We start from the raw sequence: 288,358 nt of genomic DNA on the forward strand, positions 1-288,358 counted from the left end.
CAAACTGGAATCACAATATGACAACTCAGACACACGACACATGTCGTCACCCCACATGCTTCAAGACAACCACCATCATTCCAGAACACAAAGGTGATTATTACCCTTAAATGACACTCACAACCGTCATCATGAAGTGCTTCGAGAGGCTGGTCATGGTCCACATCAAGGCCAGCATGCCAGACACACTGGACCTTCCAATTTGCCTACCGTTCCAACAGATCCACAGAAGATGCCATCTCCATTGCTACCCACATGGCGCTATCACACCTGGACAAGAGGAACACCTATGTGAGAATGCTGTTCATTGACTATAGTTCAGCATTGAACACCATTGTTCCCTCCAAGCTGGTCACCAAGCTCAGGGCCCTGGGTCTCAAAACCACTCTCTGCAACTGGATCCTGGACTTCCTGACGGGCAGGCCACAAGCTGTGAGGATTGGACTCTCAACACGGGGGCTATCCAGAGATGCGTCTTCAGCCTGCTGCTGTACTCCCTGTTCACCCATGACTGCGTGGCGAAGCACGGCACCAACTCCATCACGTTTGCTCAAATCAAATCAAATTTTATTGATCACATACACATGGTTAGCAGATGTTATTGCGAGTGTAGCGAAATGCTTGTGCTTCTAGTTCCGACAGTGCAGCTATATCTAACAAGTAATCTAACAATTCCACAACAACTATCTAATACGCACAAATCTAAGTAAAGGAATGGAATAAGAATATATACATATAAATATATGGATGAGCAATGACTGTCACGTCCTGACCAGCAGAGGGAGTATTGTATTAGTATTTTGGTCAGGACGTGGCAGAAGGGTTTGTGTTGTATGGTTTTTCTAGTATGTCTGTTTCTTTGTTGGTCTGTGTGGCTCCCGATCAGGAACAGCTGGTTATCGTTGTTCCTGATTGGGAGTCATATATTAGGAGTGTGTTTTTCACCTGGGGTTTGTGGGTTGTTGATTTTGCACTGCTAGTATTCGTTATAGCCTGCAAAACTGTTCCTGTCGGTCGTTGTTTCTTGTTTTTTCTTGGTGTTCACATTTAATAAATAATAATAATGATGAGCACGCAACCTGCTGCGTATTGGTCCACTTTTTCCGACAGCGATTTCTCTCTATCTTCAGACGAAGAGGAGCGTTATAATGACAGAGCGGCATAGGCAAGATGTAATAGATGGTATAAAATACAGTATATACATATGAGATGAGTAATGCAAGATTTGTAACCATTATTAAAGTGGTATTATTAAAGTGACTAGTGATCCATTTATTAAAGTGGCCAATGATTTCAAGTCTGTATGTAGGCAGCAGCCTCTCTGTGTTAGTGATGGCTGTTTAATAGTCTGATGGCCTTGAAATAGAAGCTGTTTTTCAGTCTCTCGGTTCCAGCTTTGATGTACCTGTACTGACCTCGCCTTCTGGATGGTAGCGGGGTGAACAGGCAGTGGCTCGGGTGGTTGTTGTCCTTGATGACCTATTTGTCCTTCCTGTGACATCGAGGGCTGTAGGTGTCCTTGAGGGAAGGTAGTTTTCCCCTGGTGATGCGTTGTGCAGACCCCCCCCCCCCCCCCTTCATGCCCCCCCCGGGTCCTCTCCAAATTTTACCGCAGCACCATTGACGGCGTCCTGGCCAGCTGCATCACCACCTGGTATGGAAACTGCTCCTTTCAAGACCGCAAGGCCCATCAGCAGGTTGCGAAGATGGCCCAGTACATCACTGGAGCCGTGCTCCCCACCATACAGGACATCTGCTCCAAGCGGTTCTTGAGGAAGGCCTGCAACATCATCAAGGACTCCGCTCAGTACCGGAACATCGGTCCTGGACCACCAGGCTCAAAGACAGTTTTTACCCACAAGCCATCAGACTACTAAACTCTTACACTGGGACTGAACGCCTGCACAACAACAGCACTAACTCCCTGCACCTTAACACACAGGCACTCACTCACACACACAAACAGACTTCCACTCATGCACACTCCATGACTGCTTCTGCTAGACTCCTATTTATATTACTGTATTATTATTATTGCGCAAATCCTCGGCACGTGTAAATATCTTACTTCAATTCGTTTGATTGCCTTTTTGTAAAGAAAAAGTGCTAAATGTTGTATCCTATTTTTATTAATTGAGCTTGTATTTTTTAGCACTTTATTGTTCACTTAATTACTTTCTAATTGTTGTTGCATTGTCGAGAGGCAAACCTGCAAGTAAGCATTTCGTTGCACTGTGTAACAAATATCAAAACGAACTCGGAACCAACTAAATTAATTTGGGGACAGGTCAAAAAGCATTAAGCATTTATGGCAATTTAGCTAGCTAACTTGCTGTTGCTAGCTAATTTGTCCTGGGATATAAACATCGGGTTGCTATTTTACCTGAAATACACAATTAATCCACAGATAAAAGGGTAAACGTTTGTTTCTGGTAATCCCTCCACCTTCAGGCTTCTTCTTCTTCTTTGGACTTTATATGGCAGTTGACAACCAACTTTAAGGTGCATTTACAGTACCACTACCAACTGGATTGGAGTGTGGACCTCAGCTCATCTTTCAATCACCCACGTGGGTATATGCTCCTAAAAACCAATGAGGACATGGCATGTGGCTATACGCTCCAAAAAAACAATGAGGAGATGGGAGAGGCGGGACTTGCAGCGCATCAAGTATCCCAAATAGAACCACGTTGTATTTTAGCGCCTGGCTACGCAGACGCTTGTTGACGCGTGCGAACTGTGTGGGTGCGATGATTGAATAACATGTATGTGTACATTTATTTTTGCGACGCGAGCGGTGTGGTCAGCATGTAATCCACGTATATCGTGTGTACAGTATATGACTAATAAACAAACTTGAACATGTCCAATTGCAATGACCGACTTTAGCTACAGGATAAGCGGTTGGCGACACCTTAATTGGGGAGAAAGGGCTCGTGGTAATGGCTGGAGCGCAATAGGTGGAATAGTATCAAATACATTAAACTCATGGGTTCCATGTGTTTGATACCATTCCATTTACTCTGTTCCAGACATTATTATGAGCCGTCCTCCCGTCAGCAGCCTCCGCTGCATTGTTATATCTAATGAAAGCTCACAACCTTCTCACAGAAGGCACAACAGCATTATTGCCGGTCATATTAAAGAAATGGTTGTCACTTTAATTGTATTGTAGGGAAGGTTAAGCAATAATTATAAATGACAAAGTAACTATGATGTATCCTAGGAAGACCTGTTCCATAAAGGATTTATTCCAACTGCTAGCACAACAAGAGGCCCAAAATATGCTTCCTCTGCGACACAAGAAGTTGAATAAGGCTTATTGCCACAGTGATTAGGTAACACTGTTTTACCTCAGTTGTATGTGGATCCAATACAGCAGGGGTCTTCAACCTTTTCTTGCCCAGGAACCTCCTCCCATCATACATTAACAAAAATAATACAAAATCTCCTATTTTGTCTTATCAGGTGAATGATAATAGCAAGGATAAGAAATCAACATTTATAGATTTATCGTTTTTCATTATTTTGACTTCCCCAAAATATAATTGGAAGAGGAAGTGTAAACTCTAACATAGCCTATTAGCTAGAAAGGTAACTCCAACATTTTTTTTCTAAGAGCAGCTGTTTAAACAAAGGTTAGCCATGTGTTGGCAAAAATATATAGCCAAGTCAAGAAAGCTTACCAGCAGCCAGCAGCACATGTAGCAATGTTAGCCTATTCACTGATGCTTTATCAAAGCCTATGTCAGATACTCCAGTAAGTGTAATATGCTCAATAATATGAGTTAAGAAATAGAAAGAAGACATTCTCCTCTTTTTTACAGTATGTATGTAATCCAAAATGTGTTAATTATATTGTTGGTAGGGATATTCATAAAAACATTTAAACAAACACGAACATGCTGTAGAACCCTTCATGAGACCTGGAGAATTTTGAAACCCCACAGCATTTTCTAGATTTGGCCATTTCATCCTCAAATATCAGTTTGTCAACTTGTGGATTCATGCTTTAATGGGATAATAAAACTGTGTTTTAATCTCATTCTAAATACATACTTCATTATCTTTCATTATTGGATCAACTTAAGATGACAAATGCATATTAAAGGATACTTTCTTGATAAAGTATAAAGGTTGTGGCTTATGGAGGAGATACAGATCCACTGAAGCTTAATTCAAAATGGCTGGTAATACTGCAATTTGAATATTATCGTTACAGTTTTAAATTGCAATAAGAGCATAACATTTTTTTTTCTCATTTAGACGAGGACTTCGCCTGCAGATAATGAACTTACATTTTTGTCCAAGGCTGCAGTAATCGTAGCATCATGCAACTCTAAATATGCAAAAAACAGTCGTTATCAGTTGTTATCTCACGGAATCAATATTATTGTCATTGTCAGAGAATAATTTATCCATCACCGATGAGAAAAGCGTTGGACATGGGCTCTCTTGTGCTAAAAAGGATTGATAACAAGTATCAGAACGGAATATATAGGTGCTTGGATTTTGCCAGAAGCTTTGCTTAGAAACAAAGGGCTGACTTAACCTTTCAAATACATTTTAGTCATTGAGCAGACTCTCTTATTCAGAGTGACTTACATGAGCAATTAGGGTTAAGTGCCTTGCTCAAGGGCACAGACAGATTTTGAGGGGATTCGAACCGGCGCCCTTTTCGGTTACTGACCCAACACTTAATGGCTATAGGCTACCTGCCACCAATACAGCGAGTTAGTTATTATGCTGTATACATATTTGGTTGTCACATTCTGGCACAGGAACTTTTCAGACTTATATATGACTCCTGGAGCAACTATCTTTCTTTTGACCCAGCTCCGGTATGAACTCTGACTCAACTCTCACAGCCTCACTAGCATCAGCCATGGCCGAGGGCGAAGTCTTGGTGTCACATGCAACTCTAGATTTTCAAAATGGAGGACATCTTTTACCAGGCCTAAAGGACCCTGCCTCTGAGTATGGAGTCAGCAGTAAAGGCAAGAACTGGAGGTGAAGGGGACATAGATAGACCAATACAGCCGCCGGACAGTTCATGATGTATGTGAATAAAATGGACCTAGAGATGCTGACATCGAATACTATTGCACTTATGATTGTTATCGGCTAATGATATAGGTTTTAAAGGTCTGATTATTCGTTCAGATTTTTTAAAAGACTTGAATGTTCGTTAACATTCTACTGACCAATCTCTATGACCATCGAATACATTCTTTTATTTTTTAAAACACCCGTTTTTAAAATTTTAACTTTTGCTTTTAGACTGACTTCTACCCTGATCTCCTGCTTGGTGAAGTGTTGATGAGGATCAGAAATAGCAGGTTAATTGCTGCTGAATGCTCACACTGACTAACCATATACAATTATCCCAGAATAGACTAGTGAGAGGAATTCTCTGGGTTATTATATCAGCGTGAGCCCAGGGCACATTTATTCCATGCTTTTAAACACACATCTGCCGCCCTCTTCTGCTCCGCCCGGCGTCGCGTAGCACTGTAAACAACACAGTATTAATGTCTCACATTAAACACTCCTACTCATCATTAGGGGTTAGGCCACTTGTTAGGTATCAAACATGATATAAAAGGATTTTGGTTGCTTCTGCTGCTTTGACCTTCTGCAGCCTTTATGAAGGAGTACCGCGGGCGCAAACCATCACGGCAAGGTTCATTTAAAGTCAAAAGAGACAATCGCTCTGCTCCTAGCCTCCTTTATTTCAATTTTGTTATTTAACTGGCAAGTCAGTTAAGAACTAATTATTTACAATGACGGCCTACCTCGGACAAACCCTAACCCGGACGACGCTGGGCCAAATTGTGCGCCACCCTATGAGACTCCCAATCACGGCCGGTTGTGATACAGCCTGGAATCGAACCAGGGTCTGTAGTGACGCCTCTAGCACTGAGATGCAGTTCCTTAGACCGCTGCGCCACTTGGGAGCCCTCATGAGTGAGGGAAGGTTCCTTCAGCAGCCACTCACTGTTTAATATCTATTACTGGGCCAGATTATACGCCTTTTGATCACTCAAACGCCTTCGGAGTATGGGGGTAGGGAGGAGAAGGGGTGGAGGGGGTGTGGGTAAAACATTCTGAGGCAAGGTAAGAGCCCCAAAGTGCTGTAGTGACCCTGGACCGTGCTCCGATTGATCATAATTGCATTTCAAACTGGTTAAGACCGTAACAAAGAGACCACCAATCAAACGGCCAAATGAGGCATGGCACGTCGCAGACTGCCTCAATAATTCATTACAGAGTAGGGAAAACCGACAGAGGGCAATACCAGGGCAAAAAACTATTGCAATATGATGAACACATGACATTGAAATGGAGGATTTTTATTCCCTTCTGCTCTATGTAACCTTCAGGGTCTAGCAATGACTCATCTCTCTTATTGTTCGCAAGGTATTCTTACTTTAAGATTGGCAGTAGCACCTTGGTGTAAGGTAATACTATTGTAGGTACAATATTGTACTGTAATGTCACTCTCGGTGGACTAAGGAACAGTGAAAATAGACAACATGAGGAATAACATACTAATAAGCGGGGGGAACTGGGGAGCAGTAACGTCATACTGACATATGGCTGACTGATGCACCTATTAGCTTGGGATATACCATTGTCAGAATTCTTAAATCACTTCATGCATAACATTTCCCTTCATATAATTGAATGTATTTCCCAGCAAGACAACACATCCTGAACAAGCCATAAATTGTGGATAAGACTAAGTCTGAAGGAGGCCGCTCTCTCTCTCTCCATCCACTGACAGCAGAAGGATGGGCCTCTCTCTGTGCAGTGTTTGCTAAGATGTTCTTCTAAAGAGAACTCCATTGCTTGGAGTCTGAGTCAGTTGGTTGCGTGCCTAAATAAGGGCATATCTCAACAAGAGGACCAGAGTATCTTAGCAGCTGCAGCGTGCATGGTTTGTTGGCAAGGTAACGGAATATACTGCTCAAAAAAATAAAGGGAACACTTAAACAACACAATGTAACTCCAAGTCAATCACACTTCTGTGAAATCAAACTGTCCACTTAGGAAGCAGCACTGATTGACAATAAATTTCACATGCTGTTGTGCAAATGGAATAGACAACAGGTGGAAATTATAGGCAATTAGCAAGACACCCCCAATAAAGGAGTGGTTCTGCAGGTGGTAACCACAGACCACTTCTCAGTTCCTATGCTTCCTGGCTGATGTTTTGGTCACTTCTGAATGCTGGCGGTGCTCTCACTCTTGTGGTAGCATGAGACGGAGTCTACAACCCACACAAGTGGCTCAGGTAGTGCAGCTCATCCAGGATGGCACATCAATGCGAGCTGTGGCAGAAAGGTTTGCTGTGTCTGTCAGCGTAGTGTCCAGAGCATGGAGGCGCTACCAGGAGACAGGCCAGTACATCAGGAGACGTGGAGGAGGCCGTAGGAGGGCAACAACCCAGCAGCAGGACCGCTACCTCCGCCTTTGTGCAAGGAGGAGTAGGAGGAGCACTGCCAGAGCCCTGCAAAATGACCTCCAGCAGGCCACAAATGTGCATGTGTCTGCTCAAACAGTCAGAAACAGACTCCATGAGGGTGGTATGAGGGCCCGACGTCCACAGGTGGGGGTTGTGCTTACAGCCCAACACCGTGCAGGACGTTTGGCATTTGCCAGAGAACACCAAGATTGGCAAATTCGCCACTGGCGCCCTGTGCTCTTCACAGATGAAAGCAGGTTCACACTGAGCATGTGACAGACGTGACAGAGTCTGGAGACGCCGTGGAGAACGTTCTGCTGCCTGCAACATCCTCCAGAATGACCGGTTTGGCGGTGGGTCAGTCATGGTGTGGGGTGGCATTTCTTTGGGGTGCCGCACAGCCCTCCATGTGCTCGCCAGAGGTAGCCTGACTGCCATTAGGTACCGAGATGAGATCCTCAGACCCCTTGTGAGACCATATGCTGGTGCAGTTGGCCCTGGGTTCCTCCTAATGCAAGACAATGCTAGACCTCATGTGGCTGGAGTGTGTCAGCAGTTCCTGCAAGAGGAATGCATTGATGCTATGGACTGGCCCGCCCGTTCCCCAGACCTGAATCCAAATGAGCACATCTGGGACATCATGTCTCGCTCCATCCACCAACACCACGTTGCACCACAGACTGTCCAGGAGTTGGCGGATGCTTTAGTCCAGGTCTGGGAGGAGATCCCTTAGGAGACCATCTGCCACCTCGTCAGGAGCATGCCCAGGCGTTGTAGGGAGGTCATACAGGCACGTGGAGGCCACACACACTACTGAGCCTCATTTTGACTTGTTTTAAGGACATTACATCAAAGTTGGATCAGCCTGTAGTGTGGTTTTCCACTTTCATTTTGAGTGTGACTCCAAATCCAGGCCTCCATGGGTTTATAAATTGGATTTCCATTGATTATTTTTGTGTGATTTTGTTGTCAGCACATTCAACTATGTAAAGAAAAAAGTATTTAATAAGATTATTTAATTCATTCAGATCTAGGATGTGTTATTTTAGTGTTCCCTTTATTTTTTTGAGCAGTGTATAAATGTATTAAGAGGTCAGCCTTTTCAGCGTTTTGTAAACTTGGTAGATGCAAGTAAACATTCAACATTTCAGAGATGCTTTAAGTCCTCGGAGTGTAGTTACAAGCAACATCTTGGATATTCATTCTTAGCTAATGCAATGAAATATGGTAGACAATCTCAAATGTGTTAATTATAAACAAGCATTGGGACAATTTGTTGTGCCATTGGTGTGCACACAAATCCTTGTGTTTGCATGCGTTTACAGAAAATGAAGGTCTTCGGACTGGAAATCTTACAGTATTACATTTCAGACTATTCAAATAGGATTCTCTGATTAATTATGCATATTTTATCATCACAGCATTGTGTGTGTGTTGACTCAGTGGGCGGGCAGAAGACACCTGCACTGATTCTCTCTCATTGCCAGACTGACACAGCTGTTCCCATCCCACAGTCAACAACCACACTGCTCAATTTGCTACATTTACCAGAAGAAGAGTTTCTGGCTCCAAAATGCATCAATAAAATCTCAGTAGTAGTGAACTTCCGCATTCTTTGTTGCAGTCTATTGAAGTGAAATTGCGAGTTCGAACAAATGTGTCATGTGGAGGACTCAACATGGATCGGCAGTTTCTACAGGGGATTGGAGTAGTGTTTCCTACTAAAGAAAGCATGCTCGTGATGAGTTCTCGCATAAGAAAACATAGCCTACTCGCATGAAGCAAATGAAGATCTGCTGGCAGTACACGATCGTCATCATGTCAGCATAACAGCATAGTCACGTAAAATGTTAAAAAGGTACATTCAGCAAAACTACATCATCATAGATACACAACACATCATAGATACACAAAATGACAAAATTAAAATCTGTCAAAACACAATTTGCTGATATTGTTTTCTGTAAGTAGGATGCCTCTCTGAGTATGACGACGTCATCTTGCTGAGTGTGCCGTTTAAGATTTACTGGTATGTTGGAAATGAACCCTTTACACTTGTGGGAATTGGCCTACATGGATAGGGCTAAATTTAAATGTTTGAAAAGCATATGCATAACCATGGTAGTGGTAGCAATTGAAAGGGAACTGTTTGGAGATTATGGGAAAATTATTATACCATAAGGTGAGGACGCAGTTCACCTGACACGAGACTGTAGCCAAACATTACACTGTTGATTTTATTAGCATTTTAGAATTACTGTACTTTTCGCTGCATTTGTTCATAACAACATCTGAAAATACTCTGGATACATTCAGTAACATGATAAGAATATTCCTGGAACGTGTGGGGTAGGTGACACATAAGGCAAACAATTGACAAGGGTTTAAGTGAGTGCATTGAGGTGCGTGCCGTTTCTTCACAATAGACAAGCTTAGGCACATTCTGTTCAGAACAACCCAGGGTCTGAAGCCATGTCATCTTGTAACTGTACATCAAACATAGTTATCATAAAATTGACACTGTATAGGACCTGAGTTTTATGATATGGAAATGTGAAGCACATCACATGATTGATTCCACAGAATACACTTAAACGCCATGCGGATTTCAACTTCATCTGGAATTGCACTTAGAATGTATTGACATGCAGTGCTAATCTAATAAAAAAAAGATGTTATGAAAAAGGGGTTATGAAAAGCCATCCTCTGGGACGTCCCCAGGACAAACCGGTAACTAGACAAAACCTCCAGGGGACAATGACACAACATCCCAAGAACGTCTTAAACAGTCTCAGGGATGTCCCTGGGACAAACCGGGAACTAGACGAGACACCCAGGGAACCATGGCACAACGTCACAAGAACATTCTAAAAGTGTCTTCAGGGAAGTCCCCGGAACAAACCGGAAACTAGAAAAAAAGATCCGCAGAGAACATTACCTTGGGAACATCACACGACATCCTAAGAACTAGTAAAATGAAAGTCCTGAGAGCATCCTAAAAATGTTTAGACAGGGAACTACCCTGAAAACAATAATGAGTCGTTAGGATGTCCCCGGGACGTCACGAAATGGTGGCCTGAAGTTGTTGTGTCATGGTCATGGTCCCCTGGGGGTTTTGTCTAGTTTCCGGTTTGTTTTGGGAACGTCCCCCAAGGACGTTTTTAGTAGTTTCTTGGGATGTTGTGTCAGGGTCCCCTGAATGTTCTTCGGACATTGTCATGATCCCATGGAAGTTTTTCTCCAGTTCTTGGTTAATCACCTGATGTTTGCAAAAATAATCATACATTTTACCCAGGGCGTTCACAACCTAGTTACATTACACATCACCCCTTGTTACTTTTGCCAAGTCCATCAAGGCCCTGATTGGCGAACCACTGATTCAGTCACAGCTCTTTGTCTTTTGGATATGCTAGGGCCACCAACACCCCCACACAAACAAGCAGTGCTTTTCAACTTACATATTTGACACACTGACATTTAGTGCCTCAAAGTATTCACACCCCTTGACTTTTTCCACATTTTGTTGTGTTACAGCCTGAATTTTAAATGGATTACAGTTAGATATTTTGTAATTGGCCTACACACATACCCATAATGTGAAATTGTAATTATGTTTTTCGAAAATGTTACAAATTAATTAAAAATCCAAAGCTGAAATGTCTTGAGTGAATAAGTATTCAACCCCTTTGTTATGGCAAGCCTAAATAAAAAATCTGCTCAACAAGTCACATAATAAGTTGTATGGACTCACTCTGTGCAATAATAGTGTTTAACATGATTTTTGAATGACTACCTCACCTCTGTAACCCACACATGCAATTACAGTGCATTCAGAAAGTATTCAGACCCCTTGAATTTTTCCACATTTTGTTACAATACAGCCTTATTCTAAAATGGATGAAATAAAAAATGTTCCTCACCAATCTACAGACCATACCCCATAATGACAAAGAGAAAACAGGTTTTTAGAAATTCTAGCAAATTTGTTGCAAATAAAAAAAACGTATTTAAATAAGTATTCAGACCCTTTTCTATGAAACTCGAAATTGAGCTCAGGTGCATCCCGTTTCCATTGATCATCCTTGAGATGTTTCTACAACTTGATTGGAGTCTGCCTGTGGTAAGTCTATTGTCATTGGTTACACTAATTGCACTGTTTGTCTACATAACCTGGTTCAAGTATTCATGACATTACCCTGAGGAAGGCAGAGTGATGCCGAAATATTGGTAAATACCCATTAAATTGTTGGGAGATTATACATGGAGTGTGTGACTTTCTTTATTTTGATAGTTTATTTGCCGTTAGTCAGCACCTCCACACAAACTATTCTCTGGGTGTGTGCCAGCTCATATTTTTTTGTTGTTGTTGTTTTTAAGTTCAATTGATTTGTCATGATTTGGAAAGGCACACACCTGTCTATATAAGGTCCCACAGTTGACAGTGCATGTCAAAGCAAAAACAGCATGAGGTCGAAGGAATTGTCCGTAGAGCTCCGAGCAGGATTGTGTCGAGGCACAGATCTGGGGAAGGGTACCAACACATTTCTGCAGCATTGAAAGTCCCCAAGAACCCAGTTCCATCATTCTTAAATGGAAGAAGTTTGGAACCATCAACACTCTTCCTAGAGCTGGCCGCCCAGCCAAACTAAGCAATCGGGGGAGAAAGGCCTTGGTCAGGGAGGTGACCAAGAACCCGATGGTCACTCAGAGAGCTCCAGAGTTCCTCTGTGGAGTTGGGAGAACCTTCCAGAAGGACAAACATCTCTACAGCACTCCACCAATCAGGCCTTTATGGTAGAGTGGCCAGATGGAAACCACTCCTCAGTAAAAGGCACAACAGCCCACTTGGAGTTTGCCAAAAGGCACCTAAAGACTCTCAGACCATGAGAAACAAGATGCTCTGGTCTGACAAAACCAAGATTGAACTCTTTTGCCTGAATGCCAAGTGTCACATCTGGAGGATACCTGGCACCATCCCTACGGTGAAGCGTGTTGGTGGCAGCATCATGCTGTGGGATGTTTTTCAGTGGTAGGGACTAGGAGACTAGAAAGGATTGAGAGAAAGATGAATGGAGCAAAGAACTATACAGAGAGATCCTAGATCCAGTGCTCAGACTGGGGTGAAGGTTCACCTTCCAACTTGATTAAAGATTTTTACACTATTTTAGTTGAACAGCGTACCACTTACCTTAAAACCCACATACCATTTCATTACCTGACTTATAATGGTTTGGAAAACCTGGGACCATCACGTGACAAAAACCTCCAGGGGACCATGACAACATCCTAAGAATGTTCAGGGGACTATGACACAACGTCCAAAGAACGTGCCAAAAACCTCCCCGGGACAAACCGGTAACTAGACAAAACCTCTAGGGGACCATGACACAACGTCCCAAGAACGTCTTAAAAATGTCTCGGGACAAACCGGGAAATTAAAAAAGGTCTCTTGGGACCATCACGCAATGTCCTAAGGACTAAGAATGTCATAAAAAGGTCCTGACATGGCCCTCAGTGACGGCCTGGTAACTTACAATGAACTACACAAAGATCCCCCAAAGAAAACGTTGCTGAATGTCCACAGGACCTCCTGTTTTCTGGGCAAAACTGAGATTTTGAAGGACCTTATTACAGTAACATGCTACCTAGGGAAACAAGAATTAGCATTTTGTGGTAATGATGCGAGTACAAGCTCATGTAATCGTGGCAACTATGTAGAGTTATTAGATACCTTTGCTGAAAAAGGCAAAAGGTTAGCTAGACACTTGAGACTTCCACTGTGTTTCCAGGTACATCAAACAGAATACAGTATGATTTCATTGAAGCAGTCAGGGATGTGATTCGAAAAGACATTGAAGATGAGATTAATGCAGCCACATTTGTTGCAGTTGATGAGACAACTACTAGACACTACAAACAAAGGCCAGACCTTTATGATTTTGCATTGTGGCTAAAAGTGAAGTCAAGGAGCCGTTTTTGGTATGATGATGTGTGCGATGACAAACAAGCTGCGGCCTTGGTGGATTATGTATTGGGAGTGTTGGGGAAGTACAACAGCGCCATCCTAGGCCCTCATGTCAACTGAGACTTTCAAACTCAAAAGGAATAAAGACTTCAACGCTGTCACCGAGAGGTTCACCCTGATGTACTTCATTTACAAGTAGGCCTCATTTAGATTTTTTGGGTGGGTTAGGCTACTGTTGAATGAAAAAGAGAATAGTGCTGCTGTCCATTCAGCACCATGGAGTTAACCTGTAGGCTATCATATGAGCGAAAGATTTTCATTTGTAGCTTACTTCCTCATTTTCGACCATTGCCTATACTTTAGTGTCTTTAATATGTGCATTTAATTTCCTAAAGCGGTCTAGCTGTATGGTTTGGATTTACGAACAACATCCCAATGATGCATTCGATTTATGAAGCTTGAATTTCGTTTTGATGAGACACAAGTTTTGAACTGCATTTTTCAGTCATTTCGATTGTTGATATAGAAATTTCATTAGAACCTTATTGATTATATATGTGTGTTATAACATTTCAGTTTTATTATGTGTGTGTGTGTTTACGTGTGCATTGAAAGAATTGTAAATCCATTGTGAAAGGCTATGAAGTTCGCGTTGCAAATTATTCTGATGAAATGCGTCCATATTGGTATTTTAGTGCCACCTATCAGTTGTAACTGTGGATGCCTGCTATGGCTGAGCTGAGCTGAGCAGTGTGTCATCTTGTCAGATGATATGAAATATGCCGCTATCGCTTGTGTATCTTGGCTACATTGTTATTTATATATGGTGAAAATATTTGTCAATTTCGGTTAATAGCTTATGTCACTCTGGTTGTTGGAGCTATCTGCTGTATGCTGAACTTGGGCATCGTCAGGGTTAATATCTGAGTAAATCTGGCTTTGATGATAACTTCACCGCACATCACTGATGTAGGCCATGTTTCAAGTAATTATCAAATAAGAAGTCCATATACAGTTTAAAGTCGGAAGTTTACATACACCTCAGCCAAATATATTTAAACTCAGTTTTTCACAATTCCGGTCATTTGTTTTGGCCCATTCCTCCTGACAGAGCTGGTGTAAATGAGTCAGGTTTGTAGGCCTCCTTGCTCACACACACTTTTTCAGTTCTGCCCACACATTTTCTATAGGATTGAGGTCAGGGCTTTGTGATGGCACTCCAATACCTTGACTTTGTGGTCCTTAAGCCATTTTGCCACAACTTTGGAAGTATGATTGGGGTCATTGTCCATTTGGAAGACCCATTTGCGCCAAGCTTTAACTTCCTGGCTGATGTCTTGAGATGTTGCTTCAATATATCCACATAATTTTCCTTTCTCATGAAGCCATCTATTTTGTGAAGCGCACCAGTCTCTCCTACAGCAAAGCACTCCCACAACATGATGCTGCCACCCCCGTGCATCACGGTTGGGATGGTGTTCTTCGGCTTGCAAGCATCCCCCTTTTTCCTCTAAACATAACGATGGTCATTATGGCCAAACAGTTCCATTTTTGTTTCATCAGACCAGAGGACATTTCTCCAAAAAGTACGATCTTTGTCCCCATGTGCAGTTGCAAACCGTAGTCTGGCTTTTGTGGCGGTTTTGGAGCAATGGCTTCTTCCTTGCTGAGCGGCCTTTCAGGTTGTGTCGATATAGGACTCATTTTACTGTGGATATAGATACTTTGTACCTGTTTCCTCCAGCATCTTCACAAGGTCCTTTGCTGTTGTTCTGGGAGTGATTTGCACTTTCGCACCAAAGTACGTACATCTCTAGGAGACAGAACGTGTCTCCTTCCTGAGCGGTATGATGGCTGCGTGGTCCCATGGTGTTTATACTCGCATACTATTGTTTGTACAGATGAACGTGGTACCTTCAGGCATTTGGAAATTGCTCCCAAGGATGAACCAGACTTGTGGAGGTCTACAATAATTTTTCTGGGGTCTTGGCTGATTTCATTTGATTTTCCCATGATGTCAAGCAAAGAGGCACTGAGTCTGAAGGTAGGCCTTGAAATACATCCACAGGTACACCTCCAATTGACTCAAATGAAGTCAATTAGCCAATCAGAAGCTTCTAAAGCCATGACATCATTTTCAGGAATTTTCCAAGCTGTTTAAAGGCACAGTCAACTTAATGTAAACTTCTGACCCACTGGAATTGTAATACAGTGAATTATAAGCGAAATCATTTGCTTGTAAATAATTGTTGGAAAAATTACTAATAACCGACTTGCCAAAACTGTAGTTTGTTAACAAGACATTTGTGGAGTGGTTGAAAAACGAGTTTTAATGACTCCAACCTAAGTGTATGTAAACTTCCGACTTCAACTGTATGTGTTCAATCTATAAATCAGGTAGTTTCAATCAGCCTTTCATGCCACAGGCTCCTTCAAAGCCCAAACAGTTTTAGTTTAATAACATGGTACTCCACAACACAAAAATATATATCTCAGCGTTCAGTTGTTCACATTACATGGTTGCAATTTTAATTTTTATTTTTTATTATTATTATAATTATTATTTTTTTTTTTACAATTGGCCACAGACAGTTTCATACTTTTCTTAAATAATTCCCTATTTCTTCTAAAATAAGTTAACATAAAAAAAAAAAATGTTTTGTCAACTTATTAGATTTTCAATATTGCAGAACTATTTTATTTTTGTAAACATAAAATGTACAATTTTAATGTAGAAAACAAAGACAAATGGCATGGACAAAATTATTGGCACTCTGTAGCTAGTACTTGCACAACCTTTGGCCAAGATAACTGTAGACAAACGCTTCTTGTAACCATCAATGAGCTTTCTGTACCTTTCATCTAGCAATATGGCCCACTTTTCAGAAGCAAACTGTTTTAATTATTCAACATTTGATGGGTGCCCTTTACCAACAGCTCGCCATATTGGACCTCGCCGTAGCTTTTGGATGTAATTCAGATCTGTACTTTTCGCTGGCCACTCCAGAACAGTCCAACATCTCTTCTTAACCATTCCTGGGTGCTTTTTGATGTGCGTTTGGAGGTCGTTGTCCTGCTGGAAGATACAACCTTCAACGAGACCCAGTTTTTGGACACTGGGTTGAACATTGGACCACAACAAACCTGATCATCTGCTGATTTCATGTCATTGTGCACGGTCAAGGTCCCCAGTACCAGCAAAGCAACACCACAGCATTATCAAACCTCCCTTATCTTTCATTGTAGGGAGGGTTCTTTTTTCATTGAATGATTCATTTGGAGGCCAGTAAACCGAACGCTGATCTGTATTGCCAAAGAACTCTAATTCTGTTTCATTGGTCCACAGAGCATTCCCCCCCAGGATTTAGCGTTGTTTAGGTGGGTTTTTGAGAAGTTCAATCAGGCTTACTTGTCTCCTTCAGCAGTGGGGTCTTCCTATGTTGACCAACAACTAAAATCAATTATGGAGGAGGTTCAATAATGATGTGGGGTTGCTTTGCTGCCTCTGGTACTGGGTGCCTTGAATGTGTGTAAGACATGAAATCAGCAGATTATCAAGGATGTTTTGGAGTGCAATGTTCAACCCAGTGTCCAGAAACTGTCTTCCACAGTAGGACAACAACCCCAAACATACATAGCAATCACCCTGGAAAGGTTTAAGAAGAAATCTGGACTGTTCTGGAGTGGCCAGTGAAGAGTCCATATCTGAATCACATCCATAACCTATGGCGAGAGGTGAAAACAGTAGAAGTGTGCAGCAAGCTCATGATGGCTACACGAAGCATTTCTTGGCAGTTATCTTGGACAAAGGCTGTGCAACCAAGTACAAGCTCTGGGGTGGCAATAATTGTGTCCATGCCATTGGTCTTTATTTTTTAAGTAAATGTTAAACTTATATTTACAAAAATAAAATAGGTTCTGCAATGTTGAATATCGAAAAACAAGGTGTGGAGACCAAACTTTACTTTATAATTTTTCAACGTATTGTAGAAGAAATAGGCAATTATTTAAGAAACGTGCAAGGGTGCCAATATATTTGGCCGTAACTGTATGGGTATCTGATCCATTGACATATTCAGCTTCTTAACAACAAAGAGATATCATAACTATGCCACATCAAAGGATTATGACATTTTCACATGTACTGTATGACAGAGCGAGCGAGAGAGAGAGAGAGAGAGAGTGTGTGTAGGTAGGTACAGTATGTATACAGCCATGAGCAGGCCTCTCCTCAGTCCTCCTCCTCTGTTGTGTCCCCGTGCCAGTTCAACAAGGGCTTCCGCTCAGGGGGGAGGGACGGCTCGATCCTCTGCCACCGATTGGGCGGCCAGATGATGTGGGAGGCACGACCGTGGACCAACCCCAGGGACACCTGTGGAGAGGAACAGAGGGAGGAGAAGACCCTGGTCAAAGAACTATGCTATCGCTCATTCTAAGTGATCATTAGAATAAAGGGGAAGTTCCATGGCGTTAATAACATGGCTGCAGAAGGCTTGATGGCCGAAACTTGTCCATTGTGAATAGTGCTGGCCATCTTTTTCAAGACAAATATAACATGGAAACTGGGGGCCTCTGATATGACAAAAATCTGTAAGGAAAATGATTCTAATAAAAATAAATGTAAAAAGTGTTTTATTTTTTAAGATGGAATTGTTTTAATTATTACTTTAGCTGTGACGTCACGACATAAGTTAAATAGACTTTAATATGTGGACTGTTAAGCACATTAAAAACAACAAATGTTGGACCAACTGCAAAGGTTTGTTATTGTTTTCCCAGACAATCACGTCTATGTCAATTAAGCGGTTAGCACAAAACACACTGACCAATATCAAACGCTATTAATGATGCCTATCTTTCAAAAGGCCTGTTATTTACAAATGAGAAACACCATTATTCTGTTCTTCTTGAAGGTAAGGCTGAGTTTGGCTCATGCCTCAGGGCTTTCTCAGTGAGTACGAAATGGCACCCTATTCCCTAAATAGCACACTACGATATAGGGAATAGGGTGCCTTTTCAGACTCAGATAGAGGAGGAGGCCTTTCTGATTGGCTCCCTTGGTAATACATGTCCTGGGGGGTGATGTCAACACAACATAGGCCTCTGGCCATGGATAATTGAAAAAAAAACATTTAAACTACCAATACAATACCTTAATTCTGGCATGTCAAGGTTGAAATACAATGAAATTAATGGATTAATGTATTCTTCTTCTCTACTTCAATTGAACTACACTAGTTCCTGGCTGATAAATAGATTAAGTAATATTCCCTTAAAAATACATTTGGTCCATGCTTCATTCCCAGGTATTGGCACAGAAAAATAAATAAATCAATTTGGTTAGTATTTCTAAATATATTGTACTACCAGACATAATATACAACAGACAGAGATCCTGTACAGTGCCATTCCATGAGATACATTCCATTACAGAATCTTCCTTCAATATTCCCCTAATACACTGAACAGAAATATAAACTCAACATGTAAAGTGTTGGTCACATGTTTCATTAGCTGAAATAAAAAGATGCTATACATTTACCATATGTACAAAAAGCTGATTTCTCTCAGATTTTGTGTACAAATTTGTTTACGTCCCCGTTAGTGAGAATTTCTCCTTTGCCAAGATAATCCATCCACCTGACAGGTGTGGCATTTTAAGAAGCTGATTAAACAGCATGATTTGGTGCACCTTGTGCTGGGAACAATAAAAGGCCACTCTAAAATGTGCAGTTTTGTCACAACACAATGCCACAGATGTCTCAAGTTTTGAAGGAGCATACAATTAACATGCTGACTGTAGGAATGTCCACCAGAGCTGTTGCCAGAGAATATAGTAATTTCTCTGCCATGAGCAGCCTCCGATGTTATTTTAGAGAATTTGGCAGTACGTCCAACCGGCCTCACAACCGCAGACCACGTGTAACCATGACAGCCCAGGAACTTCACATCGGCTTCTTCACCTGCGGGATCGTCTGAGACCAGCCACCCGGACAGCTGATGAAACTGTGGGTTTGCACAACCGAAGAAGTTCTGCACAAACCGTCTCAGGGAAGCTCATCTGAGTGCTTGTCGTCCTCCCCAGTTTCTTGACCTGACTGCAGTTCGGCGTCGTAACCGACTTCAGTGGGCAAATGCTCACCTTCGATGGCCACTGGCACACTGGAGAAGTGTGTTCTTCACGGATGGATCCCGGTTTCAACTGTACCGGGCAGATTTCAGACAGCGTCTATGGCGTCGTGTGGGCGCCTGGTTTGCTGATGTCAACGTTGTGAACAGAGTGCTTCATGGTGGCGGTGTGGTTATGGTATGGGCAGGCATAAGCTACGGACAACAAACACCATTGCATTTTTTCGATGGCAATTTAAATGCACAGAGATACTGTGGCGAGATCCTGAGGCCCATTGTCGTGCTATTGATCCGCCGCCATCACCTCACGTTTCAGCATGATAATGCACTGCCCCTTGTCACAGGGATCTGTACACAATTCCTGGAAGCTGAACATGTCCCAGTTCTTCCATGGCCTGTATATTCACCAGACATTGTCACCCATTGAGCAGGTTTGGGATGCTCTGGATCGACGTGTACGACAGTGTGTTCCAGTTCCCGCCAATATAAATAAAGGTGAAATATATAAATACAAATATTCAGAAACTTCACACAGCCATTGAAGTGGAATGGGGCAACATTCCAACATTTTTGTTCAGTGTAAATCAAGTCATCTCCCCTTGCAGCAGCACATTGTGAGAGGAGAGCTTTAGAGTTGAGCCCTGGCCTGAGGATCAGAGTGTAATTTCCCCTCACAGCAGCCAGCATAAACACTTCAATTCCACAGAGGAGAGGCGAGGAGACAAGAAGAGACAAAGGTCACGTCCCAAATGGCACCCAGCCAGAGACTGAAGGGGGGGGGGATCTCCCTTCCATCACCCTGCAGGGCTGCCGCTGCGCTGGGTGGAACTGGGTCTGTGACTGAATTATCTAGTAACTGATAGTTGTGGATGAAGACAATCATGATAATAAAATAACTGTCAAAACCATTTAAAAATAGGCCTACCTGCATTCATATTAGGATAACAAAAAAATAAAGAAGTTTCCTAATAGCAGGAGTGTTTAATGATTACAAATTGTTTTGGTAACTTAGTCTGTCTATGAAACTTCCTACATCGCCTCCTCTCTCCAACTGTCCTTTGATGCTTGAGCAGCTAATCGCTAGATGCACAGGGGTGTAGAGCGCTATAGGCTATGGCATTTCAGTAAAAACTGGATTTTATACAATGCATGTTTTCATTGCTTGCTAGTAAATAAATCAATTGGTCTTTAAAAAGGTTGGATGTGTCTGACTACTCATGAATGATGTATTAACAGCAGTTGACAAGGTTGTGCTGGCTCTGAGGCCTATAATGCACTAATGTTGTGTCAAATGGACCATTCTCTCGAACCTGGCATGGTATAATTTGATACGGACTGCATACACTAATCAACGCTGATCAGGCCCCGGCAGACACGCTGCCCCCCTATCCCTGCAAAGTAAAACAGTAGCCTGGGCTATACAGTGTCGGCCCGCAATGGACTTTTATGAATGCCCATGCCGTAGCCAACCATTTGTAAAAAAAAAGACAATTTACCATTATTCTGTCATTTGGTTACATTCATTTCTCTTAATGCATGTATTAATTAGTGTCACATGCCATTCACATTCTCGGAGTGGACAAATTGTTTGCAGAGCCTCACAACCTGAGACACTTGTGAGAAACAAGTCTCGGTTTATTTCATACCATCATTTACACGCTCCATGTGAGCAATGGGTCTGGTTTATCTGCCCGTGTTAATGCTGATGGAGCGCGTGCGCCCCTGAGCACACACAGAAGCACCTGGCCGGCTTCTCCCAAATGTCAAAATGTAGGAAGTCCGTTTATATATATATATACACACACACATTTAAAAAAAAATATTTAAACATCCATTCAAATTGTAATAGTTCCTCATAGTACTTGAACAATCTTTCCAACACCCTCCCCCCTCGGTAATCAGCATCCCTGATTAATAGGCTATGGGCATGTTTCTTTTACTTGTAGTATAAACCATCCCCTTCATACCTTACTTGTCGATTCATTATCTTGTAGCCTACTTTCTTGAAAACATAAGGTTGTTTTAAAACACATTTTAAGGAAAGGATATATATTTGCTCGTGTCTGACACACGCTGGCGGCTTTGATTGACGGGTGCATTTACAGGGGTGTGCGCGAGTGAGTTTGCTGATTCTTCCTGTAGGCATATGTCCATTCAGAACGTTTCCCTACACTGCGTTCAACGGGAAAAGAAGAGCGTCACAAGGTTGCCGCTTACGTCAATACATCGCAGTCGATGCGAAAAAGGTAAGTGTCACCCAATTGACGCCTACGTCAATTCACTGCATTCAATGGGAAAAGATGTTTCAGAGGGTTGATGCTTATGTCAATACATTGCATTCAATGAGAAAATATGAGCTTCAACCAATTGACACTTACATCAATCCATTGCATTCAATGGGAAAATGAGGGTCACAGGCTTGAACCTTAGGTCAATACATTTCCAGTCAATGGGAAATGATGAGTGTCAACCAATTTCAACTCTTCAAAGTGAAAACTAGGTCCCACAGAGAACAAGGCCTTTTTTCCATGGAAAATAATTACCTACAGCCCTCACATAACCATGACACCCCCCGTGGACTGCAATTGAGCTAGCTAACCGTCCTTTCACACAACCCACCGTGACCTTATGGGGATGCTCTCCTGTGTTGAGGTTCAGCTTACTGTGGAAACAGGAAATAGCTTAATTCATCCTCAACATGGTGCTTCATTCTCTTCCTGCAGACCGCGGGACCGTCATGACGCTCCAAATAAAATTTGAAGTCAATCGACGCAAAAGCATTTTTTTTAACCTCCATTGGCTACAATGGTCTTGCAGTTCTAGAAACCAAGAGCCTTGTTAGAATTAATTCAGAAGTAAATATTGGTTCATTTTTTTTTGGGGGGGGGGGGGGGGGGATTGGTTGCTTTAAAACTGTATGTGTCTGTGTCTGTCTGCATGCGTATATCTGTCTGCCTGCCTGTCTATGGGGTGGGAAAGAGGAGAGAAATGAGAAGACGGGGAGGGAGGGAATGATGGAGAGAGAATGGAGGGGGGAGGAGGGAGACAGAAGGGGGAGAGTGAGGGAGGGGTAGAAAGAAATGGATAGGGTGAATGAGGGAAAGAGGGTGATGGAGGGGAGAGAGTCAACAGACAAAGGTGGGTGAGAAGAGGGGGAGAGATGACATGGGGACGGAGGGAAGAAGGAGGGAGAGGGTAAATGAGGGAGGAATAAGAAGACGGACGGGAGAGAGCAGAGAGAGGAATAGGAGAGGACGGACGGGAGAGCGAGAGAGAGAGCAGAGCGAGATGGGAGAGAGAAGAGAAAGAGAGGGGAGAGAGAAGAGAAAGAGAGGGGAGAGAGAAGAGAAAGAGGGGAGAGAGAAGAGAAAGAGGGGAGAGAGAGACCCTTCACTAAGCCCGACCCCCTTGGTTACTGTTGCAACCTCTGACAACATTTTCCCAGGAATCCCAATTCCCCATTTTCAATTAACTTGCAAACATTTCTAAAAATATGTTTTCACTTTGTCATTATGGGGTATTGTGTTTATCTATTTAATCCATTTTGAATTCAGGCTGTAAGACAACAAAATGAGGAATAAGTCAAAGGGTATGAATACTTTCTGAAGGCACTATATCAATCAGCCATTTTGGGATAATGATATAGAAAGACAAAAGCAAGGTGTTTAGGTGCATAAAAAAAATCCGACACACAAAGGACTGGAGACGGATGCCAAGGCTTTCATAAATACACAATATAATCTTCAAATAACATTTCAAGGCTGTGGGAGTGAGGCGAGGGAGCGTAGAAGGCTAAACTAGCTTGTCCACTCGGTCCCTCACACAAGAGAAATGAGTGCTACGGCCTTGAAGACATCAGGGGTATCTGACAAATGGCTCCAGAATACCAACACTTCTCCTTCCTTCCTCAGAAGGCTTAGTTTAGAGACTGGGAGTGAGAAAAGACCCACTAAACGTTGTCGTATAGGAATGGATTTGGTACACAACTCATAAGCTTATTGCTGTTGTTGGGTGGGTGATAATCACTACGCCATTTATTGACTTGATCTGGACGACGAATATGCTTGCTTTTTAGATTTTAGTTTTAAATGTCATTTTAAATGCCGCTGAGAAATCTGTGACCTGGAAAAGAGTAAGACATTGAAGCCCCGCAATACAATAAAGTTACATTTATTTTTGTTGTTTGTGCTCCCAAAACCTGTATGCAAAGCAGCCGTTGAACGCCATTTCAGGCATTCAGCATATTTCAAGCTACAAGACATAATCTGATTTTGGCAAAAAGGTATGACTGTGATATTTGTTTAGGTCTATCCAACCTGACAGCTCACTCAGCGACTTCATCTCACGCAGCACTTTATACAGCACCTGGCTCTCCAGGGAGCCCAAAGAGCCTATGGGGTTTTAGACAAGTATAAATAACAAAGCGAAAGAGAGAGAGGGGGGTTGGAGAGAGAGAAAAAAAGAGAGAGAGGGGGGAGAGAGAAAGAGAGAAAGGGGGAGTTGGAGAGAGAGAAGAAAGAGGGACAGAAGAGATAGAGAAAGAGAGGGATAGAAGAGAGAGAAAGAAAGAAAGCGAGGGAGTGGCAGGTAGGTACTGAGAGGCATGTTAATTCACTTCCTGGTGAGAAATACACTTATATTTAGAAGCAAAACAAGGTTCAGCGCACCCATTTAAAATTAATTCTTCCTCTTTGGTTGCTCCACGTATATTTTAGTAACAAAGAACCTTTCACGTCAGTGGAACACACTTTTTGTGAAATGTAAATCAAGACAGGATTTACATTTCACAAAAAATATATATTTTTATGCCTTCAGAAAGTATTTGCCTTCAGCCTGAATTTAAAATGTATTCAATTGAGATTGTTTTGTCACAAGCCTACACACAATACCCTATAACGGCGCCAGAGTGGATGGCTGCCGTTTTACGGGCCCCTAACCAACTGTTCTATTTTGTTACATTTTTTTCACATTGTTTAACTTATTTTGTACATAAAGTTGCTGCTACCGTCTCTTATGACCAAAAAGAGCTTCTGGACATCAGAATAAATCCCTGTCATTCGCGTGAAGAAAAGGCGGAGATACAGAGGGAAAAGGTCAGCATTCAGAGATGAGTGAGTAAATCGCCACTACCATCCATTCTATTGGCAATCACTGGAAAACAAACTCGATCTACGGTTGAGACTATCCTACCAACAGGACATTAAAAACGGTAACATCTTATGTTTCACCGAGTCGTGGCTGAATGACGACATGGATAATATACAGCTGGCTGTGTTTTCCGTGCATCGGCAGGACAGAGTAGCTATGTCTGGTAAAACGAGGGGCGGGGGGTGTGTATTTGTCAATGCCTGCTGGTGCGCGATGTCTAATATTAAAGTAGTCTCGAGGTATTGCTCGCCTGAGGTAGAGTACCTCATGATAAGCTGTAGACCACATTATCTACCAAGAGTTCTCATCTGTATTATTTGTAGCCGTCTATTTACCACCACAAACCGATGCTGGCACTAAGACCGCACTCAACGAGCTGTATAAAGCCCTAAGCAAACAAGAAAATGCTAATCCAGAAGCGGCGCTCCTAGTGGCAGGGGTCTTTAATGCAGGCAAACTTAAATCCGTTTTACCTCATTTCTACCAGCATGTCACATGTGCAACCAGAGGGAAGAAAACTGTAGACCACCTTGACTCCACAAGCAGACATGCTATGCCAATACCAATACCGATTATCGGAGGACCAAAAAAAGCCGATATCGATAAATCGGCCATTTCATTCATATATATATATGTAATAATGACAATTACTACAATACTGAATTAACAATGAGCACTTTTATTTTAACTTACCGTAAATTCCGGACTATAAGCCGCAACTTTTTTCCCAGCTTTGAACCTCGCGGCTTAAAACAATGACGCGGCTAATTTTGGGATTTTTCCCGCTTTCCCGCTCCAAAAAAACACATTCTGTGACGTGCTCAGTTTTTTGGCGGCATGAAGCTTTCATTAGACCAATGAAATTGCCGAACGGGTTAAGGTCAAACAACTTTTTTGTTTACTGTTTAGATTAAATCGAGCGCTCTCAAACTTCCCATCATTATGATTATGGTAGTCATTTTGTCACCCTCATCAAGGCAAAGACACGGAGAAATGCATATGATGCAGCTTTCAAGTTGAAGGCATTGATCTGGCTGTTGGAAAAGGAAATAGAGCTGCTGCACGGGAGCTTGGTCTTAATGAGTCGATGATAAGACGTTGGAAACAGCAGCGAGAGGAATTGACTCAGTGCAAAAAGACAACTAAAGCTTACTGCAAATTATTTTTTGTTACAAGCTGTGTTTCGTTAAAGCCCATTTATTTTTGTTACAAGCCGTGTTTCGTTAAAGCCTATTTATTTTTGTTACAAGCCATGTTTCGTTAAAGCCTGTGTAAAGTTCATTTGTTTCAATGTACCGGTAGGCACCTGCGGCTTATAGACATGTGCGGCTTATTTATGTTCAAAATAATATATATTTTTTAAATTCAGTGGGTGCGGCTTATATTCAGGTGCGCTTAATAGTCCGGAAATTACGGTAATATAATACATAAATAAAATCTATTTAGTCTCCAAAAAATTATGAAACGTGCAATATGTGCCATGTAAAAAAGCTAACGTTTAAGTTCCTTGCTCAGAACATGAGAACATATGAAAGCTGGTGGTTCCTTTTAACATGAGTCTTCAATATTCCCAGTTAAGAACCTCTTACAGCTCCTTAAGGATAGGGGGCAGTATTGACAATTTCGGAAAAAATATGTGCCCATATTAAACTGCCTCCTACTCAAACTCAGAAGCTAGGATATGCATATTATTAGTAGATTTGGATAGAAAACACTCTGAAGTTTCTAAAACCGTTTGAATGGTGTCTGTGAGTATAACAGAACTCATATGGCAAGCAAAAACCTGAGAGAAATCCTACAAGGAAGTGGAAATCTGGATGCATGGGCTCTCTTCAAGTCGTTTCCTATTGAATACACAGTGACGTAGTAATAATTGTGCACTTCCTACGGTTTCCACTAGATGTCAACAGTCTTTACAAAGTTGTTTGAGTCGTCTACGATGAACAGAGACCGAATGAGAAGGTGGGGAACTTGGTCACCAAGGGAATGACATCACTTCATTGGCGCGCATTCACGAACGTGGATCCTCCGTTTCAAAACGTTTTTCAAGACACAGGAACCGTCCGGTTGAAATATTACTGAATCTTCACGTTCTAAAGGCCCTAAAGATTGATGTTTTACAACGTTTGACATGTTTGAACGAACGTAAATACAACTGTTTTTTACTTTTTTCGTGACATTGTCCGCGCGTTTCCTACATTTGGAGTGGCTTACTGAACACGCGAACAACAAGGAGTTATTTGGACATAAATTATGGACTTTATCGAACAAAACAACATTTGTTGTGGACCTGGGATTCCTGGAAGTGCCTTCTGATGAAGATCATCAAAGGTAAGGGAATATTTCTAATGCAATTTATGATTTTAGATGACTCCAAGATGGCGGCTATCTGTATAGCCTAGTGTATTCTTCTGAGCTCAGTACTCAGATTATTGCAAAGAGTGCTTTCCTCGTGAAGCTTTTTTGAAATCTTTCATAGCGTTTGCATAAAGGAGATGTTCATCTATAATTCTTTGAATGACAGTTTAATTTTGTATCAACGTTTATGACAAGTATTTTTGTAAATTGTGGCGCTGATCACCGGCAGTATTTGAGGGAAAATATTTTCTGTACGTCACGCGCCGATGTCAAATGCTGTTTTTATATATAAATATGAACTTTATCGAACAAAAAATGCATTTATTGTGTAACATGATGTCCTAGGAGTGTCATCTGATGAAGATCGTCAAAGGTTAGTGCTGCATTTAGCTGTGTTTTGGGTATTTGTGATGCATGCTAGTTGCTTGGAAAATGGCTGTGTGGTTATTTTTGTCGATGTACTCTCCTAACATAATCTAATGTTTTGCTTTCGCTGTAAAGCCTTTTTGAAATCGGACAACGTGGTTCGATTCAGGAGAAGTGTATCTATAAAATGGTGTAAAATAGTCCTATGTTTGAGAAATAGAAATGATTAGATTTGGTTTTGAATATGGCACTGATTTTTCACTGGCTGTTGATCCCGCTAACGGGATTGGTGTCGTAAGAGGATTTATTAAGAAGTTTTAGGTTGTAATTATTATAGGAATTATAGGACTATTTCTCTCTATACCATTTCTATTTGATATACCTTTAATTATTGGATGTTCTTATAGGCACTTTAGTATTGCCAGCCTAATCTCGGGAGTTGATAGGCTTGAAGTCATAAACAGCGCTGTGCTTCAAGCATTGCTAAGAGCTGCTGGCAAATGCAGGAAAGTGCTGTTTGAATGAATGCTTACGAGCCTGCTGCTGCCTACCACCGCTCAGTCAGACTGCCCTATCAAATATCAAATCATAGACTTAATTATAATATAATAAATACACAGAAATACGAGCCTTAGGTCATTAATATTGTCAAATCCGGAAACTATCTTTTCGAAAAAACTTTTATTCTTTCAGTGAAATACAGAACCGTTCCGTATTTTATCTAACGGGTGGCATCCCTAAGTCTAAATATTGTCGTTACATTGCACAACCTTCAATGTTATGTCATAATTATGTAAAATTCAGGCAAATTAATTACGGTCTTTGTTAGGAAGAAATGCTCTTCACACAGTTCGCAACAACCCCAGGCGTCCCAAACTGCTGCATATACCCTGACTTTGCTTGCACTGAACGCAAGAGAAGTGACACAATTTCCCTAGTTAATATTGCCTACTAACATGAATTTCTTTTAACAAAATATGCAGGTTTAAAAAATATATACTTGTGTATTGATTTTAAGCAAGGAATTGATGTTTATGGTTAGGTTCATTGGTGCAACGATTGTGCTTTTTTCGCGAATGTGCTTGTTACATCATCACCCGTTTGGGGAAGTAGGCTGTGATTCAATGGTAAATTAACAGGCACCGTATTGATTATATGCAATGCAGGACAAGCTAGTTAAACTAGTAATATCATCAACCATGTGTAGTTAACTACTGATTATGTTAAGATTGATTGTTTTTTATAAGATAAGTTTAATGCTAGCTAGCAACTTACCTTGGCTCCTTGTTGCACTCGCGTAACAGGTGGTCACAGCCTGCCATGTAGTCTCCTCGTGGTTTGCAATGTAATCGGCCATAATCGGCGTCCAAAAATGCCGATTACCATTTGTTATGAAAACTTGAAATCGGACCTAATTAATCGGCCATGCCGATTAATCGGTCGACCTCTATAGTATATAGTATGTAGCATATACCGGGACGGCAGGTAGCCTAGTGGTTAGAGCTTTGGGCCAGTAACCGAAAGGTTGCTAGATTGAAACTTCGAGCTGATAAGATAAAAATCAGTCGTTCTACACCTGAACAAGGCAGTTAACCCGCTGTTCCTAGGCTGTCATCGTCAATAAGAATTTGTTCTTAACTGACTTGCCTAGTTAAATAAAGGTTAAATAAAAGAAAAAAGAAAAAAAAATGCAGTATGGGTATTCGAACACAGCTATAGTATTTTGTGTAGATCATTGACAAAAAATGACAATTAAATCCCACCTTGTAACACAAGAAACTGTGGAAAAAGTCAAGGGGTGTGAATACTTTCTGAAGGCACTGTACATTATAAAATGGACTGTTCGTTAAGCCCAGACGCCCTTGGTTACTGTTTCAATCTCGGACAACATTTTTTATTTTTTTACCGTTTTCTCCCCAATTTCATGGTATCCAATTGGTAGTTACAGTCTTGTCTCATCGCTGCAACTCCAGTACAGACTTGGGAGAGGCAAAGGTAGAGAGCCATGCGTCCTCCAAAACACAACCCAACCAAGCCGCACTGCTTCTTGACACAAAGCCAGCCGCACCAATGTGTCGGAGGAAACACCGTGCACCTGGCGACCGTGTCAGCGTGCACTGTGCCCGGCCCGCCACAGGAGTCACTAGTGCGTGATGGGACAAGGACATCCCTGGCGGCCAAACCCTCCCCTAAACCGGGCGACACTGGGCCAATTGTGCGCTGCCTCATCGGTCTCCTGGTCGCGGCCGGCTGCGACCGAACCTTGAATCTCTAGTGGCACAGCTAGCACTGAGATGCAGTGCCTTAGACCACTGCGCCACTCGGTTGTCCCAAGCCCGGATAAAGGAGGAGGGTTGGAATTGTGACATAAAAAAAAACAAGAATCGATAGAAGAAAGTTTATTTGTAGTTCTAAACATATTTAGGGTGTTTTTTTACTCACTTTTTGTCTCTCCCACGATGTTATTCCTCTCTCCTACAGCATCTATCACAATTACATGCACATGGCCAATTATACAAATTAGGCGATGACGTCATTTAGCGACTTCTAGCGACTTTTAGGACAGCCAATAGCTACTTTCCTTACTGAGGAGTTGGCAACACTGCATGCGATGTGCACGCACAGTTACAAGCCTGCTAGAGTTAGCGGCAGACGAATGAGCAATATCCACCGTCGTAATATGGATGAAGCCTGAGCTGGAATGTGAAGCTAACTGAAGCTAGCTAATTTCAGAAAAGCCTGGGCACATCTGGCTATATACCCCTCTGGTGCACTGTTAAATGATTTAGCCATTTAAACAATTTGGTTTTGGATAAAAAAAATTTTTTACAATGCCCTCAATGGCTTTCATGCGTTTAAAACGTGCCACACATGCCTGCACTGGGAAACAACACAAATGACAATGTCAGTATGACCAATGCATTTTTACTGAGGTGGTGAGATGACCTAATAAGCATGCAGGCATAAGCTAATAGTGGTCATAGTGCATACATACAGTACCGCACTGTATAGGCCTACATAAGAAGTAACCATATAACCATTACAGAGGGCTTGTAGATCCAACGGGAAATAAGGTATAATAAGACAATTGGTTAAGGAAACGGTTTTCTTACATTAAACTGTTCCCTTATAGTATTCTGTTCATGGCCGATAAACTGCTTACAGTAATGTCATCCACAAAATCATCCCCAAACCACCCCAAACTCCTCTATCCAAATATTTCAAAGTTCAGATCCAGCAACAGACAGAGAGAGTACTGACTGACATGGAACCATCCAAAAGCAACATCAGAAAATAAATCCCTCCGCAAACCAGCAGCTGACCCAGTTAAATGTCAAGTACAAAGTTGTTTCTTTATAGGATTGGAATGCTACAGATAGATAATTCCCTGGCCTCTACTCAGCTCTGCTGCTTCCTTCCTCCATCCAATGACAGCTCCCTGAAATACTTGGTCAAAACCCAGAAAAGCACAGAGCGCCTCGCTGCCCGATCACTCACTCCTCGTCACTACTTTCAGACCCTAATCAAGACACATTTGTTATTGCCCGACAAGGATGAGGACATGTATGGAAAATACAACAATGAAATACGCTAAGCCTTCTTTCTCCACAGGCAGGAGAGGCTGCCGGGCTCACATGCCCAATGAGGCCTGCCAAAGATGAATAGCACTGACTGTACCTACCTGCCATAATGGAGAAACTGTTCAGAGTTTCTTTCCTCTAAAGGAACAACTTTGTCTTAATAAGCAGCACAAAAATGACAAATTTAGAACCCAGGTTTGTTCTCCAATGCATGGCTATTCAATTATTTTCCTTTTAAGGACTCCCAGGGTCTTTTTAGGCCCCATTGTTGGAGTTCAAATGTGGAGCTGCTGGACGAGACTCAGACAAGCTGTGCTTTGCTTTGCTTTTCAATGGCATGGGCCAAAGCCTTATACTTAGATACAAATATAAGGCTTTTATATGCAAACATAAGTCTTTTATATCCAAGTATAAGGCTCTGGCATATGCCATTCTCATTGAGTAGTAAAGGACTGAGCAGAAAAGTGGCTTACCGGTCCAAAGCTGTTGCTGTCCAGACTGTGGCCGTGATGGTCCCCCTCGATCCAAAAGTGGCCATCAGGGACCCTGAGATAGCGGTTCTTATAGCCAAGTGTCCTGCAGAGAGAAATGGAGGGCGGGAGGTTTGGATCATGGATAAAACGCATTAGCCAGGTTAATACAACCCACATTTACTACAGAACCTAGCTACGAAAGAAAGGCAGTCTTTAACATTGATTGAGCTACGGGATCAATTGAAAACAACAATAAATACATTGAAATTAGACAAGACAAAAGGCAAAGCTTCAATTGAGAATAAAGTTAATCTATCTATATCTGCATTAAGGAAATTGACATTTTTGTTTCATTATGGTGCATCACCTTTTTACTAAATCATCCATCTGCCTGTCATCCTCCCTTTAGATTAGAGTATTTTGTAGACAAGAATCTAATCTAATCAGATGAGGACAAATATCGATTGTGTGTAATGACTAACGAAATATGGACAGGACAGCACACTCCCTTAGGTCTAGTCTCTGGTTGAGTCCCTTAATGCCACACTATCCCCTATATAGAGCCCTATTGGCCCTGGTCAAAAGTAGTACACTATATTAGGGAATAGGGTCCATTTGGCACGTAACCTCTGTCTGATCAGATACCCTCCAGACTAGTTTAGCTTCAATCAACTATTTTGCGGAGTGAGGACAGGGTGGTACACACCATCAATCACATGTGGACTTAGCTGTGACTGAGGCGTGATGCATGGTTCATCTCAGGAACATTGTAAATTACGGGAGAAATGACTTTTTAAATGACAATTCTTCTCCTATTCCTTTCCAGGGCAATGTTACAGGAGCCTAAATGACTACTCTTTAGACCTTGGACAAAAATACTGATTTTGCTGCTGGGGGGGGAAAAAAAAGTTTTTATTGCCACATACACCGGATAGGTGGTGAAATATGTTGTTTTACAGGGTCAGCAGCCATAGTAGTATAGCGCCACTGGAGCAAATTAAGGTTAAGTGGCCTTGCTCAAGAGCACATCAACACATTTTTCGCCTGTCTGCTCGGGTATTCGAACCTGCGACCTTTCGGATACTGGCCCAACGCTCTAACCGCTAGGCTACCCTTTGCCCTGTCTGTTCTCCAGCAAACTGAAGTTCAGTGACTTTTAAATGTCAGGGGTCAAGCGTCTACATACAGCATCTGAACACAAACAATACGAGAACAAAATACTGGCTACTTCAAAATCTAGTGATTATATCCTTTAGAATACAAATAGTCCCCATCTTATTTGTACAGTAGAATAGTTTGCAGTAAAACTTTATAATAACTTTAACGAGACATTTGTTATCTATTTATAAGCAGTGTTCACATACATGTATTAATAAATTATTATTCAATGGGGCTTACACTACGTACTTATTAATAGTTTATCAAATAGTTTATTAATGAACATTATTATAAAGTGTTACCTAATCAACTACCCCGGCTATGCTCAGGAAAAAGAACAGTCTTGAGTTTTGTGGGAAGACAAAAACAGGTTGCAGCATCCCAACTGGAACCCTATTCCTTACATAGTGCACTACTTTGACCAGAGCTGGTTGGGTCTGGGTCAAAGGTAGTGCACTAAATAGGGTGCCATTTGGGACGCAGAGCAAAGCGAATATACAAAGTTCAAAGGGAATAGACAGACCCCTGTATTAATGCTGTTTGTATGCGACTCACTGCCTGGCAGTGTCTAGCAGCTACAAAGGGTTTAGGGTGCGTTCAGGAGTTTGGGCAGATTCTCAGCATTGAGTTGTGTTAGAAATGTATGCACTCTCTACCTCTCAGTGTAGTAGGTTTAAACAATAGCTGCCTGGTACAGTGGAGGTTATTTAACCTTTATTTAACTAGGCAAGTCAGTTAAGAACAAATTCTTATTTACAATGACGGCCTATCCCGGCCAAACCCTCCCCTAACCCGGACGACGCTGGGCCAATTGTGCGCCGCCCTATGGGACTCCCAATCCCGGCCTGTATAGCCCGGGATCAAACCGGGTCTGTAGTGACGCCTTAGACTGCTGCGCCACTCGGGAGACCTATAGGGCACAGATACACATGATAATGGACATATGAAACACGATAATGACGACGATGATGTGTAAAAGCCTGAGGTGAATTGGACAGGTCAAGTCAAAGGCTCAGTTTCAATATCTAGACTAGGAAGAATACCACTGCGAATGAATCAAATGTGTTGGACATGCATCCTAAGCGGTATGCTATCATGGACATGGGAACCCACAGCCATAGTCTTGTCCACCAGCCATGTCTGACAGTCTGCCTGGCACACCGCACTGGGTTGTTCTGTACCTCTACGAACACCAGAATCTCCATCTTGAGGTAGCTCTTCCTCATACACCTCACATGAATATACTCCGCATTTCCCTCAATGTGTGCATTCCAGTCATCAGCTTTACACAGCGTAGCAACAACTTTTCCCTGACAATACAGTGGCGTAACACTTTCATTTTTTTTTTTTTTAAAGCTGCGATTCGATTGAAACGCGATTTATGTCCCGTAAGCCATCATTGTTTGGAGATGAATCTCCGAAATGGCCCTCTATATCTCTGAGGGGCTCAGTTCAGAGGGATACACATAGCAAAAAAAAACACACACACACACACACACACACACACACACACACACACACACACACACACACACACACACACACACACACACACACACACACACACACACACACACACACACAACTCAGAGGGCTGTAATTGGCTGAGAGGCCTCTTCCTCTGTCAGGCAGAGCAGACAGTCTCTGTGCGTAGCAAGATTAAAACCATAGCTGTGATTTATAGCATGGCGGACCCGCAGGCTAACACACGCACACACACACGCACACGCACACCAGCCATCATCAAACCCCCATGTTAATTATTCATCTATCTCCTCCCAGGCAATACAAGTGACTCGTAATTTGTTCAGCGGCACCCGTCACAAATAGTTGATTTACATGACGACATTGTGGTATGAGTAGGTGGCAGCCGAAGATTTGAAGCTGGTAGATAAGAAATAGAGGTTTAAGACGGAGCTTCAAATCCCTGAGTAAACAATCAGTTGTCTTGTAGCAGTAGACTAACTCATAGAAAGTCTCTGAATAGGCCTTTAAGACACCCTTTGTTTTACATTCTTTTATTACCTTTTGTTTCGTTTTTACTGTATAATGTGTCGTGGGTTTTAAGTTTGATTTGATAAAGCTATACGTACTTGATGAAGTCTCCCTCAAGGGCTATGACCCGCTTGATGATCTTCTGCTGGGGGTTCTTGGGAGACCTGAAACAATAAAGATATATGATATCAATTAAGATATATGATAAAGAGATATATTTATCCATCAGCACGTAGCACCAATAAACCCTGTGCTGTAGCGACCCTGTTCACAACACTAGATTGAACTGGAATCAGTGTTCCTCACCAGCAGACAGAGAAACGGACTATACTGCAGTGACTATTGGGTGGGTTCAAGTACCAGGATGTCATTCCTCCTCCTCATCACTGACTGCCCTCCCTCCCTCCCTCCCAACATGTGGACCTCACACACCACCGGGGAACACAAACATAGCAGCACCATGGTAGAGAGAGTTCATTCACTTTATGTTTCTAATAAATCCTTAATAACCCGTAATACCGCAATGCTCAGTTAATGAATTCTACAACCATTATTGCCATGCCGATGACCTTCTCCAAGCCACGTAATACTTCTAAGTAGCCAACAGAGGACACGATTCATTTGATATCAACAACGACAGTCCTTTTGAGGCCATGCAAAGCAATGGCATTCGGATTCTGGGCACAAAATCAGTCTAACAAATGGGTAATATAGAAAAGATTTGTCGTTTTTTACTCTCTCGCTTGGGCGTGATGTTCAAGGCCATGATCAACAGTATTACAATGATCAAAAATCTTCTATTCCATCCACAGGTTTTATAGATAAATGTGAGGCAACCAGGGAGCCAGTGATACAATGGTGTTCAGTTCAGAGTGTCTGGCCAAATGAGGGACATCTACACAAAGGCATTGAATAATGACCCACAGAAACTGCAGTTTGTTAAACGTTGCCTTCAAATGCCCAGAGAATCAAACAGAAATGCCAGTCTTAATAAGAAGCCACATACATTCTCCATCCCTCCCTGCACTCCCTCTCCCTCAGTCTCCCTTTAACACACACACACTGATAGATAGAGGCCCACACACACACACACACAAGCACACTCTGTCACTCCTTTTCTCCCACTCTCTACCACGCATACACACACATTTGCTCTCTCTCTCTCTTCCTCCCTCCTTCCTCCTCCACATCCCCCCTCCCTCTTTGCCTCAGGGATACAGGGGATCATGACTGATTGGCAGCCTGCTCAGCCAATCAGAATTACCAGCAGCTCAGAGAACAGAGCCGCAAGCTAAACAGGGGTTAGCCTGTCTCTAGAGAGGCTGTGTGTGTGTGTGTGTGTGTGTGTGTGTGTGTGTGTGTGTGTGTGTGTATTAGGGCTGTGACGGTCATGGATTTTTGGATGACGGTAATTGGCCAGCCAAATGACCACGGACAACGTAATAACCGTTTGAATAGCAACACAAAAAAGAGTTATATATATAACATCTGTTTTAAGCACATTTTCTCCTCTCCTGACTGCATGTGCTGCCATAGAAATAGAATGAATAGAACGGGTATCCCTATTCAAGACAATGATAATATAATGTGTGGACTGGCAGCCACTGCGAGGATCAAAGCAGGGAGTGTATCGATCAATATGTGCTGTGATTTGTTGATTCAACTCAACGGACATTACAAAGAAATACATTCCATTGCATGAGCCACATCAGTTAACATCAATTGAACAAACATTCTACATTACCATGACAATGATTGCATGACAATACCAGGCAACCATTGTATCCAGGGTTTTTTCTGGATCGAAACGGAGCTTAGGTGGTGGCCGTGGCATGGGGCTTGGCCATTGGCGGGGTCGGCATGAGTGAATTTTTGAGATTATTTTAGAGGCCCCCATCTTGGCGGTGTAGAGATTTTTCTACACGCTGAAGCCAATTTCTGCACACAACCCTAAGATCAATGCCAAGCATCGGCTGGAGTGGTGTAAAGCTCGTTGCCATTGGACTCTGGAGCAGTGGAAACACGTTCACTGGAGAGATGAATCACGCTTCACCATCTGTCAGTCTGACGGACAAATCTGGTTTGGGCGGATGCCAGGCGAACGCTACCTGCCCGAATGCATAGTGCTAACTGAAAAGTTTGGTGGAGGAGGAATAATGTTCTGGGGCTGGTTTTCATAGTTCGGTCTAGGCCCCTAAATTCAGTGAAGGCAGATCTAAAACGCTACAGCACACAATGACATTCTAGATGATTCTGTGCTTCCAACTTTCTGGCAACATTTTGGAGAAGGCGAGGTCCATACATAAATGTTTTTTTGAGATAGGTGTGGAAGAACTTGACTGGCCTGAACAGAGCCCTGACCTCAACCCCATCGAACACCTTTGGGGTGCATTGTAACGCTGACTGCGAGTCAGACCTAATCGCCCAACATCAGTGCCCAACCTCACTAATACTCTTGTGGCTGATCGGAAGCAAGTCCCCGCAACAATGTTCCAACATCTAGTGGAAAGCCTTCCCAGAAGAGTGGAGGCTGTTATAGCAGCAAAGGGGGGACCAACTCCATATTAATGCCCATGATTTTGGAATGAGATGTTCAACGAGCAGTCCACATACTTTTGGTCAAGTAGTGTACCTTATATCTGGCTTTAGCCGTTTAAGTTTACACTGTTTGAACTTAGGCGTTCCGCACAAGGATTTTACCAGTCAAATTGCCAGGGTTAGAGGTTCCAAGCCTGTTCTTTCCATTCTGCTGCAGGGAGGGTGGTGTTGCCATGGCAACTAAAGACTTGTTTGCTACAACACCTTGCTTGTTTCAGCAAGGAGCAACAAAGTTTTATCACATTTTTAAGAGTCCACGTGATCGCAGAAACAGACTCAGCCACACGAATGCCCGAAAGTCCCATCTTCAGTGAGCTGTTCGTTCCAAAACGTTTCTGTTATTAATGACGGTGGAGTTGGCAGCAGCGGGGCAGAGTGATGGTTGATCAGCTGAGTGATCTGCTCTCTAACCGCGATGGAGAAACGGAGGGATAGACAGGGAACAGCGCCCGCCCCGTCGCTCTGCTCTGTACCCAGCATCTTTAACAGAGCCTCCCTCCTCTCTCTCTCTCTCTCTCTCTCGCTCTCTCTCTCACACACACACAGTGGAACAGCATCAGAGCTGGAGCTACCCATCTCTCCCTCCCTCTCCTGTTTCTCTCTCTTTCCCTCTGCCTCTCTCGCAACGAAAGGAGAAGAAGACTATTGGACTTGGAGATATGAAAAACCGGCTGTGATCTGAGTCTCAAGGTGTCACGCTGGACTGCTGCTCTAAAACATGGGTCCCAGCCATGAGGTGAATACCTGCTGCCGCTCAATACAGTATGTGAGGGGGCTCACTCCCACTGGTAAGTTACTAATCTCTCTCGCCTATGTGTATGAGTCATATGTGGTAGGTTGGGGGGGGGGGGGGAAACGACGACAGAGGTCTGGTTTTCAGTGTGGCACTGCGGTAGTCCTTGAGTGTGGAGGGAGTTTGCAGCAGAGAAGGTAGAGGGCACAGCCTATAGTTATGTAGGAGGCTTGGCTGAGGGGGAGGATTGAGGAAAGAGAAAGCTGCTCAGTCCAACACAGGCTTTTGTTGTTGCTACTTTATGCACGGTTTGGATGAATGTGTAGGTGTTGCAGAGGTTTTAGAGAGGGAACTACCTGTTATTTGCGTCGGGCTTTCCCTTCTGGTGACATTTTGTTCTGGAGTATTTTGAAAGCAATGAGACAGATGTGGGTTTCAGGCTGAAGCAGAATGGACGTGGTGTTCTCTCGGCAGCATCGCTCTACAGGTACATTTGAGAAAAAGAACAGCCCTGAAGTATAATCGCCTCTGTGTGTCTGTCAGGGCTTGAACAGATAGGAAGACAAGACAAGGATCTGCCGTCAGTAGAAAAGACCAGAATTTAACGAGGTAAACCAGTAATAAGCCTGAGGTAAAATAGAACCCCCTCCGTTTTCAGTGAAAGCACATCATAACACATAAATACTGGATGTGTCTAAAGTTAAACACTATTTGGCTGTGTGTGCCAAGAGGAGGAAGATATAGGATTTCTACGAGGATTTATTTAGGATTTGTTAGCGTCATTAAGGAATCCAGGTGAGGCAGGTCAATATGACGCGAGAGCTGTAGTGCTGGGAGTACTCCTCTAACCATAGGAAAAGACATTCCCACCACTGCCTGCCTAATTTACCAGAACAGCACACACTCCATCTACATCTCTCTCCTACTCTCTTTCCCCCCCTCTCCATCTCCCATCACTCTGGCTGTATTTAGGGCTTGTTCATAATTAAACAACATCATACCGAGGCATCTTTAGGGAGCAGCAGACCTCATTCAGCACTGTCACAACATTAGCTACTAAATGGGGTCAGAATTAGCCTAATCATGCATAAAAATGCCAGAAATGCACCAATATCACGCTGAATATCCTGGCTATGCATATATTTCAAAAAGCAGTTGTCGTACAGTATTCCTCTACGGCCATCCTGCTTTCCCAAGTTTCTCCATGTAGACTGGTGGGGAGATGAATCCACAAGAGAACGCAATACTAGCACCTTTACACTTGTGAGAAAAAAAGTGAAAGTGTTCAGGGTCAATCCCTGATGTCAGTCTTAACAGACAGCACTAAAGCAAAATACTGGCCGAGTGTCAGGCTGCACAGAAACAAGTGAGATGAATAGGTTGCTACAAGATACTGTACCTCACACTCAACACCATTCCATGCTAGAATAATGGCGGTAATGTTTGCATCTCTCAATAGACACTGCTGTATATCGAGTTTTTCGCAAACATAAAATGCCGGCTAATTGAAATGATGTGAAATGGCATTACTATGAGACATTCATTATTTATGACACGCGGTTTCAATTTGCTACTGGAATCTTGACTTGAGATCCACATGCAAACCTCAAACTCCTGTGTAGCCTACAGATGTCAGGTTTTAATTTGACCCATTTCGTTGCAGGAGGAAAACAATCCCGCAGCAGGAGAATTTGAATGAATATTGAATAGTTAGAATTTGCCGCCAGGGGGCAGCTGGAAGCAGTGTTTGAAGGCTGTACAATGGAGTTAAGTACATAGGCTAATATTTTGGGGATGGCATTACGAACCAACCTTCTTTCATCAAGTATTCTCACGGCTTGCTAGAGCATTGTGAACTGCCGTAGAGGAGTGGTCTTTGCAGCATGCTTTGGCTCCAAGCATCATGAGCTCGCTCTCAGTGCTAGGCAATCGTTTTGATACTTTATATAAATGGAAACTAATGTTGGTGTAGCCTACTGTTATTTCACATTTTTTGGTGTCATTTAGCAGATACTCTTATCCAAAGCAACTTCATTTATTTACATTTTCCCTTACTGGTCCCCATTGGGAATCGAACCCAAATCCCTGGCGTTGCAAGCACCATGCTCTACCAACTGAGCCGGCCTTATTTAGGTTATCCATTAAGTACAACTGTCTTTAAAATAAACGGCGTGGCTGTGGATCCAACTTTTTCGGGACTAAAGATGGTGGAAAAGTCGAATCCGCAGCCACGCCGTTTATTCCTAAAGCTTCTGCGCATGTGCGGATGTGTATATTCTCTACTTTACGCGTAGAGAACAGGTTACTCAGACGATAAGTGCTTGTTTAATTTTTTACATCAAAGCTGAATCAATGTCTGCAAGATCACAATCACATAACGATCACAGTATTCTACATAACAGAACCAAATACGGTATAATAGCATAGCATAACTTTACTGTAAGACAAAAAAAAAAAAAAGCATTTCTCTCTCGTGGCCAAAACTCAACAGCGCGTGCCACTAAGCCAAATACACAGGTAGGCTATGCTACAGTTTGTTAACACCATTTGCTCTAAAATATATCTCGCTGTAGGCTACATCATTCACAACACTATAACTAAAGATCTAAATGCATGTCCCCATCAAACTGGTTGAAATCAAATGGATACTACAGTGCCTTCGGAAAGTATTCAGACCCCTTGACCTTTTCCACGTTTTGTTACGTTACAGCCTTATTCAAAAATGTCCTCAATCTACACACAATACCCTATAATGACAAAGCAAAAACAGGTTTTAAGAAAGAAATCACTGAAATATCACATTTACATAAGTATTCAGACCCTTTACTCTGTACTTTGTTGAAGCACCTTTGGCAGCGATTACAGTCTTGAGTATTCTTGGGTATGATGCTACAAGCTTGGCACACATGTAGTTGGGCAGATCCTCTCAAGCAATCTCAGGTTTGATGGGGAGCGTCGCTGCACAGCTATTTTCAGGTCTCTCCAAAGATGTTCGATCGGGTTCAATTCCAGTCTCTGGCTGGGCCACTCAAGGACATTCAGAGACTTGTCCCGAAGCCACTCCTGCGTTGTCTTGTCTGTGTGCTTAGGGTCGTTGTCCTGTTTGGAAGGTGAACCTTCACCCCCAGTCTGAGGTCCTAAGCGCTCTGGAGCAGGTTTTCATCAAGGATCTCTCTTTACTTTGCTCCGTTCATCTTTCCCTCGATCCTGACTAGTCTCCCAGTCCCGGCCACTGAAAAACATCGCCACAGCATGATGCTGCCACCACCATGCTTCACCGATGGGAGGGTGCCAGGTTTCCTCCAGACGCCAGCTCTAGGAAGAGTCTTGGTGGTACCAAACTTCTTCCATTAAGAATGATGGAGGCCACTGTCTTCTTTGGGATCTTCAATGCTGCAGGTACCCTTCCCCAGATCTGTACCTTGACACAATCCTGTCTCGGAGCTCTACGAACAATTCCTTCGACCTTATGGCTTGGTTATTGCTCTGAGATGCACTGTCAACTGTGGGACCTTATATAGACAGGTGTGCCTTTCCAAATTATGTTCAATCAATTGAATATACCACAAGTGGACTCCAATCAAGTTGTAGAAACATCTCAACGATGATCAATGGAAACAGGATGCACCTGAGCTCAATTTCGAGTCTCATAGCAAAGGATCTGAATATTTATGTGAAAAGGGCATTTGTTTTTTCGCTTTCTCATTATGGGATATTTTATGTAGATTGATGAGAAAAAATGAATTTAATCCATTCTAGAATAAGGCTGTAACGATCAATACTTTCGGAATCCAAATGCACTGTATGCAGATAACGTATGAAAGTGTCACCGGTAAAACTTGAAGAATTAACATTCACAATTGAATGCGGTGGTGTCTTTGTCTTATGGCAACGTTATACTATGCTATTATATTTGGTTCTGTAATGTAGAACACTATCATTACGTGATCTTGCAGACATTGATTCGGCTTTGACCTAAATGTAATAAACGGGCGCCATTCGTCTGAGTAGCCTGTTCTCTACGTGTACACATGCGCAGAAGCTTCTGGAAGCTCCGGATCTTTTTGTCCAGAAGACTAAGATCCTGAAAAAGTTGGATCCTCAGCCATGGCCTAAAATGAAAAAGTGTCTGGTATGGTAAGTTCTTACCAAGGTCGGGGGTAAAATATCCCTGCACTGTCCATATTTGAAATGTGTAACTAAATCTAGTCAATCGGGGGGAATGAGTTACTTGAGCCAGAAGGGTGTGGGCCTATACACAGTGGGCCTATACACTGAGTGTACAAAACTTTAGGAACACCTGCTCTTTCCATGACATGGACTGACCAGGTGAATCCAGGTGAAACAATGATCCCTTATTGATGTCACCTGTTAAATCCACTTCAAATCAGTGTAGATGAAGGGGAGGAGATGAGTTAAAAAAATATTTTAAGCCTTGAGACAATTGAGACATGGATTGTGAATGTGTGCCATTCAGAGGGTGAATGGGCAAGGCAAAATATTTAAGTGCCTTTGAATGGGGTATGGTTGTAGGTGCCAGGCGCACCGGATTGAGTGTGTCAAGAACTGCAACGCTGCTGGGTTTCTCATGCTCAACAGTTTCCCGTGTGTATCAAGAATGGTCCACCACCCAAAGGACATCCAGTCAACTTGACACAACTGTGAGAAGCATTGGAGTCAACATGGGCCAGCACCCCTGTGGAATGCTTTCGACACCTTGTAGAGCCCAATGCCCCGACAAATTGAGGATGTTCTGAGAGCAAAAAGGGATGCAACTCAATATTAGCAAGGTGTTCCTAATGTTTTGTACACTCAGTGTATAGGCGCCCCAGGCCACGATTGAACTCTTTTTTTTAAATATATTTTTTTTACAGTTGATTCCTAAAAAATAAATCACCTCATCAACTCAGCCAGGGAAACACAAACAGTGTTCATCAATTTTCACACCTTTCAATATGTGACAATGGATAGAATACAGAATATGAACAAATATGGCTCCACTGGTCCGAATGACTAGACTGCCCCCACATGGATAGAAAGAGAACTGTGGGTTTCATGAGGCTCATTTGAATTTCCTGATGCGCAGAAACATTTTCCACGACAAAAGATTGATCAAGTTAAGATCCGACATCTGTACCATGCCTTGTTAGAGCCAAAGACAGGTTTAGGCTAGCGCGAAAACAATCAATTGATTTATTAAAACCTCCTTGCTTAATAAAGAAAAGAGCCAAATGGAAACCAAGCCACACAACCTACCTATCCTACAAAATCCCCACTATGAGAATATCAATATACCGTAGCACATGGATTCATGGGCTAAACAAAGATTGATTTGATACACTGGGAAAACTCATTCCCAGCAAGTATGACTCGGATTCTGAAGCGCCATGCATTTTTCAGTGAGAGCAGCAGAGCAAGTCCTACCTGGGCCTGTGGAAAGGGAACGGTGACATCTAACACCCCAAGCATTTCCAGTTAATGTATTACATTAGGTATTAATGCAATGATCGGTCATATTGATAGCTTAATGCAAAGTGAAAAATGTCCATGTGGCTAGTTCATTGCACCAAACAAAACGTATTGATTATGGTTTATACATACAAGTAACAGGCAGTTCATGTGTACATGTGCACCTTACTTGTGTGTGTGTCTGGTGTGTGCACGCACGTGCATGCATGCGTGTGTGCAGAGTGTGGCAGTAGACCATAGGAGATGGGGTGGGTAGATAGTAGGAAAGGGCTGGTAGGATGCCTTGGGGAGCTGACAGCTTAACATCGATCCCTAATGAATTGTTGACTTGCTGATTATTTGCAGACGGCGTTGAGCTGATGTAAGAGGGAAGCTCTCCTCTCCAGATTACATTATGCATGGGTACTACACAATAGGCTGGCCTAATACATGTAGTCATACTGCTAATGCTAATAACAGGCACATTTCTAGCATAGCTAATGCAGGTTTTCATCGTGGGCTGCGCAGGCAAAACATTTTGTTGTTGTTGTTGACTTAGGCTACATAGCAGGCTGTGATATTGTAGCAGGTAGCACTATACGGAAACACAAGGGAGCAGGTCACGTTGAAGGAACACAGTTTTAGCTTGGACAGATTTAATGGTTAATCAATGAAAAGACATGGGGGTGGGGGCCATAGACAAGAGGGGCACTTAGCTCATTCCATTTCCCTCACCCCTCCTCCCCACCCACCCCGAGGCATCAGCAGCATGCACACGGCCAGGCTGTGGCCTCTTGATGTAGTTAAGACTCTAACATCCTACACAACAGAGAGGTGCTGAGAGATGGAGAGGGATCAATAATTCCCTTGGGTGCAGAGAGGTGGGAAGGGTATGACCGAGCGGCTGGTCGACTGTGTATCACAGAACAACAGAGGGCATGGTCTGCCGATGGAAAGACCACAAACAGGCTCCCAGCTGGGATATACAGTGTCTTCAGAAAGTATTCACACCCCTTGACTTTTCCAAATGTTGTTGTGTTATAGACTGAATTAAAAACGTCACTAGCCTATAGTACACACCATAATGTCAAACTGGAATTGTTTTTAGACAGTTTTACAAAATGAAAAGCTGAAATATCTTGAATTAGTAAGTATCAACCGCTTTGTTATGGCAAGCCTAAATATGTTCGGGAGTAAATAATAATAAGTTGCATGGACTCACTATGTGCAATAATATTGTTTAACATGGTTTTTCAATGACTGCCTCATCTCTGCACCCCACACATACAATTAACTGTAAGATACCCTCAGTCCAGCAGTGAATTTCAAACAGATTCAACATCAAAGATCAGGGATGTTTTCCAATGCTTTGCAAAGAAGGGCACCTATTGGTAGATTAAAAAAATATATATATATCTGGGTGTATTGAATATCCCTTTGAGCATGGTGAAGTTATTAACTACACTTTGGATGGTGTATCAATACACCCAGTCACTACAAACATAAAGGCGTCCTTCCTAAAGCAGTTGCCGGAGGAAGGAAACCGCTCAGGGATTTCACCATGAGGCCAATCTTTAATGACTGGAGAAGACTGAGGATGGATCAACAACATTGTAGTTACTCCACAATACTAACATACAGTGCATTTACATTGAGACCCCCCCTTTCCTACATTTTGTTAAGTTACAGCCTTATTCTAAAATTGATTAAATTGTTTTTTTTCTTTAAAAATCTACACACAATTTACACACAATTCCCCATAATGACAAAGCAAAAACTGTTTTTTAGAAATGTTTGCAAATGTAAAAAAGTTAAATAATAATAATTAGCACATTTACATAAGTATTCAGACCCTTTACTCAGTACTTTGTTGAAGCACCTTTGGCAGCGATTACAGCCTCAAGTCTTCTTGGGTATGACGCTACAAGCTTGGCACACCTGTATTTGGGGAGTTTCTCCCATTCATCTATGCAGATCCTCTCAAGCTATGTCAGACTGGATGGGGAGCGTTGCTGCACAGCTATTTTCAGGTCTGTCCAGAGATATTCGATCGAGTTCAAGTCCGGGCTCTGGCTGGGCCACTGAAGGACATGACCCGAAGCCACTCCTGCGTTGTCTTGGCTATGTGCTTAGGGTTGTTGTCCTGTTGGAAGGTGAACCTGCGCCCCAGTCAGATCCTGAGCGCTATGGAGCAGGTTTTCATCAAAGATTGCTTTGTACTTTGCTCCGTTCATCTTTCTGTCGATCATGACTAGTCTCCCAGTCCCTGCCATTGAAGAACATCTCCACAGCATGATGCTGCCACCACCATGCTTCACCGTTGGGATGGTGCCAGGTTTCCTCTAGACGTGACGCTTGGCATTCAGGCTAAAGAGTTCAATTGTGGTTTCATCAGACCAGAGAATCTTGTTTCTCATGGTTAGTCCTTTAGGTGCCTTTTGGCAAACTCCAAGTGGGCTGTCGTGCCTTTTACTGAGGAGTGATTTCCGTCTGGCCACTCTACCATAAAGGCCTGATTGGCGGAGTGCTGCAGGGATGGTTGTCCTTCTGGAAGGTTCTCCCATCTCCACAGAGGAACTCTGGAGCTCTGTCAGAGTGATGATCGGGATCTTGGTCACCTCCCTGACCAATGCCCTTCTCCCAGATTGCTCAGTTTGGATACGCGTACCCTTCCCCAGATCTGTGCCTCGAAACATTCCTATTTTGGAGCTCTACCGACAATTCTTCGACGTTGTGGCTAGGTTATTGCTCTGACATGCACTGTCAACTGTGGGACCAAATATAGACAGGTGTGTGCCTTTCCAAATCATGTCCAATCAATTGAATTTACCACAGGTGGACTCCAATCAAGTTATAGAAACAGGATGCACCTGAGCTCAATTTAGAATCTCATAGCAAAGGGTCTGAATACTTATGTTAATAAGGTATTTCTGTTTATTGTATTTAATAACTGCAAAAAATTATAAACCTGTTTTCACTTTGTCATTATGGGGTATTGCATGTAGATTTATGTTTTTTTGATCAATTATTTTTTTAGAAGAAGGCTAACGTAACAAAATGTGGAAAAAGTCAAGGCGTCTGAATACTTTCCGAATGCACTGTAAATGACAGTGTGAAAAGAAGGAAGCCTGTACGGAATACAAATATTCCAAAACATGCATCCTGTTTGCAATAAATCACTGACGTAAAACTGCAAAATGACTGTCTAGCAATGATCAACAACCAACTTGACAGATCTTGAATACCACCAGAAAAAAGTGCAATATTGTACAATCCAGGTGTGCAAAAATCTTATAGACTTACCCAGATAGACTCACAGCTGTAATCACTGCCAAAGGTGATCCTAACTTGTATTGACTCGGTTGTGAATACAGATATTTCTGTATTTCATGTTCAGTAAATGTGCAAATGTTTCTAAAAACATATTTTCACTTTGTCATTATGGGGTATTGTGTGTATTTGATCCATTTTGAATTTAGGCTGTAACACAACAAAATGTGGAATAAGTCTAGGGCTATGAATACTTTAAGGCACTGTAGCTAATAGGTAGTATATTAGAGGAGGGGAGTTGCAGTCACATAGCCATTTCGGTGACTCTGTCTTTTGGTCTTATGTGATAAATCCGTTCTCAAGGGGGCTAGATAATAACACAAAGATATTACGGGAAAACCCTTACACTTAAATGTTCACATCACCTGATCCCCTTGGCACACTGTTCACCATAACCCCTGTATCACTGCAACCTGCTCCTCATCACTTCTTGCCTGAATGGATGGTGAATAAAACATGGTGGAATGGGACCACTTTATGAGATGTTTACCACATAAGGAGGTGGATGGAAGGAATTCACTGCACTGTGGCCTCATACAGTACAGAGCTTGTTTCACTGTATGAAAAGGTACATCAATATTTTAGGTACATCTCAACCCCCCTTCCTTTCTGCCATACACCCAAAATCCATTTGGAGAATGTCAATATTCAGCACTTAAAAATGCTGTGGCATGCAACCTCGCAGGGTTAAATATAGTACAATCATTTTTTTGTGAGTTAGATCGCTTTTATATAGCTATAATGCTTTCCCAGCTATTCTTTGCTAGCATGCTAGCAACTTCACACACTGTTATCGTAATTTGTAGCCCAATTGGTAGAGCATTGTGCTTGTAACGCCAGAGTAGTGGGTTCGATTCCCAGTAACCACCCGTACGTAAAATGGATGGATAAAAGTGTCTGATAAATGGCATTTATTATTAGAACATATTCTTCTCCATTTTATAAGTAACAAACACAATTCAATTTTTGTAGTCTTTGAAGGGATTTTTGTAAGTGTGCTGTATTTTGGTAGAGTTGAAGTTTATTTAAAGAATGCTGCCTTTGCACTGTGCCTAACTGCAGCATTTGGTAATTGGTAATGCAATGCACTCTCTACTAACTGGCATGTGGCTGACTGTGAGTGGACTTTTCCCTCTGTTCCCGCACCACAAATGGTTGCACAGATGTCAATTCTTCGCACAATCAATTGTTTCCTGTTACCACAACCTCACGGCCACAACTCCTACTTCCATGCACTGTTAAAAAAAAACAGGTATTTCTTTACTCTGTTTGATCTGCTGAAACCGATTCTGGGACTAGGGCAATGTAATCGCAGCAATTCAGAGAGGCAATGTCATCACACATCACAGCAATTCAGAGAGAGAGAGAGAGAGAGAGAGAGAGAGAGAGAGAGAGAGCAAGAGAGAGAGCGAGAGAGAAGAGTTACGTTAAATAAGTGTTCTGCTGTGGCATCTTGAAACTACTCTGCAGCATATTGTATTAAACAAACAACAAGTGAAATCACTAAGGGAGCTAAATACGATAAATAACTAGGCAATACGTTATACAAGTGCGTGGCGTTATCACCAGTATAAAAACACAGGCCAGCAGTGTTAGCCACATCATGATGGAAGAGCATAGAACACCACTCAAACCTCCATTTGATCTAATTCAGAGTGGAAGGTACGTAAAACAGCCCCAGGCGCATTTGTTTTGTTTTTGAGGAAATGAGCATCCAGCTCGAGGTAAAAAAAATAATTAAAAAAAGAAGAAAAAAATAGCGGTACATCTGCTGTTCTATCGCGTGTGCAATGACGTCAGAGGGGGAAAACAACTGTGTTCATTGTTTGAAGTAACGTCTTTCTTGTTGTAATACCACAAACGGACGTGGCAGTTTCACCGCTATATGGATTCCAGATTAAATTAATAACTGGGAAATGCTCGTGAGCGTCGCGGAAGCAAACAGGAGTACTTAAATTAGTGTCTGAAAACGATCATCGCAAATGACAAATAGCATTAACACACTTAACTCTCTCCCTGTCTCTTAGTATTTCTTTCAACACTTAACATAAAAAAGCGTTCGAAATAAAACACCAAATGTGTGTGAATATTCAACATGTTGCATAATATCAGACATGGAGCAGCTTGGACAAAATCTGTACACAGGTCCTACACAGATGGCTGAGCAGGAGACCATTAGGCACAAAAGACAATCTTCCAACACTTGGCTCCACCTGCGTGTGTTGACGGACTGCCATAAACGAGCTAATATAGGCACGCTCTGTCATAGTGCGTCTTCATCAGCAGCCTTGCTCTTATAGCCTTACAGAGAGCTTCCTCTACCACGGCCCACAGAGCCTTTGGCTTCTGCCCTCAAGGTCCTAAATGAATCAAAACATCAATATGTGCAGTCGACACAAGCAAAACCCGGCACAGACCTGTCACCTGTGGGAACAATTTGATTCAACTCATCATAAATATGCAAGAGGGAAGAAGAGTCACAGAACAAGACCTGTGGCAAGCTTCGGAGCTATTTTGGCAGAATCTGAAATGCCTTGAGGTCAGCTAATTGGGCAGATTTGTTGCTTCTCAAGACCGTTTTGCATGGCTGATTGGGCTGCACGACCATTACACCGGTGTTGTATAGACATGCCTGCCAACCGGAGACCTGACACGATCGTGTCGCCGGCGGTAGCTAACGTGGCAATTTCCTTCCCCTTCCATGATTTGATTACAAGTAGAATAGCAGCCTACACAAGAAATAACCAATATTGAAAACCATCTAGACGTCACCTGGATATATGCACATACAGTCTACTCAATGGGAAGGGCAGGAACGGCAACAACAACGGGAGACAGTGCCCCTTCGGTAGTTGTGTGGTAAGAAACAGAAGGGAAAAAAAAACACAGCTCAATCAAAACCGTCTAACCTTTCCACACACCCACTACTTTCCTTTCGACACGCCCCATGCTGTACTCCGGACGCCACATTGAGCTGCAGCTACCACCTTCTCCATGGGTGGTTGTGTGTAACAGAGAGAGAGAGTTGATGTGTGCATGTGAATAGTTAATATATTCATGGCAGAGAGAAATTCAGCTAATTGGGGAGTATGGTAAAACTGGGGGGGGTTGTTTTACTGCTGTGAGCAAGATATGAATCGCTGTTTAAAAATTCAGATCCTCCAGCAGATCTCTTGCCCTTCAGTGATATTGAGCGACTCCAGTGCTATTGTGTGCATCCCTGTAGTGTACAACTTTTGACGAGGGCCCATAACGCTCTGGTCAAAAGTAGTGTACTATATAGGGAATAACGGTGCCATTTGGAACGCATTCCATTATTAGTCACCAACTTGTCAAATTATATATATATGTCAAGTCAACCATAAATTCAAATTTTGATGGCAAAGTGACAGCATTAAAATCAAATGAGCACAGAATGTTTCAATATTCCTAAATGTCAATACATGCCTCAGTCTCTCAATAATGCCTTGTTGTACTGAGTAAATTTTTTCTGTCCATTTTCTCCCCAGATGGAAATTGACATGAGGAGCAACAGTGATTGAGGATAACAATGATGGAAGACAGAGTGATCCAGCCCAAGCCAGAGCGTTCCTCCTCAACCCTTCCTTCGCTTCACCGACCGGCCCTCTGAAGGATACATTGACCTTCACACATCCAGCTTGCCTGACAACCTGGAGCAGGGTACATTGAAAGGTTGCTCCTCTCCTCTCTGCCAAGGACGAAACGACTACAACAGGGCCAAAGCTTTGGGGACCAGGTGACAGCAGAAATCCGCTCTGTCTGGCTGCGGTAACAAATGAGCCTTTATTTGTGAAGTTAACAGTGCTAACGGCAGACTCCATAAGGACCAATTACTATCTGAAGGGAATAGTGGGCCAAGATGAAGGAGACTGCGTTTGTGGCTTGTTTGTTAGCGGAGCTAGCGCTGACTGCCTTTGTTCTGGCCTCAGAGGGGGGCGCTGCTCATTGCCCTGTATTGTGCCGGTGTGAGATACGACCCTGGTTCTCTCCCAGCTCTATTTATACAGAGGCTCCCACGGTGGACTGTAATGATTTAGGCCTATCGACACTGCCAGAGAAACTGCCCTCAGACACACAGGTGCTATTGTTACAGACCAACAATATCATCAGCGTCGAGAAACCTTTGGATTACCTGGCTAATGTCACAGATATAGACTTATCCAAGAATAACATATCCTCTGTGAACGATGTCCGTCTGGGTCCTCTTCCCCATCTGCTGTCACTGCACATGGAAGAGAACTGGGTTCCGGCCTTATCAGATAGCTGTCTCCCGTCCCTGCCCAACCTCCAGGAGTTCTACATCAACCACAACCTGATCTCTTCCATCAGTCCTGGAGCCTTCCAGGGGCTGGGGAGGCTCCTGCGGCTCCATCTCAACTCCAACCGTCTGAGGGGCATTAGCAGGGAATGGTTCCAGCCGCTAACCCGCCTGGAGATCCTGATGATTGGGGAGAACCCCATCGTCCAATTGTCAGACATGAACTTTAAGCCCCTGGTCAACCTACGCAGCTTGGTTCTGGCCAGGATGAATATGTCTGAAATCCCGGACGACACTCTGGTCGGCCTCGACAATCTGGAGAGCATCTCGTTCTTCGACAACCTGTTTGTCAGAGTCCCCCGGGCTGCTCTGAAGAAAGCCAAGAACCTGAAGTTTCTGGATCTCAACAAGAACCCCATTGAGCGGATTCAGAGAGGGGATTTTGTGGACATGTTCCATCTCAAAGAGCTGGGCATCAACAGCATGCCTGCACTGGTGTCCATTGACAGCTTCGCCCTGAACAACCTCCCAGAGCTGACAAAGATAGAGGCCACCAACAACCCAAAGCTGTCCTACATCCATCCCAACGCCTTCCACAAGCTGCCGAGACTTGAGACGCTGATGCTGAACAGCAACGCCCTCAGTGCTCTGCACCGCGGCACTGTGGACTCCCTGCCCAACCTGCGTGAGGTCAGCATGCACAGCAACCCCATCCGCTGTGACTGCGTCATCCGCTGGATCAACATGAATCGGACCGGAGTACGCTTCATGGAGCCCAATTCCCTCCTCTGCGTGGAGCCGCCTGAGTACCAGGGCCAGCATGTCCGTCAGGTTCACTTCCGGGAGATGACCGAGATCTGCCTCCCACTCATCTCGCCTGGGAGCCTTCCAGATCGAGTCACGGTCGGGAGAGGGAGCTTGGTGACGCTGCACTGCCGGGCTTTTGGAGAACCGGAGCCAGAGATCTACTGGGTCACCCCCTCTGGCGACAGAGTCCTGCCCAACAGTGTGTCTGATAAGCACTACATGCATCCAGAGGGAACCTTTGAAATCTATGACACTACCGAGCGTGAGGCAGGACTGTACACCTGCGTCGCTCACAATCTTGTTGGCGCAGACCTTAAGTCTGTGTTGGTGGTGGTTGACAGATACTTCCCACATCCTTCTGTTAATGCTTTACATATATACGTTAGATCAGTGCAGCCCAACTCTGTTTCAGTGTCTTGGGATAATACTCACGGTGGTCTTGTATCCAATATAAAGTGGTTCACAGTGGCAAATGCTAAGCACCCCTCCATGGTACACACTGCGAGAGTACCATCCGATGTGAAGGAGTACCGTCTCACCCACCTGAACCCCTCCACCCAGTACCGGGTTTGTGTGGAAGTCATGAGCATGCAACTCGGACACAACAGGGACTGTGTCAACGTCACCACAAAGGGACTGGCTCACCCCGTGGAGAGCAGGGAAACGTGGGACACAGCGGTGATGGCTGCCTGTGCTGTGCTGTTCATCGTGGTCGCTATGGCTTGCTCTCTCATATACACATCTCTGCAAAGCCAACACATTTACAGGAAGTTGATGGTGGACCAATCTCAGTCCTTGCTCAGTCCTAGCACCTGCCCCGGCTCCGCCTCTTCTCTCACGGAACTCTGTGTGGCTGGAGTCAAGGTGAGGGCGACAGTGATAGACTTGCCAGAAAACTCCATGTAATGTAACAAATGTCCTTGGAGAAGGAAAATGAATGTTCTGGATTTTAAACAAGGTGAAATAGTGATGGACACAGAACTATGTTGATTCGTGCCCCCTCATTTCGAAACAATGACAGGACACCGCGTTCTGAAACTCCTGGAACACGATGGAATCAAAAGCCGGAGCCCTCACGCTTAAATATTTAACCAGCTAAACTCTGACCCATAGACTATTTTATACAACAAAATTGTGTCATTGTGGCAAAAACTTTCACAGACCGGTATCTAGATTGTGATATACGTGGCTACTGGTCTGTCATTCATGAAGTGCAACTGGAATAAAGCAGAGCACAAAGACTGTTGTCTCCCTCTGTTATGGCTTTGTGCTTTATAACGCCTCGTGGAGATGTCTTTGTGGTCCACAATGAGGAATATTTCCTGTGCTGTTTAATCAACGCTCTAGGATCATCATTAAGAAATATCGCTCATATACAGTTTATAATGGCAAAACGTGTTAGATTAGTAGACAATAAGTGTATATGATGTAAACAATTTTATGATCACGTTTTTCATTAAAAACAGTACATTGTAATTATGAAAGACCCAACTTCCAAGGATGACTTGCTTAGGACAATCTGAATACGATATTGGGATACTCTGAAAGTAAACAATCTAAGCTCCCTTCAACAATAACATTCAGTTGTCCATAAAATGGAAAATGTTATAATTCAAAAATATGAGTCCCATAAATCTTTCCATGTCACGGTCTAAACATTGCAAGAGGAAAACAGAGTGATGTAGACAAACACAATTACTGGGACTGCCCTTGAAGGCGGACATTTTAACATTGTTACCAAAATGCAATCTCAGACAGGAGGACATGTTTTGTCAATGACCTGGGAGTAGGAGGGTGTGTGTGTATACACACTGTACTGTACTGTGTGTGTGTGTGTGTGTGTGTGCACGGCATCAGAAAAACCCATTGACTTTGAACTGCATTATATTCTCTTTCATTAAAAATCCAATATGGATTCCTAACACAAACCTCATAGAGGTGATGAATCGGCGACACATGCGGACTGATGGGGGGCATTTATCAGAGGGACTCCACCATATATCAACTGAGTTTCAGCACCTTGGACAGGGCATTTAGAGTGGTGCCATTTGTCAACGCCACAGGACCTAAAATATGACCCATTAGAGCGCAGGTAGTGAATAGGTCAGCAAAAAACTTGGAGGCTGCTAGCCCCTGAGCGCAGTGCAGTGCTCCCCTTCCCTCCATGACCCTGGTGAAACACGGACGCCATTACAAGAACAGCTCAGCAACTCTCTGGCTAATTTGCTAAGCACTTCACATTGAACCGACCCACCGAGAGGGGAATGAGACAAATGGAGTGCAAAATGAGGACAAAGTGCCTACTAGGGCCAGCAGTGGTGCGTGGGAAAATCACTGGGGAAGCCAAGCCAGAAAAAAAAGCCATAATGCAACCAATGTTGTGATAATTGCGTTGTTTGCTCTATAACCTGTTAGTTCATATGCCTTGCGACTGTGATATATAGGCCTAAGGCCGAGACAATAAGACACAGTGGCATAATAAATTCAACCACACCTTTGTTTAATCACAAAACTGGAGAGCAACCTCTGTCCGGTGAAGTCCACAAAGCATACTGCATGTAACAAACAGAGCAAGGTAATGTTTCGGACCACTAAACAACTATTGACTTAGAACCACGGAGAGTTACCGCAAGTCGCAAAGAAAACCGGAGCTGCCTCCACTATTCCAGCACCATTTTAATTTCAACATTATCAAAATCACCTATGCTTAGTCAAATACAGTGACAACTAAAAGATTCCAAAAACAATTTAGTCCAATCAACATAAGCGAAATATGATGTGGCTGTCCATGGTTTTGATTTCTGCGTGTGTGTGTGTGCACACGTTCGTGTAAGTAGAAAAAAGATGTTGACTCACCCTACTTGTAGAGAAACGCCAACACCATCTCTTTGATTAGATTTTTTCATGTTGAAGAAACCATCTATCACTTATACAGTACACACATTCATTTGTTGTTGTCCTAGGCTAGCATTCTAAAAAGCTTGCTCGCTAGCCAAACTTCCCTTCATGGGCAACATTAGCTAGTTAACATTAGCCTTCTACATCTAACTACATATTGAACTTCCATCCTCTCAGGCCAGGGGCACAACAATGTATAAATTAATGGTTGGGTCAGAATTGCCGTTATAATCATTGGCCAGTACGGAGAATTAAGTAAAACCACAAGTCCAAATCCCTATCTCCTTCCCTGGCTGATATTGGAAAGGGATCATTTTAGCTAGCTAGCCACCGGAGCACATCAACACAACGAGATGCATAACACGTTTCTGTCAGTTACGTATGTTCTTGATGCGATCGGAGTGAAGCCCAATCCAAACTGGCTTCTCTTGACATTTTTTTTTGGTGCACCAGGACCATTCACAGTTGAGCTGATTGGCTATTATTTTTTTTATCAAGAGAGGCCAAATGCTTGCTGGCTTCTCTTGCATACAATGCTACGGGTGGCAATAATGTCATTCTTTTGGACCAGACAGCATCAGATAGATGGCTAACACATACATAGACAGAAGGGCGCTGTTTCGCTTGCTCGGATACCTTCTCAGCGAAGGAAAATTATGAAACACAGAGAGAAAAAATATTTTTTCTTGGTCCATTTTTTGTGGAAGCCTGGCTTCCGTTGGCATCCATGATTTTTTTTTTTCACCTTTATTTAACCAGGTAGGCCAGTTGAGAACAAGATCTCATTTATAACTGTGACCTGGCCAAGATATAGCAAAGCAGTGCGACAAAAACAGCAACACAGTTACACATGGGATAAACAAACGTATAGTCAATAACACAATAGAAAAATCTATATACAGTGTGTGCAAATGTACTGAGATTAGGGAGGTAAGGCAATAAGTAGGCCATAGTGGCGAAAAAATTACAATTTAGCATTAACACTGGAGTGATTGATGTACAGATGATGATGTGAAAGTAGAGATACTGGGGTGCAAAGAGCAAAAAGAAATAACAATATGGGGATGAGGTATTTGGGTGGGCTATTTACAGATGTGTACAGGTGCAGTGATCGATAAGCTGCTCTGGCAGCTGATGCTTAAAGTTAGTGAGGAGGATATAGGTCTCCAGCTTCAGTGATTTTTGCAATTCGTTCCAGTCATTGGCAGCAGAGAACTGGAAGGAAAGGTGGTCAAAGGAGTAGTTGGCTTTGGGGATGACCAGTGAAATATACCTGTTGGAGCGCATGCTACGGGTGGGTGTTGCCTTGGTGACCAGTGAGCTGAGATAAGGCAGGGCTTTACCTAGCAAAGACTTATAGATGACCTGGAGCCAGTGGGTTTGGCGACGAATATGAAGCGAGGGCCAGCCAACGAGAGCATACAGGTCGCAGTGGTGGGTAGTATATGGGGATTTGGTGACAAAACGGATGGCACTGTGATAGACTACACCTAATTTGCTGAGTAGAGTGTTGGAGACTATTTTGTAAATGACATTGCCGAAGTCAAGGATCGGTAGGATTGTCAGTTTTACGAGGGTATGTTTGGCAGCATGAGTGAAGGAGGCTTTGTTGCGAAATGGGAAGCCGATTCTAGATTTAATTTTGGATTGGAGATGCTTAATGTGAGTCTGGAAGGAGAGTTTACAGTCTAACCAGACACCTACATATTTGTAGTTGTCCACATATTCTAACTCAGAACCGTCCAGAGTAGTGATGCTAGTCGGGCGGGCGGGTGTGGTCAGCGATCGGTTGAAGAGCGTGCATTTCATTTTACTAGCATTTAAGAGCAGTTGGAGGCCACGGAAGGAGTGTTGTATGGCCAGCCGCATGGCCAGCCATAGAAAAATGCTACTGAAATTCTCGAATATCGTGGATTTATTTATCGGTGGTGACAGTGTTTCCTAGCCCAGCTGGGATGAGGTGCTCTTATTCTCCATGGACTTTACAGTGTCCCAAAACTTTTTGGAATTTGTACTACAGGATGCAAATTTCTGTTTGAAAAAGCTAGCCTTCGCTTTCCTATCTGACTGTGTATATTGGTTCCTAACGTCCCTGAAAAGTTGCATTTCTCGGGGGCTATTCGATGCTAATGCAGTACGCCACAGGATGTTTTTGTGCTGGTCAAGGGCAGTCAAGTCTGGAGTGAACCAAGGGCTATATCTGTTCTTAGTTCCACATTTTTTGAAAGGGGCACGCTTATTTAAGATGGTGAGGAAAGCACTTTTAAAGAATAATCAGGCATCCTCTACTGACGGGATGAGGTCAATATCCTTCCAGGATACCCAGGCCAGGTCTATTAGAAAGGCCTGCTCGCTGAAGTGTTTTAGGGAGCGTTTGACAGTGACGAGGGGTGGTCGTTTGACCGTGGACCCATTACGGACACAGACAATGAGGTAGTGATCGCTGAGATCCTGGTTGAAGACAGCAGAGGTGTATTTAGAGTGCAGGTTGGTCAGGATGATATCTATGAGGGTGCCGTGTTTACGGATTTGGAGTTGTACCTGGTAGGTTCCTTGATCATTTGTGTGAGATTGAGGGCATTTAGCTTAAATTGTAGAATGGCAAGGGGTGTTAAGCATATCCCAGTTTAGGTCGCCTAACAGTACGAACTCTGAAGATAAATGGGGGGCAATCAACTCGCATATGGAGTCCAGGGCACAACTGGGGGCTGAGGGGGGTCTATAACAAGCGGCAACAGTGAGAGACTTATTTCTGGAAAGGTGGATTTTTAGAAGTAGAAGCTCTAACTGTTTGGGCACAGACCTGGATAGCATGACAGAACTCTGCAGTCTATCTCTGCAGTAGATTGTGACCCCACCCCCTTTGGCAGTTCTATCTTGGCGGAAAATGCACAACACTGACAAGGGCCATAAATCAGAAGGGACAGGACAGACGAGGAACAAGTTTGATATCTAGAAAGTGGAGCAACTACACTGCTGTAGGTATTAGAGATGTGTGTATTTTTTTATTTTAATTTACTGGCAAAGAGAGATAATTGCACAACGAGACAAGAATGCTTGTTTGGAGATCTTGGGTCTGTATTAATATTCCCTGGTTCATTAGGGTAGCTTACTTGAAAGGAGAAGAACTGACAGGATCTCCACTGAGGTTTCATCACATATTCTTCATTCCTCCGTTCGTCTGTTTATTATTATTTTTTTTTTGCAGGATTTCTGTAAGACGCAGGGAATTTATTGAAAGTTCCCGTCATTTTGCAACCCTAATTTTAACTGTTAAACTGTTTCCAACAATAAACTCCTACACTACAGTGTCATAATAACATGTTCAACAGCTTTTGATATTAATGTCTGCGGCACACCAGTATCAATCAACAAGGGGGGGGGGGGGGGGGGGGGGAATGTAAGTGCCATACTTCTCAGTAAATTAAGTTAATCTTGTTCCGACGGGGGTGTGTTATGAGTGTTAAATCACCCAATCGCTCAACAGTAACCGTACACACACTGGTGGGAATTGCTCTTATGTAGATATGATTAACCCACTGATCATTCTCTCAGGGAAATATGTGTATAACATTGTGTATGACAAATAGGCAGCATATGATATACTGCAATTGAATTATGATATCCATGGGCAGATCTAGGAAAATTAGTAAGTAATTTTTCTACCTCCACATATAAAGTAATTCATTGTCATTTTTAATATAATCTCCCAACCAGGACAAGACAGTGTTGGGTTGATTGCATATCTGCAATTAGGATATTATAATTGAAGGCAACAAATTCTATGCAGAGGGAATTCAGAGCTTTATGCTTTTCATAGAGATACACTACATGACCAAAAGTATGTGGACACCTGCTCGTCGAACATCTCATTCCAAAATCATGGGTATTAATATGGAGTTGGTCCCCCATTTGCTGCTATAACAGCCTCCAACTCTTCTGGAGAGGCTTTCTACTAGATGTTGGAACATTGCTGCGGGGACTTGCTCTATTCAGGCCTGTCAAGTTCTCCCACACCGATCTCGACAAACCATTTCTGTATGGACCTCGCTTTGTGCATGGGGGCATTGTCATGCTGAAACAGGAAAGGGCCTTCCCCAAACTGTTGCCACAAATTTGTAAGCACAGAATCGTCTCTAGAATGTCTCTAGTTATTCTGTAGCGTTAAGATTTCCCTTCAGCGGAACTAAGGGGCCTAGCCGGAAAGATGAAAAACAGCCCCAAACCATTATTCCTCCTCCACCAAACTTCACAGTTGGCACTAGTCATTCGGGCAGGTAGCGTTCTCCTGGCATCCGTTAAACTCAGATTTGTACGTCGGACTGCCAGATGGTGAAGCGTGATTCATCCAATGGCGGCGAGCTATACAACACTCCAGCCTACGCTTGGCATTGCACGTTGTGATTTTAGGCTTGTATGCGGCTGCTCAGCCATGGAAACCCACTTCATGACACTCCCGACAAACTGTTTTTGTGCTGACATTGCTTCCAGAGGCAGTTTTGAACTCGTAGTGAGTGTTGCAACCGAGGACAGACGATTTTTACGTGCTACACGTTTCAGCACTCGGCGGTCCCGTTCTGTGAGCTTGTGTGGCCTACCACTTCGCAGCTGAGCCATTGTTGCTCCTAGACGTTTCCATTTCACAATAACAGCACTTACAGTTGACAAGGGCAGCTCTAGCAGGGCAGAAATTTGACAAACTCTTGTTGGAAAGGTGGCATCCTATGACGGTGCCACGTTGAAAGTCACTGCGCTCTTCAGTAAGGCCATTCTACTGCCAATGTTTGTCTATGGAGATTGCATGGCTGTTTGATCAATTTTATACACCTGTCAGCAATGGGTGTGGCTGAAATAGCTGAATCCACTAATTTGAAGGGGTTTTAATACTTTTGTATATATAGTTGAAGTCGGAAGTTTACATACACTTAGGTTGGAGTCATTGAAACTCGTTTTGTAACGACTCCACACATTTCTTGATAACAAACTATCGTTTTGGAAAGTCGGTTAGGACATCTACTTTGTGCATGACACAAGTAATTTGTCCAACAATTGTTTACAGACAGATTATTTCACTTATAATTCACTGTATCACAATTCCAGTGGGTCAAAAGTTTACATACACTAAGTTGACTGTGCCTTTAAACAGCTTGGAAAATTCCAGAAAATGATGTCATGGCTTTAGAAGCTTCTGATAGGCTAATTGACATTATTTGAGTCAATTGGAGGTTTATCTGTGGATGTATTTCAAAGCCTACCTTCAAACTCAATGCCTCTTCGCTTGACATCATGGGAAAATCAAAAGAAATCAGCCAAGACCTCCAATCAGCCAAAAAAATTGTAGACCTCCACAAGACCTCCACCATGGGACCACGCAGCCGTCATACCGCTCAGGAAGGAGACGCGATCTGTCTCCTAGAGATGAACGTACTTTGGTGCGAAAAGTGCAAATCAATCAACAGCAAAGGACCTTGTGAAGATGTTGGAGGAAACAGGTACAAAAGTATCTATATCCACAGTAAAACGAGTTCTATATCGACATAACCCGAAAGGCCACTCAGCAAGGAAGAAGTCACTGCTCCAAAACCGCCATAAAAAAAGCCAGACTACAGTTTGCAACTGTACATGGGGACAAAGATCGTACTTTTTGGAGAAATATCCTCTGGTCTGAGGAATAAAGTGCTGATCCTAACAGACCTAAAACTGGGAATTTTTACTAGGATTAAATGTCAGAAATTGTGAAAAACTGAGTTTAAATGTATTTGGCTAAGGTGTATGTAAACTTCCAACTTCAACTGTATAGTGTGAGTAATACTGTTGGGCAGAATCCTATAATCTGAAATATTCAGGTGCAACCTGACCTTTAGCTGTAACATGAACTGCAAATCTGTCGTTGACATCAATACAGAGATTTATGTGAAAATGTGTGATACAGGTGTGTAAAACCTCAAATGGCAAATGTATAATCCTTGAATAGTCACCCAATAACTAAAGAAATACAAACTACTCAGAGGAAGTAGAATATTAGTTCAATACATCGGATACAATAGCAGGTGTAGATACTCTCAATTCAAAAGCTGTGCTGTGGAATGATCATTATTTTCTATGTATACAGTACCTAGGCCAGGGTTTGCCAACTGGTGGCCCCTTAAGTTTTCTTAGCAAATTATTTTTCTTATTATTTTGGAATTTTAATTGTTGGACATAAGACTGTAAAAAACACCAGGAAAACAGCGCCAAGTGACCTGTTCCCAAGTATTCCCACACGTAATAGAGAAATACATGATCGTATATAAATGTAAGCAAGGTTTGAAATGATTATGTTTTAGTCAAATATATCCGTTTGGACTCCTTGCGGTCAACTTGCAGGCCACAAATTACGTTCCGGTCCCCCGACCATCTGCTCAAGAAAATAAAAAAAACGTCCCGCGGCTGAATCTAGTTGATGATCCCTGACCGAGACTATATGTGGGAAAATTAGATGATAAGAGAATTGTGGTATAGAAGAATGGAAGCCTGGGAGTGAGAAGAGGGCAGAGAGGGTGGTGATTGGGTTCAGCAGTGAAAGGGGGAGGCGTGCCCAGAGAGGACAATAACATGTCAAAGAAAAACTATCCAGCAGACCAGGTAATGGATCTGTCAAATCAAAATCAATGTTTATTGGACAGGTGCACTGGATACAGGTCGAAACGGTACAGTGAAATGCTAACTTGCTAACTTTTCATAACAATGCAGTACTATCACTAGCAATCAAGATCCACTGTGATGACATGATCAAAATGTAATCAATCACATAGACCAAAACCAAGCCTCAGAACTTAATGCAATTCAAATGTACATTTTAGTCATGGAATGCAGGGTTTTAGTACATTCTTCGGTTGTTTATTTTCATTTCTGTAAAACATCTGGGAGAAGAGCATAATGACCTCTGGTTGAAGTAAACAAATATCTCTTATTATAATGTTTCCACTTCTAAAATGCCCAATTCCTCTGCGATTTGTCAGGCCAGAAAATAGCCTAATCTGTGGATATATATATATATATATATATATATATATATATATTCATTATTTTTTTTTCAACAGTTGTGTGAAGTCATCCCATTTTGAAATATTGCCACATTATCCGGTTGTTGTATTGGGGCCAGACCTCCAGCTCGTTGCTTAGAGTAAGTAGCCTACAGTGTTAAAATAGAAATGCTGACATTTCTCAAGCTTTCCTCAAACTGCACCCTGGGCTTGAAGTAATTATTTCCCCACTCAGTGGCCCACTAAGTTAAAACAACACTGGTGACTTTGTGCAATCTTGTAATAGGGGATTGGCATTTCTTTGTGTGCATTTCATTACTTTAACTCTGAGACAGGGAACCTTAATCTTTGCTAATAAACTGGCTATGATTATGAACAACTTTTGATTTGTTTTTTTAATGTTTGAATAGGCATTGAGGACTGCTCTCCCTTACACCCATTTTTTTATACAAAATCATATTGGATAAAACAGAAATAAAAAGGTCAAACAAAGGGAGAAATTGCACTCCCTCATAGTGGCGAACACACTGATGACAACTAACGGACCAGTGAGTGTTTCTGAGGAGGAAGACTATCCTTGCGGCTCACCACGGGAAGCAGGAAATAGGAAAAGTCTTGCAGAGCTACACCAGAACTGCCAAAGTCCTTTTTTTTATTAAAGGTCCAATGCAGCAGTTTTTTTAAATCTAATTTTCCAATCATTTCTGGGTTAGAATTAAGTACCTTACTGTGATTGTTTTCAATTAAAGTGGTCAAAAAGAAACAAGAATAGCTTCTTAGCAAAGAGCAATTTCTCAAGCAAGAATTTTGCTGGGACAGTCTAGGAGTGGTCTGAGTGGGGAGGGGAAAACGAGCGCTTAGCTTATTCGTCTATTAACGCCTACAGTCCCACCGTGACGCAGGCGCATAACACCTTGTAACCCCCTGTTTGAGCTACAGACTTCGCTGATCCCAACCATTAGTCTGTGTGATAAACGGGGGCTGGGCTAGACAGTGTTTGTGAGACAAGGGCAGATCCTGAAGGAGGGTATTTTGTTACGAGCTACAAACTATTAAAAGCCATCTATGAAAAGCAGAGACTGACAAACATGCACATGTTTTGCTCTGTCACTCACAAGCTACACAACAGTCCTTATAAGGTAAAGGGTTATTCTACATAGGAAATCCCAGGACATGGTGTCTATATTACTGTAATAAACTCACATAGCGGCTGTCACAAACGCCAAACAGCTGTCACTAATTAGCTGGATATTAATTTCCCACTGAGCAAACCATTTCTGTTCATACAGCATTATTACAAATTCATTTATCAGGTTTTTGCTTTGTCAATAAAACTCCCAAATGCAACTGTTATATCAAATTATTTTGTTCTCATGTAGTCCTGAAAATAAAAAAATATAAAACACTTCCTTGTGAGGCTAAATATAAGGGCTGGACATGCAGATAAATGACAGTCAGATAAATGAAAAGCTGGGTCTCGGGACGGATAGGGTTAACTAATTTACTGCCTGGTGAGGTCATCAAGCAGAACAAAACTCCATCCCACCAAAACAGGCTGACAATTCAGGCAGTCTTTTCAAACAGCTCCTACACTAAAAAGCCATTATCATAATTTTCCCAATTTAACAGTATTATTCCAACCTCATAGTGTGGAAATACAGTGCATTCGGAAATCATGCATTTTTCCACGTTACAGCCTTTTTCTAAAATGGATACATTCGGGTTTTTTTCTCATTCATTTATTAAAAATAAAACCTGAGATATCACATTTACATAAGTATTCAGACCCTTTACTCAGTACTTTGTTAAAGCACCTTTGGCAGCGATTACAGCCTCAAGTCTTCTTGGGTATTGTTACATGTGCTCCCTCTCGGCCTCTAGGTCACCAGACTGCTCGTTATGGCGCACACCTGTCACCATCGTTACGCGCATCAGCGCATTATGACACTCACCTGGACTCCATCACCTCCTTGATTACCTCCTTGTCACTTCCTTTGGTTCCTTCCCCAGGCGGCATTGTTTCTGTTTCCCGTCTGTGCATGGTTCGTGTTTCTTGTTTTGTATTATGCTTCATTTGTTTATTAAAAACACTCACTCCCTGAACTTGCTTCCCGACTAGCAGCACACATCGTTACAGGTATGACGCTACAAGCCTGGCACACCTGTATTTGAGGAGTTTATCCCATGCTTCTCTGCAGATCCTCTCAAGCACTGTCAGGTTGGATGGGGAGCGTTGCTACACAGCTATTTTCAGGTATCCAGAGATGTTCGATCGGGTTCAAGTCCTAGCTCTGGCTGGGCCACTCAAGGACATTCAGAGACTTGTCCAGAAGCCACTCCTGAGTTTTCTTGGTTGTGTGGTTAGGGTCCTGTTGGAAGGTGAACCTTTGCCCCCAGTCTGAGGTCCTGAGCGCTCTGGAGCCGGTTTTCATCCAGGATCTCTCTGTGCTTTGCTCCGTTCATCTTTCCCTCAATCCTGACCAGTCTCCCAGTCCCTGCTGCTAAAAAACATCCTCACAGCATGATGTTGCAACCACCATGCTTCGGGGTAGGGATGGTGCCAGATTTCCTCCAGACATGACACTTGGAATTCAGGCCAAAGAGTTCAATCTTGGTTTCATCAGACCAGATCATTTTGTTTCTCATGGTCTAAGTCCTTTAGGTGCCTTTTGGCAAACTCCAAGCAAGCTGTAATGTGCCTTTTGTCTGGCCACTCTACCATAAAGGCCTGATTGGTGGAGCGCTGCAGAGATGGTTGTCCTTCTGGAAGGGTCTCCCATCTCCACAGAGGAACTCTGGAGCTCTGTCAGAGTGACCATTGTGTTCTTGGTCACCTCCCTGACCAAGGCCCTTCTCTCCCGATTATTCAGTTTGGCCTGGCGGCCAGCTCTAGGAAGAGTCTTGGTGGTTCCAAACCTCTTCCAATTTAGAATGATGGAGGCCACTGTGTTCTTGTGGACCTTCAATCTAGCAGACATTTCTGGGTACCCTTCCCCAGATCTGTGCCTCGACACAATGCTGTCTCGGAGCTCTACGGAGAATTCCTTCGACCACATGGCTTGGTTTTTGCTCTGACATGCACTGTCAACTGTGGGAAATATTTTGACAGGTGTGTGCCTTTCCAAATCATGCCCAATCAATTGAATTTACCACAGGTGGACTCCAATAAAGTTGTAGAAACATCTCAAGGATGATCAATGGAAACAGGATGCACCTGAGCTCAATTTCGAGTATCATAGCAAAGGGTCTGAAAACTTATGTAAATGTGATATTTCAGTTGTTATTTTTTAATAAATTAGCGTAACATTTATAAAACCTGTTTTTTACTTTGTCATTATGCGGTATTGTGTGTAGAATGTTGAGGGAAATCATTTATTCAATACATTTAAGAATAAGGCTGTAACGTAACAAAATGTGGAAGAAAAGTCAGTCTGAATACTGGTATTCTATGTGTCAATTCAGAGTTTAATAAGGAAAGGAAGCACTCTAAAGCATTCATCACTGCTGTATGGGATGACCATCAATACCACACTGTGGGCAGAGATAGATGGAAGCCAGAAAGCAACTACATCTACATCTGAAGCTTCTCCAATAATAAGACTAGCAAACATTTAATAAAAAAGGCAATTCATTATGAGCAACAGCTCTACAGTATGTAGGATGTGCCTGTGGTTATATCCATAGGATACATACAATTGTGTTCTATTTAATTCTATGTTGGTTATATATGTAAGTAATGAGGCTACCATAGCTAAATCACACTTTAGAACTGTATAAACTGTGTGCCAACTCCAAGAATGGCTTTAGTACTGGACAGTCAAGTGTCACCTCACCACTCGAGGCTATATCTAGCCTACTTGTTGTTCACTGAGTGAGGCTTCTTCATGCAAGGGGGGCAACTGCAGCAGCAGCAACAACAACAACAAACTAAACACAAACCCTGGCGTGCGTGATGAGAATTCTGAGTTGCTACATAGTTAATTACCAACGCAATTTGCACACAGCTCCCTATCCTCTTTCTGGATCCTTTGATCCCAGCGCTTCTTCATGGCTCCTGCTAATGTGAGCGAGTGGTGTGCGCCAAGCGGGCGGGCATGGTTAGCTTAGCTAGCGCTCAAAAGGTGGGACTGTGAGAATTCCCTTATCCCTCTTCCAGCAGCGTATATAGCATTCCAAGAAGCAAGTAGCGTTATGCTATACAGCTGCCTGCCACCAAGGCTCTGCTATAATTACACATTCCGTAATGAATAATTTAACTTTTCCTAATGACCCGGTAAGCTGGTTCATTTAAACAGCGCCTTCCTCCTCCTAGTGCAGTGATTATACAGTAGCTGGGAGCCAACGTGAGAGAGGTAGATTAGAAGGAATTACCACTGGCTCAGGAGGGGTTGTCTATCCCATAGACATACCATTAGGCTAGTTAGTGCTGCTGGGGCGCTACTCTCATAATGCTGATCCCCAACAGACCATGATGGTCAAATGAAATGTCATCGCAGGACATTAAAACCTGTTAGGGCTAGGGGGCAGTATTGACACGGCTGGATAAAAAAACATACCCAATTTAATCTGGTTACCACTCCTACCCAGTAACTAGAATATGCATATACTTATTACATATGGATAGAAAACACCCTAAATTTTCTAAAACTGTTTGAATGGTGTCTGTGAGTATAACAGAACTCATTTGGCAGGCAAAACCCTGAGACATTTTCTGACAGGAAGTGGATACCTGATGTGTTGTATTACCTTTAAACCTATCCCATTGAAAAACACAGGGGCTGAGGAATATTTTGGCACTTCCTATTGCTTCCACTAGATGTCACCAGCCTTTACAAAGTGTTTTGAGTCTTCTGGAGGGAGATCTGACCGAACAAGAGCCATGGAACGATGATGGCCCATTAGACACCTGGCGCGCGAGTTCATGTTGGGTACCCTCGTTCCAATACGTTATAAAAGAGTATGCATTCGTCCACCTTGAATATTATTCATGTTCTGGTTAAAAAAGGCCCTAATGATTTATGCTATACAACGTTTGACATGTTTGAACGAACGTAAATATATTTTTTCCCCTCGTTCATGACGAGAAGTCCGGCTGGCTTAGATCATGTGCTAACAAGACGGAGATTTTTGGACATAAATGATGAGCTTTTTTGAACAAAACTACATTCGTTATGGACCTGTGATACCTGGAAGTGACATCTGATGAAGAGAATCAAAGGTAATGGATTATTTACATAGTATTTTCGATTTTAGATCTCCCAAACATGACGTCTAGTCTGTATCGCAACGCGTATTTTTCTGGGCGCAGTGCTCAGATTATTGCAAAGTGTGATTTCCCAGTAAGGTTATTTTTAAATCTGGCAAGTTGATTGCGTTCAAGAGATGTAAATCTATAATTCTTTAAATGACAATATAATATTTTACCAATGTTTTCTAATTTTAATTATTTAATTTGTGGTGTTGAATTGACTGCCGGTTATTGGAGGGAAACGATTTCCTCAACATCAATGCCATAGTAAAACGCTGTTTTTGGATATAAATATGAACTTGATAGAACTAAAAATGCATGCATTGTCTAACATAATGTCCTAGGAGTGTCATCTGATGGAGATTGTAAAAGGTTAGTGCATCATTTTAGCTGGTTTTATGGTTTTGGTGACCCTGTCTTTGAATTGACAAAACATTACACACAACTCTTGTAAATGTACTGTCCTAACATACTCTAAATTTATGCTTTCGCCGTAAAACCTTTTTGAAATCGTAAAACGTGGTTAGATTAAGGAGATGTTTATCTTTCAAAGGGTGTAAAATAGTTGTATGTTTGAAAAATTTGAATTTTGACATTTATTTGGATTCAAATTTGCCGCTCTTGAAATGCACCTGCTGTTGATGGAGTGCACCACGGGTGGGACGCTAGCGTCCCACCTAGCCCATAGAGGTTAACAGAAGTCTGATTAAGACTTGGAAACCCCACCAAGACCGTAAAAACAAACAAATGCTCCATCTGAGATTGTCCTTCCATCATATCTTAGACGAAGACATAGAAGAACGTTACTTTTCCTGAGGGAACATCATAGTGTTCTTAGTCGTCGACAACGTCACCACAACCTGTTAGAGATGCTCACAAGCCACTCATAACGCTCCTTAGAGAACATGAGGGGAATGCGGTGGATGAATGGCACGACAATGGGCCTCAGGATCTCGTTACGGTATTTCTGTGCACTCAAATTTCCATTGATAAAATACAATTGTGTTCGTTGCCCATAGCTTATGCCTGCCCATACCATAACCCCACTGCCACCATGGGCACACTGTTCAAAACGTTGACATCAGCAAACTGCTCGCCCACACGACGCCATACACACGGTCTGCAGGTTGTGAGGCCGGTTGGACGCACTGCCAAATTCTCCAAAACAACATTAGAGGCGGCTTATGTTGGAAAATTAACATTGTGTTGTGTGACAAAACTGCACATATTGTCCCCAGCACAAGGTGCACCTGTGTAATGATCCTGCTGTTTAAATCTGTTTCTTGATATGCAACAACTGTCAGGTGGATGGATTATCTTGGCAAAGGAGAAAGGTGGATGGATTATCTTGGCAAAGTAGAAATGCTCAATAACAGGGATAAAAACACATTCTTGCATATATATACACACACACACATACGTGTATATATACACATACATGCACACAGTTGAAGTCGGAAGTTTACATACACTTAGGTTGGAGACATTAAAACTCATTTTTTCAACCACTCCACAAATTTCTTGCTAACAAATTATAGTTTTGGCAAGTCGGTTAGGACATCTACTTTGTGCATGACACAAGTAATTTTACCAACAATTGTTTACAGACAGATTATTTAACTTCAAATTCACTGTATCACAATTCCAGTGGGTCAGAAGTTTACATACACTAAATTGACTGTGCCTTTAAACAGCTTGGAAAATTCCAGAAAATGATGTCATGGCTTTTGAAGCTTCTGATAGGCTAATTTACATAATTTGAGTCAATTGGAGGTGTACCTGTTGATGTATTTCAAGGCCTACTTTCAATTCCAGTGCCTCTTTGCTTGACATCATGGGAAAATCAAAAGAAATCAGCCAAGACCCTAGAAAGAAAGAAATTGTAGACCTCCACAAGTCTGGTTCATCCTTGGGAGCAATTTCCAAATGCCTGAAGGTACAACGTTCATCTGTACAAACAATAGTACGAAAGTATAAACACCATGGGACCACGCAGCCGTCATACCGCTCAGGAAGGAGACGCGTTCTGCCTCCTAGAGATGAACGTACTTTGGTGCGAAAAGTGCAAATCAATCCCAGAACAACAGCAAAGGACCTTGTGAAGATGCTGGAGGAAACGGGTACAAAAGTATCTATATCCACAGTAAAACGAGTCCAATATGACATAACCTGAAAGACCGCTCAGCAAGGAAGAAGCCACTGCTCCAAAACTGCCATAAAAAAGCCAGACTACGGTTTGCAACTGCACATGGGGACAAAGATCATACTGTTTAGAGAAATGTCCTCTGGTCTGATGAAACAAAAATAGAACTGTTTGGCCATAATGACCATCGTTATGTTTGGAGGAAAAGGGGGGAGGCTTGCAAGAACACCATCCTAACCGTGAAGCACGGGGGTGTCAGCATCATGTTGTGGGGGTGCTTTGCTGCAGGAGGGACTGTTGCACTTCACAAAATAGATGGCTTCATGAGTAAAGAAAATTAGGTGGATATATTGAAGCAACATATCAAGACATCAGTCAGGAAGTTAAAGCTTGGTCGCAAATGGATCTTCCAAATGGACAATGACCCCAAGCATACTTCCAAAGTTGTGGCAAAATGGCTTAAGGACAACAAAGTCAAGGTATTGGATTGGCCATCACAAAGCCCTGACCTCGATTCTATGGAACATTTGTGGGCAGAACTGAAAAAGTGTGTGCGAGCAAGGAGGCCTACAAACCTGACTCAGGTGCACCAGCTCTGTCAGGAAAACGTTTGACCGAAGTTAAACAATTTAAAGGCAATGCTACCAAATACTAATTGAGTGTATGTAAACTTCTGACCCACTGGGAATGTAATGAAAGAAATAAAAGCTGAAATAAATCACTCTCTCTACTATTATTCTGACATTTCACATTCATAAGATAAAGTGGTGATCCTAACTGACCTAAAACAGGGAATTTTTACTAGGATTAAATGTCAGGAATTGTGAAAAAAAATTGTTTAAATATATTTTGCTAAGGTGTATGTAAACTTCCGACTTCAACTGTATATATACACACACACTCTAAACTCCGACATTGCTTGTCCTAATACAGTAATTCTTAATTCCATTCTTTTAGATGTTTGTATTGTTAGATATTACTGCACTGTTATAGCTATGAACAGAAGCATTTTGCTACACCTGTAATAACATCTGCTAAATATGTGTATACGACCAATCAAATATGATTTGATATCAGTACATTGGAGTTTAGCCATATTATTGGCTGTAATATTTGTTCTGCCTCTACTGGAGGATGAAATTGGAATTGTAATCAACTTTGTATGGCTTAATTTAAAAAGGGATACTTTAAACAGGGTTCCATTGCCAATCCATTGTAAATGATTGGTTTTAACTCTTTTAGGATAGGGGGCAGCATTCGGAATTTCGGATGAAAAACATGTCCAAAGTTACCTGCCTGCTACTCAGGCCCAGAAGCTAGGATATGCATATAATTTGTAGATTTGGATTGAAAACACTCTAACGTTTCTAAAACTGTTAAAATAATGTCTGTGAGTATAACATAACTTATTTGGCAGGCGAAACCCCGAGGACAAACCATCCAGGATTTTTTGTTGTTGAGGTGACAGTGTTTTCAAGATTTCTAAGGCCCTTGCTTGCAGTTCCTATCGCTTCCACTGGATGTCAACAGTCTTTAGAAATTGGTAGATGTTTTTCTTTTGAGTAATGAAGAAGTATTGCTGTTCAGAACGAGGGTCGAGTCTAGTGTACTGTTGTGGTTGGGGCGCACGACCTGAAAGCTCGCTCCACTTTGTTTTCGTCCGGTATTGAACAGTTTATCCCGTCTAAAATTTAACCGATTATTTACATTAACAAATACCTAAAGTTGTGTTAGGAAAGTTGTTTGAAATGTTTGGATCAAGATTACAGGTAACTTATTAGAACTTATATTATTTTGAAGTCATGTTGCGAGAGTTGGAACCGGTGTTTTTCTGAATAAAACGCACCAAATAAATGGACATTTTGGAGATATAACGACGGAATTTATCGAACAAAAAGGACCATTTATGATGTTTATGAGACATATTGGAGTGCCAACAGAAGATCTTCAAAGGTAAGGCATGAATTATATCGTTATTTCTGAGTTTTGTGTCGCGCCTGGCGGGTTGAATTCTGATTGTCTGTATTTGTTTGATGGGGTGCTGTCCTCAGATAATAGCAGGGTTTGCTTTCGCCGTAAAGCCTTTTTGAAATCTGACACGTTGGCTAGATTATCAAGAAGTTAAGCTTTAATTTGATGTCTTGCACTTGTGAATGTATGAAAGTTAAATATTTCTAATCATTTCTTTTTAATTTTGCGCTCTGCCATTTCACCGCCACTTCGCGGCTGAGCTGTTGTTGCTCCTAGACGTTTCCACCTCACAATAACAGCACTAACAGTTGACCGGGGCAGCTCTAGCAGGGCAAAGCAATTGATAAACTGACTTGTTGGAAAGGTGGCATCCTATGATGGTGCTACGTTGAAAGTCACTGAGCTCTTCAGTACGGGCCATTCTACTGTCAGTGTTTGTCTATGGAGATTGCATGGCTGTATGCTCAATTTTATGCAACAGGTGTGGTTGAAATAGCCAAATTTTAAGGGATGTCCACATACTTCTGACCATGTAGTGTGTATACACACACTACCGTTCAAAAGTTTGGGGTCACTTAGAAATGTCCTTGTTTTTGAAATTAAAGCAAATTTTTTTGTCCATTAAAATAACATCAAATTGATCAGAAACACAGTGTACACATTGGTAATGTTATAAATGACTATTGTAGCTGGAAACGGCTGATTCTTTATGGAATATCTACATAGGCGTACAGAGGCCCATTATCAGCAACCATCACTCCTGTGTTCCAATGGCACGTTGTGTTAGCTAATCCAAGTATATCATTTTAAAAGGCTAATTGATCATTAGATAACCCTTCTGCAATTTTTGCAACAGCTGAAAACTGCTGTTCTCATTAAAGAAGCAATAAAACTGGCCTTCTTCAGTATCTGGAGCATCAGCATTTGTGGGTTCAATTACAGGCTCAACAGGTAGCTTCATTAAATAGTACCCACAAAACACCAGTCTCAACGCCAACAGTGAAGAGGCGACTCCGGGATGCTGGCCTTCTAAGCAGAGTTGCAAAGAAAAAGCCATATCTCAGACTGGCCAATAAAAACAAAAGATGGGCAAAAGAGCACAGACACTGGACAGAGGAACTCTGCCTAGAAGGCCAGCATCGCCTCTTCACTGTTGACGTTTAGACTGGTGTTTTGCGGGTACTATTTAATGAAGCAGCCAGATGAAGACTTGTGAGGCGTCTGTTTCTCAAACTAGACACTCTTAATCTACTTGTCCTCTTGCTCAGTTGTGCACCGGGGCCTCCCACTCCTCTTTCTATTCTGGTTAGAGCCACAGTGTTCTGTGAAGGGAGTAGTACACAGCGTTGTACGAGATCTTCAGTTTCTTGGCAATTTCTCGCATGGAATTGCCTTCCTTTCTCAGAACAAGAATAGACTGACGAGTTTCAGAAGAAAGTATTTTTTGTTTCTGGCCATTTTCAGCCTGTAATCGAATGCACAAATGCTGATGCTCCAGATACTCAACTAGTCTAAAGAATGGCAGTTTTATTGCTTCTTTAAATCAGGACAACAGTGTTCAGCTGTGCTAACATAATTGCAAAATGGTTTTCTAAAGATCAATTAGCCTTTTAAAATGATAAACTTGGATTAGCTAACACAACGTGCCTTTGGAACACAGGAGTGATGGTTGCTCATAATGGGCCTCTGTACACCTATGTATGTAATGAATACTCAGGGAGAAAAAGGTGTAGATTCACGCACATCGCAGAAGGCAGGAATTGTGATCACAGGCAGGCAATGGTCATACACAGGTAGGCAAACAGGCAGGTGAATCAAAACTAGGACTGAAGGCTACAAACAGGTTCTCACAAACGAGCTAGGAAAAGGCTTAGAGTCAAATCGAACTATACCTCACAAAGGCACAAACAGAATGAACTGAACTAAATAGGGAGCTGATGAGACCAGGTGAGTAACTAACACAGGTGAAATCAATGACCAAAAATGAAAGACAGGGCTACGTTCAAGAACACAAAGAAACAGGGCTACGTTCAAGAACATCTTCGGCGCCCGGGGAAAGGTGATTAACTGCCTTGCTTAGGGGCAGAACGACAGATACCTTGTCAGCTTAGGGGATTCGATCCAGTAACCTTTTGGTTACTGGCCCAACGCTTTAACCACTAGGCTACTTATTCAGGGCAGAGCCCCACCTGTTTTGCATGTTATTTTGCAATTAATTAGTGTCACAAATCAGTTTGCAAACAATGTAAAAACACATTTATTTAGTGAATAAAGCCGCATACAAACATGGTCTCTCTCTTTCTTGCTTTCTTGAGTAAGGCAGCTTCAAAATGAAGGTGTTTCATCCTAGCTCAGTGCTTTCTGTGGTGGAGGGGCAGCCAGCGGGCAATACAGAGCATAGGGGTTGGTAATGTTCTCTATTTACTCTGTGATTGTTCGGTCACTCGTTGGGACACTCCGTCACTGCAGAATCCACAGGGAGCACTAGGCAATTCAAGCCCCCTTGGGTGCAACCATAGATTTACATCAGAAGTGCCCATCCAAGAAGGCTCAAGGTCATTGGCCACAGATAAAATGATAAAACTCCAGATAAAACTCCAAGATAGCCCAGAATAAGCTGATCAGGGTAGTATTGAAGTCCATGTACTCACATAGGCAGGAGCTGCTTTCAGGAAATCAACTGGCTGCCTGTTGAGGCTAGAGTGTCCCAGATTAGACTGGGTTTGGTTTACAGGAGTATTTATGGTTCTGCGACCAGATATCTAACTGATTACTTTCCCCATGTTAGGGTCGCACACAATCACAGCACCAGATCAGATGTTGCTAATGTGTGCTTATACAGATTCAGGAGTAATGCTGGGAAAGCTACTTCATTGTATACTGGAGCCTCATTGTGAAATGAGTTGCCTTTGCCCATAAAAAACGACATCCTATCTGGGCAGCTTTAAAAACAAAGTGAAAAACAGTTTGATGTCTTCTGTGCCCATATGAATGTACCCTACGATGTAACTGCAATGATGAGATGGATTGTCTTCTTTGTTTTTGTACTTATTCTGTCGTTGTATATTTCAAAAGTGCTGAACAAAATATTTCTATTGACTACGTCCATCTTAACTCGCTCATTAAAGTCTTAATCGAAATGACGGATTGCCTCTCATCCACTCATTGTTCCCATATGCTATAGTTTGTACATCTCAATTGTCATACGCCTATTGCTTACATATGTCTGTCTATCTCATTAGTATCTCATTCATCCTTTTAGGCAATGTTGGAAGGAGTTCATTGTTTTGCTTCGTTTGTGTATTATAATTAGCGTATGTGCTCTTCTTGACAAGGAGGAGATAAAATATGTTGTTGGGTCTGTAACCATGTTTGCCAGTTCAGTAATACACTCATGTAATTTCAGTTGATATTGCGAGGGTGGTTTTGCGCTGTCTGTGCGTCTGTATATAAAAGTGGATCCTAATGATTGTATTTTCCTTCCTTTTTAGAACACATAGGCCTAATAAAATCTCTCAAGTTAAGGCCTCAACACCATGCTGATTTAATCGGAACTAACATCTGAATTTCTGTCAGTGTCCATTTTGAAAGTGCTGAACAAATCGGAGCTCTTTTTCTTGCACTTGCTTATTCTTGGAGCGTAAGTGTTAATGAGAAAATTATAAACATTATGAATTTACTGAACATTAATGTAATAATGTTTGTATGGTTGAAAAGTCAAAACTCAGAATAAATAATTTAACCACATTTGTTGAAGCAAGTCAGACATATCTGCTAGCAGTAAATAAGGCTGAATGAACTGTTTAGCTGCCAGACTCCATGGTGCTGAAAGGAAAGCTCTGCTGTTGGGACAGCTTTGTGTAAGCCCTAACAGTTTGTGGTCAACATTTGTCTCCATTAAACAATGTTTTAGAGTTTGCCCCACAAAGATTTGCATGCTAAAATCGCCACTGTATAAATACAGTATATATACATACGCACACATACACACACACACTACTGTTCAAAAGTTTGGGGTCACTTAGAAATGTCCTTGTTTTTGAAAGAAAAGCACATTTTTTGTCCATTAAAATAACATCAAATTGATCAGAAATACAGTGTAGACATTGGTAATGTTGTAAATGACTATTGTAGCTGGAAACGGCAGATTTTCAATGAAATATCTACATATGCGTACAGAGGCCCATTATCAGCAACCATCACTCCTGTGTTCCTCCTCTCTGGATGGAGATCGTAGTTAAGGATCATATCACCTCCACCTTACCCGGCACCCTGGACACACTGCAATTTGCATACACCTAGCTGGATCTATGGACGGGGACTGTAGATCCGGAGAAAGCCATGATTCTGTGAAACAGAGTTTGTTACAGTCCCTGATGTCTCTCTGGATGGAGATCCTCGCCCTGAGCTCATCTACTTTATTGTCCAGGGACTGAACATTAGCGAGTAAAATACTCTGAAGCAGTGGATGGTGTGCACACCCCTAGAGATGGACTAAAATACCACGCCGAATACCTCTTTTACGCCGGTGGCCTCTTGGAACAGCCTCTGGGATCATTTCAATTGCCTTGGGGGATACGAACAAAGGATCCAATTCAGGAAAGTCATATTTCTAGTCGAAATGCTAGTGATGATATCCAAAAGTTCTTTCCGGCTGTGTATAATCATGCAAAAAACGTTCTGGGCTAGTAATATGAGATAAAACACCAAAAAATAATAATACTGCAAAGATGCTTAGGAGCCGGAAACAAGGTGGCCATGTCTATTGGCGCCATATCTCAGAGGAAAGACATATTTACTTGAAAAAAATGCATAAGGAAGGTATCATGTTTATGAATTAAATTGTAAAGAAGGACGGTAAAATTGTCATACAAGCCATTAACAAAGGTGTATGGAGATGTATGCTCAATACAAAAGTATAACCAACTCAACGCAGCTCTGTCACAAAAACAGAAAAGGCAATGACTAAAAAGAGAAAGGAATAAAATTGGTTTGTCTGCCTCCAATGAGAACCCATACATGGCTTAAAATGACTAGTATAAATCGTATGTACAGTTGAAGTCACAAGTTTACACACACCTTAGCCAAATACATTTAAACACAGTTACCAATTCCTGACATTTAATCCTAGTAAAAATTCCCTGTCTTAGGTCTGTTTTAATGACTCCAACCTAAGTGTATGTAAACTTACGACTTCAACTGTATCAGTTTCACTTAAGGTCGAGAGGTTTGACAACTATGCTGCATAAAATTCAAGATAGTTGAAAACAGATGTTTTATGTGTCAATACCATGACATCGGGGTTATGAACTGACATACAAAACAACAATTGATGCATCAATCTGATCTTTTCAGTTTAAACTATTATAGAAAATCATTGCCGCAAAAATAATGCTCAGTATATGGGGCATTGAACAGTCAGCCCTGTGCAGACTCTGCCACAAGGAAACAGAATCAATAGAGTGTCTCTTTTGGTGGCTCGCTTTTGGAGTGAGGTCCTGGAGTGGTTATGTCAAGTCATATTGTCTGTGTTCAGATGACCTACAAACAGTACTACTGTTAGGAGATCTGAGAAACCACCATCAACTAAATGGGAAACATGATTATACTCTTAGGTAAAGTATTTATTTTAAGGGAAATCTCAGTAGAAATTGTACAAATAGAGGTTCAAGACCCTCGTATTGGTACCAGAGTGGTGTGGCTTAAAAAAAACATGAATCTGACTGGTCAAGACACGCAAAGAGCCTGCAGCAGCACTCCGATGTGAAGGACAGAGAAATTGGACGCGATTTGATAAGTCATCTGGCAAGGTAAAAAAAACAACCCCTTCGCTCTCTTTTAAATGCTTAGCGTTGATATATTTTGTTTCACCCGATTGAAAAGTGCTGTGGCAAATGCCGTCTCACTACACTTTTCTCGGTGTCCCTGCCCTCGTAAGACAATCACAGTAAAAATAGGATGTATTGCAAAACCAAATAGTAAAAGGCTAGTGTACTGGCAAAGATGGGTTAGTCTGTAGACATCTGAGTGTTGGAATTAAGATTAGAGTGTACAGTATATGTGAGTGAAAATAGCTGTAAGGAGAAGTAGAAGACATACTGCTGTCCATCAGTTTACTCCAATCGGGGGAGGAGTGGTGGGGGTAGCCCTTTCCTGCAGTCAAATGACCTACTGGCCTCATGGGTGGAATGTAAAGAATATTTCTCAGAATTTCATAAATAAACATTATTTCAAAAGCCCGCTGAAAAACCAGTGTATGTCAAACAGTTTTGTTATATTTACGTCTTCTGTGATGTATTTATCACTTTTACACAACGGGTTACCAACATATTCAATGTTTGACATATTTTCATAAAAAAACTTTATTTTGATTAATTTATTCATACTTTTTCATCCTTCCACAATATATATAATCCTGACACAAATCTAGGGTTGCTACCCAAGGCAGCTGGTCGTTTGATCTATTGGTTCGGTTGCCAGAGACGTGACACAGTCGTTACGTCTTTTTGTTCTGTTTCTATGGACGCGACCCAGTCGTTCATTCTAAAGGTTCCATTGCCATACTGGCTGGCAACGTTCTTATCCCTTGCTTGCAAGCTAGCCAAGTACGGCTAACTTAGAGTCACGTCAAACTTCAAAAATAATAACAACAGTAGCTGCATTTGCAATTGTTTAAGCTGTTTTCTAGTGACATTTATTTGGATAAATCCATAACAATGACCTAATGAGAAGCGATTTCGTCTGGTATAGAAAATGTGCTCTCTCGTCAGGACACTGTTGTTCAGTGTTCTTCAAACACTGAAGCTGTAAAGACTGCAAACTAGCTGCACTTCGATTCGTTATAACTTTTTATGTATTCATAAAAATGATGCCAGCTGATTCATGACTTTGACTGGCTGAGAAACGCTGCCTGCTTGTCTGTCTTGTCCCGACTCCTACACCTTCATTACTATGGGGCAGCTGGAGATCAAATACTGAAACAATGTTGCAAATGTCAGAGAGGCAGACAGCAAGGTTTATACAAATCTCCGCTGTTTAAAACTAAATGTTAGTCTAAAAGAAATGTGAGGTAATGTTTTTAATAGCGGATATCAACTTTATAATTTGCCTGGCTGGGCTGATGAGAAAGTGGATTGCGCAGTCAGATGGAACAGAGTAAATAGGCAGTTTAACGTCATAGATTTAGCCGGTGGTAATTTGTGGAATAGACACAGGCAGGAATGCCCTTTTAACCAATAAGTATTCAGGATTAGACCCACCGTTGTATAAATAAATTGTAATATTGGGATGCAAACTCAAAATTGTATACATTTCAACTCTATATCTGACATGGTACAGGTGTCTTCTTTTTTTAAGCCCATAACCATGTCGGTGAGGTCTATACGTTTGTTTCAAAGTAGATTTGTTTAAGACTACCAAGAAACACTGTGACCCTGATTTAGCCCACTGCAGTAAAAGGTAAAAAATAAAGTGACGTTCCCTCTAAGCTGCGCGCATGCTCAATATACCCGAGACTGCCGCGCAGAAATATCAGGCCACAGAGAGAACGAGATTGAACTTCACTCAAATTTCTAGAGCAGTGGCCACCAACCGGCCGATCGCGATAGACTAGTCGATCTCCAAGGCATTCCTAGTCGATCGCCAAACATTCCTGTAAAAAACCCAACGATAAAGCCTCGTGTTCCCCAGCTCCTCCATGAAGGTCTTCCATACACGTGATTAGAATTGAGGACCGCGATCGGAGATAATATCCTCTGGAAGGCCATAGTGCCGGGCGACCTGCTGGAACAGTGCCTCAGTGATCTGGATAGCGGTAGGGAGACCAGAGAGAGGGATGACATGGAATGATTTTGAGAATCTGTCAACTATCGCAAAAATGGTGGTAAAACCATCAGAAGAGGGGAGATCAGTGACAAAATAAATGGACAGATGAGACCAGGGACGCTGAGGAACGGGAAGGTGAAGGAGTTTCCATGCTGGAGTGTTCCGGGAGTTTTTGGATTGGGCACATACGGAACAGGAGTTGAGATAAAGAGTGACATCCTGCGCCAAGGTGGGCCACCAATACTTTCCAGAGATGGACTGAATGGTGCGGGTCATACCTGGATGTCCAATGACGACAGCTGTGTGTACCCACCTGGCAATATGTCAGCGTGAAATCAAATCTGGTGAAGGACCCACCTGGCTTGGCACACTGGCCTCCATCATTCTTAAACGGAAGAACTTTGGAACCACCAAAACTCTTCCTAGAGCTGGCCGCCCGACAAAACTGCGCAATCAGGGGAGAAGGGCCTTGGTCAGGGAGGTGACCAAGAACCCTATGGTCACTCTGACAGAGCTCCAGAGTTCCTCTGTGGAGATGGGAGAATATTCCAGAAGGACAGAAGGTAGAGCGCCCGACGGAAGCCACTTCTCAGTAAAAGACACATGACAGCCTGCTTGGAGTTTGCCAACTGGGAAACGAGGGAAAGATGAACAGAGCAAAGTACAGAGAGATCCTTGGTGAAAACCTGCTCCAGAGCACTCAAGACCTCAGACTGGGTCGAAGGTTCACCTTCCAACAGGACAACAACCCAAAGCACACAGCCAAGACAACGCAGGAGTGGCTTCGGGACAAGTCTCGGAATGTCCTTGAGTGGCCCAGCCAGAGCCCCGACTTGAACTCGATCGAACATGTCTGGAGATACCTGAAAATAGCTGTGCAGTAACGCTCCCCATCCAACCTGACAGAGCCTGAGAGGATCTGCAGATAAGAATTGGAGAAACTCCCCAAATACAGGTGTGCCAAGCTTGTAGTGTCATACCCAAGAAGACTTGAGGCTGTAATCGCTGCCAAAGGTGCTACAATAAAGTACTGAGTAAAGGGTCTGAATACGTAAGTAAATGTCCTTTTTCTGTGGGGTTTTTTGTGGTTTTTTTTGCAAACATTGCTGTTTTTTCTTTGTCATTATGGGGTATTGTGTGTAGATTAATGAGGGAAAAAAACTATTTAATTCATTTTAGAATAAGGCTGTAACGTAAAAAAATGTAGAAAAAAAAATCAAGGGCTCTGAATACTTTCCGAAAACACTGTATAACCTTATTTAACAAGCCATTTGGCTCCTGTTATGTAGGACTCTTAATGGTAGCCCATCTTTTCAATTCCCCTAAGAGTAGATGCACAATGTACACAGTAGCCTGCCAACAGAGCGCATCTAACCAATCCACCATTACTGACTGGGCGACATATTTTCTTTATATTTGGCTTTCTACACATCATCCTCTCCTTTGTACTCATACATTCACAGGACATAATTGTATCTTTTTGAAACAGAACGTGAGAGATGTAGGCTACATTAACCCTGAATATTTCTTAAGAGAGGGGAGAAGGGAGCTGTTTTTCTGAAAAAGCATAAAGTAGCTTTCCATAGCCAGAGAGAGGGACCTTTTACTGAGACCAAGCGGGTGGGGAAAAATGCTTCTTTGATATTTTTTTAATCACACAGAAAGAGAAGGCCAAAACCCATCCTTTATTAATAGAACCCACTGGGCGCACACTGGTTGAATCAACGTTGTTTCCACGTCATTTCAATTACGTTGAACCAACGTGGAATAGACACTGAATCGACGTCTGCGAAAATAAAGCATTGGACGATCAAAGTACAGCAAGCATGACATGCAAGAGGTTTGAATGGATCAGGAGGAAGAAAAACAACTAAGCAAACTGCGAAGGTTGCTTCACAAGAACTTAAAGCAAATGAATAACAAACGTGGACAATGGACACCACATCAGAGAGAAAGAAAAGTACTAAATCAACAACAAACATCGTATACCCAGATAAGCAGCCCAATACTGGATACATTTAGTAATGCTGGCACACCTAAATACTACAAAGCATGCTTTCCTTACCTGTCCTGAAAAGTGAGCTGCCTTGATGCTGGTAACATTTCCTAATTGTGTATCTTATATAAGCCCTACATTCAAACTCCTGGAACTTCATCAGCAGCGAATTCAGGCAATGGCAGTTTGAAAGAATGCCAAAGATGTAGCTATCTTGAAGAGAACAGAGCAAGGGTCTTAATGTGCTGTTCCACTCTAAAGAATGCCTTAGCATTGTGTACCATTGGATTTGTAATTACGTAAGCAGTCTAGTGTGGTAGATCAATGGGCCAGCCTAGTCTGAACCATGGAGTCAGTCTGCTTCTGGTTAAATGCCCCGGAGATCGCTAGCATAATGACTTCCCTTGGCTCATCTGGTTCAGGGCCTACATCCGAAATGACACACTGTTCCCTATATAGTGCACTACTTTTGACCAGGGCCCATAGGATAGCTATAGGACTCTGGTCAAAAGTAGTGCACTATAAAAGGAAAAAGGTGCCATTTGGCACGCAGCAAGGGTGTACTTTTGGAGGCCGGAGAGAATCGTTTCCTGCCATTGAGTTGTATAGTCATTGAGGACTGAGTCAACAAATGTTCTGGACACATTCAGACTCAACAAAAGCAAAGAGAGAACCATTCAATGTTTTTGCCAGTGACATTCAAGGAATTGTTCTGGGTGGTAATGTTGAAAACTGAAAACAATAACTGAACAGTGGCTAAACATGGCTAGTGAGCCTGTTTGCGTAGGACAGCATGGAGAAGTGCATAGATGAATACATGTTACCCTATTTTATTACCCTTTCCATAATGTTTCTCAGCTGTTAACATGACTATTCTTCCATACCCTTCTACTGAGATGATATACAGGTAACTGCCAAAATAAAGGAAACACCAACATAACGTGTCTTAATAGGGTGTTGGACCACCACGAGCCAGGACAGCTTCAATGCACCTTGGCATAGATTCTTCAAGTGTCTGGAACTCTATTGGAGGAATGGGACACCATTCTTCCACGAGAAATTCCATTATTTGGCGTTTTGTTGACGGTGGTGGACAATGTTGTCTCAGGCTTGGGTTGAGATCTGCTGACAGATGGCCATGACATATGGTTTACATAGTTTTCATGCTCATCAAACCATTCAGTGACCAGTCATGCCCTGTGGATGGGGGCATTATCATCCTACGGCCAAAATAATGGCCTGCACGGCATTTTTATACATGACACAAAGCCTAATGGGATGATAATTGCTTAATTAACTCAGGAACCACAACTATGTGGAAGCACCTGCTTTCAATAAACGTTGTTTCCATTATATTAGCAGTTACCTGTACATACTAACATCGCTCTGCGTCACCTTGTCCTACAGTATGAGTTTTCTTTACATTAATAAGTGCGTCTCATCACCTGTACCGCTCGCTGTCCCACCCTGTCCCACCCTCAGTCATTGTGTCAACCCCCTCACCCGTCTTGTCAGAGACACACTCCCTTGGCAGCTTTGGGTCTACCTACACCACGCGGTCACTGTGTGGCGTAACACACAGCCTCCTATATTATAGGCTCCAATAGCTAAACAAGTCGCCCAAGAGGTGGAGGCTGTTCTACTGCTCTACTTTAACTTTCAAAAATAAAAAGTATCGCTTTCAGCTGCCTAATACACATTTCATACTGTTTGTCTAAGGGCGTGGCTTCACGCTATCAAACAAGCCAACAGGTGTAATATTTGAATGATAGTGAATCAGGCAGAAATACATTGTGAATAACAAATATTAACTCCATATAGGCTACATTCTTTCATATTAGAGTTATGTACATGCACCCTGTCTGCCTTAAAAAGGCCTACCACTCAAATGACATGAAATATGATTTACAAGATTTATGACAAGCAAAAGGTTGGAGAACTGGAAGACTTTATTTTTAGCCGGTACAAGTTGCACCTGTGTGGTTTCTGCAGTGCATCTCCCAACACACCTGTTTGTTTCAAGCTGCGTAAAATCGCCGAAAGCTCTCTCCCACTCCACCTCTCTCCCACTCCACCTCTCCAGCCTGCGGATGATGAAAACGGAGTGAAATATGAAGTGGCCATAATGAAAGAGCTGTGATGCCAGAAAAGGTGGAGGAGAGGGAGAGAGGGAGGAGGATAGGCACCAATAAAAGAGTGGAGGTAATAGAGAGCAGGGGCGGAAATCCCGGGGGGGACGGGGGGAACACGACCCCCCCATCCTGGGAAAAATATGATTTGTCCCCCCCAATATATCACTGAAACATAACTATGTAATTTAAATAATATGAATAATACGCAATGAAAGCAATTGTGCTGATTATAGACACTTAATAGCTCGTTTTTACCATTTGCCTCACAATGGTTTGATCCACTGCCAGTTCCTTAGCTTGCGAGGTAATGTAGAGGTCGTATCTACTGTCTGAAAGGCACTCAATGCACGTAACTGACGTGAGGTTAATCCAGTCAATCGCGCACACACACTAGCTGAATATGCAGAGCTAGCGCGCAAATATTAACTATTAAGCTAGCTAGTACCTATTCTATTTATGTGGCGTCGTCAAATATGGAATCTTTGCTATCGTCAATTTATTCCAAGATCAGCATGCATGTAAGTTAGTGCTTCAAAGTCCCTGTGATAAGGTTAGCGATAAACTGAACAGAACTACACTCTCTTCTACCATTGTTTTAAATATATTTAATGGTCTCGTTGCAAAAGCTAAATTGTCGCAAGGGAACTTTTATTTATATATTTTATTTCACCTTTATTTAACCCGGGTAGCAAAGATTATAGCAAACACCACTGAATTGGTGCTCGCTAGCTTTGCAAATTCAGCTATTGTTAGAAGCCAGCTAACATGAAACAAACGATTAAAATTACAAAAGGTTGCAGCATATGTTGTGTAAATGGTGAACTCATACAGCTGTCAACTCGTCACTGCAATCCGTTTCACATTTGCTAGCTACCTTTTAGATCGAAGCCCATATAGAATGATAGAAGATAAGATGATAGAAGCCCATCTCCTACTGTAAATAACCTACATACTGTGTGAGTGTAGCCAACCAGGTAGAAAAATGGCAGAAAAAAGACGGACATCAGAGTATTTTTCAGTACACCAAAACGCAAAGTAAGAACCCTCGTAGCCTAATATCTCAAAGACTAGTTGATAAAATGTTCATAAGAAAGAAATGAAATTCTAATGGAAATGTTTCACAATGATGTCATTAGGCAGAGCAGGCAACAGATGGCACACAGACAGCAGAGTTGGGGACAGATATGCAGGGACAGACTGGCAGAGACAGGGAGTCTCAGGTAAGTTTGTTGAGTCTTTGTTTGGCAACATTATGAAAGGTTCTCAATTTGACTTGTAAAATAGGAACATAATTGGAAAATGCCATGGATACCCCCACTCTCAACTTAAACTGGTGACTGAACTAAGATTTGTTAAAGGCAATGGTATTGCTGTTGTGATTAGTTGTGTAGTTTTGGGTACCGGTAGTTAGGAGTACGGCAAACACCTTATTTCTTTGGTTCCTCAATATACATTTACCATATTAAACGTAGGCTATGTGTTACAGCACTACTTTTGGTGTCCCCCTCAGGAATTGCTCTTGAGAAAATGTAATGTAATTGTCCCCTCCAAAGTTGATATCAGATTTTCGCCCCTGATAGAGAGGCCTTGGTTCAAAGGGTAGCTCGCCCTCGCAGAGTGGAGAATAAAACAACTAAATAAAATCCCTCCACACTGTAGGTCAGACACCAGCACTCCCTCCATATGGCACGGCACCTGACAGAGAGTGAAAACCACCCCACTATCTCAGGAGAGGAGAGGCGAGAACATTGTCCTGGCTGGGTAGGTACTAGGTTACCTTCACAGACACAAGGTTAACCGTTCACACGCAGCTCAACGTGCTGAACAACGTCTGTAATGTACAGGCGTGTTAGCTAATATTTTGGGCTTCAGGAACATACTGTAGATTCATAAAGCCTGGAACTTGTGAGAGAAACCCATCACACTGTCTCAGCATAGAGGAGAGGAGAGAGCGTTGCCCTGGCTCTGGCTGGATACTACACAAGTAACCTCCACATGCACAAGTATAAATGTGGTCCACACAGCCGCAAGCACACACACGCACGCGGACATGCACGCGCGCACACACTCAGCTCGATGTGCTGAACCACCTGTGTACTATACAGAAGGCGGTGTTACTTTTAGCTATAAATGCTGTCTTCGGGAATATGCATTTGTAATACATTGTTTGCTCTCACAAATCCCAGGCTACAAACTCGTGACATATTCTTAGTATAGACAGAATTTCAGAGCATATACGATTCAGAGAAAAACCTTCAGGGACCATGTAATAAAGAGAATGCTGGGCCAATTACTACAATAAATAATGTATCGAAGAACGCATCCTAGTAATAATGGAGACAAGGTGCTTTTATGTTTCTCTATGTCAAATTACATAAAACTCTGTGGCATTCGGGTACATGCCACGTACAAAGACTATGGCTGGAATCCAATAGTTGCAGATTATGGATCCCCTCCCCCCAATTTTACTTGCAAAATCCGCTATCTGCAACGATTCATTACCAGTTACCACTACTAGACTTAAAAGTTAGCATGATTGACAGATCCCATTCAAATGAAATCAGTGCCCTCACTAGGCTAGCAGGGTTGTTTAACTCAAATCAAATCTTATTGGTCGCGTTGACATATTTAGCAGATGTTATCGCGGTTGTAGCGAAATGCTTGTGTTCCTAGTTCTAACTTCTACAACATCTTTGATGGCTGTCTCACTGCACTGTAGGTGACTGATATTCCCGCATGGTCAAACTTAACATGCTGCTCAGCCAGTCTTTTGATGGTGTGCGAGTGCATGCGTTTGCGTTCGTTGATTTTGATCTGTCATTATCTCCAAGGGCATTTAAGGGCTCTAAAGGAACATCAGATAACCATAACAATTAACTCCGCGGATCAATAGTTCCTGGCGCCAGGTTAAATGCTTTGCACTGGGCTGAGCGGCCGCGCCCTTTATTACAGGAAGTTATTGAGGTGAGCATCAGGGCGGAGAAGACAACACACGGCTACCAGAACCAGCTGTAGTCGAGGTCGAGGTCGAGAGAGAGGCTATTTTGAAACCATTTATTTCGGAACACTCTACAAGGAATTCAAATTCTATTGCTCTTTTGCAACAAAGGAAAACACCAGCAACAAGACACATCAATACATGCATTTCCTTTCATGTTCTGTTATAAGTTAGAAAACACTTTTCATTTAGTTGCCTTGGTCCTTTCCATCCCAGGGGTGACATCATGAATATGTATTATTCCATGTACCCTTTTACAGGACAACCTGTAAAATATACGCTTAGCCCTAGATGGTATGACTGAATACGGAATGGAAACTAAAACTCTCCAAAACATTTTTTTTTTTTTAAGTCATCGAATGTTTAGTTAGTTTGTCCACGTTTTATTCCTTGAAGAAAATAAATATGCTAAAACATACTAGAGCACACCCATGAGATTGGTTTTGTTTCATGCCCGGGATTACTTAGAAACCTTTATTGGAGTGATTTAAGTACAACGTAACAAAAAGAGTGCAGTGTCACACAAGATATTTGCAGTACCACCTACCAATCTATAAATTACACCTCCGTAATCTAGCATGGGTAGGATGGTCATCTGAATCAGGGTTAGCTTGTCAGCTGGGGTGAAAGAGGAGCGATTACGAAAGAGGAAACCAAATCTAAATTTAACCTTAACCTGCAGCTTGGATATATGCTGGGGGGGGCATTCTTCTTACCGATCCACATTGCTTCTGTTTTGGAGGTGTTCAGACGAAGGTTAAGGGCAGAGAAAGCTTGTTGGCCACTAAGAAAGCTTTGTTGTAGAGTGTTTAACACTAAATCCGGGAAGGGGCCATTTGAGTAGAAGACTGTATCATCTGCATATAAATGGTTGAGAGAGCTTCCTACTGCATGAGCTATGTTGTTGATGTAAATTGAAAGGAGCGGGGGCCAAGGATCAAGCCTTGGGGTACTCCCTTGGTGACAGGCAGAAGCTGAGACAGCAGATGTTCTGACTTTACACATTGCACTCTTTGAGAAAGGTAGTTAGCAAACCAGGCCAAAGACCCCTCAGAGACACCAATACTCCTTAGCCGGCCCACAAGAATGGAATGGTCTACCGTATCAAAAGCTTAGGCCAAGTCAATAAAAATAGCAGCACCACATTGGTTAGAATCAAGGGCAGCGGTGACATAATTTAGAACCTTAGACATGATGCCCCTGACAGCTGATAGATCAGAGCCTCCTATTGATTGGCACTAAATAGAGTGATTGATGGATCGGCCTGAAAATGATTGTGTGACTCAGAGAGGACTGAGGAGGAGAGAAGTGAATCTGGACTTACAGCTAGTCTATTGGTATAAGTACGAAGAGGACAGGGAGGAAGAGGCTACAGTCAATAAGGAAGAAGAGGAGGTGGTGGACAAAGAAGAAGAGGAAGAAGAAAATTAGGTAGAGGTGGAAGAAAAGAAAGAGAAGGAGGAGAGAATTAAGAAAGGGTAAAGATTATTTATCTTGGAAGCAGATGCACGGAGAGCCAAGGCTCTGGTATAGTAAGTCATGGCCTCCCTCACCTCTGAGAATTGCTCTCTGAGCTTAATTACGGCCTTCGGCTGGTGCTGTACGTTAGACCTGATCTAGCCTGGCTCTTTGGCTACATCTGGATCAGGTCACACGTCCCTAAGCCACACTCCTCAGACAGCATGCCGGGATCAATACTATGGGTATTAACCTATCCTCACTGAGGTGTGCGCGCGCACATGCACACGCACACCCTTTGTTTAGTTATGGTAATGAACAGTGGGGCTGCAATTAAGGTGATGCAACTGTGACACTATTTCATAGAGCAGGACACTTCCACCTCCTTTACGCAGCCCCATGTTGATGCCCCAGCGGGGAGCACACAGCCTCAGTACTGCTAGCCACAGCTTGCCGTTGACATATGACAGTGCCACCTTTCAATTACATATTCCCAGAAACCCAGCCGTGGCAAATCCTATTGTGTGAGGAAATTAAAGAGTTTGGGGGTTGTCCTGAGAGAGGAAAAGATAAAGATTGAGTTATGAAATCCATAAAGGACAGCAAAATACACAGCGTAACTGAGTGACGAGAGGAGAAGACGGATAGGTGATTAGGAATGGTACTGGGGAAACCTTTTTTTAATTAGGAAACTCTCCTGTTCACTGCTATATAAACATCAGAACCTTGTACAGGATGTACAACCATTATTTACAGTTTCCCATTGTCTAGTATGTGCTTTTAAAAACAGGTTATATCAACATGAACGTAGCAACAAAAAAGTCGTTCAGGGTTTCCTAGAGTCACTATGGAGGACAGAGGTAGCAGAAGCACATGTTGATGATCATCCAACCCGGAACATTCAGAGGGTAAGCGGGCATGCACAATAAGACTTGGAGATGGAGATTTCCTTGGCAGCTTCTCAACTGAAGAGAGTCCACAGAACCCTGGAAATGAATCCGGCAGCCTTGCGTGTGGTCATCAAAATCGGCGTAGCGGGAGTTCATATAAAAGAGATCCTTCACAGAGGGCCCACCCCCTCCTATCTCGTATCCGAAACAAAAAAAATGATTCCGTATGGATTTCATGCAGGGTTCCGACATGTCACAAACAGGGTTTTGTTTGTATGTCTACACTGCCGAACTACTTCTTGTTTTGTGATGCTGCCTCTTGGAATTCCTTCCTGGGAACTGGTTCGACCATTGTGACATGATAGTTGTCTAGACCTACATTGAGCACATCACAAACTGTATATTTGAAAAGCAGTGGTGTTTCACCCCCTTGCTTCCCTGAGTGCATTAGTGACTAGTCCCTTGTGATCTACATTATAGAGTCAAGCTTTAATGATTTCTCCTGAAAAGACAAAGTGTCTGTGCTTTTAACAATTTCTTCAACAGCGGGAGAGCTAGTATAGGTTATTGTATGCGTTAACAATGTTAGGAAGAGAGAACCAGCTGAAAGCAAGTCAGCTGGAAGAGCATTACCTACAGTGCCTTCGAAAGTGTTCAAACCCTTTACTCAGTACTTTGTTGAAGCACCTTTGGCAGCGATTGCAGCCTCCCGAAGCCACTCCTGTGTCGTCTTGGCTGTGTGCTTAGGGTCGTTGTCACATTGGAAGGTGAACCTTCACCCCCAGTCTGAGGTCCTGAGCAGGTTTTCATCAAGGATCTCTCTGTACTTTGCTCCGTTCATCTTTCCCCTCGATCCTGACTAGTCTCCTAGTCCCTGCTGCTGAAAAACATCCCCACAGCATGATGCTGCCACCACCATGCTTCACCGTAGGGATGGTGCCAGGTTTCCTCCAGATGTGACACTTGGCGTTCAGGCCAAAGAGTTTAATCTTGGTTTCATCAGATCAGAGCATCTTGTTTCTCATGGTCTGAGATTCCTTAAGGTGCCTTTTGGCACACTCCAAGCGTGCTGTCATGTGCCTTTTACTAAGGAGTGGCTTCCGTCTGACCACTACCATAAAGGCCTGATTAGTGGAGTGCTGCAGAGATGGTTGTCCTTCTGGAAGGTTCTCTCATCTCCACAGAGGAACTCTGTCAGAGTGACCATCAGGTTCTTGGTCACCTCCTTGACCAAGGCCCTTCTTCCCCGATTTCTCAGTTTGGCTGGGCGACCAGCTCTAGGAAGAGTGTTGGTGGTACCAAACTTCTTCCATTTAAGAATGGAGGGGACTTCAATACTGCAGAAATTGTTTGGTACCCTTCCCCAGATCTGTGCTTCGACACAATCCTGTCTCGGAGCTCTACGGAGAATTCCTTCGAACACATGGCTTGGTTTTTGCTCTGACATGCACTGTCAACTGTGGGACCTTATATAGACAGGTGTGCCTTTCCAAATCATGTACAATCAATTGAATTTACCACTCCAATCAAGTTGTAGAAACATCTCAAGGATGATCAATGGAAACTGGATGCACCTGATCTCAATTTCTAGTGTCATAGCAAAGGTTCTGGATACTTATTATAAGAATCGTATTTCTGTTTTTAGGAATAAGCAAAGGCTTTAATTTCTGGTGGAAACAGATGGAAAGGGGGTACTCTACTCTACTGTGGTGTCCAAACTTGTGAAACATGGATCTCTGTAATTGTTACAGATTTGCTCTGGTCCAACCAAATGTGGGGGTTGTTTTTTTGGGTGCGGAGCTCATTACAATAATAGCCAGTGCGTAGAATAATACCCAAATATGCAAAATAAAGATATTGCATATTTCTACATGTGTGTACCTATTCAGGATACATCACCATGGAGAGAATGATATTCATATCCATAATTATGCATTTCTGTATAGTACAAATCAGGGACCCATGATGTAATTCCGTTACCATAATTCTGTTACCAGATGTAAATCCACTTCACCTACTGGTAGTTCAATAACCAAAATATATATTTTTTTCAAACTCAAGTAGTCATCTTAGAATCAGATAATTAACAGAGTTTTTGGAAAACGTGGTCACAAACCGAGGGAGATTTTACCGTAATTCTGTTACCAAAATGTCCATCAGCACAGTCCCTCCAGTAAATGGATTTTTGTGAAACTTTGTGTAAATTGTTCAAAGTAGTCCTTGTGCATATAGTATGTTTTGTAAAACTTTGAAATCAATGTTTTTTTTAGAAAGGGGAGAAAAAGAAAATCGTAGTCAAAGTGTAATTCCGTTACTTTGGAATTGCCCGTATCTAATAGGACTACATATAAAACATGAGATCTGAACCACTTGACACAATCCTGTCCACAGGGAAAGGGTCTCTTTTTCCCCACTAGAGAGGACAGACCATAGAGACAGAACAACATTTTCTTTATCTATGGGACACAGACTGAAATACATGCAGTAATGTCCTTTACAGGGAGTGATAACATTGTGCTGCATTAAATGTTGTATCCCAATTACCATTGACTAATTACCTCTAAAGACATAGTGCATCACTGAATGCTTCCAGTATTTGCACGCTAATAGGAGTGTATTTGACAGCACCATTAGAGTCGAGATTTATAACCAACAATTAGAACATCTGTGATGCGTGTTGATTCTGAAATGTCTCCCCCCCCCCCCCCCCCCCCACACACACACACACACACACACACACACACACACACCAGTAAAGCTGAGAATTTGCCATGACAGAATAAGATAAATAAGGGACATTATTAATGCACTATTAAGCCTAAAACCATAATAAATATTATGATGAATTATCAGCCCCTAAACGAGAGATTGTAATGAGTTAGTTATACAAGGAAAACAGACCTCCTATATAATTTCATCCAAAACAATTGGACTCTGTCGGGAATGGACCATTCTAATCCGCTGCCTACTGCCTTTCATGAGTTTAATCAAGGAAACCAGGTCTTTTGAATGTGAACAATGGAATAATCCTAATATTCAAACGTTTCAGAGTCACAGCACTGAAATGACCTATTTCACTCCACCCACTGAATAGTGAGCATTAGCATGCATACACCCACTAGGTTAGCCTAAAACGGCGGTAGGTGCTAGAACATCCACTACTCCAGCTAAATAGAACAGCAAATAAAAGTGTGAAAAAAATAACATTAAATCCTCAACCACACTAGATGTAATCGTCTTTGTTGATTTCATGCACTCAAAATGACTGCTGGAGTGGAATGTACGTACACTTTGTCTTCTGTAACTGGTATGAATAATGTGTATCAATCATAGTAATGCTTAGCGGACTAAACATCATAAATTCCTAGTGTCCCATCACCTCCTCTCCTCAGAGGGGGGAATTGAAACGGTCTCTGAGCTGTCTGTTCAGTAGCTGTACTGTATCATCTAGAGCTACATACCAGCACCAAGCTTCAAAGTGTTTCAATGCATGAGGCCAATATTCCAAATTCCGGCACGTTCTTAGACTCATTCGTATCCCAATCCAACACATGCATTTGTTTGAAGTCAACGATTAAGATTAGAGAGAATTCTGCTGGTTTATCATGATTTCTGAAGCCTTCTGTGAGTACTGAATCACAAGTTGAAGTAATTGCACTAGCCAAGGCCCAGTGCACATTACGCAAATAAAAATACAGGACGAAAGAAAAGCACCAAATAATTTTATGTAAAACCTCTTCATATCCAGCTATTTCCCTACAGATGAAATTAAAATGTACAGTTCGCACAACTCACTTACAGGGGAAGTCTACTTAAACAATAAAATAAACTGAGGTGATGAAGTGGCTTTAAAGATAAAAAGTCCAGTCCACATTAAAATAAACATTTTTCAACACATCAAAAAATATAGGCTGCTCTTTAAATATGCAAGCGTCAGACTCCATGGGTCTGGGCAGGCAAGTGTCCCAGCGCAATCTGCTGGAGAGGGGGAAAAAAAACGCCTGGAGTGGAGAGTAATCCAGGTCACGTCGCAAATGACACCCTATTCCCCATATAGTGCACTACAGTTGACCAGGGCTCTGTTCAAAAGTAGTGCACTATGTAGGGAATAGGATGCCATTTAGGACCTAGCCCTAGATACAAGCCCACTACCGCTGCTGCTGCTGCTATCAGATGGCTTATCTAGCTTCCTCCTGCCTGGCCTGTGCTGTATGTCAATGTCTAAGACGGTCTAAGAATCCATGTGAATAACAAGCTAATCCCTGGCAGGAATAAGGGCTTGACTTGACTTAGCAGTGGTGTAATGAATCCCGTGGTGAAGTGCAGGTTGTGTTGGAATGTTAATGCTCATGGGGGGAAAAAATGCAAAGTCATGAAATACCCACCACACCAAAACAAAAGAGGTAAGACAGTAATACTTGGCAAAGAGTTCAGAGCTAAACGCCTTAGCCATGCCTAGCCACTGTGTGTACAGCAGGGTATGCGTTTGCCTCTGCTGACTTCAGCCCGTTTAGTTGCCCTGTGGGGTGAGATTAAAGTTGTATTGTTTTGTAGTGTGTGTACTATAGTAGGCCTATCTATACCTAGTAGCGGGGAGGAAAACATTGTGTCGCGCTCAGCAGGAAGAACACAGTGAGTCTGTGAGAGGAAACAGCAGGACATGATACAAATCACTACATGATACAACCATTTAAAGGCGGTTGTTGTTGGTCGTTGTGTGTTTATGTGTATGGGCAAAAATGACCCATCTGGTTGATCATAATATTCTACCAAGAGCTCTTTCTTAGTTTAATATAGTCGATTCAACCCTAACAGACAAAGAAACACACACCCAGTACTGTATTACAGAGGGGGCTAGCCACAGTGTAGCATGTCATGTGAATCTCTGCTATTCATTTTCTAAAAACTTGCTAGCAACCGTCGGTTAATTTATGAGTACTCAAAATTCCAATACAGCTAGTCTGGTTTCCATAATCCACATGATACTTGCTTGATGAATGGGTTTTAAGGAACATATTCCCCCAGTAAATCAAGCGATAATTAAGTAATGTGACCTGAATACAAAGTAATACACTGACTGTCTGACGACCTGAGATCATGCATTCCTAATGGACCTCAACTACAGGCCTAAATGGGGGGGGTCTTCTAAACCAGTCAATGTGATTTCCAGTTCTTCTATCCTTGTCTGTATGAAGTAGACTTAAGGAGGCCAGCTATAAAAAGGCAACAGAGGAGAGTAGAAGTCCGTTAGGACATCTACTTTGTGCATGACACAAGTAATTGTTTCAACAATTGTTTACAGACAGATTATTTCACTTATAATTCACTGTATCACAAATCCAGTGGGTAAGAAGTTTACATACACTAAGTTGACTGTGCCTTTAAACAGCTTGGAAAATTCCAGAAAATGTCATGGCTTTAGAAGCATCTGATAGGCTAATTGACATCATTTGAGTCAATTGGAGGTGTACCTGTGGATGTATTTCAAGGCCTACCTTCAAACTAGGTGCCTCTGCTTCACATCACGGGAAAAATCAAAAGAAATCAACCAAAAAACATTGTACACCTCCACAAGTCTGGTTCATCCTTGGGAGCAATTTCCAAATGCCTGAAGGTACCACGGTCATCTGTACAAACAATAGTACACAAGTATAAACACCATGGGACCAGGCAGTCGTCATACCGCTCAGGAAGGAGACGCGTTCTGTGTCCTAGAGATGAATGTACTTTGGTGCGAAATGTGCAAATCAATCCCAGAACAACAGCAAAGGACCTTGTGAAGAAGCTGGAGGAAACAGGTACAAAAGTATCTATATCCACAGTAAAACGAGTCCTATATCAACATAACCTGAAAGACCGCTCAACAAAGAAAAAGCCACTGCTCCAAAACCGCCATAAAAAAGCCAGACTACAGTTTGCAACTGCACATGGGGACAAAGACCGTACTTTTTGGAGAAATGTCCTCTGGTCTGATGAAACAAAAATAGAACTGTTTGGCCATAATGACCATCGTTATGTTTGGAGGAAAAAGGGGGAGGCTTGCAAGCCGAAGAACACCATCCTAACCGTGAAGCACGGGGGTGGCAGCATCATGTTGTGGGGGTGCTTTGCTGCAGGAGGGACTGGTGCACTTCAGAAAATAGATGGCATCATGAGGTAGGGAAATTATGTGGATATATTGAAGCAACATCTCAAGACATCAGTCAGGAAGTTAAAGCTTGGTCGCAAATGGGTCTTCCAAATGGACAATGACCCCAAGCATACTTCCAAAGTTGTGGCAAAATGGCTTAAGGACAACAAAGTCAAGGTATTGGAGTGGCCATCACAAAGCCCTGACCTCAATCCCATAGAAAATTTGAGGGCAGAACTGAAAAAGCATGTGCGAGCAAGGAGGAAAACAAACCTGACTCAGTTACACCAGCTCTGTCAGGAGGAATGGGCCAAAATTCACCCAACTTATTGTGGAAAGCTTGTGGAAGGCTACCCGAAACGTTTGACCCAAGTTAAACAATTTAAAGGCAATGCTACCAAATACTAATTGCGTATGTAAACTTCTGACCCACTGGGAATGTGATGAAAGAACTGAAACTGAAAACTGAAATAAATCATTCTCTCTACTATTATTCTGACATTTCACATTCTTAAAATAAAGTGGTGATCCTAACTGACCTAAGACAGGGATTTTTTACTAGGATTAAATGTCTGGAATTGTGAAAAACTGAGTTTAAATGATTTTGGCTAAGGTGTATGTAAACTTCCGACTTCAACTGTAGCTAAAATGTTTTTGCTGACATGGGCTAGTTGATCTGGACTAGAAATAGAAGAGTGGGAGGCCCCTGTGCACAACTGAGCAAGAGGACAAGCACATTAGTGTGTCTAGTTTGAGAAACAGACGCCTCACAAGTCCTCAACTGGCAGCTTCATTAAATAGTAACCGTAAAACACAAGTCTCAACATCTGAGAGAGAGAGTTCCTCTGTCCAGTGTCGGTGTTCTTTGCCCAGCTTTTCTTTTTTTTGGCCAGTCTGAGATATGGCTTTTTTTTTGCAACTCTGCCTAGAAGGCCAGCATCCCGGAGTCGCCTCTTCACTGTTGACGTTGAGACTGGTGTTTTGCAGGTACTATTTAATGAAGCTGCCAGTTGAGGACTTGTGAGGCATCTGTTTCTCAAACTAGACACTCTAATGTACTTGTCCTCTTGCTCAGTTGTGCACCGGGGCCTTCCACTCCTCTTTCTATTCTGGTTAGAGCCAGTTTGCGCTATTCTGTGAAGGGAGTACTATACTGCGTTGTACGAGATCATCAGTTTCTTGGCAATTTCTCTCATGGAATAGCCTCCATTTCTCAGAACAAGAATAGAGTGACGAGTTTCAGAAGAAAGGACTTTGTTTCTGGCCATTTTGAGCCTGTGATCAAACCCACAAATGCTGACGCTCCAGATACTCAACTAGTCTAAGGCCAGTTTTATTGCTTCTTTAAATCAGGACAACAGTGTTCACCTGGGCTAACATAATTGCAAAAGGGTTTTCTAATGATCAATTAGCTTTTTAAAATGATAAACTTGGATTAGCTAACACAACGTGCCTTTAGAAGACAGGAGTGATGTTTGGAGTGACCCCTGCGCCCCCACCACCGACCTCACAGTTTGGGAACCACTGCTTTAGAGCACCGGGGACACCAGGTTAGCATTCTGTGCGTGACTCCTGAAATCCAATGTCGCAGAGCGCTGATCCTTCACTCAACCCAGCCAGTAAATGGAGAAGTTTTTTTTCTTCTCTGCTCTTGCTAGTCCCCTCTGTTTTTCTCAAAACCATTGTGTCAAAACAGCCCGTTTATCCCCATCCATACGGTACGCCATACGGTGAGGCACTGCTCTTTTTGACGGTGTCCTCCTGTCCTCCCAACGACAGAGAGAAATCATGATAAAGAGGAGGAGACAGCAGGCATCAATTGGGGGAGCGTGCCTAAAAAGGCTACGACTGCATAGTAATGCACTTAATGCTCGTCTATCTGCTCATTAGCCTGCCAATTAGGTGGCCTAATTTCACACTGACATTTAGAAATGTTCCCCCGTTAATGGAAAGGGAGAGAGAGAGAGAGAGAGAGAGAGAGAGAGAGAGAGAGAGAGAGAGAGACAGACAGAGAGAGAAGTCTGTTCTCTGAGTAATGTTGAAGAAACGTGTTGACGAACTACTGGCTGGCCAGATAGAATTGCGCTAGTTGCATAACAAAAAAGATGGCACATATAAATGAAGGTTCAGACCAACTCGAAAAGTAACAAGCAATGCTTGCATCTTGTCATAATTTACGTCTTTCAACATTTGACACTTTAAGGATAGTTTACTTCGTCAAAGCAAGGGACAGATATTGAAAGCACATCGTACATTGATACAAATCCAAACGCAGATAAAAAATACATCACGTACAAATACTTTCATGTCAAAAGGAGCATTTTCTGACTAGCTCTTGGATAGAGGGGCATAAGGAAGGAGCCATCCAGCCGCTCCCTCAACAAAGTCAGAAGATGCTCATACAAAGGAAAGACCTCAGAAAACAGGCTAATGGTGTTGTGTCATCAGTGAGATGGTATTAGAGACCACAAGGCCTCCCGAGTGGCACAGTGGTCTAAGGCACTGCATCGCAGTGCTATCTGTGCCACTAGAGACTCTTGGTTGGAGTCTAGGCTCTGTCGCAGCCGGCCGCGACCTTAGAGACCCATGGGGCGGCGCACAATTGGCCCAGCGTTGTCTGGGTTAGGGGAGGGTTTGGCCGGCAGGGACGTCCTAGTCCCATCACGCACGGTCGCCAGGTGCACAGTGTTTCCTCCGACACATTGGTGCGGCTGGCTTCCGGGTTAAGTGGGCATTGTGTCAAGAAGCAGTGCGGCGTTGCTTGGGTTGTGTTTCGGAGGACGCACGGCTCTTGACCTTCGCCTCTCCCGAGTCCGTACGGGAGTTGCAGCGATGAGACAAGACTGTAACTACCAATTGGATACCATGAAATTGGGGTGAGTGAGTGAGTGAGTGAGTGAGTGAGTGAGTGAGTGAGTGAGTGAGTGAGAATTAAAGCCGTGGGCTGCTCTGTTTGTCCTCCAAGCGCCCCCATCCTTCATCTGCAGAGCAGCGCCCGCAGACGCCTCGCCATCATTAACAAACAAGGGTTTAAGCGAGTAAAGATGGATCCAGACCCTGTCGCACACTGACGGCAGCTAACCCTTCTGTTTCTTTTCTTCCCCTCTCTCTCTCTGCCATACACACACACAAAGTACTCTCTTGCACACACACATGCGCACACACACACACAAACAGACACACGGGCGCACACTCAATCGCACACACAGTACTGCGGCACACCAGACCATTAATTCAACAGGGACAGTTCTCTTTGTCATTTTATCCTCCTCTCTTCCACCGCTCCTACCATAAAAGACATCAGTATCTGTAGATGTGAGCCAATTTGAGCCAGAGATGGGAGAGCGACTGCAGGTGTCTGGTTGGGGGGAGAAAAGAAACGTAGGGTAGTTGTGGAGGTAGATTATACAGGGGGGGGGGGAGTGAGAGAGAGAAGCCTAAAAGTAAAAGGCACCGGAGCGTTTCCCGGGGAACCGTTTAACGGACTCCTTTGGCTTCTTTGCGTTTTGACGGCTGTGCAGCAGAGTCTCGTACTACATAACAGGTTTGACTTGTATCGACCTCATCCTGTGTGTACATCTGTCAATGACTCTACAACACACTGACATGAATACTCTTATCTGTGCACACACATAATACAGTTCTGTAGCCTGCACTTTCTATATCAGACACCACTAGACTGCATACGATTTTCATGTTCCTAGCAGTATGGTTCTACATGCAGATAATAAAATACACTGGATAGGAAAGAATGCTGTCAGTGAAGGGTGTAGTTCTCCAGGTAGGTCCAACCAGCCTCTTATTCATCCCACCACTGTCCTCCACTATGTTATCAAAAAACCTACACACCATCTCTTTCTCTCTCCCTCCCTTCCTCTCCCTCATTTCCCTTTTTCTCTCCTTCCCTGTCTCTCTCCCTCCCCCTGCCCACTACCCTCGCTCTCTCTCCCCCTCCCCACTACTACTCTCTCCCCCACCCCACTACCTCGCTCTCTCTCTTCCTCCCCACTACCTCGCTCATCTCTGTCTCGCCCCCTCTTTCTCTCGCCCTCTCTCTCCCTTCCTTCCTCCCGCTCATCTCCCTTTGTTTAATTAAAATTAGAACCAGCGGCAAAAAGGGCAGCCACAAGTTATAAAAAGTATCATATCTCTCTGACTGGGCCCTTGAGTCCACAGGATGGCCCTTAACATAATAATAATAATTAAAAAAAATTGCTGTGGGTGGGAGGGCCGGCACTAAAGCCCTGAGAGACCCATCACCGCTCGGAATCAGAGATGGACGACTCTATTTCACCATCCATAGATAATGTCCACTCGCTGAGATACCAGTACTTGCTGAAGTACCTGTGTGTCCTGTCCTGGGCAGTTGGACAGTGTAGCTTGACTCCTCTCAGCCCGAGTCAACGGTCGGTTGCATACTGTGGAATAGATTCTGAAGGACAACCATCCGTAACGTCCACTCACTGGGATACCTGTGTGTTAGCCGTACTTTACTTATCGGTGCCCTGGCCTGCTGTGGACCGGGCACGGTATAGCTTGACTCCTCTCAGCAAGAGTCAGCGGTCGGTTGCAACGGTTGGTTACGCACTACAGATTCTTAAAAAGGACAACCAATCAAAATGTCCACTCACTGGGAGTGTTAGCTTTACTTGCCTTTGTCCTGAAGTGGGCACAGTGTTGCCTAGCTTGACTTCTCTCACCCAGAGTCAACGGTTGGTTGCATACTGTCAATTCTGACTGATGGGGAATGGAGTTCAATCAGCCCACCGCTGCATTATACAGAATTCAGAGACAAGCACCCTTCCATATGGTTACCTTCTGGGATAAACGGTGAATGAAGACAAATGTTCCGAGAATCCCAGGGTGCAATGGTCTCGCATTTTGAATAGAAACTTCCGAGGCTGTTCATATCTACATTCACCATGACTGTAAATAGAGTTCTGAGGAGCAATTAGCCAAACAAACAGAACACTATCTTCATAATAATGAGTCCCGTGTCGACGACCCCCTGCTCTACACTAATCAAGTCATTTGTAGTCGGCTATCAACCACGCAGTTCAAACCAACTCCGCGTTAATGTCAGGAAACCAGCTAATTGCTATACTACCAAAACGTGTCAATATCAGTTTAAATCAGGCGTCTTCGTAAATAAGAATTTGTTCGAATTGGCTTGCCTGGCTAAATAAAGAATACAGTAAGTAAATATAAAGGTTGGTCTGTCCACCTGCCTGAAAGAATGGACACTTTTGTGACCGAGACGAGAGACATCAACATTACGTCACACAGCATTATATCAAATCGCAATGGAGTCTGGGAGACAGAAACAAACCATGGGAGGGAGTACACCTAGATGTACGACAGTGATAGATGATCTGCGTTAGAGAGCTACTGAAAACAGGCCCTTAGAAAGACATTACACTGTAAGACGTCTCCAGACTCATCAACAGTGCCTCTCAGGAGAGGCCCGTCGTCTCATTCTGCCGTCTTATCGCGGGAAGCCATCCCCCGCTACGCCTTGCTACCGGGCTCACTGTGACAGATGACGTTATATCTCCTCGATGGCGTCTCACCTCATGGCACAGTACAACACACACCAGACGCTCTGGGCCCTTTTCACACTGAACCAGAGGGTTTCCAAACAGCAGCAGGAATCGGTGTGGTGAATAGAGAATAGTTGATAGGAAATAAAGAATTATGAATACGAACTAGGGAAGAGGGAATGTGAATAGGAAAGGAAAGGAAATAGGGAATATGAAATAGGGCGTATGAAATAATTAACTGTGCAGATTGTCCAACAGGGCGTAGATGAGGCACAACACGAAGGCAGCGTGACTTACAACCGACCCCTACAAACACAACTACGAGAGACAAAACAAACCAACACTCTGAAGCTCAGATCGACAGATGCATAAATAAACCCCAGGAGGGAACTATTAAGTTACAACATCCTCGGTTCATAAAAACAAAAAGGAGAACATGAAATATCAAACAGAATCCACTTCTTGGCTGAAAGAGTCGTGAGCAGCCAACAGGCTAACTCTATCAAACAGAAAGAGAAAGCCAGACGAGGCGTTCAGGCTCCTACAGAGACGCCTCCAAAGAGAACAGAGCAGCAGCAGCAATCTGATTCTCCAGCTGCAGTCGAACTTCAGTCTCCGTTATCAAGATTCACAGCGAGATCAGCGCTCTCGCTCAGGCGTATCCCAAATGGCACCCTATTCCCCATTTAGTGCATCAGGGCCCATATGTGTCCGGTCAAAAGTAGTGCACTTTAATAGAGAATAGGGTGTAGTCTCCGTCGGCAGCGAAATAAGACCACTTCCATAAACCAGACTGCCTGGGAACTCAAACATGCTTAAACCCGAGTCGGCCAGAGTCCTGGTGGGAGATGGATCACATCACAAAACACTAGTTAGAAGCCAGATTTCCTGTCCTCTTCTCTGCATCGCATTGTCTCTAACAGCTATCAGAATCACATTTATCATGGTGCGCGAAGGTTAATTAAGGAAGTGTCCCAAATGGCACCCTATTCCCTACATAGTGCACTTCTTTTGAACCAGGACCCATACGCTTTGGTCAGGGCCCTGGTCAAAAGTAGTGCACTAGCCTATAGGGAATAGGGCGCCATTTGGAATTCATCCTTCAAGACACAGCACAGCAGCCAGTGGATCATAGACACCACGCATCCTATTTATAAATTAGATTACTCTGCTTGTTTTGGCTCCCAAGTGGTTTCTGATAACTAACTCGCACTGATGAAATGATGAAATAATATTATGAGTCAAGCGTAGCAATCTGAGAAGCGGCTTTTAAAGCGATGGGCCCTGGTCAAATGTAGTGCACTATAAAGGGAATAGGGTGCCATTTGGGATGCAAGCCATCTCCGGTCTATTCATCTGAAAGAGGAATAAGGCTAACATGGAGTCTAGAACAGAACTGTCCCTTGGGCAGGTTAGTAAACTAGGCCTGTCACTGTATGAAGGCAGACGAGACTCCAGACAGCCACCTTCACATAACCACAGTCAGACAGCCACACAGACAGCTTCATATAACCACAGTCAGACAGCCACACAGACAGCTTCACATAACCACAGTCAGACAGCCACACAGACAGCTTCATATAACCACAGTCAGACAGCCACACAGACACCTTCTCATAACCACAGTCAGACAGCCACACAGACAGCTTCACATAACCACAGTCAGACAGCCACACAGCCACCTTCACATAACCACAGTCAGACAGCCACACAGCCACCTTCTCATAACCACAGTCAGACAGCCACACAGACAGCTTCACATAACCACAGTCAGACAGCCACACAGACAGCTTCACATAACCACAGTCAGACAGCCACACAGCCACCTTCTCATAACCACAGTCAGACAGCCACACAGACAGCTTCACATAACCACAGTCAGACAGCCACACAGACAGCTTCACATAACCACAGTCAGACAGCCACACAGACAGCTTCACATAACCACAGTCAGACAGCCACACAGAGCGCTTCACATAACCACAGTCAGACAGCCACACAGAGCGCTTCACATAACCACAGTCAGACAGCCACACAGAGCGCTTCACATAACCACAGTCAGACAGCCACACAGAGCGCTTCACATAACCACAGTCAGACAGCCACACAGAGCGCTTCACATAACCACAGTCAGACAGCCACACAGAGCGCTTCACATAACCACAGTCAGACAGCCACACAGACAGCTTCACATAACCACAGTCAGACAGCCACACAGAGCGCTTCACATAACCACAGTCAGACAGCCACACAGAGCGCTTCACATAACCACAGTCATGCCAAAACTATTCTTACAACATCCTGTCAGACTGCTTAGAGTCAGCTCACATTCTTGGCTACTTCCCAAATTGAACCCTATTCCCCATATAGTGTGCTACTTTGACCAGGGCATGCATAGCGTTCTGGTCAAAAGCAGTGCACCATGTAGGGAATAGGCTGCCATTTGGGATGCAACCCAGTCCAGACACAGCTAACCGACAGGTGCATAATGACCTGCCACTGGGCTATACACCCAGGAACAGGGAACCGAACAGACAATAAAAATGACACACAAAAATTCAAAATGAGTCATTCTAGGGAGAAAACAGACATGTTTTTCCATCCATACAGGACGAATATTCCATCCAAAAACAGACTAGAGCGTTGCATTTGCATGCATTTGAAACTAAGGTCCAGCGACGTTATTGGCACAGCAGCACATCTTCTGCTCTAGATAGGAGTATATAAAGGATATCACCCAAACGCCAACCTATTACCTAGAGTGACATTGGGGACACGTCAGTCCTCGTTGACAAAAAAAGCTGGTCGTACTGAACTGGATCCATTGTGTCTTAGTCTCGGCTTGGAGCACGATGTACTGAGCGTGCATTAAATGTATACGATGAACAGTATAAATCAGTGGCATTGACAAGTACCGGCAGATCTTAGCTCCTTTAGTCTGGTGAAAATTAGCCTGCGGTAACTACAAACGATGCTCATTTCCATCTCCCAAAACGGGCCTTGATTAAAAGTGAACAGGCTGGGAGACTGCACTACATTAATGGAGGCAACACCACGGGCTTAATTGCCTGTGTAATGGCGACAACCTGTACAAAGGCCCACTGATTTTCAAAAGGGAGAGGTCGCACTTGATTGACTTATGTCAAAAGTGGCCTCAAAAATGATGACACCAGCCTCATGGGATGTTCTAGAATCCGCCCGAGGCCTCTTCTGCTCAGTCACTGCTAAGTAATGGCTATTTTTGTTTTCACCTTTATTTAACTAGGCAAGTCAGTTAAGAACAAATTCTTATTTTCAATGACGGCCTAGGAACCGTGGGTTAACTGCCTTGTTCAGGGACAGAACGACAGATTTTTACCTTGTCAGCTCGGGGATTCGATCTTGCAACCTTCCGGTTACTAGTCCATCGCTCTAACCACTAGGCTACCTGCCGCCCCGCTATGTCCCATTAGACACCCTATTACCTACTTAGCCCCATCGGCCCTGGTGAAAAGAAGTGCACTATAAAGGGAATAGAGTGTCACTTGGGATGCAACATATCTGCAGCAAGCCGTGCTGTTTCCTTCCATGGCATTCAACACAGAACCGTGTCCAGCTCAATGGCTGTGTTTTATGCTGGTACTTCCCATTGATTCCAGAAGGTTCTCCAAGGATTTAAGTGCACAAGTAACAAACTGTCCCATGCCAACAGTAGCTAAATGCTGGGGTAAATAATATAGCCATGCCCTGTTAATGAGTGGGTTTGTGAGACAATAGCTTTGTTTAGTGGTGGAGAATACTTCAAGGCTGTTGGAGTTGTTCTGTTAGTCCAAAAATGCTGTTTGGGGCATTTCCTGTTTCCAATATGGAGGCCAGAGAACAGTTATTGTAACTTACAGACATCTCAGTCTCTGAGGAACAATTACTTAGCAGCTGAAGTTTAATCAGTGGAAACAATCCTGAACTTCCCGCCTTACTCGTTTGAGGCAATTAGTCAAAGTCACATCCACTCATTTTTCACACCGGTCTCCTAATGGTCTCCTACAGTTCAATGGATAAACAGTTTACCTCAGCAAATGTTACAAAGCTACAGGGGGCAAATTGTTATGTCTTAACAGGATCATCAAGAGAATTGTAATCTAGCTGCACGGCATAGGTATTCGTTTTTATTCCATATCAGCAACTGACGAAGACCTGCATGGGAAACCAGGTTATGAGATTGGTGATTGACCTCTGACCAATCAATCCATTAATTGATTCATTATTTAAAAATGGGAGTAAATAAAACCCATCAGAAACATCCGTCCTCAGTGACTGACTAAAGGTGAAAAGGGAATAGGCCTACCACTACAGCCCCGGGTTTAAATGATGGCTTTCAAGGGGCTTCCACTTCACTCTATTACATCAAAGCCTCATCAATTCCACACCCACCAACTCAAAATGGTTTTCCTCACGTCAGATCTTCCTGTCGATTCCATTCCGGACAGAACTGAGTGTGTGTTATGCCTAAGATAACATTTCAGTTACACACTAAGCTGCATGCATCTCCCCTACAGACAGAGCATGTTAGGGTACGTCCCAAACGGCACCCTATTCTCTATGTAGCGCACTACTTTGGACCAGGGCCCATAGGACACTATAAAGGGAATAGGGTGTGATTTGTGTCAAAGCATGTGGAGTCGACTGCATCTGATCTACTCCTCATAACTTGAAATGCACACCTACAGGTGCAGCAATACACCAGCCAGGCCAACATGCCAGTCACTTTTCCCGGGAGAAATCACACCAATTGCCATTTAGAAAATTAATTCAGTGACCTATTATAATGTAAGATTCATTTGCACTGTGTGCTTGCTTGCTGTGCTTGAAATATAAATGAGTGCTCTCTCATTCTCCTCTCGCTCATGCAAAATTCATTTGAGATAATTACTGCATACACGACACGGCAGAAAACAGAGCCAAAAGGATAAAAGGGTTGACTAAATATTCTACTACTTAAGACCGAACATTTGATCCAGTGCCAAATGACTTTGGTGCTTGAGTGACACAGAGCCCAATGAATACACCTGAGCATTCGGTGAACACGACACTCCCTTTGAAGCACAGGTCTGCAAACGGACATTGGTCTTTGACAGGCCCCCAAATAGATGTTTTATTTTTTTTAAATGCACAAACTATAACAGATATCTGGGCTATTCCTGGGGGAGAGCAAAATATTCCTCCACAAGACTGTTTTTCGCTCAATTAAAAAAAAGGAAAAGATGAATATTCCTATCCGGCTGTGACAGGAAACCATATCATAAAAGACAATGATTGACGCATCAAAGGATGGATACCGGAGAAAAACCTTTTGATTTCATCTATGAATATCTGTGTGTGCCAGCCGCTGCCATTATGTTTGAGGGGGACACTTTTGATGTTGTTTCAATACATCTAGGCCTAACATAAGATATCCACATTGGAGTAAGAGGAAGTGACTGTATGACTCCATCCTGTCAAAATACAGACACATCAACTGCAAACCTGGAGAATTCACTGTTTGACACAGCCTACAGTTTTGTGATGCTCCGGTCTTGAACTCAAAAGGACCCTAGCTACGTCTAATTAGCAGATAACAAATGGTTTTGTGTCCATCCACAAAAAAACTATGCAAATGAAAATCAATGGAACAAGAGCAGGAAATACTTTGCTCGACAATTAAAGGATGTAGTAATGCAGTCTAAGGCACACCTCTGAAAAGGCGATGTATGAACAACATTTAAACTGCTGACTGTACCCTTAAACGGTCTTGTGTTAGTTTGACCATATAGGCCTATATCACCATCATACTCAATACGTCCGATACAATCATAATGCACACATTTCCAACCATTTTCAATCATATGACGAAATACTCTTGTCATAGTGAGTCTAGAGAGAATAACATTTACATTTTCCCATAAAAAAAAAGCTAAACAGAAAAGGGGAAATCTATTGTGCTGAAATATCTTATTACGTACTGCTTGAATAGGTAAGGTCTTGTTATCTCTTCCCTGTAAAAATAAATAAAATTCACGGTTGAATTGTAAAATGAAACAGAATATCTGGCTGCTTAAAGATAATGCTGTGCTTGTATAAAAATACCAAAAAGTTGTAGTTGTGTGAAGTTCATTTGTTTAAGTGTTGGAATTTCCTGAAGTCAAATCGCAGCCCTCCAGTCCTGTTCATTCAAATGTCACCTCCATAATCGTAGTTGCCTTTCCGGTTTGCATTAAAATGGCCACAACCTGTACATGCACACCGAATTTGGGTGTGACCTATAAAAAAAGTCCTCCATGGATGGAGGTAGAGATGGCAGATAGCAGCAGAGGCTCAACTTCCCCGTGTTACCATAGAAACGTGTGAATACGCAGGCAGAAGAAGTCGGCCTAGTACTCCAGTGAGGGAGGGGGTTGTGACAGACAGGCAGGTTGCCTGCTGGATGCACCATGCGTGACCTGACTGACAGAAATGGTACAAACAACAGTAAGTGGAAGTGGCAGTTTACGTAGAGTGGTTCATAGTCAAGATAGAAGAGACGACAACGGACACACACAGGGTTGGGTAGAGAGGAGCGGGTGCTACATGACAACATGTAAGATTTCACAATATTTTTCACTGAAGACTCAATTCATTGGAGTCCCAATGGAGCATAAGGCACATAACTATTATGCATAATACAGTTTCAGAAAGCCATTGAATGACAACCCTATTCCATTATAAAATGTTAGTCACATTAAACCAATGTACTTGTAAGTGTACATTCAGAGTTATAGAAGCCATTGGAAATCCGTGTCACAGAACATCACATTTATTGAAAAAAATGGAGGTATTATTCCTCAGCTGATAGCTGGGACAGAAGACACATTTCAGTTGAATGCAATCATTTGTACAATTGACTAGGCATCCACCTTTCCCTTTCGTTTCCTCACGTTATCGAGGGGCTACCCTTGGTGTGCCTGTCATTTATCATCTTTAAAGCAGGGCCACTGTGGGAGCTCGTCCCTGGTCCTGAACTGTGGATTTGGAGCGGAGTGTGGCACAGACACCCTGGCCTAAGGCTATGGGTCATCTTCCTCTCTTCTCCTCCCCTCTGCTCCCCTCTGGATCTGCTGCCCAGCTGAGATGAGCGATAACAGAGATAAACACCCCCCCCCAGCAGCAGATGTGGGTTCAAATAGTATTTGAGATCATTTAAATACTTTGAGTGTTGGCTGTAACCTGACTGCAGTGCTATATTAGGTGCAGGGTTTGCAGTTTTGGGACTATTCTATTGGACCATTGTGCTAGGCATGCTTAATCAAGCACAGATAACGCATTTTAAATTATTTCAAACAGTATTAGAACCCAGGACTGCCAAGCAGTGGTGTTGGAGGAGTCTGTTCATCACACACTCCATTGAGTCAATCTCTCCAAGGACCACACCCCGAGCAGTGAGCACACAATGACCATGTAGTTTACAAGCTTTAGCCTGAGAGCAGGGAGCGGAGTGTGTTAACAGCATTGGTAGGCTATAACCTTGGTTGCAGGTCTCCTCTCCTTATCATGCATCTTTATTGACAATCTTGTTTTGAGGGGGTTAGGGTGTGTAACACTGAGTTAGCTCTGCAGTAAATTCAATAGCAAGTTAACAACATGAGAAACAGTTTAAGTGGCCTGTAGGTTAACCACAGTTCACAGACTGTGAAGTCCACCTATTGACTCAATGGAGTGTGTGTAGTTATTCCCTCCACAAGGCAATCAAACAAGCGAAATGTCAGTATAGGGACAAAGTGGAGTCGCAATTCAACGGCTCAGACACAAGACGTACGTGGCAGGGTCTACAGACAATCACAGACTACAAAAAGAAAACCAGCCACGTCACTGACACCGATGTCTTGCTTCGAGACAAACTAAACAGCTTCTTTTCCCGCTTTGAGGATAATACAGTGCCAACGACACAGCCCGCTCCAAGTACTACGGGCTCTCCTTCTCCATGGCCGACGTGAGTAAGACGTTTAAAACGCATTAACCCTCGTAAGGCTGCCGGCCCAGAGGGCATCCCTAGCCGCGTCCTCAGAGCATGCGCAGACCAGCTGGCTGGTGTGTTTACGGACATATTCAATCTCTCCCTATCCTAGTCTGCTGTCCCCACATTCTTCAAGGTGGCCACCATTGCTCCTGTACCCAATAAGGCAAAGGTAACTGAACAAGATGACTATTGCCCTGTAGCACTCACTTCTGTCATCATGAAGTGCTTTGCGAGATTAGTCAGAGATCATATAACCTCGACCTTACCTGTCACCCTAGAGCCACTTCAATTTGCATCCTGCCCTAATTGGTCCACAGACGATGCAATCGCCATCACACTGCCCTATCCCATCTGGACAAGAGGAATACCTATGTAAGAATGCTGTTCATGGACTACAGCTCAGCATTCAACACCATAGTACCCTCCAAGCTCATCATTAAGCTTGAGGCCCTGGGTCTCAACCCCACCCTGTGCAATTTGGTCCTGGACTTCCTGATGGGCCGCCCCCAGGTGGTGACGGTAGGAAACAACATCTCCACTTCACTGATCCTCAACACTGGGGACCCACAAGGGTGCGTGCTCAGCCCCTCCTGTACTCCCTGTTCACCCATGACTGCTTGGCCATGCACGCCTCCAACTCAATCATCAAGTTTGCAGACGACACATATGTAGTAGGCTTGATCACCAACAACGACGAGACACCCTACAGGGAGGAGGTGAGGGACCTGGCGGAGTGGTGTCAGGAAAATAACCTCTCCCCCAACGTCAACAAAACGAAGGAGCTGATCGTGGACTTCAGGATACAGCAGAGGAAGCACCCCCCCCCCCCCCCCCCATCCACATCGACGTGACAGTAGTGGAGAATGTGGAAAGTTCCAAGTTCCTCGCCATACACATCACGGACAAACTGAAATGGTCCACCCACAAAACAATGTGGTGAAGAAGGCGCAATAGCGCCTCTTCAACCTCAGGAGGCTGAAGAAATTTGGCTTGTCACTTAAAACCCTCACAAACTTTCACAGATGCACAATTGAGAGCATCCTGTCGGGCTGCATCACCGCCTGGTACGGCAACTGCACAACGCATCACCGGGGCAAACTACCTGCCCTCCAGGACACCTACACCACCCAATGTCACAGGAAGGCAAAAAAGATCATTAAGGACAACAACCACCCGAGCCACTGCCTGTTCACCCCACTATCATTCAGAAGGCGAGGTCAGTACATGTGCATCAAAGCTGGGACCGATAGAAGCTATTTTTCAGTCTATCTCAAGGCCATCAGACTGTTAAACAGCCATCGCTAACACAGAGAGGCTGCTGCCTACATACAGACTTGAAATCATTGGCCAGACTTGAAGTCATTTTATTAATGCCACTTTAATAATGGTGTTTACATATCTTGCATTACTCATCCCATATGTATATACTGTATTTTATAACATCTATTACATCTTGCCTATGCCGCTTGGTCATTGCTCATCCATATATTAACATGTACACTACCGTTCAAAAGTTTGGAGTCACTTAGAAATGTTCTTGTTTTTGAAAGAAAAGCACATTTTTGGTCCATAAAAACAATCATCAAATTGATCAGAAACAGTGTAGACATTGTTAATGTTGTAAATGACTATTGTAGCTGGAAACTGTTGATTGTTTTATGGAATATCTACATACAGTAGGCATACAGAGGCCCATTATCAGCAACCATCACTCCTGTTTCCCAATGGCACGTTGTGTTAGCTAACCCAAGTATATCATTTTAAAAAGGCTAATTGATCATTAGAAAACCCTTTTGCAATTATGTTAGCACAGCTGAAAACTGTTGTGCTCATTAAAGAAGCAATAAAACGGGCCTTCTTTAGACTAGTTGAGCATCTGGAGCATCAGCATTCGTGGGTTCAATTACAGGCTCAAAATGGCCAGAAACAAAGAACTTTATTCTGAAACTCGTCAGTCTATTCTTGTTCTGAGAAATGAAGGCTATTCCATGAGAGAAATTGCCAAGAAACTGAAGACCTCGTACAATGCTGTGTACTACTCCCTTCACAGAACAGCACAAATTGGCTCTAACCAGAATAGAAAGAGTTGGAGGCCCTGGTGCACAACTGAGCAAGAGGACAAGTACAATAGAGTATCTAGTTTGAGAAACAGACACCTCACAAGTCCTCAACTGGCAGCTTCATTAAATAGTACCCGCAAAACACCAGTCTCAACGTCAACAGTGAAGAGGCGACTCCGGCTATCACTCCAGTTTGCAACGTCATGCCATACCGTGGACGGCGCTTAATTGGAGCCAATTTCCTCCTACAACAGGACAATGACCCGAAGCACAGCTCCAAACTATGCAATAACTATTTAGGGAAGAAGCAGTTAGCTGGTATTCTGTCTATAATGGAGTGGCCAGCACAGTCACCGGATCTCAACCCTAACGAGCTGTTGTGGGAGCAGCTTGACCGTATAGTACGTAAGAAGTGCCCATCAAGTCAATCCAACTTGTGGGAGGTGCTTCAGGAAGCATTGACAACTAGAATGCCAAAGGTCTGCAAGGCTGTAATTGCTGCAAATGGAGGATTCTTTGACGAAAGCAAAGTTTTAAGGACACAATTATTATTTCAATTAAAAATCATTATTTATAACCTTATCAACGTCTTGACTATATTTCCTACTCATTTTCAAACTAATTTCATCTTTGTTTTCATGGAAAACAAGGACATTTCTAAGTGACCCCAAACTTTTGAACGGTAGTGTATATATTCTTATTCCATCCCTTTACTTAAATTTGTGTGTATTAAGTAGTTGTTGTGGAATTGTTAGATTACTTGTTAGATATTGCTGCACTGTCGGAACTAGAAGCACAAGCATTTCGCTACACTCGCAATAACATATGCTAACCATGTGTTTGTGACCAATATCATTTAATTGATTTGATTCAGAAGTTGGAGGGCCCCTATTATATAAAATTATTTCATGTACGAATACCTGCCAAAAAAGTACTTTCTAGACCGCATTATCAATTCACCAAATAAACTGTGATAGGTAAAAACGAGTTACTCTATGAAAAGGTTAGTGCATTTCAGAATGTCTTATACTTGAGCAGCAAGGAAAAGTTGAGCTAAAAATTAAAACCTGTCAAAAAATCTGCCGAATTCATACATTTAATTCCTATTCATCGACGGGCCGTTGACGACTGGATAGCAGATTTCATCTCCCTCCATTTCCCCTGAGCGGAGGTGAGGTGAAAAATGGGTAAAGTCAGCCCAGGGGGCATCTGGGTCAGTGACTCCGGTGACAGATTGGGCCAATTGGATGATGATGACATGCTGAATGCTTACTTAACCCCACCCCCCACCCTTTGCCACTGTGACCTGCAGGGGCCGAAAAGCAGCTCACCTGCGGGATTCTATTGGTCCTCACAACCAGAAGTCAACACAAAGTCATGCACACAGAACGAGGTCCCTGCCTGTCCCCCAATGAAGGTCCCTGCCTGCCCCCCAATGAAGAACCATCCATCTCCCTCAATGACAGTTTATAAATACCCACGTCAGGACTAAAGGTGAGAAGCCTGCCTGCTGCCACCCATCGCTATAGTTAACTCCACTAGCTCCAAAACAGGGGCCTCAACTAGAATGATAACAAAATAATACATAGAGATAAAAAAAACGTTCTGTCTATGATCAAATATTCCATATAGAATAATATAGGATACATACAATACTATAGGGGTATCAGTACTAATCCCTAGCAATGATACACATTTTTCCCACAGATACTGAATGTAATGTAAAGCTGCCCTCAAACTGTGCTGCTACACGCAGATTCAGAGACCCAAGGTCCACTTTCAGGCATAATTCAGAGAAAATTGAAGTTTTCCTGGCAGAGACGAATATTCTCTGAAGATTGACTGCATATCTGTTTTATTTGTAATTTCTCCCCTATAGCTAGCTGTATAGGCCTAGCTGTTACCAGTAGTGTGACTGGGACACGTGCATGAACATCCATGATCCATGTGAGGCTTGATGAAAAAACCTTTATCACTGGAATGATCTGCCAACGCACAGCGATACAATCTATTTTTAAGTTCATGTATGCCTGCCAAACTGGCAGAGAGAGAGGGAGGGAGGGAGGGAGGGAGGGAGGGAGGGAGGGAGGGAGGGAGGGAGGGAGGGAGGGAAGTCTGAGCTATTGGAGGAGAAGCACTTCACAAAGCATGAAGCATTGAACATTAAAGAGGCACAGTTTAGCTAAATTACAGGCATTAATCGTCCTTCTCCTACTTACTGATAACGCTGTTCTTGTTTTGCTCTTTCTGTTGCAAGAGGAAAGAACATTCATGTTTCTATAATCTTAACTTCTCACCTTTTCTGCTACCCCAGAGCAAGATGATGTTGTCTGGCCCTGACCTGCATTAGCGTAACAAGCATGAGAATTAAGACACACACACACACACACACACACATTCCCCAAATCACCCCCCCCCCCCTCCCTCTCTTCTCCCATCCACCCACACATTGCCCTGCTCGGACTGCCCTCTTCCTCCAGTCATATCAAGGGGTGAGGTCCTTATTAATGTGCTCAGTGTGTTGACAGTGGTTGGCTGTGTCTTAATCTGTAACCCTCCAAACACCACACGGGTCTGACACCGCCGCTATGCTAACCCTCAGCCCCATTTGCGTAACTGTTCTAAAATGCCACTGACAGCCAATTTAACATAGCACTGTGTGTGTTTGTGTGTGTGTGTGTGTCAGGGAATTTAACACAAAGCCTTGTAGGTAGCATGTGGGACAACCACAAACCATGAGCCATTTCTCAAATAGGCCACAGAGCAGTCGAGCGTTGAAAATAAGCTTGGATGGATTCTTGTTTCAAAAGGCACATTATAACTGGATAAGACGTTTGGAAGGATGAGATATGTTATTCACTGGGGATTCAAAATATACTGTGTCAGTAAATGGTTATATTCGTTTAGAACTCTACTCTCAAGGAGTCACTTCATTTTTCACTTATCCTTTATTTGTCACATTTTACCAATGAAGAAGGAGTTCAGGGTCACTTAAGTTTGTAGGCCTACCCCTACCATGGAAGCAAGTGAACTCCAAGTTCCAACTAGTCTGGTTTGGTTCCTTAACCATCCTTCATTTAGGGCATGGGCATAATGCGGATACTATCTCTGACTTGGAAATGTGTCACTGTAACAGCCTAAATGATCAATCCTGTCCCTGTGGCATTTGAAACACCAATTTCCTTCCATCCAGAGCCCAATTTTAATTTAAAGCTTTTATGCCCTCAATGTGTCAAGTGAGTAACCTGCCCACTACGCACAGCTCACTCTGTATCGGCAGGGTGCTTTCCAAGCTGCTGCTGCTTCTGTTAAATGGAGAAATGAGGGAATATTTCATGTCGAGGTCATTCCCATTTCATTGCATGCCTGTTGATGGATGTGAATGCCAGGAAAGCAGCTTTGATGTTTGTACAATTACACGGTGGCTGAATGAGAGGAATATCTCCTGGCTGTATAACCAAAGTACCCGCCAGGGCTGGTGACAGAGCTCCTGTGTAATGAAAAACATCATTTGTGTTTGGAGACAGGTTGTTTTCTCCTCAACCACCTTGTCTCCTTGTGAAGGCAGGTTCTGAACAGGAACATCAGGAAAATCACCAGAAGGAAGGGAGAGAGAGAGAGAGAGAGAGAGAGGAACACGAAGCCAGGAAGCAAGGGATGGCTGAAAGAAAGTAAGATGAAAATAGACCACCACAGCCAAGTGGGTATTTTCCACATTCCATGAAAACCTGCTGCTATCTATGTGGTTCCCTCTGAATGCAACCCTACCTCATTGTGTATATGCAAACCCAATGTTTACCGTATATAGATTCTGATTTACAGAAAATCCTATTATTAGGACTACGGGCACGTATCAATGCAGATATACAGTTGAAGTTGGAAGTTTACATACACTTAGGTTGGAGTCAATAAAACTCGTTTTTCAACCACTCCACAAATTTCTTGTTAACAAACTATAGTTTTGGCAAGTTGGTTAGGACATCTACTTTGTGCATGACACTGTATCACAATTCCAGTGGGTCAGAAGTTTACATACACTAAGTTGACTGACCCTTCAGCTTGGAAAATTCCAGAAAATGATGTCATGGCTTTAGAAGCTTCTGATAGGCTAATTGACATCATTTGAGTCAATTGGAGGTGTACCTGTGGATGTATTTCAAGGCCTACCTTCAAACTCAGTGCCTCTTTGCTTGACATCATGGGAAAAATCAAGAAATCAGCCAAGACCTCAGAAAAACAATTGTAGACCTCCACAAGTCTGGTTCATTTTTGGGAACAATTTCCAAACGCCTGAAGGTACCACGTTCATCTTTACAAACAATAGTGCGCAAGTATAAACACCATGGGACCACGCAGCCGTCATACCGCTCAGGAAGGAGATGCGTTCTTTGGTGCGAAAAGTGCAAATCAATCCCAGAACAACAGCAAAGGACCTTGTGAAGATGCTGGAGGAAACAGGTACAAAAGTATCTATATCCACAGCAAATCCAGTCCTATATCGACATATCCTGAAAGGTCGCTAAGCAAGGAAGAAGTCACTGCTCCAAAACTGCCATAAAAAAGACATACTACGGTTTGCAACTGCACATGGGGACAAAGATCGTACTTTTTGGAGAAATGTTCTCTGGTCTGAAGAAACAAAAATAGAACTCTTTGGCCATAAGACCATCGTTATGTTTGGAGGAAAAAGGGGGAGGTTGGCAAGCCGAAGAACGCCATCCCAACCGTGAAGCACGGGGGTGGCATCCATCATGTTGTGGGGCTGCTTTGCTGCAGGAGGGACTGGTGAACTTCACAAAATAGATGGCTTCGTGAGGGAGGAAAATTATGTGGATATATTCAAGCAACATCTCAAGATATCAGTCAGGAAGTTAAAGCTTGGTCGCAAATGGGTCTTCCAAATAGTCAATGACCCCAAGCATACTTCCAAAGTTGGCTTAAGGACAACAAAGTCAAGGTATTGGAGTGGCCATCACAAAGCCCTGACCTCAATCCTATAGAAAATTTGTGGGCAGAACTGAAAAAGCGTGTGCGAGCAAGAAGGCCTACAAACCTGACTCAGTTACACCAGCTCTGTCAGGAGGAATGAGCCAAAATTCACAAAACTTATTGTGGGAAGCTTGTGGAAGGCTACCCGAAATGTTTGACCCAAGTTAAACAATTTAAAGGCAATGCTACCAAATCCTAATTGAGTGTATGTACATTTCTGACCCACTGTGAATGTGATGAAGGAAATAAAAGCTGAAATAAATCACTCAACTATTATTCTGACATTTCACATTCTTAAAATAAAGTGGTGATCCTAACTGACCTAAGACAGGGGATTTTTACTAGGATTAAATGTCAGGAATAGTGAAAAACTGAGTTTAAATGTATTTGGCTAAGGTGTATGTAAACTTCCGACTTCAACTGTTCTTGCAGCAGTTCTGATGAACTGAACCACAAACCTCATTCCACCCAAGCCGCCCTGCTTTAATCTGGTCACAGCGCCTCTCTCTCAATCTCTCAGAGGTTCTTATTACACTGGCATGCTGCTGCTCTCTTCCTTCATAGCTCATGTTGACATATACAACTACTAAAGGGCTCTCAGAAATGTTTCCCTGTTGTATACTGCGGAATTTTACCCCAATCAACTTTTCGGAGGCACATCCGAGTTCAAGTGGACCTATCTAAACGTTGAAATTTACCGGAGGTGGACGCATTCATTCATCACATCTGATAAGTGGAAAGGAACAGGGAGCTGAGTCACTGTGTGAGAGGGGATGAGGGAGAACGTCCCTATAGGAGAAAGGCAGAGGGCTGTGTTAGGGGGAATAGTAGTCTGCTTTGTCGTTTAAACCTCAAAATCATGGTACTGTAGTAGGTAGAGGTTTACGTAGGTTGCCAATTTGACACGTTGAGGGACAACAGCCCTGCAACGAGAGAGGCGAAAAGGCTGAGGTAGAGGGAAAGATAGTAGTGTGTTGTGTTGTTTACTCCTGACATCCTTGTACTGTAGTAACTTTGAGAGGTCTACCTGTTAAAAGGATAACTCAATGTGAAAAATAGCCTTGAAAAATAGGTCTCCAAAACCACCTTTACTCCACAAAAAGAAATGCATACAAAGCTCCCTCTCGCCCTCCATTTGGCAAATCTGACCATAATTCTGTCCTCCCAATTCCTGCTTACAAGCAAACACTAAAGCAGAAACTACCAGTGACTCGCTCAATACGGAAGTGGTCAGATGACGCAGATGCTAAGCTATAGGACTGTTTTGCTAGCACAGACTGGAATATGTTCCGGGACTCATCTGATGGCATTGAGGAGTATACCACATAAATCACCAGCTTCATCAATAAGTGCATCGATGACGTTGTCCCCAAGTGACCGTACGTACTAGAGATCAACCGATTAAATCAGAATGGCCGATTAATTACAGTGAGGGAAAAAAGTATTTTATCCCCTGCTGATTTTGTACGTTTGCCCACTGACAAAGAAATGATCAGTCTATAATTTTAATGGTAGGTTTATTTGAACAGTGAGAGACAGAATAGCAACAAAAAGTCCAGAAAAACGCAGGTCAAAAATGTTATAAATTGATTTGCATATTAATGACGGAAATAAGTATTTGACCCCCTCTCAATCAGAAAGATTTCTGGCTCCCAGGTGTCTTTTATACAGGTAACGAGCTGAGATTAGGAGCACACTCTTAAAAGACACCTGTCCACAGAAGCAATCAATCAATCAGATTCCAAACTCTCCACAATGGCCATGACCAAAGAGCTTTCCAAGGATGTCAGGGACAAGATTGTAGACCTACACAAGGCTGGAATGGGCTACAAGACCATCGTCAAGCAGCTTGGTGAGAAGGTGACAACAGTTGGTGCGATTATTCGCAAATGGAAGAAACACAAAAGAACTGTCAATCTCCCTCGGCCTGGGGCTCCATGCAAGATCTCACCTCGTGGAGTTGCATTGATCATGAGAACGGTGAGAAATCTGCCCAGAACTACAAGGGAGGATCTTGTCAATGCTCTCAAGGCAGCTGGGACCATAGTCACCAAGAAAACAATTGGTAACACACTACGCCATGAAGGACTGAAATCCTGCAGCGCCCGCAAGGTCCCCCTGCTCAAGAAAGCACATATACACGCCCGTCTGAAGTTTGCCAATGAACATCTGAATGATTGTCAGATGAGACCAAAATGGAGCTCTTTGGCATCAACTCAACTCACCGTGTTTGGAGGAGGAGGAATGCTGCCTATGACCCCAAGAACACCATCCCCACCGTCAAACATGGAGGTGGAAACATTATGCTTTGGGGGTGTTTTTCTGCTAAGGGGACAGGACAACTTCACCGCATCATTCTCCAACACTTTATTTTTGCATTATTTAAACAAAATTGAACATGTTTCATTATTTATTTGAGACAAAATAGATTTTATTGATGTATTATATTAAGCTAAAATAAGTGTTCACTCCATATTGTTGTAATTGTCATTTTATATATATATATATATATATATATATATATATATTGCTGAAAAGAATTAAGGGAACACTAAAATAACACATCCTAGATCTGAATGAATGAAATAATCTTATTAAATACTTTTTTCTTTACATAGTTGAAAGTGCTGACAACAAAATCACACAAAAATAATCAATGGAAATCCAATTTATCAACCCATGGAGGTCTGGATTTGGAGTCACACTCAAAATTAAAGTGGAAAACCACACTACAGGCTGATCCAACTTTGATGTAATGTCCTTAAAACAAGTCAAAATGAGGCTCAGTAGTGTGTGTGGCCTCCACGTGCCTGTATGACCTCCCTACAACGCCTGGGCATGCTCCTGATGAGGTGACGGATGGTCTCCTGAGGGATCTCCTCCCAGACCTGGACTAAAGCATCCGCCAACTCCTGGACGGTCTGTGTTGCAACGTGGCATTGGTGGATGGAGCGAGACATGATGTCCCAGATGTGCTCAATTGGATTCAGGTCTGGGGAACGGGTGGGCCAGTCCATAGCATCAATGCCTTCCTCTTGCAGGAACTGCTGACACACTCCAGCCACATGAGGTCTAGCATTGTCTTGCATTAGGAGGAACCCAGGGCCAACCGCACCAGCATATGTTCTCACAAGGGGTCTGAGGATCTCATCTCGGTACCTAATGGCAGTCAGGCTACCTCTGGCGAGCACATGGAGGGCTGTGCGGCCCCCCAAAGAAATGCCACCCCACACCATGACTGACCCACCGCCAAACCGGTCATGCTGGAGGATGTTGCAGGCAGCAGAACGTTCTCCACGGCGTCTCCAGACTCTGTCACGTCTGTTACGTGCTCAGTGTGAACCTGCTTTCATCTGTGAAGAGCACAGGGCGCCAGTGGCGAATTTGCCAATCTGGGTGTTCTCTGGCAAATACCAAACGTCCTGCACGGTGTTGGGCTGTAAGCACAACCCCCACCTGTGGACGTCGGGCCCTCATGCCACCCTCATGGAGTCTGTTTCTGACCGTTTGAGCAGACATGCACATTTGTGGCCTGCTGGAGGTCATTTTGCAGGGCTCTGGCAGTGCTCCTCCTGCTCCTCCTTGCACAAAGGCGGAGGTAGCGGTCCTGCTGCTGGGTTGTTGCCCTCCTACGGCCTCCTCCACGTCTCCTGATGTACTGGCCTGTCTCCTGGTAGCGCCTCCATGCTCTGGACACTACGCTGACAGACACAGCAAACCTTCTTGCCACAGCTCGCATTGATGTGCCATCCTGGATGAGCTGCACTACCTGAGCCACTTGTATGGGTTGTAGACTCCGTCTCATGCTACCACTAGAGTGAAAGCACCGCCAGCATTCAAAAGTGATCAAAACATCAGCCAGGAAGCATAGGAACTGAGAAGTGGTCTGTGGTCACCACCTGCTGAACCACTCCTTTATTGGGGGTGTCTTGCTAATTGCCTATAATTTCCACCTGTTGTCTATTCCATTTGCACAACAGCATGTGAAATTTATTGTCAATCAGTGTTGCTTCCTAAGTGGAGTTTGATTTCACAGAAGTGTGATTGACTTGGAGTTACATTGTGTTGTTTAAGTGTTCCCTTTATTTTTTTGAGCAGTGTATATACTAAATATAAAAAAATAAAAATAAAAATCGGCCGATTAATCGGTATCGGCTTTTTTGGTCCTCCAATAAATCGGTATCAATGTTGAAAAATCATAATCTGTCGACCTCTAGTACATACATACCCCAACCAGAAGCCATGGATTACAGGCAACATCCGCACTGAGCTAAAGGGTAGAGGAGATACTTTCAAGGAGCGGGACTTTAACCCGAACACTTATAAGAAATCCCGCTATGCCCTCAGATGAACCAATAAACAGGCAAAGAGTAAATACACCTGTTGTATTCAGCGAATGTGACAAATACAATTGCTGCCCCTCTCTCGCTCTCTCTCGCTCAGTAGAAGTCAATGTCCATGTTGTGAAAACATCCTGCAACAGTGACAGTGAGGATGCATGCTACTGAAATACGGATATACAACTGAAATGCATACTGTGAGCTCTGGCTGGTCAGCCCTGTGTATCCAGTCTTACAGTTTGTAGTGACACATACACTGCATTCGGAATAAGGTGACACATACAGTGCACCTTATTACATAAGTACTCAGACCCTTTGCTTTGAGACTCTAAATTGAGCTCAGGTGCATCATGTTTCCATTGATCATCCTTGAGATGTTTCTACAACTTGGAGTCCACCTGTCCGTAAATTCAATTGATTGGACATAATATGGAAAGGCACAAAACCAAGCCATGAGGTCGAAGGAATTGTCAGTAGAGCTACGAGACAGGATTCTGTTGAGGCATATATCTGGGGAAGGTTACCTAAACATTTCTGCAGCATTGAAGGTCCCCAAGAACACAGTAGGCTCCATCACTCTTGGAAGAAGTTCAGAACCACCACGACTCTTCCTAGAGCTGGCCGCACGGCCAAACTGAGCAATCGGAGGAGAAGGGACTTGGTCAGTGAGGTAACCAATAACCCAATGGTCACTCTGACAGAGCTCCAGAGATCCTCTGTGGAGATGGGAGAACCTTCCAGAAGGACAACCATCTCTGCAGCACTCCACCAATCAGGCCTTTATGGTAGAAGCCACTCCTCAGTAAAAGGCACGACAGCCCACTTGGAGTTTGCCAAAAGGCACCTAAATACTCTCAAACCCTAAGAAACTACATTCTCTGGTCTGATGAAACCAAGATTGAACTCTTTGGCCTGAATGCCAAGCGTCACATCTGAAGGAAACCTGGCACCATCCCTATGGTGAAGCATGGTGGTGGCAGCATCATGCTGTGGGAATGTTTTTCAGCAGCAGGGACTGGGAGACTAGTCAGGATCGAGGGAAAGATGAAGGGAGCAAAGTACAGAGAGATCCTTGATGAAAACCTGCTCCAGAACGCTCAGGACCTCAGACTGGGGGCGAAGGTTCACCTTCCAACAGGACAACGACCCTAAGCACACAGCCAAGACAACACAGGAGTGGCTTCAGGACAAGTCTCTGAATGTCCTTGAGTGGCCCAGCCAGAGCCCAGACAGGAACAAAATCGAACATCTCTGGAGAGACCTGAAAATAGCAGTGAAGCGACACACCCCATCCGACCTGACAGAGCTTGAGAGGATCTGCAGAGAAGAATGGGAGAAACTCCCTAAATACAGGTGTGCCAAACTTGTAGCCTCATACCCAAGAAGATTCAAAGCTGTAATCGCTGCCAAAGGTGCTTCAACAAAGTAAAGGGTCTGAATACTTATGTAAATGTGATATTTCAGTTGTTTTTTTACAAATAAGAAAAAAATTCTAAAAACCTGTTTTTTGTTTTATCATTATGGGGTATTGTGTGTAGATTGATGACGGAGAAAAACTAAATAAAACCTCTTAAGGATCGGACCCTTTTTTTTCAATTTTCACCTAAAATGACATACCCAAATCTAACTGCCTGTAGCTCAGGACCTGAAGCAAGGATATGCATATTCTTGATACCATTTGAAAGGTAACACTTTGAAGTTTGTGGAAATGTGAAATTCATGTAGGAGAATATAACACATTAGATCTGGTAATATAAAGAAAAACAAGTGCTTTTATTTTTATTGTTATTATCCATCTGTGAAATGGAAGACAAAGGCCATTATATCCCTTGGGAGTCTGGGCGCAAAATACATTTTGGCCACTAGATGGCAGCAGTGTATGTGCAAAGTGTTAGACTGATCCGATGAACCATTGCATTACTGTTCTAAATGTTGTATTGAATTGATACGCAGCAGGGGTTCAAACTGTAGAACCCAGTTCCTACATTTGAATATAAAATTGATTTTATCAAAACTATGCTACATTTTATCTCTGGGACCCTCAGGATGAGAAATTAGAGCAGGATCACTGAATGTAAGTATATTATTTACCTTCAGAGGTGAATGTATCAAACCAGTTGCTATTGGCCATCACAAAGCCCTGACCTCAATCCTATAGAGAATTTGTGGGCAGAACTAAAAAAAAGTGTGTGCGAGCAAGGAGGCCTACAAACCTGACTCAGTTACACCAGCTCTGTCAGGAGGAATGGGCCAAAATTCACCCAACTTATTGTGGGAAGCTTGTGGAAGGCTACCCAAAACATTTGACCCAAGTTAAACAATTTAAAGGCAATGCTACCAAATACTAATTGAGTGTATGTAAACGTCTGACCCACTGGGAATGTGATGAAAAAAATAAAAACTGAAATAAATCACTCTACTATTATTCGATTATTATTTATTTCAAATTCTTAAAATAAAGTGGTGATCCTAACTGACCAAAGACAGAGAATTTTCACTAGGATTAAAATGTCAGGAATAGTGAAAAACGGAGTTTAAATGTATTTGGCTAAGGTGTATGTACACTTCTGACTTCAACAGTATAGCCATGTTATTTTTACTTGTTATTTTTATTCGTTATCCATTGTGTATTAATTCCTCATGTCACTATTTCTGTTTATTTATTTATTTATTTATTATAGTTTATCTTTAACTCTGGATTTTTGGAAATGCACGCGCGTAAGTAAGCATTCCACTGTTAGTCTACACTTGTCTACTAAGCACGTGACAAATTACATTCAATTTGATTTCGCAGGGCATTGAATTCATTTACTAATTCAGTTCGTTCTTGTTTACATGTTGAATGAAATGGCTGCCTCTAAGCTGGTTGGAGGGAACGCCAAACTTTAAAGATAAAATGAAACACATGTAATGAATGCAGGTGTGCGTGCTCTGAGCACCATCTGTGTGTGTGTGTGCACAAGCTTGTGTGTGTGTGTGTGTGTGTGTGTTTCGCAGAGTGGGATTCTTAGCTCAAGAGGCCAATGTCTTGCTTTTAACAGAGGCCATTACCCAGCCATCACGCTGCTGAAATCACACAAATGATAGATAATAACACTATTACAGCCAGCCAGGCAGCAGACATGTCAAAACATCCCTATCTATCTGCTAGATTAGGAGACAGACTGAAGCGATCTCTTTTGGCAAAACAAACCCTATTAACCTCCCCTCCTATCCCCTCCCTGGGGGCCAGAGTGTGCTCCACAGTGGCCTAATGGCTCATGGAAGGGTGGTCAAGCCAGTCGGCTCCCCTTTTCCTGTGTCCAGGAAGGAATTCCTACCTCCACAGACCGCGTTCTACTGTTGCCCTAACAACATGTCTGCAGAGGAGACCAAACGAACAAGAGGGGTGCTGTTTCTCTCTTCCTGGCATCCACACTTCAAAGACGAACTACAGGAAGAGAAGCAACTACAGACTTGAAGCTTTTGAAGGTTTACACAACTGCTGCTGTGCATGCCATGAATATTCATACACACTAAAAAACGTGCCACGTCAAAACTTTCAACATCTGTTTTTCTATCGTCTTGTACCAGGATGGTAATCCTAAAACCTTGTCATTAACAAAAGCACGGTGCCAGAAAAGGGGATTCATTAACCCGCTATTTATAACCCAGAGAGGAGCATTTCTCCTCTTCCACAAGGAAATTCTGCTTAGCAGAAACCTGTTTCTGGGGCTGCTCAAAAAAATTAATAATTAAATGGTTGTGTTTACAAGGAGAACATAAAATCAAATCAGCTTATTAATAGCCTGCACTGAAATCATGACAAAAACCCGATGTGGCAGATAAATTGCCATATATGCACTCAAATACGGTGACCATTTTCCTCATCCACTACTATGGCCCTGAAACGAGGAGTATTCTACTCTGTAAATAAGAAATTATTCAGAGGATCAGAATATTGCCTTGGACAATTTGCTTTTCAAATTAGAAGAGGGAATTCAGTATGCCTTGCTGTAGCAGTAGTCCAATATCACTCTTGACATGTAAATACAGTACAGGCCAGGGTGGAATTCTTTGGCAGATGAGAAATACGCTTTTACATTTTCTTATGAAATCCCACCCAACAACAGTTGTTGATACAGATCTACTTGACACGTTGCCCTTCCTCATAAATGTTGCTTTAGAAAAAAAACATTCTTAAAAAGCATGCAGGTTAATTGGTGTACCTATGACATATATTCCTCTTAGAGAAGTGAGGCAGACTCCTGCCATACTGAGCTAAATGCTGTATCTAGCCTATCTGTATGTCTTCCTGTGACTACAGATTCACACCGACAGATGTGGGTAAAACACACGTCATACCTTTAAAATCTATTGGAGTTGAACGGTTGCCCTGAGACGCAGCTGTAGACTAATTAGAGTCTGACGCCATAGAAGTCTACAGTCATGTCTCGGGGCAAGGGTCAGTACAGAGGTCAATAATCTAAACAACAACACAAACAAGATGATGCACATAACTGATACAGTACCTTACAGAGTACGTCAGGGTTGGACAAGTTTAGTACCCTCCAGTTTCCCTCAGTTTTGTACCTTGTGAACATGACCCTGTATCATTTTCTCTTTACCCAGTGAGTCCACAAAATTAACAATTTCACCCTCAATGGGAAACACAAGAGGGTTTCTCAACAACCATGACTAACTCTATCGTATACAGTGTAGTACGCCTATAGTCTGTGAAATCCCCCCACAGAAATAATTCATTCTTACAACTTAGTTTGTCAGAGTACATTAAATTAGCATTCCACGCTAGCTCTCTCACTCGCTTTCTATCACTTCCCCCTCTCCCCTTCCCTCTTTCTCCCGCTCTCACCTTCACTCTCTCTCTCTGCTCTGCTAGGAATGCTGCTTCATAAATGGCTGAACATCCTGTTCACAAGCGCAACACGTCCCCTGCAGGGATGGGAAGGGAGAGGCTGCCATCTTGGGGTAATTATGGAAGAGGGATTTATCCTGCCTGCCGCTGTCTGTCTGTCTGAGCCCACACAATCCACAAGGCACATCACATCAAACCCCACAGCAGCAAATAGGTGCATTTAATAGCATTTTATTTAATTTATTATTATATTTAACCAGGTAGCCCCATTGAAGTCAGAATACCTCTTTTCTAAGGGAAACCTGCATGGATGGGTGGTTTGTGGACATCTGTGCTGAATCACAATAGTAATGTAGAACCCAAATAAACCAGTCGTGGCAAAACCTTACCCTGAGGTTGTCAAACCCAGTTTAACTAATGAACACAGAAAATACATAATGCAGTTATATTCCTTGACCGTACCTCTATGTCTGCCTATTCATGACCTCTGCTCTGCTCTTCTGCATCAAACAACATCAAACCTGAATCCCATCAAGGCAACACAGCACAAATGCATCAGACAGCTGCGCTATCACATATTGAGGTCTCAGAAGCCATCGCAAAAACAAAGACTGAGATAAGTATTCTGGGATAAGTGCGGCCAGGGACTTGAACATACGAGGAGAGAAAGAGAGAGAAAATACTTTATTTCAGGGGAGATTTTGACTGCTTCCCAAATAACACCCTATTTCCGACATAGGGCTCTGGCCAAAAGCAGTACACTATGGTCAAAGGTAGTGCACTATATAGGGCATACGATGCCATTTGTGACTGAGTCTTTTTCATTAGCAGCCAGGGCCACATTTGGCTTCCCACGGTGCTTCAGAACAAAGAGTATGTCTGAAAGCAGGGAGCCTTCACGTGGCTGTGTGGCGCTCTAATTGCTCTCTCTCTCTCTCCCCCTCCCTCTCTTGTGGACCCAACAGTGTCAACAGGTCCTCCATTTTAAAAACAGCACAGGGGAGTTATAGGGGAGCAGAGCGTCACTGCTCAGCCACCCATTGGCAGAGGGGCCTACTCCAGAGGTGGAGGGAGAGAATGTGTATCCAAATCCACTTGATCTTAGCAACTAACAAGGTCCCAGCTTGTCTGACAGCAAACAAACAAACAAAAGTTGATGTAAACGTGGTTAAAACTTGGTTACTTACAGGACTGACACAATGTCACCTCGTCGTACTTGGTAGTTCCTCACACTCCAGCGGTTCAGGAGCACCACGTCAGACCCTGTCACATTCCCCTCAGGATTCAGGGAAGGCTGAGACGACACACACATGCACACAAACACGAAAGAGGCGAGTCAGTCACATCAGAAAGAAACAAGGGACAGGGGAAACGAGCAACATTGTCATTAGTGGCCTGGACAGAAGAACCGCAGCAAGGGCCAAGCAGAGGGCAACCAGGGAACAGAAGACAGACAATGACATATTCCTCTTAGAGAAGTGAACCGGACTCCTGCCGTACTGAGCTAAATGCTGTATGTAGCCTATCAAATCAAAACTGATTTGTAATGTGCGCGGAATAAAACAGTGAAATGCTTACTTACAGGCTCTAACCAACAGTGCAAAAAAGGTATTAGGTAAACAATAGGTAAGTAAAGAAATAAAACAAGAGTAAAAAGACAGTGAAAAATAACAGTAGCGAGGCTACATACAGGCACCGGTTAGTCAGGCTGATTGAGGTAGTATGTACATGTAGATATGATTAAAGTGACTATGCATATATGATAAACAGAGAGTAGCAGTAGCGTAAAAGAGGGGTTGGCGGGACACAATGCAGATAGCCCATTTAGCCAATGTGAGGGGGCATTGGTTGGTCAGGCCAATTGAGGTAGTACAGTTGAAGACTGAACGTTACATACACCTTAGCCAAATACATTTAAACTCAGTTTATCACAATTCCTGATATTTAATCCTAGTAAAAATGCCTTGTCTTAGGTCAGATAGGATCACCACTTTATTGTAAGAATGTGAAATGTCAGAATAATAGTAGAGAGAATGATTTATTTCAGCTTTTATTTCTTTCATCATATTCACAGTGGGTCAGAAGTTTACATACACTCAATTAGTATTTGGTAACATTGCCTTTAAATTGTTTAACTTGGGTCAAAGGTTTCGAGTAGCCTTCCACAAGCTTCCCACAATAAGTTGGGTGAATTTTGGCCCATTCCTCCTCACAGAGCTGGTGTAACTGAGTCAGGTTTGTAGGCCTCCTTGCTCGCACACGCTTTCTCAGTTCTGCCCATACATTTTCTATAGGATTGAGGTCAGGGCTTTGTGATGGGCACTCCAATAACTTTGTTGTCCTTAAGCCATTTTGCAAGTATGCTTGGGGCCATTGTCCATTTGGAAGACCCATTTGAAACCAAGCTTTAACTTCCTGACTGATGTCTTGAGGTGTTGCTTTAACATATCCACATAATTTTCCTCCCTCATGATGCCATCTACTTTGTGAAGTGCACCAGTCCCTCCTGGATGGATGAGATGGTGTTCTTCGGCTTGCAAGCCTCCCCCTTTTTCCTCCTAACATAACAATGGTTATTATGGCCAAAAAGTGATATTTTGTTTCATCAGACAAGAGGACATTTCTCCAAAAAGTACGATCTTTGTCCCCATGTGCAGCTGCAAACCGTAGTCTGGCTTTTTTATGGAGGATTTGGAGCAGTGGCTTCTGCCTTGCAGAGCAGCCTTTCAGGTTATATCGATATAGGACTCATTTTACTGTGGATATAGATACTTTTGTACCGGTTTCCTCCAGCATCTTCACATGGTCCTTTGTTGTTGTTCTGGGATTGATTTGCACTTTTCGCACCAAAGTACATTAATCTCTAGGTGACAGAACGCGTTCCTTCCTGAGCGGTATGACGGCTGTGTGGTCCCATGGTGTTTATACTTGCGTACTATTGTTTGTACAGATGAACGTGGTACCTTCAGCCGTTTGGAAATTGCTCCCAAGGATGAACCAGACTTGTGGAGGCCTACAATTTTTGGCTGATTGTCTTGGCTGATTTCTTTTGATTTTCCCATGATGTCAAGAAAGAGACACTGAGTTTGAAGGTAGGCCTTGAAATACATTAACAGGTACACCTCCAATTGACTCAAATGATGTCAATTAGCCTATCAGAAGCTTCTAAAGCCATGATATCATTTTCTGGAATTTTCCAGGCTGATGAAAAGGCACAGTCAACTTAGTGTATGTAAACTTCTGACCGACTGGAATTGTGATACAGTGAATTATAAGTGAAATAATCTGAATGCAAATAATTGTTGGAAAAATTACTTGTGTCATGCACAAAGTAGATGTCCTAATCGACTTGCAAAAACTATAGTTTGTTTACAAGAAATTTGTGGAATGGTTGAAAAACGAGTTTTAATGACTCCAACCTAAGTGTATGTACATTCCGACTTCAACTGTATGTACATGAATGTATAGTTAAAGTGACTATGCATATATGATAAACAGAGAGTAGCAGCAGCGTAAAAGAGGGGTTGGGGGGAGGCACACAAAGCAAATAGTCCGGGTAGCCATTTGACTACCTGTTCAGGAATCTTATGGCTTGGGGGTAAAAACTGTTGAGAAGACTTTTTGTCCTAGACTTGGCACTACGGTACCGCTTGCCGCGCGGTAGTAGAGAGAACAGTCCATGTCTTTTTAGGGCCTTCCTCTGACACCGCCTGGTGCAGAAGTCCTGGATGGCAGGCAGCTTAGCCCCAGTGATGTACTGGGCCGTACGCACTACCCTCTGTAGTGCCTTGCAGTCGGAGGCCGAGCAATTGCTGTACCAGGCAGTGATGCAACCAGTCAGGATGCTCTCGATGTTGCAGCTGTATAACCTTTTGAGGATCTCTTGACCCATGCCAAATCTTTTCAGTTTCCTGAGGGGGGAATAGGCTTTGTCGTGCCCTCTTCACGACTGTCTTGGTGTGTTTGGACCATTCTAGTTTGTTGGTGATGGGGACACCAAGGAACTTGAAGCTCTCAACCTGCTCCACTACAGCCCAGTCGATGAGAATGGGGGCGTGCTTGGTCCTCCTTTTCCTGTAGTCTACAATCATCTCCTTAGTCTTGGTTACGTTGAGGGATAGGTTGTTATTCTGGCACCACCAGGCCAGGTCCCTGACCTCCTCCCTGTAGGCTGTCTCGTCATTGTCGGTGATCAGGCCTACCACTGTTGTGTCGTCTGCAAACTTAATGTGGTTGGAGTTGTACCTGGCCATGCAGCCGTGTGTGAACAGGGAGTACAGGAGGGGACTGAGCACGCACCACTGGGGAGCTCCAGTGTTGAGGATCAGCATGGCAGATGTGTTGCTACCTACCCTCACCACCTGGGGGCGGCCCGTCAGGAAGTCCAGGATCCAGTTACAGAGGGAGGTGTTTCGTCCCAGGATCCTTAGCTTAGTGATGAGCTTTGAGGGTAATATGGTGTTGAACGCTGAGCTGTAGTCAATGAATAGCATTCTCACATAGGTGTTCCTTTTGTCCAGGTGGGAAAGGGCAGTGTGGAGTGCAATAGAGATTGCATCATCTGTGGATCTGTTGGGGCGGTATACAAATTGGAGTGGGTTTAGGGTTTCTGGGATAATGGTGTTGATGTAAGCCCTTACCAGCCTTCCAAAACACTTCATGGCTACGGACCTGAGTGCTATGGGTCTGTAGTCATTTAGGCAGGTTGCTTTCGTGTTCTTGGGCACAGGGACTATGGTGGTCTGCTTGAAACATGTTGGTATTACAGACACAATCAGGGACATGTTGAAAGTATCAGTGAAGACACCTGTCAGTTGGTCAGCACATGCCAGGAGCACACGTCCTGGTAATCCGTCTGGCCCCGCAGCCTTGTGAATGTTGACCTGTTTAAAGGTCTTACTCACGTCGGCTACGTGATCACACAGTCGTCCGGAACAGCTGATGCTCTCATGCATGCCTCAGTGTTGCTTGCCTCAAAGCCAGCATAGAAGTGATTTAGCTCATCTGGTAGGCTCGTGTCACTGGGCAGCTCGTGGCTATGCTTCCCTTTGTAGTCTGTAATAGTTTGCAAGCCCTGCGACATATGACGAGCGTCGGAGCCGGTGTAGTACGATTCAATCTTAGCCCTGTATTGACGCTTTGCCTGTTTGATGGTTCGTCGGAGGGCATAGCGGGATTTCTTGTAAGCTTCCGGGTTAGAGTCCCGCACCTTGAAAGCAGCAGCTCTACCCTTTAGCTCAGTGCGAATGTTGCCTGTAATCCATGGCTTCTGGTTGGGGTATGTACGTACAGTCACTGTGGGGACGATGTCCTCGATGCACTTATTGATATAGCCAGTGACTGATGTGGTGTACTCCTCAATGCCATTGGAAGAATCCCGAAACATGTTCCAGTCTGTGATAGCAAAACAGTCCTGTAGCTTAGCATCTGCTTCATCTGACCACTTGTTTATAGACCTAGTCACTGGTGCTTCCTGCTTTAATTTTTGCTGGTAAGCAGGAAGATAGAATTGTGGTCGGATTTACCAAATGGAGGGCGAGGGAGAGTTTGGTGCGCGTCTCTGTGTGTGGAGTACAGGTGATCTAGAATTTCTTTCTCTCTGGTTGCACATTTAACATGTTGATAGAAATTTGGTAGAACTTATTTAAGTTTCCCTGCATTAAAGTATCCGGCCTCTGGGTGAACGGTTTCTTGTTTGCTTATTTCCTTATACAGCTGACTGAGTGCAGTCTTAGTGCCAGCATCCGTCGGTGGTGGTAAATAAACAGCCACAAAAAGTAAAGCTGAAAACTCTCTAGGCAAGTAGTGTGGCCTGCAATTTATCACAATATGCTCTACTTCAGGTGAGAAAAATCTAGAAACTTCCTTAGATTTCGTGCACCAGCTGTTGTTTACAAATATGCACTGACCCCCCCCCCCCCTCGTCTTACCAGAGTGTGCTGTTCTATCTTGCCGGTGCAGCGTATATCCCGCTAGCTGAATATCCATGTCATCATTCAGCCACGATTCCGTGACACATAGGATATGACAGTTTTTGATGTCCCATTGGTAGGATATTCGTGGTAGGATATTCGTGATCGTATCTCGTCTAATTTATTGTCCAATGATTACCGTCAATATTACTCGCCAACATGCAACGGCAGCTTTCCCACTCGCCTTCTGCAGATCCTAACGAGGCACCCTGCTCTGTGTCCTCTGTACCTGCGTCTCTTCCTCTTGCAAATAACTGGGATGTTGGTCTTGTCGGGTGTTCGGAGAATGTCCTGTGCGTCTTGCTTGTTGAAGAAAAAATCTTTGTCTAATCCGAGGTGAGTGATCGCTGTCCTGATATCCAGAAGCTCTTTTTTGCCGTAAGATACGTTTGCAGAAACATTTTGTTCAAAATAAGTTACAAATAACGCCAAAAAAACCCACATAATAGCACAATTAGCTGGGCGCCTGTTAAACTGCTGCCATTTCTTCCGGCGCCATTTTATAAATACATTTGTATGTCTTCCTGTGCCTACAGATTCACACCGACAGATATGGGTGAAACATATGTCATACCTTTAAAATCTATTGGAGTGGAATGCTTGCCCTGAGCTGTGGCTGTAGGCTAATTAACTATAGAGTCTGACGCCATAGAAGTCTACAGTCATGTCTCGGGGCAAGGGTCAGTACAGAGGTCAATAATCTAAACAACAACACAAACAAGATGATGCACATAACTCCTACAGTACCTTACAGAGTACGTCAGGGTTGGACAAGTTTAGTACCCTCCAGTTTCCCTCAGTTTTGTACCTTGTGAACATGACCCTGTATAATTTTCTCTTTACCCAGTGACTCCACAAAATTAACAATTTCACCCTCAATGGGAAACACAAGAGGGTTTCTCAACAACCATGACTAACTCTATCGTATACAGTGTAGTACGCCTATAGTCTGTGAAATCCCCCCACAGAAATAATTCATTCTTACAACTTAGTTTGTGTCACTTTATCGAAGAGCTAGTGTGTGACGAAGCCCCACTCCAAGCAGCGGGTGACATGACACAGGAAGAATGATTCATTAAACAGGATGTGCACAGGCCATTTCACGCTTGCCGGGGTAATTGACAGAATATCTCTTATCCGTCTGCTGAAAATAAATATCCCATACGAGTGCTGCCAGCCGCAGAATGTATCTGTTACAGTTGGATACGTTATCATTTTCACTTTCAGTCATATTTTACCATATTACATGCTGTATTGTTTCAAAGACGTCTATCTTTCCAGCTTGAAAGCACCCTAGAATTAATAAAAACCGAGAAAAAAAAAACAACACAGGAGACAAGGAAAGTTAGATCAAATAAGATTGTCTGGTCAACAATTCAATCTTGTGAGCACTGCAGCCTTATGCAAGACAACGCAGGGGTTTTGAAAGGATTCTTGTTTAAACTATCACGGTCTTGTAGGATGAGAGGCAAAGTGAGGCAACTGTCTGTCTACACAACTAGAACATAGCGAAATCCTAACAACTCCAACAATGTAAACAGCCTTCAGTATCTGAACGTATTGACTTACTAATTAGTAGTATGGGAAGAGAGGAGGGAGATCAATAACGATCTTCTTCAGACAAACATTTGCTGTTACATTTCTTTCTTACTTACTTAGAAAACCATGTAAATATACTTGGATGCTAATTACGTCACATGGGATGGTACAAAGAAACTATATCACGCTGTATAGATTCTCTAGTCAACCATTCACAAGAAGCTAAACTGCCATCCAACACTGTCAACAGGGAGGACAAGCCCCAGCCAATGAGGCGAAACCAATGGGTCTCAGTTGCCCGACTGACTTACCTTGATGCCTATATAGCTACAGATGTATACCAGATTAAGTCTGTTTGACAGCAGAATGAAAGATGAACGTGCATTAAATATAGAGGTTTAAAACAAGTGTTTATGTATGTTTTCTTAATGTGAGCAAAGCTGTGAGATGCATTTCATAACGCCAAGTGTCAACCCAGGCAATGAAGTATGACTTCTGTTGTATTGCACGGCTTCTGAATCTGAGTAAGGCTAAATGTCTTCTGTGGCATTTGAAGGGTGGGGTGAGGCCAATTTAATCCATTCAATAGAACCTCTTCCTCACTTTACAATATGATACAGTAGATACCTAGATGCAATTAACTCTGTTACAAAAGGAAAGTGGGGCTTTGAAAAAGTACAACAAGATCAGTAGGAATTGATGAAGGCGGCAAAAAGCATGGCTCACCTGCATTGAGGCTCCTTCTACTCGTGCTACATAGGCAAAGCGGTCCAGAACAGTGACAGTTACGGGCACTGCCACGAAGAAGCCGCTCACAAACGCCCGGATATACCTGCGCCCAGCCCCGGCCTGCTGAGCCATCACCTAGGGACAGGAGAACACAGTTCAGCCATCAGAATTGGAACACAGCCATAAGAACTCAGCATGCAACAGCCAATGGAGAATCAGATAGTAGGGAGTTTGTGTTGGCAAGAACAGAATGTAATTTCTGTAATTTCTCACTCAAAGAGAGAGCACATATTGCATGCAGGCATTTCTCATCCTTCTCTGCCCTCTGTTCTCAAAAACGACAGCAGGACAGCAAGACAAGTGTGAAATAACAGAGTGACAGACCAAAGACCAAAGGCAGGCTAATGCATCAGTGGCTTTAAATAACACAACCATCAGGCAGATACTCAAACTTTGTTGTTACTGATTGTGATCGTGAGATACTTTAAAAAGTTTATGCTTCAGAGGCGCATCAAATATTCCTTGGTGGTACTATAGCATGTCCTTACCTATCCTTAGTGTTGCACGCTATACCGAAACTTCGGTACTTTTTCGATACTAGAACATGAATAACGTCTCGGGTACTATATTTTATTTTTTTTATTTTACTTTCTGTACTTCTGTCAATGTGTCTCACGGATCAAGCCTGTCTGTCAGCGCAACCGATCCCTTACTATAGCGTGCACCATACCTGCTCCACTTACCCATTGCTAGCCTGCACTGGGAGTCTGGGCTGCGTCATGTTAGCTCCCCACTCATGCTGCACAGAAGATAACACATTTGAATCTGACACGGCATGTAGAAATTTTAAAAAACTTTTACTGTTCGCAAAACAATGTCCATACAAGCTAGAAGAATTCACAATGCAAAAAGATACCAGTAGCTTCCAACTTTGCAGGCTAACTTTTGTTGCTAGCTGACAGCTAAAGCTAACATCAACTCACTACTCTAGTACTTTGTTTATGGTAATATGCAAACCATTACGCAAAATATGCTGATAGACACAAAAAACTCAATTCATTCCCACATCTCTCCCAAAGATGATCTATTGTGTCATCGAATTGACTGTGCTCCGACGGGCCACCCCCTCTTCTCTCGTGAATGATGTCATTACTGCTTAAAGACACATTCTTATACAAATAAGCTACTTCTATGCAAATGTTGTTGATAAGTACAATTAAATAAGTCCGAAATGGAATGGAAACTGATTGTCTGTCATCTGTAGCCCCATGCAATCAGCCAAAAGAAGTTCAATAACTCAATGCATGCACACTCCTATTGCATATGCACTCACCTGTATTGTGAATAGACCAAGGCTACATCTTGATTTACCCAGTTTATCAATAGAGATTTTACGTTTCAAATAAATTATTACCATTATGTTGTTATGGAGATAGATTGTTTTAACCAAAGCCAAGTTGATTGTATAATTTATTAATTAATGCAAACATGGCTGTCTCTGAAAAATGTGGACATAAAAAATGTGTAATGTAATGATATTGAACTTAGGGCTGACCCCGTTTAGTCGACTGGTCGATAGGCTGTTGGTCAACTGAGATATTCTTAGTCTAGCAGTGGCAAATATATAAAAAAATATATATATTTGGCACATGAGACATCCGTCTGATTCACGCCTGTCTGATTGGACTAATCCATTGCGGAGGCCACAGGGATGGCACACCAATATCACCAGTAGTACATTTAGCGTTAATTACCATAATTTGTCATCTACAATGTTTGTTTGGTTATGGTCATTTATGTTAATGCATTTCAATATATTTTTATTATAGTCTTACCGTTCTCATTGTAGGAGCAGACACGTTTTTAGAGCGCACAACCTAAGTTTGGTTTATCTCATTCCATTTATGAGTAAGGACACGGCGTACCTGATTAGGCTACCTGGCTTGTGCGCAAATGTAGGCTTATGAATGTTCCCATTTGGGGATCTGATACGATTTCTGATTGTCTTAAATCAGCATCATTGTGGAGCTTCTCAAAGTACATTTTTATTCGCCTCAAAAAGCAAGTAAACAAAGTCTGTTTTTACATCCATTGAGAATGACAATAGTTCACGTAGCCTATTTGAAAAATCTTTCCATCTCTCTCCCTTTCAATAACCGCTCAGCATGAAAGGAGAAAAAATGTCATGCTCTGATCTGGTGGAAAAAAGGCCTACCTGATTACTTCTCATCCCTTGCGCAAATAGATTACAGCTGTTTCTGTCTGTCCAGAGCTCACTGGCACAGAAACTCTGAGGGCCCAGAATATTTTATACAATGTTGCAAGTTTGCTAGCACCAGCTTCAAGCTGTACCCAAGTTCATAGTTGATACACTGTTTCAAGTTCCTTGCAGACAGGCCATGCGATGTATAGGATATATATATATTTTTTAATCTGGCTATTTTCTACCTGTGAGCTAAAATATTATTATTTGTTGGCTTTATGTAGGCTATTTTTACATATTGGCAAAGGCAATAGAAGTTACAAATCTAAAAGTATCATTTTCAATTAGATATAATTTTGATTAACCACTTTATTAAAGACTTTATTATAAATGAAATGAACCTGTTCCACAAAATGTGCATATGAAAATCATAACTGGCATGCAGATCAGTAGAAAGAAATTATACGATTACTTGGGACTCCAAATGGAAAAGGTTGCCGAAAGCTGGTGTAGCCTATTACCGGCAACTTCAGGAGCATAACGGCAGAATCTGTGAAGGCCAGCAGCAGCAGGCAGCGGAAGGAGGAGGGTCGGGTCGGAATCAGTTTTTTTCTTCTTCCGGTTAAGATATATTAATCTTTGGCTCACTCTTTAGTAATTTGTAGGCAAAGTAGCCTATATATTTGTTGATTTTAGTCAAACATAGGGTGTCTCTACATGGAAAAATACACTAAATCTGGTATCGGTTTCGAAATCAAAATGCTGGTATCATGACAACACTAGTGGCTATTGCTTTGAAACAATAACAACCCTCCGTGCAAATATTGTTTTCCAATGGCTGGCAAAAATTGTCAACAATATAGTTTCAACATACTTTCCTTGTTATTTCAACTTCCTGCATTAGTGTTGCATCAACCTTTTGGGCTAGTTGGTTGAATGTGCAATAAGTAGCCTAAACAGTGTTAATGAATGTGACTGAGTTAGAAGTAAAAGAATAGAAGCCTTTCAACAGAGGAGAACAGGACATAAGTAGACCAGGACATAACAAGATCCGCCCAAGGACACAACCGCCTAGCCAATTAAGGCCAACCCGCATCACACATCCTCTCAGCCTCTGGCCCCATGACTGCTCTGCTCCAGCCCGAGTCAACCTGCTGTAATGAAGCTAATTAAAGATGTGCTATGCAGAAATCTCTACGCCATTTCCTGGTTGCTAAAATTCTAATAGTTTGCCTAATTTCAGTTTGTGACACAACAAGAAACTATGGTGTAGAGAATAATTGTACCATCTAAACTGCTGTGAAATATATTTCCCATAACCAAACCTATTGTATTTTCAGCTGTTTGAAGCTGGTGTACAAAACCGAAAGTTTAAGACGCAAAAACAAAACTTAAGAATGAAAGCATAGAAATGGTGTACATAGAACAGATCTACAACGTCTTAGACCTGCTGTCAATGAGAATGACAGATCTGTAACTCATATTTCTATGTGGATTTGGTCAGGGCGCCCAAAAAGTCACATATTGCAGCTTTAAAAAGGCCAAGCACAGAGCAGGTGGAGTGAACCTGCACCCATAGCACTCACACAGGGCTGAGGAAACACACACACACACACACACAAAACCCACTTGACACACATTGGTTAAATCAACGTTGTTTCAACATAATTTGGAAATTTACGTGGAAAATAAGTAATCAATTTTACAAAACTGTTTTGTGAAATTTCAACCACAGGAGTTTGTCATCATGGTAACCAATTTTCAACAGACAAACCTTACATAAAATATGATATAAACAGTCCCTATCGGCCTAGGATTCCAACCTTTGGTTGATTTTAAATGGAATTTACAAGTTAATACCAAATATGTTGGATTCACATCTCCATCTCAAACAAAAATCTAAGTTAAAGAATAGGACTGTATTTAATGTTCATTTAAAGTTTGATTTGATTCATTCACATTCTTTAACTTAGATGCTTGGTTGAAATGGAGACGTGAATCCAACATGTGAATTATTAATTTGTAGACAAACTGAATTATATCCTGGCACAGATGGAACTATCCAAGCAGAAGATACATCTCCTTCAAACATTGATATTTGGTTGCGTTGACAACCAAACAATATTCAATATCCCTTTTACAATACAGTAAAAATGTTCGATTCAATTCTCCATCTCAACCAAAAATAAAAGTTAAAGAATGTGATTAAGCCTGTGGCTCAGATGGAACTATCCATGCAGTAGATCCATCTCCTTTAAAATGTTGATATTTGGTTGAGTTGTCAACCAAATACAACCAAACTCAATATTACCTTTGTAATACAAAAAATAGTCTACAATAAAATTTTTTTTTTAAAAACACCCAAAACCACTCATTCCTTTCATTTACAGTATTTTTGCGAAAGAATGTTTCATTTTAGCGTTATAATAAAGTTGGTAGCAACATGGAAAATCGTTCGGAATATCTGTTGTAGCTTAAGTCATCTACAAAATCCACAATGCAATGCTCTCTCTATGGGCTGGCTAGCTAGCAAATTTGTGAAATGTAGGTATACACAATAATACCAAAGACAACATCAGCAAGTAATTTAGCTACTTAGCTGTAAAATTGCCTAAACAAACTGCACTACAGTCTACAACGTCACCATATTCAAAATGCAGATTGATGTGCCTCACAGAGTAGTCTAACATTCACAATGGCAGATAGACTTTTGAGGAGATGGGAAACATTGCCCATGCTACGTCAATGGGAAATGCATTCTGGGCAATTCTGGGACAAGGTGCGCTCTCCTTCAAGGAGTGAAGGGGGAGTCTATTGGGCGCTAGGTCAAAATCCCAACATTCGCATCAATTTTGTCAAGAAGAAGTGCAAATATTTTCCAAGATGTGAGATAATTAAGTTGCTATCTGTAGTATCGTAAAGTTTAGGAATCGTGTCATTACATACTTTCGAGGAAAATAGGCACGTCAACATATACACTGACTTTGAGAAGATATTGCGTGACGATTAGCTTTGCAACCATGTGACACAGCATAACAAAGTGAACGCAATAGATCGACAGTCTGCTGGGTGGGGCGTTACACATTCCTTTATTCATTGGATTCCTTTCTCCTTTCTAGAATATCTCTGGCAACGGCACAATGCAATGCACCCTGGACTAAAGAGGCAGACAAATAGGAAAAATGTGCTAGAGCCTTCGTTAAATTACACATTTCTAGAGGTAGGGATATCGCAAAAATTTGACCAATGGCTCAATCGAGAGAAGACATCATCCCGAGTTATGACATCGGCCAGTATTGAAATCTGACATGTATAATAGATGTTTTTGCGATCTAAAAGTCATATTCCTATTAACTTCCAGTGTAGTGAGAGCGCCTTTATCACAGTACTACGTCATACCGTCCGGATTTCTGCCTGTTTGAAACATAATATCTAAGATACACGTGAAAACATGAAATGACACAGGGAATCGATAGAACATCACTCAGAGATGCACAAAAACAATATAACATTCAAAAATGGGTGAACCTTTCCTTTAAGGCTATTTTACAAACTAATGTTACAGTATTTATTCGACCTTAAAATGAGTAACACATCATGGCCACATTGAGGTTACTGTAACAAATGTATTCTTATGTATTCATAGAAAGCGTGCATGTTCAAGATAACATGCAAAGGTTGCAGGTCTGTGGAAATCTTCACAAATGCTATAATAATCTGCAAAGGCATTGACCACTTGCACCATGTACTTTAATGTAATCTCAACTGCAACCCAGGTCATTTGGTTGTGCTATTAGATGAAGCACAGTGATAACGCAATTAAGTTGGTGTACAAATAAAACAATATCTGACATTGTTTTCCCATTTGAACTTGTGCTTTTAGACGGTTACCCGCACGCACAGTGATAACTCATTTACAGTTGAGTTGAAAGTTTACATACACCTTAGCCAAATACATTTAAACTCAGTTTTTCACTATTCCTGACATTTAATCCTAGTAAAAAATTCCCTGTCTTAGGTCAGCTAGGATCACCACTTTATTTTAACAATGTGAAATGTCTGAATAATAGTAGAGAGAATCATTCATTTCAGCTTTTATTTCTTTCATCACATTCACAGTGGGTCAGAAGTTTACTTACACTCAATTAGGATTTGGTAGCATTGCCTTTAAATTGTTTAACTTGGGTCAAACGTTTTGGGTAGCCTTCCACAAGCTTCCCACAATAAGTTGGGTGAATTTTGGCCCATTCCACCTGACAGAGCTGGTGTAACTGAGTCAGATTTGTAGGCCTCCTTGCCTGCACACGCCTTTTCAGTTCTGCCCACATATTTTCTATGGGATTGAGGTCAGGGCTTTGTGATGGCCACTCCAATACCTTGACTTTGTTGTCCTTAAGCCATCTTGTCACAACTATGGAAGTATGCTTGGGGTCATTGTCCATTTGGAAGACCCATTTGCGACCAAGCTTTAACTTCCTGACTGAAGTCTTGAGATGTTGCTTCAATATATCCACATAATTTTCCTCCCTCATGATGCCATCTATTTTGTAAAGTGCACCAGTCCCTCCTGCAGCAAAGCACCCCCACAACATGATGCTACCCCCCGTGCTTCATGTTTGGAATGGTGTTCTTCGGCTTGCAAGCCTCCCCCTTTTTCCTCCAAACATAACGATGGTCATTATGGCCAAACAGTTCTATTTTTGTTTCATCAGACCAGAGGACATTTCTCCAAAAAGTACAATCTTTGTCCCCATGTGCAGTTGCAAACCGTAGTCTGGCTTTTGTATGGAGGTTTTGGAGTAGTGGCTTCTTCCTTGCTGAGTGGCCTTTCAGGTTATGTCGATATAGGACTCGTTTTACTGTGGATATACAGTGGGGAGAACAAGTATTTGATAACCTGCAAAATCGGCAGTGTTTCCTACTTACAAAGCATGTAGAGGTCTGTAATTTTTATCATAGGTACACTTCAACTGTGAGAGACGGAATCTAAAACAAAAATCCAGAAAATCACATTGTATGATTTTTAAGTAATTAATTAGCATTTTATTGCATGACATAAGTATTTGATACATCAGAAAAGCAGAATTTAATATTTGGTACAGAAACCTTTGTTTGCAATTACAGAGATCATACGTTTCCTGTAGTTCTTGACCAGGTTTGCACACACTGCAGCAGGGATTTTGGCCCACTCCTCCATACAGACCTTCTCCAGATCCTTCAGGTTTCGGGGCTGTCGCTGGGCAATACGGACTTTCAGCTCCCTCCAAAGATTTTCTATTGGGTTCAGGACTGGAGACTGGCTAGGCCACCCCAGGACCTTGAGATGCTTCTTACGGAGCCACTCCTTAGTTGCCCTGGCTGTGCGTTTCGGGTCGTTGTCATGCTGGAAGACCCAGCCACGACCCATCTTCAATGCTCTTACTGAGGGAAGGAGGTTGTTGGCCAAGATCTCACGATACATGGCCCCAGCCATCCTCCCCTCAATACGGCGCAGTCGTCCTGTCCCCTTTGCAGAAAAGCATCCCCAAAGAATGATGTTTCCACCTCCATGCTTCACGGTTGGGATGGTGTTCTTGGGGTTGTACTCATCCTTCTTCCTCCAAACACGGCGAGTGGAGTTTAGACCAAAAAGCTCTATTTTTGTCTCATTAGACCACATGACCTTCTCCCATTCCTCCTCTGGATCATCCAGATGGTCATTGGAAAACTTCAGACGGGCCTGGACATGCGCTGGCTTGAGCAGGGGGACACTGCGTGCGCTGCAGGATTTTAATCCATGACGGCGTAGTGTGTTACTATTGGTTTTCTTTGAGACTGTGGTCCCAGCTCTCTTCAGGTCATTGACCAGGTCCTGCCGTGTAGTTCTGGGCTGATCCCTCACCTTCCTCATGATCATTGATGCCCCACGAGGTGAGATCTTGCATGGAGCCCCAGACCGAGGGTGATTGACCGTCATCTTGAACTTCTTCCATTTTCTAATAATTGCGCCAACAGTTGTTGCCTTCTCACCAAGCTGCTTGCCTATTGTCCTGTAGCCCATCCCAGCCTTGTGCAGGTCTACAATTTTATCCCTGATGTCCTTACACAGCTCTCTGGTCTTGGCCATTGTGGAGAGGTTGGAGTCTGTTTGATTGAGTGTGTGGACAGGTGTATTTTATACAGGTAACGAGTTCAAACAGGTGCAGTTAATACAGGTAATGAGTGGAGAACAGGAGGGCTTCTTAAAGAAAAAATAACAGGTCTGTGAGAGCCGGAATTCTTACTGGTTGGTAGGTGATCGAATACTTATGTCATGCAATAAAAATGCAAATGAATTAAAGATCATACAATGTGATTTTCTGGATTTTTGTTTTGGATTCCGTCTCTCACAGTTGAAGTGTACCTATGATAAAAATGACAGACCTCTACATGCTTTGTAAGTAGAAAAACCTGCAAAATCGGCAGTGTATCAAATACTTGTTCTCCCCACTGTAGATACTTTTGTACCTGTTTCCTCCAGCATCTTCACAAGGTTCTTTGCTGTTGTTCTGGGATTGATTTACACTTTTCGCTCCAGAGTACGTTCATCTCTAGGAGACAGAACACGTCTCCTTCCTGAGTGGTATGACGGCTGCATGGTCCCATGGTGTTTATACTTGCGTACTATTGTTTGTACAGATGAACGTGGTACCTTCAGGCATTTGGAAATTGCTCCCAAGGATGAAGCAAACTTGTGAAGGTCTACAATTATTTTCTGAGGTCTTAGCTGATTTCTTTTGATTTTCCCATGATGTCAAGCAAAGAGGCACTGAGTTTGAAGGTAGGCCTTAAAATACATCCACAGGTACACCTCCAATTGACTCAAATGATGTCAATTAGCTTATCAGAAGCTTCAAAAGCCATGACATCATTTTCTGGAATTTTCCAAGCTGTTCAAAGGCACAGTCAACATAGTGTATGTTAACTTCTGACACACTGGAATTGTTATACAGTGAATTATGAAATAATCTATCTGCAAATAATTTTTGGAAAAATTACTTGTCTCATGCACAAAGTAGATGTCCTAACCGTCTTGCCAGAACAATAGTTTGTTAACAAGAAATTTGTGGAGTGGTTGAAAAACTTTTAATGACTCCAACCTAAGTGTATGTAAACTTCCGACTTCAACTGTAGGTGACATCTAAACCAAAAATCAGACATTGATTTTCTATTGGAATTTGGTTGTACTTTTAGATGGTTGAAAGCATAGTGATAACACATTGAGAATTCAACAACATTTTGGCAGTTTTTTGACTATAGGTTGTAATCTCATTGATCAACCAAATATCAAATTCAATTTTAAATTGGTCACACACACACACACACACACACATGGTTAGCAGACGTTATTGCGAGTGTAGCAAAAGGTGTGTGCTTCTAGTTCTGACAGTGCAGCAATATCTATCAAGTAATATCTAACAATTCCACAACAAATACCTAATAGACACAAATCTCAGTAAGGAATGGAATAAGAATCTATAAATATATGGACGATATATGGATGAGCAAAAAGAGTACCCAATTCCCACATTGAAATGATGTGAGGTGCCCAGTGAGTGTGTAGCCTACACACATTATGTAGCCTGCCCACAGAGCACAGAGCCCTACAGCATCTACCCTAAACAAATGAACGATTTCCGCACCCCTGTATATTTTCTTTTACGTCCTATTAAACACAGTCATCTATTTTCCGAACCCACCATAGGATATTGTAAGACATCAGTTACCATGTGCTAGAGGGAGAGGCACTCCAGCATGGTTGGCAGAAAATCCATTGTAGCATAACAATCCATCCTGACATGAACATATTGCCATTCCTGCACATTAATAGAGTACATAATCCATATCAAAACAAATTGAATCACATAAGGCCTATAGAGCGCTTCAGTGAGGTGTGAGGGTGGCACAGAGCAGCTGTTCTGCATTAGGCCAGCTTTCCTCCTGTGCTGACTTCTTGCAGAGTTGTGTTCATGGTAACTGACAACCTTTCATTGATTCATATCAAGCCCTAGCCAATAGGGCTGGGAATTTCCAGGGACCTCACGATACTATCACGATACTTACGTGCCAATGCGATATGTATTGCAATTCTCACGATTCTATATGTATTGCGATTCGATACTGTGATTTTATTTGCAATTTGATGTTCCAAATAGAGTTGAAGTCGGAAGTTTACATACACCTTAGCCAAATACATTTAAACTCAGTTTTTCACTATTCCTGACATTTAATCCTAGTAAAACTTACCTGTCTTAGGTCAGTTAGGATCACCACTTCTTTTCAACAATGTGAAATGTCAGAATAATAGTAGAGAGAATTATTTATTTCAGCTTTTATTTCTTTCATCACATTCACAGTGGGTCAGAAGTTTACTTACACTCAATTAGGATTTGGTAGCATTGCCTTTAAATTGTTTAACTTGCGTCAAACGTTTTGGAAAGCCTTCCACAAGCTTCCCACAATAAATTGGGTGAATTTTGGCCCATTCCTCCAGACAGAGCTGGTGTAACTGAGTCAGGTTTGTTTTCCTCCTTGCTCGCACACCCTTTTTCAGTGCTGTCCACACATTTTCTATAGGATGAGGTCAGGGCTTTGTGATGGGCACTCCAATACCTTGACTTTGTTGTCCTTAAGCCATCTTGCCATAACTTTGGAAGTATGCTTGGGATCATTGTCCTTCTGGAAGACTCATTTGCGACCAAGCTTTAACTTCCTGACTGATGTCTTGAGGTGTTGCTTCAATATATCCACATAATTTCCTCCCTCATGATGCCATCTATTTTGTGAAGTGCACCAGTCCCTCCTGCAGCAAAGCACCCCCACAACATGATGTGGCCACCCCAGTGCTTCACAGTTGGGATGGTGTTCTTCGGCTTGCAAGCCTCCCCCTTTTTCCTCCAAACATAACGATGGTCATTATGGCCAACAGTTCTATTTTTGTTTCATCAGACCAGAGGACATTTCTCCAAAAAGTATGGTCTTTGTCCCCATGTGCAGTTGTAAACCCTAGTCTGGCTTTTTATGGCGGTTTTGGAGCAGTGGCTTCTTCCTTGCTGAGCGGCCTTTCAGGTTATGTCGACATTGGACTCGTTTTACTGTGGATGTAGGTCCTTTGCTGTTGTCCTGGGATTGATTTGCACTTTTTGCACCAAAGAACACGTCTCCTTCCTGAGCGATGTGACGGCTGCATGGTCCCATGGTGTTTATACTTGCGTACTATTGTTTGTACAGATGAACGTGGTATCTTCAGGCATTTGAAAATTGCTCCCAAGGATGAATCAGATTTGTGGAGGTCTACAATTTTTTTCTGATTTCTTTTGATTTTCCCATGATATCAAGCAAAGAGGCACTGAGTTTGAAGGTAGGCCTTGAAATACATCCACAAGTACACCTCCAATTGACTCAAATGATGTCAATTAGAATATCAGAAGCTTCTAAAGCCATGACATCCTTTTCTGGATTTTTTCAAGCTGTTTAAAGGCACAGGCAACTTAGTGTATGTAAACTTCTGACCCACTGGAATTGTGATTCAGTGAATTATAAGTGAAATAATCTGTCTGTAAACAATTATTGGAAAAATTACTTGTGTCATGCACAAAGTAGATGACCTAACCGACTTGCCAAAACTAAAGTTTGTTAACAAGAAATTTGTGGAGTGGTTGAAAAACAACTTTTAATGACTCCAACCTAAGTGTATGTAAACTCCCGCTCCTCCACTCTCTCCACTGGCTTCCAGTTGAAGCTCGCATCCGCTACAAGACCATGGTGATTGCCTACGGAGCTGTGAAGGGAACGGCACCTCCATACCTTCAGGCTCTGATCAGGCCCTACACCCAAACAAGGGCACTGCGTTCATCCACCACTGGCCTGCTGGCCCCCCTACCTCTGAGGAAGCACAGTTCCCGCTCAGCCCAGTCAAAACTGTTCGCTGCTCTGGCACCCCAATGGTGGAACAAGCTCCCTCACGACGCCAGGACAGCGGAGTCAATCACCACCTTCCGGAGACACCTGAAACCCCACCTCTTTAAGGAATACCTAGGATAGGATAAAGTAATCCTTCTAACCCCCCCCCCCCCCCCCCCTAAAAGATTTAGATGCACTATTGTAAAGTGGTTGTTCCACTGGATATCATAAGGTGAATGCACCATTTTGTAAGTCGCTCTGGATAAGAGCGTCTGCTAAATGACTTAAATGTAAATGTAAACTTCCGACTTCAACTGTATATTGCTCACTTTATGTCTGCTGCAGAGAGAGAGAGCATAAGTAAACGAGTTTTGATCAGTCAGGGAAATAAATATGTTGGCTCACTATTTAAAAATAAGATGGAGAACAAGCTATCTGATGAAAAATACCAGAGTTTTGGCGCAGGTACAGCCGACTAACTCTAGCTAATGCTACCTTCAGTAGCAAAAAATGATCATTAGAATAATGCGATATGTAACTGCATAGATGTTTTCCCCTCATCACTACTAGACAATGCAGTAAAACAGTATAGATCTGTAAACCCATTAGGATACTATTACCACCACATTACCTGGTATCTGGGAAGCAAAAGTCTAGTTTCTCACTGTAAATTTCCCCATGCGTTTTCTCCATTCAGCCATGACAAGACTACAGAGCGAGGAGAGAGCGTGAATGCAGTATCAAAGAAAGAGTCAGAATAAGAAAGGTGAGACAGAGGTTATAGAGCTTGAGGTATAGCCCGAGGTACCGGAGTTGGCTGATGGTATGTCAAGGTAACACACTGTGTGTGTGTGTGTGTGTGTGTGTGTGTGTGTGTGTGTGTGTGCGCACATAGGCTAATGCATGGGGAATTAACTTTTCCTCCCCACCACCAACCACCCTAAACCTCACCTCTCCTGGTTCTTTTCCACCATAGGTTTAGCATTTTCTGCCACTGGCCCGAAACATCTTCCTTTACAGTATTATCTGTAGGCCTATCAATCGTGCACAGGGTGCCTTAGCGTGGCATTGTTTACTGTGATGTGACAACTGCACTCAAGCACATTAAAAAGTGAGCTCCACTGAGGGAAAAAGCCTTCATCAAGTCTGAGGCAAATGCATTAATACTGTCGACACGGTGACAAACGAGTTAACGCACTACATCTCTCTTTGAGCATTTGTATTCATGTCAATACCCAAATGCGCAGGAGCAGGCTCTGTAACAAGCTGTGGTAATACACTAGACAGGTTATCATAAACAAGCATTTATCTGGTGATGTTATTCTATTGTGCTGCTCCGTAAAAGCGGGCATCTGAGATTCTGTTGCTGAAAAAGACAATGGACTGTAGCTGTTACAAAGTCATGACAGTGTAGCTACCCAAGTAATCAGTTTATGAAGCCCATGTCTGAACATTTCCAAAAATATATTGGAACTAGCATAGGCCTAAGCCTTATGAAAACAGAGTTTCTATTGGTGTCGCATACTCTTTGAAAAATACACCAAATGATAGAAAGTAAAATGGGGGCATTTCCATCTAAAAGGACCCATGAGCACCAACATGTGAAGCGCATGTCAAATTGAGCGTCAAATGAAAGCGAAGAGTCTATATTTTTTTTAAATGAAGGCATATATACATTTTTCAACCATTTTCCATCCAAAAAATGTGGAATAAGCTAAGTCTTTGATTTCTGGTCAAATAGGTGGAAAAGGGGTCTTAGACAACATTTACCTGAATACTTTTCTAAGGTATTAGGGCCTCCCGAGTGGCACAGCGGTCTAAGGCGTCACTAAAGACCATGGTTCGATCCCAGGCTGTATCACAACTGGCCGTGATTGAGAGTCGCATAGGGCGGTGCACAATTGGCCCAGCGTCGTCCGGGATAGGGGAGGGTTTGGCCGGGAGGGCTTTACTTGGTCCATCGCGCTCTAGCAACTCCTTGTGGCGGGCCGGGTACCTGCAAGCTGACCTCAGTCGTCAGTTGAACATTCTTTCCTCCAACGCATTGCTGCGGCTGGAATACGGGTTAAGCGGGCAGGTGTTAAGAAGCACAGTTAGGCGGGTCATGTTTCAGAGCATGACTCGACCTTCGCCTCCCAAGGCCATTGGGGAGTTGCAGCGATGAGACAAATTATTAAGTGATTAAAACGCGTATTTCTGTTACCAAATCAGTAACAGAATTACAGAAAAATCTAACGGAATTACTGCAATTGAATTGTCTACAATGGGAAATCGTAGTAGTCACAAACCATAGTTCTGACCACCTGCTACTGTCCTCCCTTCCACTGGCGTACTGTTCTGTTCAGCTTAGGGATGTTAATAGTTAACCATTAGTCAGTTAGCCGCCAAAAATAAATGTAAAAGGTCATGCTTATCAGTCTATAGGTTCATTTGCATACTTTCATGGAATGAAATTGGTGTCAGAATTAAACAATTCTCGTCAGTCATAAAACCGGAATTATTATTTTGCCAAAAACAGTAATGTACAGTGAGTTTATAGAGTTAGAAAGTAGCCTGCTTAACATCAACTAATGATGGCTCTGTCTCTAGTCAGAGTGAGCTATGAAAAGCCAGAGTGGAGACTCATTGCTAGGCAACTCACAGATGCAGGCTGCAGCAGTGGAGCTGAGGGAGAGACAGAGTGGAGCAGCACGCAGCAGCTAACAACAGCTAAGCTAGAAACCAAGTTTTTCAGCATTTTCTCTCCTGTTGTTCTGGTTTTTATATGAACTTTCTTTTGTTGTCCAAAAGCATTAACCTAGTCCTATTAACAACCCATCCTAGTTGTTGCATATTTAGATTTCCCCTCTTTCTAAGTTTCTAACGGAGATGTTCATCTCTACCACATGAAACCCAGGGCCGGCAACATTCAATTTCACAGGGGGGACAACTATGGAACCTTTGTGTGTGCACGCACTTGCACAATTTTTTTAATGGGTGTTACAGTAAAGACCATAGTTGGCGCGTGAGTTTTAAGTTTGGGGATGCTTACAATTTATCCTACCATTTCTACCGATCTGCGTGCCAGTTATGATTGCTGACAGGTGTATAAAATCGGTCACACAGTCATGCAATCTCCATAGACAAACATTGGCAGTATGTTTGTTTCAGTGAAGGGAAATCTTAACGCTACAGCATACAATAACATTCTAGACAATTCTGTGCTTCCAACTTTGTGGCAACAGTTTGTGGGGCGAGAGGTTTGCTGATGTTAGCGTTGTGAACAGAGGTTATGATATGGGCAGGCATAAGCTACGAACAACGAACACAGTTGCATTTTATCGATGGCAATTTGAATGCACAGAGATACCGTGACGAGATCCTGAGGCCCATTGTCGTGCCATTCATCCACGGCCATAACTTAATGTGTCAGCATGATAATGCACGATCCCATGTCGCAAGGATCTGTACACAATTCCTGGAAGCTGAAAATGTCCCAGTTCTTTCATGGCCTGCATAGTCACCATACATGTCACCCATTGAGGATGTTTGGTATGCTCTGGATCGACATGCACAACAGCGTGTTTCATTTCCCGACAATATCCAGCAACTTCGAACAGCCATTGAAGAGGAGTGGCACAACTTTCCACAGGCCATAATCAACAGCCTGATCAACTATATGCGAAGGAGATGAAGCAAATGGTGGTCACACCAGATACTGACTGGTTTTCTGATCCATACTGTACCCCTACCTTTTTTTATGCATCTGTGACCAGAGAAGGGAGAAACTCCCCAAATACAGGTGTGCCAAGCTTGTAGTGTCATACCCAAGAAGACGCAAGGCTGTAATCGCTGCCAAAGGTGCTTCAACAAAGTACTGAGTAAAGGGTCTGAATACTCACACTACCGTTCAAAAGTTTGGGGTCACTTAGAAATGTTCTTGTTTTTGAAACAAAAGCAATTTTTTTGTCCATTAAAATAACATCAAATTGATCAGAAATACAGTGTAGACATTGTTAATGTTGTAAATGACTATTGTAGCTGGAAACGGCTGATTTATTTATGGAATATCTACATAGGCGTACATTATCAGCAACAATCACTTCTGTGTTCCAATGGTTGAGTTAGCTAATCCAAGTTTATCATTTTAAAAGGCTAATTGATCATTAGGAAACCCTTTTGCAATTATGTTAGCACAGCTGAAAACTGTTGGTTTGATTAAAGAAGCAATAAAACTGGCTGTCTTTAGACTAGTTGAGTATCTGGAGCATCAGCATTTGTGGGTTCAATTACATGCTCAAAATGGCCAGAAACAAAGAACTTTCTTCTGAAACTTGTCAGTCTATTTTTGTTCTGAGAAATGAAGGCTATTCCATGCGAGAAATTGCCAAGAAACTGAAGATCTAGTACAACGCTGTGTACTACTCCCTTCATAGAACAGTGCAAACTGGCTCCAACCAGAATAGAAAGAGGAGTGGGAGGCCCCGGTGCACAACTGAGCAAGTGTGTCTAGGTTGAGAAACAGACACCTCACAAGTCCTCAACTAGCAGCTTCATTAAATAGTACCCGCAAAACACCAGTCACCGCGTCAACAGTGAAGAGGCGACTCCGGGATGCTGGCCTTCTAGGCAGAGTTGCAAAGAAAAAGCTGTATCTCAGACTGGCCAATAAAGCGAAAATATTAAGATGGGCAAAAGAACACAGACACTGGACAGAGGAACTGTGCCTAGAAGGCCAGTATTTATTTAAAAAAATGTAATAAAAAGAAGCAGTTTGCTTGTTTAAGGCAAATTGATTTCAGAATGGGAACCAGATTTTAAGGGAGTTCTTGACAATGGGATTCAAAACATGGGTGCCTACGTTCATGGGCAGTGGGGAGCACAAAAGCGAGACAGGAGAAGTTGGAAGGCTTGACTGTAACTCCATGATGGCCCAAGTTGTACCATCGTAGTTTACAAATGTAGAAACCTAATAAACACATTTAGATATATTTGTTGACCAGTAGTAGTGTAAAAAATTGGGAAGGCCCAGTCCACCTGCGGGCTTAGGTCTCTCTAGATATACCCTTCTCATTCGTGGATTTGACTTATTCCAAATGAAGTTGGAAATGTAGCTGTCCAGTTGTTTGAACATCGACTTTGGCTAAAAAGTGGGAATCATTTGGATTAAGTACAACAAACTAGGTAGTACAGTCATCAACAGAATTAATGCGACCTGCTAATGAAATGGGAAGAGACGACCACCTTTGAAATCCTGCTTAGTGCGCTCCAGGAGTGTTTTGAAGTTATGATAAAACAGAGCCTTAAATGAACGTCACCTTTATCCCCAAATAAGTAAAGACCTGATGATCCACCTTAAATGGGAAATTGGCATACCCAATACCTTCTGCTAACTGAGTAATGGGGAGGAGCACACTTTGTTAGGTTTAACATAACCAGAGAATGTCCCAAAACCTTGTAGCATGTCCAAGAGATAGGGTATAGACTCCACAGGGTTAGAGACGTATAAAATAAGATCGTCTTTAGTCGTCCTTCAATATTCCCTTAAACCTCTCCTCCGGGCGCAGGGTGATAGCAAGAGGCTCAATAGCCATATCAAATAGCAAAGGGGATAAACAGCAACCCTGCCTGGCCCCCCTGTGGAGAGGGAAGTAGCTGGAGGTAAGATTGTTGTTGCAAACAGAAGCCACTGGGGACCAGTACAAATTCTTAATCCAGGAAAGGAATGACGGGCCAAACCCAAATCTCTCTACTACTGTAAATAGATATTACCATCAACCCAGTCGAAAGCCTTCTCAGCATCAAGAGAGATTACAACCTCTGGCTGTCAAGTTGAGTGGGCAGAATAAAGAACATTAAATTGCCGCCGCATATTATAGAAAAATTGCCTACCTGAGATAAATCTGGTTTGCTTAGAGTTAATTATATGAGGCCTCATTGTCTCTAAACGGCATGAGAGGACATTAGTGAGAATTTTATTATCGCAGCACAAAGGCTTATAGGGCTGTATGAGCCACAGTCTAGGGGATTCTTGTCCTTTTTAAGCAAAACCAAAATAGTCGCCTGGGTAAGTGTCTGGGGCAGTTTCTGACTAGAAAGGATTTCATTGTACATTGAGCTGAGGATAGGAGATCGTCTGGAAGAGAATGTTTATAAAATTTAATAGGGAAGCCATCAGGCCCAGGAGCTTTACCGCTCTGCATGGACTGGATCGCCAGAGTAGCTTCATCATCACTTATTCAGGCATCCGTGTTAGTTTGTTCATTTGAATTGAGACAGGGGATGTCCAGATTGTCTAGAAATGCATGCATCTAAGATGTGTCAGTGTAACTGATGTGAAATGGCTAGTTAGTTAGCGGTGGTGCGTGCTAATAGCGTTTCAATCGGGTTACGTCACTCGCTCTGAGACCTGAAGTAGTTGTTCCCCTTACTCTGCTTTTGTGGCGCGATGGGTAACGATGCTTCGTGGATGTCAGTCGTTGATGTGTGCAGAGGGTCCCTGGTTCAAGCCCAGGTTGGGAAGGAAGAGCCTCTGATAAGTAAAGAGCAGAGTAGAATTGCTTAAATTGACTGTTGATTTCTTTGGGATTGGTAGACGTTAAATCAGAAGCAACACAGATTTTAGGAATGGTGCTGCTAGCAGCGGATTGTCGAAGCTGGTGAGAACTTGCCAGCTTTCTCTCCGTGTTCACAAAATGTCTGACTCGACTTAAACAGAAGCTTCTCCGTTTGTTTAGTGGAAAGATTGTCAAATTCCGATTGGTGTAGCAGTCTCTCTTTGTAGAGTTCAGGAGTCGGAGAAGAGGCATACCTGTTGTCCACATCTAGAATGAGTTGAGATAGCTCCCATAAGTGTTTTGTGCGGTGTTTATTGTCATATGCTGTGTATGAAATAATTTGGCCCCTTAAATATGCTTTTAACGACTCCCACGGGGTAGAGTGAGACACGTCAGGGGTGCAGTTGATATGTATAAAGATATGTATTTTTTAAAGGCATTCCAGGATAGTAGTAGTGGGTCAAGTCGTCACACGCGTTGTGATGCAGTACTGGCCGGAAAGCGGATATCTAGCAGGACAGGGCTATGGTCTGAGATAATGATGCTGTGATATTGGCTATTAGAAGAATTCTATTGTCCAGCACGAAAAAGTAAATCCTAGAGTATGAGTGGTGGACTGGAGAAAAAAAGGAGTACTGTTTAGCAGTGGGATTGCTCCTGGCTGCCCCTCTGGCCTTAGCACCAAAGTTGGAGTAAAATATTTGCTCTACCCAGCCTCTCTTTAGTTTATCAAGGTCGCTGGACCGGAGATGGGTCTCTTGGAGAAAAACAATGTCCGGACTTAAAGACTTAAGATGAGCATAAACTCGGCTACGCTTGACCACATGATTAATTCCTTTTAAGTTCCAGCTGATAAAGCAAGTGGAGCCTGGAGTATGTGAATTAGGAATTCATTGTTTTGTTTTTTAAAGTTTTTCTTTATTTAACCTTTATTTAACTAAGCAAGTCACTAAAGAACAAATTCTTTTTTACAATGACGGCCTACAACGGCCAAACCCGGACAACGCTGGGCCAATTTTGCGCCGCCCTATGGGACTCTCAATCACAGCCGGTTGTGATACAGCTTGGATATGAACCAGGGTGTCTGGAGTGACAGCTCTAGCATTGAGATGCAGTGCCTTAGACCGCTGCACCACTCAGGATCCCCCAACTTAGAAATGAATGTTAGTACAATCATATGGCCAGTGTAAGAAAACAAAAAAAACAGCTAAAAACAACAAAAATACCCTGGAGAAAACCTACGCTGGCCTTCCCCTTGTTGGAAGGCTGCATCTACCTCTCCTAGACTAGAGCAAAATACTACCATGTTAAAATGAACCTCAGTAGAGCTCTATCCAGGGCCAACATATTCAAGTTTAAACATAGGGAAAGGATTCTGGAGGGAACCACCTCAGTTCTCTCATGTATCTTATGCAATATGCATATATAAAAAAAGGAAGTGACTAGGCTAATTCGTACCGTGCCACCTAGCACCGGGGCTGTCCAGCCGCAGCTAGTTGGTAAAAGCTAATTGTGCTATGTACTGTAAATAAAATACGATGAAAACTATATTGTCCTTGTGAGAATATGTCACCATATACATACCATCATTGTTCATAACATTAAGTTACTGGAAGAATAATTGTCCTTTTTTGGCGGCATGGTGGAGGCACGTTTCTAATCAAGAAATGAGTTCACTAGTTGGTCCTTAACGCGTTAGCATGGCTAGTGTAGGGTCAGGGGCAGAGTATGGGCCTAAAATGGCTAGTTAGTCATATGTCGCCTATCCTCCTGTGGATGTAGGTGCGCGACGATGTATGCTTTGGCCCTTGTTGGGTCCACGCATGTCTTCTGCTCGCCGGAGGGAGTAGTGATCTTCAGCACTCCTGGGTAGAGAACACCGAACTTGGTGTCCAGACAGTGAAGTAGGAGCCCCATCACCTTGTTGAAGGCTGACCTCTTCTACATGACTGATGATAGCCAGGTGACTTGCTTTCCCAGTGTCACCACTTTGTCGGAGTAAGTATTTGCGCCGCCTTCCATGCTATTCAGACGGGTGTCCTGTTTCGCCAAGTCTTCTTTAACAGAGTCGATCTTTGTGTTGACCTCGGTGGCGAGAGTGGCTATTTGTGAGGATAGGTCAGTGGATAGTGACTCCACCTTAGCCAGCACGTCTGTTCAGACTTAGTGATGGCCGCTAGGTCTGGGGGGAGGGGGGGAATCAGAGTCCATGTCAGTGTCCGGTGAGCCCGAGGCTTTAGTAGAGGCCTGCTCATTTGTGACTCGTGGCCGTTGTTGTTTTAACATTTTCCAATGAAAAAGCCCAAAATGTGTGGTAGTTAATTTCTTTACTATCAAATGAGGATAGACACATTTATCACACAAGTCAGAGTTAAACTTAAACTAAATATTTAATCGCTTATTAATAAGGGAGCAGTTCAATACAACGTACACATATAAAGTGAATCGATTGAGTGCTCTACGATAATGATGGCTGGTCGACGAATCACCCTCAGATGACTCGTTGAAAGCCCCGAGACAAAAGTACAAAAGTATTTTATAGCCAAGATACACCCCTTTCAACCTACATGACGAACAACAGATGTATAGAATGGGTCACACGGTTAAGATTTGTATGAAATATACTTATAATTCACAGCAGACCGTATCTGCTGTAAAAACAGTTCCCTCTCTTCCTGGTACCATATAGAACAGAAACATTAAGGCATGCTCTGGAATGTGGTCTCTTTAGGTTTTATCACCCAAAAGACATGGTAAATCTCCTGTCAGTGTTATCTCCCAGAGGTCTATCCTCAGTAGAACACACACAGGTGAGCCTTCTACCAAACTTTATTCTGTTGCATAAAACAACCATTTATTTGATGCAATAATAGCATTATAACATAATCTTGTAATTTCCACCATAAAATGTCAGAAAAAAAGTGAGCGAGGGTTTGATACAAAATTAACACGGTAGGAAAGGTGTTGGTCAAGAATTAATTGTAAATTGTTCTCCCTAGACAGGAGCACCGAGAAAACGCGTCTTCACATGTTGCTGCTCACCAGCGCCCCCTGTAATAATATAATATTGAATGCATTAACAGAAATTACCGTAACCAAGCAAACATTGTAGATTAGAAATGATGGTAATTAACTTTAAAATGTACTACTGGTGATACTGGTGTGCTATCTCCGCAGCCTCCGCAATGGATTAGTCCCTTCAGACAGGCGTGAATCAGGTGTCTCGTGCGCCATATATATTTTTTATAGATATATTTGCCACTGCTCGACCAAAGAAAATCTTGGTCAAACAGCCAATCGACCAAACAATCGACCTGTCGACTAAAGGGGTCAGCCCTATAAAACAGTATGTAAACATTAAAGTGAAAAGTTTTCTATTATTAAAGTGACCAGTGTTCCATGTACACTACCGTTCAAAAGTTTTGGGGTCACTTAGAAATGTCCTTGTTTTCCATGAAAACATACATGAAATGAGTTGCAAAATGAATAGGAAATATAGTCAAGACGTTGACAAGGTTATAAATAATGATTTTTAATTGAAATAATAACTGTGTCCTTCAAACTTTGCTTTCGTCAAAGAATCCTCCATTTGCAGCAATTACAGCCTTGCAGACCTTTGGCATTCTAGTTGTCAATTTGTTGAGGTAATCTGAAGAGATTTCACCCCATGCTTCCTGAAGCACTTCCCACAAGTTGGATTGGTTTGATGGGCACTTCTTACGTACCACAGGGTCAAGCTGCTCCCACAACAGCACAATAGGTGTTGAGATCCGGTGACTGTGTTGGCCACTCCATTATAGACAGAATACCAGCTGACTGCTTCTTCCCTAAATAGTTCTTGCGTAGTCTGGAGCTGTGCTTTGGGTCATTGTCCTGTTGTAGGAGGAAATTGGCTCCAATGAAGCGCAGTCCACGGGGTATGGCATGGCGTTGCAAAATGGAGTGATAGCATGGCGTCAACCTCCAGCATCTTTTCATTTTTTCTGCATCTCACAAATGTTCTTGTGATTCGAACACAAACTTAAATGTCTGTCCATAACACTTTTTTCCAATCTTCCTCTGTCCAGTGTCTGTGTTCTTTTGCCCATCATAATATTTTCTTTTTATTGGCAAGTCTGAGATATGGCTTTTTCTTTGCAACTCTGTCTAGAAGCCAGCATCCCGGAGTCGCCTCTTCACTGATGACGTTGAGACTGGTGTTTGGCGAGAACTATTTAATGAAGCTGCCAGTTGAGGACTTGTGAGGCATCTGTTTCCCAAACTAGACACTAATGTAGTTGTCCTCTTGCTCAGTTGTGCACCGGGCCTCCCACTCCTCTTTCTATTCTGGTTGGAGCCAGTTTTCACTGTTCTGTGAAGGGAGTAGTACACAGAGTTGTACAAGATCTTCAGTTTCTTGGCAATTTCTCACATGGAACAGCCTTCATTTCTCAGAACAACAATAGATTGACGAGTTTCAGAAGAAAGTTCTTTGTTTCTGGCCATTTTGAGCCTGTAATCGAACCCACAAATGCTGATGCTCCAGATACTCAACTAGTCTAAAGAAGGCCAGTTGTATTGCTTCTTTAAATCAGCACAACAGTTTTCAGCTGTGCGAACATAATTGCAAAAGGGTTTTCCAATGATCAATTAGCCTTTTAAAATGATAAACTTGGATTAGCTAACACAACATGCCATTGGAACACAGGAGTGATGGTTGCTGATAATGGGCCTCTGTACACCTATGTAGATAATCCATAAATAAATCAGCCGTTTCCAGCTACAATAGTCATTTACAACATTAACAATGTCTACACTGTATTTCTGATCAATTTTATGTTATTTTAATGGACAAAAAATGTGCTGTCTGGGCAGGCAACCTTGTGAGTCTTAATAAGCTTAAACGTCTTACTCATGTCGGCCACGGAGAACGAGAGCTCACAGGCCTCGGGAGCGGCCCGTGTTGGTGGCACTGTGTCATCTTCAAAGCGGGCAAAGAAGGTGTTTAGCTTGTCCGGGAGCAAGACGTCGGTGTCCATGGCATGGCTGGTTTTCCCTTTGTTATCCGTGATTGTCTGGAGTCCCTGCCACATACGTCTCGTGTCTGAGCCGTTGAATAGCAATCACTGAAGCTCCTTCATAGAAGCCGCTCTTTCGTAGGTATAATTCTGTGGGCTTTGTTCAGATAATGCATGTTATAACAACAAGATGCCCAACGCTTCATGCCCAGCGCTCTCTTCACCCGCAAAATGTTTGTTGCATCCTACACTACACTTGCCCACTCCATAGCAAGCTGCTCTATCCATTGGTGAAGTAATTTAATGTAGAGCTAAATATTTTTTTAAATGCCAATTTCAGAGGTTTATACAGGAACGATATAAACCGTTCGAACCGGTTCAAAACTTTATTTTGCTGGTCGGAACAACAACTACAAAAAATGCCTCTGTTCAGAATGAAACGATTGGAAAATAATTTTGGTTCAAACCCCTGCTGCTTCATTACATAGTTAAAAAGACTGGTCCCCAGACGACAGCTAACATTCCACTCCCTGCCACTCCTGTCATTTTAAGTGACAGGAGTGGCAAGGAGTGGAATGTAACAGCCGAACAGAGATGGCAACCAGGCTACAGTATTTGCATGTTCAATAATATGAGATGATAGTCTCGCTATTATCGCATTATAATTTTTTTTAAAAGCTCTTATTGTAACATTTCTGTTCCTATTAACCATGCACAGTATTTTCCATTGATCACGTCATTTTACTGTTTGGAACGAATTTAACCATGAAAATCATTGGGCATACACAACAAATGCATTTCACAAAGGCCCCATATTCAGATGCATGATAAAGTAGATCCGTTGTTGTTGTGTTTTCCACATTGTCTCTACCCTACATCAAATGATGAGTTCTATTTTGCTACAATTGGATTTCCAGGGCTCTGTGTATCGTATCAGCCAATGAGTAATGTTCACACAGGAAAGGCATTTCAGACCAATAAATCCCCCAGGGATGATACACTAAGGCACCCAGGGATACTGAATACAGCCAGACGTCACTTGCTTTCCCCAAACTCTCTGCAGTTCTGCCGTCGCAGCATTTCTCCTCAGCTTTACCGGGAAAGCACTCCAATCTCTCTGGGTACCCCCAAAGCCAATTCCTCCTTTGGCCATCTCTCCTTCTAGTTCTCTGCTGCCAATGACTGGAACAAACTACAAAAATCTCTGAAACTGGAAACACTTATCTCCCTCACTAGCTTTAAGCACCAGCTGTCAGAGCAGCTCACAGATCACTGCACCTGTACATAACATAGCCCATCTATAATTTAGCCCAAACAACTACCTCTTCCCCTACTGTATTAATTTATTTTGCTCCTTTGCACACCATTATTTCTATTTCTACTTTGCACTTTCTTCCACTACAAATCTACCATTCCAGTATTTTACTTGCTATATTGTATTTACTTTGCCACCATGGCCTTTTTTGCCTTTACCTCCCTTATCTCACCTCATTTGCTCACATTGTATATAGACTTATTTTTCTACTGTACGGAGAAAAAAATGTATGAAATGTATGCATTCACTACTGTAAGTCGCTCTGGATAAGAGCGTCTGCTAAATGACTAAAATGTAAATGTACTGTATTATTGACTGTATGTTTGTTTTACTCCATGTGTAACTCTGTGTTGTTGTATGTTGTCGAACTGCTTTGCTTTATCTTGGCCAGGTCACAATTGTAAATGAGAACTTGTTCTCAACTTGCCTACCTGGTTAAATAAAAGTGAAATAAAAGAAATAAAAACCCATGACCCGGAGAAGGGGCTTGATTAGAGCTTGAAAAAAAGCTTGGCTGTAGCAACAGAATGAACTGGAGAAAAGGGCAGGGTACCAACCAAGACTTTACGATGTCAAGACCATGCATAATACTGAGCAATGTATCAAACTTCAGAATCAATTCAAATGTAGGTAATGAATGCTGTTAACCTGTCTGGGCCAGTGGGACGCAATAAACGATGTGGTATGCCCAGAAAAAAAGTCTAGGCTATAAATGTTGGAGCCATCTTGGAACGATCAACCATCAAAAATACTATTGTAAATAATCCCTTACCTTTGATTATCTTTATCAGAAGGCACTTCTAGGAATCCCAGGTCCATAACAAATGTAGTTTTGTTCAAAAAAGTTAATAATTTATGTCCCAATAGTGTTAGCGCGCTCCGAAGGCTAGTGAAAATGTACCGTGTGCGTCTGACTTGTCGTCAGGAATGAGCCAAAAAAATATATTTAAGTTCGTTCAAACATGTCAAACGTTGAATAACATAAATCTTTAGGGGCTTTTTCAACCAGGGCTTCAATAATATTCCATTGTCTTTCAAAACGTTTCGAAAAGGGAGAGTACCCATGGGCGCCGACGTCACAATGGTAATGGCCCATCCCTTGTGACCAAGATACACATCCTCTCTTTCAGTCAATTTTGATAGTAGGAGACTCAAACCACTTTGTAAAGACTGGGGACATCTAGTGGAAGCCATAGGAAGTGCTAAATGAATCACAAGCCCCTGTGTGTTTCAATGGCAAATGTTTGAAGTGATATCCACACATCAGATTTCAGTTTCCTGTCAGGATTTGTCTCAGGGTTTTGACTGCCATATGAGTTCTGTTATACTCACAGAGACCATTCAAACAGTTTTAGAAACTTTAGGGTGTTTTCTATCCAAATCAAACAATGATATGCATATTCTAGTTACTGGGCAGGAGTAGTAACCAGATTAAATCGGGTACGTTTTTTTATCCGGCCGTGCAAATACTGCCCCCTAGCCCTAACAGGTTTTAAGGTCAAATAACCTCAATGATTGATAATTTCTTTGGATGACATTTAGGCTACAGGAATATCAGCAAACAAACACTGATGCGAGAGATGAAGTCAGTAGCCTACCTAGAAGCAAAACAATCGAGCCAGGTACCAGCTGCTCTCTCACTAAGCCATGCCTACAGTATGTTGCATTGGGAAACGTAAACTTTTGGAGCACAGCATAAACAGACGACCTCTAACACACGTAGGGCTACAATCACTGCTCATCTCTGGTCTGTTTTAGCTATGGCTCAAGCAGTTTCATCAAGAGAACACTCATGAATACACAGATGAAGATACATAGATGTAGCAAGCAGACCACTGCCCATTACTAGAGTACTGTAATCATGGGTATTAGCATGCTTCTGGGATCCCAAAGTTCAAAATGTAATGGCTTACAAAAACACTAAACTTCCGAAAAATCAAAAAACAGTAACTATTTGGTAAATCGGCTACGAAGACAGTATTTTTCTAGATGTTTAAGACCCCTGAAGCAACATTCAGAGCTTCAGACAGGAACACATATGAAATCAGTAATCACCATTGTCATGTGGGGGAGTGAGGGCAACAGAGCTAGGCGCTAGTAAGGGGAAAGGGAATACCTAGTATGTTGCACAACTGAATGCATTTCACCCAACCTCTGAATCAGAGAGGTGCAGGGGGCCTGCCTTAACCGACATCATCGGGGAGAAGTTGTTGTTTGGGGTTAACTGCCTTGCTCAAGGGCAGAATTGCAGATTTTTCCACCTTGCCAGCACGGGGATTCGAACCAGACACCTTTCAGTTACTGGCCAAACACTCAACCGCTAAGCTACTGGCCCAATGCTCTTAACCACTAAGCTACCTGCTGCCCATATAGCCTAAAGGAAGCGAAACATTGGTCTGAGAGCTTGTCATGCAAATCTCACCACAACCAGGCCTGTCGTCAGTTAGCCCATCTCACCAGTCCTGAAAGGTTCAGTGGGTTCAGACTCTGCATGGACTACACCGAAGGAAACAGCCTCATAACAAGCAACAAACAAATAAGTAAACTTTGTCCAGTGTGCTCAAAAACACCAACTATTTCTCTCTCCATCTTTTCACCAACTACAGGACTAAAGCACCAATTAGAGAATCCCATTATCAATATGAGACCCTTTTTTTTCATGAGAGACCCCAGAGAGAGAGAGACAGCACACCACTGAGAGCCAGCCAGCGAGCAGCAGATAGACTTTTCCTGATGAGTGCTTAATTAAAGACAAGAGTCCTCCGCAGATGGAGAAGTAGCACCTCACTGCCTCCGTCTGTGACTACCACTATCGCTCTGCTCAGCAGGCAGGGTCCATGTGGCCAGTCCACATGTGTGAAATGGTGCATGGCAGATGTATGTATCGTTCCTCAAAGAAGGGGGGGGGGAATGTCTGCTTTGCTGACTCCATATATTTAATCAATCTTTTTTCATTTGTGATTCATATACTGTATTACAATCTATTTTGAGTAGTTAGACTGGGTGGTGGTATAGTCTTCAGAAGTCTTCAAAAGGTTCTATAAAATAAGTTGTATACTGACTAATCCCTTTACCCTAATCACTGTTTATTCATCTCCTCCAGACACCGAGCAGCCTGGTGTGATGTAGGGCAGGACCATGGTCGCTCAGCCAAAACTAAGGTGATTAATGGAGCTCATGGGTACTGCCCAGGCCCACAAATGGGATTTGTCTCTCAAGCAGAACATCAGAATTACTGTCTGCCTGCACCTGGAATGAGCATTACAACAAATCCCAGCTTCTGATACCTTGGGTATTCAATGGGAAGTTTGAGGTCAGTGCCAAAATCTAGGCTAATCACTGTGAAGGGTATAGCCTACTTATTTTGAGACATAATACTGTAAATACCACTCAGAAGTGTAGAATAAATAAAATGTGACTCGTTTAAGGAAACTAGGTGTATGTCGCACGTCACTACTTCACAGGAGCGGCATTGGAACGTAAACATGTATTTTTTATAGAAGTGTTTTATTGCCAGAATTGCCTTCTGCAACATGTGAACTTTCATGTGCCTTAATAACAACCTTGTATTCCATTCATAAATACAAAGAAAATTGTTCAATTACGAGCCTAGTTGGTTTAGCCACAGAAAAAGACAGGAACCTTCCTGCTAGCCATGATTGGCCGAGATAATGGATGGGCTGGACATGCTGGGAGATGAGTTTGGATTGGTCTGCCATGTAGGATGCTTCGTTCTAGAACGTGAGCAGTTCAGTATGTATTGACAGTCCTTTCTACCACTCTGTTTTTGAAAGATATAACGTTAGCCATCGAGAACTACAAACGTTTTGCTACTTTTCTCAATATTAATGCCCTAAATTTAACAGATGCTTTAGATAGATCAGTTGGAAAAACTGATGGGCTACTTTCTGCACACGCCAAGGTCAGTGTGAAGCAGAGTGAGTTGACACAGCGCTGGCCAAACAAGATGTAACTACAAAAAAAAAACAGAGTTACATTGTTCCAGTCTGCCATCAAGCATTCCTCCATGTATGCGGGTAAGAGTCTAGCTACATTTTCAGATAGAAGTTTCACATTTTGTGAGAGTCATTTTTATTGCAAGTTAAAGCTTACTGTTAGTTAGCTAGCAGACGTTAGCTTGCTGGCTCGCTAGCTAACGTTACGTGTATGATCTGTGTAGTAATATTATTTGAATCCGAAACCATTTGCATTGCTAGTTATAGCCTAATGTTAGCTAGCTAGCATTGAACCTAGTTGGTTAGCTTTAGCTACCTGCAGATTCCTACTACAGCTATGATCATTTTGTATTGGTGGTAGTAGGAGTTGGGATTATGTCGGTTTATTGTTTAGCTAGCTAGCTACATGTCTAAACAAAAGACCACTTTGGCCAGATTATTACATGACCCATCAAATTAGCCATGTGTGTCTGGGGATGATTACGGCCATCTACTGTATTTCATGAACACGTCTAGACAATAGTGACAAATCCACTTAGCTAGATGTGGTAGGGAGGTGGTTATAGCATTTCTTTCACATGACCCATCAATTTGGACAAGTGTGTCTGGGTAAGCATCATCTAATAATGATAAAATATTTATCTGGACACTTTCTGTTTATGATATTGCAAGTAACCACTTCACTGTAACGTTTAGAGCTTCTGTATCCTGTGCATGTGACAAATAAACGTAGATTTTATTTGTATTTGATGTAGCGTGTGTTTACCACATGGCCTCACATGTGAATCCTTAAAGAGATGGGTGGGCTAAGGCTTAAGCGTGTGTGAACAATTCTGAATGGGTGTAGACAAAGAAGAGCTCTCCAGAAGGTGTACCAAAACATTCAAGGCCATTTTCTCAAAAGTGGGGTTACAAGTTTGTCAACTTTCAAAGCAGAATTACTTTCCAATTGTTCCTCAGCTGTAGTGTATGATATACCATTTTCTAGTTTTGAGTCTCTACTTTTATCCAATGTAAGACCAAATCGAGACGGTCGGTCACAAATGTACCCTCAGTCTTTATTGATGCAGCAGGGAAATAATGCCAGAGAAAACAATCTGATTGTTTGCTGCAGGGGCCAGGCACATAAATACTTTCTTGTGAATTAGCCCACTTGATCATTGCATGATGTTTACTAGCCGACTAAACTCAACGATTTGCGATGGAGTTGAGCGGCGACTAGTGTGGGCAGACTGGATCTCCAATGTCACATAAAATTACGTTTTATTCAAAAACAACTGATTTCAGCACCCAAAGAATAGCCCCCAATTACACAGAACAATGTTGTGTGTAATTATGTTGGAAGACCTAGATGATTATCAAGGACCTCAGCCCCCCGAGCCATGGCTGGTTCAGCCCGCTAGAATCCAGAAGGCGAGGTCAGTACAGGTGCATCAAAGCAAGGACCAAGAGATAGAAGCTGTTTTTCAATCTCAAGGCCATCAGACTGTTAAATCGTCACCACTAGCCAGCCTCCGCTCAGTACCCTGCCTTAAACTTTAGTCACTGCCACTAGCCGGCTACCACCCAAATAACTCGAACATGCACCATAGAGGCTGCTGCCCTATGTACATAGTCATGGAACACTGGTCACTTTAATAATGTCACATACTGTTTTACCCACTTCATATGTATATACTGTATTCTAGTCAAGGCCTATCCTATTAAACTATTGCTGTACATACAGTGCCTTTAGAAAGTATTCAGACCCCTTGACTTTTTCCATATTGTTACGTTACAGGCTTATTCTAAAATGTATTAAATAAATGTTTTTGTCCCTAAATCTACACACAATACCCCATAATGCCAAATGTATTAAACATTTTAAAATAAAAATCACATTTACATAAGTATTCAGACCTTTTACTCAGTACTTTGTTGAAGCACCTTTGGAAGCGATTACAGCCTCAAGTCTTCTTGGGTATGACTCTACAAGCTTGGCACACCTGTATTTGGGGAGTTTCTCCCATTCTCCTCTGCAGATCTTCTCAAGCTCTGTCAGGTTGGATGGGAAGCGTTGCTGCACAGCTATTTTCAGGTCTCTCCAGAGATGTTCAATCAGGTTCAAGTCCGGGCTCTGGGACATTCAGAGACTTGTCCCAAAGACACTCCTGTGTTGTCTTGCCTGTGTGCTTAGCGTCGTTGTCCTGTTGGAAGGTGAACCTTCGCCCGAGTCTGAGGTTCTGAGCGCTCTGGAGCAAGTTTTCATCAAGGATCTCTCTGTACTTTGCTCTGTTTATCTTTGCCTCGATCCTGACCAGTCTCCCAGTCTCTGCCTCTGAAAAACATTCCCACAGGATGATGCTGCCACCACCATGCTTCACCGTAGGGATTGTGCCAGGTTTCCTCCAGATGTGACACTTGGCATTCAAGCCAAATAGTTCAATCTTGGTTTCATCAGGCCAGAGAATCTTGTTTCTCATGGTCTGACAGTATTTAGGTGCCTTTTGGCAAACTCCAAGTGGACTGTCATGTGCCTTTTACTGAGGAGTGGCTTCCATCTGGCCGGTCTACCATAAAGGCCTGATTGGTGGAGTGCTGCAGAGATGGGAGAACCTTCCAGAAGGACGACCATCTCCACAGAGGAACTCTAGAGCTCTGTCAGAGTGACCATCGAGTTTTGGCCCTTCTGCCCTGACTGCTCAGTTTGGCCTGGCGGCCAGCTCTAGGAAGAGTCTTTTGGTTTCTAAACTTCTTCCATTTAAGAATGATGGAGGCCACTGTGTTCTTGGAGACCTTCAATGCTGCAGATGTTTTTTGGTACCATTCCCCAGATCTGTGCCTTGACACAATCCTGTCTCAGAGCTCTACGGACAATTCCTTCGACCTCATGGCTTAGTTTTTGCTCTGACATGCACTGTCAACTGTGGGACCTCAAATAGGCAGGTGTGTGCCTTTCAAAATCATGTCCAATCAATTAAATTTACCACAAGTGGACTCCAATCAAGTTGTAGAAACATCTCAAGGATGATCAATGGAAACAGGATGCACCTGAGCTGAATTTCGAGTCTCATAGCAAAGGGTCTGAATACTTATGTAAATAGGGTATTTGTCTTTTATTTGTAATACATTTGCCAAAAATTCTAAAAACCTGTTTTTGCTTTGTCATTATGGGGTATTGTGTGTAGATTGTTGAGTATTTCTTTTAAAATCAATTTTAGAAAAAGGCTGTAACATAACAAAATGTAGAAAAAGTCGAGGTGTCTGAATACTTTCCAAAGGCACGGTATACTACTCTTCAGATATACTACATATTATATCCACATACTGTCCATATTGTCTATAAATTCCATAGATACACACACACTCCGGACATTGCTCATCCTAATATTTCTATATTATTAACGTTTTAGATTGTTATATATTACTGCACGGCTGGAGCTAGGCACACAACCATTTCGCTACACCGGCAATATATCTGCTGAATATGTGTATGCAACCAATAAAATGGGATTTGATTCGGGAACTCCAGTCTGCCCACACTAGTCCATCATAAATCGTGGAGTTGAGTTTAATCGGCTAGATGTTCACTCACCACTGGTGCGTTTTTTATGCTACACTACTGCAATAGGGCATTTTAGTATGAAGAGTGCCTTGTTTTTTTTTTGAATGAAATTGATCGCGTTTACCTGATCACGAAAAAAAATTCAATAAGTACACTGTTCAGTGTTGTTGTCATGGGAAACTTGGAATGGCATTCATTGAGCAGTAACCACCACAACATTGCCATCACGTGCTATTTGCATTTGATTGTGAAAATATAATGAAATGCATAATTGTTTTCATTTGTGTCGGTGGGTACTCTCCAAGGGTAAACAATGTGCCAGAGTCTCCTGTCTTGGTCTGCAGCACTGTGCACAACATGTGTGTAACATACTTTTGAATACCGATGACAGCTTCGGACAAAAGCGTGACAGTTTATTACAAATATATATAAATAGTTATTTCATATATTTGTGCCACATGTTTGAAATAAACCAATCCAGTCACCTCGCGACCTCATCACTACACGGATTATGTCACGTTAGCTAGCTAGCTAGCCAAGGTCCACGCGTGCACTAGCTGCCAATGTGCATTGAAAGCAAACAACGCCAATCTCCTACTACTAAAACAGGAAAAAATATAACCAATTTCCTTCTCTTTGATACTTTCGATTGATCTTAAAATCCTTCGTTCTCACTCAACAGCAGCCTACATTCATTTCACCTACCAGAAATTTGACTTCCGTGCTCCGTTCTCCTATCTGTCACTTCTGGAACACCCACCAGCACTCCTCCAGGTCCTAGCGTGAGCCAGTTTAGTTTTGTGCATGGCATTTTCTTTCTGTCTCCTTTCTGTCCCCCCCAGTAAGCTGCTATGTTGACTTTACTTCATATATGGGTGCTTGATCTGGTCATAAAAATACAACTTTTCTCCTCTATATTAAAGGCCCAGTCCTGTCAAAAACCAGATTTTCTTGTGTTTTATATACTTTTCCACACTACAAGGTTGAAATAATATTGTGAAATTGTGAAAATTAGGATAATGCCCTTTTCCGCCTGTTTTGGTGGGTTGGAGTTTTGGCCTGCTGGTGACGTCACCAGGCTGTAAATTAGTTAATAGACCAATAAGAAAGAGAGTTCCAAACCTCTCTGCCAATAACAGCTAGTTTTCAGGTTTCCCCTGTCTCAGACCCCTCCCAGACAGTCCTAGCTAAATTCTTGCTTGAGAAATTGCTCTTTGCTAATAAGCTTTTTTTTTTTGCATTTTAATTGAAAACAATCACAATAGGGTACTTAATTGTTGCCCAGAAATGATTTGATATTGAGATAAAAACTGCTGCATTGGGCCTCAGCAAAACTACCTATGAGAACGGGGTTTATGGGAAATCGTGTTGAAATCTACAAATAAAAGACCAAATTCTTGTCAGAGGTGAATCCAAAAACACCTGTACACACAGAGTTACAGTATGCAGTGAAGCTTTAACATTTATAAACCCTAGAGTGTATTGTTGTAGTGAATCTACAAACATGCTGATTTTTGTGTTTTCTATTGCTAGAAAGTTATCAAAAACTTTTGAACTAGTGGTTCTCTAATTTGGGAAGATACTTATGGGTTTAATAAAAGGAACCGATTGAAGAACGCTCAGAACAGGACACTATCATTCTGATCTCTTTTGGGACAGAACATACTGTACTCAGCTGAATGTCTTAAATGGCCTATGAAGATAAATTGGGTATTGGCTACAATATCTCCTCATTCACATGCTTAGAGCTATGGAAATACAAAAGGAGTGAATTATTACTCACACAGCACTTTCATCCTGACTCCTTAAACCATTTAAGATGAGAAATTGAGCCTTACAGCTACAGTATATTGGAGGCCTGGGTGTCAAATAAGAACTTCTTAGCTGAGAGGGGAAATGGGCGATAACGAAAGTATTTAATGAAGTATGAAGAAGTAAATGTGCCAATTAATAGCTAGAGCAGGTAACTTTTTTCCTCATTGGAGATTCAGCCCTGAATCTTGTTGAGCATTTGATTAAGTTTAGTGATAAGGGTTGTGACAAATGTCCTTAGACAGAGCCTTGGAGAGGTATAGGTAGGCTTATTGGTTAGAAATGGATGAATAAAGGCTGGAGGATGCTCTACAGTTGGATTTGTTTACAGAGCGTATCAGATTCTCATATCAGTTGTCTTTCATCATGCTGGAGTAGCTGCAGGATGGACATCATCTCAACGCAGAGCTACCAAAGGCAAGGTCAATACAGACGTGAGTTTTCCCTGATTCTATGAACACTGCACAACAGTTTAGAGTTGGTATCTACAGGGAACATATTATTTTCTCAATTAATGTTCAGAATATTTATTTTTATTGAGGATCACCTGGAAATAGGTAACAGGAAAGTGCCTACGGCTTGAGTTACACACTAAGAATAGTTCCATATATACTGTTTATTTATTATATCCAAGACTTCACTATACCTCCACATGACATGAATTATAATAGCAGGCTGTCATCTAGACATCTTCATGTGTGTATCACAGAACTAAGCATTTAACACAATATGAAAATATTATGTGATGAATGACATCCGCTATAGATGGCTTACAGGAATACATTAAGTATTCAACAGAGAATTCATTTGAGTGAATGGCGATATGACTCAATGGTTTAAACTTGGCAAATGGCACAAAGTGCACACTGAAGCCAACCAATGTTCCCATAGAAGATGTGCTGCTCGACTTACCCTCTGAACACAACAGAAGAGCTGTTTACAAAGAAAGTCATCAATGACTTTCCAGTTGTTGGTTGGGTGTGTAGAAGTAAACAGATGAATAAGCTCAGCATTTGCCTGAGAAACAAGTCACTCATAGTCGACTAGAGGGTCGATAAGAAGCAGTGTTAAATGGGGGGCATCATGCATGCACTTATCTTCTCCAAATGTGAATTTAGATGTATAAGGCTTCACTGATGATACAGTCTGGATTTTCCTGGAGGGCTTAATTAAAACCGTACAATCTAAGAGCCATTATCGGTCCATAGCCCTGCAGTGCCATCAACACCGTGGCCACTTTACCTATCAGTCACCATATTTGTTAGGTAGCAATATATCAGACATAAACGGGATGTGTTTCTCTAGGGGGCTATATGGCATGATATCCAGCCATAAGTTGTGTCACAGAGAGCATGCTCAATGGAGTAATGGCTGTGTCCCAAATGACACCATATTCCCTGTATAGTGCATTACTTTGGTACAGGGCCTATAGGGCTCTGGTCAAAAGTAGAGCACTATAGTTAAAATGTCATTTTGGGACTCAACCCATGAGTTACAGTAGCTGGTTACCCAGCATGCATCAGCGCTGTCTCTAAAAGGGAAGGAGCATGTTTTTGGACACTGGCAGAGTCAGACACTGACCCACATGGGTGGTTCTGGCCACACATTTGAGTCTGCAGACTTCTAAATGATAAAAACAGGTGCTGAGCAAGCAGTTGCTATGCAACAATCGGGTGTTGCAGCAGCAGCCAGGTGGGCTTCAGGAGAGAGGAGTGAGCACACACAGAGGTGGTTAATAAACACCTCAAAACACTGTGGGGAACTCTAAAAAGCTGTCGAAACCACAGGTGGGTGGAGACTTTACCAGGTTAATAGGCAACGTGCAGCTCAGGCGCATCTGGTGGTAAAGAGTCGAGCATAGTGGTTCTTATTGTCAGAGAAAATCTAAATGGTTTCAAATTCAGAGTAGCATTTAATCCAAAGCGCTATTGTAAGTGTACAATACTGTACTGGTTGCTTCTATTCCCACCCATTGTATCATAGAAGGAACATTCTGTATGACCATGCTAAAACCCAGACGTCTTCTTGACATGTTAAAACATAAATATAAAGAAGGGTAACATTTTATAAAAAGGTCCTTTAATAAATGATTTATTAACAGTTTGCTTACCAATTACTAAATAATAATTCCGACATTTGTAAATGTCAATAAGCAATCTCAAAATAGTAATTGCTGCATTTATAAACACTTTTAAGTGATTTATTAATGATTTATAATGTCATTAATAAGGTGTTTGATCATAGATCATGTTCACAATTTGTAAATTATTAATAATGTACTACTAATGTACTTATAAACCAGTTATGAAGGAGTTACTGTCAACTCATAAGATTATTTATAAGGCATTTGTCAATGGTTGATTAATGGTTTGACTCACCATTGACATACATATATATTCATGTATTTGTATATGTCGTGAATGGTATATTTATGAATTGTTAATGTGTGCATTTATAAATGTGAGTATATGTGAGTATATGCACTTACTAATACCTCAGTGGATGATTAATGGAGATCCTTATTTATTTCACCTTTATTTAACCAGCTAGGCCAGTTGAGAACAAGTTCTCATTTACAACTGCGACCTGGCCAAGATAAAGCAAAGCAGTACGACAAAAACAACAACACTGAGTTACACATGGGATAAACAAATGTACAGTCAATAACACAATAGAAACATCTGTATACAGTGTGTGCAAATGAAGTAAGGAGGTAAGGCAATAAATAGGCCAGTAGTAGCGAAGTAATTACAATTTAGTAATTTACACTGGAGTGATAGATGTGCAGATGAGGATGTGCAGATGAGGATGTGCAAGTAGAAATACTGGTGTGCAAAAGAGCAGAAAAACAAAAACAAATATATAGGGATGAGGTAGGTAGTTGGTTGGATGGGCTATTTACAGATGGGCTGTGTACAGCTGCAGCGATCGGTAAGCTGCTCTGACAGCTGACGCTTAAAGTTAGTGAGGGAGATATAAGTCTCCAACTTCAGTGATTTTTGCAATTCGTTCCAGTCATTGGCATCAGAGAACTGGAAGGAAAGGCGGCCAAAGTAGGCGTTGGCTTTGGGGATGACCGGTGAAATATACCTGCTGGTGCGCGTGCTACTATTGTGACCAGTGAGCTGAGATAAGGCATAGCTTTACCTAGCAAATACTTATAGATGATCTGGAGCCAGTGGGTTTGGCGACGAATACGTAGTGAGGACCAGCCAACGAGAGCATAAACGTTGCAGTGGTGGGTAGTATATGGGGCTTTGGTGACAAAACGGATGGCACTGTGATAGACTGCATCCAATTTGCTGAGTAGAGTGTTGGAGACTATTTGGTAAATGACATCGCCGAAATCAAGGATCGGTAGGATAGTCAGTTTTACGAAGGTATGTTTGGCAGCATGAGTGAAGGAGGCTTTGTTGCGAAATAGGAAGCCGATTCTAGGTTTAACTTTGGATTGGAGATGCTTAATGTGAGTCAGGAAGGAGAGTTTACAGTCTAGCCAGACACCTAGGTATTTATAGTTCTCCACATATTCAGAACCGTCCAGAGTAGTGATGCTAGTCGGGCGGGCGGGTGCGGGCAGCGATCGGTTAAAGAGCGTGCATTTCGTTTTACTAGCATTTAAGAGGCCATGGAAGGAGTGTTGTATGGCGTTGAAGCTCGTTTGGAGGTTTGTTAACACAGTGTCCAAATAAGGGCCAGATGTATACAGAATGGTGTCGTCTGCGTAGAGGTGGATCAGAGAATCACCAGCAGCAAGAACAACATTATTGATATATACAGAGAAAAGTGTCGGCCCGAGAATTGAACCCTGTGGCACCCCCATAGAGACTGCCAGAAGTCTGGACAACAGGCCCTCCGATTTGACACACTGAACTCTATCTGAGAAGTAGTTGGTGAACCAGGCGAGGCAGTCATTAGAGAAACCAAGGTTGTTGAGTCTGCCGATAAGAATACGATGATTGACAGTCGAAAGTCTTGGCCAGGTCGATGAAGACGGCTGCACAGTACTGTCTTTTATCGATGGTGGTTATGATATCATTTAGGACCTTGAGCGTGGCTGCGGTGCACCGTGACCAGCTCTCATAGCGGAGAAGGTACGGTGGGATTCGAAATGGTCGGTGATCTGTTTGTTCACTTGGATTTCGAAGACTTTAGAAAGGCAGGGCAGGTCTGTAACAGCTTGGGTGTAGAGTGTCTCCCCCTTTGAAGAGGTGGATGACTGTGGCAGCTTTCCAATCTTTAGGAATCTCAAACCATACGAAAGAAAGGTTGAACAGACTAGTAATAGGGGTAGAAACAATGGCGGCGGATAATTTTAGGAAGAGAGGGTCCAGATTGTCTAGCCCAGCTGATTTCCTAATTATTAATAATATTAATATTATTAATAAACTATTTTGCAGCCCCATATCTAAAGTGTGCACTGCCACTAAACAGGCCTACTTTGGGTGTACAAGACATTAAGGACACCATCAGGATCGAGGGAAAGATGAAGGGAGCAAAGTACAGAGAGATCCTTGATGAAAACCTGCTCCAGAGCGCTCAGGACCTCAGATTGGGGCGAAGGTTCACCTTCCAACAGGACAACGACCCTAAGCACCCAGCTAAGAGAACGCAGGAGTGGCTTCGGGACAAGTCTCTGAATGTCCTTGAGTGGCCCAGCCAGAGCCCGGACTTGAACCCGATCTAACCTCTCTGGAGAGACCTGAAAATAACTGTGCAGCAAGAAAACTTCCCAAAAGCAGGTGTGTCAAGCTTGTAGTGTCATACCCAAGACGACTACAGACTGTAATCGCTGCCAAAGGTGCTTCAAAGTACTGAGTAAAGGGTCTGAATACTTATGTAAATGTGATATTTCCATTTTTTATTTGCAGTAGATTTGCTAAAAAAATCTAAAAACCAGGTTTTGCTTTGTCATTATGGGGTACTACTGTGTGTAGATTGATGAGGGGGAAAAACGAATCTGATCAATTTTAAAATAAGGCTGTGATGTAAAATGTGCAAAAAGTCAAGGGGTCTGAATACTTTCCGAATGCACGGTAAAATGTTAACTAAAGATGAAAATCATGAAGAAAAATATTAAATCCAGTGCAGTTGGTTCAATAGTTTCATGACCAATTAGATTCCATTTGAGTGTGCTGTTATATTTACATTTAAAGGGATATTGCCATAGCAATCACACATGGTTTATATCTGAAATCATTATATCCACAGGTAATAAGAGCCCGCTCTCTCTTCAGTTTTTGGAGTTGAGATTGGTTGAGCAATCTTCCCTCACCACCATAGTGGAGGCTGTTGAAGGGAGGACGGCTCATAGTAACAGCTGGAATTAAATGAATGGTACCCTCACCTCCATCTTCCCTTACCATCACAACCACCCCTCTCTCCCCAATCCCTTGAGTTTAATTAGGCTCTCTAAGCGCTGTCTGAGTATTGCAACACCTGAGCACACCTCAGAGAGAATGACAGACAGAAAGAGAGAAAGAAAGGGAGAGCGAGAGAGGGATAGTGAGAGAGGGGGGATAGAGTGTGAAGGAGGGAGAGATTTGTATTTTTTTTTTTAACAGAAGTAGGAAGAAGTTTCCCCTATGTACTGGTACCCTCCAAGGCTATGGCATAGAAGATAATAAAATACATTTATCCACTCATGTGAACATGATAGATTGTATGTCTACAATAAATGAAATGCAGTGACTGGGCTTAAATCTGAATTTTTTGGTTAAGTCTATGACAATTTTAAATGGGTTTGAAAATGCTATGAAAAACACTTTACAAGATGACCATCTAGTGGTTTTTGTACACATTGCAGCTGGAATGCACTGAGCATGTGTATGATTACACCCTTTTTTCTTTCGTCATTTAGCAGACACTCTTATCCAGAGTGACTTACAGTAGTGAATGCATAGATTTCATACATTTATTTCTCCGTACTGGTCCCCCGTGGGAATCGAACCCACAACCCTGGCGTTGCAAACACCATGCTCTACCAACTGAGCCACACGTCAGTCACCCTTGATGAAGATGAGCAACAAAGACTGTTTCAAATAAATAATACAAAATACTGAGCTATATTTTATGCAAAACATTTTCGGGGAAGGTATGTTATTTTATACTTATACAGTTGCTCAGAGAACAACATTTTGTTTAACAAGTAATACAAACAAATCTTAATACGAAAGGGGTCAAAATGATTGGCACCCCTGCTTTCATTACTCTAGCACCCTCCCATTGCGAAGATGGTGACACTGAGCCTAAAATGTTTTATGAGATTAGAAAACACATTGGGAGGGATCTTAGACCATGGTCTTTTCTCAATTTGATTTGGTCAAATTATATTTGCTCAATATGGTGTAATTGTAGACCACAATTCGGGGCATTCCTTGATACCAAGTAACGCCCATTGGTGCCTGCCATTGGTCAGTCCATTGATGCATTTTACTTTTTAGTCATTTAGCAGACACTTATCCAGAGCGACTTAGTGCATTCATCTTAAGATAGCTTGGTGGGACAACCACATATCACAGGCCTAGAAAGTACATTTTTCCTCAATAAAGTAGCCATCAGTCAGAGCTAGAAGGGGGGGGGTTCAAGTGCAAGTGATGTTTGCAGAGAACGACAGGGTGTTGTCCAGGGTCACGCCAAGATTCTTTGCACTCTAGGAGGGCGACACTGTGGAGTGGTCAAACATGATGGAGAGCTCTTTGAGTGGGCAGGCCTTTCCCGGGAGGAAGAGCAGCTCCGTCTTGTTGAGGTTGAGTTTGATGTGGTGGGCTGACATCCAAGTTGAGAGAAAGGGAGACAGAAAAGGAAACAGAGACCTGGAGTGGGGTTGCAGTGAGATTGGTAGGAGAGCAGCCTCTAGTAAAGATGAGATCAAGCGTATTGCCTGCCTTGTGAGTTGGAGGGGATTGGGAAAGGGTGAGGTCAAAAGAGGCAAGGAAGGGAAAGAGAGAGTGGGGAAGAAATGAATCGAAGGCAAACGTCGAGAGGTTGAAGTCGCCAAGTACGTAGAGCCATCGTCAGGAAATTAGTTTATCAAGGTGTCAAGCTCATTGAGGAACTCTTCAAGGGCCCCTGGTGGGCGATAGATGACAATGTTAAGCTTGAGTGGAAGAGTGACATCCTTGAATTCATTAGTCTGCTCCTGCACTGTCTCACTCTGTTAATATTAAGGAGACTCCCAGATTTCCGATGTTGAAAAAGCACTCCTTATCAAGGAATGCTTTAGATATGATAGGAATTGCAAATGTTTTTTGTGTGACTGTCTGTGGTAGTGATGGGAAACCGAGGCTTTCTGGAGGCTTCGCTGTTTTCAACAAATTGTGCTGAAAAACAGTTCATTATTCGGAGCTTCATTATCTGTTCACATCTATGCACATTAGTGACATCTGCTGGTCAGCAATTAATAAGTGTGTGATTATTTAGAGAGAAGTGTTTTTTATCCACTTTTTCAGCAAAACTGCGATGCAGCTGTAAGTCATTGGCTTTAGTAGCCTGTAATCAGTTGGAATACCAGGTTCACATCTTACATCATGCTTCCCTTTGTGCCTTCAAGTTTAAAATACTTAAACTGAATCTATGGCATTATTTAGGATACCTAAGACAGGAGCTTATACAAGATTAAATAAAACAAATGATTTGAACAACAGTGCATAAAGTGTGGTTTCGCAAAACAATTTTCAAAATAGCCTTCAACAGGCATTCGACCTCATACCCTCAAGTTCCTGAATGTTCCATAGTTCCTTACTCGCTAAGCTACTGGTCAGGTAAACATTTTTGTACATAATCCTAACTATACTGAAAAAGATATATAAACGCAACATGCAACGATTAACGATTTTACTGAGTTACAGCTCATATAAGGAAATCAGTCAATTTAAATGAATTCCTTAGGACCTAATCTTTGGATTTCACGACTGGGCAGGGGTGCCAATCACAATGAGTTTTTCCAGAATGAGTCACCTTGTCCGAGAGATTTCCATGATTATCAAAACGTCACGCCAGGGTAAGCCTACAAGAAACACAGACCTTACACCATGGGTATGACAAAACATGTATTTTTACTGCTCTAATTACATTGGAAACCAGTTTATAATAGCAATAAGGCACCTCGGGGGGTTGAGATATATGGCCAATATACCACGACGAAGGGCTGTCCTAGCACTCCGTGTTGCGTCTGAGACAAGTTATTACTTAAGTATAGCTGTGTAGCTAATGATACGAATGACAAAAGAGCCTAATCACCACCTTGTATTCAGTTGTAGACCCAGCACCCGCAGTTGGAGTAGAGGGAGATGCACACATCATCAAATTCAGCAACAGCATCCCTGAATGGTTCCCTGCCTCTCGCAGACCTCGCACTGGTTCACTGTCATCAACATTTCTTTACATCACTCACTGAGGCGCCACTTCCCAAGTTGAAGCCCTACAATTGTCTTCACACACACTCATGAGCTCAAGTTGCGTGCTAACCGACAGCTACATCAGGACAGATCAGATACAGGTGACACTGAAACCTAAGAGAAATGCACGTCGCTTGTTTACGTTTGGCTAACCAGGGGGGGGGGGGGGGGGTATTTCCCACCAGCTTAAAGTATCAGGTAAGCGCTGTGCTAAAACATAACACTGCACTTCTGTGGGTCCCCAGGACCAGGAATAAGAAACACTGGTGTAAGATTCATGTGCATTGATTCAACACTTACAAACAAGTTGGTTCCAAACCTGTACACTCCTATAATAGGGAATGTTCTCCCCGATAGCCTGAAAGAGTGCATGGCTGCATTAGTAATTTACACTAACGTACGTTATGTATTAATTCATGAAATGGATTATTGATTACAGAAAATCTGTATTAATTCATGAAATTATTGATTACAGAAAATCATTTAAAAGCTAAATGGAATAGACAGGCCTAGGTTACTGCATACCAGCAGAGGGCATAATTTGTCCACTAAAAGTGTGCCGTAACGTCTGTATATCAATCAATATCATTAAAAAGACTGAAATCTTTATTTTTATTGCATAGAGACTTCAGTCAACGCTTTAGCTTAAAATATTGCCATTTCCATATACAAACAGTTAATAAGAGCAAGCTTGCATATCAAAATCCCTGTATGATACGATAAACCTCAAAACAAAAACACACAAATGTAAGATCACGTGTCCGAAATTGGCTCCATATTCCTCACTCCATTCCTCCAGGTAGTGCAATCAGTATAGGTACAGTAACAACAATTACAGTCCCTCCAGTAATTCTACTCTTCCAATAAAGAAATCATACAAAAGAGATGAATAGCAGCTGTGGGACAGCAATGATACTCAAGGCTTTGATATCAAATAGTGCATTAAAAGCTGCATATGAAGTTACCGAATTATAAATCAAAACATTCCACACACTTGAAAATAAACAAAATAGCTACAAATACAATATCTTAGTAACCCGAGATACATTTTGGGTGGGGGACAAAGGCCACCTGTAAAAAAATATGATCAGTTTGACAGAGCTGGATGTATGCATGTATTGGTCATAATACAAAAGCACAATTTAAAATGTCTGAATGGTGCAATCAGTGTAACCGCTTTGGTGCATGAGAATCCAATGTCGGAGAGTGACAATACGATACCACTTCCAACAACAGTGGTAAGGTAACATTCTCGGCTTCAAATACTGATAAATGGGGCTGGAAATTGCTAGGGACCTTCCTCATGATACAATTATCACGATACTTAGATACCGATAGAATATGTATTGCGATTCGATACTGCGATTTGATGTTCCAAACATATTGCTCACTATACGTCTGCTGCAGAGAGACGAGAGAGCATGAGAAAAGTTTTGATCAGTCAGGGAAATAAGTGCTGAAAACATGTTGGCTCACAATTTTAAAAGAAAATGGAGAACAAGCCTTGGATGAAAAATTCTGGAGTTCTGGCGCAGGTAAAGCAGACTTTATTTTTTACAAATCGATACTTTGAGTCAAATATCAATATAATATTGTCCGAAAATATTGCGATATGTACAGCGGTTGCTCCACTAAAAGTTTTGTGATTATGCTGAGGTACTTAGAGGTCATTTGTGGTTTAGTACGGTACCCTGCGTCACCACTTCATTGCTCCAGACCACCACAAGGGGGAGTTAGAGCACTGATGCTTTTGGATCCTACTGTGTCTCTAAATGACAATGAATGGGTGACATAAACCTAAATAGAAACTGATAATTGCGCACGACTTCAGTATTACTTACTAAAACTGTTGTTACACTAAGGTTTTTCTTATTTTATTTTGCTCTTACTGTAGTATTGTAGCCCACTCCCGACCGGTGACGTTGTACAGCACCTGAGTGGTGCAAAGGTCTAAGACACTGTGTTGCTACAGATGCTGGTTCAATACCCGTACTGGCCTCGACTGGGAGACCCATGAGATGACTGTAGGTTTTTGGTTTCTCTCCCTCTAAAAACAGAAATAAATCATTCTAAATACCTTCTGGCTTTATTTACAAATTAGTAACAATGTCTCACCCCATGTTCAAAAATGGCCTTTTTCTCTAATTTTCCGTTATTTGAAAACAAAATAATCTTCAAAATAGTTATTTTTTAACAAATCTATTATTATTATTCATTTAGAGTGATATAAAAGCCCCTTGGATATTCTCAGATATATTATTAACCCTGTTATTAGCAGGACAATATATATTGGTCATGGCTCCCGAGTGGCGCACAATGGGACTGCCTTGCAGTTCTCCAGCTGTATCCACTAAAAGCGCACGAGGTTCAAGGCACGAGGGCAGGGGGCACGGGATGGGCCTCAGAGCCCCACCCCGCCACACTGGGTAGCACAGAGCAACACTTTACATTTACATTTACATTTAAGTCATTTAGCAGACGCTCTTATCCAGAGCGACTTACAAATTGATGCATTCACCTTATGATATCCAGTGGAACAACCACTTTACAATAGTGCATCTAAATCTTTTAAGGGGGGGGGGGGTTAGAAGGATTACTTTATCCTATCCTAGGTATTCCTTAAAGAGGTGGGGTTTCAGGTGTCTCCGGAAGGTGGTGATTGACTCCGCTGTCCTGGCGTCGTGAGGGAGCTTGTTCCACCATTGGGGTGCCAGAGCAGCGAACAGTTTTGACTGGGCTGAGCGGGAACTGTGCTTCCTCAGAGGTAGGGGGGCCAGCAGGCCAGAGGTGGATGAACGCAGTGCCCTTGTTTGGGTGTAGGGCCTGATCAGAGCCTGAAGGTATGGAGGTGCCGTTCCCTTCACAGCTCCGCAGGCAATCACCATGGTCTTGTAGCGGATGCGAGCTTCAACTGGAAGCCAGTGGAGAGAGCGGAGGAGCGGGGTGACGTGACTTTAAGGGGCATTGCACTAATAATGGCGTTGACTGGCGAAATGTTCCCGCTGTTCTTAGTGCCAGTCTGCACATTCAAACTAAAACAAGAATGGCATCTAAGAATGGCATCTTTGTGCTTTCGTTAATAAAATAATAAAAATACGCTTTCAAAATGGCAAATGTTTATTTAGTTATGGATCCATAACGAATTACTATGGGAATAAATACTGAATTACAGAAATATCCTCCAATGAGACAAGGATATCCCTGCCGGCCAAACCCTCCCTAACCCGGACGACGCTGGGCCAATTGTGCGTCGCCCCATGGATCTCCCGTTCGCGGCCGGCTGCGACAGAGCCTGGGCTCGAACCCAGAATCTCTGCGATGCAGTGCCTTAGACCACTGCGCCACCCGGGAGTACGGTAGGATAGTCTTGATCGTTGGATAGTCTTGATCGCCTACAAATTCTTAGAAGTCAGCCCGACATCCATCCCCTTTAGCTCCGTCTTCACGCAAATGACAGGGATTTGGGCACATTCCCGAGAAAGCAGTAGATCCTTCGCGTCGGACTTGTTCTGATGTCCAAAAGTTATTTCCGGTCATAAGAGACGGTAGCAGCAACATTATGTACAAAATAAGTGATGCAAGATTCTAGGTGTAATTTAGATGGCAGCAGTGTGTGTGCAAAGTTTCAGACTGATCCATTGAAGAATTACATCACTACACAATATTTTGTATCAAGTCTGCCAGGTGTCCTACACGAGTTTGCCCAAATGTGCCGAATTGGTCAATTGATACATTTTCAAGTACATAACTATAGAGAACATACAAAAAGACTATGGTAATAAAAAAAATTAAGTTTACACACTTCCAGGAATGTCATACATGATGAATCATTAGCTTCCCTACAGAAAAGACATGAACCTTCACACATCTAGATGGCATAGGCAGGGTGGGTGTTGAGCCAGAGACAGCAGTGGGGTCAAACTGTATAACCCAGTTCCAATATAAAAATAGATTTTATCAAACAAAACTACGCTACATTTTATCTCTGGGACCCTCAGAATGACAAATCAAAGGAAGATTACTGAATGTAAGTACATTATTTACCTTCAGAGGTGAATGTATCAAACCAGTTGCCGAGATTAAGTGTTTTGTTGAGCAAACAATAGTGTGGTATTAGTTAGATTAACAATAATTTCTTCCCATATAAGACATGTCTATGTCCCGGAAAGTTGGCTGTTGTTTACAACATCATTCTAGTCACATTATTGCATATTGAGCAACAACTGTCCCAATTTAGGGACACCAATCTTGTAGAGGTACCCGGAAGCCAGCTGCACCAATGTGTCGGAGGAAACATTGTCTGGCTGGCGACTGAAGTCAGCTTGCAGGTGCCCGGCCCGCCACAAAGAGTCGCTAGAGCGCGATGGGACAAGGAAATCCTTGCCGGCCAAACCCTCCCCTGACTTGGACGACGCTGGGCCAATTGTGCACCGCCTCATGGGTCTCCCGGTCATGACCGGCTGTGACACTACCTGGGATCGAACCTGGGTCTGTAGTGACGCCTCAAGCATTGCGATGCTGTGCCTTAGACCGTTGCGCCACTCGGAAGGCTGGGACCAACATTTTACATGTTGCGTTTATCTTTTTGTTCAGTATGTGTATGTACAAGCCTATGTGTATGTACAAGCCTTCCCTGTAGCTCAGTTGGTAGAGCATGGTGTTTGCAACACCAGGGTTGTGGGTTCGATTCCCACGGGGGGCCAGCACAGAAAAAATAATCTGTGAAATGTATGCATTCACTACTGTAAGTCGCTCTGGATAAGAGCATCTGCTAAATGACTAAAATGTAAATGTAAAAAATGTATTTGGGGGGGGGGGTCCACTATCAAAACATTCCTGCCTGCAACAATTGGTGGGGATGACCATTGCATACCCCACACGTGCCGCCTAGGCTGTTGCCCAGCTCAAAGAAGAGGCCGTGGAACAGAGACTCCAGAGCCAGGACCAGCAGGAACATACTCAAAGATACTGGAGGACAGACACAATGGGTTATATTCACACACTGACCTGTCTGGATCACCTCAAAAATGTAAGAAAGTGTGATCCCAAATTGATTAATTTACACCACTCACTTAGCAACACAATTAACAGAAGATTTAGCTTAGTTGAGCATTTGAGGTATACATTTGCTGGTCTTGATTAAATAACCCTTTTATCAATGACTGGAATTCTATGCCTACACCTACCTACCATTTTATTTAACCTGTATTTAACTAGGCAAGTCAGTTATGAACAAATTCTTATTTTCAATGACGGCATACCCCGGGCAAACCCTATAGCGGCCAGGATGGTTGTGAATCCCTGACTGAGGAGCACCAGGCGTTCGGAGAGGAGACTGAAGTGTCTGACTCCTTTAGAGGCCATAACCTCGTCTAGGCAGCTGTTCCCGGCTCCCTGGGCCAGACACTCACCCTCTGGCAGTCACTAAGCTTGATGTGGAATCCCCAATGTGATGATGACCATAGTGACAGATGCCCTAGAACACCCCACTCAACACAAAGCCTGGGATTATCAGGTACCACAGGTCTAGGTCCACCAGCTTCAGGGCTGCCAGGACCAAGAAGCTCACCTGGGAATGAGGACCATAATGTAATTAAGTCCACTGTTGACAGTATTCTATCCTAAATGATTTGTGTGTGTATTGTTGTACTCACAATGCTGGGGCAACTCTATGCATTGATTGATTTACTGTAAATACATTCATTCACCATTAAGTTGGTATTTGAAAAGACACAGGACTAACAGAACAAACAATCACACTGTAAATACATTCACCATTCAGTTAGCATTGGAAAAGACAATGAAATAACACAGAACACACTATAATCACACTGCACAATCCAAAGACTGTGTAGAGGCTAACCTGTTTGTAGATCCTTAGTGAGCTTTAAACATAGTCTTGCTTTTGTCTGAAATACAGACGACAAAACAGGCTGCCCCAATACACCAACCTGAATGACATCAATTAAGCACAAACACAACATAAACATGAGTATTCGATATCAAATGCATCTGATCTGTTTTATGTCATTTAGTTTAACATTTAGTTCACAGCTCCGAACTCTCCACCACTAGACAGGACAGGATAAGCCAGGTATTGAAGGGAGGATGGAAGGAGATGGTGAGAGTGTATCATGGGTTTAAATGAGGACAAAACATTTTCAATATTGAATCTAGCTAGCTGAAGTTAGCTATGTTAACATTAGCTATCTAACGTTAGCTAATGTTAACGTAGCTAGCTAACGTTAGCTAAAACGTACCAACACTTATACAATTCCCAGCTAACGTTACCGGCTATGTAGCTTGGCTTGCAGATGAAAAACTTGAGTACATTACATTTGATAGTAGTTTGATGAATTATCTTAGCTAGCGAATAGCTAAGGTTCACCTACTTTTAAGGTCGATCCATTGCAAATCACCTCTTAATCTGTCGCGTCTCTCCAACCACCAGCTTCCAGTAGTCTTTTGACCAATGTTCTCAATTTGAATTATAAACTGGATGGTTCGAACCCTGACTGCTGATTGGCTGACAGCCATGGTATGTCAGACCGTATCAGACCACGTGTATGACACGCTTGGTACTCCTGAAGTGCTTTGAAAGGTTGGTAATGGCTTACATCAACACCATTATCCCAGAAACCCTAGACCCACTCCAATTTGCATACCGCCCAAACAGATCCACAGATGATGCAATCTCTATTGCACTCCACACTGCCCTTTCCCACCTGGACAAAAGGAACACTTACATGAGAATGCTATTCATTGACTACAGCTCAGCGTTCAACACCATTGTACCCTCAATGCTCATCACTAAGCTAAGGATCCTGGGACTAAACGCCTCCCTCTGCAACTGGATCCTGGACTTCCTGACGGGCCACCCCCAGGTGATGAGGGTAGGTAGCAACACATCTGCCACGCTGATCCTCAACACTGGAGCTCCCCAGTGGTGCGTGCTCAGTCCCGTCCTGTACTCCCTGTTCACCCACAACTGCATGGCGAGGCACGACTCCAACACCATCATTAAGTTTGCAGACGACACAACAGTGGTAGGCCTGATCACCGACAACGACGAGACAGCTTTTAGGGAGGAGGTCAGAGACCTGGCCGGGTGGTGCCTCAACGTAACCAAGACTAAGGAGATGATTGTGGACTACAGGAAAAGGAGGACCGAGCACGCCCCCATTCTCATCGACGGGGCTGTAGTGGAACAGGTTGAGAGCTTCAAGTTCCTTGTGGTCCACATCACCAACAAACTAGAATGGTCCAAACACACCAAGACAGTCGTGAAGAGGGCACGACCAAGCCTATTCCCCCTCAGGAAACTAAAAAGATTTGGCATGGGTCAAGAGATCCTCAAAAGGTTCTACAGCTGCAACATCGAGAGCTTCCTGACTGGTTGCATCACTGCCTGGTACGGCAATTGCTCGGCCTCTGACCGCAAGGCACTACAGAGGGTAGTGCGTACGGCCCAGTACATCACTGGGGCTAAGCTGCCTGCCATCCAGGACCTCTACACCAGGCGGTGTCAGAGGAAGGCCCTAAAAATTGTCAAAGACCCCAGCCATCCCAGTCATAGACTGTTCTCTCTACTACCGCATGGCAAGCAGTACCGGAGTGCCAAGTCTAGGACAAAAAGGCTTCTCAACAGTTTTTACCCTCAAGCCATAAAACTCCTGAACAGGTAATCAAATGGCTACCCGGACTATTTGCATTGTGTGCCCCCCCTCAACCCCTTTTTTACGCTGCTGCTACTCTGTTTATCATATATGCATAATCACTAACTATACATTCATGTACATAGTACCTCAATTGGGCCGACCAACCAGTGCTCCCGCACATTGGCTAACCGGGCTATCTGCATTGTGTCCCACCCACCACCCCCCTCTTTTACGCTACTGCTACTCTCTGTTCATCATATATGCATAGTCACTTTAACCAATATCTACATGTCCATACTACCTCAAATCAGCCTGACTAACCGGTGTCTATGTAGCCTCGCTACTTTTATGACCTCGCTACTGTATATAGCCTGTCTTTTTACTGTTTAATTTCTTTACCTACCCATTGTTCACCTAATACCCTTTTTGCACTATTGGTTTGAGCCTGTAAGTAAGCATTTCACTGTAAAGTCTACACTTGTTGTATTCGGCGCACGTGACAAATAAACTTTGATTTGATTTTACTGCTCTAATTACATTGGTAACCAGTTTATAATAGCAATAAAGCACCTCGGGGGTTTGTGGTATACCACGGCTAAGGGCTGTATCCAGGCACTCCGCGTTGTGTCATGCAAAGAACAGCTCTTAGCCGTGGTATATTAGCCATATATCACACCCCCTCGGGACTTATTGCTTAATTATAAACACGACCGACCTTTTCTCACGAGCACACTGCTGGTTCCAAAACAACCTCTCTTTTGAAGAGTTCAAAGCACCCCTTAAGTCTACAAAGGTTAAAAAACTAACTGATGGCAGAGTATATATTCTTAAATTAACCTCAATGTAATTTTTTTAACCTTATATTATCCCAAAAGGATCCAAACCTTTTCTTTTTAGAGTGCAGTCGGTGATAGTTTGCCTTTGGCAATACCAGCAAGTGAAGAGAGCCCATCCATGAAGCCTGGTGATCAATAACAAATCATATATAGTCTACAGTAGCAACAACTTTTGACATGTAGCACATCTAGACCTTCTGTAAAATTATTCTCATCAACTGAATACTCAAAATGATAATAGAAGTGAAACCTACTACACTTTGCTATATTTATGCTCTAATAAATATGATCAATACAACGACTCAAGTTCACCTCAGTCCTATTTAAAAAATTAAAAAAAAAAAAAATGAATGGAGTACACAATAAAATCAGACATGAAAGCTGCATTAACATTCATTTATAAAATAGAATAACAACCATGCACACATTGTCCTGCAATTGTCTGAAAATGAAGCTGTTTCTGAAAGTAATGGAATCAAACTCTTGGAAGACAGATACAAAGATGTGTATCACTAATTGCTTACTGGTACAGTTCACAACCCTCAAGCAAATGATTTGTAATGAGAAATGTCTGTCTTTTCTGTTACTAAAGATAAATAGTTTAAAGTACACCAAACATGAACAGACCAGGAAGTTTAGTTACAACGGATGTATAGCAAGTTGAAAGCAATATGTAATTATTATCAATGACAAATTACATCATTTAAACAAAACACATTGTTCTTAGGGTAAAACATTGAGCCAATTATACTTTTAAGTGGTAGCTGGTAGCTCATTTGTACAGTTGCACATAACACAATTATTTGGCAAAGAAAACCCATTGTATACTGCCAAGTGAAAGTGTGAATTTTCTAACACATGGGCATGAGAATCAGGACTGCAAAAACATTACTGGGGATAAGTAAGAAGGCACCTTTAGGATTTCAGGTAAACTGATGTGAGAACATTAGGGTACAGGTACATCATACTGGTTATATTCATAAGGGTTCGTCCCAAATGGCACCCTATTCCCTACATAGTGGACAAATTTTGACCAAGGTCCATAGGGAATAGGGTGCCATTTTGGGACACAGCCTATATCCCCCATGACAGGAATCACATGACTCATGGCAGCTGAGAGATTAGTCTACTATTTATGAAGTACAGTGCCACACACAATTACAACAAACACTCATGCACACTCACCCTACATACCTCCACACACACACACAAAAAAGGAAATATCATTACAAATATATAACAAATGAGTATTTGTGTGCTAGTGTCATTGAGAACAACACAGAAACCTTCCCCATAAGGATACAGTACAGGATACACCTGGCTATTGCTAAAATGCACTTTGATGAGATCAGAGATTGCATGACTAATTATGAGACCGTGTGGTATTAGTGCAAAACCTCATTGAGGCGAATCTTTTGGAATTCTATTAGAGTTCATAAGATCATTTTGACAACTGTTTGGAGTTAATACATTTTTTTAAGCAGAGTACACACTAAGTACTTTCATGTTGTGGATGAAAATACATTTAAAAAGGATAGTCAAATTAACTTACTGATGCAATGAATGACTCAGTATTTGTTGATACTATACTTATTCTGCCAACCTATGAATGAAAAAGCAAATATTGAAAAAAAATAAAATAAACATTTTGAATTCAGCAATTCTTCCTACGGCCAATGTTGCTCTCCTCAGATATGAAGTACTTTAAAGGAAATTAGGTAAAACAGTAACTGACAGGTAAAGCTGGTGTCTTAGTCGATATATACGTTTCACTTCAGTGGACATAGTGTGGTCAGTATAATTTCCCTAGTTAGTTACCAGTACCTATAGAGAAGCCAACAGTTACCTGTAAAGAAGCCAAGACATCACTACAGACCTATTATTGATCAGATAATGAAGCCTAAATATTGTTCCTGGCAAAATAATTTTTTTACAAATAAGGTTGTATTGAACATTGAAGGTAAGCAAACATCTGTGCATATTTAGATAGCAGTTTCTTCACACCAGCAGAGAAAATAGAGCAATGCCTATTTTGCAACACTCGTACCATGGTACACTATGAAAAAAAAAAAACAGTTTCACATTAGTAAAAGTTTTTTTTTGTATTATATATATTTTTTTACCTTTATTTAACTAGGCAAAGTAACTACATACGCCTACCTTAAGGTTCTGAAAATGCTACAAATATCACTTAATTGTTATGAATCAGTGAAAAAGACGCTGAAATAAAATGGCGTTGCCACACATCGTGTTGGACAAAACCAGTGTTCAAAAGTGAACAAAATCACATCGTTTGCTGAGTATGACAATGTTTTTGTCTTTTCTTTCTTTTTTGGAAAACTAAATGCACACCAAGAATTAGAGAAAGTCTCGCCTGATTTACAGAAGCAAGCATACCCCTCTTTCCATCTCAATCGCTCCACTAGCCAAACCTGACAAACCTCTGTGGTATCTCTCTCTTTAAAAGGGATTTAAAGTCAGCGGCTTGCTGGCACTGAAGCACATTCACTGTTTAACTACTAAAACAAAGCCTTTGAAAGATTGATTGTCTTCTGTTAGTAGAGCGTGACAGATCACAAAGATGGGATGAAATGCAAGGGGCAGGCTAACTGCATTTATCCTGAGGGCATTCAGCTACCATGTCTTTATTTTTAAAAAACTAATTTATTTATTGTGTGTGTGTGTGTGTGTGTGTGTGTGTGTGTGTGTGTTGTTGTTGTGTTGAGAGACTAACCATGTAAGATAGAATAATAAACAACTGACTTCTGTAAACTTGTTTTTCTTTCACTCTGTGCAAACTGCATTGTTTAGTTAAGGGAAAAGAAGAGTGAGAAGAATGCAGCAGGTTCATTTGGCAGCGCAGCAGTTGGGGACAGAGACAGCCGGTCTCAAATTGCTCCCCATCCCTCCCACTTGCCCCTCCCATGTTGCATGTCTGAAGGCTCTGGTTAGGTATAAGCAGTGCAGTGGCAAAGCTACAACAATATTGCTTTCCTCCTTACAGATATGCAAACATTGAAAGGTTAGGGCCAAGGGGAGCCTTAGGGATTGAATAAGGACAGAGAGAGTAGCTAGTAAGGTTTTAGCTAGTCTAGCTCAGCTCTGCAGCAGTATGGGGTCCTCCAGCTCGTGTAGGAAGGGCAAGGAACTGCTCTGACTCTCTCCTGAATCCGAGTCGTAGGGCGTGTCTGGCAGCTCCGTGAAGCCCCACGCCAGCTGGTCGTCCTCGAAGACGGAGTGCGCCTGAACCAGCACGTCTGTGTAGTCCTCCTCCTCGTGGGATTGGAAGTCCTGAGGGATGTAGAGCATCTCGGGGTAGTTACGGCTGACCAGGTCGCTGGTGGTGGTCAGGGACACCTTGCGGAAGGCTATGAGGTGCATGTGGGAGAACTTGATGTACTTGCAGCGCCTGAAGCCCAGTGACTCCACCGCCACGCGCCAGCTGCGCATCATGAGGGCGTGGCGGTTCTGGTGGGAGGAGTCGGGGGTGATGATGAGCAGCAGGCCATGCAGTTCCAGCAGCTCGTGGGCCTTCTTGCAGCAGATCCAGCGCTGGTAAGGCGAGGGGAAGTAGGAGAGGAGCAGTGAGAAGACCACCACGTTGAAGAGCTGGGCGGGCAGTGCGTCGATGGGGCTACACAGCTGTCTCAGGAAGGCTTCCACTGCATCACCAGCCAGCTGCAGGGGCTGCTGGAGCTGGAGGTTAAGGAAGTCACACTTGTATACACTCTGGGGGGGGGGGGGAGAGAGAGAGAGAGAGCAGAAACAGATACTTTAGAGTAGCTCCCAAAAGAGTATCAAGTTGCAGTATTTTAGACCCACATTTAAAACCCACCGTTCTTATTCCATTTGGTTACCCAAATCACTCTATGCTAATATTCTGCCAGTTCCTTCACAGCAGGTCAGGTTTCATTGCAGTCAAGCGTTGGCATTGTTTTGTGGTCTGATACTCACACAATGAACTAGCTACCCGTCTAGAAAATCCCTGACTTTTTGTCGCGGCCGTAGAGGAGTGAGTAAGACAGTAAGAGTCAGGATTTTTTTTAAAGCCGGGACCGAGGGAGTGACCGCTGACTGTAAATCATACATACCTCGACAGCAGGCACTATGTCAATACCGACTGTGAGGAACTCGTCAAACTTCAGGAAGGGGTTAAAACAGCTGCCAACATCCAGAAGCCGCATTTTACCAAGCTGGGAGATGGACCTGAAAGTGGAGAAATCAGAGGCATTAAAGAGTTAGTGTTAAGTCTGACACACAGTGAGTGTGCTTAATGAGAGCAGTGGCTAATATAAGTCAATATGAATATTGAATGTCAATTATGAACGTACAACAGAGCATGCTGAAGTTGGGCAAAAGAGTCATGAAAATCATCAGGGTTTGATTTAACATTGCAACAGTACAGTACCTGGGGATGAAGGAGCTATAAGGCTGGGCACTCAGAGTTGCAGCTGAGGTGGCCATGGCAAGCCTGGCACTCTTCTCATCCTTCTCCAACATTCTTTTCATCCCACCATCCAGGAAATACTCCTGACAAACACTGGAAAAATAGCCCCAGAACATCATACATCATGGTATTGATGCCTCACCGTTAAAACGACACGGACGTGCAGAAATTCAACGAGCAGAAGTTAGGATTTACCCCACAGAATTGATATCGAAAAGGCTTGATGAGTCATCGCACCTAACATAGTGAATTGGAGTTCTGAGCTAGTACAGCGCAGCCAGAGGGTTATTTGTTTTACCTGCGACACCACTCGATGCGGCCCTCTCCCTCACAGGTCTTGGCCCAGTGGTTGTCGGCCAGGTTCTTCATGGCCAGGGCGTATTCACTCAGAGTCTGCTCATCCTCACAGTGCTCTCGCCAGATCTTCTCAAAATCGCCCACTGTGGAAAGAACGATATTATTTATTTTTTTAAAGGCAGGAAGGTTGAAACAGAGAAAAGAAACCAAAACACGCCTACCTCACAATATACAGTATGACATAGCAAAACAAATAAGCACAAATGAAAGTGGGCCAAGCAGAGATTTGTTTCCCATTTAATTTCATCACATTCAAATTCATCATTAGTAATGGTAAGAAGCAAAGCACCACAACACACCTCCTCCTCCATGCTTCACGGTGGGAACCACATGTGAAGATCATCCTTTCACCTACTCTGCGTCTCACAAAGACACGGCAGTTGGAACAAAATAAATCTCACATTTGGACTCAGACGAAAGGACAGATTTCCACCAGTCTAATGTCTATTACTCATGTTTCTTGGCTCAAGCAAGTCTCTTCTTCTCCTCATTGGTGACCTTTTAGTAGTGGTTTCTTTGCAAAAATTCGACCATGAAGGCCTGATTAACGCAGTCTCCTCTGAACAGTTGATGTGTTTGTTAGTTGAACTCTGAAGGATTTATTTGGGCTGTAATTGGAGTCTGGTAAATTATCCTCTGCAGCAGAGGTAACTCTGGGTCTTCCTTTCCTGTGGCGGTCCTTATGAGAGCCAGTTTCATCACAGCGCTTGATGGTTTTTGCGATTGCACTTGAAAAAACTTTAAGTTCTTGAATTTTTCCAGATTGACTGACCTTAATGTCTTAAAGTAATGATGGACTGTCATTTCTCTTTGCATATTTGAGCTGTTCTTGCCATAAAATGGACTTGGTCTTTTACCAAATAGGGCTATCTTCTGTATACCACCCCTACCTTGTCACAATACAACTGATTGGCTCAAACGCATTAAGGAAAGACATTCTCAAATTAACTTTTAAACAAGGCACACCTGTTAATTGAAATGCATTCCAGGTGACCATCTCATGAAGCTGGTTGAGAGAATGCCAAGTGTGCAAAGCTGTCATCAATGAAAAGGGTGGCTACTTTGAAGAATCTTAAATATAAAATAGATTTTGATTTGTTAAACACTTTTTTAGCTACCACATGTGTGTTATTTCATAGTTTTAATGTCTTCAATATTATTCTACAATGTAGAAAATTGTAAAAAATAAAAACCCCGGAATGAGTAGGTGTCCAGACTTTTGACTGGTATTGTGCATTGTGTACATAAGCCAACATTAAGATGTACCTACTTGTATATTTTTTTTTTTACATTCATTCAATAGAGGAATCACTATCATTCAGCCCCACACAGGCAAACACAACATTGCTTCAACATTTTCTAAAAACAGTTACTCATGTCATCCTTCCGGCATTATAGAGGGGTACAGCTGAAAACCAGACTTTCAACAGAAGTCTTCACATCTGTTCCTATATATCTTCACAAATTCCCTTCACCAGATCTTCACAGGCGTACAGCAGAATGTGTTTAGCTTGTGTGAGCAAACATCCTGATAAAGGAAGAAATCCCATGACCACAAGAGGAAAAAAACGATAGCAGATTGGCAGAAATGAAAAGACGACATGTTGGAATAAACAGCAGTGCCCTAGTACAAAGCATGACTACTGTGGTACCAATGCCAAGCAGACCAGATCATGCTTTACTTATTAACTAATCATGGTGTCAGCTGACAGGACAACTGCCCAGTGTCTTGTCTTTCAAGACCAGTAGCTAGGCCAGTCAGTCCTTCTGCTGGTAGAGTGGAAAATACCGGTTGTATGCCATTTTTACATTTGTGTGATGATTGCAACACAGTGGGAAATAGACCTAGGCTATTCATAGATGTCGCTATTTTTCAGCAGGCCGGTATCTAGCCAAACCGATGCTAAATAAACAAAATGAAAACATCGGTTGCAAAGTAAAATGAGTGGCTAATAGGCCTATATTCTGTCCAGATTGACAACCACATGAGCACATTACATTACACTATTTGCAGCCGAGCTACACACAGAATGCAGAGCTCCATTACGGTTTGACTAAAACTCAAAGTGTGGCCCTGGACATTCTTCCAGTAAGATTAGCCAATTTTAGGGTCCAAAAATAGCTGAAGTTGACACGAGAGACTTGCCTCATGATAAACAATCTGTTAAAAATAGGATTACAAGCAGATTCCTCAATTGGTTGTCTCAACAACCCTACATCTGAATGCAAGCCTAATTCCTGCAAAGGCCAATAAACTGAATATCATGTTTTTACACAATCTTTAGGCCTATACGCTACCCTTATCTTTCCTCCCAAATATATATAGGCCTGTGTGTAAAACAGCCAAAGTAATAGAACAACTACATAGAATATCTGCCCTGGGGTAGAAGAAAAAAATTAAGAGAAAGGGAAATCCAAGAAAATATATTTTTTTAAAGATCTGCTGTCGGGATGAAATGGAAGAGGTATGCATGTACAATACCAGTCAGAAGTTTGGACACACTTACTCATTCCAGAGTTTCTTCTTTATTTTTACTATTTTATACATTGTAGAAAAGTGAAGACATCAAAACTATGAAATAATACATATGGAATCATGTAGTAACCAAAAAAGGTGTTAACTTGTTATGGATAGGGGGCAGTATTTTCACGGCCGGATAAAAAACGTACCCGATTTAATCTGATTATTATTCCTGCTCAGAAACTAGAATATGCATATAATTATTAGCTTTGGATAGAAAACACTCCAAAGTTTCTAAAAAACTGTTTGAATGGTGTCTGTGAGTATAACAGAACTCATTTGGCAGGCCAAAACCTGAGAAGATTCCAAACAGGAAGCGCCCTCTGACTATTTCTTGGCCTTCTTGATCATCTCTATCCAAAACAGGGGATCTCTGCTGTAACGTGACATTTTCTAACGCTCCCATAGGCTCTCAGAAGGCGCCAGAACGTTGAATGATGACTTTGCAGGCCATGGCTGAAAAACAGCAGCGCATTTGGATAGTGGTCGATCTGAGAACAATGAGAAGGGGGCGCGTGCACGAGACGACTCCATGGTTAAAAATGTTTTGTCTTTGAACGAAAACAGGGTTTCTCGGTCGGAATATTATCGCTTTTTTACGAGAAAAGTCGCATAAAAATTGATTTTAAACAGCGTTTGACATGCTTCGAAGTACGGTAATGGAATATTTTGAATTTTTTTTGTCACGAAACACGCCGGGCGCGTCACCCTTCTTTACCCTTCGGGTAGTGTCTTGAACGCACTAACAAAACACCGCTATTTGGATATAACTATGGATTATTTGGAACCAAACCAACATTTGTTATTGAAGTAGAAGTCCTGGGAGTGCATTCTGACGAAGAACAGCAAAGGTAATCAAATTTTTCTTCTAGTAAATCTGAGTTTGGTGAGTACCAAACTTGGTGGGTGTCAAAATAGCTAGCCATGATGGCCAGGCTATCTACTCAGAATATTGCAAAATGTGCTTTCACCGAAAAGCTATTTTAAAAATCGGACATAGCGATTGCATAAAGGAGTTCTGTATCTATAATTCTTAAAATAATTGTTGTTTTTTGTGAACGTTTATCGTGAGTAATTTAGTAAATTCACCGGAAGTGTTCGGTGGGAATGCTAGTTCTGAACGTCACATGCTAATGTAAAAAGCTGGTTTTTGATATAAATATGAACTTGATTGAACAAAACATGCATGTATTGTATAACATAATGTCCTAGGAGTGTCATCTGATGAAGATCATCAAAGGTTAGTGCTGCATTTAGCTGTGGTTTTGTTTTTTGTGACATTATATGCTAGCTTGAAAAATGGGTGTCTGATTATTTCTGGCTGGGTACTCTGCTGACATAATCTAATGTTTTGCTTTCGCTGTAAAGCCTTTTTGAAATCGGACAGTGTGGTTAGATAAAGGAGAGTCTTATCTTTAAAATGGTGTAAAATAGCCATATGTTTGAAAAATTGAAGTTTTGGGATTTTTGAGGAATTTGCAATTCGCGCCACGCCTATCATTGGATATTGGAGCAGGTGTTCCGCTAGCGGAACGTCTAGATGTAAGAGGTTAAACAAATCAAAATATATTTTATATTTCAGATTCTTCAAAGTAGCCACCCTTTGCCTTGATGACATCTTTGCACTCTCTCAACCTGCTTCATGAGGAAGCCACTTGGAATGCATTTCAATTAACAGGTGTGCTTTGTTAAAAGTTCATTTGTAGAATTTCTTTCCTTAATGCTTTTGAGCCAATCAAGTTGGATTGTGACATGGTTGGGGTGGTATACAGAAGATAGCCCTATTTGGTAAAATACCAAGTCCATATTATGGCAGGAACAGCTCAAATAAGCAAAGAGAAACGGAAGTCCATCATTACTTTAAGACATGAAGGTCAGTCAATCCGGAAAAGTTCAAGAACTTTGAATGTTTCTTCAAGTACAGTCGCAAAAACCATCAAGCGCTATGATGAAACTGGCTCTCATGAGGACCGCCACAGGAAAGGAAGACCCAGAGTTACCTCTGCTGCAGAGGAGAAGTTAATTTGAGTTACGGGCCTCAGAAATTAGAGCCCAATTAAGTTCAAGTAACAGATACATCAACAACTGTTCAGAGGTCACCGCGTGAATCAGGCCTTCATGGTCGAATTGCTGCAAAAAAACCACAACTAAAAAACACCAATAAGAAGAAGAGACTTGCTTGGGCCAAGAAACACGAGGAATGGACATTAGACTGGTGGAAATCTGTCCTTTCATCTGATGAATCTAAATATGAGATTTTTGGTTCCAACCGCCGTGTCTTTGTGAGACGCCGAGTAGGTGTGTGGTTCCCACCGTGAAGCATGGAGGAGGTGTAATGATGCTTTGCTGGTAACACCGTCTGTGATTTATTTTGAATTCAAGGCACACTTAACCAGCATGGCTACCACAGCATTCTGCAGCAATACACCATCCCATCTTGTTTGCGCTTAGTGGGACTATCATTTGTTTTTCAACAGGACAATGACCCAACACACCTCCAGGTTATGTAAGGGCTATTTGACCAAGAAGGAGAGTGATGGAGTGCTGCATCAGATTACCTGGCCTCCACAATCACCCAACCTCAACCCAGTTTGAGATGGTTTGGGATGAGTTGGACCGCAGAGTGAATGAAAAGCAGCCAACAAGTGCTCAGCATATGTGGGAACTCCGTCAAGACTGTTGGAAAAACATTCCATGTGAAGCTGGTTGAGAGAATGCGAAGAGTGTGCAAAGCTGTCAAAAGCAAAGGGTGGCTACTTTGAAGAATCTAAAATATATTTTGATTTGTTTAACCCTTTTTTGGTTAATACATGATTCCATATGTGTCATTTCATAGTTTTGATGTCGTCAATATTATTCTACAATGTAGAAAATAGTACAAATGTATGCATGTATGTATGCATGCATGTATGTATGGCCTATAAAGTATGTGTGTGTGGAGAGAAAACAGGTGCACATGTTTACTGGCTGAAAATTGTCAGAACTGCATGTGCTTTATTGCGGTCTTGCCCTGGCTGTGTCAGGGTCGATTATAAGTGAAATATATGTATGTATTCCTTCATGGGTAGTGTGATGTGTATGGCGGATATTCACTCGCAGTCATTTGTGGCTGTCAAAATATATCTTCCATCTTCCTTTATGCGAGAACATAACAAGGACTACATGAAATACAGAGCGCACAAAACATTAAGAACACATTCCTAATATTGAGTTGCACCCCCCACACAGAGCATTAGGGAAAGTCTTATTTTTTTTTAAAGGTCACATTGGTCAAATTGACAAGAAAGGCTACTAAAGTGTGACTTTCTCCTTGTGTATCTTGGCTAGTTATATTGTTTTGTTCACATGCTAGGTTGTTTTTCAATGTTAGTTTAAAGCTACAAAATGAAACTTTTTGGGCGATGGACCAAATTCACAGAAATGTGTGTTATAGATCTGTCACTCATGGAAAGTAAGTCTAAGAAGCAGTAGATTTGTTCTGTGCGCTATTTCTATGATTCCCATTAAGTTCCGTTTTTGCTTCTTTTACCTTCAGTTTTGTACAACAGCTTCAAACAGCTGAATAGACAAAATGTTTGATTTTGGAAAAGATATTTCATGACAGTGTAGATGGTACAATGATGCTCTATACTATAATTGCTTGTTTTGTCACAAACTGAAATTAGGCTATTAGAATTCTTGCAACCAGGAAATTACGGAGTGATTTCTGCATAGTGCATCTTTAAGTTTGCTGCAACGGTCTGCTGCTCGGAAGACATTGCTGTGTGAGATTTTTTTTTCATCACAGACAAGCGAGTGCCCAAGTTACCATGGTAAGAGCCAGTCCCTTAAAGCAGCAGCTGAACATTTGTCTCACCTAATGATTGCGCTTGAATCATGGTTCACTCCTAAAGAAAAATATGAACTTTGTCATTTCTTATCATTAAAACACTCAAATATTTTAATTGTTCTCCTAGATTAATTTGTGTGCTTCTACATTTCTATTTAGGAGCACATGATGTACTCCTTGTAAAAAATGTCAGCGTAGAGCCCTGAACTAAACACAGCAAAAAAGGAAATGTCCTCTCACTGTCAACTGCTTTTATTTTCAGCAAACTTAACATGTGTAAATATTTGTATGAACATAAGATTCAACAACTGAGACATAAACTGAACAAGTTCCACAGACATGTGACTAACAGAAATGGAATAATGCGTCCCAAAAAGTAACAGTCAGTATCTGGTGTGGCCACCAGCTGCATTAAGTACGGCAGTGCATCTCCTCCTCATGGACTGCACCATATTTTCCAGTTCTTGCTGTGAGAGGTTACCCCACTCTTCCACCAAGTCACCTGCAAGTTCCCAGACATTTCTGGAGGGGGATTGGCCCTAGCCCTCACTCTCCGACCCAACAGGTCCCAGACGTGCTCAATGGGATTGAGATCCGGGCTCTTCGCTGGCCAAGGCAGAACACTGACATTCCTGTCTTGCAGGAAATCACACACAGAACGAGCAGTATGGCTGGTGGCATTGTCATGTTGGAGGGTCATGTCAGGATGAGCCTGCAGGAAGGGTACCACATGAGGGAAGAGGATGTTTTCCCTGTAACGCACACCGTTGAGTTTGCCTGCAATGACAACAAGCTCAGTCCGATGATGCTGTGACACACCACCCCAGACCATGACGGACCCTCCACCTCCAAATCGATCCCGCTCCAGAGTACAGGCCTCGGTGTAACGCTCATTCCTTCGACGATAAACGCGAATCTGACAAACACCCCTGGTGAGACAAAACCGCGACTCGTCAGTGAAGAGCACTTTTTGCCAGTCCTGTCTGGTCCAGTGACGGTGGGTTTGTGCCCATAGGCGATGTCGTTGCCGGTGATGTCTGGTGAGGACCTGCCTTACAACAGGCCTACAGCCCTCAGTCCAGCCTCTCTCAGCCTATTGAGGACAGTCTAAGAACTGATGGAGGGATTGTGCGTTCCTGGTGTAACTCGGGCAGTTGTTGTTGCCATCCTGTCCCGCAGGTGTGATGTTTGGATGTACCACCTGCGGGACAGTTACAGGATGGCAACAGCAACTGCCCGAGTTACACCAGGAACGCACAATCCCTCCATCAGTGCTTAGATTGTACCCTCAGTCCAGCCTCTCTCAGCCTATTGCGGACAGTCGAAGCACTGATGGAGGGATTGTGCATTCCTGATTTAACTCAGGCAGTTGTTGCCATCCTGTACCTCTCCCGCAGGTGTGATGTTCGGATGAACCAATCCTGTGCAGGTGTTGTTACATGTGGTCTGCACTGCGAGGACGATCAGCTGTCGGTCCCGTCTTAGGCGTCCACAGGTGCATGTTCATTAATTGTTTATGGTTCATTGAACAAGTATGGGAAACAGTGTTTAAACCCTTTTACAATGAAGATCTGTGAAGTTATTTGGATTTTTACGAATTATCTTTGAAAGACAGGGTCCTGAAAAAGGGACGTTTCTTTTATTGCCGAGTTTATAATAATAAATAAGCAATATCACTCAGGCTTGTGTGGCAGGGTAGCCACTTTGTTGATTCTTGAGGTTCAGTAATAAAACTGTTATTGTATCTATTTGAAAATAAATTGGTTAAAGATGCAGGTTACAGAAATGAAATTAAGCAATACACCCCATTACTTCTTACTAGTAATACATTTCTTGTTTTAGAAAAACAGAAAGCATGCTTATCCAGGGCGAGCGTGATGTAATTACACCAAATATATTCACAGGTGAAAAAATCTGAGTGGCGGGTAGATTTTTTTAAATCTACCTCCCACCGTGGCTTGTGGACCAAAAAGGAAAAATCTCCCACCCTGGTCATGTAAAGAGCAGGTGTCCTTAATGTTTTGTATACTCAATGTATATAGTCTAGTAGCAGAGTGAACAGTCTATGACTTGGGTGGCTGGAGTCTTTTGCAAATTTCTGGGCCTTCCTCTGACACCGCCTGACACAGAGGACCTGTATGGCAGGGAGCTCAGCCCCAGTGATGTACTGGGCTGTCTGCACCACCCTCTGTAGCGCTTTGTGGTCAAGAACAGTGCATTTGCCATACCAAGCGGTGATGCAGCCAGTCAAGATGCTCTCAATGGTGCAGCTGTACAACTTTTTGAGGATCCGAGAGCCCATGCCAAATCCTTTCACCCTCCTGAGGGGAAAGAGGCGCTGCCGTGCCCTCTTCACGACTGGGTGTGTGTGGACCATGTTAAGATCTTAGGGATGTGGATGCCAAGGAACTTGAAGCTCTCGACCCGCTCCACAATAGCCCCGGTGATGTGGATGGGGGCATGTGCTCCCCTCTTTCTCCCTATAGTCCAGGATCAGCTCCTTGATCTTTCTGACGTTGAGGGAGAGGTTGTTGTACAGGCACCACACTGCCAAGTCTCTGACACTCCCTGTAGGCCGACTCATCGCCGCCGGTGATCAGGCCTACCACCGTCATGTCGTCAGCAAACTTAATGGTGTTGGAGTTGTGCATGGCCACGCAGTCGTGGGTCAACGGGGAGTACAGGAGGGGACTACGCACACACTCTTTAGGGGGCCCCGTGTTAAGGGTCAGTGTGGCAGAGGTGTTGTTGCCTACCCTTAAATTCAAGCACAAAGACCAGGGAGGTTTTCCAATGCCTCACAAAGGTCACCTATTGGTAGATGGGTTAAAAATAAAATAGACATTCAATATCATGGAGCATGGTGAAGATATCTCCTGCATCGGAGTTAGGAAGGATGCCTGTATCCTTGTTGTGACTAGGTGTACTGATTCACCTTCTTTGCGAGACATTGGAAAACCTCCCTGGTCTTTGTGGTTGAATCTGTTTGGAACTCATTGCTCAACTGAGGGACCTTACAATTATCTGTATGTGTTGGGTACAGAGATTAGGTACCATGAGGCCAATTGTGACGTTAACACAGTTACAAAGTTGAATGGCTGTGATAGGAGAAAACTGAGAATGGATCAACAACATTGTAGTTACTCCACAATACTAACCTAATTGACAGAGTGAAAAGAAGGAAGCCTGTTCATGCATCCTGTTTGCAACAAAGAACTAAAGTAATACTGAAAAAAAAGTGGCAAAACAATCCACTTTTTGTCCTGAATACAACACATTACCACTTTCCATATTTTCAAGCATAGTGGTGGCTGCATCTTGTTGTGGGTATGCTTAATTGTTAAACACTGGGGAGTTATTCAGGATAAAAAAAATAAACGTAATGGAGTTAAGCACAGGCAGAGCAAAACCTGTTTCAATATGCCTTCCACCAGACATGGAGATAAATTCACATTTCAGCAGGACAATAACAAAACAAAGGCAAATCTACACCGGAGTTGCTTACGAAGACAGTGAATGTTCCTGATTGACCAAGTTTCCGTTTTGACTTAAATGTACTTCAAAATCTACAGTAAGACCTGAAAATGTTTGTCTAGCAATGATCAACAACCAATTTGACAGAGCTTGAAGAATTTTGAAAATAATAATGTAGAAATGTTGCACAATCTAGGTGTGGAAAGCTCTTAGAGTCTTACCCAGAGAGACTCACTGCCTTAAAAATCGCTGCCAAAGGTGTTTCTACAAAGTATTGACTCAGGGGTGTGAATACCTATGTAAAATAGATATGAGTATTTCATTTTCAAGAAATGTGCTAAAATTTCTAAAAACATGTTTTCATTTTGTCATTATGGGGTAATGTGTGTAGATGGATGAGAACAAAATATATGAATACAATTAATTTAGTCTGTAACACAAACAAGTAACAAAATGTGCAATAAATCAATGGGTATGAATACTTTGATGGCACAGTATCTGGTGTGTGTCGACAAAACATTTTCATATTTTTCTAGTTATTTTCAGTTTCAGAACTGGTGACACAAAAGCCATACAATCCAGGCTCACCTGTCTGACAATGCCCATGATCCAGTATGTTACGATCGAACAACCTTCCCAAATGACTATGACTGTAGGTAAGAGGAGGCTATTATGAATTTTGTTGCCAAATCATACAATAAGATCAAAACAAGCATAGCCTAGTTAGTAAGTGCACACTGCAGTTTGAAATATTCCCAGGCGGCCCTGATCTAACGTTACATTTGTCTAGTTTGGTCATAAATAAAGTTCAACGTAGCCACACAAGCTTGCCACCTAGCTACTATTGTATGACAATGTGTTTTAGACAGTACAGTCGAGCCTGACATGTTGCCCGTCACTTGCAGTATGTGCAAGGCACCCAAAATAATAAATAATGCTAGCAAGCTAGCTAATGTTACTTAGCTAGCTACATTAGCGTTCTACTTGGGGCCTTATTTTCGCCAGGTTCAATGGCCCGTTTGCTGAGACAGACCGGACCCCTGAATTTTTCTAGCGGGTTAAATTAACTAACGTTAGTTAGATACAGCTAGCGACGCGTAACTACCTTCTCGGTATTTTCTTCGCAGTTTTCTATGGACATTCTTGACGACTCCGGACAGTTTTTCCTGCTCCTTCTTCTTGCACGGCGTTTCTTTCGGAATAAGAACATAGACCGGCTCCAGTTCGGTTTCTGTATCTCCTGTCTCAGCATTGTTCACCGGGTCCATAATCCTGCGCCGCTTCTCCTTCCTCACCAGGGCAAGGTTTTTAATTTTACAGACTAGCTACAATTCTTCACATTCTAGGTTAACTACCGGTGTCAGCCAGCACACCAGGCCCACAAGCGAACAACGTGCGCGCTGATTGGTTCCCCTGGACACACATGTTGCAGTGCTGACAGCTATATGACCAATCACAGAGCTGAAAACAGAAACACCTCCAGCATTCAGTTACATGCGTTATTTGCTGTTTATATCGAAATAATAGCTCCATTTAGAGGTGGCAGCTTTATAATGTAGCCTATTGCTATCTAAAATGTGTGTGCAAATGAGGATATAAGAGTACAGGTGGCTCTGGTTTTAAAATCTGTCCACATTAGCTACTGTATGGTGGCCTTTCTCCTGTATGATGTTCCAGGGACAACACAGGAATGAGGTTCCTGGGTATAATGTCCCTGGAACAACATATGTTTGATATTCCTGGGACAAGAATTAGTCAAATAAATTCCATCCTTTCTGATATAGGTTTCACGTTCCTAAATGAAGTCCATTGGAGACTCTCTAGCAGCCCCTGTAGGGGCCTTGCCTTAGATACAGGCCTTGTAACACACAGGGTTTGTAGCATAGTTTGTGGCTACATACTGCCACCTTATGGTAGGTGATAATCGAGAGATTCCTCAGACCTTCCAGAGTCCACTTTGGAGGACATGTTAAAAAACTTTTTAGAAAAATAAATAAAACATCTTAAAAAACAAACAAATGTTTGCTCAAACAGGGATCTCAAATCAGCAGCTCTGGATGTACCATGTGCTCATAGTATTAGCATAGGCCTGTGGCTCATAAGATCCCATTATGGATTAGAGTGAACTTGACATTCATTACATTTACATTACATTTAAGTCATTTAGCAGACGCTCTTATCCAGAGCGACATTAGATTTATAAGATCTTGCTCTAGTCTGTTTCAGAACAGATAGTAATGACCTCACACAAAAGGCATACAACCCAGACTCACCTGTCTGCCAGTGCCTATAATATAGGCTTAGGGGAAAGTGGGGTAAGTTGATCAATTTCTTACATTCAGCATCACTCCATCAAGGGAAATATAGTATTCTTTCTAACAAAGACATCTACATACTGTATATTTCAGGATGTTGTGTATCCCTGGAATTGATCAGAATTCATGTAAACATTACAGTTTTGAAAACCTAGCTTGTCCTAAAAAAAACTGTTCTCTTGGTACAATTTACTCCGGGTATGGGGTAAGTTGAGCTGCGGGACAGGGTAAGGTGACGCTGCCTACAAAATTCTGTACTGAATGAAATATTACCACTATTCACTGGATGTTGATTCAACCAGTTTTTGCCCAGTGGGTACCTTTTTGAAACCGTGTCTATCTTTATTTCCCAAACATATTTTAACACAATCATATTTGATTTGTCTTTTAATCATTTTAAGCATATTTTAACACAGGCGTAACACCTAACAAACACGTTGTACTTTTTGAAACACTTTTAATTCATTTGACTTGGTGGAAATCAGTTCTTCTGACCTAACTTGCTTAGCACTTTTTCCATGTGGTTTCTTCTTTCACACACACTCCATGAAATGATGACCTCTTTCTAAATATTTGGTCAAATTATAAATGTTGTGTATGGTTTCCCAGAAACAAGGGTGGCTCTCAACTTACACCTTGTGCTCAACTTACCCCACTCTCCACTATGTGTGATTGAATAATCGATTTATGATTTTAAAAATGCTATCACCAATTCATGTATTCACCAATTCTAACCTCATAGACCTGATTTCTCCCAGGAATGACGGGACGAATGCATTTCTTTGAAAATATAGGCCTTCCATAGATTTAGGGCAGTCTAATAATACATTGTATTTAAAGTGCCTTTCAAAAAGAACCAAGAACACTATACAACAAAATAAAAGAGAAAAAAAGCAAGGATAAAAACAAAACTGTGAGTACTGTGAAAGCTAAATGTCTCTTGTGTTCCAGATCTAGACATTGGATCTAATGCTTAGTGTACACAGGATGTCCACTCTGCATGTGGCTGCCTCCCAGGGTCACTCTGAGGGCCTCAGACTTGTAGTGGAGAACACAGGCGCCAGCTGCTCCCTCTCACACGCACACAGCTCCGTCTTAGCCTAACAGGTACTCTACAGTTAAGTAGAGGCACATAAATAGCACATATGTCAAAAATAACTCTCAGTACTTGTCGAGACGCCCAAAAAGATATCGCTTTTCAGTAGATTGAAGAGATATAACACATATTTGATGGAATTTCAATGGGTCGTTTTTTTATTAAAAATCTATTTAGTTGTGGTCTAGGTTTTGGTCTAGGTAAAACTTTGAAAGTAACCAGTTGGCTCATACAATGTTGCAATCAAATGTATGAGATAATACAATACAAAAGTTTGGAGGAATAAAATCATTGCAGTCTCATGGTAAAAAGTTAGGTCAAACCTTTACAGTCACGCTTTCAGCCCTCTAAACTTTGATTTACATGCTTAAGAAAAATTATTCAATTAAATTCTGTTTTAACTGGAGGGGCATTTCTTTGGAAACATTTCAGAATAATGCACGTTTTCCTTTTTATTTGAAATTGTTAGGATGTTTTTCGTATTCCAAACATCAGTAAGGACTCGTTGGCAGGATTCTGATTTTCACTTATCCTTTCTCCTTGTTTCCAACAAATAGAAACAAATTTCTACTTTTTCCACACAAATGCCAGTTGTTTTACTTTCACACAGTACAAAAGTAAACCAACATTTTCCATTTTAAATTATGAAACCAGGGAGTGTGACCGAGTGTCCAGTCTAAAGGGGCAAGTGTCAGTAATATTAAATAGATAATCCAGTACTTTTGTATACTTTAGCCTGTAGTTCTGAAAGTAGTGCCCACGAGCCAAAGGTGGACACTGAAGATTGTGTACTACCTCACATATGTGCAGATATGTGCACCACGTCATTGCTTGCTCTCTCTGCTCTGTTGTGGGTGCAACATGTGCATCTTGCTAGCTGTCAAATCATACCCCCTAAAATAAAAAACGAAATAAAAAAAAGCTGTCAATCATATGGCGAGGGGCCGAAGCTCATTGGTTGAACTCAAATGACTAGGGGGCTGGCCCAAGTGAGAGAACATTTTGGGAAAATGGTGCCACACAGCTTCCAAACTTGGGATTTTGTGGCTAATTGAGGTAAGACAGTAATTCTGCTCATAGATTATGCACGTATGAACTGCACATTGACACATCCAGCCCAAAGCAGGAGGTTTAAAAAATACTAAGTAGTCGCTAAAGTTCCGGAGCATTTCTTTAAATGGCTTCTGGTTTCAAATTCCCATATCCTTGATTGCCATTCATTTTGGCTTGGGGGACCAAAACCCCGGACTGGGGGTTGTGTTTAAAACAGACAGGTGCTGTAGACAGTGACTTTGTGACTGATCTCCTGCAGAAGCTCTTTGATGGACTTCTCCAGATCTACCAATTGGTTGGCCTTGTCTTCCAGAGTCTTCTGGTTGTCCTCATACGACTTCTCTAAATCTAAATGGGAACCAAAAAGGAGAGTCATGCTACCGTCAAGCAAGGAACAAGATGTGTAGTATCCCTCCACACACCAGTTTTATAATCAGAACATGTGGAATTTCACACAGTGAATAAGCGCACTTGAGAAGAGAATGTTAGAGGGACTGCGTCATTTTATGTTCAACTCTGTATTGGAAAAAGTGAGTCAACATGGATATGGAGAGCTCATAGGTATTATAAAGTGATCATGTTTATACTGTATATCCACTAAGCAGCCACCATTGGCTCCCGAGTGGCACAGTGGTCTAAGGCACTGCATCTCAGTGCTAGAGTAGCCACTACAGACCCTGGTTTGATTCCAGGCTGTAGGGCGAAATAAGAATGTAAATAAGAATTTGTTCTTAACTGACTAGCCTAGTTAAATAAAGGTTTAAAAGTGTAGTGTTTGTGATAATGCCTCAATGCGTGTCATGATTGGACCCCAAGGGTGTGTGTTTTAGGTAGTGAGTTGTGATTGTGTATACAGTACATGCAAGGCACTCTCCAAGCTGTTCTTGATGTGTGTGTGTGTGTGTGTGTGTGTGTGTGTGTGTGTGTGTGTGTGTATAGGAGTATGCATATGTACCTTTCAGTAGCTGCAGCTTGTCGCTGGCCTGTAGCAGCAGGTCTTTGGCTTCCTGCTGTAGAAGCTCCGCCCTCTTCTTGGCGTCGGCCACGCCCCCGGCCTTCTGTGTGATCAGGTCCTCCACGGTGCTGTACTTATCCTTCAGCTCCGAGTCCAGGTCCTGTACACACAGTCATATACAAGGTCGGCAATTTATTTTACGACGGACAAGGCTTGAAAATGAACCACAAACTCTCACATTTGTCCCAATATAACACGGAGTGGATCACACACACCTTTTTGACCTGCTCAACCACTTTGTTGATGCTCTCTGCGTCTTTTTCAGTTTGTTCAGAGCTGAGTGAGGTGTTAAGTGTCTTCTCTCTGAGCAGCGTGACGTCTCGCTCTAACCGCAGCAGCCTCTGGGTGGCATTGTTCAGCTTGTACTCCGAGTCCGCTGTCTCCGACTCCACCTGTTCCAAGATGTAAAGACGGGAACAGGGTTCATTTCTGTCTTTACCGTATTAGCTGTCAAGCAAAATACTTTCAAATATTTGAACTGTGCTTTATTTAGTTGTTTTCCCAGTAGAATGGAACCAATGGATTAGTCCCAAAAGTTCAAACTCACTGTGTGTAGTAAAATGGAGGATGTTGACTCACTGAGGTCAGGAGGTCATTGGTGCCTTTGATGTCGGTGGTGGCCTGTTTGATGGCCTTGGCCGCTGCGCTCTGGGCACGCTCAGCCTCCTCCAGAACCTGCTTCACCATCTCTGCTGTGTCCCTCACCTCTGTCGCCTCTTTACTGTAGGACACACACACAGAGGGGGAAAATAAGAAGCCCACCAAGCATAAAAGTGTGTGTATGTGTGGAGTACCTGGCTTTGCACACTTGCCTCATCTTCTGCGCTCTGTTCAAGGATGATCTAGAGGGTGTGTGTGTGTGTGCGTGTTACCTGACTCTGCGTGCCTGCTCCAGTAGGCTCTCGGCTCTCTGGATGTCGTCGGAGCTCTGGTTAAGGATGGTCTCCACGTGGGCTAGGTCTCCTACTCGCTCCCTGATCTCGTCTGTCAGGGTTTGGAGCTGGGCTGGCGTGGTGGGCATCTGCATGGCCAGCACCTCGTTGGCCACTGCCTCAATGCTCTCCAGGTCCGCTGCATCCTCTAGGGGGGCGCCACAGAAGAGACAAGGGTTACAATGGAGGGACAGTTGTACTAAGCTCATGAGGCATTTGTAAGTTACATTCTTCTAGAATCAATCGGTGAAATTAAAGTAAAACATTTAATTGAAATGGCCATTGAACAGCTGCAGATTGTACCGTTAAATAACAGGGTAGTAAACATATGTAGGAGTTAAAGTATGAGGGCTACGTGGGAGTTGATTGGAGGAGTACACATACGTGTGAGGAAGTCTCTGATCTGTCGGATGAGGCTGCGCAGCTCCTCGTTGCTCTGGTCCACACGCTGCTTGGTACCGTTGGTCTTCAGCAGCACGTTCTGGGCACTCAGCTTAGCCTCATCCGCCTTCACCTTGGCCTCCGACACCTGATCACACACAGACAGGTTAGGAACCAGAGGAGAGGTAGTGTGGGGTATTTCTCGTCTAAAGAGAGTTGGTTCATTTTAATTTAAAGACAGGGTCTCACCATTTTGGCGAGCTTGTCCACTTCCTCCATGGCCGTGAGGATCTCCTGGTCAAAGCCCTTGGCCTTCTGCCAGGCGTTATTGGCCAGGTTGACCAAACCGTCGCACCCCTCGCCACCACACCTCCTGTTCCCCTTGGAGTCCACACAGCTCAGCCCCCCGCACTGAGAGTCCACACACGCCTCATCAGCTGGGCTGCCACACGTCTGCAGAGAGAGGACCAGTAGAGTGAGAAGAGTTCAACTTGGATGCAAGATCGTGGTTATCTTTTAATCAAACCTAACGTTCTTCCTGACCCACATAAAGAAAGCTTTGATTTAACAGCTCAAGAAAATTGCTTCTTTTTGATGGTTTTATCTCGCAAACTGGAATTAGATTGAGTCCCATCTGTGTCAAACTCAGAGTCACACCTCTGTTATGTCAACATCAGCAAGCCAGTGTCAGGCCTCAGATATGGCCTTGCTTGGACTTACCTTCACGCTGAGTTCTGATAGGTCCAGTGTCTCCAGTTGTCCTGCCAAGTCGTCCAGTCTCTTGGCGTGTTCTTCCTGCCTCCTGTGGAACTCCTCCCTAGTGTCGTTCATCTTGTCCTCTGTGGCTTTCCGTAAAATGGCAGAGCTCTCCACAGGGTTGCCTGGGCCACTAGTGGAGGCGTTGGCGCGAGCATCTGCAGCCAGAGACTGCTGGTAGTACTTGGTGACACTGTCTGTCGCTCCTGTCATTACAAAAACAATGTTGAATGTCACAGAGTTGACAAATGGAAGTATAATGGAGATTGACATTATATATCTCTTCTATATCACAATCCTCAACATGTACCCTTACCCCGAATGTCAGTGTTCTTGATGAACTCCACTTGGTCCAGCAGATCCTTGACGGTGCGATCCAGCTTCTGGGTGTCCTCTTTGAGGGAGTCAAGTTTGGTGTTGGTGCTGTTGTCATCAGATGATACCTGGGCCAGCGCCTCCTCAGTGAGGTTCAGCTTGTTGCTCATCTTTTCCATTAGATCTCTTAAGAACATAAATATATCATAAAGAAAGAATACAGTACATAATTGGTTTTGATGCGGCTACAACAGTTTTTGCCATTAATGAATATTGTCATTGACCCATTCTGACCCCACTTACGTGGCCTGCTCCAGTAGCTGCTGTATCTCTGACAGTGGCTGTGTAGCCGGGTTCTGGGCCAGGATAGTTCTTATGGCCCCGGCACTCTGCTCCATGTTATCTATGGTGTGTTTATAGGGTCCGGTGATGCCGCTAGCCTTGATGGTGTTCACCTTGTTGACCAGCCTGTGGGTCTGATTGGTCAGCTGACCCACGACCAGGTCCCAGTCGGCGAAGCACTGGTGGCAGCGTTCGCAGTAGGGGAAGGTGCCAGAGTAGCCACGGGTGCAGACGTCACAGCGGGGACCAGACACGCCCTCCACGCACACGCAGTGACCGTTGGCCTTGTTGCACTGCTGCTCGGCGATGCCTCGCGAGTCACAGTCACATGCTGCAAGGCAACAGGAAACCAGTTACTACAATTTTTAATGCATGACTCAACTCACAAAACATCACTTTTTCCACAAGTCATTAGCATTTTCTTCCATCGTGATCAGTCAGTCACCCTCCAAAAGGTCCTGAATGGGAGGGAGACATTTCAAACAGCTTGGTGACATCCCTAGCCTTTTAAAATGATACATTTTAGCTAACAACATGCCATTGGAACACAGGAGTGATGGTTGCTGATAATGGGCGTCTGTACGCCTATGTAGATATTCCATAAGAAATCTGCCGTTTCCAGCTACAATAGTCATTTACAACATTAACAATGTCTACACTATTTCTGATCCTTTTGATGTTATTTTAATGGACAAAAAAGTAGCTTTTCTTTCAAAAACAAGGAGATTTATAAGTGACCCCAAACTTTTGAACGGTAGTGTATATTCACTGTCTTTGTCATTGGGTCAGTCCCACTTTTGTTAGTTTTTGGACAATAATTTCCTCCTCCCGGATGCAACCTTTCCAAGAAGTCAGTTCGTCAAATTTCTGCCCTGCTAAAGCTGCCCCGGTCAACTGTAAGTGCTATTATTAAGAAGTGGAAACGTCTAGAAGCAACAACGGCTCAGCCGCAAAGTGGTGGGCCCCAGAACGGGACCGCCGAGTGCTGAAGCGTGTAGCACGTAGAAACCATCAGTCCTCGTTTGCAAAACTGCCTCTGAAAGCAACATCAGCACAAGAACTGTTTGTTGGGAGCTTCATAAAATGGGTTTCCATGGCCGAGCAGCTGCACACAAGCCTAAGATCACCATGCACAATGCCAAGCGTTGGCTGTAGTGGTGTAAAGCTTGCCGCCATTGGACTCTGGAGCAGTGGAAATGTGTTCTCTGGAGTGATAAATCACGCTTCACCATCTGTCAGTCGGACGGACAAATCTGGGTTTGCCAGTAGAACGCTACCTTCCCAAATGCATAGTGCCAACTCTATAGGAGGGAGAATAATGGTCTGGGGCTGTTTTTCATGGTTCGGGCTAGGCCCCTTAGTTCCAGTGAAGGGAAATCTTAACGCTATAGCATCCAATGACATTCTAGACAATTCTGTGCTTCCAACTTTGTGGCAACAGTTTGGGCAAGGCCCTTTCCTGTTTCAGCATGACAATGCCCCCGTGCACAAAGCGAGGTCTATACAGAAATGGTTGTCGAAATCGGTGTGGAAGAACTTGACTGCCCCGCACAGAGCCCTGACCTCAACCCCATCAAACACCTTTGGGATGAATTGGAACGCAGACTGCGAGCCAGGCCTAATCGCCCAACATCAGTGCCCAACCTCACTAATGCTCTTGTGGCTGAATGGAAGCAATGTTTCAAAATCTAGTGGAAAGCCTACCCAGAAGAGCGGAGGCTGTTAAAACAGCAAAGGGGGGACCAACTCCATATTAATGCCAATGATTTTGGAATGAGATGTTCGACGAGCAGGTGTCCTCATACTTTATCATGTAGTGTATGTATTTAGCTAGGCTAAAGCCAGCTAGCTTCTACTAGCAAGGGAAGGCTACTCTTCCTTATTTTCACAAAATAAAAACACATTTTTTTTTTTTTTTAATTCCCATCACCCTCTTGTGAATGGGATCATGCTACCAAAAGGTGTCCGCTACTCCAAAAATCCCATTCCACCCATGTGCACGCACGTAGATCAACAGAGTGAAGCTTGTAGTAACCTTTAGGGGGGGCTGGTTGAGTGAATAGGGTGGGATAGAGAGAGGGAGGAGGAGTGGTGGAGGAGGAGGAATGGAGAAAGAGGGAGATGTTTGCCCACTTCAAAGCCTCAGTGTGGAGCGTGTGGAGAACAAAAGGGCCACCATGGGCCACCCTACAGACTCTGCAAACAACCCTACATGGACAACGTGACATTCGGGGGTCTTTCTTTAAAACATTTTATGGGTCTAATAATAAAGACGTCATTTAACGGTAAAAATTAATTACCTTTTAATGTGGCATGAACACAACCAGTCATGATGCTTTCACCTGATTCTCAAACAAATCACACAAAGTAGGCTACCTGTGCATGTTTGTCCACTCCAACATAATCCAAACAGTGCAATCCATGAACACTCATTTGATGAACAGAAATAAACATCTGTTTACAAAACACCCCAAAAAAGTGCCTAATGACATTCGGCGATTGCCATTGATTAGGCCTACATTAATTGATGCGTCTTGCTGACAAATTTACCTTTTTTTGTAGCCTGAAAAGTCAGGACACCTGAAATGGGTCTGAAACTGTCCGGGGAAAAATGGGATTGTCATCCCAACACACACAGTCATTTTACTAGACTAGGCTACAATGTGTAGGCCTGTTAGTATGAGCTTCCAATAGGCCTACCGGTAACCAGTGACGGTGGTAGAAAAATAGGTGGGTAAACTCTGATTGCCGTTCATTGAATGCTTTGAGTCTTCACAGATTGTGACATAAAACACACCATTTATTTTGTAACATTAATTACATATATGACAGTGTTATTTGTCATTATTAAGCATTTAACAATTGAATTATGCACCAGGTAGCCTAGTGGTTAGTGCATTGGGCTAGTAACCAAAAGGTTGCTGGATCGAATCCCTGAGCTGACAAGGTAAAAATCTGCCGTTCTGCCCCTGAACAAGGCAGTTAACCCACTGTTCCCCGGTAGGCCGTCATTGTAAATAAGAATTTGTTCTTAACTGACTTGCCTAGTTAAATAAAGGGTAAATGTAAAAAATACAATAAAAATGTTTTACTTCTTCGCGATCTTGAAAAATGCACTGTAAGTATAACTATACCGACGTAACACTTCATTATGTTTTGCCGTGAAAACAGTTCTCATGGGTACATAAATCCAAAGTCATGTAGGCCTATGCCATTGCAAAATCGAATGCTTATAAGTGAGAGTCAACTATAGGCCTACTGTCATTAATGTTGGATAGATTGGATGCACACTGGTGTCTAGCTATAGGCTACTTGTCTAGTGACATTGACGACCATCATCAGCTGATCCATGAAAGAAAACAAATATTGCTAGAAAAAAATACAGCTGAATAAATGGTGTACTTCTTTTAGCCACGGACGGCACAGAGAACACCAACACCCTAGCGCACCTGAAAAACAAAGCGATGGGCGCTCTAAACAGCTGACTGACAACAGCAAGCAACGGTAAATCAACAGATAAATGAATGCATTGGAGTAAAGGCATTCGTTATTTTTTATCAAGGACGTGTCGCAAATAAATGACGAAAAGGAGCAAGTGCAAAATTTAAATCTAAGCGTTTAAAGGAGCTCAGCTGAGGCTGAAATTTGGCACTACTGAGTGGGCAGCAACATGAGCAGGGAGGGCGTTTGTGCAGACACATAGAACTAAATGGTTTAAACCGTGAGAGAGCGGTCGGGATGTTAGTTTGATTTGGAAGCTTTTATTTTCATATTTACCACTGTAAAACATATTTACCACTGCATTTTAAACAAATAGGAGAATGGTTAATTTAGCAGTATTTAGAGACACCCCCCCCCAAAAAATGTTTTGTTGCATTTAGGGGAACTAATGTCTCATTCAGGGGAGACAAAAGCTACTAATGCCAAGTAGCATTAGCTAGCGCTAATAGGCTGTACCTGCTCCAAAACGCCTGTAACGCCTATAGCTTGTTCTCCATCTTTTTAAATAATGAGCCAACATGTTTTCAGCACTTTTATTTCCATGACGGATCAAAACTTGTTTACTCACGCTCTCTCGTCTCTCTGCAGCAGACACATAGTGAGCCATACGCAGCATCGAATCGCAATACATAGAATCGTGAGAATCGCAATATATATCGTATCGGCACCTAAGTATCGTGATAATATCGTGAGGTCCCTGGCAATTCCCAACTTAGTTTTCTGAGAAAATTCTTCACCTCACTTTTCAATAAACACTTTCCAGAATATAGCTGGATCTATGTTGAAATACCTAAACCTGCCTCTATTCTTTCGTTTCTACACAGCATGTTGTATGTTACAGCACAGAGAAGATGATTGTGTGCAGGTAAGGGAGGGAATTTCCAGCGTTTTTTGTGTGACATGGATCCCCATATGGCTTCTATTCCTCTGCCTAGGCCTAGGGGTGGAGGGGGGCAGAGATGGTTGTAAACTACATCTTCCATGGTCTACAGTTGGAGCAGTCTTTCATCATGGGCCAACACACACACACTGTTTGGGACAAGGCTTTGATGTACAAGACGCAGTGGACATGGCTCCTACGGAAGTGTATGTAGGTTTTGCAGAAAGCAAACTGCCTTCAAATCACTGCAAAAGCCACACAAATGGCGGGATGGACAACTGTACAACGTTACACTCCACATTTGTAACATACTAACGAACTGCACCATTTGAAGCTAGTTTTATGTAATGTTTAGCTATTGGGCTGCTTCAGATTGGGGGTAAATCAATATGAGGTGGGGTAGACGAGGTAATCTGACATTGATGTTGTTTACCCGGATCACTCGGTTGTGCTCTGCCCAGCTAGTGTGGTTGCTGCGGAGAAGGAGTAGGTCAAAGGGGGGTGAGTGTAACTGGTGTGAAATGGCTAGCTAGATAGCGGTGTGCGCTAGCAGCGTTTCAATCAGTGACGTCACACGCTCTGAGACCTTGAAGTATTTGTTTCCCTTGCTCTGTGAGGGCCGCAGCTTTTGTGGAGAGATGGGTAATGATGCTTGGTGGGAGGCGGTTGTTGATGTGTTAATAGGGTCCCTGTTCTATCCCAGGTTGGGGCAAGGAGAGGGACTGAACCAACACTGTTACACAGCCTGCCGAGAAGTTCAACGTTTAAGTCCTATGTTAAAGCCATCAAAGTCATCTCGACACCTTTTGGTTCGATCACTTTTGGTTTGATAATCACTTTCTAATTTCATTGTCAACAATGTATACAAAAGTTTGTGTTGACAAAAGTTTGAAGTAGATTCAACTACCACAGTGGACACTTCATACAGCGACTGCACATTTCGACTCAAGGGACTAGCCTACATCAGAAGCCAATTCATGTGTCCTTCAGTAGATAATTCAGCAGGCTGCTCTGCTCCGTTGATGCTACTCTGGGACAAAGAGTCCTTTGTGTCTGCAGCAGTCACTGTGTTGGACAGCCGTCCCTCCAACAGGACACCCCATCAGAACAAAGGTGCATTGTGGGGCACCGGCGGGATATTGGGAGGCTCAGACAGATCCCCCGCCTGTTTGTCATAGAAACACAGCCGCCGGGTGAGAGAGCACATCTGGCCTTAATATTGGCTCCCACAGTAAGGAGAGGATGCTGTGAGTTTCTCCACCATAGCTGAAACTCCTACACATTCCCATGATACGAAGCTAGGGGAATATGGCTGCTTGTGATACCGTAGTGATTAACACTAAAGGCCTCCTTTGCGTGTGTTGCAATTTAAAATTGTCGGGTTGGAGCTTTCTCACACACAAACGCACATAGACACATGCACATGCGCACGCACACACAAGATGACACATGCACATGCGCACGCACTGTCAAGATGTAGATTTAGTTAGTGTAGTGTAAGCACGAATAACTGCACTCCTTCTGATTGAGATCTGCCAACTCACCATTGCATTTCACTTCAGGTTCTCCCCAGAACAGCTCTCTGCACTCCCGACACGTTTTACCCCCAAAGCCAGGCTTACAGGAGCATTGGCCACTCAGCTGTGGACAAAATACATGCATAAATACTAGAAATGTGACCTTTAGGACCCAACAGAAGATTGGTGTGGTCGTGTGAGAACCCACCTCATTGCAGGAAGTCCCAAATGAGTGGTTGGGGTCACAGTCGCAGGCATCGCAGCCCGTCTCGCTGGCCATGTTCCAGGTGTCGGGGGCACACTGGTCACAGTGCTGACCCACCACATTCGGTAGACACTGGCACTGCCCGCTGCCCAGATCACAGTGGCAGTCACCCACCGCCGGGCACGTGGCTGGATTGGTACCCAGGTGGTTACAAACACACTCTGAGGGAGAGAAGAGATGTTGCTAGCATGTTAGCAATTGGACAATGACAACTACTTCACCTCACATTGATACGACAAACGCATAACAAAGAAATGCAAGTGAACTTTTTTTACTCACTTCTGCAGTTTTGTGTGAGGGCATCTCCATAGTAACCCAGCTTGCAGCTGTGGCAGCCCTGACCCTCGGTGTGATAGAGACATTTGAGACATTCACCCGTTCTGGCATTACAGGACTCCTGATCCAGCATGTCAATGTTGTTGTTGCACTGGCAGGGTTGGCAGTGCCCGCCGTTCTCATGGGGGTTTCCATAGTAACCTGGGGCACACTCCTCACACCTGGCACCTATAGGTGAGAGGGAAAGACCGAGGAAGAGAGAGGGAACGAGAGGTAAAGGGCGAAAGGGGAAAAAAAGTGCTTAATAACCCCTTCACCAAAATGATTGTCATCACTCACCTCTACAACAACAATCGATTCACCTGTCCACACTATCAGAAATAATGACTGCCTATATATTTACTTCCACAATAACATACTGTATGCCAGGGTTGTGCTCAATTTAGAATTTTGGAATTGACTCCCATCAACTCATGAGCTGAAATTCTAATTGAATTGGCCACACCCCACAGGATGTAGAATTTGAGTTTGAGTGACAGGAAGTATAATAGAATTCAGTGCAATTCAAAGAAATTCCAGTCAGTTATAGAACATGTTTAATTTAATAGGTCACACTTCCAGATACCAAAGAATATATCACTTTTCTCTGGAAGTAATGTTCAAATACTCTTTTAACCTTAGTGCTTAGAATAGGCAATTACATTTCATCAACCATTTCATTTGTTTTGCTTCTTTTTGAAGGCTTTAGGGTCAACTTGAGGGTTAAACTAATGTATTCTTGTAAATGTAGTATTTTCCCCACACTGAAGCAAATATATAATATAATAACTTATATTCACATACAGGTTTTGTTTTCCTTGATTACTAATTTTAAGTTTGTCCTGAAAATCAAATGTTTCATCAATATTGTATATGCAAGTACAGTACCAGTGAAAAGTTTGGATACACCTACTCATTCCAGGGTTTTTCTACATTGTAGAATAATAGTGAAGACATCAAAACTATTAAATAACACATGGAATCATGTAGTAACCAAAAAAGTGTTAAACAAATCAAAATATATTTATATTTGAGATTCTTCAAAGTAGCCACCCTTTCTTTGTCTTGACGACAGCTTTACACACTCTTGGCACAACACATCAGCAATGCACAACAGTCAGTAAGCAGTTACACCAGCGGCCCCGGTGGAAATAAATGAGTAATACCAAAAGCTTACTTTGACTTGGAAAAGTTCCAGTGTTGTGTTGGAAAGGCATAGCCAGCTAGCTAACATAGCATCCCTCTGTTTGAGCAGGGTAGGCTAAACTAGCTAGCTGCATTTGCTAGCTAAGTAAGTGAAACTGAAAACAAATGAGAGTCTCTTTCTCTCTCTATTTCTCTCTTGCTGCTCCTTCATTTTGGAAGAAATGTATTTGTTAAATTGTTCAACTATTGTCTTTCTCTCTCATTGAGTCAACTACTTACCACATTGTATACACTGCAGTCCTAGCTAGCTGTAGCTTATGCTTTCAGTACTAGATTCATTCTCTGATCCGTTGATTGGGTGGACAACATGTCACAATTCATGTTGCAAGAGCTCTGATAGGCTGGAGGACGTCCTCCAGAAGTTGTAATAATTACTGTGTAAGTCTATGGAAGGGGTGAGAACCATGAGCCTCCTAGGTTTGTACTGAATTCAAAGTACCCAGAGGAGGACGGAAACTAGCTATCCTCCAGCTACATCATGAAGCTACCCTAAAGGGTGCTGTTGAGGCTACTGTAGACCTTCTTTGCATAATAGTGTGTTTAATCAGTTATTTGGTGATATGATTTATCTATCTAAAAAGGATAACTTTTTAAATGTTTTACAATTTAAATTGTTATGAAATTCAAATGAGGAGGATGGTCCTCCCCTTCCTCCTCTGAGGAGCCTCCACTGACATCTTGGAAAGTCACCCCAACCTTCAACATGAATGCATACAAATCTTCTGCTTCCTAAGGAACAAGTCTGAACATAGGAAGCAGGGAACAAGTATAATAAGTAATCCTGCCATGCTCCGCTAGTTTACTACTGTAGGTGCTCTATAAACCTTGGCAGGTGGTTGTTATTGGCTGCCTACCTCTGTACCCGGGGCTGCAGATACAGAACACCTGGTAAGGGGAGTCCAGACCGCGGTAACATCCACTGGCAAACTGTCGCCCGCTTCTGGGCCCATCCGGACACATACAGAGCCGACAATGGTCCCCTGAACCCAGGACGGGGTCGCCATAGTAACCATCCAGACACCTGTAGGGAAAAGGCAAAAGATGGTATCTATCACTGTATCATTCACATACATATCTTTATCATAAACAACACCAAAACAAATCAAAGTTGTCAAGTGGCTTTAGGCTACAGGGAGATTTAGGCGACCGACTCACTTCTAAGGACCAATTCTAATGCCTACCCATCCAGCCATACACCAATGAGCCTCCTTAACCATTGACGCCTGACTCCTCAACCCACATTGACCCCTGGCTGACCTCTCGCAGTTGTGTCCGGTGGTCTGTTCTCGGCAGCCCAGGCATTTTCCGGAGTAGGGGTCGCACTGCTCTGTGTGGCCGTTGCAGGTGCAGAGGCGACAGTTGGGGAAGCCCCAGTGACCCGGCAGACAGCGGTCACACTGACGGCTGTATGCCCCGGGGATACACACACACTGGCCTGTGGCCTCGTGGCAGAACGCATCCTTCGATCCCTGGGGATTGCAATCACAGGCTGGGGGGAGAGAGGAAGAGGGCAAAGGGAGTGATAAGTACCAGACTCAGTGCCTGTAATTATGCATTACTGACATGGCAGCCTTTTTCATTTCAGTCAAACTTACGTCTGCAGCCGCTGGGTCCGAACAGGTAGGTGCCAGGGGCACACTTGTCACAGTTCCTGCCCACCACGTTGGGGCGACACTGACACTGCCCGCCGCTGGCGTCACACACCGTGCTGAGGGCGCCCTGCGGGTCACACTGGCATGCTGGAAAAACGGAGACAGGAGGAAACGGTAAAGACAAAGTGAGGGAATGGGCTTAAAAGTGAGTTGAACACACAATCTGGAATTATTTGTTCAAAAATGGGGGCAATAGTTGCTGCTGCTACACAAGTAAGGTATTTCACCCAAACAGTTTTGAATATTGTACATAAAACCCTGGTTAACCATTTGTCTCAATATATTTTGCCTCAATATATCTTGCCTTTGACATACTGACAAAGGTTTGTTTCATTAAGGGCGACTGAGGAATTTCATCCACAACACCTTCTATATCTATCACACTGACAGGCTCACAAAGGGACCATATCCTTCAACAGATGTGTGGAAAGAGAGAGAGGGGTACCAGACATTCCATAGAGGACAGTGAGTCCATGAGTAGAGGAGAGAGACGAGTGAAATGGCATTCACTAGGTCGTGTCAGGGGAGGGGGATTTTAGGCAGGCATGGGAATGTGTGTGGGTGCGCACGCGCGCGCAAGCTTAAATACATGCAACCGCAGAGTGTGAGTTTTGTGTCCCTATATGAACTAAACATCCCCCAAGGTTCTTCCTGGATAGCGGGTAATGATATGCTCTGAGCCAGACTCTGCCAAAGCCTGGACTCTTTCAACACTATCCTCTGAAGTCTCTATGCTGTCCTCATAAATCAAAACACGCCTGGGACTTCTGAAACACATCTAAACAACTGTGGCTTAAAGCTAGAATTTAAACAATAACAAAGCGGTCACCCTGTCTGCGTCTGGTAAAAAGCAGAGGGATGGGCCTGGTGAAATGTAACCACTTTAAAAAATAGATTAACAGTGCTATGGATGCAAGGATTGACCGTCCATGATATAAACATATAGTTGTAACCATGTTTTGAGGCTATAACCCACAGGGCACAGATGTCAGTTTCAACGTCTAGCTTTGATTTACCTTCGGTTGAGTTGTCAACTAATGTGAATTCAGTGTGAAATCAACAACCATCATTGGATTAAAGTGAAAAGTTTGTTGAGAAAAAGACAATGTCCTCACTTTGATTACTTTTTGCAAATCCAATCAGTTTTTTTGTTGAAATGATGTGGAAACAATGCTGTTTCAACCACTTTTTCCCCCAGTGGGACATTGTTTCTTTACATGTACATTAAAAAACATTGGAGTAAAACAAGCTTCTATTTTGGCTTCTGATGGGGTACGACAGTTGAACTAAACTCATGAGACATTTAGAAGTTCTATCCTTCAGGAATCATGGGTATATATCATTCATTTATGTCCAAACATGGCTGAAGCAACTAAGGATTCCAACTTTAATAACGGGATACCACACCAATGTGAGGACCTTCAGATCTAAGGGAGGTGAACTAATCTGTGGGCTAGATTATTGCACACAGACCTTGAAGACCGTGGTTTAGACGTTCTGATCTTTATCATCTGCTAAGACTGGGGTAAGACTTAAATGGGACCTTACGCAACCAAATTGGCTTTGTGAAGACATGCAGCATTGTGCAGAAACTACATCTGTGCAGGACACCTCAAACAACCTCCACGTGGGACCTCAAACAACCTCCACGTGGGACCTCAAACAACCTCCACGTGGGACCTCAAACAACCTCCACGTGGGACCTCAAACAACCTCCCCGTGGGACCTCAAACAACCTCCACGTGGGACCTCAAACAACCTCCACGTGGGACCTCAAACAACCTCCACGTGGGACCTCAAACAACCTCCACGTGGGACCTCAAACAACCTCCACGTGGGACCTCAAACAACCTCCACGTGGGACCTCAAACAACCTCCACGTGGGACCTCAAACAACCTCCACGTGGGACCTCAAACAACCTCCACGTGGGACCTCAAACAACCTCCCCGTGGGACCTCAAACAACCTCCACGTGGGACCTCAAACAACCTCCACGTGGGACCTCAAACAACCTCCACATGGGACCTCAAACATCCTCCATATGGCAATTGAGACAAGATAATGCGACTTCCACAGCTGGGAGGATTTTATAATATGTACAGCATTCCTACAGACAACGAATACAAAGCCAATCAAAGAATATCACACTTATTTCAATCCTAACAATTACTTCTCTTCACCTAGACATCTAACTACAGTATTATGTTGCAAAATAGGTACCGTCATATAGAGTATGGCTTTGTTATAAATGTCTTTAGTTTTTGCCGACCATGAGTGAGAAAAATTCACCTCGAAGATAGAGTATTTGGTTCTATTATATATTTGATATTATGCTATACTCTTCTATTCTAAATCAGACCACCTGTGTAAAAACTTTGATACGATAGCAGAAACCCTGCATAAGCTATAGCCTGTCAGTAGAGACAAGTTCTCACTCCGTCTGACATGGAAGGAGATTTACTGCTGCGGCGGGCTGAGAAAGTTCCTGTACGGGCATTTCAGGATCCGAGAGGGTCTATAATCAAGCTACAGGTCCATACATGAGGAGATTATAGAGAGATAGAGACGTAGTGCAACTGTTGACGAGTGGCATGGGCCGGAAACCGGAGATGACTGCAATATGCCAGAGACACCGGAGGGGATACAGTACAGAATGACAGAGGAATGACAGGAAAGGAAATGAAAGGAATGGAAACTGCTGATGTATTAGAGGAGAGACCGAGGCTGTTAGTGTAGACAGTCTATGGGGAGATTGACTGATGATGATTGCCAGACAGAGGGGGCAGGTCAACGTTGGAATTCAATTCAGGCGTTCCAAAACAATGTCCACCACATGCAAACTTTAGGACAAAAACTAGAGTTGAATATTTTCCAGGTATTTTACAAAATGTTCCATCCCGAGAATAAATCACTTTTCTACCGGGTAACCTGCTATTTCCCGCCAAAACGGGAAGTGTCTTTTTAAAAGCATATTAAGAATATATAGTGCCTTCGGAAAGTATTCAGACCCCTTGACCTTTTCCACAAAAAAACAGAAATGTCACATTTGCATAAGTATTCAGACCCTTTACTCAGTACTTTGTTGAAGCACCATTGGCAGTGATTACAGCATCGAGTCTTCTTGGGTATGACCCTACAAGCTTGTATTTGGGGAGGTTCTCACAGCTATTTTCAGGTCTCTCCAGAGATGTTCAATTGGGTTCAAGTCCGGGCTCTGGCTGGGCCACTCAAGGACATTCAGAGACTCCAATCAAGTTGTAGAAACATCTCAAGGATAATCAATGGAAACAGGATGAACCTGAGCTCAATTTCGAGTCTCATAGCACAGGGTCTGAATACTTAAGTAAATAAGGTATCTGTTTTTTATTTTTAATACATTTGCAAAAATGTCTAAAAACCTGGTTTTTCTTTGTCATTATTGGGCATTGTGTATAGATTGATGAGGAAAATATTTTTATTTAATCCATTTTAGAATACGGCTGTAATGTAAGAAAATGAGGAAAAAGTCAAGGGGTCTGAATACTTTCCGAATGCACTGTATATGCCTATATCAATCTTGAACAGGATTATATATTTTGGATGCAATTTGAATGGAATTGAGAGACTGTGGGAGAGTGCTCGCGCATGCACTGATTTAAAGCAACAATATTTGAGTGATAGGCTGTTTTAAAACTGCAGCTGCAATTAAAAACAACCATCTTTACAAATAAAATTACAATTACAATTAAAAAATAAGGTGACCCCCGAAATCCAGGTGGAGATGTGTAAATTGGCAAGCATTCAGTCTTTATATTACTGTAGCGTAGGCTACGCTGCAGCAAATGTAGGCCTACCTGTCACAAGAAAAAAAGTTACCATGATGAGATGATAGGTCTACATGTCTAGTGAACTGCGCTCCATACTGAGATGGGCTGTATTTCCCCACACTGAGTGTTGATGATTGATCATGCAGAGAGTGGAGAGAGGGCCGTAGACACATTTATTATAATTGACTGGTTTCTCGCAGTTATTTATCCCGGGAAAAGGGAGTGGTTTTGGGTGGTAAATCTCGGTAACCGGGTTCCCGTCATTCAACCCTAACAAAGACCTTTAGTTAAGAAACACATACATGAGCGTACAAGTATGTTGAAGAATATTTCACTGTTGGAGTGTGGTCCCATACCTTTAGCTCCCTGGTGCAGCAGAGCAGATACGCTGAAGATGAAGTTACGGCAGATGTCTGTGGAGGGGGTCTTCACTACGCTCTGGCTGTTCTCCAGACAGCGGTAACGCTGGAACGTGTCCCAGGCACTGTTGGTGGCCACGTCACCTCCCACAGAACCAGTGAAGATCTCCAGGTTCTTACAGTGGGGCATCAGCACAATCTACAGACGGGGAAGAGAGATACAGAAGATGGATTGAGATTTAGCATGGAGTCAATCCTAATATGAAATCCGAGTAGCTGACATTTCTGCGTAAATCTACAATTGACATTGATGGGTATTTTAAGGAAAAGTCAGAGTTGTGTGTGTGCGTGGGAGAACTAACCGAGTCGATGAGTGTATATGGGGACTGAACGTCACTGAGTGCAGAGTAGAGGGGCAGGCTCAGACGAACAGTGTAGTTCATCCCTGCCTCGAAACACACTGGTCTGGGGAGCACCACGTATCTGAGGAGACAAGAAAAAGATGGCTTTCAGAAAATAACACACTTTTTCAAACACTCCCTATGACACACACACTAAACCTGTGTTCCCAGTGTGCTCCGGGGGAACCTCCACGGTGCATACACAGAGTACACCTAGTACACAGACAGAGGCCATCACTCACTCTCACATGCACACTCACTCTCCCAAGCATTTTCGCTACACTCGCAATAACATCTGCTAACCGTGTGTATGTGACCAATACCATTTGATTTGACCAGTCACCCACCAGTCCCCCCTCCCACCAACACATACACACAGACAGAGGCGGTGTGTGTTCACCGTGATCCGGGGTGAAGGGATATCATCTGGTTGTCGTCATCAGGCATGGTGTTGGCACAGCGACTGTCTGCTGAAATCAAACTGGGCCGCATCACCGTCATCAACACCTCCTCCCACTGGTCCGGTAACTACACCAACACAACAGGTACATAGACATAAACAGGTAAACAAGGGTAGGGACATGGCCCCATGAAGATGGAGGGATATGTGATATGTGCTGAGGCTGACCTGAGGCTCGTAGCGGATGAGGACGTCGTACTCCATGGAGTGGGGGATGTTGTCAATGGAGAACTCCAGGTAGGCCCCCTCGGGAACGTTGACAAAACCTATCCCTGTCCAGGTGGGGCTACGGTCCTGCGGGCGAGGTCTCTGCACTACTGTCAAACCCTGGAGGAAGAAGAGAGGGAGAGAAAAATAGAGGGTGAGAAAGACAAAAGGTGAGTAGGCGTAGCGGACATGAATCGACCATGATCACGTGATGAGGTAGCCCCAGAGTCTTCTCTAGGCCCAAGAGGGAAATCCTCATGGCCTAATGTTGGTTGCTCCCATGGAAGACCTGGGTTCATATCCCGTGTGTTGCATTGGTGCCCAATGTGGGGTGGTCTCTCATGGGGAAGGAGGTCAAAGGGTGGTGAATGTAGTGGACATATGATGAGGTAGCCCCGAATGTGAACTTTCCTCTTGGTCTAAGATGTTGGTTGCTGCCGTGGGAGGTCCAAGTTCATATCCCGCGTGTCACATAGGGATCACCACCGACCCCATAGGCCTTAGAAGAAGAAAGTCAATAACCAAAGGTAACTCACAGGTCCAAACTTGGCGTCCTCGGCCTCGTAGGTGTAGTGGTCCAGGGCGATGAAGTAGAAGCCTGACTCCACCTGGTCACAGCGCCGGCCAAACATGTGTTCTCTACACGCACACTGGCCAGTCTCCTGAGAACAGCTGGAGTCAGAGAGAGGACAAGGAACGAATGTTAAAGACTGAGTTTAAAAGTTTCGACATCGACATCCACCACTGCTTTTGATACAGACTTTTGTGGCTGTATCAAAAGCAGTGGTGGAAAAAGTGCCCAATTGTCATACTTGAGTAAAAGTAACTTTGACATATTGGGCAGCTTTTGTTTTGGCGATACAATACATGTTTTAACTTCCAACTCACTATTAACGAACAGGTAAACCGTGTCAAAATGCCTTAAAATTGTTTGAAAGTTCGAGGATGCTACGCAGACGCGTCTTGTTAGAACTTCGCCATTGCCAGCAGTCTCAACTGTCATACTTGAGTAAAAGTAAAGTTACCTTAGTAGAAAATGACTCAAGTAAAAGTGAAAGTCAGCCAGTAAAATACTACTTGAGTATTAGGTTTTCCCAAAAGTACATTTAATTGTTAAAATTTACTGAAGTATCAAAAGTAAAAGTATAATTATTTCAAATCCCTTATATTAAGCAAATCAGACAGCACCATTTTCCATAGTTTTTTTTTTACGGATGGTCAGGGGCACATTCCAACACTCAGTCCGCCAGATCAGAGGCAGTAGGGATGACAAAGGATGTTCTCTTGATAAGTGTGTGAATTGGACAATTTTCCTGTCCTGCTAAGTATTCAAAATGTAACTAGTATGTTTGGGTGTCAGGGAAAATGTATGGAGTAAAAAGTACATTATTTTCATTGGGAATGTAGTTAAGTAAAAGTTGTCCAAAATATAAATAGTAAAGTAAAGCACAGATACCCAAAAAAACGAGTTAAGTAGTAGTTTAAAGTATTTTTACATAGGTACTTTACACCACTGATCAAAAGAAGAAAGTATGAAGAATTTGTAAAGTAAATTGGGTAACAGACAGGCATTTAGATTAGAGAATTAGAGATGTTAACTTTGAACTCACTCGTTATTAAGGGCTCCACCCAGGTCACAGTCACATGGTCTGCAGCCATCCATATCATTGCTGAGCCCCCAGTGCTGAGGCTGTAGGATATCACACACACACACACACACACACACGCACGCACGCACGCACGCACGCACACACACAAAGCACATTGTTAAAAACACTCCTTTAATTGCACGTTGTTAACGACCTCCCACTATGTTTCACCGCAAAAGCTGTTTCCAAGCTGTAGACTGATGTACCAGTCTCTTTACAAGATTTACAGCCCTGGTGACGACTAAACCAAGCCACCAAAAAACACTTACAGAACATATGTAGCAGATGTGTAACTAGCTGGCTAGTGAAGCGCTAGTGGCCATGGTGATCGTAAGTCAACTGACTCTCACATAGTGACAGGGCTAACTCTTTGATCTCTCAGTTTGCACAGTTGACTTCGAGTACAGAGTGTTGTGTACAAAGTAGGTAAATCATAATAGGGTTCCTTACCATACACTGGTCACAGTCTCTCCCTGTGACCAGGCTTTTGCAGAAACAATCTCCTGAGTCTGTGTGACACGGACTCCCTCCAGGAACTGTCCCCAGGGTATTACAGGTGCAGGCTGGGAAAAACAACCAAGAGTAGTTATTCCAATAAAATGCTGAAATACACAGCTTGAAAAAGCCTATGCAAGGACTTGGAAAAACCCAAGACGTGTGCGTGAATGTGCGTATGTGTCTTTACCCAGGCAGCCCAGAGGGTGGTCACCCAGGCCATAATGGGCCTGCTGGCACTGGTCACAGCGCTCTCCCTCCACATTGGGTTTGCAGCGACACTGGCCAGTGATCAGTCCGGACGACACATCAGTCATCCTGTCACAGATCCCGCCATTCAGAGAGCCCACCGGATCACAGTTACATGCTACGAAGAGATGGGAATCATCAGGAACATTGAGTTAGGAATTATTATGTAAAATGGGGTATTGTGCATGGAACTAGTTGAGTAGAAAAGCTGCCATGGTGACAAGCTAACAGGACGAAGAAAGAAATGGTCAAGGTCAATATCAATGTGAGGTATTTGATATTTTCCTCTTGATGAAGGGAATATACTGTAACTTCTGAAGGTTATTTGAAAATCTGCTTCAATAATTTGCGTGCTTAACTGTAGCTATCTACGGGCTAACAAAATGACCAAACTTAAAACAAAAGCGTAGAAAAAAAGGCTTACAAAGGAATAACGGAAGTTCTCTCACACACCACACATACACAAGGACTCCAAACACTGGAGACAAATGTGAAAACCCTAACAAGCCCATTATTCACACATCAACGCAGACTGCAATGAAGTTCTCCCTAGATGCTAAGCTGAGGCCAGTTATGCATCTCCAGCGGCCTACCCAGAGAGCCATGAAAGGGGGGGGAGGTGACACATGAGAAGGGTCTCTTCTACACCATACAGTGGTTTGGGATTAAAAGACCACACTGCTTTGGCTGATATAGCCTTCAAAGCCCAGGTGTTCTCGCTCAGATCCAGATCACAGAGGCAGGATCAAAGATCCAGATTGCAGAGCCAGATCGCAGATCCAGACGGGACGAAGGGAAAATGTGAAACATCTATATTTCTAAAGAGAGACAGACAGAGTCATGGACGAGATGAGGAGGAGTGGGGGGGTGGAGCAAATTGGCGGAGAAGCGTACAAGGATGGAGGTAGAGGTGAAGAAGCAGAGGTTCAAGATGTGGAGGAGTAACGGGGGAGAATATAACAAGGGTGGATGGAGCTAGAGAGGTGAAGGCTGGGTTTGGATGGTGGGGTGTGGAGGGGAGGGGAGCCGTAGGGGGGGGTTGGAGTTGGAGGCTCGACCTACATTCACAGATGCTGGGGTCGCGGATGTCCCTCTCTGGGTGCTGGTAGTAGAAAGGCTTGCACTGTTCACAGTTGTGACCCATGGTGTTGTGCTGGCACTCGTCACACACACCGCCGCTCACATTACCCGTAGAGACGTAAACTGCCATGTCGAAGTGACACGAGCCTGAGTGCTGGTTACAGTTACACTCTGCAGAGAGAGAGAGCGAGCAAGAGAGAGACAAAGGCAAGCAGACAACGTTGATTCACAGTGTTTATAAAAAGCTTGTTGGACAGTTGTTAACTGACTGAGCAGACACTGCAGCCTGTCATCACAATCAATTATAAGGGGACCACAAGCTATAATATTTCCCTCTAGCAACAAAAAAATATGTTAGGGTAAAGTGGCATACTTTTACAGGCGTTGGTGTTGCGTCCCTTGGCTGGTCTCCAGGGCAGCTCGTGGTAGAAGTCCTGACACTTCTCACAGTTTAGCCCCATGGTGTTGTGGTTGCACATACAGTGGCCATGGACCTTAGGAAAATCATTCAGAAACGGAGGCGTGCAACTGAATTAGACATTTACTAAGCACTTATAAGCAGTGAATATGCCATTACTTAATCTCTTATTCATGTGCATGAACTACGAACACAAATGATCTATTGATATCACCCTTAAATGATTTCACAGGCCATATTCAGGGTTCAATAGTGTAGTTCAGGGACCTCTCAACTACTGTGCAGAGACCCAGGCCTCTGGTGGAACAGTGGTATTTGAATTAGCTTCCCTTGGCCATTATGGTCAATTACAGCTGAGATATCAGTGCAAAAGCAAGGGGAAACTGCAGACAAAAGGAACAGTTGCTCGAGATATCGTTTTTCCTCCAGCTCTATCCGTGTATTCCCCTTCCAGATGGCAGCAGGACATGTTCACAGTGTTGGCTAGCTTTCATCTGGTTTGCAGACAAATGACAATACGCAGACAGACAGACAGACAGACAGACAGACAGACAGACAGACAGACAGACAGACAGACAGACAGACAGACAGACAGACTCGGATCCGGTTAAAATGATCAAACTAACAATTAAATAATAAAACCTTCAACAAAATAGCAGATACGTGCCAAGTTTGGTGTCGTAATAACAGCCACTATGCCACTCTTATGACAGGGTTATGTAGCTTTTATGTTAGGCCTCCTCAGGCAAGGTGTTACTGTATCTAGTTTTGTTTTTAAGACATTTTAATGTGAGGGAATCAATTTGAAAAACACTGCAAAACGACTGAGAGGAAGAGGAAAGTAAACAGGGTTCCCTCTTTCCTGGTGAATAGGCTGTATAATAAACGTGACCAAAAGACAGAGTAGCCTTTCCGCAGACAGACAGACAGGCCGTAGCAGAGACCAAACAGGAACTGCAATGTTTCCCTTTTTCTCTCCAGAGCATACACACAGACAAACACGTACACACACAGACACATGCTGTCCGCAAATACACAAACAGTGTCCCAAGCCCACACAGACGTAGACCCACACGCTCTCGCCAACACAAACACAATTGTTCTTAAAACGACAACATACTCATACACACACACACACACACACACACACACACACACACACACACACACACAAAATGCACAAATGTCCACACATAAGGACACCTGATGAAAACTACAACAATCTTATCAGGGAGAACTCACCATGCCCTCCACTCCATCCCCAGCCCCAGCCCCGTCGACGGGGGCGCACTCGGAGGCGTGTCCGTAGCAGAAGCAGTTACCACGGACCACCATGTCGTAGACAGCGTAGTAGTACTTCTCCTTGATCTCCATGCGGGAGTCCAGCAGGTTGTCTCCCAGGGTGTGCAGCTTGGTGAACTTCACCCTCAGGTTGGTGATCTTCAACATGTCTGAATCGTTCGGAGACATGTGTTAGCCGTTAGCTTGTAGATTATTAGCCCTGCGGTCATTATGCGTAATAATTGTGTTTTGCAGTTCTAGTTGGCTAATAGGCAACACATAGCTGGTATTTGCCAAAATAAAAGGGAAGGATCAAAAAAACAGCTTCCTAGCAGATATAAACCATTAAGTACACGTATCGTCACTGGAACTTACTTTGGATTCTGGGGCTGTAGGGATCTTCAATACGGAAAGCTGGATCCAAAACTCGGAAGATGACCTACAGAGACAGTCACTGCGATTACACCCGACTTTCAATGGCTTCTTTCCTCTCAAGACATCCAGCATATTGTGTCATGTATGTGATTAGTTATTACTTAGCTACAACAAATTACTTGACATACACTGAGTGTACAAAACATTAAGAACAACTTCCTATTATTGAGTTGCACCCCACCCTCCTCAGAACAGCCTCAATTCGTCGGGGCATGGACTCTACAAGGTGTGGAAAGCGTTCCACAGGGATGCTGGCCCATGTTGACTCCAATTCTTCCCACAGTTGTGTCAAGTTGGTTGGATGTCCTTTGGTTGGTGGACCATTCTTGATACACATGGAAAAATGTTGAGCTGGTGCGCCTGACACCTACTACCATACCCCCTTTCAAAGGTACTTTAAAATCCTTCTTTAACCTGTCTCCTCCCCTTCATCTACACTGATTGAAGTGGATCTAACATGTGACATCAATAACATTTACATTTTAGTGATTTAGCAGATGCTCTTATCCAGGGCAACTTACAGAAGCAATTAGGGTTAAGTGCCTTGCTCAAGGCCACAGACAGATTTTTCACCTAGTCGGCTCAGGGACTCAAACCAGTGACGTTTCAGTTACTGGCCCAACGCTCTTAACCACTAGGCTACCCGCCACTTTCACCTGGAGTCACCGGGTCAGTCTATGTCATGGAAAGAGCAGGTGTTCTTAATGTTTTGTAAACACAGTGTATAAACCAATCATTGATAGAATTTAGACTCTCTCAAAACTCGGTAATTCAGAACACACACCTCTCCCTCTGTCGACGGCTCTATGTCGGAGTAATGCGAATCGCAGATGATGTCATCCACTTTCTGCATGGGCCCCGGGGATATGGCAGGGTATGCCGCCGCGCAGTCGTATGCAAAGTAGCGGTACACTTGCCAGTTCTTCCCAAAGTCAGCCGAGCGCTCAATCACCATAGCAGCAGGCCGGAAGGTCTGTCGTGGAGAAGAAACCATACTTATTCACTTTGATGATATACCTTCACACTGAGGTTACTACCAGCAATTTGACCAGGAGTACATCTGGAAAATGGCTAACGTTTTCTAAACTAACATAATTCGCTGTAATCAAAGATGACGTGCCATGAGAGAACACAGGTGCGAACTAGCTAATAAAATGATATACTACAATACCATAATTACAATGAAAGTTGAGTCATACTATGTGAACATGTTGATGTTGAACGATCTGTGAACAACAGGGGCAGATTCTGGCATGTTCCTTTACATCCTTCTTATGAGAAGCTGCTAGCCATTGGGAATGTCTGTTACAGTACATTTATTCATAACTGGAACTTTTGCATTTGTCACACAGGATTGATGACACAGTTGAGTTGAATATTGGCTGTATTTCAAAAGTACTTTTACACAGCATGAATAGGCTGCAATTGTGAGTCAAGTTATACAGGCTAGATCTGTGTGGAGCGGACAATCCCGGACGGGAGGGCGGTCTGTTCCACATTCCTCAGGCTCACACACAGCTGGGGGGATGTGTGTGTGTGTGTGTGTGTGTGTGTGTGTGTGTGTGTGTGTGTGTGTGTGTGTGTGTGTGTGTGTGTGTAGGGGGGAGACCTCCCAGGCCAAGTCTTGTGCTAATCTCCTGAGTAGACAGGCCAGCCAGCATCCCCTTACACATTACCCATGCTCCCCCATAGTGAGCGCTCTGACCCAGCATCTCCATTGGTTACCTTGAAGGTCATGATGAGGTGGGTGAAATGAAACTCCGCCTCCAAGTTCAGCTGGATGGTCACTTTCTCAAGACCTGGGGAGAAAAGAAGGAAGAGGGGGGAAAAGAGACAGAGAGGAAAAGGAGAGAGGGACATTTAAAAAAAGAGGTGGCCAAAAATGGAAAAGGGGAGGGAGAGATAGAGGGGCCAGGGAAGAGAAAGGGTCAAAAGGCAAGTGAAGAATAGAATTACAAAAAGTTATGAAGTCAGAGAGGGTGAAACGGATGGAGAGAGGAAGGAGAAAGAAAAAAAAGATATATAGTTTACAGGGTTCCACTTGAGCCAAGCATAACACAATCTGGAATGGTTAACACTACACGACTCTTCCCAGTGCTTCCTCTAGACCGGAACACTTGCATTAACTATTTGACTCTCCCTCCATAGTCTAATCATGGTTGGTTCCATTCTATAATATCAATCTCACGGCTGCCCTTCTGATTCCTGACATCCATCTTCTTTGCCACAAAATTACGCTGTGGGTTTTAAGCATAACCACTGGGCAGTTAAACAGCAAATAACAACATAACTGTTCCAAATGTCCCTATTTCTTTGGTAAAACTAATGTCAAGCGGCTATGTTTATTGAGTAGCGAAAGGAGCAATAAGAGCAACAACAAGCCACCACGTGTTCCAACAGACTATAAATGATGTATGCATTACAACAACATAAGGCAACTAAGTAAGTAATAATACGCTTTCTAGCAACGATTGTTGAATTTCAGTTTTACAGAGGGTTTGGGGAAAACCTTTTCTGTGCTTACGTACGTAAGAGGTTGTGTTTTGGTCTGGGTCATACATTGCCAATGTTGGAGCGGATCTAGTACGGTAATGTCTGGATTATGAATGAAAATTCCCTGCCTCTTTTCCAACCCCCATCGGTGGAGTTGGCCGCTATTCCTCCACCAAACTCCTATCAGATGACTTTCTGGATCCAATATCCTTGCAGCACTTTTTGGGAGTTAACTCTTTCAAGGCAAGGTGTATTTGGGATATCAAAATTCTTATTTAAAAAAAGGTCCAATGCAGCCGTTTTTATTTCAATATCAAATCATTTCTGGGTCACAATTACCTTACTGTGATTGTTTTCAATTAAAATGTTCAAAGAGTAACAAAAAAAGCTTCTTAGCAAAAAGCACTTTCTCAAGCAAGAATTTTTTAAGAACTGTATGGGAGTCGTCTGAGTGAGGGACCTAATTGGAGGAGCCTAATGGGAGGGATATGTAACCAATAACTCTCTTTGTTATTGGTCTATTAACTTATATCGCCTGGTATTATCATCATTTTCAAAATGTCACTCTATTATTCCAACCTCATAGTGTGGAAATATGTAAAATATACCTTGCTTTTTCATTGTAAGCTCATTTAATTGTGTGGCTGCCAGCCAAATAGCCTTGCGGTTCTGTTGTCATCTGATGAAAAGCTATTTTCTGCCGAATGTGTTGCTCTAATGTATTTTCTGTGAAGGAAAACTATACTTGCACGCCCCTGATCACTCTATTGAAGGAAAAAAAAAAAACACTGACTTTCAATATAAAACACGATCCCTGTCAGCTGGACTCACCTGCTCCTGCATTCTCCCGTTGTGCAATTTACAATCAAACATGTGACTGGCTCAACTGTTCTGGGGAACTACGGTAAGCTTCCTAATGTTAAAATAATTTGACAGGTGAAATGATCAACGCGATCTGCATTATCGTCTAACGTACTGCACAAGTTGACCGCAGGTATTTATTTAAATAGGTAGCTACAAATATTGAAATGTATTGAAAAACTTCAAAGAAATAGTTGAAACTCTAACGTATATACGGTATACCGCCCAAGCCTAGTAAGAAGTGAGAACTTCCTTACTAGCATCCATTACATGGTGTACACGGTGTGTCATCCCAACGGCCACCTAGCTAATCATTCCCAATGGGTTCATCCTGTTATTCCAAAGTTTATGACAGGTCAGCCATTACTGCTTTCTCTTTGAAGTCTTCCCTCACATTGATTAAAGCTAAGGGATTGGAGGGTGAAAATATGCCAAGAGGCGGGAGTGAGAGAGTCACCATTAATTTAACCCCTCTGCCTACTAGCCCTCCACCCTTTTTTCCCACGAGAACTCACCATTCTCTGACTGCCACCAGGTTTTCAGGCGGTTGGGGGCGAATGTGGTCACGACGTTCTCCACCCGGTGGCCGGTGGTGGTGTTCACCACGCTTTTGACGTAGGCGTCGGTGGAGTCACACAAAAAGCATTTCTTCTCATCCTGAAGAGACCGTGGGGGTTGGGAGAAAGAGAGAGAGATGAGACTGCCAGTGATGCCAAATAGATTTCTCCCAATCAGGGACAGATAAGGAACAAAGCCCAAGAGTAGATTATCAAAAGTAGATATAGATGCTGAAATTAGTGATTGCGCCAAATAGGCCCTTAACTACTTTAAAAATAGGAGCCTATCTTGCCCTGGCCTCATCAGCGAATGCTTATCTGAGGCTGCTGACAATGTAGGCTTCATTTGGCCACCAGATGTTCAGAAGACACACAGTGGTGTGTGGTTGTGTGTGTGTGTGTGCTTGTGAATGTGTACACACACTTAAGGGTTCAAATTCAGCACCATCTAGATATCCTTCCAGCGTCTTTTTACCACTTCACTTGAAAAGAAACAACTTTACAATATTCTAAAGCTTCTACACATCCAGACCATGAAACATTGTGCCCACAGCCACACACTAGAATTGAAATGACATTACATATAGATGTGTTTGATAAGAAATGGAACCTCCACCCTCTCTAGGATCCTGTTGGATCACAATCTGGTTTCTCTCTGCTTTAGTGGTGACATATATTTAAAAATTGTATTAGATTAGATTTCAATCTTAAAATGTTAGCATGCTCAGGACATACCATACTTTAAACAGATGCACATCATGAAAGTATTCTCAAGTAGTACATTGGATATAGGAGGATATAATACAGACCGATGCGGGTTTAGAACTACAAAGCTGATAAAATAGGATGATTTCTCAAACAAGGTATGATCTGTCTTTTTATGAAAGGGAGAACAAAAGTCTTTGATGGTGGCTTCTCAAGTGTCCAGGAGCTTTGACTACACAGACGGGTGTTTGAGAGTTTAGATATCTCTAGCCATGTAATGTCTGTGTCAGTAGGCTACAATGAGCCCCCATGTGTCTAAGCTGCTGGCACAGCCACTTTCAAGTCGTTGAAGACGTTCCAAAACTCTTTTGTTGGTGGGAACCTCAATAATGCTGCTAGAGTGATTGTGTGACTGAGGCAGGAAGTAGTCTAGACAACTCAGATGGTTGTGTGACTCCCAAACCAATCCTTCCCAAATCCCAAACATCTCTCCCACGCTCAGATTGAGAAAGCAGGAGTTTAAAGAAAACATATCTGAAAGGAAGTATTGAAAATAAAAGCATAAGGAATATTTTGAATATATACCATTGATATGCTCCACCCCCAACAGACAAGGGATTGACTGTAAACCTTAAGGTGATTATTATAAAATCTGAATGTCATATTGACCACGGCAAGAGCGTTTACATTTTTAGAATGAATTTATTATCCATATCTCTTAATAAGTAAATAGATTTACTGTTGCTATCAAAGTCATTCCAAAGGGTAGGGTTAAAAACTTATTCGGGATTGGTGTCCCTTCCACGGGACGGTTAAGATAACGTAGGCTAATGCGATTAGCATGAGGTTGTAGGTAACAACATTTCCCAGGACATAGACATATCTGATATTGGCAGAAAGCTTAAATTCTTGTTAGTCTAACTGCACTGTCCAATTTACAGTAGCTATTACAGTGAAATAATACCATGCTATTGTTTGAGGAGAGTGCACAGTTTTGAACATGAAAAGTTATTAATAAACAAATTATGCACATTTTGGCAGTCTTGATACAACATTTTGAACAGAAATGCAATGGTTCATTGGATCAGTCTAAACGTTGCACATACACTGCTGCCATCTAGTGGCCAAACTCTAAATTGCACCTGGGCTGGAATAATACATTATGGCCTTTCTCTTGTATTTCAAAGATGGTACAAAAAAAATACAAACGAACTGTTCGTTTTTTCTTTGTATTTTCTTTTACCAGATCTAATGTGTTATATTTTCCTACATTCCTTTCATATTTCCACAAACTTCAAAGTATTTTTCCTTTCAAATGGTACCAAGAATATGCATATCCTTGCTTCAGGGCCTGAGCTACAGGCAGTTAGATTTCGGTATGTAATTTTAGCCGAAAATTGAAAAAAGTGGCGGATCCCTTTAACAGAGTAAATGAAATGTTGCTTTATAATACTTTATAAGTGATATATGATCTATTTAGGCCTATATAGCATTTGCAAAGTCATCAACAGCTATTGTTTCAATTCAACCAAGAGGTTCAAATAAAAATAAACAATACATATAGGCCTAGGGTTTTTTAAATGTAACCTTTATTTAACTAGGCAAGTCCGTTAAGAACAAATTTTTATTTACAATGACAGCCTACAGGGGAACAGTGGGTTAACTGTCTTGTTAAGGGGCAGAAGGACAGATTTTTACCTTCTCAGTTCGGGGATTCGATCCAGCAACCTTTCGGTTATTAGCCCAACGCCTCTAACCACTAGGCTACCTGCCGCCCCTGGTTTTCAAGCTTTGGTTGATTTAAAATGTAATCTTCAAGTTAATAATTAATATGTTGGATTCATGTCTCCATCGCAACCAAAAATGTAAGTTAAATAATAGGACTAAATCAAATCCAACTTTATTTAAAAGTGCATTTAAGGTTTGATTTGGTCCCATTCATTCAACATATCAATAATACATTTGTAAACAAACTGGAAATTGAATTGTGTTTGGTTGTCAATGCAACCAAATATCAACATTTGAAGAACATGTAGGCTATCTTCTGCTTGGGTAGTTCTATCTGTGCCACTGTGCCAGTTTGGCTTTAATTCCAGTTTGTCTACAAATTAATCATTGATATGTTGGATTCATGTATTCATCTCAACCAAAAATCAAAGTTAATAAATATAAGCCAGTGGCTCAGATTTAACTATTCAAGCATTAGATTCATCTCCTTTAAATGTTGATATTTGGTTGCGTTTTCAACCAAATACAATTCAATATTACTTCTGTAATACAGTAAATAGCATAAAGTTAAGGCTATCTCACAAACTAATGTAACAGTATTTATTCAACCTTAAAATAAGAAACACATCCATGGTCACATTTTTCACGTTTTATGCACAGCAATGTGTACACGGCGGTAGGCCTGTTCTAAAATGTATACGACACATGCGAGCGGTTCCATGGACCGAGATGGAAATATCCGTTAGAAATGTAGAAAGACGAGAGATCTAAAGATGCAACAACTATAATGGGTTGCTAATATGACTAGGATGATGCCTTTGGCTGCTAGACAATGAAAGAAAGTTCATTTAAAAGCGTAGAACATGAGAACGCATATAATGTCTCTATGGTGGGATCTAGGCTAGGCTACTTTGACGCAAGGTAAGAAATGCCTCATAATATGAACTAAAATGTCCAGGTTTCAAACAATCAAAGAACAGGAAAAATATAGAGATGCTAATGATAGGGCTAACCGTCTTCTGGTAGATGGAAAGGCTTTACCAAAAATCTTCTCAATTAAATGTTAACTAGCTACAAAGTAGCCTAACCTGGCAGAATTATATAATGATTATTTGCATCAATCCAGTGGCCATTTGTTTAGCAAACTTAATCTCTTGCACTACAGCTAACCAAACAACAGTGCTAGGTGCCTGCACACTTGAATGAAAGGTTAACTACACAACTACACCATTCCCCCTAGACCTCAAAAGTGGTCCCCTGATGTGGTTTAAGCATTGAAGTGGACTTAGAACATCCAATTTGTTGTTTTTCTGTTAAAAAGTGCGACTGAGAGTGAAAATCTAATAAAATACATCTGAAACCTGTGAATTTGACTCAGTTGACAGCATCATTTGTTATTTTAAATAGTAGGCCATTGTTTCTCATAACAATTTTCACATGGCCTTCCCGGGAAATGTTGGCAAAATTAGCCACTTCTCCAGGCACCACTGCTTATGAGTATACCCACTTCTCCAGGCACCACTGCACCACTGCTTATCTCCCTCGAAACTACAGGCATGAATGAGAGACTCCAACTGCTGCCAGCGCGGGGGACATCACAAATCACGAGAGCTTGCTTATGATGAATATGGTAGCTACTAGCCAGGCTAACTTTACTTAACGCACTGGTGCCACCATAACAATAACGGAACCTTTTGATAACAGCACCACCGTGAGTCTTTTTGTATTAGGTTTTCACTGTTGCCAACTTGTCATAACAATATGAGTATGATTAAAAGCCTAGAGTTAATTAAGTCTATAGGCATATAATAATATATCAGGCCTAGTTCAAATGCGTTCTTTATTGTGCCAGACACATTTACCTGTAAATGACTGACGATACAGAACGGCTCGGGCCGGTGGAGGCCGCATGTGGAGTTGGTGGAGAGTTGGTGTGCTCTGCCAATGAGAAGGTCTCCGGTAGCCGGGTAGCAGCTCCCCTCCGTGCATACATCACTGAACTCCGGTATGCCTACCTGGGCAAGGACGCACGCCCCTGCGGCTATGCAAAGAGGAGGCAGATTTGAACAATGGGATTTATTCAGGCAAGGTTGTTTCAGTTCTGTTTTATTATCAAATATCTCTAATGAAAGTATAGGAATAGGCTACATTAGCCCACTCTCTTAAAGTGCTCAGAATGGTGTTCCTATGCTAGGCCTACATAATAAAACAGTTTTTGTTGTTGAAAACACAAGCCTATGAGCCTTGGATTTAGACTATATATATGTCACATGCGCTAAGTTCTTTAATTGTCTCGTGCTGAGTTTATGACAAGAACACGATGGTTCACAGTAAAGCAAAAAGCCAAACCACTCCACAATAACATGAATCAAATTATGAAGCGTTTACTATTCAAACCTTATAGGAACTAATGTCCCTATAGGAATATACAGTATTTTATGAATTACTTGCAACATTATTATGTTCTTTCAGTTGACTCAATGTTGGCCATGCGTTCTTAAGAAAACATTTGAAAAAATGTTACTTACATAGCATGGTCGCAATTTGAAATATAAACATTCTTGTTGATATTTCCACCTCTTCTGTTGCGGGTCCTCTCAGTGGGACAGTGTGTGGTTCCTTATAGTATAGTTTTGCGTCTCACCTTTTTTCTTGTCGCGACTGAACAAACTTGAGTTTTTTTCTTCCCCTCTCCTCAAGCATGCGCACAGTAACTAGTCCTCCCCCTCTTCAATAATTCCCAGTTCAGTCAATAAAGTAAAAAAACACCAAGCGCTCATCAACTTGTAAGATATGTTTAACTACGAATTACATAGGAGTTAAATCATTAGGCCTAGCTGCGGGTTATCTAAAATGTGGCGGATTATTTGGAGCAGAAGGACAATGCTGACAGCATCTCACTCTGCACACATTGAGAGAACTTTCAAAACACGCACACATCTTCTGGGATTGTAAAATGGTCCTCTCTTAGATACTAACCCCCATCTATCACTACTCATCTCGAACAAAGGACGTTTCTCCACCAAGGCAGGAAGCTACCCTATGTCCCTAGGCACAGGTAAACCAGGGGATACATCTAGGTACTGAAACCATGCTACTAATTTACTGTACTGGAGGGAAATTAGGTAAAGAGAGCCTTGAACAGTGAGTTTCCCTCCACAAAGCGGAACTCAAAAGTATGTACCACCACTTATTACCCTGTTATTGGAGCTATCCATTGAATCTCAAATTGTAACGTTTTTCCTTGTAACTTTCCTGTACAGTTGTTGGTAATGACAGGTTAGCACCAAAGACTGAACTATCACCTACAGTGAATAACCTACCACCATAATTATATAACACGGTGTGTTGCTGCAAAAAGCTCAGATGGCTGGAGAAGAAACAGGCCAGATGTCCTAATTCAATTATCTGTGAGAAGACAGAGGGGGGACTGTGGGAACAGATTCAATAAGATTTTTGAGTCAAAGAAACTAGACCATGTTCACATCCACTAAGCATAATTAAAGAAAGAAAGAAAGAACTGATTGACCGCATCACATGGCTTTGAAAACATACTTGTGGTATTCATGAACCATTCCTTGTTTTACTGCTGAAAATAACAAAGATGTATGATACATGAAGGGACATGCGGCTAGTCTTGCGACACAGAAAAGGGGTCTCTTTTGCAAAAATAGATGTAGGCCTTCGTTAAATTACGCTAATACAGTGAACGCAATCTCTCATTCTGAAATAATTCCTAATAATCCATGGTAAGAAATACCACTGACAGGCTAAACGTACCACAATCTGTCCATTCAAGAACAGACCAACGCAACCAAAAACTTCAAAAGGTTTAAAAGGTTCTCAAATAACCATCGCCCCTCTTCTGTAATTAGTTGCATCACACGAAACAGTGGCGACCTTCAATCAGGCAGAGCAATCAGTGGTCTGTGAATTCCTCCCGTCTAAAAACACGACCAGGGGGCAGGGAGGGGACTCCGACCCCAGTCTGTGACACATTCTCGGGGGTGAGTGGACTAACTGTGTCCTGGGAGGAATGGGATGGAACTCACCACTCACTAGGATTTGAGCAAACAATAGCCCTAGCAATTGTTCATACGCCTTCCGTCCATGTCCACACGTTTACTTTGATGAAAAGCCATCTTATTTCTACCTGTGAGGTACCCGGTTTTATTTCACACCCACATTCTGCAACTTCGTTTGACTTTTGGGAGAAAAGTATAATTCAGTGCTACTATGTAAATACTGTAGCCTGGTTCTAGATATGTTTATGCTTTTATTAGCCAACTCCTGTCTGTCGTGTTATTAGTCTGACAGCCAGAAGAGTTGGCTAAAGCATATACAGATCTAGAACCTGGCAATAAAGGCTGCTAACTCAGTTCAATTGTATAGAGCACAAAGTCTTACTGAAGCAAAACAAACATGGCACTTAACCATTAACAGCTGGATGGAAATTACATTAGTAGTAAGTGGCGTGTTCTCCTCACCACAAAACATGGTCAATGAGCTGGAAAGAGGTAGAAGGAGTAAAAGAGAGGTAGAGAGAGAGAGGCAGAGAGAGTAAAACTGGACAATGTACATTTAATGCCCACCTGTACAAAAGGCAAAGAGAGAGTGAACATTCCGGGCCAGAGTAGTGACAAATGGACGCATTCCAAACCCAGCTGGGACCCATTCCAAACCTGATAGTGTGTTTAATCTCATCACATCCTCAGCCAGGCTGGGGGCAACATTGTTTCAGGCCAATAACAAGCTCACAGAATACCTGTCAAATCTTACAAAGAGGTCTACTTCTACTGGAAAATGATTGGAAAGAATGTAGATGTAGAGGTAGAGGTAGAATAACCTGAAAAAGGTCAGCAAGAAAGCTTTTCCCCTTTTATTCCACATTAGACCATGTAAGCAGATAAGTAGGTCAGGTCGGTAAAATAATAATACATATTACAAGATAAAGTAAAGAATGACCACACAAGAGGCTTCTCTCTCAAATGTCAGTTTCATGATCACCAAACGCCTCCCTGTGGAGCGTTAGGAGAACTACACTCTCAAATTCAGTCGCAAAACTCAAGAGCTTTTTATTTTATTTAACCTTTATTTAACTAGGCAAATCAGTTAAGAACAAGTTCTTATTTACAATCACGGCCTATCCCGGCCAAATGCGGACAACGCTGTGCGCCGCCATATGGGACTCCCAATCACGGCCGGATGTGATGCAGCCTGGATTCGAACCAGGTACTGTAGTGACGACTCTTGCACTGAGATGCAGGGCCTTTTGTGGCGCAGCGTTCCAGATGTCTGTGACCCTGAATCATCTCTTGATCCACCTGGGGGTGTTAGGAGGTACAGTTAATGTAACCATCCACACGCGCAGCAATCTCCTTTTGGAGGGCTTCTACCATCTCCAGCAACATGGCAACCTCCTTGGCCTTGTCCTCTTTGTTTCTGAGGAAGTCTTGGATCTTTTTCTCCAAGTCTGAAGCAACAAAGAGAAAATGAAGACCATGATTAGTCAATTCTTTGAAACAGGTGTGTTACTGCTGGTGTGGAACAAAAGCCTGCACACCTAGTGGCTCTCCAGGATAGGAGTTGGATAGCTCTGTTTTAAAGTCCTGAGACTTACCGTCAATTTGTTGGATTTTATCTTGAACGTCTTTTGCGACTTTCTCTGCCTCCATAGTAATGTTCTTCAGGCGTTCGTTGGCCACTTCATTATTGTTCTGGTTTGTGTTTCCCGTCTTTAGCCTACCAAACAGCGCAGTCACCTTGTCAAGCCCCTGGCAAATAAGTCAGAGAAAAACAAAAACCCATACCTATTTAGCATTATACTCACAGTATCACGACATCGTACCAAAGTGGTAAGTGAGTGGTGGTTATCAAGTGGAGACAACGTACCTTCTCTGCGTCAGTACCGGCACCTAGGGCTGCATCTGCATCAGCTTTGGCCTGCACTGCCTGCTCTCTGTTCATCTCTGTCTTGCTCTTCAGAACCTCAATCTCCCCCAGCATCTCTGGAGTTCTAGTAGAGTTCAAGTTAGTCTCTATGTTGTTCAGTTTCTTCTCAATCTGGGGACCATGACAAGTAGATCAAGCTATGAGAAAGAGTCTGATGGATGTTTAGACTAATACAAATACGCACCAGCAGGAATGGGTAGAGGGACAGAGACACAGAGAGAGGGAGCGCGAGAGAGAGTCTGAAGGTGTTAAGAGAGAATGACCTCTTTAATCATCTTGTCCGCCACTCCATTGCTTTCCTTAGCCTTCTCCAGGTCTTGCTTGACCTTGTCCTGTGTTTTCTCAGTGTCCGTCATGGTTTTCTTGAGATCCGTAACATCAATACCCTTGGTTCTGTCCCTAATACATTGACAACCATGGTACAAATATGGTCATTTAGCATGCCGGTTTATACAATGTGACAGTTACGCATATAAAAAAAACATGGTACTGGCTAACCTGATATCCTGAGCTTTCTCCAGCAGGTCCTGGGCTGTCTTGGCTTGGTCCTTCAGTTTTTTCAGATCCTCCTTGAACTCAATGAAGTTGGTCAGCACGCCCCGGATGTTCCGGATCATGGAGCGGATGTCGTCCGGGGAGCCCGGCAGCTGGATGGCCAGGACAGCCTTGACCAAATTCTCTATGTCCTCTGGTGCCACCATCTCATCTGTTAGCAGAGAAGTCGGCCACACAAGTCAAGTCAACAAATCACATTTTTAAGGGATCTTTACATGGAAAGTTCAAGCTTATATCCAGCCAACAATCACACTGACCTGTGAGGTAGTCTTTGACCCTATTGATGAGGTTCTTGGTGTCATTCTTCTCCCTCTTAAATGTCTCCTTGCTGTCAGTGATCTTCTTCTGTAGCTCCTCTGCCTGCTCATGGGTGCCTTGGGTCATCTGTCTGGCCTCATTGATCTGAACAGGAGAGATTGAGACTTGTGTTATACACTATTGTCTAATAAATATATATTTTTCCATTTTAAAGCAGAAATAAAGTAACACATCTGTAGAGTTTATTTGGGAACATGCCTTGATCTTGGAGTCCTTTAGTTTTTGGAGCAGGTCAATAAGGTCATTCTCTACTTGCTCAGCTGTTTTTGTGGCGTTGTGGCTCACAGGGAAGCTGCCCTTACACGTAGGACCCCCACATTCTCTCTGTCCCAGGAAGTCTCGACACAGCGCACCCCCACACTCTGATTTGGAGCATTCCTCATCGCCTGGGCCTCCACAGATCTAGGAGGAGCCAAAGAGTGGAACATGGTTTATATCCAAATATTTCCATACCTGACTACCAAAATGGTGCTGGCAACAACTGAAACAGACTGCCGTTCACGCTAACGCATCACTCTATTGATGCATGCAGTGCAAGCACTACAATAAGGGACACTCACGTTTTTGTTGAGTTTGGCCACACTCAGAGCCTTGACCTTCTTCTCCAGCCCCTCCATGTCTCCCAAAATGCTGCAGCTGGACAGATGGTCTTTGATTTCCTGCCGTGTGTCCATGGAGTTCTCCAGGGCCCTCTCGGCCTCCTTCACCTTCTTCTCTTCAGCCATGAAGTCTGCATGCTGCTTCCGGATCTTCTCCAGGGCCTCTGGATCAGCATCAAAATAAAAGTCCACACAAATCAAAAACCCTTTACAGTTGATCACATTACATTATATAGAGTTGTTCTCTACACACAGTGAAGTTACAGTGAATTCAATTTTATTTTGTAAACAATATGGCCATATGTACCCTGCATTTCCTTTAGATCTGGTGTTGGAGCCTCGCCGATTTTGTTCCTTAAGTTATCCAACAGCATCTTGAACTCGTGGCGGATGTTGTCGATCTCAGTGTTCAGAAGAGATGATGAGTCCACGATGATGGCTTTGGGGTCTATGGAGTCTTTGAGCTTCCTGTGAGGAAGAAAAATGTGTACAGCTCCAAGATTACTGCTAACATACAGTGTAAATCATGTCACCTCATGGTTCAATATTCAGAAAGGTTGTTTACATACGAGATTCTGACACACAGCTTCTCCACGTCTTTCACCCGAGGTAGAGATCCCGTTGTCAGGTTCACCAGATAGTCCAGCTCGGTGTGCATCTCCAGCATTCGTTGCCACTGACGACTGTGTCCAGGCTCCAGCTGTTCGCCGTGGTGAGGGATTAAGGTGCGCATCCTCTGGGCGGCACGGTGGACGTCGGTGACGTTGTCCGCCCACAGGACGGCACAGGGGTGGCAGGGGAAGCAGGCGGGGAAGACTTGGTCATACCCAGGGGCACACTCGTCACAGAAGATGCCCATCACACCAATGCGGCACAGACACTCACCCGTCAATGGGTTGCAGGCGGGGCGGTCGGTACCCTCCATGTTACAATCGCAGGCTACGGAGACGTGATAAGGAGGGAAGGGAAAAGTGTCCATCATTATTCTTTTACGGTGAAACACTATTGTCTCTCTTTCTGGTGCTAGAATCTAAAATACCCGATACTTAGCCATTTATCAATAATCACTTTCGGCCACAACTTACAAACACACTGCAGGTCAGGGTTCCCAAAGTGATTTTCCCCACACTCGTCACACTGTCTTCCTCCAAACGCAGTACGACACTGGCACTGACCAGTCACCTAAAGAGTCAAATATGAAGACTTATATAGTTTGGATTAATAAATATCTCATTGTGCCATGCTTTGACATAGAATAGTATAGGTCACTGTCAGGTCCATAATTATTGGCAACCTTGATGAAGATGAGCAAAGAAGACTGTATAAAATCAATAACACAAATACTGAGCTATATTGTACGCTACATTTTTTAATTATTATTTTATTGTATACTAATACAATTGCTCAGAGAAAGGGATTTTGTTTAAAGGGGAGGTGCAGTCAAAAACGTGATTTCTCGGTGTTTTATATACTCTGAGCATACAAAACATTAGGAACACTCGTAATATCGAGTTGCACCCCCTGCCTTTTGTCCTCAGAACAACCTCAATTTGTTTGGGTATGGACTCTGCAAGGTGTCGAAAATATCCCACAGGGATGCTGGCCCATGTTGACTCCAGTGCTTCCCACAGTTGTATCAAGTTGCCTGGATGTCCTTTGGGTGGTGGACCATTCTTGTTACACATGGGAAACTTGAACATGAAAAACCCAGAAAACAAAATAACACCCAGCCAAACAAACTGACATTTCAGGCAGTCTTTTCAAACAGCACTTACACTAAAATTGCATTATCATCATTTTCACGATATTATTCCAACCTCAGTGTGCAAATATACACTGAGTGTAAACAACAGGAACACCTGCTCTTTCCATGACAGACTGACCAATTGAATCCATGTATGATCCCTTATTGATGTCACCAGTTAAATCCACTTCAAATCAGGGTAGATGAAAGGGCGGAGACAGGTTAAAGAAGGATTTTTAAGCCTTGATACAATTGAGAAATGGATTGTGTATGTGTGCCATTTAGGCCAGATCAAAGATTTAAATGTCTTTGAATGGGGTATGGTAGTAGGTGTTTTTCTCGCTCAACAGTTTTCCGTGTGTTTCAAGAATGGTCCACCATCCAAAGGACATCCAGCCTACTTGACACAACTATAGGAAACATTGGGCCTGTGGAACAATTTCGACACCTCGTAGAGTCCTTGACCCGATGAACTGAGGCTGTTCTGAAGGCAAAAGGTGGTGCAACTCAATATTAGGAAGGTGTTCTTAATGTTTTGTACACTGTATACAAAACACAAGAAAATCGTGTTTTTGACCTCCCCTTTAAACCAAATCTTTCTTCGAGCAATTGTATTAGTATACTATAAAATAGAATTTTCCCCAAAAATGTGGAGCATACAATATAGCTCAGTATTTACACTATTATTTTATACAGTCTTTTTTGCTCATCTTTAACAAGGTTGCCAATCATTTTGGACCTGACTGTATACAGTAGAAGTCGGAAGTTTACATACACCTTAGCCAAATACATTTAAACTCAGTTTTTCACAATTCCTGACATTTAATCCGAGTAAACATTCCCTGTCTTAGGTCAGTTAGGATCACCACTTTATTTTAAGAATGTGAAATGTCAGAATAATATGTCAGAAGTTTACATACACTCAATTAGTATTTGGTAGCATTGAATTTTCCAAGCTGTTTATTAAAGGCACAGTCAACTTAGTGTATGTAAACTTCTGACCCACTGGAATTGTGAATTCTAAGTTAAATAATCTGTCTGTAAACAATTGTTGCAAAAATGTATTGTGTCATGCACTAAACTTCCGACTTCAACTGTGTCTTTATTTATCCATTATCCAAGTATGTAAAATGAAGTGCTAGGGAGTATAGAGGCCATGCCTTGTCACAGTGGTTATTGAAGGAGTTAGCAGGGTCACATTTGCACGGTTGACACCCGGACTCTCCCTGAATGTTCCAGAAGCCGGTGGCACACTCGTCACACAGCGTGCCCACCGCACCCGCCCGACACGGGCACTGACCTGTCAGCGGGTCACAGAAACACGGGCTGCCCAGAGGGCACTGGGTCACATCCGTCCCCTGCCGGTCACAGGAGCACTCTGGGGAACACGCAAACAAAAATAAAGACAGTAAAACACACATGAATAGCCACATATCATATCCAAACAGTCATGGGATTTGATGACGATTTTGATACTGTGTGTCCCTGCTATACCTTTGCAGTCCTGGGCCAGTGCGTCTCCATAGTAGCCAGGCTTACAGCTCTGACAGCGGGGTCCCTGGGTGTTGTGGAGGCAACGCAAACACTCGCCCGTCACACTGTCACACGCGTCACTGTCAGCAGGGTCGATGTTGTTGTTACAGAGACACTCGTCGCAGCCGCCGCCGCCCGGCGCGGTCAGGCCGCCGTAGAAACCAGCGGAGCAGGCATCGCAGCGGAGACCTGAATGGAATGTGGGCGGGGAGGTGAAACGTGGTTCCAAGGTCAGTATTGAGCAGTCAAACTATCCAGTAGCTTTCATCAAATGTTGAAAAGAGTGCACACGCACGCGCAGGAACACACAAACACACCTGTGTGTCCAGCCAGGCAGTCACAAGTCAGGCTACCAGACTCTGGGTCCTTGTTGCAGGTGCTGGCAAAGAACCGTCCACTGGACTGAGTGTCAGGACACAGACAAGGCTTACAGGGCTCCCTGGAGACTGGGTCACCAAAGTAACCCTCCACACAGCTGGAGCAACCAAACACACAACATTCATTGTTCAGTCTGATTGACACTGTGTGCACTGTACACTGGCAGATCTGTGACTGTAGAAATAATGATAATCAGAGGAGTTGGCAAACATAGATATCGAACCAGGCTATAGATATGGGTTGATTCTAATAGGGAAATGAATAAACGAATGAAAGAGCCTTCACCTCTCACAATTGTATCCGGTGGAGTGCTCCCTGCAGTCCAGGCAGGCTCCAGTGTCCTGGTCACACAGTTCAGCCAGGCCGTTGCAGTCACAGGGCCGACACAGCGGGAAGCCGTAGTACCCTGACAGGCAACGATCACAGCGTCGCCCGCCCACCTCCATACGACACGGACACTGACCTCTGACCTGGTCACACAGCTCCGCCACTGCACCGCGAGGGTCACACTCACAGGCTGGAGGAGGGGAGGTGGGAGGGGGATGGAGAGAGAGAATATCTTCTCTTATTCAGGAAAAGGTTTGGTCACAATCAGAACTCAACAAAGACCTCACAGCATCTTTTCAAACACACATACATATATATATACATACATATATACATATATATATACACACTATGGTATGTAACCATAGAATGTAACAATAGGAACCCGTTGTCATGGTGACATACGTGCACAGCCGTTGGGTCCGAAGCCGAAGTTCAGGGGGGCGCAGGAGTCACAGCAGCGGCCAACCACGTTGGCCTTGCACTCACAGAGCCCTCCGAATTTACTGCAGTAGGGGCCATGAGAACCCTGGATGTTACACCTGCAAACTGGAGACACAGGTAATGGCATTACCCATACACACTTTGGCTTTTTTAAGGGCTCGGAGCTCAGAGCTAGCTGAAAACAAGTGCTGATTTATGTTGCCAGAATGAGTATATACCCACAGTGTACACTGTGATAACGTGGAGATATTGTTAAATGTAGGCCAGGCTTTACTCACGCATGGCACCGTTGTGTATGCGAGCCGACAGGCTTCCAATGAGGCCATAACACACATCAGGCAGGGTCTCCTGCTCAGCAGCCAACTCAAAACAGCGGAATCTTCTGAACGAGTCCAGCTCACTCTGCGAACACAAGTCCTGCACAGACTCCATCTTAGGGATCAGACCCATCTAGAAACAGGAAGTTCATGGGTTTAACCGGGTACCTCAGAACACTACATCTCCCATGACAAATGATATTATGATACAAATGATCATGTGAGTGGTATTCTCACTGAGTCGATGAGGGTATGTGAGCTGGACTGAGGGTTAGAGTTGGTCTGCTTCCTAAAAGTGATGTCCACATAATATCTTCTTCCCGCGTTCAGACACACAGGCGTATCCAAAATGGCAACCCTGGGGACAAACACACAATCATAATGTTATCAGACTTAGGGGTATGCAGGTAAATACTGTACAATTCACCTCGGGTGTGACCTCAGGTTGAGATTGGTGATATATTATGATAATGAGTGCAGTTGCCTTTTACCTGGCAGCCCCAGGTATGGTGAGGGTTTTCTCCCCTTTCGGGTTAGTGGGACAACCTCCGTCACCAGCCAATAATGGAACAATGTTCACAGAGGCCATCCAGTCATCTGGCGACTTCAGAGACCAAAGTAAGCACAGTGTCCAACTTTGAGGGCACAATAAATACAAGCTCAAACTCACACAGAAATGATTTCACACAAACACACATCAACACGTACAGCGTGTTTCCATGGTTTCACATGTTTTTAGTTGCTATCGTTGCCCTCACCTCTGGTTCATAGCGGATGACTAGATGGTAGTCGAGGGACGCTGGGAGGTTGTCCACAGTGAACCTAAGCCCAGCACCATCCAGGACCCGCACAAATCCTGGGCCGGTCCAAGTGATTGGCACATCTGGTGTCCTCTCCCGGGGCACAATCTGGAGGGCTGAGCCCGGGTCCAGGGGAATGGACCTCTGATGGAAAGAAACCCAGTGTGAGTTATTAATTAGTACTACATCAGTACTGTGTAAGTAAGGTATTGAGCCATTGCTAGTACCTGTCCCTGTCTTCTCCTCCTGGCTTGTCTTTTGCTTCTCCTGGTCAGGACCAAGCGGCCATTTTGATATTTGATGTCATAGCCCTGCTGTTTGTAGTATTCCTCACACACAGGGAGGTCTGTGGGTTTCAACTGGGGGAGGAACACACACAGACATCAACTTAGGGTTTTTGAATTGCTGCCAAAATCCAATATCAAAAGTTTGACACTGAAGCTTTCCATCCACAGCCATTTGCCACAATGCTGGAGGTCAGATGTCACACTCAGGCCTCACCAGAGAGGAGGAGCTCTTTCCCTCCAGTGGGGCAGCGTTCTCTGCCTCGTACAGGTAGTAGTCTAGAGCAGCCAGGAAATGTCCAGGGGCAGGATCACCACAGCTCCGGCCCACCATGTTTGGCAGGCACTGACACTGGCCGTCCAATGAAGAGCACCTGTGGACATAACAGACAGGGAGATACAGCCAATCAGGTTGGACAAGGGAGCAAGACAGAACGTGCTTAGCCTGGAGTGTATTCTATTTCAGAGGTGAAACGTTCAGAATGTTTTCATAGAAATGTATTGAGTAGGACATGAGTGTTTCACCTCACTGAATAAACCCCAGGTGTTACGTCAGTTACGTGAAGTAAAGGTCTAGTGTGGCCTAGGTAGTCTAGCGGTCTAGGCAGCTGCTTCCAGTGCACATGTACTGCTGCAGCATGAGTTCAAATCTGGCCCACTGCTATTTCAGCACACTCTTCTCCATCTTTCAGCTCTGTCCAATACACCAAGACTTAAAAATATATACACTACCGTTCAAAAGTTTGGGTCACTTATAAATGTCCTTGTTTTTGAAAGAAAAGCACATTTTCTTGTCCATTAAAATAACATAAAATTGATGAGAAATACAGTGTAGACATTGTTAATGTTGTCAATGACTATTGTAGCTGGAAACGGCTGATTTTTAATGGAATATCTACATAAGCGTACAGAGACACATTATCAGCAACCATCACTCCTGTGTTCCAAAGGCACGTTGTGTTAGCTAATCCAAGTTTATCATTTTAAAAGGCTAATTGATCATTAGAAAACCCTTTTGCAATTATGTTTTCACAGCTGAAAACTGTTGTTCTGATTAATGAAGCAATAAAACTGGCCTTCTTAAGACTAGTTGAGTATCTGGAGTGTCAGCATTTGTGGGTTTGATTACAGGCTCAAAATGGCCAGAAACAAAGAACTTTCTTCTGAAACTCGTCAGTCTATTCTTGTTCTGAGAAATGAAGGCTATTCCATGTGAGAAATTGCCAAGACACTGAAGATCTCGTACAATGCTGTGTACTACTCCCTTCACAGAACAGCGCAAACTGGCTCTAACCAGAATAGAAAGAGGACTGGGAGGCCCCGGTGCACAAATGATGTTTTACACACGTGCTGCTGTAGGCTCCTCCATGGTCACAGTCGCAAGGTGAGCAGGTGTGTACAGTGTTCCCCAGACCCCAGTAACCTGGCTAGAGAGAGAGAGAGAGAGACAGCAAGAGTGAGATAGAGTGAGAGAGATCAATCAGGTCGTTGGTGGCAGTCATTTTATGGTAAGAGCTAAATCACAATAAATGTGACAGAAAGAATCAACTCCATCACTACAACAGTGGTTGTCATGGACACATGGTCCTACCAGACATTGGTCACACAGGGGTCCCATGGCGAGGCGCTGACATACACACTGGCCTGTCACCTGGTCACATGGGTAGGGGGTCAGGACACTACCCAGGAAGTTACACCTGCACCCTAAACACAGAGGACCAATCAGAGAGAGGGATGAACCACAGGGAGGCCACCATGGATATAGAATGAGTCAAGCAGATCTGCTTCTTGGTAAAGATTCTTACTCTGGCAGCCAGTGGGATCCTCCTGGCTGAACCCGTAGAAGCCAAATTTACAGCGATCACACCTGTCCCCCGCCACGTTCTCCTTACACACGCAGCGGCCCGACACGGGGTCGCACAGGCCGTTATCCAGGGACCCCGTCAGGTCACAGTCACATGCTGGAGCAGAGGGAGCCAATGAGATCCACCGTTAGAACAGGATGGAGAGAGGTTGAATGACGTCATCGATGCACAGCGTCATATAGGATGACATCAACGCAAGGGTCTATTGACTGCACTTCATGGGAGTAGTACAAGACTTACAGGGACAACTTCATATAAATCATTGGCAGATGATTTGCTTAGACCAAAAGCCCAATCTAGATCTAAACCTGCTAGAAGCTGACTTACGGATACAGCCCCGAGGGTCTTCCACGGAGAGCTGGGGGTCCTGGTAGAGATAGGGTCGGCAGCGTTCACACTGGGGACCCATGCGGTCGTGTCGGCAGCCGTCACACACCCCCCCACTGACCCCCCCACTGGCCTGGTACTGGTCTATGTCGAAGTGACACGTCTCCGAATGACCGTGACAGTTGCACCCTAAGTGAAGAAACAAACGCCGTCATAATACTTATACAATGTAATACACTCCCAATTATACCATTTTCCACATAAGCATCTCGGGTTTGAATCCCAGTCAATTCATGCATAAACACCAGTCAAATAGTAAATAGCCCATTAAAGTGCATTACTTCTGCAGACATGTGGGTCAGTTTGGCCGGCCGGCCTCCAGGGGACATCATTGTAAAAGTCCTGGCATCTCTCACAGTTTGTGCCCACAGTGTTGTGTTGGCATACACAGCGCCCGTGAATCTAAGAGAACAAGATCAGAGACATACGGCGGTAAACAATACTCGAAGAACCCCAAAAAGTACTAAAACAAAAACGTTCAGGATTCAATGTGGCCATTATGGATACAGTACAACTGCTACATTCCCTTTCTGCGCCATTCTCACCATGCCAGGCTCATTTAAAACGTCACCCCGGGTGCCATCCACGGGCATACACATGCTGGCATGGCCATTGCAGAAGCAGCTACCGCGCACCACCATTTCGTACAGGGCATAGTAGTACTTCTCCTGAGGGTTCCTCTTCTTCCGCCCCAGTAGGGTGTCACCCAGGGTGAACAGATGGGTGAAGTTGACCCGCAGGTTGGTCAAGGTGATCTGCTCTGAAGGGGAGAACATTTCAAACGGGTGAAAGTGTGTGTTTTTTTTTTTTTTTTTTTTAATATACGTATAATTCTACATTGTTCCACCGATGGTAATAATGCAATGAAAAGTATAGGAGCTGTGTCTAACCTTGAATATGGGGAGCATAAGGGTTCTCTATGTCAAAGCTTGGATCTAGAGCCTTCAACACCACCTGTAATGGAATCATTGATATGTGCCATAAGTTTGGTTATTGTGTTTTACGTGTGTGTGTGTGTAAGTCACTGTAGATAAGTGTCTGCTAAATGACCAAAATGCAAACGCGTGCGTGTTTGTGTATCTCACCTCTCCGTCAGTAGATGGCTCTGAGGCGGAGTATCTGCTGTCACAGATGACGTCATCGGTGCTGTCAGCCGGCCCTTGTGAGACCCCAGGGAAGTGAGAGGCACAGTCCTCGGCAAAGTAGCGGAACACCTTCCAACTGTACCCGTAGTCTTTGGACCTCTCCACCAGCATGGCGGCAGGACGGAAACTCTTCAAGGTCAACAAAAGGAAATATTAGCACTCTGCAGGAAGTGGCGGTGCAGACAGAGCGAAAATGGTTAAGAACACTGTGTTATGGTTTGGCTGTGAGAGGTCTTAGACAAGGGGTGTTAGATACCTTGAAAGTGAGGACAAGATGGCTGAACTGGAATAGTGTCTCCAGATCCAGCCGGATACTGACTTGATGAACCCCTATAGTTATGGATGGATAGTGGTATCAATGAATGTTGTAAGAATACATTTACTGGTGCCAAGGCCAAGGTTTTTTGTATCAGGTGTAGTCCAAAAGTCCCTAAAAAGGGATTTTCCATAGCTGTCATAGTATAGTATGCTCTAGCCGAGCCATTCTTAAGGTGTTGGAACATTCTTGCTCACCTCTTGATATGATCAGACTTGGTTTAAATACATGCGTCAAATACTTTCAAGTACTCCGGCTAAAGCTCACCTCAAATACTTTCACGTAAGTAACATTATGTTTTTGACCCAGGCCTGGCTATCATACAAACAACATCTGGAGTGAGACCCACCGTTCTCAGACTGCCACCACTTCATCTTGCGCTCAGGGCCAAAGGTGGTGATGACGTTCTCAATCTGGTGGCTGTCTTGGTTGTTGTAGAGGTTGTAGGGCTGCCTGGAGTCACAGTTGAAACACTTCTGCTCATCCTGAGAGAGACAAATTGGGACATTTTCCATTTTGTTACTCAAAATAAAATAGTGGTTTTACACATCTAATTGGTTTCTCATGGCGACAACTTCAATAACTGAGTGAGCGATTAAGTTGCGGTTCTTGTTCTACAATTAGTTCTTAACTGCCCCCCCCCCCCCCCCCCAAAAAAAAAGGAGGCAGCATTTTACGAACAAACGTAACTTATAAAGCCATAAGACCACAAATCATACAAAAGTGTATGGAACTTCCATGCGATGGTAGGCGTGTGAGGACAAGCATTCGCAAACACTGGAATAATCCCATTAAATCAACTCAGTCAGACAAGGTATGAACCAGAGGGCATCTTAAGACTACTGTTATTCACAAATGTCAATCGGTAGTTAGAGAACAACATTTGTCATGCATCTGTTCTGACTAACTAATAACAAATTGAATCAAATAAAGAACCAAAATGAACTCGAAAATGACATGCAAAAGAGGAACACACCCCACATACCTATCACCTGTCAAGGGAGAACAGGGGGAAGAGCTGCGAGAGACAAAAGGAGGAGAGACAGAAAGTGAGGGAGAAAGGAGAGACAGAAAGTGAGGGAGAAAGGCAAAGAGTGAAAAAGATATAAAAGTGAAGGGGAGTGAAGGGGAAGCAAGAGGACTATACAAGCAATCATCATAGCGAGAGCAGAAAAATTAGTCCCAGAGCATGTTCAGGGAAAAGACAGGTAATGACCTATAAATGTAGCAGATCAAGACACGTCTGCAGTATGAGGCATTTTAAGGGCGAGCCACAGAGCTGTCAATCAAATGGAGAGAGTTGTTCTAAAACAACACTTGATATACTATTCTAACCTTCAACGTCTGGCTTAAAACCTGTTGAAATTCTGTAGATAATACTGACCAGGTTTTAGTAGGTTACTTTCTAAATGTAATCAGTTACAGTTACTAGTTACCACGTTTTTTTCAAAATCTGATAGTTACTTTTGGATTATTTTTCCCTTAAGAGGCGTTAGAAGACAAAAAGGATCCATCAAACGCATTTGGTGTGTCATCATAGTGGTCGCTGACTTGTGGTCAGACTCGCTCAGGTGAAATAAACATAAACTTGCAAACTTTTTCAATGCTGAACTAAATTTCATTGAAGAAACTAAGGCGTCAATGTATTTATTTTTTCTCGGAAACATCCTTTTTGAATTTAAAAGTAATCAAATAAGTAATCATCTAGTTTTCTAAAGTATCTGTAATCTGATTACAGTATTTTTTTCTGGTAAATTAACTGATGAGCGTTACAATTTTTTTGTAATCAGGTTACATGTAATCAGTTACTCCTCAACCCTGGTACTGGCAAGCCTGATGTCTTTTTGCGTGGGATCACAGCTTTAGTACCTGCACGCGTTTGTCAATCTGTCTGTCTGCATTTGTGGAACATATCTGTTATGACATTAGTACTGTGTACAGAGACAGGTAAACATATGCAGACAACACTGCCTTCAACACCACGTCTCTAGTTTGTATATAGGAACGGCGCACCACAGAGCCCTCCTATCAAGGTTTAAATCCTGACCTCCAGGTATCCGAGGATGCAGTAGTTCTGGGGCCCGTTCCGTCCACAGGTGGAGGAGGCGGAGAGCTGGGCAGCGCGGCCCACCATCAGGTCCCCCAGCTGGGGGTGACAAGAGTTGACATCACAGTCTTCCTGGAGGAGGGTCCCAGGCACCAGCACTGGAACAGAGAAACTGGACAGTCAGAGGGGTCAAGAAAGTAAAAATGTTCTTATCCTTTTCTTTGCCTTTAACCTGTTTAGTGTTTGTTTATAGATTAATACTAAATGTAATACAGGATTCCGAATTAAAAAGTATGATGTCAAGGCTGCACTATAATAGCTAGATTATGGGAGATAATATTATGAGTATTGTGCTATTGTACTATTGTGCTATTGTACTATTTGTTTTGGAAGGGTTTAAACCCTATGCTCACAAATGAACAGCATAGTGAACCAGACAAAAGGATAGACGCATTGACTATAATTACAGTATGTGTAAGCTGTCATTATGTAAACATTACAGGTCATTATTAAACACTTGTGTGCTTTTGATTATATCCAGACACTGTAATCATACACAAGCCAGATGTTGTCCTTCATTTCATTTTCTAAGTAAACATTTTAAGTCAATTACAAGTTGTTTTAAAGACATGCAGTCTTTGATGGGGCCCTTACGAAAATAAGTATTTTATTAAACAGAAATAAAAATGAACAAAAAAAACTAACTAACACAACTTATAAGATGACCAAAGTCACTTTTTATAACACTCAACATTTCTACTTGACAATAGTAAAGTTGTCCATACATGACTAAAATGATATCCACCATTTTGAATATTAGGGAAAATATGCAAATAAAAATGTCTCCCGCTAGAGAAAGCAAGTGCCAGCAAGTGGAAATATTCTCCATCAGTGTGCAGCAAGTGATCACACGCCTGTGGAAAAGAGGACTCATGAACTATAATGGCAAAGAGATTCTTCCTGCCAAAAACTAGACAATTTAATCCTGCCCCTGTTGAAACAAATAGCTGTGAGGATCTGTTTTTTCCTTTTTCTGCTACATGTGATTTGCCTGTCATCAATTCAAATAGTGCCAAAGGAAGGTGCATGCGACTTACACACTAGCAGGAACAGAGAAACCATCCTGCAGGTCGTTGGCTGCCAGACCTACTGAGCGGTAGAAAACAACCCAGAGTGTGAAAACACAATATATTTCCTAGATATTACTGCACTGTTGGAGCTAGAAACATAAGCATTTCCAATGAACTTTGATTGGATTTTGAAGACAGAGTCACCATGTTTTCAGTTCACTGGACCCAGATTAAGTCTATTCTCTGACAAAGAAGCCAGACTCAATAGAGATGCTCTAATGGAGGTGCTTTTAAGTCCAAGAATGAATGGACCAGTGAACCAGGCCAAAGTGGTTATCACTGTCAAGGGGAAGGCAGTGAGAGGGTCTGTAAAAAATGCATTAGTCAGGTCTTGGTCATAGGTCAGACATTGAACAACACATGAACTGCTGCATTGAACAGAGTTCAAACAAACAGAGACGGAGAGTGGAGAGTTGATGTTCTGGACCTTTCTACCAGTACAAGTAGGTGAGGGAATTCACGTTATCACAGATAAATCAAGGTTTCACCAACATGCTGATAAATAGGTCCAGACATGCTGGGTTGGCCATTCTTTTGGCCATCATGGCTGTGCCCCTATAGGATGACAATGCCCCCACCCACAGGACACGAGTGGTCACTGAATGGTTTGATGAGCATGTAAATGATGTAAACCACATGCTATGGCCATTCCTGTCTCCAGATCTCAACTCAACTGAACACTTACAGTATGAGAGACACCAAATGATGGAATTTCTCATGGAATAATGGTGTCACACCCCCTCTAATAGTGTTCCAGACATTTGTAGAATCGATGCCAAGGTGCATTGAAGCTTGTTCTGGCTCGTGGTGGCCCAACACCCTATTAAGACACTTTATGTCGGTGTTTCCTTTATTTTGTCAGTTACCTGTATATCGTCACAGCAAATATAATCCTGCAGCAATAGGATTTGAACGTTTAGTCCATAATGTTACTTGATCGGTGGTTAGGCTATCAGCTGGCCAGAAGTAGGCTACATGAAAAGTCCAATGCTGTTAATATAACTGTGTTACTGTGGGTTTTCAGTAAATCATCTGCATTTGCTGCAGCGCAGGACAACTCTCAACACCAAAAGAGTGATCAAATTAAAATCCTAAACTACCACATGTTTAGGCAATGTATTGTAAACACAAAGTGGCTGCAACAGTAAAGTTTACACATACCACAGAAGCCAGTTGCTTCATCAGTAAATATTCCGATCATTCTGGTGATGTGATATTAGCTAAGCTGTAATGCCGTTGGTGGTGTGACTGATTTGACCGTCTCCTTAATTGTGTGGCCTACTTTTCTCACATCGTGGGTCATATAGCCAATTCACAATGGGAGACTTCAATGCATGGCAGCAAAAATAATACGCCCAAGGGACTACAATGGAATGTACAATGCCGTATATCACTGTTCCCTGCAAAAGTTAACCCTCAAGGGAGGAATGAACCTCAATGGGAATGTATGAGCCTCAAGAGATAGTATGCGGATTTACTCTAGGCTATGCTTCGACTTGCATCATGGAACCAATCCATACAGTAACTCAAATCTCAGGTGAAAAACAGTCGCTAGAATTGAACGTAAAGCCAGCTAACCAACATAATGTAGCTGACATTGCCTGAATGCACATCAAACAGCCATTTAACATCATATATAAAAGATTGTTGGCAATAATGTAGGAAAAAAAGACTAACTATGTTCATCTTTTCTTGGCATTGTGTTATCACTAATTGCATGAAAACAGAATATGGTTTTCCATACCTCTGTACAGCAGCAATGATCTTCTCCAACAGTGTGCTGCGGCATCGAATGAATATCCCACAAAAGTCCTCAAAGAGGAAACAAGATGTCTTATCTCAAATACATCACACTAAAATGACTTCAGACCAAATGACTGCCAACTACTCATGGGAAAATGGTATGAGACTTATATTTGAGATCTATGTGATACCTATATTTGATAAGTGATCTACTGCACCAGATTTGCCTCGAGCCAATTTCCAATCGAGTATCTGATAAAAAAAGGGATGATTCTCGAACAAAACGCACGTCCCATTCAAAGCTTATTACAGACTGTATCATAAGATCGGTGCAACGTTACACTAGCTTTCTCATATCACAACGCAGACAGTAGTAGTACTTACAGTATGAGCAGTCTTCCCTGTATGCTACCAGAATCAGCGCTTACCTGCTCCAGACCCTGACTGCGATTAGAGCGGTACTGACATGGAGTCTCAGCATGTAAGAGCACACCTGAGCGCCATACAGAGAGAAAGAGAGAGAGAGAGAGCAGGCCAAACGAAGCCCCCGGGGGTGCAAGTGAAGGAGAAGAAGGATTAGGTTTCATTCAAAGCTGACACATCCCTCTCTGAGTTATAGCTGAGGTACAGTACAGCAAGAGGGAGGGATTTACCTGCACAAAGACATGGAACACAGAGTGCACACAGAGTTACTGAGGTATGCTCACCTTCCCTGGATGTAGTACAGTATGAGTTACTGAGGTATGCTCACCTTCCCTGGATGTAGTACAGCATGAGTTGCTGAGGTATGCTCACCTTCCCTGGATGTAGTACAGCATGAGTTGCTGAGGTATGCTCACCTTCCCTGGATGTAGTACAGTATGAGTTGCTGAGGTATGCTCACATTCCCTGGATGTAGTACAGTATGAGTTGCTGAGGTATGCTCACCTTCCCTGGATGTAGTACAGAATGAGTTGCTGAGGTATGCTCACCTTCCCTGGATGTAGTACAGTATGAGTTGCTGAGGTATGCTCACCTTCCCTGGATGTAGTACAGTATGAGTTGCTGAGGTATGCTCACCTTCCCTGGATGTAGTACAGTATGAGTTGCTGAGGTATGCTCACATTCCCTGGATGTAGTACAGTATGAGTTGCTGAGGTATGCTCACCTTCCCTGGATGTAGTACAGAATGAGTTGCTGAGGTATGCTCACCTTCCCTGGATGTAGTACAGTATGAGTTGCTGAGGTATGCTCACCTTCCCTGGATGTAGTACAGTATGAGTTGCTGAGGTATGCTCACCTTCCCTGGATGTAGTACAGTATGAGTTGCTGAGGTATGCTCACCTTCCCTGGATGTAGTACAGTATGAGTTGCTGAGGTATGCTCACCTTCCCTGGATGTAGTACAGCATGAGACAGGGGTTTACCCTAACAAAAACATAGAAGACACCAGTGGTATCTTCTTTATGCTCACCATATCCTGTGCAGTGGAGTGAATACAATTCATAAAGCAATGAATTCGAACACATGGAATAGTGTCTGAGTGCACCCCTTGCCTGGATGCCATACAGTATGAGGAAGGGGATTCAACCAACATAAAATAGTCTCTACTAATACATTATCTCCAAATACTGATACAGCTGTATCAAAGAAATAGAACACACATAGTTGTCAATCACAGATAATGAAGGAAATAAAACCTCAGAAACAGATAGCATCTGCAGAAGTGGATTTGGTATATCGATTTAGAGCCTTCTTACTGGTTTTAATGACATTGTAATTTGATTTCCTTTTTTTTATATACATGTATTCAAATGTTGAAAAATAAAATGTGAAAAGGGCTAGGCTAGTTTAAGCCATGCTAGAGAGGGATGTATGAGATTATACAAGGCATTGACAGGATTATTTATTCATTTTACAATGCAATACGTACAGTATAGCAGCGGTACCCAAACCTTTCCGTTCCAAGGACCAACAAATCACTGTCAACATCTCTCGAGGACCACCAAAACACTGTCAACATCTCTCGAGGACCACCAAAACACTGTCAACATCTCTCGAGGACCACCAAAAGACTGTCAACATCTCTCGAGGACCACCAAACCACTGTCAACATCTCTCGAGGACCACCAAATCACTGTCAACATCTCTCGAGGACCACCAAAACACTGTCAACAGCTCTCGAGGACCACCAAAACACTGTCAACATCTCTCGAGGACCAACAAATCACTGTCAACATCTCTCGAGGACCACCAAACCACTGTCAACATCTCTCGAGGACCACCAAAACACTGTCAACATCTCTCGAGGACCACCAAAAGACTGTCAACATCTCTCGAGGACCACCAAACCACTGTCAACATCTCTCGAGGACCACCAAAAGACTGTCAACATCTCTCGAGGACCACCAAAAGACTGTCAACATCTCTCGAGGACCACCAAACCACTGTCAACATCTCTCGAGGACCACCAAATCACTGTCAACATCTCTCGAGGACCACCAAAACACTGTCAACAGCTCTCGAGGACCACCAAAACACTGTCAACATCTCTCGAGGACCACCAAAACACTGTCAACATCTCTCGAGGACCACCAAAACACTGTCAACATCTCTCGAGGACCACCAAAACACTGTCAACATCTCTCGAGGACCACCAAAACACTGTCAACATCTCTCGAGGACCACCAAACCACTGTCAACATCTCTCGAGGACCACCAAAACACTGTCAACAGCTCTCGAGGACCACCAAATCAGTGTCAACAGCTCTCGAGGACCCCCAAATGACTGTCAACAGCTCTCGTATCAAGGTATTAAATAAAGGTGGTTAGTGTTAATTTTGAGCACATCACTTTACATTTCAAAAATCTCATTCTTTACTGAAAGTTTGACATACAGTACAGTACACAGTACAGTACACAGTACAGTACTACAGGTATCCCCATTAACAAGTATGGCCCAGCCAAAATACATAGAGCATGTCATCTACATCGTTGCCACAATATAATGGTTTCAAATGGACAAAAACTGTAATGCCGTATTGCAATTGCAATGCAAGTTCAATGAGAAATATGTCACCATTGCACCATGCATGTCTTTTTTCCCTACTTTAAAGCGCTTTCAGATTCTTTATGTAATGAAAAAGCGCTATAAAAGCATCAATTAAATGACCACTTTTATCTTATGTATCATTAGACTAGTTTGGCACAGATCACAATGTATCATAGACATATTACAAAAAAAAGGCAACCTACAATAACATTCTGTGGAAAGTTCAGTTTGTGGTGAAATACAGTATATCACTGACATATTTTCTTGTGTTGCTTTAAATTCCGTTCCGGATTGAAACTCTTCCCACAGTTAGAGCAGAGGTAAGGTTTCTCTCCGGTGTGCAGTCGGATGTGTGTTCTTAAATGTCCCGGCTAAAAGAAACTCGTCGCAGTAAGTGCATGTGTGCTGTCTCTCCCCCTTGTGAAATAGCAGGGGCATTCTGAGACCCTGGGGGTGACGGTATCCCTTCCTCACATTCAGGGGATTTATGCGGTTTCTCTGCTGTGTGAATGAGCATGTGAGGCCGAAAAGTCTTTGCGACGTTGAACGTTTCACCACACTCCTTACAAGAGAATGACCTGTGCCTTTTAACATATGAACCTTCAAGGAGCCACTGTGTAAATGTTCTACCGCACTTTTTGCAAGAAAACAATGCCTCCCCTGTGTACAGTAAGTTTGAATTTTTTTACCACACTCCGCTGAAGTGTGCGACTTAACATTAACTTGTTAATGACTGGCCAGCTAAGTGAGGTTAAGGACGTTTTTTTCCACCATCCTCACAGAAGCGGGACTTCTCTGGTTTGAGCTTGTGTGTGTGTATCGGTGCCTCTGAAGACCCTGCAGAAAACCAAAGCTCTTACCACACTCTTCACAAGAATGGGGTTTGACGGACGCTCTTGCAATATGGACAGTCATATGCCTTTTTAAGAATTTCCTGTCGCGCTCGCTGCAACCGTGATTTTTCCTCGCTGTGCCTCGTCATGTGCTTCCGTAGGCACTGTGCATATTGGAGGTACTTGTCCCATTTTGTGCAACAGTATGTTCTGTCGGCATCATGAATTGTTAAGTGCTTCTTTAAGCGTGTTGTAGTACTCTTAAAGCGGGATGCAGGCTCTCCTGAGGGTGGTGCGGTCTGCACAACGCATCACCGGGGAAAACTACCTGCCCTCCATGACACCTACAGCACCCGATGTCACAGGAAGACAAAAAAGATCATCAAGGACAACAACCACCCGAGCCACTGCCTGTTCACACCGCTACCATCCAGAAGGCGAGGTCAGTACAGGTGCATCAAAGCTGGGACCGAGAGACTGAAAAACAGCTTCTATCTCAAGGCCATCAGACTGTTAAACAGCAATCACTAACTCAGAGAGGCTGCTGCCTACATTGAGACCCAATCACTAGTCACTTTAAACAATGCCATTTTAATATTGTTTACATATCGTACATTACTCATATCCCATGTATATACTGTATTTTATACCATCTACTGCATCTTGCCTGGATCATTGCAGCTGTGGTGTTCTTTCATCAAGTTCTCCATCTTGATAGATGGAGGGAGGTGCAGTCTAATTTTCTGTCTGGCGAAAAAAGGCAAAACTATTTGTGAATAAAATAGAATAGAATAAGGCATGGCTAATGCAAACAAGCCACCCACTGGGCACACCACTGTAACGATCATCTGAAAGAGGGGACCAAGATGCAGCATGGTAAGTGCTCATATTAACTTTAATGAATCACTTTAAATTACACAAGAAAACAAAAGTCAACAGTTCTGCCAGGTGAACACACAAGACAGAAAACAACTACCCACAAAACTCCAAAGGAAAACAAGCTGCCTAAGTTTGGCTCCCAATCAGCGACAACGATGTACAGCTGTCCCTGATTGAGAGCCATACCAGGCCAAAACAAAGAAATACCAAAACATAGAAAAAAGGACATAGAATGCCCACCCAAATCACACCCTGACCAAACCTAAATAGAGACAAAAAGGCTCTCTCAGGTCAGGGCGTGACAACCATGTCATTTCAATGTGGATCATTTGGTCATATTTGGTTGAGACGTTGATCAGTGAGATTACAACCTATATTCACCCACTCAAAAAGACAGCCAAAGGATGGTTGAATTTCCAATGTGTTATCACTATGCTTGAATTTCCAATGTGTTATCACTATGCACAGCACAGTTCAAATGGGAATACAATGTCAGGTATTTATATATATATATATATATATGTGTGTGTGTGTGTGTGTGTGTTATTTACAGTGGTGTAAAGTACTTAAGTAGATTAAAAAACACGAGCTGGCGCACACCCAGAAAAATTGTTTGTGTGGAGGTGCTGAGTAACGGGAAATAAACGATAAACTATCAAAATAAAGAAAGTCGCACACTCCATATATAAACTCCCAGTAATTTATTGGGTATTAACCAACGTTTCAGACTCACTGTGCCTTCTTCAGGGTAAGTTTCTAAAATCCTCCTATGGAAGAGATACATAGATGATGTCTTTGTGCTCTGGGAAGGAAGTCAGCAGGAACTAAATTAATTCCAAACTCTACTAAACGAGAGCTCTGAATACCTCAAATTCACCATGCAGACTGATGAGAGAAAAATAAACTACCTGGACTTATGGATCATCAAAGAGAATGATGCATTACACACAGACTTATACACAAAGCCCACAGACCGCAATACCTTGCTATGTGTGAATAGTATGCATCCCCTTCCCCTCAAGAATGGTCTACCATACAGTCAGTTATGCAGGGTTAAACAAATCTGTGGCCACCAGACAGATTTTGACAGCAATGCTAAAAAAATGACAGATAAATTCAAAATGAGAGGCTACAAGGACAAAACGCTTGATGAGGCAATGATGAAATTATCTCAAAAACCAAGAGAGGAATATCTCAAAAACCAAGAGAGGAATTACTAAAAACTCAACCAAAGAAGAAACACAACACAACCATCTTTTGCACTAAGTACACCAAGGGTTCGGAGAAAATGAAAGCAATCCTGAAAAAGGACTGGCATATTCTGCAATCAGACAACACCAAAAATCGCACACCTCTTCAAGAAACCCCCACTGGTGGTCTATAAGCGTGGTCGCAATATTGGAGATAGCTTGGTGAGATCTGACATGCCCCCTGAGCTCACTCAGACACTCTTGACACCTATCCCAAATGGGAACTACAGATGTGGCTCATGCGCACAGTGCAATAGCACAATAAAAACATCCTTCTTCAGACACCCACATACAGGTCGAAAAATCCCTGTTAGGGGTATCATCCCATGCAAGACCACGGGAGTAATCTATCTCATCACCTGTTCATGTGGAAAAGCCTACATAGAACAAACAAAAAGACAATTAAAACATAGCTGAACACCGCAGCTCAATCAGGTGTAAGAACATTGACTATCCAGTAGCAGCTCACTTTATTGAAGCTAACCATCCAATCTCCTCCCTCAAATACACAGACATTGAGCATGTTGCTCTACCAAGGAGAGGAGGTAACATCAAGATCCTACTACTACAAAGGGAGGCTTACTGGATATCCTATCTAAAAACATTGACCCCTAGTGGTCTGAATATTGACTTTGATCTCAGGCCCTTCTTATGAACAATTCTATCTTTTATGAACAAGTCTTATAAATGTATATATTCTTTCTACAGCTTATTAGCCTACACCTAATATGTTTCCCCTGTTGATGATGCTCATTATACATTAAGGTTGAACCAAAAGATTACATGTAACAAATATGAAATGAAATAGGAAACAATTAAACTTTCCCTGACACCCAAAAGTACTCATTACATTTTGAACGCTTAGCAGGACAGAAAATGGTCCAATAACTGTCACGCCCTGACCTGAGAGCCGTTTTTCTTTGTTTGGTTAGGTCAGGGTGTGACATGGGTTGGGCATTCTATGTGTCATATTTCTATGTGTTTTTTTTTTCTTTGATTGGCCTGGTATGGTTTCCAATCAGAGGCAGCTGTCTATCGTTGTCTCTGATTGGGAATCATACTTAGGCATCCCTTTTTCCCCTCCTTCAGTGTGGGATCTTGTTTTTGTCAGCTCAGTAAGCCTGCAAAACGTGACTTTCGGTTTTTCTTTGTTTGAGTATTCTGAGTTACAATAAATATGAACACGTTGCACCTTGATCTACTCCTTTTGACTATCGACGATCGTCACAATAACCACACTTATCAAGAGAACATCCCTGGTCATCCCTGCTGCCTCTGACCTGGCGGACTCACTAATCACTAAACACAAATGCTTTGTTTTAGATGTCTGAGTGTGACCCTGGCTATCTGGTTTGCTTAATTTAAGGAATTTTAAATTCATACTTTCACTCAAGTATGACAATTGAGACTTCCGGCAATGGCAAAGCTCTAACAAGACGTGTCTGCGTAGCATCCTCGAAAGTTCGAACAATTTTAATTCATTTTGACACGGTTTACCTGTTCGTTAATAGTGCGTTGGAAGTTAAAACATCTATTGTATCGCCAAAGCAAAAGACGAGGCATGGAAAAATGCCCCTCTCTGACAGCCCTTCTTCGGCTTCGGCGGATGATAGCTCGGAAGAAGCACCAGCATGGTTCAGAATGGAGATGGACAAGGGTATAACAAAAATCCAAAAGACACTTTCTGAACGCCTCAGCAAAATTGATGTACTGGTCGATAAACTCCACAAAGACCGGAAAGTCACAAAGGGACGAGTGACAAAGTTAGAAAAAGACCATGCTGACCACCAGGCTGACACCCTGGACGTCCGCGAGGAAGTGTACCAAAAATACAAGAAGTTGGAAGACACCATCTCTAAACTCGAGGAGAAATTTGATTATTACGAACATTTCCAAGGGCACTCGAATTTGAGACTTCAAGGTTTCCCGGAGGCCGTGGAGGGAAGAGACGCGGTCTCCTTTCCACAGGAATGGATTCCCAAAATTCTGGATCTACCCCCTCCCGCGCACCCACTGGATATCGAGAGGGCCCATCGCAATGTACAGAGGCGGCTGCCTGGCCAGGTTGCACCCAGGGCATTTGTCATTACATTTCTACACTACCAGGACACTGTTCGCATCCTATCTGCTGCCCGAGCAAAGGGAGAGCTCAAGAATGGAGATGCCAGAATCATGATCTTTCCTGATCTTTCTCCCACACTACACAAGAGGAAGATGGCTTTCTCCCCACTGAAGAGACTTCTGCGTCAGGCTGGCTTGGCATACGGCCTGCGCTACCCAGTGACTTTGTGGATCGAAACCAAGAATGGTGAGCGCACATTTGACTCTGTGAAGATGTCTGAAACATTCATGAGGAAAGAACTTCCTGACTTGTTCACGTCTGCTACACCCCGAGGAACTGTTTTTTGAACTTGGATACGGTGGATAGTGAACGTTAGCACACAAGGAAACAACGAAATTACTCAAATGATCGACTGGCTGGCTAGATGGCTAGCGTGATAATGACCAACGAGGTAAAGTTGGATCATAGCTAATGTTGGCTGTGCTATTTAGCCAGCTCGCTAAGTTTCCATGGGTGTAGCTATAGCTACTATACATCCACACTAAGCCAGGTAGTTACATTTTTGCTGTATACTTTTATTTTACGTAGAGAGAGGTCCAGTCAGGTTTGGTTAAATAGTTATGTGGCTTTTGACTGGGTTTCAAGCCTAACTATGTTGTTTATATTACTTCAGGGAACTTTAGCTACGATTACGTTTGCTGGCTTGTTTATTGTTAGAGATAAATGCTAGCATTACTGATACCGAGACAGGGATAAGCTACTCGCTGGCCGCCTAATTGCCAGCTAGCTGATAGCTTTACACTTGTGTGTGTGTTGTTTAACTACTTGTACCTATTTTATATTTGAGAGATGATTGTTATCCTCTGGTAAAGGTTTTCATTTATACATCATAGCTTGATGTCTTTTTTCCTGACCTGCTGGGGTGCGTTTGTGGTCATCACTTTTGTCGCCGCGCAGCACAGGTTTCAGGGCGCATTGGGGAATGCCGATTGGTTGACATTTGGGTGTGCGGTTAGGCTCTGTTGTTGACTATGAACGCACCCGAGGTTTTTGTTGTTGTTGTTGAGACATGCTCAAGTGGGGCTAAATAGTCCGGTCATTATTGTTGTAATCAAATTGTATTTTGTTACTTGACTAACAATATTTTCATGCTACAAGGAACAGTCAATGTACTCCATATACATGTAATTTAAAATTAACCTAATTCGAGTGATGCTATGCATAGCAGGTACATCTAGCTTAAAGACTAGCGTCTAAGGATATGGGTTCTTTAACTCCCTCAGTTGGGGAGGGGGTTGGGTGGGTTTGTGGTAGGGTCAGGGTATTAGCTCACGAGATGTTTACTACTTTAAACTTTCATAATTTCATTTTGTACAAGTTGTATACACTCAATGCAATTTTGTTTCTTTCCTTTTCCCTATTTCTTATTTTCTTTAAAGATGTCGGCACCTAATAACTATACTTTTATGACACTTAACATTAGGGGTACTAAATGCCCAGTCAAGCGTAAATGCATTCTGAATTATCTAAAGCAGCATAAGGTTGATATAGCTCTTCTTCAGGAGACACACCTGACTGACTCTGAGCATGATAAACTGAAGAGAGAGTGGGTGGGCCAAGTGTACTATTCATCTTTCACCTCTCGGGCAAGAGGGGTGGCCATACTCATTAATAAGATTTGCCCCTTTCAGATACAATCTCAGATTAAAGACAAAGGGGGTAGGTTTGTGATCATTCAAGGTTTCTTTAGCACTGAGCCCATTAGCAATGTGTATGGGCCTAACCATGATGATCCTAAATCTTACCAAGACATCTTTTTGAAGTTAATGTGCCCATCATCAGAGATAATAATGGCAGGGGATTTTAACTTGGTACTGGACCCTTCCAGTGATAGATCTTCCTCTAATAGTATCAACCTCACACAGGCAGCTAAAATGTTAAAAGCAGAAATGAAACACTATGGACTCGTAGACTTATGGAGATTTCACAACCAAAAGGTTAAAGAATACTCATTTTACTCCCCTGTCCATGACAGTTACTCTAGAATTGACTTATTTCTTATTCCTGCAGCCAAGGGAAGTTTAACTACTGTACTTACCAATATGTATATCAGATCATTCTGCCCTGCTGGCTTCAGTACCAGTCAGTAGAGAAGAAGATGGAGGTTTGGCACATACTTGCTAAATAATCCCACATTTGTAACATTTCTTAACACTCATATAGACATATTTTTTAGCACCAATAACAACTCTGCCCCCCTAATTTTATGGGAAGCTCTCCTTGCATATCTGAGGGGGCAAATCATATCCTTTAGTTCAGGTGCTCGTAAGATGTATAAGGCTCAAGTAAATTTGTTGGAGAATGAAATTAGAGATCTGGAAAATGTACATAGTGTAACATTTGACGACTCAACTCTACAAAAATTTGACTCAAAGTTATTGGAATATAACACCCTGACGACCCATAAAGCAGAAAATGCTCTTAGGAGAACAAAACAAAACCACTACGAACATGGGGATAAAGCAGGAAAGTTGCTTGCTTGGCAGATAAGACGAGAGGATGCTAGTAGAGTTATTAGCTCTATTAAGCTACCCAATAACACAGTTGTTCACAGTCCAGAGGAAAATAATCTAGTCTTAAGGGAGTTTTATGAAACATTGTACAAGTCTGAAGGGGATGCCCCTGCCACAATGCATGAGTTTTTGAACAAACTCAATTTACAAACTTTAACTGATGAGGATAGAGAGCACTTGGAGAAAGAGATTACATCAGAGGAAATTAGGGAATCCATTTTCAACACTGCTGGGGGAAAGTCACCAGGGTTAGACAGATTCCCTATTGAATTTTATCGATCCTTTTTACCCAAACTATTTGAGCCTCTTTGCAGTATAGAGACAGAAAAGTTCCCAGACACACTTGAACAGGCACTGATCACAGTTGTGTTAAAACCTGGGAAAGATCCTACGCTTTGTTGGTCATATAGACCAATATCTCTATTGAACACTTCATATAAGATTCTTGCGAAACTCATAGCTCTTAGACTGGATAAGGTTCTACTGGACTTGGTTGATATGGACCAAACAGGCTTTGTAAGAAACCGCTCATCTGCTGATAATATCAGAAGATTATTTAATATTATGCATTATGTAGAGAATGACCAAGAATCTGTAGTGGCGGCTTCATTAGATGCGGAAAAAGCTTTTGACTGCATTGAATGGAACTACCTGTTTGAAGTTTTACAGAGGATGAATATTGGATCTAAGTATGTAGGTCTGATTAGATTACTGTACAAATGTCCAGTAGCTCAGATCCTGACTAATGGAAACATTTCCTCACAGTTCTCCCTATCACGTGGCACAAGACAGGGTTGTCCCGCTAGTCCGCTCCTTTTGTCTTTGGCTATAGAGCCACTGGCAGAAGCTTTTAGATGTCATCCATCCATCCATGGTGTTCATATAGGTGGGCATGAACATCTGGTCTCGCAATATGCCGATGACATTTTCTTTACCTCACCAAAACAGAAATTTCACTCCGAACATTAGTTGACATCCTGAAAGAATATGGGACCTTTTCAGGATATAAAATAAACCTATCGAAGAGTATAATTATGCCTTTTAACAGGGCAGCTATGCAGAACCCAATCTTAGACCAACCGTTTTCTTGGAATCCACAGAAAATGACATATCTTGGATTGCAAATTCCTTCTGAAATTATTAAGACATATCAACTGAACTATACTCCACTTCTCAAAAAGGTTGGGGAAAAATTGGAAAGATGACGGGATTTACCAATTTCTCTTATCGGGCGGGTCAATTGTATAAAGATGAATATATTACTAAAAAATCTTGTACCTTTTTCAAACCTTGGCCTTTCCTATTCCCACAGTTTTTTTCAAACAACTTAATAGGACTATTTCTTCATTTCTGTGGAAAGGGAAACCCCCCAGAGTGAAACTCACAACTTTATGCAAACCATACTCAGGAGGACTCACTCTACCTGACTTCTAGTTGTATTACTGGGCATCTCAGTTAACCTGTTAGGGCTAGGGGGCAGTATTGACACGGCCGGATAAAAAACGTACCCGATTTAATCTGGTTACTACTCCTGCCCAGTAACTAGAATATGCATATAATTATTGGCTTTGGATAGAAAACACCCTAAAGTTTCTAAAACTGTTTGAATGGTGTCTGTGAGTATAACAGAACTCATATGGCAGGCCAAAACCTGAGAAGATTCCATGCAGGAAGTGGCCTGTCTGACAAATTGTGTTTCATCTTGGCTTTTTTTATTGAAGACTGAGGATCTTTGCAATAACGTGACACTTCCTACAGCTCCCATAGGCTCTCAGAGCCCGGGAAAAAGCTTTACGATATCGAGGCAGCCTCTGGCTGAAACACATTATCGCTTTTGGCAAGTGGCCGATCAGAGTACTATGGGCTTAGGCGCGTGCCCGAGTCGACCGAATGCTTTATTTTCTTTCGTCTGTTTACCTAAACGCAGATTCCCGGTCGGAATATTATCGCTTTTTTATGAGAAAAATGGCATAAAAATGTATTTTAAACAGCGGTTGACATGCTTCGAAGTACGGTAATGGAATATTTAGAATTTTTTTGTCACGAATTGCGCCATGCTCGTCACCCTTATTTACCCTTTCGGATAGTGTCTTGAACGCACGAACAAAACGCCGCTGTTTGGATATAACTATGGATTATTTTGAACCAAACCAACATTTGTTATTGAAGTAGAAGTCCTGGGAGTGCATTCTGACGAAGACAGCAAAGGTAATAACATTTTTCTTATAGTAAATCTGACTTTGGTGAGTGCTGAACTTGCTGGGTGTCTAAATAGCTAGCCCTGTGATGCCGGGCTATCTACTGAGAATATTGCAAAATGTGCTTTCACCGAAAAGCTATTTTAAAATCGGACATATCGAGTGCATAGAGGAGTTCTGTATCTATAATTCTTAAAATAATTTATGCTTTTTGTGAACGTTTATCGTGAGTAATTTAGTAAATTCACCGGCAGTGTTCGGTGGGAATGCTAGTCACATGCTAGTCACATGCTAATGTAAAAAGCTTGTTTTTGATATAAATATGAACTTGATTGAACAAAACATGCATGTATTGTATAACATAATGTCCTAGGGTTGTCATCTGAAGATCACCAAAGGTTAGTGCTGCATTTAGCTGTGGTTTGGGTTTATGTGACATTATATGCTAGCTTGAAAAATGGGTGTCTGATTATTTCTGGCTGGGTACTCTGCTGACAATCTAATGTTTTGCTTTCGTTGTAAAGCCTTTTTGAAATCGGACAGTGTGGTTAGATTAACGAGAGTCTTATCTTTAAAATGGTGTAAAATAGTAATATGTTTGAAAAATTGAAGTTTTTGCATTTTTGAGGAATTTGAATAACGCGCCACGGGCTGTAATTACACTGGCTGTAATTAGCGTCCCACCTAGCCCATAGAGGTTAAAGGCTGTGTGGGTATGGCAAGATACAACAACAAGTTCACCCTCTTGGAGGCAGATAGAGGAAGAGTGTCTGACCCCGGCTACATTGGCATCTATACCTTATATTAGCCTACCTAAAGCTTTGCTAGGTCTCATAAACAACCCTTTCATTAAAAACACTTTAAATATATGGATTGAAGTCTGTAAACAAACAGAAGGGCTTAGATCTATATATGAACAAACCGCTTTCTATAATAACCCCATCTTACCCAAAGCCCTGAGAGATGGTATTACATTTTCTTGGTTCAACAAAGGAATTAAAACATTTGGTAATCTCTATAGAGAAGGTGAACTACTGTCCTTTCAACAACTGGCATCTCATTTTCAGTTACCTCAAACTCTTTTCTTCAAGTACCTACAGGTTAGGCATTATATTGCCACTCAGCAGGGAGGTAGGATTCAGCCCATGAGTAAACCTAAAACTGATCAATTGTGGCTGGAGAGGAAAGGGGTAAAAGGTTTCATTTCCTACATGTACTTTAGGCTTCAAGCTCTGTTGAGGAATGATGAACCTCTGAAAGCTTGCATGAAGTGGCATGATGACCTTGGTCTCATTTTTGAGGATGAGAAATGGGGAAAGCTCTTTTTAGATGCTCAGCGTCTTTCATTTAACACAAGGCACAAGTTGATGCAATTCAATATTTTACATAGGGTCTACTTTACACCAGAGAGACTACTCTAAATATTCAACATTTTGCCCAAGGTGTAAAACGGGAGTGGGCTGTCACGACTTCCACCTAAGTCGGTTCCTCTCCTTGTTCGGGTGGCGTTCGGCGGTCGGCATCACCGGTGTTCTAGCCATCGTCGATCCACTTTTCATTTTCCGTTTGTTTTGTCTTGTTTTCCTACACACCTGGTTCTCATTTCCCTCGTTAAGTGTTGTGTATTTAACCCTCTGTTCCCCCCCATGTCTTTGTGTGGAATTGTTTGTTGTCAGTGCTTGTGCACATGTTTACTGGTGTGCATCGGGTTCTGTACCCAAGTTGGTTATTTCTTTATGCCGTTGGTTTTCAAATTAAACTGCTTACCTAGTTCTGCTCTCCTGCCACCAGTTACGCAGTAGGAGCAGGTACCCCGGTTATAGGAGTCGAGGAGCGCGTCAGAGAACACGCGGGTATTCTACAACATCTCGGCGTCGTGATGGACGGCGTTGTCCAGCTCATGGACCGCTGGGAGAGACAGGGAGTCCCTCCAGTGCCTCCACCAGCACAACAGGGGTTCCCACTACTCGTCCCTCCTGTACCCGGTCCCTGTGGGATGCGTCTCGCCCTTCCCGGGGAGTATGATGGGACGGCGGGACGGTGCAAGGGTTTCCTGCTACAGCTGGACCTATACCTGGGCACCGTTTACCCGGCTCCCTCGGGAAGGGAGAGGGTGTCCGCCCTCGTCTCGTGCCTCTCAGGGAGAGCTCTGGAGTGGGCTAATGCCGTGTGGGGAGATTTACATTACATTTACATTTACATTTAAGTCATTTAGCAGACGCTCTTATCCAGAGCGACTTACAAATTGGTGCATTCACCTTATGATATCCAGTGGAACAACCACTTTACAATAGTGCATCTAAATCTTTTAAGGGGGGGGGGGTTAGAAGGATTACTTTATCCTATCCTAGGTATTCCTTAAAGAGGTGGGGTTTCAGGTGTCTCCGGAAGGTGGTGATTGACTCCGCTGTCCTGGCGTCGTGAGGGAGCTTGTTCCACCATTGGGGTGCCAGAGCAGCGAACAGTTTTGATGCGGCGTTGGACGACTTCACGGAGTTCACCCGCCCGAGGGTAGAGCGGCGGGTGAATGTCTTTTCCACCTGAGGCAGGGGATGAGGAGCGCCCAGGAGTTCGCCCTGGAATTTCGGACCTTGGCCGCAGGAGCGGGATGGAACGACAGGGCCTTTATCGACCACTACCGTTGCAGCCTGCGCGAGGAAGTCCGTCGGGAGTTGGCCTGCAGGGATACCACCCTCACCTTCGTCCAGCTTGTGGACCTGTCCATTCGGTTGGATAACCTGCTGGTCACCCGTGGACGTCCAGAGAGGGCTCAGTCGATTCCCTCGCTCAGGGAGGCCGGAGGGGCTTTCACGTGTACCATCTGTAGCCGCAGAGGTCACACTGCTGGTCGGTGCCGGGTTGGTTCCTCTAGGGGTCGAGGCAGCAGGCAGGGCACTCTGGCGTCACCCCAGGTGAGCATGCACCACTCTCATCCAGAGCCCTCTGTTGTACACCTGTTTGTGCATGTTTACTTTCCTGAGTTTTACCCGCATTCCCAGCATAAGGCGCTCGTAGATTCATGCACGGCTAGGAATTTTATCGACAGAGCATTCGCCCTTAGGTTAGGGATCCCTATTGTTCCAGTGGTTAGGCCTTTCCCAGTTCACGCTCTGGACAGTCGACCATTAGGGTCCAGGTTAATTAGGGAAGCTACCATCCCCCTTGGTATGGTGATGCAGGGGGTCACGAGGAAAGAATCAGTCTCTTCCTCATTGACTCTCCTGCGTTTCCCGTGGTACTAGGCCTTCCCTGGTTAGCTCGTCATGACCCCACCATTTCATGGCAACAGAGGGCTCTCACGGGGTGGTTGCGAGAGTGCTCAGTGAGGTGTTTAGGGGTTTCCGTTGGTGCTACTACGGTCCAGACCAGGTCTCCACTGTGCGCATTCCCACCGACTATGCCGATTTGGCTCTCGCCTTCTCCAAAAAGAAGGGGACTCAATTACCACCCCATCGACGGGGGGATTGTGCGATAAATCTCCTGGTAGACGCTGCACTTACCAGGAGTCACGTGTATCCCGTCACGGGTGGAGATGGCGGCTATGGAAACATATGTCTCCGAATCCCTGCGTCAGGGGTACATTCGGTCCTCCACTTCACCCGCCTCCTCGAGTTTCTTTTTTATGAGTACCTCATCATGCCGTACGGGTTGATGAATGCTCCATCAGTCTTCCAAGCCTTTGTGGATGAGATTTTCAGGGACCTGCAGGGTGTATATTGATGACCTTCTGATATACTCCGCTACACCCGCCGAGCATGTGTCCCTGGTGCGCAATGTGCTTGGTAGACTGTTGGAGCATGACCTGTACATCAAGGCTGAGAAATGCCTGTTCTTACAACAGTCCATCTCCTTCCTAGGGTACAGCATTTCCACCTCAGGGGCGGAGATGGAGAGTGACCGCATTTCAGCCGTGCGTAATTGGCCGACTCCCACCACGGTAAAGGAGGTGCAGCGGTTCCTAGGGTTTGCCAATTACTACCGGAGGTTTATCCGGGGTTTTGGTCAGGTAGCGACTCCCATTACCTCACTGCTGAAGGGGGGACCGGTACGTTTGCAGTGGTCGGCTGAGGCGGACAGGGCTTTTGGTCACCTGAGGGCTCTGTTTACCTCGGCTCCTGTGCTGGCCCATACGGATCCCTCTTTGGCGGTCATAGTGGAAGTAGACTAGTCCGAGGCTGGGATAGGAGCCGTGCTCTCTCAGCGCTCGGGTACACCACCGACGCTCCGCCCCTGTGCCTTCTTCTCGAGGAAGCTCAACCCGGCGGAGCGAAACTATGACATGGGGGACCGAGAGCTGTTGGCTGTCGTCAAGGCTCTGAAGGCGTGGAGACATTGGCTTGAGGGGGCTAAACACCCTTTTCTCATCTGGACTGACCACCGCAATCTGGAGTACATCCGGGCAGTGAGGAGACTGAACCCTCGCCAGGCAAGGTGGGCAATGTTTTTCACCCGTTTTGTTTTCACACTTTCTTACAGACCAGGTTCCCAGAATGTGAAGGCAAACGCACTGTCCCGGTTGTATGACACAGAGGAGCGGCCCATGGGTCCCACCCCCATACTCCCGGCCTCCTGCCTGGTGGCACCAGTAGTGTGGGAGCTGGACGCGGACATTGAGCAGGCGTTACGTGTCCCGCTGGGCGTCTGTACGTTCCGTCTGCTGTCCGTGATCGGCTGATCTATTGGGCCCACACGTCACCTTCCTATGGTGTTACGGATACAGGTATCCTGTGTATGTATTTCTTTTCTCTCCTTCTCCCCTCACAGGTGGCAGTCATCATTCCCCAATCAGTCATCAATCAGTCGCTAATCAGAAGACACCTGCCCCTTTTCTCATACCCTATCACATCCCCTTTCCCTTGGTTTAAAAACCCAGTTAGTTGGTTTCTCTGGAGCTCAATCTCTCTGTCATTCAATCTCTGTGTCGCCATCTCTCTCGCTCTCTGTGGATTGATCTCTTTTGTTTTTGCACGTACATGTCACTTTGTCCGTCAGCCTGTGAGTATTGTTTTGTTATAGTGTTTGACTGTTTGTTTGATGGTGGGAAAAGGGGGTACAAAGACAAGTCGCCCATGGGCATACACTACCCGTAGGAATACTTTGTCTAAGTACCCTAGTTAGAACTGGGCAGACCACCCACTGTATTTTATTGGTTAATTAGCTAGCGGTTATTGAAGCAGGTAGACTAGCTTAGGGTTTTTTGGATATTTGTTTCTTTTCTTGGGTCCAGCTCAGCCCCTTTTCCCGCCCCCCTTTACCGAGTGTTTAACAATCAACCATTAGTGTTTGATGGTAGATTTAAGTTGTCTGTGGTTATTTGTTCTCACTGTTACTTTTTCACTGTTATAATTTGCATGAGTTATGTTACGGATTCGTAACATCTTGTCATCCAGGCATCGGTCGGACGGTGCGCTGTCTGAGTGGGAAGTACTGGTGGCCCACTTTGGCCAAGGACGTGAGGGTTTACGTTTCCTCTTGCTCGGTGTGCGCTCAGTGTAAGGCTCCTAGGCACCTGCCCAGAGGTAAGCTACACCCCTTACCCGTTCCACAACGGCCATGGTCGCACCTGTCGCTCGATTTCCTGACCGATCTCCCCCCATCACAGGGAAACACCACGATCCTGGTTGTTGTGGATCGTTTCTCTAAGTCCTGCCGTCTCCTTCCTCTGCCCGCTCTCCCTACGGCCCTACAGACTGCGGAGGCCTTGTTTACGCACGTCTTCCGGCACTACGGGGTGCCTGAGGATATAGTGTCTGATCGGGGTCCCCAGATCACTTCGAGGGTCTGGAGGGCGTTCATGGAACGTCTCGGGGTCTCGATCAGCCTTACCTCGGGTTTTCACCCCGAGTGTAACGGGCAGGTGGGTAGAGTTAACCAGGATGTGGGTAGGTTTCTGAGGTCTTATTGCCAGGACCGGCCGGGGGAGTGGGCGACGTTTGTGCCCTGGGCAGAGATGGCCCAAAGCTCGCTCCGCCACTCCTCCACTAACCTCTCCCCCTTCCAGTGCGTACTGGGGTATCAGCCGGTTCTGGCTCCTTGGCATCAGTCAGACCGAGGCTCCTGCGGTGGACGACTGCTTCCGCCGTGCGGAGGAGACATGGGACGCCGTGCTGCGCCAGAAAGTCAGGGCAGACCATCACTGCAGTGAGGCCCCGGTGTTCGCATCGGGGGACCGGGTCTGGCTCTCGACCCGAAACCTGCCCTGCCGGAAGCTGGGTCCGCGGTTTGTGGGGCCATTTAAAGTCCTGAGGAGACTGAACGAGGTGAGTTACAGGTTACAGCTTCCCCCCGATTACCGTATTAACCCCTCGTTCCATGTGTCTCTCCTCAGGCCGGTGGTGGCTAGCCCGCTCCAGGAGTGTGAGGTGCGGGAGGTTCCTCCGCCCCCTCTGGACATCGAGGGGGCCCCGGCGTACTCCGTTCGATCCACACTGGATTCGAGGCGAGGGGCCTTTAGTACCTTGTGGACTGGGAGGGGTACGGTCCAGAGGATAGATGCTGGGTTCCGGTGGACGTGTTGGACCCTTCAATGCTGCGGGAGTTCCACCGTCTCCGTCCGGATCGCCCTGCACCTCACCCTCCGGGTCATCCTCGAGGCTGGTGTCGGCGCGCGTCAAGGGAGGGGTACTGTCACGACTTCCACCGAAGTAGGTTCCTCTCCTTGTTCGGGTGGCGTTTGGCGGTCGGCGTCACCGGTCTTCTAACCATCATCGATCCACTTTTCATTTTCCATGTGTTTTGTCTTGTTTTCCTACACACCTGGTTCTCATTTCCCTCATTAAGTGTTGTGTATTTAACCCTCTGTTCCCCCATGTCTTTGTGTGGAATTGTTTGTTGTAAGTGCTTGTGCACATGTTTACTGGTGCGCGTCGGGTTTTGTACCCATGTTGGTTATTTCTTTATGCCATTGGTTTTCAAAATTAAACTGCTCCGTTCTGCTCTCCTGCATCTGACTTCACTGCCAACAGTTACGCACCCCTTACATGGGCACACTTATGCATATGTTTTTGTCCTGCCCTGAACTAAGCAATTATTGGAAAGACATTATTCAGATCTTATCACAGGTCACTAATATGACGGTACCACTAGATCCTTCCCTTATTCTTCTTGGAGATGATTCTGTCCTACCAGTTAATATTTGTATCAAAACCAGATTCATTAAATTGGCAGTCATTGCAGCCAGTAAATGCACAGCTATTATATGGAAGAGTGACACTCCGCCAAGCAAGCAGATGTGGCTAAAATAACTATCTTCCTATATTCCATCTGAAAGAATAACATTGAATTTACTGATGTCTGGGGGGACTTTCAGCAGTTCAATGAGACGTCACCTTAGCTGCCTCATTACTACTTTATTCATGAATGTATTATTATTTGTTTTTGTGTTGAATAATTTATTTCTAGCATGGAATGTGAAGCTCATTCTGCTTCTTTTTTTGTTAAATCAGTGAAGCTAATACCGGCAGAGGGGAGAAGGGAGGGGGGGTGTTTCTGTGTTGGGGAGGGCAGGGTTTTGCACGATGTCCACCCATGTAGCATGGTGTTTTGTGTAGGTGGAAGGAATAACGGGGCATTATCTTTGTCATATTTTGATGATTGTTAAATTGTAAAAAAAGAAATGCCAATAAATATATTGTACAAAAAAAATGACAATTGAGTACTTTTTCCACCGCTGGTTATTTACATTTTAGTCATTTAGCATACGGTCACCCGTGGGATTCGCACCCACAACCCTGGCAACTAAACCACACTGTGCTTCGTCAAATAGCAGAACAAAATTACCTGGTTTGAAGTTGAGATTACATTAAAAGTACATGGTGCAAGTGATCAATGCCGTTCGAGATTCTACATAGACTACAGCAATTGTGAATATCTCCACAGATCCGCCACAACATACAGTATGCATGCTATCTTGAACATGCTCGCTTTATATGATTAACGTAACATACGAATAAATGTATAGTTACAGAAACCTTAAAATGTGGCCATGGATCTGTTACTTATTTTAAGGTTGAATAAATACTGTTACATTAGTTTGTAAGATAACTTTAGGCTATTTACTGTATTACAGAAGTAATATTGAATTGTGTTTAGTTGACAACGCAACCAAATATCAACATTTAAAGGATATATTTACTGCTTGGATAGTTCAATCTAAGGCACTGGCTTAATTCCATTCTTTAACTTTTATTTTTGGTTGAGTTGGAGACGTAAGCCAACATATTAACTTGTTTTGTCAAATTAATAGGCTATTTATTGTATTTCAAAAGTGATATTGAAATGTGTTTGGTCGACAACATCAATTTAGGCATCAGGAATGTCACTTCCCCCATTGGCTGACGGTGCTAATTATTGTGGGTTTAGCGTTGACTCAAAACGTATGCACTACTACTACTATTATAGTATAGAAGTAAAAATACCTGTAGCTATGTTCCTATTTGGACATAATCAAAAACATCGACACCACAGCGTTTCTCGTTCTAAGAGGATGCTATAATAAATAGATAATTGTGATTTTCAGATTTATTTGAGTACTGGGAATTTATTTGCCGTGCATATATGCTGATGAATTGAATATGAAACTAAAATCGTGAATGTTTTTCAAAGGCGTCTGTGTGGCGTCAGCTGGGAATGTTCCACACAGATGTTCAATAAGCGATCGAGTTCTACGAAACTCACTAGGCCTACTCTCATTTTAATAAATTCAAAACCACTACTGTAATGAAAATAAAAGCCAATAAACGGAATAATTACTGTCAAACTATTATTTTTATTTAATTGTTGAATTAGGCCTTTTGTATTTAATATTACGTTTCATGCCTATTCAAGTGGTTTTGACAAACTTTTATAATGTGGACGGCTGCTATGTCATAATGTACATGATGTCATAATGAAGCATTAATTTGTTAAAATAAGATATTCCATAGACAGGTCATTGACGCTCTTCCTGAACTGATGTAGGACCAATAATTTAATGAAATAATCTCAAATACATTACTTTTATCTTATGAGAACTTTATTTGCTCAATAACTGTCAAAAACTTTTATATTTGGTGATTTGTGATTTAAAACTAGGTCTTGTGTTTCTGTTTTCAATAATATATTGTTGAAACTGTATAGTCAAATCCTACTTGTGCAAATGATCTGGAAGTCCAAATTGAAGGTAGGCCTTAGTCTGTGAATCTTTCATTTTTATGAATTTATGAACATTTTGGCAGGAATTGGAATGTCTTTTGAAAGTGGAAAAACACTAGTTTATAATAACAACTTTGATCAAATTCTATTGTAATATATGTAATTTATTCTATATTATTTTTCTCAAACATGCTTTTTGTTGTTGTTTGCTCCTCTACTGTGACTCTCACAGCCATGAAAGACAGAGTGATGTCCAGGACTAAGACACAAGAGACCAGTCAGAACAGTTCTGAGGACAGCCTGACAGACATCCTCAGTGTCCGGAGTGCCAGTGATATTGTCCTACAGCCAATGCCACCAGGGAGAAAGAATAGCCGATCCCACTTCCACAACATGGATGTGACTAAAGAGAGGGCTGACATGGGAAGGCTTCCAATGGCCACTCCACCCATCAGCCTCCCAATGCTCACTGTGACCTCTCTCACTGTCCAAAGGATCAAAAACTCCCTCAAAGTGCCTCGCATGCCTCGTCTGCAGCTGGAGGGACAGATGGGTAGCAAGCGTCTGGGTCCGGTCAAAACCAAAACCGGAGGGAGCACATTGACCTCCAGCCACAAGCAGGAGCCAGAGGTTAAATCCAGCAGACCACAGACACCAGGAAGCATCCCTAGGAGGCCCAATGTATGTTCCACTGCAGCCAAGGCAGGAGCTCCTTTATCTGGGACTCCATGCAGCCAGTCTGAGGTCAGGATCCAGGCCAATCCTCTCCAGAGGTCTAACATCCAGGACCAAAGGCCCCGCTCTCCTCCTGCTCAGGCCAGACGGTCTCTGTCCGACGGCAGCCTCTTGCAGCCGCCATGTTCTCCTGTGGATGTCCTCCAGCCGGAGGTCCAGGCCAGCAGGAGCCTGGCTCGACCCAAGACCGGGATAGCTAGGATAACAAGACATACTGATGGCAGCACTCTGAGGTTCCCTAACCAGACCTTAGAGCTTATAAACTCCATGGATAGGAGGGAGAGCAACAATTCTTTCCCTGTGCTGCCAACCATTGCAGTGTCAGCCTCACCTGCCCAGATGGCCATCCCATTGCCTACCCCAATGGTCAGCCATGTGCCTGACCTTCTGGTGCCTACTCCATCTGCTTCTCCGGTTCCTTCCAGCCGAGTGCCTGCCCCACCTGCCTCCCCAGTGCCAGCCCGGCCTGCCAACGCCAGATCACGGCGTGTGTCGAAGACGATCCAACTCTTACAGATCCGGTCTGCTATGCTGGACCAGCAGCTACCAGAACAACTGGGTGACAAACAAAGCATATTACCCTCTGAGCCCCTGTACTTCAGTAGCACTGAGAGGATATTCCTCTGTGGTCCACCTTTAGTCTGCCACCCAGCTAACGTCGGCGGAGATGATGGCTGTCACCCCCTGCCCAGACCTACGCCCAGCCACACAGGTCACACCGACCACTCCGCTTTACTGACCAGTAGGAGAGTAGTACAGGTGGGCGAGAAGTGCCCCTTTGAAATCCTCTTGACCCCCGTGGTCCCACTGGCAGAACAGCCTCCTATCAAGCGGTGGCACATGCCCGCCTCCCGTGCCAAGGCCGAGCGGAAATGGAAGAATAGCCAACGAGGGCGCAGGAAGAGAGTGAAGCCCATTCACTGGGACGTAAACTTTAAGTCTGGGCCTTTCTTCACAGTGTGTGTCTCTCCATCACTGCCCTCGATCTTGGAGGTGGATGAAGAGTCTCTTTCTGAAGAGATGGAGCAAAGCCAGTTGTAGGGGGTCGCACACACACACACACACACACACATCTTCATTTTTGTAAAAAAAAAAAAAAAACGTTATTTAAATAGGTAAGTTAGTTAAGAACAAATTCTTATTCACAATGACGACCTACCCCGGCCAAACCCTAACCCGGACGACACTGGGCCAATTGTGCGCCGCCCTATGGGACCAGTGCCTTAGACCGCTGTGCCAATCGGGAGCCCTATTGAGACCTCATGGCTTCCCATGGACCAGAGAGGATCAGCCAGCATCATCACAGTGTCTGCTCTACCTTCCATCCTAGTTCCTCCACTGCCCTTTCAACCCCAAAGCACAAAGGGCAGGTGACAGAAATGATCCAGCGCCCACCGATCCAGGCTGTTGTGCATGAGCAGCAGCAGCTACTGTCAGAAGTACTGTTGGAACAGACTTTTCCTATGAGACCCAACAGGAGCCACAAGCTGTCAAAGTACTTTCATCCCTGGGGTGTGTAGCTTCTCGAAGAGTGTTCTCTTCCTGAAGATGGACTGCTTCAACCCCTTGGGAGTATCCAGAGTACCTAGTACGCTGGTGTGATGATAGAATATGTCTATCAGTATCAATTAGAGATTAATATTAATCCACTTGTTATTCTAGTTAGGCAAATGTTAATTTATCATCAGCATGTTCCAAAGATTTCTGTTTCTATAAAGTTTTATTGCAGTTGAAAATGATCAGTGGTGTGTGTTGTTGGTTTCTTGTGAGCTATGAAGTATACCCTTTTAGTAGAATGTTTATTTCTTCATTGGATTTGTTGACCAAGGAGAAGAGGTAAGTGCTGACCGGACTAATAGAAGTGAAGGTCCGATTCAAATTTGTATTCATCCGAAGGAGGCACATCTGACTCACACCTTAGTGCCATAATTCTTCACATTTTCAATGTATAGCAACACTGACAAATTCTCAGGTGGAACTATTTGTACTACAGCATTGGAAATGAGGATCTATCCAAACACAGTGTTTATGAAATGTGAGAATGCTGAACAACATTTTCTAACCAATAGGCTTGTTTGTCGTAATATTTGGCCAAAATTTTCTTCGCTTGAGTCAAGAGGTCCTTTCTCAACTTGCACATGTAAGGGAAGCAGACAGCTGCAGATTTAATATAACTGCTGGGTTACGCGGTAACCAGGTCTCTCTTGCCAAAAGAACCCACTTTTGCAAGAAAGACCTGGATAGTGCCACATAACGCTTATGTAAATTCTTCCTTTTATACAAATAAAAATTACCCCTTTATCTGGAATAGATGTAGTGTTGCCTTACATTTGTGAAATGTGAATGACATTTGCTTAGCCTTCAAACTGTGCTTCGTTTAAAATACCGTTGGTTGGACTGCGAGGCAGTGACTGTATCGTTTTTCTTTTGTTCTGAAGCCTGACACTGTACGACACGTCGTGTCTCATTCTCCTTCTTTTGAATAAATCTTCTCCGGCATGATTTTATTCTAACATCGTCAATGTTTTTTTTTGCAACCCTCAAAAACAAATGTTGATCCCCATGTAATGACACATGATATTCCACAGGGAGGCACTAATGGTCTGTAACGAAAGGAGGTTGAACACTTTGTACCTTGAACACCATCTGAACTTACATACAGCCTCAACTTTTTTAATGACAGAAAATGTCATATCTGCTCTCACACAGTACATTAATAGATGATGATCCCTTGGGTTTTTCACAGTCCATCATAACAAATACTTTTTGGCAACTTATGTATTGTTGTCTAAGGTTCATTCCGAAACGCATTTTCTCCAACAAAGCCCAAAGCTTACTAGCATTATAAAGATATCACTCAAGTTTAAGAGGTGTTACCACATTTTTGTAGAGATTTATATTGGGGCCAGTGCAAAGACTCACATTGCACTGTAAGATCAGTCATGCATCATACCCAGTTTCTCTCTAGAAACATGCATGAGAAAGCTGTGACTAAGCAGAGAAGTATGTCTGTATCAGTTGTTCTAGAACTGGTTCAAGAAAGAAGAGCGAGAGAGAGAGAGCAAAGCACAGAAGGATGTTGGGTTACATATGAACACTTTCCATCATACTCTCAGGAAGGTTAGGTTAGTTAGGCTACATGTGATCGTGCGTCACCATAACTGAAACACGGCCTTCTTTCTTTCACGGTTTTACGTCATGGTGCAATTACTTCCATAAACTGGGAAATATTTGCATACATTTCAATTTCACTGGCTGGCAGTGAAGGGGTTAATCAGCTCTGTGCTCTCAGTTTACGCTCACTAGCAGAATCTGTCTGCCACAGCTGCTGCGCTAAGGCCAATCTTCTATCACAGAGAGCGCTGACAACCAGAGGTGTTTCCAGAAGCCAACAACACAGAGCAGGTTAGAGAAGCTTCAAACCTAACCGCACAGTCTTGTATTTGTAACCAATTTAGGACTCCTCACAAATACACTGCTCAAAAGAATAAAGGGAACACTAAAATAACACATCCTAGATCTGAATGAATGAAATAATCTTATTAAATACTTTTTTCTTTACATAGTTGAATGTGCTGACAACAAAATCACACAAAAATAATCAATGGAAATCCAATTTATCAACCCATGGAGGTCTGGATTTGGAGTCACACTCAAAATTAAAGTGGAAAACCACACTACAGGCTGATCCAACTTTGATGTAATGTCCTTAAAACAAGTCAAAATGAGGCTCAGTAGTGTGTGTGGCCTCCACGTGCCTGTATGACCTCCCTACAACGCCTGGGCATGCTCCTGATGAGGTGACGGATGGTCTCCTGAGGGATCTCCTCCCAGACCTGGACTAAAGCATCCGCCAACTCCTGGACAGTCTGTGGTGCAACGCGGCGTTGGTGGATGGAGCGAGACATGATGTCCCAGATGTGCTCAATTGGATTCAGGTCTGGGGAACGGGCGGGCCAGTCCATAGCATCAATGCATTCCTCTTGCAGGAACTGCTGACACACTCCAGCCACATGAGGTCTAGCATTGTGTTCCATTAGGAGGAACCCAGGGCCAACCGCACCAGCATATGGTCTCACAAGGGGTCTGAGGATCTCATCTCGGTACCTAATGGCAGTCAGGCTACCTCTGGCGAGCACATGGAGGGCTGTGCGGCCCCCCAAAGAAATGCCACCCCACACCATGACTGACCCACCGCCAAACCGGTCATGCTGGAGGATGTTGCAGGCAGCAGAACGTTCTCCACGGCATCTCCAGACTGTCACGTCTGTCACATGTGCTCAGTGTGAACCTGCTTTCATCTGTGAAGAGCACAGGGCGCCAGTGGCGAATTTGCCAATCTTGGTGTTCTCTGGCAAATGCCAAACATCCTGTACGGTGTTGGGCTGTAAGCACAACCCCCACCTGTGGACGTCGGGCCCTCATACCAGCCTCATGGAGTCTGTTTCTGACCGTTTGAGCAGACACATGCACATTTGTGGCCTGCTGGAGGTCATTTTGCAGGGCTCTGGCAGTGCTCCTCCTTGCACAAAGGCGGAGGTAGCGGTCCTGCTGCTGGGTTGTTGCCCTCCTACGGCCTCCTCCATGTCTCCTGATGTACTGGCCTGTCTCCTGGTAGCGCCTCCATGCTCTGGACACTATGCTGACAGACACAGCAAACCTTCTTGCCACAGTTCGCATTGATGTGCCATCCTGGATGAGCTGCACTACCTGAGCCACTTGTGTGGGTTGTAGACTCCGTCTCATGCTACCACTAGAGTGAAAGCACCGCCAGCATTCAAAAGTGACCAAAACATCAGCCAGGAAGCATAGGAACTGAGAAGTGGTCTGTGGTTACCACCTGCAGAACCACTCCTTTATTGGGGGTGTCTTGCTAATTGCCTATAATTTCCACCTGTTGTCTATTCCATTTGCACAACAGCATGTGAAATTTATTGTCAATCAGTGTTGCTTCCTAAGTGGACAGTTTGATTTCACAGAAGTGTGATTGACTTGGAGTTACATTGTGTTGTTTAAGTGTTCCCTTTATTTTTTTGAGCAGTATATATACCTTTTGAGGACCATACTTTCCAGACATCATAGAAGCACAGAAATTACACTCATGAGTTAGAAAAAAAAATCTATTATGAGGAAATCACGTAAAGTTGCTGACTCCTTGAAAAAAGTTCACTTGTAATTTTACCAACTAATTGAGACCGTACATTGCAAATCAAAGACATACACATGGTTAGCATATGTTTATGCAAGTGTAGCGAAATGCTTGTAAGCTTTTAGTTCCGACCGTGCAGTAATATCAAACAAGTAATCTAACGATTTCAAGACAACAAGCTTATACACACAAGTGTAAAGGAATAATTAACGATATGTACATATAAATATAAGGATGAGAGATGGCCGAAAGGCATAGGCAAGATGCAGTAGATGGTATTTTTATTAAACCTTTATTTAACCAGGAAGGGCTCATTGAGATTTAATATCTCTTTCAAGAGCGTCCTGGCCAAGATAGGCAGCACCAAGTCATTACAAAAATTACAGACAAACATGAAAAACCTGCAAATAATCTAGTAAAAACCATAGAATTCACAAGAGTATAACAAAATCAAAAACAGCAAATATAAATGTAGGGTATGTAGGGTAATGTAGGGTATGTAAACATTATATAAAGTGGCATTGTTTAAGTGACTAGTGATACATTTATTACATCGAATTATTAAAGTGGCGAGAGATTGAGTCTGTATGTTGGCAGCAGCCACTCAATGCATTGCAATGCATTGCCATCATCCATGGAGAGAATGCCTCCTATGAAATCTATAAAAGCTATCCAACTGCCTACGTTGTACCTAATGGAAGCGTAAAATAATTAATGTGCAATTGTTACTTTGGATGTTTTTACCTTATACTTATTTACTGCTTGCTAATTATTAGCGTGCTAGCTAATGATTAGCGTGCTAGCTAGCGGTTAGCGTGCTAGTTTAGCGTAATTGGTAAACATGTCTTTGATTCAGAATACATGATTGTGGTTAACCCAATGTTACATGCTGTAACGCCCTGGCCATAGAGAGGGGTTTTTTGTTCTTTATTTTGGTTAGGCCAGGGTGTTACATTGGGTGGGCGTTCTATGTTCGTTTTCTAGGTTTTTTGTATTTCTTTGTTTTGGGCCGTGTGTGGCTCCCAATTAGGCACAGCTGAAGTTCGTTGTTGCTGATTGGGAGTCACACATAAGGAGCATGTTTTTCCTTTGGGTTTTGTGGGTAATTGTTTCTGTTGAGTGTTTTGCACCTGACAGGACTGTTTGGCTGTCAGTTCTCGTTTTGTGTAGTGTTCTTTAGTAAATTAAAATCATGATGAACACTAACTCCGCTGCGCCTTGGTGTACTCTCTCTCCCGACAGCCGTTACACTTGAATTGGAAAATAATATTGCTAGTGTAACTTGAATAGGTTTACAAGCTAGCTAGACAAGCCAGTTCCTTTTCATCTGTTTTGTCAAGTCATAAGCATGCATGTGTGCTGAAATATGTATATAAATCCTCTCATTAAATTATTTTATTGAAGTTTTGGCAGTTTTTTATCGCCCCTTCTTACCCAAAGAGAAATAAGGTGCTAGTTATTTTGGCTTTGCACGTAAAAGAGTGAAACACCACAACAGGAATAAGGATTGTGGAAAGTGTAACATTTAGTAAGACTGTGCCAATTCACATGCCTTGCTTTAGCCATATCACTCATACTGTTTCTCGTTTAGTCCATCCATAAAAGCAGATCAGCTTTAGTTGCATCCAGGAACTTGCATAATGTGCTTATGTTATGCTTATACTTGCTTTGTTTACCTTGAAAGTCGTCTTAAAAAAGGATATTGTAATAGATGTTTGTAGGACCTCTATCAGTCAATGATAACAGTCATTGGTGTCCCCCAGCCCATCCCCTTTGTTGTGTGCCGAGCAATCTTGTCATTCTTTTAAGTCTCAACCATTCTTTTTGAAACTTGTCTTCCTTTACAAAGGCACTGCAGAGGCTAAGAAGACGCATGGAAACTCTAAAAGAAAAATAATTCAACTTGTAGGCCAGATTTGAAAAGGAAATAATAAATCCCGAAGCTCAGGTTTATCAGTTGTTTAGAATGAGGATACTGGGGATGGTTGAATCATATTCAATTGCCTAATTTGCACATTACTAATTTCATTTTATTGTATCCTTAGATGTCAGACACCGAGGCTGCCAGTACCTCTGGGTCAATAGTCCATGTGTTGGATGATGCACCGCCGTTGATCAGAACAGACAGCGTATACGTAAGTTAGTGTCATTCAACACCAGCACATACTGTAAGTTCTTGTGAATCAGCTTTGTAAATCAAAGACAGGCAAGTCTGCACTTTCATCCCATATTCATTGTATTATAAGAAAATGTAGAGGAGCACAGAGCCATAACTAATCAAAATGTGCCAGTGTCCAAATACTTTATTTGTCTAGTTATCCAAGATACTTATTTTTCTGCAATACAGTTGACCAAAGCTAAGCTTGGATACAAGACTGATGACTCAATAACCAGTATTGACAACAGTGAAGATGGTTATGTCCCAGGGCCATCAGAAGGCAATTTCTATGACGAAAATCTGACCGGTATGCCTATACCTTACATACACATGGACCTATTCTTAATTACAATGTCCTTTTTGACATGGTTTCCAGGAGAGATGTCAGCGATTCGGGCCAAACAGCCAATGACCAAGGGAAAGCTGGGACAAAAGAGAGGCTCACACGGTAAGCATGTTTCCTGCTGCCTTCAGTCAGTGCATTTTCACTCTGTAGTGTCAACTTATGGCCGTACTGTGCTGGTCCAGATCAATACCGTCTTTATCAGTTAGTGTATTTCCAACCATGCCAGCACAGAACGGTTCAGTTTGGATTGGACACAAGTCAAGATGTTAGATCTGGAACTAGTGTGTCAGGATAGTTGATAACACGGAAGGATTACCACGCTTTACATTGTTTTTCTTGAGGGAGGGAACTTGATTTAATAGGTATTGCTTTTATTAGAAGGTTTACATTGCAAACAGATTGTTGGGCTTAGATTCCATACAGATCGAGTCTGCCTTGATGTCAGCATTTCACATTCTCCTCTCACATCCTTACCTATGTAGTTATTTAGTTGGGATTGTTAGTTTAATCAAAACACGCTCTCTGCAGATACAGTTGTAACCTTGTAGAGTTAATACAGAGAGATGTTCAAGTACTGTATTGTAGTCAACCTTTATTTAATGTAGTCATTCATAATGCCATCTCTTTCCAAAAGGTGCCAAAGGAACAAAAATGTATTGGTCGACAATAGAGGTGGATGCAGTTGATTCCTTGATGAATTTTATCCGAATGGGAAAAACGCCTGGAAAACAAGATTGTGAGAAATGCATTGCTGCTTCTCCCCAAGCACTAGTAAACAGGGACTGGAGAGCAGTTAAGTTCTATGTACACAACAGAATAGTTGCAGATCAGAGAAAATAAGTGTATGAGATGCTTCTGGCTATCTTGGTGTACTTCTGAGTATTTAATGGGACTTACTTGACTTAAACTCATAGGCATATGACGAATGTCCTCTATCTCACTGTTACGATCGTCAAAAGGAGTGGATCAAAACGCAGCGTGTTGAGTGCTCATATTTATTACTAAAAAGAAACAAAAACGAAAGCAAACAGTTCCGTCAGGCCACAGACAACTAAACGGAAAACAACTACCCACAAAAACCCAGGTGGGAAAAGGCTGCCTAAGTGCGGCTCCCAATCAGAGACAACGATAGACAGCTGCCTCTGATTGGAAACCATACCCGACCAAAACATAGAAATAAAACACATAGAATGCCCACCCCATATCACACCCTGACCTAACTAAACAGAGATAAATGGCTCTCTCAGGTCAGGGCGTGACACTCACTGTCCGGGGGAAGTTTTTCCAGGTGGGTGGTTCACTTTTGGAGTGACTAAGGTCTCAAGAATACAAAGCCTGCTGACTTTGAATGTTACAGAAAGAAAAGAGAAAAAAAATCTAAACTATTAATCTGTTACTTGGATATATTGAATCCATTACTGAAATGGTTGTTCCAGTTTAAATACTTTACAGAAGAACTACACTACAGCCGTTGAGTTGCCATCCGTGTTGCATCATTGTGGCATTCTACATGAATATTTTCAGTCTTAAAATAGAATGAATGCGTCAGATAGAGGATTTAAACTTGTTAATGAATTGTTTGGATAAGCCTACCAATTTCATTCTCATGACGCAGTATATCTGACACAATGTGGCTTTCGGACATTGTCAATGCATGTTGGATTCCACCGAAAGTGTCACGTCCTGGCCAGTATAAGGGTTAATTGTTATTGTAGTTTGGTCAGGACGTGGCAGAGGGTATTTGTTTTATGTGGTTCAGGGTGGTGTTTTTGTAGTAAGGGCATTTGATTTAGTATTCCGGGGTTTTTTGGGCACTGTTTGAGATTCATGTATTCTATGTTTAGTCTAGGTAGTCTGTTTCTATGTTGAGTTGATTGGAAGTCCTATATTAGTTGGGTGTGTTTGTCTGTGTGTTTGTGGGAGATTGTTCCGTGTATAGCGTCAAGCCTTACAGGACTGTTTATTGTCGGTGTGTTTCTTTTTTGTATACGTGTTTATTTTGGGTTTGCCTTCTTTCGTTATAATAAAGAAGATGAGTATACACATACCTGCTGCGTTTTGGTCCTCCATTACCAACGACAACCGTGACAGAATCTCCCACCAACAAAGGACCAAGCAACAGAGGAAAAGGGATTTCGAGTTGGACTGGCGGGAGAAATGGACCTGGGAGGAAGTTCTGGACGGGGCTGGACATTGGCACCAGGCTGGGGAGTACCGTCGCCCACGGGAGGAAATTGAGGCAGCCAAGGCAGAGAGGCGGTGGTACGAGGCCTTGGACGCGCTGAGGGAGAAGCACGAGAGGCACCCCCAATACATTTTTTTGGGGGGGCACACGGATAGTTTGGCTAGGCCTAGGAAGAGCCGGAAGCCAGCTACCCGTGGTTATATGGAGGAGCGTATGAGGTGGAGGGCGCCATGTTTCGCTGAAGAGCGCACTATCTCACCCATACGCACGCACAGTCCGTACGCGTTATTCCAGCCCCTCGCAGGTGCCGTGCTAGAGCGGGCATCCAGCCTGGTAGGAGGATGCCTGCGCAGCGCATCTGGTCGCCAGTACGCCTCCGAGGACAAGGCTACCCAACTCCCGCTCTACGCACGGCTACCATCAGGCCCCTGCACAGCCGAGTCCGCCCTGTACAAGCACCCCGCTCGTACAGGGCTACTAGTTCCATCCAGCCAGGACGGGTTGTGCAGGAGGTAAGATCAAGACCGCCTGTGCGCCTCCATAGCCCCGGGTTTCCAGTTCCTGTCTCTCGTGCGGACCCGGAAGTGCGTCAGCCCAGTCCGACTCGTCCTGTTCCCGCTCCCCGCACTAGCCTGGAGGTGCGTGTTCCCAGTCTGGTACGTCCAGTACCAGCACCATGCACCAGGCTTCAAGTGCGTCATCCCAGTCCGACGTCGCCAGAACTGCCCGTCAGTCAAGAGTCGCCAGAACTGCCCGTCAGTCAAGAGTCGCCAGAACAGCCCGTCAGTCAAGAGTCGCCAGAACAGCCCGTCAGTCAAGAGTCGCCAGAGCCA

At 43.0% G+C, this 288,358-nt stretch overlaps 5 protein-coding genes across 16 annotated transcripts; 1 reads left to right on the forward strand and 4 right to left on the reverse strand.

Annotated features, from left to right (window-relative positions):
- Positions 1-9,683: 9,683 nt before the first annotated feature.
- On the reverse strand, positions 9,684-165,902 carry LOC106573249 (mitochondrial inner membrane protease subunit 2). Of its 2 annotated transcripts, XM_082962510.1 has the most exons (7): positions 165,759-165,795; positions 133,325-133,380; positions 132,579-132,716; positions 125,529-125,635; positions 34,740-34,805; positions 31,489-31,591; positions 9,684-17,805 (listed from the first exon to the last, which is right to left on the reverse strand). In XM_082962510.1, exons 3-7 carry the CDS (start codon positions 132,711-132,713, stop codon positions 17,665-17,667), a joined length of 552 nt encoding a protein of 183 aa, XP_082818636.1. In that variant the 5' UTR covers positions 132,714-132,716; positions 133,325-133,380; positions 165,759-165,795; the 3' UTR covers positions 9,684-17,664. The 2 variants fall into 2 exon arrangements, with proteins under 2 accessions (XP_082818636.1, XP_014003622.1); XM_014148147.3 differs by lacking the exon at positions 133,325-133,380 and having other exon boundaries at positions 165,759-165,902.
- Positions 37,746-58,054, forward strand: LOC106573248 (leucine-rich repeat neuronal protein 3). Its single transcript, XM_014148145.3, has 2 exons — positions 37,746-38,027; positions 50,260-58,054. The coding sequence occupies exon 2, from the start codon at positions 50,631-50,633 to the stop codon at positions 52,740-52,742; it is 2,112 nt and encodes a 703-aa protein (XP_014003620.1). The 5' UTR covers positions 37,746-38,027; positions 50,260-50,630; the 3' UTR covers positions 52,743-58,054.
- An 18,238-nt stretch (positions 165,903-184,140) lies between the features above and the next one.
- On the reverse strand, positions 184,141-199,782 carry LOC106573247 (S-adenosylmethionine sensor upstream of mTORC1). Its single transcript, XM_014148144.3, has 5 exons — positions 199,492-199,782; positions 188,504-188,645; positions 188,167-188,298; positions 187,850-187,964; positions 184,141-187,487 (listed from the first exon to the last, which is right to left on the reverse strand). Exons 1-5 carry the CDS (start codon positions 199,652-199,654, stop codon positions 186,855-186,857), a joined length of 1,185 nt encoding a protein of 394 aa, XP_014003619.1. The 5' UTR covers positions 199,655-199,782; the 3' UTR covers positions 184,141-186,854.
- A 2,145-nt stretch (positions 199,783-201,927) lies between these two features.
- Positions 201,928-235,810, reverse strand: LOC106573246 (laminin subunit beta-1-like). The gene is made up of 33 exons (XM_014148143.3): positions 235,640-235,810; positions 234,974-235,152; positions 230,637-230,778; positions 228,493-228,566; positions 227,552-227,740; positions 226,708-226,771; positions 226,294-226,502; positions 225,007-225,127; positions 224,616-224,804; positions 223,495-223,671; positions 223,260-223,372; positions 222,771-222,850; positions 221,697-221,832; positions 221,122-221,280; positions 220,894-221,021; positions 220,455-220,575; positions 220,090-220,291; positions 215,871-216,014; positions 215,533-215,764; positions 215,130-215,296; positions 213,034-213,258; positions 212,698-212,915; positions 212,517-212,613; positions 206,553-206,922; positions 206,251-206,435; positions 205,899-206,140; positions 205,428-205,631; positions 205,182-205,326; positions 204,738-204,945; positions 204,445-204,586; positions 204,081-204,257; positions 203,806-203,965; positions 201,928-203,198 (listed from the first exon to the last, which is right to left on the reverse strand). Exons 1-33 carry the CDS (start codon positions 235,668-235,670, stop codon positions 203,059-203,061), a joined length of 5,370 nt encoding a protein of 1,789 aa, XP_014003618.1. The 5' UTR covers positions 235,671-235,810; the 3' UTR covers positions 201,928-203,058.
- Positions 235,811-238,183: 2,373 nt separating this feature from the next.
- lamb4 (laminin, beta 4) lies at positions 238,184-255,517 on the reverse strand. 11 transcript variants are annotated; one of them, XM_014148134.3, is made up of 36 exons: positions 255,424-255,517; positions 254,997-255,064; positions 253,220-253,268; positions 252,123-252,280; positions 250,425-250,560; positions 250,016-250,089; positions 249,700-249,888; positions 249,505-249,568; positions 249,160-249,374; positions 248,896-249,016; positions 248,555-248,743; positions 248,168-248,323; positions 247,954-248,066; positions 247,710-247,789; positions 246,580-246,736; positions 246,306-246,437; positions 246,037-246,222; positions 245,770-245,882; positions 245,516-245,636; positions 245,240-245,411; positions 244,923-245,066; positions 244,476-244,707; positions 244,130-244,287; positions 243,774-244,001; positions 243,440-243,657; positions 241,621-241,717; positions 241,105-241,474; positions 240,843-241,003; positions 240,497-240,699; positions 240,135-240,338; positions 239,876-240,020; positions 239,562-239,769; positions 239,327-239,462; positions 239,004-239,174; positions 238,732-238,885; positions 238,184-238,584 (listed from the first exon to the last, which is right to left on the reverse strand). In XM_014148134.3, the coding sequence occupies exons 2-36, from the start codon at positions 255,039-255,041 to the stop codon at positions 238,445-238,447; spliced, it is 5,439 nt and encodes a 1,812-aa protein (XP_014003609.1). In that variant the 5' UTR covers positions 255,042-255,064; positions 255,424-255,517; the 3' UTR covers positions 238,184-238,444. The 11 variants fall into 11 exon arrangements, with proteins under 11 accessions (XP_014003609.1, XP_014003608.1, XP_014003614.1 ...); XM_014148133.3 differs by having other exon boundaries at positions 255,380-255,513; XM_014148139.3 differs by having other exon boundaries at positions 254,997-255,032; positions 255,380-255,511.
- Positions 255,518-288,358: the final 32,841 nt, after the last annotated feature.

Source organism: Salmo salar, chromosome 16 (genome assembly GCF_965601325.2).
Source record: "Salmo salar chromosome 16, fSalSal1, whole genome shotgun sequence".
NCBI classification, from domain to species: Eukaryota; Metazoa; Chordata; class Actinopteri; order Salmoniformes; family Salmonidae; genus Salmo; species Salmo salar.

Excerpts from the sequence above, each read along its gene's own strand:
- LOC106573248 (XM_014148145.3), top strand. The coding sequence starts at position 50,631 with ATGAAGGAGACTGCGTTTGTGGCTTGTTTGTTAGCGGAGCTAGCGCTG.
- LOC106573249 (XM_014148147.3), bottom strand. The coding sequence starts at position 132,713 with ATGGCTCAGCAGGCCGGGGCTGGGCGCAGGTATATCCGGGCGTTTGTG. Across the intron at positions 125,636-132,578 it reads TAGAAGGAGCCTCAATGCAG|CCTTCCCTGAATCCTGAGGG; the intron begins GTGAGCCATGCT and ends GTGTCGTCTCAG. Across the intron at positions 34,806-125,528 it reads GGTGACATTGTGTCAGTCCT|GTCTCCCAAGAACCCCCAGC; the intron begins GTAAGTAACCAA and ends TTATTGTTTCAG.
- LOC106573247 (XM_014148144.3), bottom strand. The coding sequence starts at position 199,654 with ATGGACCCGGTGAACAATGCTGAGACAGGAGATACAGAAACCGAACTG. Across the intron at positions 188,646-199,491 it reads GCGAAGAAAATACCGAGAAG|TGGGCGATTTTGAGAAGATC; the intron begins GTAGTTACGCGT and ends TTCTTTCCACAG. Across the intron at positions 188,299-188,503 it reads CGCATCGAGTGGTGTCGCAG|TGTTTGTCAGGAGTATTTCC; the intron begins GTAAAACAAATA and ends CTATTTTTCCAG.
- LOC106573246 (XM_014148143.3), bottom strand. The coding sequence starts at position 235,670 with ATGTTTATATTTCAAATTGCGACCATGCTAT. Across the intron at positions 212,614-212,697 it reads TTGGGACTTCCTGCAATGAG|CTGAGTGGCCAATGCTCCTG; the intron begins GTGGGTTCTCAC and ends TTTTGTCCACAG. Across the intron at positions 205,327-205,427 it reads TGGACAAGCTCGCCAAAATG|GTGTCGGAGGCCAAGGTGAA; the intron begins GTGAGACCCTGT and ends GTGTGTGATCAG.
- lamb4 (XM_014148134.3), bottom strand. The coding sequence starts at position 255,041 with ATGCCGCAGCACACTGTTGGAGAAGATCATTGCTGCTGTACAGAG. Across the intron at positions 241,718-243,439 it reads TCAATAACCACTGTGACAAG|GTGACTGGTCAGTGCCAGTG; the intron begins GCATGGCCTCTA and ends TTGACTCTTTAG. Across the intron at positions 241,475-241,620 it reads CCCTGACCTGCAGTGTGTTT|CCTGCGATTGTAACATGGAG; the intron begins GTAAGTTGTGGC and ends ACGTCTCCGTAG.